The 286,735-nt window shown below is 45.6% G+C and overlaps 5 protein-coding genes and 1 long non-coding RNA gene across 8 annotated transcripts; 4 read left to right on the forward strand and 2 right to left on the reverse strand.

The window, feature by feature from the left end:
• Positions 1–11,428: 11,428 nt before the first annotated feature.
• Positions 11,429–23,245, forward strand: TFIP11 (tuftelin interacting protein 11). Its single transcript, XM_073658779.1, has 13 exons — positions 11,429–11,551; positions 13,096–13,301; positions 13,885–14,026; positions 15,115–15,271; positions 15,434–15,561; positions 15,646–15,798; positions 16,818–17,321; positions 17,713–17,816; positions 18,245–18,413; positions 19,302–19,545; positions 20,668–20,810; positions 21,416–21,581; positions 22,436–23,245. Exons 2-13 carry the CDS (start codon positions 13,102–13,104, stop codon positions 22,783–22,785), a joined length of 2,460 nt encoding a protein of 819 aa, XP_073514880.1. The 5' UTR covers positions 11,429–11,551; positions 13,096–13,101; the 3' UTR covers positions 22,786–23,245.
• Positions 23,246–29,948: 6,703 nt separating this feature from the next.
• Positions 29,949–179,400, forward strand: ABTB2 (ankyrin repeat and BTB domain containing 2). The gene is made up of 17 exons (XM_073658782.1): positions 29,949–31,184; positions 120,421–120,567; positions 121,330–121,543; positions 129,776–129,928; positions 131,451–131,616; positions 132,063–132,152; positions 137,564–137,665; positions 137,789–137,885; positions 138,112–138,247; positions 139,639–139,865; positions 140,322–140,500; positions 171,351–171,456; positions 171,723–171,825; positions 172,019–172,109; positions 176,483–176,551; positions 177,576–177,689; positions 178,726–179,400. Exons 1-17 carry the CDS (start codon positions 30,323–30,325, stop codon positions 178,921–178,923), a joined length of 3,054 nt encoding a protein of 1,017 aa, XP_073514883.1. The 5' UTR covers positions 29,949–30,322; the 3' UTR covers positions 178,924–179,400.
• Positions 179,401–182,649: 3,249 nt separating this feature from the next.
• On the reverse strand, positions 182,650–204,479 carry NAT10 (N-acetyltransferase 10). Of its 2 annotated transcripts, none has more exons than XM_073658780.1 (29): positions 204,366–204,479; positions 203,436–203,557; positions 201,830–201,921; positions 201,581–201,752; positions 201,379–201,501; positions 194,766–194,827; positions 194,385–194,499; positions 193,243–193,350; positions 192,572–192,705; positions 192,387–192,480; positions 191,974–192,072; positions 191,728–191,864; positions 191,302–191,426; positions 189,706–189,856; positions 189,206–189,302; positions 188,986–189,102; positions 188,309–188,410; positions 187,851–187,925; positions 187,075–187,191; positions 186,865–186,998; positions 186,729–186,777; positions 186,274–186,370; positions 185,832–185,942; positions 185,384–185,556; positions 184,893–185,012; positions 184,593–184,691; positions 183,953–184,026; positions 183,780–183,863; positions 182,650–183,478 (listed from the first exon to the last, which is right to left on the reverse strand). In XM_073658780.1, exons 2-29 carry the CDS (start codon positions 203,541–203,543, stop codon positions 183,379–183,381), a joined length of 3,069 nt encoding a protein of 1,022 aa, XP_073514881.1. In that variant the 5' UTR covers positions 203,544–203,557; positions 204,366–204,479; the 3' UTR covers positions 182,650–183,378. The 2 variants fall into 2 exon arrangements, with proteins under 2 accessions (XP_073514881.1, XP_073514882.1); XM_073658781.1 differs by having other exon boundaries at positions 204,243–204,374.
• Positions 204,480–210,040: 5,561 nt separating this feature from the next.
• CAPRIN1 (cell cycle associated protein 1) lies at positions 210,041–228,102 on the reverse strand. 2 transcript variants are annotated; one of them, XM_073658784.1, is made up of 18 exons: positions 227,945–228,102; positions 226,113–226,253; positions 221,729–221,791; positions 221,510–221,596; positions 221,098–221,336; positions 219,109–219,191; positions 218,185–218,322; positions 217,175–217,227; positions 215,248–215,331; positions 214,837–214,995; positions 214,649–214,757; positions 214,481–214,533; positions 213,989–214,099; positions 213,756–213,905; positions 213,512–213,659; positions 213,223–213,417; positions 212,706–212,809; positions 210,041–210,452 (listed from the first exon to the last, which is right to left on the reverse strand). In XM_073658784.1, the coding sequence occupies exons 2-18, from the start codon at positions 226,251–226,253 to the stop codon at positions 210,363–210,365; spliced, it is 2,007 nt and encodes a 668-aa protein (XP_073514885.1). In that variant the 5' UTR covers positions 227,945–228,102; the 3' UTR covers positions 210,041–210,362. The 2 variants fall into 2 exon arrangements, with proteins under 2 accessions (XP_073514885.1, XP_073514884.1); XM_073658783.1 differs by having other exon boundaries at positions 214,640–214,757.
• Positions 227,874–234,194, forward strand: LOC141174115 (uncharacterized). Its single transcript, XR_012252782.1, has 3 exons — positions 227,874–228,261; positions 229,190–229,225; positions 233,841–234,194. It is a non-coding gene; the product is annotated as an uncharacterized lncRNA (long non-coding RNA).
• Positions 234,195–264,811: 30,617 nt separating this feature from the next.
• LMO2 (LIM domain only 2) lies at positions 264,812–270,405 on the forward strand. Its single transcript, XM_073658785.1, has 3 exons — positions 264,812–265,325; positions 268,448–268,663; positions 269,288–270,405. Exons 1-3 carry the CDS (start codon positions 265,285–265,287, stop codon positions 269,505–269,507), a joined length of 477 nt encoding a protein of 158 aa, XP_073514886.1. The 5' UTR covers positions 264,812–265,284; the 3' UTR covers positions 269,508–270,405.
• Positions 270,406–286,735: the final 16,330 nt, after the last annotated feature.

The following is a 286,735-nucleotide window of genomic DNA, read 5'->3' on the forward strand; positions in this document are numbered from 1 at the left end:
ACCTTTGGCACCTGGAGAAATAGTGCTAAAGCGGAAAAGAAGAGGTCACAAGCTCGATGACCAGTGGGAAAGAGAGCCCTACACCGTGTTAAACTCCAGATTTGACAACAGTAAAACCTGCCTGATCAGTAAGGATGGAGGTAAGACGACCGCAACAGTCTCAAGGGACCACTTGAAATTGTGTCCAGGTCTACTGAACACACCGGAAGAAGAAGCACCTCTTGTAATACCGGAGAAACCCGAGGAAGATGTACTTCATACAGTTCTAGGAGACTTCCCTGCGGACTGGCCTCAACTCGATGGAGCAGTTATCATACCAGTGATACACTTCTGTCAGCCACCAGAAGAACCTGTGAGCGCCCTAGAAGAACCTGCTCAGGAACAAGAAGAGTCCCCAGTAAGAGGAGGATCACCCGTTGAGGCAGAGCATGAAGGCCCAGTAAACAGTGTACTTGCCAGTCCCATAGAGAGATTGAGGCAGTTTCATAATCTACCAGCACGTACACCTGATAGGTTAGCAGAGAATGCATGCACAGACACCAGTATCACCCCAGTGCTACGAAGGTCCACACGCAGCACACAAGGCCAAATCCCTTCCAGGTTTAGGGATTAAATACAAAATGCCTATATTGTAAATAGTTACCCAGTTGGGTATTGCCTACTGTTATTTATTGTGTAAACTGAAAATAATATGCGCCTTTAGTTACCCGTAAGGGTATAAAGAATTGTAGGCTGAGGACTGTGTGTTAGAACCTTGCTGTTAGGTTTTTTTTCCTTTGCTGGTCACATGACCTTGTTGGCCTATTTAATCCTGCTCCGCCCTTCTGGCTTTGCTGGACTTCATTGTATATCTACTTTCTAGCTAGCCTGTGCTCTGTATCTAACTCTGTTAGTTTGCTTGGTCTACGGACCTCTAGGTTCTATCTATTTTGTTTGTTCGTCTGTCTGCTGCTATTTCTGTTAGGAGGTGTCCCATATTCCTCCCAGTCCTTAGTACTTGTAGGGATTCCCTCCCCAAATCTATAGGTCTCCGTACAGACTAGATTAGGACTTTAGCAGGTCTGATCGCAGGATCAGGTTCCCTGTTACATCGTAGGGATTCAGCTGAGTCTTATAGTAGGGACAGATCTCCTCTCTTTCCTTAGCTTTGGTAGCAGAACATAACAGTAAGTCCAGCCTGTAAATTCTCTAAGGAAAGATTTTTTTTTGTTCCATCATGGTGTCGGTTCAGGATTTGGCTAAACACCTGCAGGGACTCTCTCTGGAAGTGGCCGAGCTCCGTCAGCACGTGAGTAACTGTCCTGGAGCACATTTCTTGGAGCCTAAGGTATGTTTGCCGGATTTATTTTTTGGTGAACATCGAGAATTTTTTTCATTTAAAAATGCTTGCTTATTGTATTTTCGTTTGAGACCCAAGTCCTCTGGGGATGAATCCCAGCGCGTAGGGTTCATAATGTCACTTTTGCGCAAAGAGCCTCAGGAGTGGGCCTTTTCTTTGCAACCTAGTGATACATGCTTCAGATCAGTGGATAGTTTTTTTTCTGCTTTAGGACTATTATATGATGATCCTGACCGTGTGGCATCAGCTGAGACTGAGTTGAGACGTTTAAAACAAGGATCAGGTAATATGGAAAAATATTGTACACATTTTCGTCGTTGGTCCACTCAAACAGGGTGGAACGATTCTGCTCTGAAAAGTCTATTTCTTGCTGGGCTCAGTGAAAAGGTTAAAGACCTGCTAATTGCTTATCCTACACCTGAGGATTTGCAACAGGCTATGCAATTAGCTATACGGGTGGATAGAAGACTGCGTGCTAGGGTTAATGAGAGCAAATCCTCTGCTATGTCAGTTTCTGGTTATGATAATGTGTGTACTAACAGTGGTGAACCGATGGAGATTGGATCGGTGGCACCTCGCTCTCAAGAAAAACACCGTCGTTTTTCAGAAGGCTTGTGTTTCTATTGTGGAAAATCTGGTCATTTGATTAAAGGCTGTGAGCTTCGTATGAAGAAAGAAAAAAAAATGGTCAGTCACGCCCGTATTGCCTGTTTAAATTCCAAGGGTATATTTTTAGCTGCTTCCACGATTGCTCAGGAAAAATTAATGGAATTTCGGGTGTTTGTTGATTGCGGGTCTACACTGAATGTTATTGATGGGGGATTCGTGGAAAAACTCAATTTAAAACCTGAACCTTTATCATCCCCCATTGCTGTGGTTTCTGTGGATGGCTCCCCTTTGAAGAATATTACTCTCAAGGTCAGTGAATTTCCTCTCACTATTAATGGTGTTCACCATGAGAAATTGGATTTGGTAGTGTTGAATAACTTGCCTTCTCCAGTAATATTGGGTTTGCCCTGGTTAAAATTTCACAATCCTGTACTGGATTGGTCTACCAGTGAAATTAAATCCTGGAGCCATAAATGTTATGACAAGTGTTGTAACGGGCGTATTGCAGCTTTGGATAGGGGAGAATTGCCTGTTCCTATTCAGGATTTTTGGAGAGTTTTTTCTGAGAAAGAATCGCAGGTTTTGCCTCCCCATAGAGACTATGATTGTTCTATTGAATTTGTCCCTGGAGCGACTCTTCCTAAAAGTCGTTTATTTAACCTTACTATTCCTGAGAGGAAGGCTTTGGAGGAATACATACAGACAAGTTTGGCCGCCGGTCACATTAGGCCCTCTAAGTCTCCTGTGGCGGTTGGATTTTTTTTTGTAAAAAAAAAGGACGGCGGTTTACGTCCTTGTCTGGATTTTCGTGAGATTAACAAAATTACGGTACGCAATCCTTACCCACTGCCATTGATTCCTGATCTGTTTAACCAGTTATTGGGGGCCAAGTGGTTCTCTAAAATTGACCTTAAGGGGGCATACAATCTGTTGCGCATGAAGGAGGGTGATGAATGGAAGACTGCTTTTAACACTCCTGTGGGTCATTTTGAGAATCTGGTTATGCCTTTTGGTCTTACTAATGCTCCTGCATTTTTTCAGAATCTGATTAATGACATCCTTAGACCTTTGATCGGTAAAAATGTGGTTGTGTATTTGGATGACATTTTGATTTATTCGCCAGATCTGGAGTCTCATTGGCGGAGCGTGCGTGAGGTATTACAGTTATTAATGGACAATTCGCTTTTTGCTAAGCTGGAGAAATGTGAGTTCGCTGTACAGAGAATTAGTTTTTTGGGCTACATTATCTCCAGCAAAGGTTTTGAGATGGATCCGGTTAAGGTTCAGGCTGTGCAGGAATGGCCTAGGCCTATTGGTTTGAAATCAATACAGAGGTTTTTGGGTTTCGCCAATTACTATAGAAAATTCATAAAAAATTTTTCTAGTATTGTCAAACCTCTGACTGATCTCACCAGGAAAGGTGCTGATGCGGTTCAGTGGTCTTCTGAGGCCATTGAAGCTTTTGTGTATCTCAAGGAGAGGTTCACCTCTGCTCCCATCCTTATGCAGCCTGATGTTACTAGGCCGTTTTTGGTTGAGGTTGATGCTTCCTCTGTGGGGGTTGGCGCAGTATTGTCTCAGGATAACGGGGATGGATTACATCCCTGTGCATTTTTTTCAAAAAAATTTTCGGAGACTGAATTGAATTACGATATTGGTAATCGGGAATTATTGGCTATTAAACTCGCATTTGAACACTGGCGCCACTTCTTGGAAGGTGCGGAATTTCCCGTTCAGGTTCTTACGGATCATAAAAATCTGATATATCTTGACGCTGCCAAGCGCCTGAATGCCCGTCAGGCTAGGTGGGCACTGTTTTTCTCGCGGTTTAATTTCTCCGTTACTTACATCCCTGGTACTAAGAATGTTAAGGCGGATGCCTTGTCTCGCAGTTTTTCTCCCATAGTCGGTGCTGAGAAAGAGGAAAACATTTTACAAGAAGGTGTTGTGATAGCTGCTTTAGACTCCGTTTTGGAAGATGAGATTCTTAAAGCTCAGGAGAATGCCCCATCTAACACTCCTCATGGGAGGTTGTTTGTGCCTGGGACCTTTAGGAGAGATTTGTTTGTTGAGTGTCACGAATCTCGGTTGGCAGGTCATCCCGGAATCTCTGAGACCAAGAGACTGGTGGGTCGCAGTTTTTGGTGGCCTGGATGGCAGAAGGAAGTCATTAAGTGGGTGCGCCAATGTACTATATGTGCTAGATCTAAGTCCTCACATACTCCTGCTGCGGGGTTGCTTTGTCCTTTGGAGGTCCCCAGTGCTCCTTGGACACATTTGGCTATGGACTTTATAACTGACCTTCCCCCCTCTGAGGGTTTTACTGTCATCTGGGTGGTCGTGGACCGTTTTAGCAAGATGTGTCACTTGGTTCCCTTCGTCAAACTGCCCTGCGCTAAAACTCTCGCTAAGGCCTTTGTCAAGGAAATTGTCAGACTTCATGGCGTTCCTACTGACATTGTTTCTGATAGGGGTCCTCAGTTCGTGGCTCGTTTTTGGCGTGCCTTTTGTGACAGGTTGGGAATTCATTTGTCGTTTTCGTCCGGATATCATCCTGAATCTAATGGCCAGACAGAAAGGAAAAACCAGGATGTTGAGCAGTTCTTGCGTTGTTTTGTGGCAGACAATCAAGAGGGGTGGTCTGAGTTTCTGCCACTTGCCGAATTTGCTCTGAACAATCATACATCTTCTTCTGCTGGTTGTTCGCCTTTTTTTTGTTGTTCTGGGAGACATCCGTCGTTTGGGTCGTTCTCCAAGTTGGGATCTGCCGTGCCTGAGGAGGAGAATTTTTCCGGTGATTTGGAAAGAGTTTGGACGGATGTGCGTGGTAATCTTCAGGAGGCCAACAGAAAATCTAAAGACTACTTTGATAGGAAACGACAGGAGGTTTTGTTCGCTGTTGGTGACATGGTTTGGTTGTCCTCTAGGAATCTGCGGTTGAGGATTCCTTCTAAGAAATTGGGTCCCAAGTTTGTAGGGCCCTTTAAGGTGCTTCAGGTTGTCAACCAATCTGCTGTTAGGTTGGAGGTTCCTACCTCCTGGAGAATTAATCCGGTCTTTCATGTCTCTCTGTTAAAAAAAGCTGTTGTGTCGGATGGTGACGCCTCTGCCTCTGTTCCTCCGGTGGTGGAGGACGGGGAATATGAAATTTCTCGCATCCTTGACTCTAGACGGTATAGAGGTAGTTTGCAGTATCTTGTGGCCTGGAAAGGTTTCGGACCCGAGGATAACTCTTGGGTGAGGTCAGATGATGTTTCCGCGTCCAGACTTATCAGAGCGTTTCACAGGAGATTTCCTGATAAGCCTGGTCCTAGGGGATCCGGAGGATCCTCTTAGAAGGGGGGGTACTGTTAGAACCTTGCTGTTAGGTTTTTTTTCCTTTGCTGGTCACATGACCTTGTTGGCCTATTTAATCCTGCTCCGCCCTTCTGGCTTTGCTGGACTTCATTGTATATCTACTTTCTAGCTAGCCTGTGCTCTGTATCTAACTCTGTTAGTTTGCTTGGTCTACGGACCTCTAGGTTCTATCTATTTTGTTTGTTCGTCTGTCTGCTGCTATTTCTGTTAGGAGGTGTCCCATATTCCTCCCAGTCCTTAGTACTTGTAGGGATTCCCTCCCCAAATCTATAGGTCTCCGTACAGACTAGATTAGGACTTTAGCAGGTCTGATCGCAGGATCAGGTTCCCTGTTACATCGTAGGGATTCAGCTGAGTCTTATAGTAGGGACAGATCTCCTCTCTTTCCTTAGCTTTGGTAGCAGAACATAACACTGTGAGCAGCCAAAAACTTTCCTTGTAAATAGTTGCACTTATCAAAGTGCCTCCTTATTTGTTGCATATAAAAAGACCTCAGAACAAAAACCCGTTTGGCGTGGCCGAAGACGAGGTCCAGGATCTGGATCGTCTATACCCTGTATCCACGCCCAGGGCCTACGTTGATGGTTTTCAGGCGGGTCCCTCATGTTACCCTTGTTACAACTTCATCAGCGAAATGGACACCTGGTGACGGGACTTATTGTAACACTTTTATTGTAATTGTTATTGTTATTACTATTGTTATTGTTGTTACCTGTTTTAAAAATGCTTCAGTCCAGGGGTACTGAATTGTACTAGGGGGGAATGTGACACCCTGCTACAACAGGTACCACAGGACCCAAAAGGGTGCATGGACGGACTTCTCCACAAGAGGCCCTCACTACAAACAAACACCTCCACCCTTCCACCTCATACCACCAGAGGGAGCCCTGTTAGGGATATATATATACTGGAGGGTGGAGTTTGGCAGTCAGAAAGTCAGAGAGCGTGCTGGCGCTGAGACCAGTGAAGGAGCAGCACGTCTGCTGCTGTGTTCTGAGGGCCCCGAGTGTGGCCAGAGGCAAAGAGGAGAAAGGAGTTAAGGGGGCAGAGGAGCATCACATGCTCACCCCAGAATACAAACCGGACACCGGGTCCGCGCCTACAGGGTCCTCTATACCCAGTAGGGACTACCGGCATACCAGGAGGATTACAGATCCCTGGTCGACCTGAAGCTAAATCCATTACAGGACTAAGAACCACGAAGGCCCCGGCATCCTGGGATAGTGGTTGCCAGAGAAAGGTCCTACTACCAAGCGACAGGTGAAGGAACAGCACAACACAGAAGCTGGGCCCAGTTGCAGGCTGGCCAGGAGCTTAGAGAGAGAGGGAGAAACGGACCAGGAGGCCTTATACCCGCTCACTGCGGAGAGTCCTGAAGTGCACCCTTCCTACTGAGTACCCTGGACCGTACCTGACATCTGCACCAGTAAAGGTACTGAAGTGAATCTCCTGTCTCTGTCAGTTCCTCCTGCTGCGCCATCTCTTCTGCACTACAACGCCCAGCATCACCATCTGCACCTACACTGCCCCGGGGGCCCGCTCCGCCTGTGGGGAGCAGAAACATCCCAGCTGCCATCCCATCACCCCCGGAGGTCTGCAGCAGCGCCGGTAACTATCACCGGAAACCACAGGTGGCGTCACGAGACAAACTGTATACTAAAACCCCTTTTCAAGAGAGACCCCAGAGTACGGGCCCGGGAGCCGACTGCCGTGACATCCTAAACAAGGTAAAAGGCACGGGTACCGAGTCCCCTATATCCCCCTGGGCGAGACACATGTCTGCGTACCTAGTGCGTGCATGTCTGCGTACCATATGTGTGCATGTCTATGTACTGTGTGTGTGTGCATGTCTGCGTACTGTGTGTGTGCGTGTCTGTGTACTGTGTGTGTGCGTGTCTGTGTAATGTGTGTGTGTGTGTCTGCGTTCTGTGTGTGTGCATGTCTGTGTAATGTGTGTGTGTGTGCGTGTCTGAGTACTGTGTGTGTGTGCATGTCTGCATATATGAAGGATGAGGGGACAGCCTAGGCCCTGTGTACTATACCTATATTTCTCCACCGTATCTGTGCATCATGAATGCTGTATGTATTAAAGGGCCCACTGAGACTCTTTCGCCCGGGACCCACGAAAACCTGGAGTCGGCTCTGGTTGATAGCAATGATGGAGGAGGGAACGTCATGTGAAACTCTCTCTCTCATCATTCCTCCTCTGCATCTGACGCAGCGGCGTGATGACGCTCCACGCTCTGTCAGACAGTAGAGCTGGCAGCTGCTGAGGTGATGACAGAGATGTGCTGCAGAGACTGAAGCAGCGGGGAACGAGGAGCGGTAAGTATGTATTTATTTATAAATCAGTGAGTACTGATAAAACTGGAGGACTGGGGGCTGCATTTTACCCTATGGTGGGGGGAAGCTGCATTTTACCCTATCGGGGGCTGCATTATACTACATACAGGACCATGGGGTGCTTTATACTGTGTTGAGGACCATTGGGAGTGCATTATACTGCGTGGAGGACTATGGGGAGTGCATTATACTGTGTGGAGGACCATGGGGAGTTCATTATACTGTGTGGAGGACCATGGCGAATGCATTATACTGCATACAGGACCATGGAGAGCGCATTATACTGCGTAGACGACCATAGCGAGTGCATTATACTGCATGGTGGACCATGGTGAATGCATTATACTGCATACAGGACCATGGAGAGAGCATTATACTGCGCAGACGACCATAGCGAGTTCATTATACTGCGTGGAGGACCATGGCGAGTGCATTATACTGTGTGGAGGACCATGGCGAGTGTCTTATAGTGTGTTGAGGACCATGCCGAGTGTCTTATACTGTGTGGAGGACCATGACGAGTGTCTTATACTGTGTGGAGGACCATGGCGAATGCATTATACAGTGTGGAGGACCATGGCGAGTGTCTTATATTGTGTGGAGGACCATGGCGAGTGTCTTATACTGTGTGGAGGACCATGGCGAGTGCATTATACTGAGTGGAGGACCATGGTGAGTGCATTATACTGATTGGAGGACCATGGTGAGTGCATTATACTGTATGGAGGATCATGGCGAGTGCATTATACTGTGTGGAGGACCATGGCGAGTGCCTTATACTGTATGGAGGACCATGGCGAGTGCCTTATACTGTATGGAGGACCATGGCGAGTGCATTACACTCTGTGGAGTGTGGAGAGGTGTGGGGCCATTATATTGTATGTAGGTCCATTATACAGCATGGAGGGCTGTGTGGGGGTCACAGTTGGAGGATCATACTGTGTTGGAGTCACCATAGTTTGCCTTGGGAGTTGAGGTGGGGTACAATAGGGTCATTATACTGTGAATGTGGAGGAATTCACCATGGGGGTATCATACTGTGTTTGGGGGGCACTTTTGTTGGCATCACACTTTATGGGGCAATGAAAAAGGAATCTAGGACTTCAGCAGGAGGAAAATTACTATGTAAAGGCTGGAAAGTTGTGCTCTTCTGTGACCCCGACAATTATTTACTTTTTTCGGGAGGGGGGGGGGCCCAATTAGAACTTCTGCTATAGGGCCCCATGATTCCTATGTACGTCCCTGGATACAGACCCTAGACTAGGTGCAGTAATGTAACCCAGAGTCCAAGAATAAATACAGACCCCAGATCAAACCCATTAAGCAATCCCAGAACCAAGAGCAAGTTCCCTAAAAAATTTGCACCCCAAACAAGACCCCATTAGTAAATACAGTCTATGGATAAGACTCTCAAAACAAATACAGACGCCATGAATAATGAATAAATATAAACCCAGGTCAGACCTTTAACCTAACCCAGACTCCAGATCTGACTCTCAGGCCACGGCCCCACTATCAGTATTTGGTCAGTATTTGGTCAGTATTTTTTCTCAGGAGTGGGAGCCAAAACCCGGTGTGGGTGATAAATGCAGAATTGGTGACTTGTTTCTATTATACCTTTTCCCTGATTGTTCCTCACCTGGTTTTGGCTCCCACTCCTGAGAAAAAATACTGACCGAATACTGACCAAATACTGATAGTGGGACCGTGGCCTCTAAATGAAAATGGACCCCAGACGAGACCCCCTAAACAAATACAGGCACAATACAATAACCCAGACCCCCTTTATATATATGAACCCCTTAAACCTAGACTTCAGCTCTGACCCCCTAAGCAAAAGCAGACATCTGATCAGACCACCTAAAAAAATATAGACTACAGACCAGGCCCATTAATGTAACTCAGACCCCCCCAAAAAAAACACAAAAAAATGATCAAACCCCTTAAGGAATCACAGACTCCAGATCAGGACCCCTAAACAAATATGGATCCCAAATCAGATAATGTCATGCATCAAATACAGACCCACAAAACAAATACAGACCCCAGATCTGACTCCCTAAATGAAAATAGACCCTAGACCAGATGCCCTAAACAAATACAGACCCCAGGCCAGGCCCGACCCAATTACATAGCCCAGAGCATCTGAATAAATGAGGGTGAAGTCATGGGCAAAACGTGACAATCAAAAAAATGGCAAACGTCCTAAAATCAGTCGGCACTGTAGACGCAAGAAGCTCACATGCAAGTCAGATGAGCGGGATTTTGATCCGTGTGCACCACAGAATTATAGCTGATTGTGCAGATGGCCGACCAGACTATTAAAGGCAGCTCCTGTACCCACTGGGGATGTGGGCGAGCGCACGGACGGGACACAGAGGCAATTATTTATTTATCCCAAAATGGTTGTATTTGTTATATGACTAATCCTGCAAAAAAAAAAAAAAAAAAAGGAAAAATTAAAGTTTGGGCTCATGGAAAAACATAAATTCTGTGAAATGTGATTTTATTAATCAAACTCATTAAAACATTAAACTATAAATATTTCGTATCAACCTAATTGTATCGACCCATATCATTAATGAAACACATTACCGATGCCACATAATAAATTATGCAAATGTAAAACATAAAAAATGCTGTTTTTTTTTTCCGTCCTGAAAAAAAGAAAAGTTTTATGCTCGCACACAACATTTCCATTGAAAATGACCACTCGTTGCAAAAAAAAAAAAAAGCTCTAACATGGATCGACGGAAAGATATTGTAGTATTTACAGTACAAGAAATCAAACGCAGGTTCAAGCTACAAAATAAAAAATCATGTTTGAAAGTGTAAAAAAAAATGTAACTGATAGATTTTTCAAAAAAATAATAAAAAAAATATCTGAAAGTTTGAATCCAGTTTCTTTTTCCAATAAAAAAAATAAAGAAATAAAAAGCACATTCGATATCGCTGCATCTATAAAAGTCCCGTCCTGTGAAAATATACAATTAATTAACCCAAATGTTCAAAACACCGGAATTGCCGTTTTTTGGTAATTACTCCTAACCCCAAAAATGCAATAAAAAGCGATTAAAAATGTATGTATTGTAAAATGGTAAAAATAACAAGCCTCAGATCCATCGACCATCGACCGAAAAATAAAAAGGTTTCGGGACGCGGAAAATGGCGACACAAGCAAAAGATTTTTTATCCAAAGTTCTGGTTGCTTTTTTAACCACTGAAATAATTAAAACCGACACAAGTTTGGAGTCGCCGTAATCGCCCCGATCCGGAGAATTGCGTTACCGGGTGAATTTTACTGCACTACGAACGCCGAAAATAAGAAAAAAAAAAATGGCGGAATTGTGGGGTTTTTCCTCATTTCACCCCATTTGGATTGTTTTTCTTTTAGCTTCTATGGTAAAATGAACGGCGAGATATAAAACTACAACTCGTCCCGCAAATAACAAGACCTCGCGCGGTTAAAAAAGTGACGGCTCTTGGACGGAAAAATGGAAAATGGCGGTGCGGTCCTAAACGGGTTAATAGGGAGATTTATTTGCAAGATGTAGAACTGGAATCATTGCACTTTCCATATTAGGACTGTGGTGGTAATAACAGTTTTCCATTAATTATCTGATTGTGACACATTTGAAACATCACAGCATTAAAAGCCTTTATTAAAAGAGCAAGAATACAAGAAAAATCACAAGTTTAGGGGAGTGGAACTACAAGTCTCAGAGCACTCCAGTTCACATCTCCATGGTAACCATGCACCGGTACAAGACTACATCTCCCGGAATGCATAGCGCGTCGACTATTGATAGCGTCACTCTTGGAGGCGGGGCCACTGCTTCGTCCCTCGCTGCTTCCCTTAGATTTCCTTTCTCCAGTGTTAGAGGCCGCGGTGCCGGATCGTAGGTAACTATGACAACTGCTCCGGTTCTCCTCTGCTTTGCATTGGAGCTTCATCATCTCCTCATTGATGTGCAGAATTAATCCAGAGCACGTGATTTATCCACCGTGCTGTACACTTCAGCCTCCATCTCCATGGCCTGTCATTCTCCCCTATAGGACGTCTTATGCCTTATGTTGCCCAGAGACAAAGATGTCATTTACCTTCAATCACATAATGCAGATTTGGTGTTAATTTTTTTAAATGGGGTCCTCCTATTTGCTATTTAGCCCTGTAGGCTGGCTCGGCTGTTAGCCCTGTAGGCTGGCTCGGCTGTTAGCCCTGTAGGCTGGCTCGGCTGTTAGCCCTGTAGGCTGGCTCGGCTGTTAGCCCTGTAGGCTGGCTCGGCTGTTAGCCCTATACGGCAACTCGGCTGTTAGCCCTATACGGCAACTCGGCTGTTAGCCCTATACGGCAACTCGGCTGTTAGCCCTATACGGCAACTCGGCTGTTAGCCCTGTAGGCTGGCTCGGCTGTTAGCCTTGTAGGCTGGCTCGGCTGTTAGCCCTGTAGTCTGGCTCGGCTGTTAGCCCTGTAGTCTGGCTCGGCTGTTAGCCCTGTAGTCTGGCTCGGCTGTTATCCCTGTAGGCTGGCTCTGCTGCTAGCCCTGTAGTCGTGCTCGGCTGCTAGCCCTGTAGTCGTGCTCGGCTGCTAGCCCTGTAGGCGTGCTCGGCTGCTAGCCCTGTAGTCGTGCTCGGCTGCTAGCCCTGTAGTCGTGCTCGGCTGCTAGCCCTGTAGGCGTGTGCTCGGCTGCTAGCCCTGTAGGCGTGTGCTCGGCTGCTAGCCCTGTAGGCGTGTGCTCGGCTGCTAGCCCTGTAGGCGTGTGCTCGGCTGCTAGCCCTGTAGGCGTGTGCTCGGCTGCTAGCCCTGTAGGCGTGTGCTCGGCTGCTAGCCCTGTAGGCGTGTGCTCGGCTGCTAGCCCTGTAGGCGTGTGCTCGGCTGCTAGCCCTGTAGGCGTGTGCTCGGCTGCTAGCCCTGTAGGCGTGTGCTCGGCTGCTAGCCCTGTAGGCGTGTGCTCGGCTGCTAGCCCTGTAGGCGTGTGCTCGGCTGCTAGCCCTGTAGGCGTGTGCTCGGCTGCTAGCCCTGTAGGCGTGCTCGGCTGCTAGCCCTGTAGTCGTGCTCGGCTGCTAGCCCTGTAGTCGTGCTCGGCTGCTAGCCTTGTAGGCGTGCTCGGCTGCTAGCCCTGTAGGCGTGCTCGGCTGCTAGCCCTGTAGGCGTGTGCTCGGCTGCTAGCCCTGTAGCTTTGCAGCGTTGGAGTCCAGTTTTCAAATCCCATCAAGGACAATATCTGCAAAGAGTCTCCTGTGTCTCAGATCACAATCACTTCAATAGGAGCTGAGCTGCAGTACAGAGAACAGCCACTAGAGAAAGCTGTAATTTTCCGGGTCTATACACTGGGTACATCTGACTGCACACTGCTTATCGGTGGGTGACTGCCATCGGACCTGCATTGTTCTGATACTGATGACTCGTCCTAAGGACCCAGTTATTGTCTCTCTCTGATCCGCAGGTCGTCATGTCTATGTCTCACCTCTACGGCAAAGATGAGGACAGTGACGGCGTGGAGATGGAAAGCTTCCAGATCACCGACTGGGACATCCAGAACGAGTTCAATCCCAACCGGCGGAAGCACTGGCAGACGAAGGAGGAGGCCACCTACGGCATGTGGGCAGAGCGCGACTCCGATGACGAGAGGCCGAGCTTTGGTGGCAAGAAGTAAGTGTGGCGTTGTACAGAAGGTGGCGCTGTCTGAGTCACGTGACCCATTGCTAGATCAGGGGACTCGTGGGATAGGTGATGAATATTAGATTGGTGGGGTCTGATCTATGGACACTGCGGATCGAGGGTCTCCGGCAGCAATCCATTGATCTAACATTTATCAGCTATCTAGTGGATAGTCATAGGTATTTATGCTGGAATATTGCTTTAAAGGGAATGTCCACTACTCTTACAAGCTTTATCAATAGGCCAAGGAGGCTTAAAAGAAACCTTTATGCTCCGCTGTCTGACCTGGCCACGGCTCGGTTCTGCTTCCTCGTTGGTCGGAGATCTCCCATTACCGCTGCTGATTGGCTGCAGACTTGACGTTATGTCCAAACCGGAGAAAATGCTTTCAAAAGGCTGAAATATCCTTAAACTAATCGTCATGCAGCTGACATACCAGTACTGTCTGATCCTCTGATCAGGGCATGCTGAGGGTTGTAGTTCATGGACGCTCTCACATTTTCATTGTACATTGAACGGGCTGGGATTGAATTTGTGTTGCTCAGTGTCTGACACACCTACCCGTCTCTCTCAGGTCTCGTGATTACTCCGCACCGGTAAATTTCATCAGCGCTGGGATTCGCAAGCCTGCAGCCGAAGAGAAATCCGATAGTGACTCCGAGAACGAGACCCCGACGCCAAAAGTGGAAGAATTCCAGCCAAAGAAGCTGAAAACGGTGATCCGCTTATCACACTGTCAGAATGTCTTACAAGGGTCATCCTTAATGGACGATCCCTCCTCCAGGGCAGACCACCCTGGCGGAGAAATCGCAGGGGCTGTCACTACTGACTGTAACTGAATGGGCAGCCATGTAATACACAGGTACCTGTATCTGCCAGAGACAGTCTTCCTGTTCATGAGGGGGTAACGTCCATGTACCCTATTAGGTTATGTTCACACATTGTGTTTTTTGCAAATTAAAAGCTGCTTTTCACATTACCAGCAAAAGCTATGAGATTTCAGAAATCTCATGCACACATATTGCTTTTTTTTTCTCCTGACTGACTTGGAAAAGTGCTGCATTTTTGCGAACTTAAGCGTGTTACTTCTTTCAGCTTTTTTTTGCAGCATTTTTTTCACCCATAGAATTCAATGAGTAAGTGCAAAAAACTCAGCAAAAATGCAGGTATCATTTTTTGCTGCTTTTTTGGAGCAGAAAACTGAGAAACAACATGTACTAAACTGTATCAGCATGCACAAGAGACAAATGTACCTGAAAAACCCAGCAGAAAAATGCGGCAAACACGTAGGAAAACCTGCTTTTTTTTTTTTTTTTTAAGCAGGTTTTGACTGCAGAAAAAAACTCGATGTGTGAACATAGATCTATACGCTTCTGTGATATATAAGGCTTTCTTCTAAAATATATTGATTTCTACATCAATTGCGTTCCATTTACAGAATGACCAATGTCTTCCAGTATCATAAGAATTTGATTTTGGGGAAAATTTACTATTACAAATGCTCCAGAAATCAGCCTCAAAGGCGGAGTAGCGAGTGCCATTTATGAAACTTGTTGAAAAAAAACAAAACAAGAGACCCTTTTTGCATTTCAGAGGTGTTCAGATAGGGAGACCTGGCCAAGTGGAAAGATAAAGTGTCAGATTTTGGCAGCAAGATATTGATCTAAAGTAAATCACCCAAGAGAAAAGTTTGTAACTTTTTGCAAGAGGCGCCGAATCTGTCAGCACATGTGCCGCTGCCTTCAATATGCCGCACTTTCATACTGTCTTAGTAAATCTGCTCCATGTTTTTTTCATTTTGCAGGGTGGCAATTTTAAGCCTTTGCAGAAAACATTTGCCGGAGGAATCAGATCTGGTACTGATTTTGGCTCCTGGGAGAGACACACCAAGGGAATCGGTCAGAAACTCCTGCAGAAGATGGGCTACGTTCCCGGGAGAGGCCTGGGAAAGAACGCGCAAGGTAATAATAAATCATTAATGATGATGAGATTTATCCCCAGGTGGACGAACCTCCCATCTGATGTTGACCTGATAGGTCATCAGTATCTTAGTGTTGGACTATCCCTTTAAATTATTTTATTCTGTTATGAAAAGCGTAAAAACGAATATTATTTTCCTCCAGGCATCATTGCTCCTATTGAGGCCAAGCAGAGAAAGGGCAAAGGAGCGGTGGGTGCGTACGGCTCCGAAAGAACCAAGCAGTCATTGCAGGATTTCCCTACTGTGGATTCTGAGGAAGAGGAGGAAAAGGTCAGTAACGAGCCCTGCAGGATGTTGCACACTTTATTTTAGTAGTTTCAATTTTACACTTTTCTTTTTCTTTGTTGCATCCAGGAATTTCAGAAAGAATTGAGTCAATGGAGAAAGGACCCAGGCGGAGGCAAGAAGAAGCCCAAGTATGCCTATAAGACTGTGGAGGAGCTTAAAGCCAAGGGGATGGGAGGAAAAGCGATGTCTGCACCACAAAAAGAAGTGTCGCAAGTCAAGGTTCGTTCTCCCAGTGCAAATACTGCTTCCCCTGCCCGGCTCTATAGTCGTCAGGTCACTGCCTTTATGGGCGAGACTGGACTAGACAAAAGACGTGTGCACAGTAGTCAGGATCACAATATTCTGTTAAATAACCCAAAAATATTTATTCACAAAACATATAAAGACATACATGATAAAAACATTTAAATAGCCAAAAAGAACTATCAAAACTTGATCGTGATGAAACCTAAGTAATAGTATATATGTAGATCCAATAAATCCAAATGCACTAGAAGAATCTGGGGTAAACAGTCAAGAAATGACTAACACATAATATACAAACTGGGACCTGTATATAGCAGCCATGACAGGGAGCAGAGACCCCAAGTGTTTCGCCACTATATGTGGCTTCCTCAGGGATAATAGTGGACAAATCTTTATTATAAGACTTTATGGGCGAGAGCTGTCAGTTTTAAGGAGCCTTGCCAAGAGGAAACTGCTCCAAATGTAGCCACGTAACACACACTCGGTGATCTTCAGGATGGTAGATAAATGTATGATCCATCCCCCCCATTGGAGAGCGCCCAGTTTGGGCCAATGGTGCAGCCATGCTGCTGGACCGAGCTGTCAATCATCAGGAGCCAGGAGGTTGGTGCGCTTCTGAAGATCAATGGTGAGACAACCCCTTTTAAAAAACCTGATTTGCAGAGGACCATCTCCCCGTACTTCTGCCATGTAGCAGATGGGATCCCTTCATTGCGGTATCTGACCCCGTGCCATTTGATGGGACAGGACCTCATGGTAAATGAGCAGTAGCCTCCAACAAGTGTCATGGTCTCTTCCTTATAGAGTTTGAGTCCCAACAGTCACACATTAATGACCTCTCAAAGGAGTCTGCCATTAATGACATGACCTGAGACAATGTATTAGGCTACTTTAGTGTCGCCCCTTCCCTGTCGATCAGCCATCAGAGGATACATGCGTTTCCTTCTTCCCAATGTTGTATATTGATATTTTTGCATTTTCCTTCTGCTCAGGTGATCGATATGACTGGACGAGAGCAGAAAGTCTATTACAGCTACAGCCAGATCTCCCACAAACACAACATCCCAGGAGAGCCGCCCGTGGAGGGGAAAGAGGAGAAGCCTCAGGGGTTTGTCCTGCCCGAACTAGAGCACAATCTGCAGCTCCTGATCGAGATGACGGAGCAGGAAATTATCCAGAACGACCGGCAGCTGCAGTACGAGAGAGACATGGTGGTGAATCTGACCCACGAGCTGGAGAAACTCTCTGAAGTTTTATCCAGGGAGGACAAAGCCATTTATAACCTGAGCCAGGTCCTGAAAACGGTGGAGGAGTGTGAGCGGAGGATGCAGCCCGGCTGCGACAATCCGCTCACGCTGGAGGAGTGCGCACGCGTTTTCCAGATGCTGCAGGACAAGTATTACGAAGAATACAAAATGTCAGAGAAGACTGACCTGGCCGTGGCTATCGTCTACCCCCTGATGAAAGAATACTTCAAAGACTGGAACCCCCTGAGGGTGAGTGAACGGGGGGCAAACGGTCTTTATTGTGCGGTTCCAGAGTCCAATAGTAAAAACAAATGTCTTTTATTTCGAATTTTTTTAAAAATATCCAGATGGCGATTAATGTAACTCCAGCTGGTGGAAGAATACTAGAAGGGAAACAGGGGCACCAAGGAGGGGTGCGGTACCAGCTTTGGTAGCACACCCCTCCTTCGTGCCCCTGTGTTTCCCTTCTAGTATTCTTCCACCAGCTGGAGTTACATTATCGCCATCTGCGTATTTTTTAAAAAAAATTCTAAATAAAAGACATTTGTTTTTACTATTGGACTCTGGAATGTCACCGGTATTGATCACTGCAATTACCCATCTTTTACTATCAAATAATTAATTCTGATTGATGGTTTAGGACCCTTTGTACGGTATTGACATCATGACCGAATGGAAGAATCTTCTGGAGGAAGGTCATCTATCCCATAGTGCGCAGGACGCATCGATGGACTCCTATCACAGGTACGGTCCGGCTTCTCTTACTGTCTAGACCATTCACTCATAGTAGAACTGGCCTAGTAGCCACATCAGTAGTCACAGCCGTGCGTCACAGCCGTGCGTGCTGACTCTTCTGATTGTATTCACGGTGCGATGTCATTGCTGCGGCTGGTCTTACTAATTAGAAGGGACACCGGCAGGTAGGATGAGGCACGCAGGTGGCCACGAACTACTAACATGGCCAATAGACTAAGGCCCTGCAAATCCTTTTACTCAACTCTCAGGATTCCTACAAAGTACTTTTTGCAAATGTGATTTTTAGGGTCCCCATTGTCAAGACATTTCACCCCCCAAACAGGTCCCATCATGTTTCCAGCTTCAGCTCCACACACATGAGTCCTTGGTGAGATTTCTACCAGGAAATCTTTTGCTATTTTTTTTTTCTTCTGCAGACTTCTCTGGGACACTTGGCTTCCGTTCCTGAGAAACATCATCTCTCAGTGGCAGCCCCGAAACTGTGCCCCCATGGTGGACTTCTTGGATAACTGGGTCCACTTGTTGCCGGTTTGGATTCTGGATAATATATTGGACCAACTCATTTTTCCCAAATTGCAGAAAGAGGTAAGCTGGCAGCTGCTGATTTATTGTGGCATCATTTATTATACTTACTGGCCAGCTTTGAGAAGACCACCCCCGTAGAAGACCACTCTTTAATGCAATTACAGGTGCTTGTCTCGGAGAAACAAACAAAAAAAAAAAAAGAAATCTATGAATGGTCTTAAAGGGTTTTTCCCAGCATTGAAAGTTATTACCTATGCACAGATCACCAGGGGCCCTATCGATTGGACCCCCACCACTCCCGAGAACTGGGCTCTGAAAAGACCTATCAAAATGCACTGTACTTGGCTATTTATAGCAGTCCCATAGACAGTGAATGGAGCGGTGTAGAATTAGTGGACGTCACAGCGAACTGATCAGAAAAATCACTTATCATTTGGATATCTGCTAATGTTCACTATTGGGAATGACAAATAATCAGAAAAAAAATCCTACCTCTTTGGTAATACAGCTCCTATGCAGACCTATGCGTCTCCATGGTTACAGACTACAAATAACCCCTATGCAGTCAGTCATGTGCGGCTTCGCTCTTTATGCCCTTTTTTTTTTTTTACAGACTGTAGAACAATGCAGAGTAATGTCAGGTTGCAAAATGTGACAAGATTGGTAACCATAGAGCCGGAAAACACTGCATAGGAGCTGAATACACAAAACGGTGCCAGCTTTATCAATCAGCGCTATTTCCTTTTTTATTTATTTTTTTTAGCCTTGAAATTACAATATTTTTTATTCTGAGATATATATATATATATATATATATATATATATATATATATATATATATATATATATATATATATATATATATATATATATATATATATATATATATTATATTATATTATATTATATTATAATATTATCTTTTTTTTTTTTTTTTTTTGTATCAAGGTTGAAAACTGGAACCCGCTGACGGACACAGTGCCGATACACTCGTGGATTCACCCCTGGCTGCCATTGATGCAGTCGCGGCTGGAGCCGCTGTTCTCTCCGATCAGAAACAAGCTCGCTAACGCCCTCCAAAAGTGGCACCCCAGCGACTCCTCGGCCAAGCTGATCCTGCAGCCCTGGAAGGAGGTCTTCACTCCCGGATCGTGGGAAGCCTTCATGGTGAAAAACATTGTGCCCAAACTGGGTAAGATGACGTGAAAGAAATAGAATATTACACAGCCGCTAGCACCTGCTGTATGGAAGGGAAGAGGTAAAGCAGCATGGCCGTCGTGCAAAGTGATGGTATATGGCATGGCCGTCGCGCAAAGTGATGGTATATGGCATCCGAACTGTGCGATCGATCCTGAGAATGAAGGGGCCACAGCGCTGGTTCACACTGCAACCACTTTACAGGTTCTTCTTATTAGCACCAAAAGTATATACACCCCGCCACTGGGGCAGACATGACCTGTATCGGGGCTGCTGCATTGATATTTTTTTCCTAGCCGGTGTGGATGTCTCCCACCTTTCCTCCCATGCATCCATTGTGCAGCGCTGCCCCATTAAAGTGAACGGAGGCTGCAGTTCCTTCCACAGTTGGGTCGCCAAAAGAGAAAATGGAGATTGCAGTACTAAGTCTCTCCATTTACAGGCATTGATCTTACCGTTCGGACCCCACAATCTTAACGTTCGGGGCACGAGGCAAAATTGCATTTAAGTCTCTTTCCTGCTCTTTCTTGCACTCTGACAAAACAGCGATACTAGATCAGCTAAGAGAGATTGATCCTGTAAATATGCAAGAAAACCCTCTTAATGTACATTTACGCCACGGTGTGTTAAGGGTAACGAATTTCCCATTGAAACTAATGCTACAGCTTTATGGGACCTGGTACAAAAAAAAATGATACTTGCAAGAAAGGTAAGGATCCAGCTCCATAAAATCCATAAAGTTTGATACCTGTCTTGTAGTAATCCGATGGGCCTGTGCTGAAAAATCAAGCTGGGAGGCCACATGCAAACTAGCGTAAAAGTGCATTGGGGGCGTGTTAGCGGTGCACATGGGAACGCCCTTTGTGCACTTCCTGGCTAATTTGCATGCGTCTTTACAGCTCTGTTTCTCATGGCTGGCACAGCAGATTACGACAGGACAGGTGTTATTTGTATTGTTCTATTTGGACCTATATAGACTAAGATCATCTTCCCAGATGCACTAAAGGGGTTCAGACTAGTCATGTACTGAGCTGTGATTTAATGCATGGATGGCTGTGGTAGAAAAATAAGACGTGCAGTAAAGTAGACTGATGCTGAGGACGTCTCTGTCTCGCAGGGATGTGTCTGGGAGAGTTCGTCATTAATCCGCACCAGCAGCACATGGACGTCTTCCACTGGATGATGGATTGGGAGGGGATGATCTCTCTGTCCGGCCTCGTAGGACTCCTGGAGAAAAATTTCTTTCCGAAGTGGCTCCAGGTAAGTGGATTATACCCTGGGCTCGTGCTTCACAGTCTGGAGGAGCTTCAGAGACACCGGGTGTAAGTGGCTTATACATGTACTGTCTGTATGGGCGAGACTCCGGAGATTAATGCCACTTTTCACTAATCCTTCTGATTATGGCCGTACACGGTCTATTGGTTTCTGCATGTGGAGCTCCTGTGCCGGCACGCCACTCTCTAGATCGGTCAGACCCCGGTCACAACTTTCTAAGATTGGAATAACCCTTCAGTGCAAATACTGGCAATGGGAGTTCACGTAGCTTTGTACTCTGATATCTCTAGCAATCCCATAGTCTTATTTCCCATGTGGTGTCCATGTACGGCCGTCGCTCCATTCAGACGGGACACCAGCTTCCTCTTCCCAGGATCGTTGGCGGTGCCAGTGGTGCGATCAGCATGATCAATAACGTGCTGATGTGATCCAAACCTTTGCCTTCCAGAAATATATCATTTTTTAGGTTGTTTTTTTTTTTTTGTAATTTGCACGGCTAATGTGTATTATCATTGCACCCTGTAGCCGCTTCCTCCATCTTTACATCCGGCGTTAGATCGACTCCGTCTGACTATCGATTTTCTACGCAGGTTTTGTGCTCCTGGCTCAGCAATAATCCAAACTATGAGGAGATCACAAAGTGGTATCTTGGCTGGAAGTCCATGTTCTCCGACCAGATTTTAGCCCATCCAGGAATCAAGGACAGATTTAATGAAGCCTTGGACATAATGAATAGAGCCGTGTCCTCCAATGCTGGTAAGTGCACTCGACCATGGGAAAGGGAATGGGGGACAATTTGATTTACCAGGTACTACCTGTCCTGTTTGTAGGGATGTACGCCCTACACGTGTAGTTGTATTCTGGCGTTATCGGCACCTAATTACAGAGCTATACTCCGCTGTGAGCAATGCTTCTTGCAGGGTAAACCTCAGTAATACAGCTTCTGCCGGATCAGGACATTGGCGGTATGCCGACATATAGGCCCTTAGACTTCTATGGGTATTTTGATTTCTGCTCCTTATTGTCCATTCATGTACATTAAGATAAAAGACCCTAATACATATTAGCTCAAAGGGGTCTTCTCATGTTGTTAAAGGGTTAAAATCACAGCATGCTTGTAAACAAGAAACTTTGCAATTTACCTCTTATTAAAAGTCCAGAGCAGATGGGTTCTTCATAGTTTACCGTTCGTTGACTTGGTTACCGGCCACCGCTGCAGTGTATCAGAGGTGTTTGGTTCCTTAGGAAAGGGACGCACGCTTGCAAGCTCTTTGCTATAAAGCTTGCTGGGGATGGTTGCATCCGGGCGACTTTATTGTCCCTGCGATCCACCATTGCTGCAGTTAAAGATGCTTTATATGGCCACACGGGAGAGTGCACAGATCAGGCTGGAGAACGGTCCGAAATGCCAATCGTCAGGAGCAGCCACCATCCGAGAGTTACTATATAGGCGCCAGTCTGCGCAGATTTAATAGTCTTTTTCCCTACAATAAAACCAGTAAACCGAGGATCAGCATAATTCTTATATTTTGATCTGGGCCTAGGAGAAAGGTTGTTGTGGTGTTATTAGTCGGCCATGTATAACCTTTTATTCTCTGTCTTCTCCCCAGGGGTGTACATGCAGCCCGGCGCCCGGGAAAGCATCGCTTACCTGACCCAGACGGAGAGGAGGAAAGACTTCCAGTACGAAGCCATGCAGGAGCGACGGGACGCAGAAAGCATCGCACAGAGAGGCATCGGCGTCGCTACCGTCCCCATGAACTTCAAGGACCTGATCCAGTCTAAAGCCGAGGAGCACAACATCGTCTTTATGCCTCTCATCGGCAAACGGCACGAAGGGAAGCAGCTGTACAACTTCAACCGCATCGTCATCTACATAGACAGAGGGGTGGTGTACGTGCAGGGGGAGAAGACCTGGGTGCCCACCTCTCTGCAGAGCCTGATAGACATGGCCAAGTAGAGAACACTGTATTCTGCTCCATCTGTATAGAAGAAGGCTGCGACGCACTGGATGACAGAACCTGAACTTTTTACTGCCATGAAACTTTTTTTTTTAGTCATGTTTATTTCACTGTTTAAAGAGACGGTACTCTCATCTCCACCAACGAAAACCGAATATCTGCATCCCGGCGCTGTCCACAAGTAATCAGGACTGTGGAAAAAGCCGAGCGTACAATTTCCGTAACTCCCATAAAAGTGAATGGGAATTACAGAATCCGTCTCCTGCCGCCTCAGCCATTTTCATACTTCCGACCACCTCTGGCCAAAGCGTGCAGACAGATAATATCAGCCATGATTGGGTGAAATGGAAATACCTATTTTAATCATATTCACTATGGACCGCCGAGCAGAGGAGAAGCCCCCCCAATCTGTAAAATCTTAGCTGGTTGGTGTACATTAAATGCGACCATTTCTGACAACTGTCGTCATTTGTGCACGTGACACGTCGATCATCAGACGAGAAGCGTTGTCTGTTTCGCCCTTTTCAGCGGTGATCCCCCAAATTGTGGTGCTGCTGCGCGAGCTCAGTCCTCTCCTGCCGAGCTGATAAAAGCAATGGGCAAGTGAGGAGCATGACTGAGCATGTGCGACCACCGGCACTCAGCTGATTGGGTGGTCGTTCACATAGCTATACACACTGAACACCAGGTGGCACCATATGAGTTGTTTTACCATCCCTGGGTATTTTTAAAGCATGTAAGGCTATGTGCCCACGATGCAGAAATGAAGCAGAAAATTTCTGCAGCATTTCTGCATCTCCCTGGCAGAAAAAAACGCATGCAGATTGTGCATGCGTTTTTCCTGCAGAATACATGCGGATCCACATGCGGGTCCACATGCGTTTCCGCATGCAGATTGACAAGCGCTTTCCAGGCGATAGCATCACTTGGAAAGTGCTTGACAACTAGGTCACACTGTATAAATCCATGCAAACAGCATGGATTTATACAGTGTGAACCGTAAAAATTAAAACAAATAAAGCTATACTCACCCCCGAGGCCCCGGCGTGGCTGCAGCGCTGCTTCCTGGCTGTTTCCCGGCTGCCGGCATATCGCGAGACAGAGCGGTGAAGGGCCTGCGGTCACATGACTGTGACGTCACCGAAGGTCCTTCAGCGCTGCCGGCATTCAGAGAGAAGACGCCGGACAGGTGAGTATAAACTTTATTTGTTATTTTATTCTTTTTTTACAGGTACAATGGTACCCAGGTCTGGATGAGAGTCTCCTCTCCTCCAGAACTGGGTACCATCCGCACATAGAGACGCATAGAAGCCGCTTGTAAAAATGTACAGTCGCGGTTTCTATGCGTCTCAATGCAAGTCAATGGCGGGAGTTCCGCTGCACTTCCGCAAAATTAATTGACACGCTGCGGATTTTTGTACGTAGCATAAACGCTGCGGAAAAATCCGCAGCATGTGCATAGAACATGCGGAATCCCCTTGGGGACCATGGGGTGCGGATTACCTAGCGTTTCACAAGCGTTTATGCTGCGGAAATTCCGCAGCATAAACGCTTGAAAAACGCTACGTGGGCACCCAGCCTTAATGGCAAATCTCTTTACTTATGATCTGTACAATAAATATAATTACTGGTGAGACAATTCTTTGAATAGATGGGGGGGGGGGGGGTGCCTAACTTAGTGTCTGCCATTTGCCGGTCCGATCCAAGCCATTGCGGACCCAGGATTTCACTACTTTGCCTAACAGCCATATTAATTTGGATGATAATGGTATAATCTGTATTTTCTTCCTGCAGGGGAATTACACATATGACCAGGTTTATTTCTCAGCTCATGCTCTCCTGTCTGTGTAAACTGCAGCGAGCCGGATCTTCAGTTTAGCGCAAGCAGTCTATTGGACGATGGCAGGAGCAATGCCTGCTGGGAAAGGAGGTTTCCACACCTATAGTGCTGGAAGAATGCGTATTAAGAAGAAACCGCACACTTAAAAAAAAAAAAAGAGCAGATGGCAAATTAGAAAGCATGGAGAATTAGTGCAGGTCCTGGACAGATTAGACTTTCAGTTCAGTGCAAGCAGTCTATTGGATAATGGCAGGAGCAATGCATGCTGGGAAAGGAGGTTTCCACACCTATAGTGCCGGAAGAATGCGTATTAAGAAGAAACCGCAAACTGAAAAAGAAGCTGATGGCAAATTGCAAAGCATGGAGAATCAGGGCAAGTCCTGGACAGACTGGACTGGATTGTGGAGGACAGAGGCAGCCAGAATGGACAAGGTACCCTTTAAGGTGGCCATACACATGAGATGGCCATTGGCTGAACGCTCATTCGTCTGACGACCCCCGAGTACATTGAATGGTGGACCGACCCTCCTAAAACCAGGTTCAGCTGACGTTAATGTTTATGGGATCTGATTTCCTGAAGACGTCTTATGGCCACCTACTAAGATGCCGTCTATCTCCAGCAGAGACTGATGGTTTCTTCTGGTCTTCTAGGTGGCAGCAGCTGTTCAGTATCCAGTCTAGGTCCTGAGCAGCTGATGACGACAGCAGGACCAGGGCAGAATCTCACAAGGATTTGCTGATGATGCCTCATGCATCTGCACGGTTGTAGTTTCCCATAAAAGCAGTTTTAGGAACATTTCTCAGAAAAAGAGGGAAAAAAACTGCTAAAACTCATGTTCAGACGTATAGATTCTGTTATCCTCTCTAAATACAGGTACAGTACTGTTCAAAATAATAGCCGTCCAATATGATTAACCAGATTAATCACTGTTTTTGGTATAGATTATATCACAACATGTCAAACAATTTACCAGTTGGTGCAGTAGATTGTAAGAAAACCACCAGACTCCACATTCATGATCTGCAGGCTTCTGAGTCTGTGTATTTGAAGAATTAATTGTGTTCAATATGATATCAGTGTGGCGGTCAATTAGTGCGGTCAATCATTCTGCGAGGAAAGAGGTGTGAATCAGGTGGCCCTTATTTAAGGGTGAAGCCAGCACATGTTGTACATGCATTTCTCCTTGAAAGCCTGAGAAATCCAGACAATTGTTCAGAAGAACAGCGTGCTTTGATTAAAAAGTTGATTGGAGAGGGTAAAACTTATAAAGAAGTGCAGACAATGATCGGCTGTTCAGCTAAAATGATCTCCAATGCTTTAAAATGGAAAGCAAAACCAGAGAGGCATGGAAGAAACTGGAAGATTACCATTCGAATGGATCGAAAAATAGCCAGAATGGCAAAGGATCAGCCAATGATCAGCTCCAGGATGATTAAAGACAGTCTCAAGTTACCTGTGAGGACTGTGACAGTTAGAAGACGCCTGTGTGAAGCTAATCCCTTAGCAAGAAGTCCCCGCAAAGTCCCACTGTTAAAAAAAAAAAAACATGTACTGAAGCGGATACAATTTAACAAAGAACACATCAACTGACCTAAAGAGAAATTGAGAAACCTTTTGTGGACTGATAAAGGTAAAATTGTTCTTTTGGGGTCAGTTCATCAGACGACCCCCAAACTCTGCATTCAGCCACAGTACACTCTGCAGACAGTGAAGCATGGTGGAAGCATCATGATATGGACATGTTTCTCTTACTATGGTGCCGGACTTATTTACCGCATACCAGTGATCATGGACCAGTTTGCATATATTAAAATACTTGAAGAGGTCATGTTACCTTACGCTGAAGAGTATATGGCCTTGAAATGAAGACAATGACCCTAAACACACCAGTAAACGAGCAAAATCTTGGTTCCAGTCCAACAAAATTGAGGTTATGGAGTGGCCAGCCCAATTCCCGGACTTTAATCCGATAGAACACTTGTTGGGTGACATCAAAACACTACTGTATGAGTTTACCCTAAAGTGATGACGCCGTGACCATGTGCTCGAATAACTTCAGGTTTGCACGTTGCGTATTTGGTGCAGAATATTCTACAGCTAACACCGTGAATTTAGCTGCAGTCTCAGACTTCGCTGCGCCGGGGTGAGGTCCAAAATAAATTGCAAATTCTGTGGATCTTAAAATCTGCATAATAGATCAATGTATGCACGGAAAATCCTGCAAGGTTTGTTTAGTCTCCTCTACATTGCGGGTAATGGATTACGCTGTTGGAAAATCCGTGCAGAAATTGCACAACGTTTGCACCCCTGGGGTAGAAACATTTCACCCAGAGTAGCATAATATTAGGATTGAAGATTATTGGCATCTAATGGATAGTGGTAGGAGACCGTAACATTCTGATCTGTAGTGGTCCAACCTCTAGGACCCCATTGATTGGGAGAAGAAAAGAGTCAAGATCCCTTCTGTTATTCCGGGGTGGGCACAATGGGTTAGATAGCATTATTGCCCCTCTGTTCTGAGGATCCATGGGGGTCCCGGCAGTCACATCTAAACCAAGCAGGAAACGATGGAGAAAAGAAGTAGACAAAAATGTCTTGCACTTCCCTCTCCAGCTTCATTCACATTCCCTCTACGAGGTCCAACATATATGGAGCCAAATTACTGCACCCATAGTAAACGAGGAAGCGGTAAAGCGCCGCCATATGCCTCCGATTTCATACAGAGGCACAGAGGAGTTTTCCCCGTCAATCATGAGGCCTTACATTTGTTTTAAGTAGATTGATCCCAGAGGAGCATGCATGGCCTATAAGTCTCCTCACTCTGATATGGCAGGCCTGGTTTGTCAGTCTCCACAAGAAGAAACGTTACCCCTTAGACCCGAGTAGATTGATTGAAAACTTTATTTGGAGGGAGAGTTGTGACTTTTTGCAGCGTGTTACATGGTGTGACCTGCAGGGGTCGCTCTTGTAGCTCCTGATTTTGTCCTCAGGCTTCTTCCTTATAGATGAGTCTGAGTCACATAAAATGATCCTAAAAAAAGGAGTACAATAGCCGGTACTGTCATATAAGGTCACCCGCTAATCCTACAGCAAAAAGTAAAACTATTGACGGCTCGTCTCTGCACCAGTAATTGTCATGAAGCTTTTTTTTTTGTTCTAATTTGAAGGGTTTTGGAAGCAAACAATAATCTATCTGTTCACCGACAGCAAGCAGAAGTCTTGAAAATGTATAAAGTATATTGGAAAGCTGTATAAGGTCACAAGCAGATCCTTAAATGGAGGAACGTCATGAGCGTCTTATGCATGGGAGACTAATGGAAAAAATGTCGTTTCCATGCGACGAGCTGTAATACGGAGCTGATTTACAGTATTTCATATGAAGCAGCGCTGAATAATGTGGCGCCATACGGAGGCGGCACAAGGCAAGGCTGGCACCCTGTGCACCATCATGCAAGCTCCGCGTTGTATGGAGCCATAGTAGGGCGCCCATAGCAGTGTATGGGGCCCTACTGTACGCGTATGCACCTACAATGACAGACAGAAGACCCCCCGATGCAGGGTTTTTAAGGAATATGATACCATAACACCATACGTTCTGGATCGTCCCGAATTTGGGGAGATGTCCTGAGAGGTCAAAGTATGTCCCGACTTCAACTGTACCTGTGTCGGCAGAAGAAAAATGCAGCTGAATACAAAGGTGGAGCAGGGAGCCGTCAGATCCCTGCTCCACGGTCCAGTCTGGGCAGCAGAGACCGGAGAAGCAGGACACAGGCAAGGGGGATCCATGTGAAGGGGGATCTTACCTTGTGTGGGGGCCATGAAAGAGGTAATATACTGTGTGAAATACTAATGGGCTAGGATGATAATTCTGTGAGGAGGCCGGTAAAGGACAGGACGAGGTTAGGGAAGTGGCTTAGTGTAAAATAAAGGCTGCCATGGAGCGCTGCTCTGTATGTAATGCAGCACCATACAGCAGCCCCATAATACGGGGCTGCCGGACTCCTTGCCTTTTCCTGCTGGCTTCTACATGACTCTGGCGCTTATTCAGACGACTGATTTGGAATTCATCCAATTTGCACTTTGCATTTCGCCTTTGCAATGTGAAGCGTAAATCGTGCGGTTTCCTTGCAATGATATGTTGCATCTGTTTGCAATAAATACCGCTGCGGCACCTCGGAGATTTGTGGTACATACACAGCCCGAGTCATCTATTTTTTTAAATTTTTTTTTATTCTTCTCCTTTGCCCCAACCCACTTGTTGTTTTTTTTAATCGGATAGATTAGGGCTCGTTCACACACTGCGTTTTTGCAGCGTTTTTAGTGCACAAAATAATCAGCGTTTTAGAGTCCCAGCGTAATGAATGTCATTTCCAAAATGGAATCCAGATGCCGCATTTTTCTTTCTTTTTTTTACTTGCGTTTTAAAACAACGCATCAATGTATTTTTCAAATGAATAAGAAAAAAAACGCATCTTTTTCCCGCCAAGGGACTGTGAAGAATCTGCTGCAAATACTCAATGAATGTGTGCCCATGCCCTTACATGGATCCAAATTCATTTTTTTTCGTGATCTGATTTATTCGGCCGTTTTGGTCTTCAGCGTCTTAACAGCAACTTTAAACCAGAATCTGATAGTTGGCGCCGGAATCTCTTTTTATCCGATTCTAAGGCTGCGTGCTTCCAATTTCCAAAATCGCTCATCTGAACGGGGCCATTGATTATAATAAGGTCAGAGTGCAGCGCCTTTTCGTGGCGAAATCCGTGAGAAAAATCGCTTGCCTGTACAGACCCCGCAGTCGGGTGCGAGTCGGGAGCACAGGAGCTTGCACTCTATTATTTCAAATGCAATTTGTGAACATTTCTGGCGACTGAATGACATTTTGTTTTTCTTTAGATTTTCTTGCCAAACCACAAACCTGGGGGAGAGGGGGGCAGTCTCCATCTTCCAGGACTGGAATGTACAAACTTTTTTTTGCACTGGGAGCTAAAAGGGGATTCCTCGAACTTCATCCGAAACTTGAGGTTCTGTTAAGATCAAGTAAGTTCATCCCCCCGGGATAAGTGTGAATATTTCACTCACTGATTTACAATGTCACATCTATGATTGTAAAAGGGATTTAGTTTTCCATCAGATTAAAAAAAAATCAAAAAGTTTTTAGTAAACTTTTTTATATGGTCAACCAGACTTGAAACAAAGGTATCGGCTCAGCCTGAGCTCTGTGCAAAAAAAATCTGGGGCTGGAGCTGCTTGGATTTAATTTCAGGGCTGCTCCTCCCCTAAAAAGCTTCCCGATTGGCTGCAGCCTTGGAGAAATTAGCATACAGACTGATCACTGTGTGTCAGGCAGTTAGTCGAAAGTTTGCAGAAAGCTTCTCCATCCGAGAAGAAAGGGATCCGCTCCTCTCTGTTCTGTTCTGCTTGGGATTTTTTTATTCAGTTCCTTTTACGACGTGCAGAAATCTGCTCTCCAGAAACCTTCAGAACAATCCATGGACTTTTAGGAGTCTTGGATAATTTTCCTCGAATGTTCACATTTCTCGAGGACATGGCAAACAAAGCAGCAGCCCTTCACCGCTACGTTCAGGAGAGCGATATCCGTCACGTAAGGTGTCACAGTATGGAAAGGTTTCATTAAAGTTGAGGATTTCTGACGGGACTTTTCTCTTTTTTTTTGGATTTCCTATTCACCGTTCCGATGGCCGGAATATATAGCTCTACCCTGAAGACCTTGGAGGACCTTACATTGGACTCTGGATATGGGGCAGAGGATTCCTGCAGGTCTCTCAGCCTCTCATCCTCAAAATCCAACTCCCAGCCATTGGCGTCTTCTCAACACCGTGGGAATTGGTGGTACTACTCGGGGTCCATGAACAGCCGGAATAGCAGCTGGGACACCATGAATTCTGCTCTTACCGAGGATCCTGATGTGGTGGACATGTTCTCCAGGTGCCACCGGTTACCTGATCTAGAGGACTTTCCGTGGACGGATGAGGATATCGGAAAGCTGCTCAGAACGGGTAAAGGGGATGGTGGTATTAAGTGGGAATTCTCCCAAGATGCTGTAAGGAGAATGTCGGTTTTGCTGAGGAGACCTCTCATACGGATATCAAGGGAAGCCCAACGCCTGAGCGTCCTTCACGCCAAATGCACGCGTTATGAGATCCAGAGCGCCATGAAACTCATTCTAAGTTGGGCATTGTCCCAGAGCTGCACGTTGGCCACAGTACGGGCTCTGTCTCTCTACAGCATGAGTGCCGGTGATGGACTACGGCAAGGGAAATCCGCTCGCTGTGGTCTTTCCATGTCAGTGGGCAGATTCTTCCGGTGGATGGTGGACACTAGAATATCAGTGCGGATACATGAATATGGAGCTATTTGCTTGACGGCTTGCATGGAGAACTTGTTGGAAGAGATCCGAAACCGTGTTCTTGCCAGTCAGGGGACTGATGGGGCAGAGATATCTCTTGACGCCCTGGAAATGGCAATCAACAATGATGCTGAAGTCTGGGGGGTCCTGCAACCCTATGAGCACTTAATCTGCGGAAAGAATGCCAATGGTAAGACGCAATCTAAATCTTATCTAATCATCATATATGGTGCCAAAATTAGTGCACTAGGGCTCACAATTGAGGTTTGGTCCTTCTATCTATGGCAAATTACTTATGAAGCCACGAGGGAGAATGCTGTCTATTTTTGGTGGTGTTTGGATGGTGTGGAGCAACTTTTGTCGAGTCGTGATTGACAGCTACAAGCTTGTGTTCTCCATGCAGACACTTGTACAAGCTGCGTAAGCCGGCATGAGATGTTTGGATAACAGTGGGACATGTGTATACGGAGAGGTGGAGATATGTCATTCATAGTTCTTGCTCCACACTACTGTCTTATCCAGTTTCTCCGGCCAGTTCTTGTATTAGTCATCCTAAATTCTGTTGTGACGTAAAACATGGACTGGATAAGCAGAACTATACTCTAATATGGAGGTCTGTAAGTCCAGTCTACAGGTGGCCATGCACATCAGATGAGTGTAGGACCAAGTCTACTGATTATGGTATGACCAACATTTCCCTCGACAGCAGATGTCAAGGAAGAAGAAGAATGAGGCTGCTAGATTTCAGCATGCCCAATCCCTTTATTTTCACACTGCCGTAGGTGTTTCACTTTTGGTCGAGCATGCATGGCGGAGTGCTAAAGAATAGATGTCCACCAAACAGGTTCAGAGCTGCATTACCAAATACAACCTGTGGACAGATGTGGAGCTGTTTTCAGAACAGCGGTGTACTGGACAACCCCTTTAAGCAGTGCAACTTTTCCATGGTACAATGCTGTATAGTGGGTGACAGCCGCTCTCTAACTTGCCACTTGGACCAATTGCAACAGTTCCTTTCAGTTCCAATGGATGGAAACTCCAGGAAAAGTTGCAGAACAGTTTTCTTTTGCTCGGCTCCTTCCGCTCATGTGTAATGTATCCAAGTGGCTCTGAGGCCTCCTTCACATGTGCGTGTTTGCAATACGTGTGGCATCTGTTTGTTTTTGTTTATTTCAAGGATACCACATGTACCCATTATAATTTATGGTACTGCACACATGTCCGTCTTTTACCAGCAGCAAAGATGACCGGGGCCAATACAAGTCTATGGGTCGGTGTAAAGCACGTACAGCGCATGGATGGCATGAGTGCGCCCGACGTTTGCTGTACGTGGTTAACATTGCAAAGTATAGGAGAAGCATTGGAATTGCCATAACAGAAAAGAAACAGATGGCACACTGCTAACACATTGATGGCACACGGATGGCACACTAATAATGCACTGACGGCACACTGATGACACACTGATCCAAAACACTGACGGCACACTGATGAAACACTGATCCAAAATACTGATAACACACTGATCTAAATCACTGATGACACATTGATGGCACACTAATAATGCACTGATGGCACACTGATCCAAAACACTGATGGCACACTGATCCAAAACACTGATGACACACTGATCCAAAACACTGATGACACACTGATGACACACTGATGAAACACTGATGGCACACTGATCCAAAACACTGATGGCACACTGATCCAAAACACTGATGACACACTGATCCAAAACACTGATGACACACTGATGACACACTGATGAAACACTGATGGCACAGTGATCCAAAACACTGATGGCACACTGATCCAAAACACTGATGGCACACTGATGAAACACTGATGACACACTGATGAAACACTGATGGCACACTGATCCAAAACACTGATGGCACACTGATTCAAAACACTGATGGCACACTGATCCAAAACACTGATGACACACTGATCCAAAACACTGATGGCACACTGATGAAACACTGATGACACACTGATGACACACTGATGAAACACTGATGGCACACTGATCCAAAACACTGATGGCACACTGATCCAAAACACTGATGGCACACTGATCCAAAACACTGATGACACACTGATGACACACTGATCCAAAACACTGATGGCACACTGATCCAAAACACTGATGGCACACTGATCCAAAACACTGATGACACACTGATCCAAAACACTGATGGCACACTGATGAAACACTGATGGCACACTGATCCAAAACACTGATGTCACACTGATGACACACTGATCCAAAACACTGATGGCACACTGATCCAAAACACTGATGGCACACTGATCCAAAACACTGATCCAAATCACTGATGTCACACTGATGAAACACTGATCCAAAACACTGATGGCACACTAATAATGCACTGACAGCAGACTGATGACACACTGATCCAAAACACTGACGGCACACTGATCCAAAACACTGATGGCACACTAATAATGCACTGACAGCACACTGATGACACACTGATCCAAAACACTGATGGCACACTGATCCAAAACACTGACGGCACACTGATCCAAAACACTGATGGCACACTGATGAAACACTGATCCAAAACACTGATGTCACACTGATGAAACACTGATCCAAAACACTGATGGCACACTAATAATGCACTGACAGCACACTGATGACACACTGATCCAAAACACTGATGGCACACTGATCCAAAACACTGACGGCACACTGATGAAACACTGATCCAAAACACTGATGGCACACTGATCCAAAACACTGATTAAACACTGATCCTAAACACTGATGGTACACTGATCCAAAACACTGATGGCACACTGATGAAACACTGATCCAAAACACTGATGGCACACTAATAATGCACTGACAGCACACTGATGACACACTGATCCAAAACACTGATGGCACACTGATCCAAAACACTGACGGCACACTGATGAAACACTGATCCAAAACACTGATGGCACACTGATCCAAAACACTGATTAAACACTGATCCTAAACACTGATGGTACACTGATCCAAAACACTGATGGCACACTGATCCAAAACACTGATGGCACACTGATCCAAAACACTGACGGCACACTGATCCAAAACACTGATGACACACTGATCCAAAACACTGATGGCACACTGATCCAAAACACTGATGGCACACTGATGAAACACTGATCCAAAACACTGATTAAACACTGATCCAAAACACTGATCTAAAACACTGATGGTACACTGATCCAAAACACTGATGGCACACTGATCCAAAACACTGATGGCACACTGATCCAAAACACTGATGGCACACTGATCCAAATCACTGATGACACACTGATGAAACACTGATTCAAAACACTGATGGCACACTGATGACACACTGATCCAAAACACTGATGAAACACTGATCCAAAACACTGATGGCACACTGATGACACACTGATCCAAAACACTGATGGCACACTGATGAAACACTGATGACACACTGATGAAACACTGATGGCACACTGATCCAAAACACTGATGGCACACTGATCCAAAACACTGATGACACACTGATCCAAAACACTGATGGCACACTGATGAAACACTGATGGCACACTGATCCAAAACACTGATGTCACACTGATGACACACTGATCCAAAACACTGATGGCACACTGATCCAAAACACTGATGGCACACTGATGACACACTGATCCAAAACACTGATGTCACACTGATGAAACACTGATCCAAAACACTGATGGCACACTAATAATGCACTGACAGCACACTGATGACACACTGATCCAAAACACTGATGGCACACTGATCCAAAACACTGACGGCACACTGATCCAAAACACTGATGGCACACTGATGAAACACTGATCCAAAACACTGATGGCACACTGATGAAACACTGATCCAAAACACTGATGGCACACTAATAATGCACTGACAGCACACTGATGACACACTGATCCAAAACACTGATGGCACACTGATCCAAAACACTGACGGCACACTGATCCAAAACACTGATGGCACACTGATGACACACTGATCCAAAACACTGATGGCACACTGATGAAACACTGATCCAAAACACTGATGTCACACTGATGAAACACTGATCCAAAACACTGATGGCACACTGATCCAAAACACTGATGGCACACTGATCCAAAACACTGATGACACACTGATCCAAAACACTGATGGCACACTGATCCAAAACATTGATGGCACACTGATGAAACACTGATCCAAAACACTGATTAAACACTGATCCAAAACACTGATCCAAAACACTGATTAAACACTGATCCAAAACACTGATGGTACACTGATCCAAAACACTGATGGCACACTGATCCAAAACACTGATGGCACACTGATCCAAATCACTGATGACACACTGATGAAACACTGATTCAAAACACTGATGGCACACTGATGACACACTGATCCAAAACACTGATGAAACACTGATCCAAAACACTGATGGCACAATGATGGCACACTGATCCAAAACACTGATGAAACACTGATCCAAAACACTGATGGCACAATGATGGCACACTGATCCAAAACACTGATGGCACAATGATGGCACACTGATCCAAAACACTGATGAAACACTGATCCAAAACACTGATGGCACACTGATGAAACACTGATCCAAAACACTGATTAAACACTGATCCAAAACACTGATCCAAAACACTGATTAAACACTGATCCAAAACACTGATGGTACACTGATCCAAAACACTGATGGCACACTGATCCAAAACACTGATGGCACACTGATCCAAATCACTGATGACACACTGATGAAACACTGATTCAAAACACTGATGGCACACTGATGACACACTGATCCAAAACACTGATGAAACACTGATCCAAAACACTGATGGCACAATGATGGCACACTGATCCAAAACACTGATGAAACACTGATCCAAAACACTGATGGCACAATGATGGCACACTGATCCAAAACACTGATGAAACACTGATGGCACACTGGTCCAAAACACTGATGAAACACTGATCCAAAACACTGATGAAACACGATGGCACACTGATCCAAAACACTGATGACACTGACCCTGTTTTTCCGTGTGATTGGGGCCTTATTACCGTCTTCCACAGTCGCCTCCAGAACTGATAGCTGATGTGTCTGCGCTCACCCTGTACACAATGAAGATTCTAATAGCCTGGAATTAATTATGCGCCTTGCATCTTATTATAGACCCCCCACCACCACCCCCAATAAATGTGACTGTCTCTGCTCCCAGATGCATTGAATACTGATGTATGTAAATAGCGAGGCCGGCTCAGGACAGAGGTGACACGGGAGACATGTAATAAGCAGCCGGGGGCATTGTGTGCATGATGACATATGGGGACTGCAGTGTCTCCTGTCCCCCGGCCAGCACCGCTCCGCTCAGTGCGCCGCTCCGCTCAGTGCGCCGCTCCGCTCACTCCCTTTGTAATGCTCAACGGTTTGCATATGTTAACTGTAGACTAATAGTCGGAGCAGAACTCGTCGGTGGGGTCTTATTTTTGCCCTTATTTTTTGCAATATTTTCTTGTCCTTTGGTCTGAAGGTCTCTTGACCCCGTTGGAGCTTCTGCCATTTTTTGTTTTTGCCTTTTGATTTTTTTGCTCAAGTGGCGTAATTTTTTTTTTATTTTTCTATTGACGGTGCTTGTTTTTTGTTGTTGTTTTTTTTGCGGGATGGGGTGTAGTTTTCAATGATCCTACTAACTTTCCCATATGATGTCCTGTAAAAAGAGAAAAAGCTTCCAAGTGCAATGCAAAAAAAAAAAAAGGGCTGTGCGATGATGGTAAGTTAACAATGGAGAAGACGTGTTAGGACAACGATCCCCTTCTTCTATAGGACCACCCTATAGACGTGTCATGGCGGCTGGATGTGAATGGCCGTCATACACCTGTATAAACAGACCTCTCGCGTGTCGTGTATGTTTGGTTGCAGTTTATGGATGAGGCACCAGGGTCCTCGCACCTCGGTGATGTCGTTCTGGGGTGCAGAAGTGCAAAGCGCACAACTTTAGGTTATATTTAGGGGGGGAAGTAACCAGACCGATGATATTTGGGCTCAATTAAAGGCATAACCTGTGTAAAACCTACATCAGTCCTCATTTATCAGACCGGTAGCCTCTGAATCGGCAGTATGGCGCCTCTCTGCCGGTCTTTTGCTCCGCACAGGAGAGTATTTCCAGAGCTTGAAGGGGGTTGGCTGAGTGCTCATTCACTATCTAAGCCAGCCCCCTCCTACCCACCTGGGTTCAAATCCCACCAAGGACAACATCTGCAAGGAGTTTGTATGTTCTCCCCGTGTTTGCGTGGGTTTCCTCCGGGTTCTCCGGTTTCCTCCCACACTCCAAAGACATACTGATAGGGAATCTAGATTGTGAGCCCCAATGGGGACAGTGATGATAATGTCTGTAAAGCGCTGAGGAATATTATAGCACTACATAGTGAATGCATAATAATAATGCTTTGGTTGTGATAGGCAAACGGGGCTTTCTGACTCCTCATTGCAATAGCTAAGCCAGCCCCCTCCTACCCTCTTTTATCCATGCGTCGGCTGTGATAGAGAAGGGGGCTGGCTTAGATGTTAAAAAAAAGTTTGCTCTGCCAACAGAAGAACCTCTGGCTTGTTTTCAGCTCAGAACGACAAGGATAGAGGGCACCTGGACATTGGGGGCACGTGGCCTAATTTATGAGCTGAGCTGGAATACCCCTTTAAATAAGAATTCCCCAGTGGGGTCACTTTGGCAGCACACATTTAAGACCCTGAGCATTGACGTTGACAGCTCGGACTTATATTAGCACTTTCTCTTCTGATTTTATTTTATTTTTTTTTGCAGTTTTTTCCTCTTTTCTTCCTGCTCACGGTGTAGAGTCCTGAAATCGCCTCCGGTCCTTTTACACTGTGTAGAGTCCTGAAATCGCCTCCGGTCCTTTTACACGGTGTAGAGTCCTGAAATCGCCTCCGGTCCTTTTACACGGTGTAGAGTCCTGAAATCGCCTCCGGTCCTTTTACACGGTGTAGAGTCCTGAAATCGCCTCCAGTCCTTTTACACGGTGTAGAGTCCTGAAATCGCCTCCGGTCGTTTTACACGGTGTAGAGTCCTGAAATCGCCTCCGGTCCTTTTTACACGGTGTAGAGTCCTGAAATCGCCTCCGGTCCTTTTACACGGTGTAGAGTACTGAAATCGCCTCCGGTCGTTTTACACGGTGTAGAGTCCTGAAATCGCCTCCGGTCCTTTTTACACGGTGTAGAGTCCTGAAATCGCCTCCGGTCCTTTTACACGGTGTAGAGTCCTGAAATCGCCTCCGGTCCTTTTACACGGTGTAGAGTCCTGAAATCGCCTCCGGTCCTTTTACACTGTGTAGAGTCCTGAAATCGCCTCCGGTCCTTTTACACGGTGTAGAGTCCTGAAATTGCCTCCGGTCCTTTTACACGGTGTAGAGTCCTGAAATCGCCTCCGGTCCTTTTACACGGTGTAGAGTCCTGAAATCGCCTCCGGTCGTTTTACACGGTGTAGAGTCCTGAAATCGCCTCCGGTCCTTTTTACACGGTGTAGAGTCCTGAAATCGCCTCCGGTCCTTTTACACGGTGTAGAGTACTGAAATCGCCTCCGGTCGTTTTACATGGTGTAGAGTCCTGAAATCGCCTCCGGTCCTTTTTACACGGTGTAGAGTCCTGAAATCGCCTCCGGTCCTTTTACACGGTGTAGAGTCCTGAAATCGCCTCCGGTCCTTTTACACGGTGTAGAGTCCTGAAATCGCCTCCGGTCCTTTTACACTGTGTAGAGTCCTGAAATCGCCTCCGGTCCTTTTACACGGTGTAGAGTCCTGAAATTGCCTCCGGTCCTTTTACACGGTGTAGAGTCCTGAAATTGCCTCCGGTCCTTTTACACGGTGTAGAGTCCTGAAATCGCCTCCGGTCCTTTTATACGGTGTAGAGTCCTGAAATCGCCTCCGGTCCTTTTACACGGTGTAGAGTCCTGAAATCGCCTCCGGTCCTTTTTACACGGTGTAGAGTCCTGAAATCGCCTCCGGTCCTTTTACACGGTGTAGAGTACTGAAATCGCCTCCGGTCGTTTTACACGGTGTAGAGTCCTGAAATCGCCTCCGGTCCTTTTTACACGGTGTAGAGTCCTGAAATCGCCTCCGGTCCTTTTACACGGTGTAGAGTCCTGAAATCGCCTCCGGTCCTTTTACACGGTGTAGAGTCCTGAAATCGCCTCCGGTCCTTTTACACGGTGTAGAGTCCTGAAATCGCCTCCGGTCCTTTTACACTGTGTAGAGTGCTGAAATCGCCTCCGGTCCTTTTACACGGTGTAGAGTCCTGAAATCGCCTCCGGTCCTTTTAAGTTTTCACATCATAACAGCGGCAGCTTCCACTGCTGGTTACGCCGGGTCTTCAATCCAGATGTTTAAACCCCAGCAGGGCGTTGTCTGAACATTTTCCAAAATCCGATTTGAAATATATGAAAGCAATTAGTCGTTTTTTGTTTTTTTTTTAGGTACAAATTAACTTTTGAGCTTTAAACTGCACTCTGGTCCGGGGGATCCGGGAAAGAAAGACATCAATAATTATTACTGATGTGCACATTATTATTATTATTATTATTGTTTTTTATCGGCTACAATTGATCCTTTAGACACAACGTAACTTGATTAATCATTATACTGCAGTAAAACATTAGATCGGCTGAAAAAGTTGGTCCAATTTTATTCAATTTATTATTATTCTTTTTATTTAATTTTCACATTCCGGAGCAGTTTTTACTCATTGTGCATCATGAAGATTACAATTGTTGCAATGCAGCGTATGACATAACGCCAATACGACACGGCAGTCGCGTAAACTCCAAACCTGGCAGATTTTTAGTCTCGAGTCACAATCGACTATTCCTGCGTAGACCTCAATTTATGTCCCAAACAACTGTGACTCGCTGCTGACATATCATCAATTTTTTTTTTTATTACAGCAACAACACAACTCTTAAAATCAGATAGCAGACATTTTTTGGGGGTCATACGACTTGTCTGATACTTAACGTCATGCATCCGAAGTTGCCGAATATCCTTGACCTAAGAGGCAAGATTTCAGCTGTCCGCAGTCACCACTAGAGGGAGCTTAAGAGCTTGTTTTATTATTAATTTATAAATTGTTTGTATTAAAGGGGTTTTTAGGTGATAAATGTCTGATTGATGAGTTCCCAATTGCTTGGACCCCCGCCTATCACTACAATGGGGGCCTTGAGCTCCAATTCCTCCTCACTGTGGCTGGAATTGAATAAAGTTGGATGGTCGCGCACGACTGCTGCCACTCCATTCGGTAAAGATAGCTGGGTACGCTCACATAGATATGGATGGAGTGCATGACTATGACACTCCATTTCATTTGACGTGGTAGTGACCTTTGTGCTGTTCTATCCACTGTAGAGCCCTCACCTCCTTAAAGGGATTTTCCAAAACCCGTCCCCAGGCTGCAGTTTGTTTAAAAAAAGTCTTTACTCGCCTTCCACAGGTCCACTACTACTCTCGGTGTTTATTATTGTTTGCAACGATGACATCACATCAACAACCCTGCAGCCAATCAGTGAGTTAAGCGGCTTATGCCATTTACTCTAGCAGTTATTGGCTGCAGCGCTGTCAATGTGACGTCAACGCTGCAGAGAATAACAGACACCCTGAGCAGTGGTGAATACTCATCACTGGACCTGAGAAGGGTGAGTAGAGCGCAATATGTCTTCTAAAAAACACCAAAAAAACTTTTAGCACTTTAGGTGTAAGTGTCATTTTTGTAATTGTGTGATTCCTCTTGAGAGCTGCACTGGTTAGCATATAGCAGCTTTGCAATGAGTTTGGGGGTGCACTGTTACCGATATGCAACCTGCTAGCAGCCGGTGTACTAAACGCTTTAGTTTAAAGGAGACCCGCCCATTCTCCTATCATAACTGATTATAATCCCCCATGATCTAACAATTCAGGATCATCTTTCCCTAGATTTCAGCATTCTGTTGTTCCTCAGTTATTCCTCCTGGGCGGTGCCAGTTGGGGGGCGTGTGTCTGTACAGTCTGACACTATCCAATCAGTGCTGCCAGTGTCAATTTGTGCAGGGACACGCCCCTTTGAAAAGAGTTATGGTAAAACCCAGTTGGCAATGTATTCACAAATTTCCAGGAGGAATATTAGAGGAATGAAAAGTTTAAGAAAAGATCCTCCAGCACCGAAAAATACTAGATGTAAGCAGTGACCGATCCTCCGCAATAAAGGAACCTATGAGTGGATTATTGATTTTAGGAATGAGAAAAAAATTTGCAAATGCAGGACCATAATGAAATCCAACAGGAACCATGTCCAAAATCTACTTGCAGGGTTAAGAGGACTATACGGTGAACGGAAGTGACAACCACTCGCCCCCTCGTCCCATAAAGATTTTTTTTAAACTTTGCATAGTTCACTTTTTTTTATCACTTTTATATAACAAGCAAAAATAAATTTAGAAAATTTAACAAGAAAATGAAATATTGATTCTCTCAAATGTTTTCTTTGGGACAGTGTGACAGTGTTCCTTTCAGTCCATAATGAATGGATGACATAATTAGTCCTTTCCCCAATGTTTTTCTTTTTCTTTTTTTTTGGCCACACGTTTATGAGAATTTGCCACAAGGCACTGGCTGCGGTCTCGTCCCCCTTTCCCTTTTCAGTGATTCAATCATCTGGATCTTTGTGTGTGATTTTATTTTCTACATCTGGTTCCCAGCAAAATTTCTGCCCGTGGCCACAAAAAAAAAAATTCCTGAGTCAGATGGAGATGACCTCATTATCCTCCAGGTCCCGCTTTTAGATTAAAACCTGAAGGAATCTCAGCCGGGGCTGCAGGTCCCCGGGACGTAGGGAATCTCAGCCGGGGCTGCAGGTCCCCGGGACGTAGGGAATCTCAGCCGGGGCTGCAGGTCCCCGGGACGTAGGGAATCTCAGCCAGGGCTGCAGGTCCCCGGGACGTAGGGAATCTCAGCCAGGGCTGCAGGTCCCCGGGACGTAGGGAATCTCAGCCAGGGCTGCAGGTCCCCGGGACGTAGGGAATCTCAGCCAGGGCTGCAGGTCCCCGGGACGTAGGGAATCTCAGCCGGGGCTGCAGGTCCCCGGGACGTAGGGAATCTCAGCCAGGGCTGCAGGTCCCCGGGACGTAGGGAATCTCAGCCGGGGCTGCAGGTCCCCGGGACGTAGGGAATCTCAGCCGGGGCTGCAGGTCCCCGTTACGTAGGGAATCTCAGCCGGGGCTGCAGGTCCCCAGAACGTAGGGAATCTCAGCCGGGGTTGCAGGTCCCCGGGATGTAGGGAATCTCAGCCGGGGCTGCAGGTCCCCGGGATGTAGGGAATCTCAGCCAGGGCTGCAGGTCCCCGGGACGTAGGGAATCTCAGCCGGGGCTGCAGGTCCCCGGAACGTAGGGAATCTCAGCCGGGGCTACAGGTCCCCGGGATGTAGGGAATCTCAGCCGGGGCTGCAGGTCCCCGGGATGTAGGGAATCTCAGCCAGGGCTGCAGGTCCCCAGGACGTAGGGAATCTCAGCCGGGGCTGCAGGTCCCCGGAACGTAGGGAATCTCAGCCGGGGCTGCAGGTCCCCGGAACGTAGGGAATCTCAGCCGGGGCTGCAGGTTCCCGGGACGTATGTTGGGAGTTTACGCTGCAGCCAAGCACAATTACAAATTACATTTTTCACATTTTTTTTATACTTTTATCTTACATGTTTATTTTTGGATTTTTACAATTTTAGAATGGTAATTTTTTTTTTTTTGGGTCGCAAATGAATATGTGAGTAAATCAATACACTGAATTTTAAATAGTAAATTCTCTGTTTACTGATCTATCTGAACTCGCACGAGAAAAGAATTGTTTGAGAAAGTCAAGCCAACAAAATGTTAAAAAGAGACAAAATCACTAAATTTACTGTGTCCTGATTTATGATGTTACCAAGAATGGACAACTGATAATTATTTTAATGGGTTTTAATTGTTGTAGTAAAAGGATAATAAAACACTTCACCCAAATCCAAAAATCAGTTGTGACTGTCAGTGGCGTAACTAGAGTTCAATGGGCCTCATGCAAAATTTGGCCTTGTTCCCCTCCCCCCCTGCATGTTGGTCAGATTTATTGGCCATAGTAGCATTCTAAATCCTATAAGAACATATGATTGTGTCCCCCCCATCCTGTACTAATGTCCCCCATCCTGGTGTATATATCCCCCCATCCTGTACCAATGTCCCTCATCCTGGTGTATATATCCCCCATCCTGGTATATATGTTCACTATCCATGGCCCATCCTGGTATATATGTCCTCCATCCAGGTATATCTGTCCCCCATCCTGGTATATATGTCCTGCATCCTGTTATATACTGTATGTCCCCCATCCTGGTATATATTTCCCCCATCCTTGTACATATGTCCCTTATCTCGGGCTCATCCTGGTATATATGTACCCCATCCTGGACCCTTCCTGGTATATATGTCCCCCATCCTGGTATATATTTCCTCCATCCTGGTATATATGTCCCTTATCCTGGGCCCCTTCCTGGTATATACGTCCCCCATCCTGGGCCCCTTAATGGTATATACATCCCCCATCCTGGGCCCCTTCCTGGTATATACGTCTCCCATCCTGGGCCCTTCCTGGTATATACAGTACAGACCAAAAGTTGGGACACACCTTCTCATTTAAAGATTTTTCTGTATTTTCATGACTTTGAAAATTGTACATTCACACTGAAGGCATCAAAACTATGAATTACCACATGTGGAATTATATACTTAACAAAAAAGTGTGAAACAACTGAAAATATGTCTTATATTCTAGGTTCTTCAAAGTAGCCACCTTTTGCTTTGATGACTGCTTTGCACACACATATTTTCAGTTGTTTCACACTTTTTTGTTAAGTACAGTTACAGTAGGTCCATATATATTTGGACAGAGACAACTTTTTTCTCATTTTGGTTCTAGACATTACCACAATGAATTTTAAACAAAACAATTCAGATGCAGTTGAAGTTCAGACTTTCAGCTTTCATTTGAGGGTATCCACATTAAAATTGGATGAAGGGTTTAGGAGTTTCAGCTCCTTAACATGTGCCACCCTGTTTTTAAAGGGACCAAAAGTAATTGGACAATTGACTCCACGGCTATTTCATGGACAGGTGTGGGCAATCCCTTCGTTATGTCATTCTCAATTAAGCAGATAAAAGGCCTGGAGTTGATTTGAGGTTGGTGCTTGCATTTGGAAGGTTTTGCTGTGAAGTAAGCATGCAGTCAAAGGAGCTCTCCATGCTGGTGAAACAAGCCATCCTTAAGCTGCAAAAACAGAAAAAACCCATTCGAGAAATTGCTACAATATTAGGAGTGGCAAAATCTACAGTTTGGTACATCCTGAGAAAGAAAGAAAGCACTGGTGAACTCATCAATGCAAAAAGACCTGGGCGCCCACGGAAGACAACAGTGGTGGATGATCGCAGAATAATCTCCATGGTGAAGAGAAACCCCTTCACAACAGCCAACCAAGTGAACAACACTCTCCAGGAGGTAGGCGTATCAATATCCAAATCTACCATAAAGAGAAGACTGCATGAAAGTAACTACAGAGGGTTCACTGCACGGTGCAAGCCACTCATAAGCATCAAGAATAGAAAAGCCTAGACTGGACTTTGCTAAAAAAACATCTAAAAAAGCCAGCACAGTTCTGGAAGAACATTCTTTGGACAGATGAAACCAAGATCAACCTCTACCAGATGATGAAAAGAGAAAAGTATGGCGAAGGCGTGGTACAGCTCATGATCCAAAGCATACCACATCATCTGTAAAACACGGCAGAGGCAGTGTGATGGCTTGGGCATGCATGGCTGCCAGTGCCACTGGGTCACTAGTGTTTATTGAGGATGTGACACAGGACAGAAGCAGACGAATGAATTCTGATGTATTCAGAGCCATACTGGGTGCTCAGATCCAGCCAAATGCAGCCAAACTGATTGCTCGTCGTTTCATACTACAGATGGACAATGACCCAAAACATAAAGCCAAAGCAACCCAAGAGTTTATTAAAGAAAAGAAGTGGAATATTCTTGAATGGCCAAGTCAGTCACCTGATCTCAACCCAATTGAGCATGCATTTCACTTGTTAAAGACTAAACTTCAGACAGAAAGGCCCACAAACAAACAGCACCTGAAAACCACCGCAGTGAAGGCCTGGCAGAGCATCAAAAAGGAGGAAACACAGCGTCTGGTGATGTCCATGAGTTCAAGACTTCAGGCAGTCATTGCCAACAAAGGGTTTTCAACCAAGTACTAGAAATGAACATTTTATTTACAATTATTTAATCTGTCCAATTACTTTTGGTCCCTTTAAAAACAGGGTGGCACATGTTAAGGAGCTGAAACCCCTAAACTCTTCATCCAATTTTAATGTGGATACCCTCAAATGAAAGCTGAAAGTCTGAACTTCAACTGCATCTGAATTGTTTTGTTTAAAAATCATTGTGGTAAAGTCTAGAACCAAAATTAGAAAAATGTTGTCTCTGTCCAAATATATATGGACCTAACTTTATATAATTCCACATGTGTTAATTCATAGTTTTGATGCCTTCAGTGTGAATGTACAATTTTCAAAGTCATGAAAATACAGAAAAAATTTTAAATGAGAAGGTGTGTCCAAACTTTTGGTCTGTATTGTATGTCCCTTATCCTGGGCCCCTTCCTGGTATCTAAGTCCCCAATCCTGGGCCCCTTCCTGGTATATATATTCCCAATCCTGGGCCCCTTCCTGGTATATATGTCTCCAATCCTGGGCCCATCCTTGCATATATGTCCCCAATCCTGAGTCCATCCTGGTATGTATGTCTCCCATCCTGGTATATATGTCTTTTATCTTGGGCCCATCCTGGTATGTATGTCTCCCATCCTGGTATATATGTCCTTTATCCTGAGCTCATCCTGGTATATATGTCCATTATCCTGGTATATATGTCCCTTATCCTGGTATGTATGTCTCCCATCCTGGTATATATGCCTTTTATCCTGGGCTTATCCTGGTATATATGTCTCCCATCCTGGTATATATGTCCGCCATCCTGGTATATACAGTGCCTACAAGTAGTATTCAACCCCCTGCAGATTTAGCTGGTTGACACATGCGGAATTAACTTGGCATTGTGACATTTGTACTGTAGATCAGCCTGGAAGTGGGAAATGCACTGCAGCAAATTTTTTTTTTTTTTTTTTTTTAAACGTTAAAAGTTAATTCAGAGTGTCATTTATTATTCAACCCCTCAAACCACAAGAATTCTGTTTGGTCCCCCTAAAGTATTAAGAAGTAGTTCAGGCACCAAGAATAATGAGCTTCACATGTGTGGATTAAAGATCTCTTTTGCCAGCCTTTTCTGACTATTTAAGACGCTCCCCAAACTTGTGAACAGCACCCAGACATGGTCAACATGGGAAAGACAAAGGAGCATTCCAAGGCCATCAGAGACAAGATCGTGGAGGGTCACAAGGCTGGCAAGGGGTACAAAACCCTTTCCAAGGAGTTGGGCCTACCTGTCTCCACTGTTGGGAGCATCATCCGTAAGTGGAAGGCTTATGGAACTACTGTTAGCCTTCCACGGCCTGGACAGCCTTTGAAAGTGTCCTCCCGTGCCGAGGCCAGGCTTGTCCGAAGAGTCAAGGCTAACCCAAGGACAACAAGGAAGGAGCTCCGGGAAGATCTCATGGCAGTGGGGACATTGGTTTCAGTCAATACCATAAGTAACGTACTCCACCGCAATGGTCTCCGTTCCAGATGAGCCTGTAAGGTACCTTTACTTTCAAAGCATCATGTCAAGGCTCGTCTACAGTTTGCTCATGATCACTTGGAGGACTCTGGGACAGACTGGTTCAAGGTTCTATGGTCTGATGAGACCAAGATCGAGATCTTTGGTGCCAACCACACACGTGACGTTTGGAGACTGGATGGCACTGCATACGACCACAAGAATACCATCCCTACAGTCAAGCATGGTGGTGGCAGCATCATGCTGTGGGGCTGTTTCTCTGCCAAGGGGCCTGGCCATCTGGTCTGCATCCATGGGAAGATGGATAGCACGGCCTACCTGGAGATTTTGGCCAAGAACCTCCACTCCTCCATCAAGGATCTTAAGATGGGTCGTAATTTCATCTTCCAACAAGACAACGACCCAAAGCACACAGCCAAGAAAACCAAGGCCTGGTTCAAGAGGGAAAAAGTCAAGGTGTTGGAGTGGCCTAGTCAGTCTCCTGACCTTAACCCAATTGAAAACTTGTGGAAGGAGCTCAAGAATAAAGTCCACATGAGACACCCAAAGAACCTAGATAACTTGGAGAAGATCTGCATGGAGGAGTGGGCCAAGATAACTCCACAGACCTGTGCCGGCCTGATCAGGTCTTATAAAAGACGATTATTAGCTGTAATTGCAAACAAGGGTTATTCCACAAAATATTAAACATAGGGGTTGTATAATAATTGACCCACACTTTTATGTTTAAAATTTAATAAAATTCAACTGAGCAACATAACTTTTTGGTTTGTAAGATTTATGCTTCTGTTCATAAAACCTACTCTCGTTTGCAGTTTGAAGGCTCTAACTTATTTGCATCTTATCAAACCAGCTAAATCTGCAGGGGGTTGAATACTACTTGTAGGCACTGTATGTCCCTTATCCTGGGCCCCTTCCTGGTATATATATCTTTTATCCTGGGCTTATCCTGGTATACATGTCCCGGCAGGTCTCTGCACTGCAGTGATTTCTTCTGAATATGCATCCTCGTATACACATCCAGCTGAAATAGCTGCTGGCGTCAGCGGCCCCCCCCCCCTCCTGCACAGGCCCGGTCTTGGTCGCACCGTCTGAAACTCGATTGTTAGACCCCCAGTGACAGTAGTTCTTTTTAATAGCCCACTCTTCCACCCTAGGGTATGTTCATACATGGCAGATGTGTTGCAGAAATGTTCTGTGTTTGTCTCATTTATCTGAAAGGGATATACAGAAAATCCATGCACATACAGGAGAAATAACCCCATTCAATATGGACCAGGTTTTCAGACAATCGTTTCAAACCCACATTCAGGCAGATGCTAATCTTTTCTGTAGTGTCTGGGTTCTCCACATTTGGGGACATTTTTTTTCTTACTTAAGTTTTTTATTTTTATTTATTTTACTCACTTATATGGCACCATTAATTCCACGGCGCTTCACAGACAATATCGGCACTGTCCCCATTGGGGCTCACAATCTAAATTCCCTATCAGTTTTTGAAGTGTGGGAGGAAACCGGAGAACCCGGAGGAAACCCACCCAAACACGGGGAGAACATACAAACTCCTTGCAGATGTTGTCCTTGGTGGGAAGTACATGTATTTTTAGATAAAAATCATATTGTGCCCTCACCTACTGTACCTTCACCCCCCCTTCTAGATTGTGAGCCCTCGTGGGCAGGGTCCTCTCTCCTCCTGTACCAGTCGGTGACTTGTTTTAGTCCAAACTATTGTACTTGTTGTTTGCTATGTATACCCCTTTTTCACATGTAAAGCGCCATGGAATTAATGGCGCTATAATAATAAATAATAATAATATTTGTAATTGGATTTGTTAAAAATGTTGCACTGTTTGACTTCTATAGCACTATCTGTTGAGTTAACTGATAATCCGACAGTGAGCTCGTTCTGACGGTGCAATGGTTTAAGAGGATCCTAAATCCCCCTCCACATACACATTAGACTAAGGTCAGACATACCCCCCCAATATCGACAGGTTCGGTTGTGTATTGGGGCCCCCGACAAATTGTCGGGGAACTCAAGGATCTGGTATGTCCGATTTCAGACTGCTGATCCTTTTGTTCTCCTGGAGATAAGTTGCTGACAGAGATGTCCGACAGCTGAGTGAGCGCTCCTATGTATGGGAGAGTCGGGCAAGATAGCTGCCGGCCGAACGACCGTTTGCCCAACAGCCAGTTTACTATATATCCTGTGATTTGCCACCAAAAACTTTTGAAAAACTGTTTGTAAACTTCTTGAAGTAGAGCCTAAATCTGCAATTAAAAATACTCATTACTGAACTAAATAATTGATTGGTAGGTTTAGTATTGTATCTCCTGGATTATTAGACTCCGTTCTTGTCTACATGTTCTTCAAATCTCTATATGGGAGCATTGGGAGCAAAACTGACAGCAATGATGTTTTGTGGTGCCTTACAATTGCTGTGTTTCTAAATAAAGCCTCTTCCACCTTAGTGAAATGGGGGAGGAACAAGGCATTGCTCACCAGTGAAGCCAGAACAAGGTCAATGGCCTCTGGTTTACTTTATTGTTGGTAGTAGAGGTGGCTCATGCTGGTGGGCTTATCATGGTAAACACCACGGCATCTGGTCTTATCAGCTGTTCCATCAGAGCAAAAAAAAGTGTAAAATCCTTTAAAGTTGGTAGATTCATGTTGAACTGATTTATCTGAAGAGTTTTTGAGGTTTTCTAATCCTGCTGTAAATTCAGAAGAGGTTTCTCCATATTCAAAGTCATAATCAATGAAGGAACAATGGATTCCAACATGCTCAATTCTTCTTTTTCCAGACATCTACCAACAAACAATCCAACCAAAGTTAATTTGTTTAGCCAACTTTTATTTTGTCTGCATGGTCAACTTTAGGGAAAATCTTACCCAAGGACCAGGACCGTACAAACTCCATACTCCATAATCCATGGTCAGTTTTGAGCTCAAGGCCTAGTGACAGATAGGACCTCCATATTCATCAGTTAAGCCGTCCAAAATGGACGATGTCAACTATAATAAACGAGTGTCAGCTGCCTTGGTGACACAAACCATTGTTAATTTTGACCCATGTCCAGCTGATGAACTTTCATTATCGGTCAAAAGACGAATCGGGCATGTTGGATACTTTGGGTCGATCATAAGCATTGGCTCTATCATCGGTCCAGAAAACTCTAATGGTACAAGATGCTTTTTTCTTCTTTTTTTTTTTTTCGCCGATGAATGATTGTTTGTCTAATGTGCATAAGTAGACTTTAGGCTGTGTTCACATTTTCCCTCTTTTGGAGGTCTACATCAGTAGTATATCTTTGATATCTACTTCTAATAGAAGTCTACGACTTATGCCATTGCAATGATTTTCATTACCTATTGACTCCCATAAAATTGTATAATTCTTGGTTTGTGTCAAGGTTGCTGAGTTTGGACAACTTTTTTCTTGTGTATATGGCCAACTCGAGGGGAGAACATATACACGAGGACAAGGATCATGCAAACTCCATACAGAAGTGGTCTATGGTCAGTTTCAAGCCCATGTGTTAGGAATGAATGTTAGGATATGCTCAATAGTAGGAGATGCGGTCGGTATGAACTAAGAAATATCCAAGGAGTCTAGAGTATTTTAAATTGGTTGCAGTTTTATTCTCCACGCGATTCGAAGTATCCAAAATTTCTTTATCAGGAGAAACCACAGAAAGTTAAGCTATGCTGACATTTTTGCCTCCATCGGATGTATACATCAGTAGTATATCTACGTTTGTTGGAAGGTTATAATTTATGCCACTGAACAATCATACGTCGGGTGCACAGAGCCCTATACTTTTTTTGGTCAATGCTATGGTGTCGTCAGCTGATGGTCCATAGCATTGAATCATTGCAATGTTCGTTGAGGGGTCTGCAGTCCTAGACAGTTTTGTATCATGGCCGATATAAGGACTTTGTAAATGTAAGTGCGGCCTTCTCATACACCGGCTGCACTGATTTGTGTTTTGACATCTGTCTCGAGACTCTTAAAACAAGTCAAACTTCAAGGACTTCTACAGACATCAGCCAGACGTGGCGAGAGTCTGTCTCTGGAAATGTCACACCAGTTCTGACATATGGAAAGTTTTCTCTACACTTGGTGGAATTCAAGAGGTGAAATCTTTATAAGGCTTCAATTATTAGGTCAAAGATGTACCATAACTTGAAGCTCCTGGATCCCAATGCAAGATCTGTTACAAGGCCACCCATCTACCATGTGCCTTCTATAACATTGGCCCTTCGGTCGCCAATCTTTGGATCCATAGAATCATTTTTTGCATCTTTTACCATGGCTTGTAGTTAGGGAAAGTTTAAGATCCTTTCATGGTGTGGGGTCTGACCTTGTGGACCCTAAATATTTGTCATCACGCTGTCCTGTCTGATGAACAGACATATAGCTGTAGGGCCGATGACTCAAATTTTACAATATTTGCTCCAGCACCTGACCTCATCTAACTGTGAAATCAGTGGCTGTACATGCATGGAATTGGGTTTTCTGATATTAAATATGTTTATTATTGATTGACCAAAGTGATAAAATGGCAACAGGTCATCAGTTTCTAAGCCGCAGAATCAAAATTGATAATTGACATGGTGCTACTACATGTTCTCCGCTTCTGCAAAAATGGCCACTTAATAAAAATATAAACAAAACCACAATTACCAAACTTTAAAAATGAGAAAAAAGAAAAGCGACAACAGAGCCCCAAATAAGCATAGAAAAAGTATAAATTTATTGAATACACATGTCAAAAAATGATACATTTAAAGAGCTTAAAGGCACAGAGTGCCACATATGTAGTTAAAAAACCAAGGACACCAAAAAGCCCCCACAACAATAACCCAATGTAAACAACAATATAGGGTGTATATTAATACCACCATAAATATATGTATCTGTAACAGCTCCAGAAAGGGACATTTCCCAAATATCTGAAAATATGCAAAAGGAGGGTAAGTAAAGCCTATAAGGAATGAAAGGCAAAAGGATATATAAACAGCCAATAGTTACCCAAATTGCAAGTACCAATAGTGAGTTCAAATAGAGGGAAAAGAGGGGGGGCCTTATGGTTTTATATTTTTTAATTACCAAACTTTGGCTAATGCTCAAACTTGTAGTTTACTAGTAGTTGATCATTTTTAGGTTTTGGTGGAGACCTTCAAAGTTAAAGTCTTATTCAGACGTCCATTTTTTTGTCTTGCAAACCTCCACGTATTTCAGGAACAGAGATCTCCTGAACCTCATCCTTCGCGGTGCCATGGCCGCTGCTAATGGGAAGGTAGCCATGCATGCGTCCCCTCCTTTGACTTCTATGTGGGTTTCCGATACACCTGAGTACATGACAGAAGCTGTGGCACCACTCAGGATGGAGGAACCAGGGAACCTCAGTAAGATCAGTATGTATCATAACGTATGGCTTATCAAGTAGAATAACCCTTTAAGGGAGCATTCCAAGCAAAACTAATGTCCCAGTAGGCCTCAATTATCCACACTGGCCTTGTTGCCCATAGAAACCAATCAGAGTTCAGCTTTCATTTCTTAAAGTATTCTGCAGAAATGAAAGCTGAGCTGCGATTGGTTGTTAAGGGCAACAAGGCCTATTTTTCCATTACGGTCTTGTTAACCAAGGCCCACCGTGAGTGGAGATGAAACACAGGCATTTCCTTTGCCATTGTATAAATCCCAATATTATGCAATGGCCCTAAGTCCTGACGTTGACAATCCAACCATCTAAAAGATTAACTGAATTTGCTGCCCATAGTAGCCAATCAGAGCTCAGCTTTTATTTCTCAAAGAGCTCTGGTAAAATGAGAGCTGCTCTGTGATTGGTTGCTATGGGCAACAAAGACAGTATTGATAAATGAGGCCTAGTAAATTATTTGTTTTGCTTGCATTGTTCCTTTTAGGGGTGTATAACAGACACTTTTAATAAATGAGGCACATTGTATCAGTTTCTTCACTAGGGGATTAATTTGAAGGGGTTGTTCAGGATTAGAAAAACATGGCTTCTTCCTGTCAAATAATAGTGCCACACCTGACTACAGGATGTGTGTGGAATTGCAGTTAAGCCCCATTCAACTCAATGGAGTACATCTGCAATGACAGACTCATCTCATGGACAGCGGTGGTGCGACATGGCATTACACTGTGCTTTCTACATCAGCCCATGCATACGTCTCTCCATGGCATTGCAGTTATCTTAAAATCCCTGGCAGACATATCCCCACAGAACATCCTATGCCAGATCCCTGCTGTTGCCATGGGATCGAGACCCAGACAGGAAATCATGGCAGGACGGGACAAGGTCCAACACACACACCAGGCAGAACTGTTCACTTTTTTGAGTTTGGGGATAAAAGTTCTCAGCGAGAGAAGAAGGAGTCTCTGTTCCTAAACCTACCCGCAGTCAGGCGCACTGCACCCTCTCTGTGCCCCTGCAATGCTCAGTTTTTCTGAAAAAACTGGACGTCCTTCTGCTGGGACTTACAGTCCACCTATAGGCAGTAAAATAGCAAACAAGCTTCCAAATAATGGACTTTTTTTTTCTTTTATTTTACCTTTTTACCCATAGTGGATTTTAAATTCAGCAAAATGGCGCACAATGTTCTGCACTTGGTTGAGAGAAGCACCGGCCCGGCGCAGAAACGCATTGATATTAATAAAAACCTATTTGGAATCCCAAGGCTCTTCATTCCCGCAGCTCAGCCCGCCTAAACATGCCCGTTTCCATTTTTGCCAAATTCAGCAAAATGGTGCACAACATTTGATGAATTTTGTAAATTTTGGGCAAATTCCAACATGATTTTTATTTACACTCTTTTGCTTGTTTTTCATTCTTAAAAGTTGCACAATCCTTTAAAATGTCGCAGAATAATTTTCAACTGCACAAAAAAAAGGAACTAGAACAACTAGGTCAGGGATTTACTGAAATACATTTGGACAAAAAAATTTGGCACTTTTTAAAAACTTGAAAATGATGAAATACGAAAAATTTACGCTCTTTTATCTACTCTCTTTTGCTTGTATTTCATTATTAAAAATGTAACAATCCTTTAAAATGTTGCACTATAATCTTCAACTGCATCAAAAAAAAAAAAAAAAAACTACGAAAACAATGCCAGGAATTTCATGAAATATATTTGCACAAAAAAATTGCCACTTCTAAGGGTATGTGCCCACGATCAGGCTATAGCAGCGCTTTGGACGCAGCGTATTTTTGCTGCGTCCAAAGTGCTGCATCCGATCACGTGGGTAAATCCGCATGTGTTCACTGAACAATGCGTATTTACCGCATCCAATGCATTCTATTGGGGAAATTTCTGTTGTGGAAACCAGCTTCTCCGCAACAGAAATTGACATGCGGCGGCTCGTAAAGCCGCACAGCGGCGTCAAATAGAAGCACAGTGGGCATGGGATTTCCATAAATCCCATCCACTGGGCTTCTACTGTAGGACGCAGCGTTTTGGACGCAGCGCAGGTGAGCTGCGTCCAAAACACTGTAAATGCTGATCGTGGGCACGTACCCTTAAAAACTTCCAAATGATGAATTAGGCAAAAAGATGAAGGATTGGTTAACTACGGCCACGCTGACAAATGACATAGAAAAACAGCAAAGATTACAAAAAGGCGCAAAACAGATTATAAACTAGGTAAAATAAAAAAGGTGCAAATTCAAGGATGAGTCGGCCTCCTTTCTTTCAAATTCTTCACCTTTGTTAAGACATGTGCATGCAGTCAGTGAATGGATACATTCCAATTTATATTCTCAGAGCAGTTTTCTGGTAAAAAAAAATATATATACAGTATATTGAAAAATTTGGAATGCCATATTTTTAGGTGGAGTTGCATATTGTATAACCCATTTATTTAAAAAACAAAATTTGCTTTTCTCACCCTCCTCGGCTCCAGCACTGAGTATCCGCCACACTTCCGGTGTCTGTTATTGTCTGCACCTCTGATGTCTTGTCGACAGCGCTGCAGCCAAATAGTGAGCTCAGCGGCTCATGCCATCAATTTGGGAATAGTCACTGAGCTCAGTTATTGGCTGCTTCTCTATTATTGTGACATAAGCGCTGCAGGCAATCATAGAGCACAGCGGCTCATGTTGTCAACTTGGGCATAGTCGCTGAGCTCAGTTGTTGGCTGCTCTGCCGTTGTGACATTAGTGCTGCAGGCAATCACAGAGGTCAGCGGCTCAGGTCGTCAACTTGTGCATAGTTGATGAGCTCAGTTATTGGCTGGTGCTCTGTCATTGTGACATCAGCGCTGCAGGCAATCACAGAGTTCAGCGGCTCATGTCATCAACTTGGGCATAGTCGCTGAGCTCAGTTGTCGGCTGCTGCTCTGTCATTGTGACATCAGCGCTGCAGGCAATCACAGAGTTCAGCGGCTCATGGGGTCAACTTGGGCATAGCTGCTGAGCTCAGTTATTGGCTGCTGCTCTGTCATTGTGATATCAGCACTGCAGGCAATCACAGAGCTCAGTGACTCTTGTAGTCAACTTGGACATAGTCACTGAGCTCAGTTATTGGCTGCTCTGTCATTGTGACATCAGCGCTGCAGGCAATCACAGAGTTCAGCGGCTCATGTCGTCAACTTGGGCATAGCCATTGAGCTCAGTTATTGGCTGTTGCTCTGTCATTGTGACATCAGCGCCGCAGGCAATCACAGAGTTCAGCGGCTCATGTTGTCAACATGGGCATAGCCGCTGAGCTCAGTTATTGGCTGGTGCTCTGCCATTGTGATATCAGCGCTGCAGGCAATCACAGAGCTCAGCGGCTCATGTCGTCAACTTGGGCATAGTCACTGAGCTCAGTTACTGGCTGCTCTGTCATTGTGACATCAGTGCTGCAGGCAATCACAGAGGTCAGCTGCTCATGTCGTTAACTTGGGCATAGCCGCTGAGCTCAGTTATTGGCTGGTGCTCTGTCATTGTGACATCAGCGCTGCAGGCAATCACAGAGTTCAGCGGCTCATGTTGTCAACATGGGCATAGCCGCTGAGCTCAGTTATTGGCTGGTGCTCTGTCATTGTGACATCAGCGCTGCAGGCAATCACAGAGGTCAGCTGCTCATGTCGTTAACTTGGGCATAGCCGCTGAGCTCAGTTATTGGCTGGTGCTCTGTCATTGTGACATCAGCGCTGCAGGCAATCACAGAGTTCAGCGGCTCATGTTGTCAACATGGGCATAGCCGCTGAGCTCAGTTATTGGCTGGTGCTCTGTCATTGTGACATTAGCGCTGCAGGCAATCACAGAGCTCAGCGGCTCATGTCATCAACTTGGGCATAGTCACTGAGCTCAGCTATTGGCTGCTCTGTCATTGTGACATTAGCGCTGCAGGCAATCACAGAGCTCAGCGGCTCATGTCATCAACTTGGGCATAGTCACTGAGCTCAGCTATTGGCTGCTCTGTCATTGTGACATTAGCGCTGCAGGCAATCACAGAGCTCAGCGCCTCATGTCGTCAATGTAATGTTAGCACTGCGGACAATAACAGAAATCGGGAGCAGTGGGGTAATGTTTCCATTCAGTGACAGTAAGCAGAGTTATTAAAACAAAAAAAAAGTGTATAAAAATTGTAGATTTTTTTTAACTCTATCTCATTAGTTACATAAGACCCTTTTAAATAGAATGTGATTATCATGCTGCAATCCATGTGAGTCTGCTGCGATAGCCTTTATCTTCCCACACAAGTGCTGATCAGGTGATGACCTAAACCGCAGTCTATTATAATGGCCAGAATGAGGATATAATGAATAGACAATGCTGTCCTATCAGGAGGCCTAATTACTTGGTACAATGCCCCTGTCTAATAGGCATCTGCTGAATCAGTGCTACTGTCGCTTGCTCCTGACCTCTGCAGAAATGCTGCGAGCCCTCTCCCCGCCTCATCCTTTTTGACTTGACAAAAGCCTGAGTAATGTAATTATCCGACTGCTGGAGATAATAATCCACTTCCCATTGTGGGAGCAGTTTACAGACCTACAGCACATTTATTTCTCTTTGAGCCCTGACTATATCTGGACGTCATCATTTCCCGAAATAGAAGACACCTTGTCAGTAGAGGCTGGAAACGCGTCAGCTGTCATCACTGACATTGATTTATGTACTGGCTTCTTGTATCTCAGCGCTGTTGAATAGGGCACACGTGGGCGATCAAAGCTCACTTCCCGTGAATTCTGATTAGTAGAGCAATGGTTTATCAATAATGTTGAAGGATTCAGCAAAAATGGTAACCTCCCTGGAGGTCTAGAGTAATTAAAGAGGACCTGTCACTTGCCATAAATGTCATTTTTCTTACCTGATATAAATGCCTCTGTTCTTCTGACTCCGACGTTGTTTTTCTTTTGTTCCTGAGCCTTTCCATTCCCGAGATACAGTCCCTTCTTCCCTGTGTATAAATATAGTCTTGTTAGCCATGTGGGCGGGGGCCCCATGAAGGTGCCCACTTGGCTAAAAAAAGATTAGCCACATAGAGCCAGGAGTTGAATTCAGTATGCGCAGCCACTACTCTATTATCACAGGTCATTTTATTCTCAGGATTGTTGGGGGCCACAGTAGTAGTACAGATGTTGAGGGAGTTGCTGTATCTTGCTTTTTTTATTTTTACTATGTGGCAGTATTATATCAGTATTATATACCAAGTGGTGGTGAACCTATTAGAGACCGAGTTCCCAAACTGCAATAACAAACCCACTTATTTATCTCAAAGAGCCAACACGGCAATGTAACCTGAATACTGAGGTTCTAGTTTAGAAAAACAACTCCCACATTAGCGCTATAGAGGCTATTGCAAAGAGCTTGTAAGCGCTGCGCTCCAAGCCTAGGATACCAGCCACCGATTGCAGTGGACGTCTGTTCTTGAGACTACAGAGGATTTTTAATCAAAAGTAAAATTGCAAAGTTGTTTGTTTTTACAACCTCTTTGCAATTCTAACCCTTTATCATGATGAGAATAACCCTTTAAGCCAGGGATGTCAAACGGAAATACGCAGAGGGCCAAAATTAGAAGTTTGGACAAAGTTGTAGGCCACCCTTGATATTTATTTATAAAAGGTCTACATTGAGGAAGTTTTTCTTTATCAAATAAAAAAAGTGCTCCATACAGTATAATGGACCCCACATAGTCCTCCATACAGTATAATGGGCCCCACATAGTCCTCCATACAGTATAATGGGCCCCACATAGTCCTCCATACAGCTTAATGGGTCCCACATAGTCCTCCATACAGTATAATGGTCCCCAATAGTCCTCTATACAGTATAATGGGCCCCACATAGTCCTCCATACAGTATAATGGGCCACACATAGTCCTCCATACAGTATAATGGGCCCCACTTAGTCCTCCATACAGTATAATGGGCCCCACATAGTCCTCCATACAGTATAATGGGCCTCACAGTCCTTCATACAGAATAATGGCCCCCATAGTCATCCATACAGAAAAATATTCCTCACATAGTCCTCCATACAATATAATGGCCCCACATAGTCCTCCATACAGAATAATGGGCCCCACATAGTCCTCCATACAGAATAATGGGCCCCACATAGTCCTCCATACAGAATAATGGGCCCCACATAGTCCTCCATACAGAATAATGGGCCCCACATAGTCCTCCATACAGAATAATGGCCACAAAAAGTGCTCCATACAGAATAATGGGCCCCGCATAGTCCTCCATACAGTATAATGGCCCCACATGATGCTCCATACAGAATAATGGGCCCCACATAGTCCTCCATACAGTATAATGGCCCCACATGATGCTCCATACAGAATAATGGGCCTCACATAGTCCTCCATACAGTATAATGGCCCCACATAGTCCTCCATACAGTATAATGGCCCCACATAGTCCTCCATACAGTATAATGGGCCCCACATAGTCCTCCATACAGTTTAATGGGTCCCACATAGTCCTCCATACAGTATAATGGTCCCCAATAGTCCTCCATACAGTATAATGGGCCCCACATAGTCCTCCATACAGTATAATGGGCCACTCATAGTCCTCCATACAGTATAATGGGCCCCACTTAGTCCTCCATACAGTATAATGGGCCCCACATAGTCCTCCATACAGTATAATGGGCCCCACATAGTCCTCCATACAGTTTAATGGGTCCCACATAGTCCTCCATACAGTATAATGGGCCCCACATAGTCCTCCATACAGTATAATGGGCCACACATAGTCCTCCATACAGTATAATGGGCCCCACTTAGTCCTCCATACAGTATAATGGGCCCCACATAGTCCTCCATACAGTATAATGGGCCTCACAGTCCTTCATACAGAATAATGGCCCCCATAGTCATCCATACAGAAAAATATTCCTCACATAGTCCTCCATACAATATAATGGCCCCACATAGTCCTCCATACAGAATAATGGGCCCCACATAGTCCTCCATACAGAATAATGGGCCCCACATAGTCCTCCATACAGAATAATGGGCCCCACATAGTGCTCCATACAGAATAATGGCCACAAAAAGTGCTCCATACAGAATAATGGGCCCCGCATAGTCCTCCATACAGTATAATGGCCCCACATGATGCTCCATACAGAATAATGGGCCCCACATAGTCCTCCATACAGTATAATGGCCCCACATGATGCTCCATACAGAATAATGGGCCCCACATAGTCCTCCATACAGTATAATGGCCCCACATAGTCCTCCATACAGTATAATGGCCCCACATAGTCCTCCATACAGTATAATGGGCCCCACATAGTCCTCTATACAGTTTAATGGGTCCCACATAGTCCTCCATACAGTATAATGGTCCCAAATAGTCCTCCATACAGTATAATGGGCCCCACATAGTCCTCCATACAGTATAATGGGTCACACATAGTCCTCCATACAGTATAATGGGCCCCACTTAGTCCTCCATACAGTATAATGGGCCCCACATAGTCCTCCATACAGTATAATGGGCCCCACATAGTCTTCCATACAGTTTAATGGGTCCCACATAGTCCTCCATACAGTATAATGGTCCCCAATAGTCCTCCATACAGTATAATGGGCCCAACATAGTCCTCCATACAGTATAATGGGCCACACATAGTCCTCCATACAGTATAATGGGCCCCACTTAGTCCTCCATGCAGTATAATGGGCCCCACATAGTCCTCCATACAGTATAATGGGCCTCACAGTCCTTCATACGGAATAATGGCCCCCATAGTCATCCATACAGAAAAATATTCCTCACATAGTCCTCCATACAATATAATGGCCCCACATAGTCCTCCATACAGAATAATGGGCCCCACATAGTCCTCCATACAGAATAATGGGCCCCACATAGTCCTCCATACAGAATAATGGGCCCCACATAGTCCTCCATACAGAATAATGGGCCCCACATAGTCCTCCATACAGAATAATGGGCCCCACATAGTCCTCCATACAGAATAATGGGCCCCACATAGTCCTCCATACAGAATAATGGGCACAAAAAGTGCTCCATACAGAATAATGGGCCCCGCATAGTCCTCCATACAATATAATGGCCCCACATGATGCTCCATACAGAATAATGGGCCCCACATAGTCCTCCATACAGTATAATGGCCCCACATGATGCTCCATACAGAATAATGGGCCCCACATAGTCCTCCATACAGTATAATGGCCCCACATGATGCTCCATACAGAATAATGGGCCTCACATAGTCCTCCATACAGTATAATGGCCCCACATAGTCCTCCATACAGTATAATGGCCTCACATAGTCATCCATACAGTATAATGGCTCCACATAGTCCTCCATACAGAATAATGGGCCCCACATGATGCTCCATACAGAATAATGGGCCCAGATTAAAAAAATAAATAAATACTCACCTCTGCTGTTCCAACACTGATCTGGTCTGTTCATATATATCGCAGTCCTACCTGTGGGCATGCGCGCCATCTCCTCAGCACTACGGCCGCGGCCACTCTCCTCAGCCCACGCACCATCCCCTCACTCTCCTCAGCACACGAGCTAGCGCATCACTAGCCCTGCAACCACTCTCCTCAGCACACACGCTAGCGCATCACTAGTCCTGCGACCACTCTCCTCTGCACTCGCGCAAGCACATCACTAGCCCTGCAACCACTCTCCTCAGCACACGCGCTAGCACATCACTAGCCCTGAGACAAATCTGCTCTGCACATGCGCTAGCGCATCACTAGCCCTGCAACCACTCTCCTCTGCACTCGCGCTAGTGACGCACCCCCTGGGCCGTGGGGTACCCGGAGCCGGGCCGGTAGACGCTGGGGGTTATAGTCACCGTGGCGGTGACCCGGTCCGTGACCCAGGTGGTCAATCCAAGGGTAGTATTTGTGTATAAGTGTTAATGTCCGACTACGCCACCTGTGGAATGCGGTCAATAGGAACCCCCGCTGCGGAGCAGTCCACTGAAGCTGGTGGTATAGCAGCTAAGGTAGTGTAACTCCCCACAGGAAGAGTGTAGCTTCAGGGCAGCGTGTGTAGATGATGGTGGTTATGGTGCAGGTAGTCAGTAATCACACGGAGTCAACGTGGTAAAGTCCCAGGGTCTTTACTGATGGCACTTCAAACAAGCCTGGACTGGAGTACTGACTAGTAATAAGGGTCTGGTCGGTCTGGGAGCAAGCATAAAGTCCCTCTGGCCAGGTGGAGTTGTAGGCCTGCCATTCTTACTATGCTCTTTGGCTATCCTGGTTATAGCTGTGTTGTACCCCACGTCCCTTAGTGTAACGTGCTGTGCTCACCCGTATGGCTGGCAACTCGGGCCTTGTGGATTCCTCGCTCCTCCTTGGCAGTACTGGTCCCTTTGTGCTGCTGAGCCTCCGGGCTTCTGATGGGGCCAGGAGACCTGCAATCTCCTGCCCTGCGGTATCTGCTGCTGGGTTTGCAATCCCCACAGCCTCGGACTCCGGTGTCCGGTCCTCTGTGTATACTGGCCAGGACGAGCTATATCCAGCTCCAGTCCCTGGCTCCTTAGTCCTTCGTGTCCACAACTCGACTCCTGACACTGAACTGAGCTAACCCCGCCTCCAGATCCAGTTATCAAGGGCAGGATCCTCCCCTTGCTGATCTGGAGCCAGGATGTGTTGCATGTATTAGGTTCCTGACCAGGAAACCCCTACTTGCCTCCAGACATGGTATTACCTCTTTTAAGGGAAGCAACACCACTGTGGCAACCAGACCCTGTGGGGTGCCACATTCCCCCCTAGTTAATCTCAGTACTCCGGGACTGAACATATTTTTGCAAAATAACAGGTAACAAATAACAATAGCAATAACAAGGTACATAGGAATATTTACAAGTATTATAGTCATTGATAGGTCACAGCATAATCTGTAACCAGGTGTCCATTCCACTGAAACAAGGTGTAATTCTTGAGGGACCCATCTAAAACCCTCCACGGAGGCCCTGGGTTGGCAGCAGGGCATTGATGATCCGGATGCTGGACCATGTCTTCAGCCACCTCCACGAGTTTTTGTTCTGTGGTCTGGCACAAGGGGGCACTTTAACAAGTGCAACTATTTACAGGGTAAGTTCTTGGTTACTCACTGTCCATAACCTAAAAAGTCCTTGGATCCCTTTCGGGTAACTGGAAAAACATGTTAAGTGCACACATAAAACATTTAAATACGTTTATACTGTACATGTTAAATTCTCCAACGAGCAGGGATCTGACCTCTGGTAATTCTGGTAGATCTACGTAGTTCACTACTTGTCACTGCTCTACCCTGGTCCCCTGTGTCTACCCCTGGTGTGGTGGGTTCAGTGTGACTAGTATTTTGAGGTGACACTGGTAGGTTGGGCAACTTCCTACGGATTCTTTGGCTCACCATGGGTACGACAGGTTCGCTACTAGCAGAGGGTAGATTCTCCTGGTCTGCTGATGGGGAAACTTCTGCCTCCGGGGCCAACTGTTCTTCCAACTCTTCTGGGACGTCTGCAGCTTCCTGAGGGGCTGGTTGGAGAAAGGTAAGGACTGGCACAACAATTGTGTTATTCACTTGTGTCCACGACCGGGGAAATTCTCTGAGTACCGTTTTGACCATTTCTTCCACTTCCTCTGTGAGTTGAGGGCTATCCTGGTCTTCTTTAGGGTGTTGCAGTTGCTCCGGACATGTCTTCAAGTGGTCTCTTGAAACTGTTGCTGATGTTTCTCCTCCATCCTTACTAATGAGGCACACCTTGGTGTTATCATGACTCGAGGGTAGGATGGTGTATGACTCTTCCTCCCACTGGTCATCTAGTTTGTGGAGTCGACTCTTTCTCTTAAGGACCTGTTCTCCAGGTGACAGGGGAACAGCAGGTGCGTGTTGATTGTAAGTCTTCTCTTGTCTTTGTCTTGCTTGGGACAGACTCCTTTCAACACTCTCTTGCACTTTACGGTATTGTAGTTGCCGCTCAGTATCCCAATCTGCATCCGGTGAGGCGGTCTCTGGTGTTAGGACTCCCATGTCCAGGTCAATGGGTAGCTTACCAGGCCTTGCTCTCATTAGGTAAGCAGGTGTGCAGTTGGTGGAATTCACTGGGATATGGTTGTATAGGTCCACCAGGTCTGGCAATTTCTCTGGCCACAGACTGCGTTCTTCCAGGGGCAACGTCTTCAACAGATCTATCACCACCTGGTTCATCTTTTCACACAACTCGTTGGTCTGGGGGTGATAAGGCGTTGTCCTGATCTTCTTGCAGCCGTACAGGTTGCAGAACTCCTGGAACACCTCTGCTTCGAAGGCTGGACCTTGGTCAGTTAGCACACGTTCTGGGTAACCATGCGGGTGGCAGAAGTGCTGCTGGAAACCTCTGGCTGCTGTCTGAGCCGTCTGGTCCTTTACTGGCACTACTACCAGGAACCGGGAGTAGTGGTCTACGATGGTGAGGGCGTAGACATAGTCTGACCTACTTGGGGCTAGCTTCACGTGGTCCAAGGCTACCAGTTCGAGTGGCTGTTTGGTGATGATGGGCTGCAGGGGAGCCCTCTGGCTGTCACGGTCTTTTCTTCTCAGGTTGCATGGTCCGCATTCTCGACACCACCTCTCGATTGCTTTCCTCATGCCAGCCCAGTAGAACCGTTCACGTAGCAGGACTTCCAACTTCTTCCAGCCAAAGTGTCCTGCTCCATCGTGGTACGCTTCCAAGACCATCGACGCATCCCGGGACTACCACCTGCCAGACCAGTTCATGTGTCCGGGAGTTGATGGCTCTTCGACACAGCTTCCCTTCATAGATGAATAGTTTGCCCTTCTTCTTCCACAACTGTTTGGTCTCCTCTGGAGCATCTGGATCAGGGTACGAGTCAGCTTGTGTCAGCAACTCCTTGACTAGGTGGACAGCCTGGTCACTATCCTGTGTTTCTGCCCATCCATGGTGGGGCAATGGATTGAACGTGGCTTCTCTGTTGGCAGAGCACCTGTTCTTCACACAGTGGGAGCACTGGGTTACCCCATGACGGTGGAAAGCGGGGATCTCGATCTCCTCCAGTTCCTCCGGGTCTTCTCCCCCATCTGGCAAGTTAGGCATCCTGGACAGCGCATCAGCGTTTGAATTCTTGCGCCCAGCCCGGTACTTGATGGTGAACTCATAATTAGACAATCGGGCCATCCATCTTTGTTCCAGGGCACCAAGTTTCGCAGTGTACAGGTGCGTCAGCGGGTTATTATCCGTGAATACGGTGAATTTGGAGGAGGCGAGATAATGCTTGAAGTCCTCTGTCACAGCCCAGACTAGGACGAGGAACTCCAACTTGAAGGAACTGTAATTTTCGGGGTTCCTTTCTGTGGGCCGGAGCTTCCTGCTGGCATAGGCAATCACTCTTTCTCTGCCTTGCTGTATCTGGGACAGCACCGCTCCTAGCCCCACGTTACTTGTGTCTGTATGGAGTATGAAGGGTTGGCGATAGTCAGGGTAGGCCAGGATCTCATCTCCTGTGAGAGCCATCTTCAGCCTACTGAAGGATTCGTCTTCCGGCTTATCCCATTTGAATGGAGGCTTCGGGTTTTTGGCCTTCCTGGACTGGCCTACTAGGAGGACCTGCATGGGTGCTGCCATCTTGGTGAAGCCTTAGATAAATCTTCGGTAGTAGCCCACCAACCCAAGGATCTGCTGCACTTCCTTGATAGTGGAGGGTCTTGGCCAGTCCTTGATTACTTGTCAGGGTCTGGTGCTACACCTTCAGCGCTTACCACATGACCTAGGTACTGTGCCTTGGGCTTCAGCAGGTGGCATTTTGACCGCTTCACCTTCAGGCCAAAACCAGCTAGGGCTTCAAACACCTCTGCCAGGAGCTTCAGGTGATCTTCATAGGACTTGGAGTATACTATGACGTCATCCAGGTACAGCAGGACTGTCTCGAAGTTCTTATGTCCTAGACAGCACTCCATCAACCGCTGGAAGGTTCCTGGGGCGTTGCAGAGCCCAAATGGCATGCAGTTGAACTCGCTGAGGTCCATCGGGGTTGTGAATGCCGTCTTTTCTTTATCCGCCTCTGCCACAGGAACCTGCCAATACCCACTAGTGAGATCCAAAGTAGAGAAATAATTAGCAGATTTTAATGCAGCTAGTGACTCCTCTATCCTGGGTAATGGGTATGCATCTTTGTGTGTGATGTGGTTAATTTGCCTGTAGTCCACACACATTCTCATGGTGGCATCTTTTTTCCTTACGAGAACTAATGGAGCTGCCCAGGGGCTACAACTGTCTCTTATTACCCCAGCCTCCTTCATCTCTCGTAACATCCCTTTGGCATTTTGGTAGTGTGCAGGGGGTACGGGCCGGTACCGCTCTTTAATGGGTGGATGGTCTCCCGTGGGGATATGATGTTGAACCCCTTTCACCTGCCCGAAATCGACGGGTGTTTGCTGAAGACCCTTTCATACTCCTGGACCACCCGGTATACTCCATGTTTTTGGTGCTGAGGGGTGGAGTCAGTGCCCACATGCAGCTGCCGACACCAGTCCTCCATTTGTCCCTTGGAGCCATTATCCTCCGCCTGTTTGGATGGAGGTAAGGGTTCCACTGTTTTTATAGAATTGTTGCTGACGGTGAATAATTTGGCAAGGGTAGCATACCGGGGCAAATGGACTTCTTTTTCCCCAATATTCAGGATGCGGACGGGCACTCTCCCATGGCAGACATCAACCACCCCCCTCGCTGTCAAGATGGTGGGCCTACTGTCAGAGTATACAGGCTCTACCAGGGCCTGGTAATCTCGACCCCTGAGACCGATTTCTGCCCAACACCATATCATCATCTCACTTCTTGGGGGCATGGCAATGGGGAATGGGTCACTCATCCTAACACTGCCAATCTCACCACCAGACAGTTCTACCTGTTGTCTTCTCATCAGGGCTCTGATCTCTCTCTGCAGAACCCGCTGCTGACTGGAACTGGCGGTCTCCGCAACCTGCTGTAACAAGACAATTGTAATGCACACGCCCGGGCTGAGTGGCGTGTGCGTGTATATGTAGTGATTCCATTGGACCGTGCCGGAGCGTGAACGCCTGGAGGGGCGTAACTAAGTATCCACCCGATCCGACCAGGGTCGCACGACGGCATACGACGCCAGTGCACCAAGGAGGAACCGAGCAGAGGGACCAGGTGCTACTCCAGGACAGACCCCGGACACGGCTGTTGACCCACACAGGGGAATACAGGAACAGGCAGGTTAGACTGGCACACAGACTGCTGGGTATAGGCAGACACGGCTGGTATGCAGACTGGCGGATGCTGGTAAGCACGACTGGTATGCAGGCAGGGAGGTACTGGCAGGTACGACAGGTTGGAGCACCGAGTGGATAGGACCCAGTACAGACTGGGACTCAGGAACAGAACCGCAGATGTGGTGGACAAACAGCAGAGTGAGGCCGCCCAGAGCGGCGAGCAAAAGCAGAATAAGACGAGACCGCCTGGAGCGGTGAGCGAGAGAAGAACAGGACAAGGCCGCCTGGAGCGGTGAGCGAGAGAGGAGCAGGACGAGACTGCCGAAGCAGCGAGCAAAGGGTCAGAGCAGAGCGAGACTGCCGGAGCAGCGAGCAAAGGGTCAGAGCAGAGCGAGACTGCCGGAGCAGCGAGCAAAGGGTCAGAGCAGAGCGAGACTGCCGGAGCAGTGAGCAAAGGGTCAGAGCAGAGCGGACAGGGCTCTGTTCACACGGAACAGACTGGAAGGGAAAGGCAGAACCAGGTACACACAGGATACTTGCAATGAAGTAGCGAGTGGACTCTAAACTCACAAACGGGAGTACACGGACAACGAGTAGGAGTAGGTACTGGATCAGATTCTGCAGGAAAAGGGAAGGTACGGACATAGAGAAAAACAGGTAACAGGCTAGGAGAGTATTCAGACAAGAACAGACACAGCAGCAAGATACAGGAGCGGGTCTAGGTATGCGGCCCCTAGAAGGCGGAAAGAACAGGCTAGGAGCGTGTTCACACTGGCCTGGAAATACAGCCTCCAGGACAGGCAGAAGACAGCAGGCTAGAAGATAGTTCAGACAGGACACAGTTCAGACACAGGAACTGATACCGCAAGGCAGGAAGCATAGACAGGACCTGGCACATCAGTGACCGGAAGCCAACTGACAGAACACAATGCTCAGGCATGGATTCCAGGGAGGAGCTGGGTTAAATACCAGGTGACAGACAGCAATAGGCTGAGAACGCACAAGGGGTGTGCCTGCAGCAGCTACAAGAAGCAGGAAGTGATCAGGCGCCGCCCTTAAACAGCAGAAACAGAGGCAAGCAGACAGCATGGAGGGAAGCCAGGCTAGCAGACTGGACTGAAGATCAAGTGCGCGCTCTTGCACAGTGGGAGATGGACCACTATGGAAGGACGCCGCCAAGTATGTTACAAGAATAATTTCTGAAAGACAATTTTCAATGACACTAGTGCCTAAGGTTATCATGGGATTACTTTTTTGGCGACCAATGTCAACAATTATCATTCCTTGCGCCGGCAGTTCCACTTTGCCAACCTTTATGGTCACTTCTTTGAACCCCACCTAAGGTACGGGCTGAGCATTGCTGGCATAGATGCTTAAATGTTCATATGGACGGCGGGTAATGTCCGAATCAGTCTAGTACCGTTTGTAAAGAATGTAGGGGATAGTGATCACCTGGGATCCAGTATCCAGCAACGCGCTCATTGGAAAGCCGTCAAGCACGATAGGTAGGACCGGTCGTCCTCCCACATACTTGTCTCGCCAGCTGTGTGGGCCTGGTGGTCTTACGCCTGGGGGTTGGCCCTCTGCCCCAGGTTTTGCTCGTTTTAAATTACAGTACCTTGCATAATGTCCTGGCTGGTTGCAGCGGCGGCAGATGGGTTGTCTTTCCTGGTCGTAGCAGTCGCTGTTCCTCCCTCTGGATGGTGGAATCCTCCTCTGTTGTCGCCACGGGACGTCCTATGGACTGGAAGCCAGCTGGATCTTTCCCTGGGGAGACACCTGCAAGGACTGCACAGTTTTGGTTAGTGCAGCTACACTTTTAGTCAGCTCTTGGACCTGAAGGTGCTGGTCTGTAGATGGGGCATTGTTCAGAGTCTGTGCATCAGCTCCTACAGGCTCTGGGGAGAAGGGTGCCACCTCCTGGTGGTAGGTGATAGCTGGGCGCCGGTGAGATATGGCGCCTTCTGGTGCTGGTTTTCGCAGCACCCGGATGGCTCTGTCTTTAAATTGTGCAAAGTCCAGATCAGGGTTTTGCAGAGCCATTATGCGCAGCTGTGTCCGGTGAGCGCTGGACAGTAGACCCTCAATAAACTGCTCAGTTAACAGTCTGTTCTCATCTCGCACACTGTCAGGGTCTACCTGTTTGATGGCCCTCAGCGCCTCCTGCAGGTTTAAAGCATAGTTCCGTACACTGTCCTGCGCCTGTTGTTTGCACCCGTAAAACTTCATCTTTATCTCTGCTGTGGTACGGGTGTCAAAAGTGTCCTTTAGGCGGGCCAGTATCTCTTTCACAGTCCCTTTTTCCCTGGTTGACCAGGACTTCACTTCTCTCTGGGCTGCACCGATTAGCTGGCCTATGAGGATGCTCACTTTCTGCTCCTCGGACAGGGGATACACTTTAAATAAGCTGCTCAGTCTTTCTTTAAAGTCACTCAGGGTGTGCGATTCTCCTGAGTACTGGGGCAACCACGCCGCCCCCGGTATATATGGCATGGAGAATGGCATTACCGTGGCAGCGGCCGCGCCTGCGGCTGAAGTTCCCTCCATATTGGGCGTCTTCTTCCCCCCTAATGAACCGTGGCCTACCTTCTTTCACTTTTCTTCCGTAGGCCGCAGGTCCGCAGGTGATGGTCTCCTTGTAGGACCTGGCGTCGCACGCGTCTGACGTCAGCGCTCGCTGGGGCTCCTTCCAGGACCTGGCGCTGCGTCAGTGCGTGAGGCGGGGCTTGGGCTTCGCGCGCTTCCAGCGGTTACGCCCCTCTTCTTCCCGCGCGGCGACCCGAAAATGGCGGATAATGGCGGGAAACAGCGGCACTTGGCGGGAAAACTTCACCACAGTATGCGACACAGTTCTTCAAGGCGCACAGTACGCGGTGGCAGCGGGCATGAAATCCTGCCGACTACGCCAAAGTTGACGCGCCCCCTGGGCCGTGGGGTACCCGGAGCCGGGCCGGTAGACGCTGGGGGTTGTAGTCACCGTGGCGGTGACCCGGTCCGTGACCCAGGTGGTCAATCCAAGGGTAGTATTTGTGTATAAGTGTTAATGTCCGACTACGCCACCTGTGGAATGCGGTCAATAGGAACCCCCGCTGCGGAGCAGTCCTCTGAAGCTGGTGGTATAGCAGCTAAGGTAGTGTAACTCCCCACAGGAAGAGTGTAGCTTCAGGGCAGCGTGTGTAGATGATGGTGGTGATGGTGCAGGTAGTCAGTAATCACACGGAGTCAACGTGGTAAAGTCCCAGGGTCTTTACTGATGGCACTTCAAACAAGCCTGGACTGGAGTACTGACTAGTAATAAGGGTCCGGTCAGTCTGGGAGCAAGCATAAAGTCCCTCTGGCCAGGTGGAGTTGTAGGCCTGCCGTTCTTACTATGCTCTTTGGCTATCCTGCTTATAGCTGTGTTGTAGCCCACGTCCCTTAGTGTAACGTGCTGTGCTCACCCGTATGGCTGGCAACTCGGGCCTTGTGGATTCCTCGCTCTTCCTTGGCAGTACTGGTCCCTTTGTGCTGCTGAGCCTCCGGGCTTCTGATGGGGCCAGGAGACCTGCAATCTCCTGCCCTGCGGTATCTGCTGCTGGGTTTGCAATCCCCACAGCCTCGGACTCCGGTGTCCGGTCCTCTGTGTATACTGGCCAGGACGAGCTATCTCCAGCTCCAGTCCCTGGCTCCTTACTCCTCCGTGTCCACAACTCGACTCCTGACACTGAACTGAGCTAACCCCGCCTCCAGATCCAGTTATCAAGGGCAGACTCCTCCCCTTGCTGATCTGGAGCCAGGATGTGTTGCATCTATTAGGTTCCTGACCAGGAAACCCCTACTTGCCTCCAGACATGGTATTACCTCTTTTAAGGGAAGCAACACCACTGTGGCAACCAGACCCAACTAGCCCTGCGACCACTCTCCTCTGCACTCGCGCCCTCCCATTAGGCTGCGCAACCTCCCATCAGGAGAGTGGCCCAAGGGCTAGTGAAAGGGGGATAGCCCGCGGGCTGAGGAGGTGGCGCGCGTACCATAGGTTCGCCACCACTGTTATATACAGATGTAGAGGGGGTGTAGTATCTTTCTCTTTTTCATGTTTTTACTATGCGGCAGTAATATGGCATTAGTATTATATACAGATGTAGAGGGGGTGTAGTATCTTTCTCTTTTTCATGTTTTTACTATGCGGCAGTAATATGGCATTAGTATTATATACAGATGTAGAGGGGGTGTAGTATCTTTCTCTTTTTCATGTTTTACTATGTGGCAGGATTATAATTTCTGTATTATACACAGATGTAGAGGGGTGTAGTATCTTGCATTTTTTATAGATTTTTTTTTACTATATGGCAGTATTATATACAGATATAGAGATTGTTGTGTTTTGCTTATTGTATAATTTGCACTATGTGGCAGTATTATAGTATATGTGAGTATTATATCCAGCTGTTCAGGGGTGTAGTACTATGTAGTAACATTATAGTGTCTATAAGTATTATATGCAGCTGTAGGGAGTGTAGTATCTTTTATTCTTTTACTATGTAGCGGTTTTATAGTTTCTGTGCTCCATACAGATGTAGGTGGGAGTTTTAGTATCTTGCATACAAATGAGGTTCGGAGCCACGCTGCAAATTATGCTGGTGTAATATTCCTAAATATCAAAATGAGAGCGGGTTATAAATTACAGCAACACCATTCTCCTGGGGGGGCTTCAAATGACTTTCTGACGAGGACCCAGTGCCCCTCACTGACAGACCCTGCGTTTAAAGCTGTACTGTCTGTAATGTGTGTTTTTTCCCCAGCGGGATGATTTGTCCATCTCCCCTTCTGCTTTCACTTAATAACTTGTTCTAGATTTGCTGATTTCCTTTCGCCACATGTTCTAGAGTCTCTGGAACGTGGCCATCCCCTCATTTACTTGTCAGTGGGTCTGTCAGCACAACATGGATCTTTTTAAGGTAATGCTAGAATCCAGCTGTATCTTTAAGTACTTAAAGCAACTTTAAATGTAATTTATCTCCCTAGAAAGTAAAAGGAGTTACGTGCTCTTGGCAAGCAATAAAATCCAGTAATATTGTACCGTTCTGAGTCAGATTTTCAACTTATGGGTGCTAAAAATGCATGGCATAAATAGGGTTCCTCTTCCTATATACAATGTGGCGCCATAGGAGAAATCATGAATACGGTATTTTTATTTTGAAGTTGATCACAAAGAATTCCATTTTAAACAAAATATTCTTCACTCACTGATTAAATGTGGAATTGGAAAAAAAAAAGAAGTTTTTATTTATTTATTTATTTTTATCCAGGAAATAGCGCCACTATTATTTAAAGGATGGGTCTGGTATTGCAGTGTTCAAGTGATTGAGACTGAGCTGCAATACCACAGCTCAAGGTGAAGAGCGGAGGAAGAAAAAAAAATACTATTTTTTTCTAATTCAAGACAGCTTTTTGTCTTAAAATGTATTTCTACTTCTATAGGGACAAGGCAGATGATTATAAACCCATAATTTTGTACTTCATAATGAGCCTTTAAAGTTTCAAGGAACTTTATACAAATATTGTGAAGTTTCCTCAGGGGCGCGGCTTGCGTAGGATCTCCTCTAGGATATAATCTATTCAGAACGTCTCCGAGGGTGTGACTTATGCGAGTCTTTTTTAGAGGTATGGTTTCTATTGCATCTACTCAAGTTTGTAACTTATTAAAGATTTCCTAATAGGGGTGGCTTGAATATGATTTTCTCAAAGGCTTAGGGAAGATTTCCTCAAGAGTGTGACTTATTCACAATTTCCTCATGGGATTGGTTTGTATAAAATGTCTTTAAAGATGTGGCTTATATCAGTTTTATTCAATCATGTTTCATATTCAGTATTTTTTCCAGGGTGTTGTCACGGCTGTGTGAGGTTTGACAGACAGTCATTCTGGATCCGGCTGTGGAAGGTCGCTGCACTTGGCCTTGCAGACACCTTCTTGATCCTTTCATCATCCTTCCCTCTCTAGGACCCAGTTGTGATCTCCACCTTCTGCTGCTAATTAACACACCTTTGCTGGATCTTTAAATACACTTAGTTTCTCCAGAGACTTGCTGGTGATAAATTCCTCTGTTTAGTTCTTGATTCTGGTAGTCGGCTAGATTCTCCTTGGAGTTCCTGTGTGGATTGTAGTCATCATCTCTCTGGTGTCTTCTCAAAGTTAAGTGTATCCCCTTGTCTGTCTCCCTTGTTTGCCTTTAGTTGCAGTGGGGCTGAGTAATGCTCACCCCTCCCCCTCCCTACCTAGGGCCTAGCTCTAGGGTCAGCCAGGGCTAAGGTATCCTGCTCAGCGATAGGTGCGGAACCTATTTAGGGATGATAGGGGAGTCAGGGAGTTGTTAGATCTGCTTAGGGGGTCTCCACTCCCCTTTTCCCTAGTTGCTGGGCTTTCCCCCTTTTGCCATTGTCATACGCTGGGTTCTTCCCATACCTAGCGTGATAGGTGTAGTCTATTAATGTTTGTTTTGTGTGGGTGTGGATTGTGTAGAATTTCCTTAAGCGTATTGCTAATTCAGAGGTTCCTCAAGGGTATGGCTTGAGTAGGATTTCTTAAAGGATGAAGTTGGTAGTCAGGGTCTGTGTGATGTGTCTCGTGCTTAATTGTGTTCTTGCACAAAAAAAAATATGTGTATAGAGTTAAAAAACAACTTGAGAATCTTAAACACATTAAGATTGACATAAGTAGCCAAATCTTTACTCCAATTTTGTATTTAAACCCTCAGAAGTCCACCCTCTTCTCTGTCCCACTGCAAAGAGAGAGGTCAAGGTAGGAGATGACTGTGACAAAGTAGTTGTCACTTTCCTTCCGCCCCATTGCAGTGTAGTCCTCCTGGCCTGATGGAAGGTCCGACCTCCTAAAAATGAATAATGAAATTCCTCCTAGCAAACAGCTAAGTCACTAGGGGAAATGAGAAGTTTCTCGGAGCTGATGTTCTCCATGAATCCAATCTACTCATGTATCTGATCTTTCCTCGGGCAGTGGACAGAGACGTTTTTTTCTCCTTGTTTGATTTTGCACGGTGCAGATGGAAGGAAGAAGCCTCTTATTTAGTAACTTCCTAATTACCTCCGTAAACCCAAATTCAGTTTGCCCCGGAGGTACCAGCTGCCGCGCCTCAGACTAAACGGCAACAGATGAGGGTTTATTGCCATAGTTCTTCCATTTGTGGTTAGTCTTCTGCCTCCATAAAATGGCGTTATATGGAATAGACGGCATTATTTTATTGGGGGTTATAAACGGAGGGGTTTTTTGTAGTGTATCACAATCTGTTCAGTTATATAGAGAATCTGGTGAATGGGTTACAGTGTCATCTACAACTGCATAATGTTTGAAGGGGTCCTCCGGAAATACAGTAAGTACCTAAATATTGATCTTCGAGACAATATTGGAAGGGTCCTGGAGTATTATGACTTTGTATAACCGGTATGGATCCATAATCCATCACCTCTATGGGCCCCTGTAATTACGGTTAATGCGGTAATATATGGCGCCATACAGGCACATAGTACAGTAGGGACTCTACAATAAAAAAAGGGTTTCGTATTGGAAAAAAATCCTGAAAATAAATGAAAGAACCAGTTTCCCAGGATCGTGATAACGACAAGAGGTGGTAGCGGACCTCAAGGTCTTCAAATTCTCAGCTTAGCAAGGATTCAGTAGATAGTAACATGCTGACTACTAGGGGGCAACTACTGGGATCTCCACCCTAGAACGGGACTCTATGCCCTGTGGATAAGTGACAACCCCTTTAAGGCATTTTTTCTAATTTTTGTGTCCATAAAAAAACATGTTTAGTGTTCCAAAAGCCCTATTAGAAAGCACCCGTTACCAGGTCAAGTGTGGTCAGTTTTGCTCCTAATTTATTCCCCCTGCTCCCCTGAGTATTCTATATATATTTTTTTAAATCTGCCATATAGTTTCCAGAGATATTTAGTTATCATTTTTATTAGGGGGTGTGATTCACAGGGAAATAATGCAGAGCATCCTAAAGACACCACCCTGAGGATCATGTGAGCCACGCCACAGAGGATCCTGTGAGCCACATCTCTGAGGATCCTGTGAGCCACATCTCTGAGGATCCTGTGAGCCACGCCCCAGAGGATCCTGTGAGCCCCATCTCTGAGGATCCTGTGAGCCACGCCCCAGAGAATCCTGTGAGCCACGCCCCAGAGGATCCTGTGAGCCCCATCTCTGGGGATCATGTGAGCCACGCCCCAGAGGATCCTGTGAGCCACGCCCGAGAGGATCCTGTGAGCCACGCCCCAGAGGATCCTGTGAATCACGCACCAGAGGATTCTGTGAGACACATCTCTGAGGATCCTGTGAGCCACATCTCTGAGGATCCTGTAAGCCGCGCACCAGAGGATCCTGTAAGCCACGCACCAGAGGATCCTGTAAGCCACGCACCAGAGGATCCTGTAAGCCACGCACCAGAGGATCCTGTAAGCCATGCACCAGAGGATCCTGTAAGCCACGCACCAGAGGATCCTGTAAGCCACATCTCTGAGGATCCTGTGAGCCACGCCCCAGAGGATCCTGTGAGCCACGCACCAGAGGATTCTGTGAGCCACATCTATGAGGATCCTGTGAGCCACGCCCCAGAGGATCCTGTGAGCCACATCTCTGAGGATCCTGTGAGCCACGCACCAGAAGATCCTGTGAGCCATGACCCAGAGGATCCTGTGAGCCACGCACCAGAGGATCCTGTGAGCCACGCACCAGAGGATCCTGTGAGCCACGCACCAGAGGATCCTGTGAGCCATGCCCATGGGGGTTCTGTGAGCCACGCCCCATAGGATATTTTAGCCACGCCCCTGGGGATCCTGTGAGCCCCATTATAAAGACCCTTTAAATTAACACTGAATAAAAAGGCTCACATCTCTGGAAACATACTGGAATACTCAGGGGGGAGCAGGGATGAAATACGAGAAGAAACTGGACACTTTTGTCCTGATGACAGGTCCTCTTTAAAGGTCCTCAACATTTTTGTATAGATCAGCCTCATGGAGGAACTGTTTAATACCAGGGTCCATGAGAGTCGTCCATTCCCGTTGACTGATGTAACTGATGCAGTGATTTTTCAGTGAATGCCTGTGAATATTTTTGCACACCACCTTTCTCTAATATGTTCGTGATGGACAGTCGTTCAGGGTGCTCAGAAACAGATGTCCGATCCTTGGGTCTTTCTGCCTCACAGTCGCGTTCAGGAGGTATATAAACTATGGGCTGCCATCTGTAAGATTCACTGGAGCAGACGCACGTCCTCCAAACACCTAGCCTGCAGGGGAATGTGTGCCATATGTTCAGGAGTGCAACACATTAACCCTGCTACTGCTTACAAACTGCAAACTAATGGCAGCTTATCATCTACCGTATCTAATCCTCTCATCCTCTGGAGATACTGATCCTCTGGTATGTTGGTAGCTTAACACGGGAACGTTTATCATGTAAAATAGTGAGTGCAGCTCTGGAGTATAATACAGGATGTAACTCAGGATCAGTAATGTAATGTATGTACACAGTGACTCCACCAGCAGAATAGTGAGTGCAGCTCTGGAGTATAATACAGGATGTAACTCAGGATCAGTAATGTAATGTATGTACACAGTGACTGCACCAGCAGAATAGTGAGTGCAGCTCTGGAGTATAATACAGGATGTAAATCAGGATCAGTAATGTAATGTATGTACACAGTAACTGCACCAGCTGACTAGTGAGTGCAGCTCTGGAGTATAATACAGGATGTAAATCAGGATCAGTAATGTAATGTATGTACACAGTAACTGCACCAGCAGAATTGTGAGTGCAGCTCTGGAGTATAATACAGGATGTGACTCAGGATCAGTACAGGATCAGTAATGTAATGTATGTACACAGTGACTGCACCAGCAGAATTGTGAGTGCAGCTCTGGAGTATAATACAGGATGTAACTCAGGATCAGTAATGTAAATACACAGTGACTGCACCAGCAGAATAGTGAGTGCAGCTCTGGAGTATAATACAGGAGGTAACTCAGGATCAGTAATGTAATGTATGTACACAGTGACTGCACCAGCAGAATAGTGAGTGCAGCTCTGGAGGATAATACAGGATATAACTCAAGATCAGTAATGTAATGTATGTAGACAGTGACTGCCCCAGCAGAATAGTGAGTGCAGCTCTGGAGTATAATACAGGATGTAACTCAGGATCAGTACAGGATCAGTAATGTAATGTATGTACACAGTGACTGCACCAGCAGAATAGTGAGTGCAGCTCTGGAGTATAATGCAGGATGTGACTCAGGATCAGTACAGGTTCAGTAATGTAATGTATGTACACAGTGACTGCACCAGCAGAATTGTGAGTGCAGCTCTGGAGTATAATACAGGATGTGACTCAGGATCAGTACAGGATCAGTAATGTAATGTATGTACACAGTGACTGCACCAGCAGAATTGTGAGTGCAGCTCTGGAGTATAATACAGGATGTAACTCAGGATCAGTAATGTAAGTACACAGTGACTGCACCAGCAGAATAGTGAGTGTAGCTCTGGAGTATAATACAGGAGGTAACTCAGGATCAGTAATGTAATGTATGTACACAGTGACTGCACCAGCAGAATAGTGAGTGCAGCTCTGGAGGATAATACAGGATATAACTCAAGATCAGTAATGTAATGTATGTAGACAGTGACTGCCCCAGCAGAATAGTGAGTGCAGCTCTGGAGTACAATACAGGCCGTAACATTATACTACGTCTCCTCTTCTGTCGCATACATCATTCATATCCTTCCTCCTAACAATGAAATGATTGCACATAATTTAATCTGCTGTAATAATATTTATCTGGTCTTTTAATATTGAGATAATTCCTCGCATCCTCCGAGCGCTTCCCACTGCCGGCGTCCTGGGGATTTTTCATCCTCCTTCCTGCAGAATTGTGGACTATACAAATTCTTGGCGTTCTCAGCCGACGCGATACAATGTAGCAGGACAAGATGAATGAACAGAGGGTACTGTGCATTGTGTGGGCAGCGCCGGCTCCATCATTGGTGTCTATCGCTTAAAAACGGTTTGGGCCATTGAAATAGAAGATACAGGACAACTCTCTTTCCAAAGAGCTGAACAACCGGTTTAAAGGGGCGTTTCACTACTATGATATAACTAACCCAGCCTTAAGATTGGTCAACAATATCAGATTAGTGAGGGGTCTGACACCCGGGGGCCCCACCGATCAGCTGTTATTTGCTCCAGCAGTAGCTGGATGTACACAGTGCATGGAGTGGATGAGGACAGCACCATACACCATGTAGTGGTCATTCTCGGTACTGCAGCTCAGATCACATTAACTTCCAGCCCTTTTCACTGATGGGAAAGGTGTGATGCTGGTTTTGAAAGGAAACAGGACATTTTTTTTTATTTTGGCCAACCCTTGGATCCAGGAAATCCCATGTAAAATTGCTTACTGGTTTGTGCATGCAATAAGCCGCCGTGGCGTCCCACCCTAAATCAGAAGTTGGAGGCCATGTTCCCACGTAGTGTAAATGCTGAATTTTTTATGCATTTTTTTGGTGCAGAAAATCCCCTGCATTTAACAGTTTAATCAAAGTGGATGTGATTTCGTGAACACTCATGACCTCTGTGCATTTAAACCCAATGTTGAACTGTGCATTTTTTGGTGCATTTTTTCCCTATAGGCTTCTTTGGGGAGCGCTCCATTCAGTGCGGATCCCAGTGGTCGGACCACCACCGATCTGTTATCACCTATCCAGGTGGGTTACTCCTTTAATAAAGGCCCAGGCTGGAGCACTCACTATCCCATAAAAGTTTTGGGGGGAGTTGTAAAACATTGCAACGTCATTACGCCTTATTCAGTAAAGGAGGAGAAGGTAGCTGAGGATGGATAGTCACATGCCACCATACATCATCCGGACTACCACCCCCAGCAGCCGGCATCAATCTCTCTATTTGGTCTGGGGTATATCAAGTTAAAATGAGAACATTCTGCAACAAAAACTCTGTGGATTCACCTGTCCTAAAGTTTGGTATTTATGGAGCACCCAAGACGCTCAGCCGCTGCACCGGAGATGCTGAGGCGCTTCACCCAAGGCGCTCAAGTGCTGCACCCGAGACGCTGAGGTGCTTCATCCGAGGCGCTGAAGTGCTACACCAAGGCGCTGAGGCGCTGCACCCGAGACACTGAGGCGCTTCACCCGAGACGCTGAAGTGCTACACCCAAGGCGCTGAAGTGCTACACCAAGGCGCTGAGGCTTCACCCGAGACACTGAGGCGCTTCACCCGAGACGCTGAAGTGCTACACCCAAGGCGCTGAAGTGCTACACCCAAGGCGCTGAGGTGCTTCTCCCAAGGCGCTGAAGTGCTTCACCCAAGGCGCTGAAGTGCTTCACCCAAGGTGTTCAGGTGCTTCACCCAAGGCGCTGAAGTGCTTCACCCAAGGCGCTGAGGTGCTGCACCCAAGGCGCTGAGGTGCTGCCCCCAAGGTGCTGAGGTGCTGCACCCAAGGCGCTGAAGTGCTTCACCCAAGGTTCTGAGGTGCTTCACCCAAGGCGCTGAAGTGCTACACCCAAGGCGCTGAGGTGCTTCATCTGAGGCGCTGAAGTGCTTCACCCAAGGCGCTGAGGTACTTCACCCGAGGCACTGAAGTGCTTCACCCGAGGCGCTGAAGTGCTTCACCCGAGGCGCTGAGGTGCTGCACCCAAGGCGCTGAGGTGCTTTACCCAAGACACTGAGGTGCTTCACCCAAGGCGCTGAAGTGCTTCACCCAAGGCGCTGAGGTGCTGCACCCAAGGTGCTGAAGAGCTTCACCAAAGGCGCTGAAGTGCTTCACCCAAGGCGCTGAGGTGCTGCACCCAAGGCGCTGAGGTGCTTCACCCAAGACACTGAGGTGCTTCACCCAAGGCGCTGAAGTGCTTCACCCAAGGCGCTGAGGTGCTGCACCCAAGGCGCTGAGGTGCTTCACCCAAGGTGCTGAGGTGCTTCACCCAAGGCGCTGAAGTGCTTCACCCAAGACGCTGAGGTGCTGCACCCAAGACGCTGAGGTGCTTCACCCAATGCGCTGAAGTGCTTCACCCAAGACGCTGAGGTGCTGCACCCAAGGCGCTCAGGTGCTTCACCCAAAGCGCTCAGGTGCTGCACCCAAGGCACTCAGGTGCTTCACCCAAGGCGCTCAGGTGCTTCACCCAAGGCGCTGAGGTGCTGCACCCAAGGCGCTGAAGTGCTTCACCCAAGGCGCTGAGGTGCTTCACCCAAGGTGCTCAGGTGCTTCACCCAAGGCGCTGAGGTGCTTCACCCAAGATACTGAGGTGCTTCACCCAAGGCGCTGAGGTGCTTCACCCAAGGCGCTGAAGTGCTTCACCCAAGACGCTGAAGTGCTTCATCCAAGGCGCTCAGGTGTTGCACTGAGTAATAAGGGATGTGCACACGTCATGTTTTACACATCGTCATATCCACATCTTTTTTGAGGCAGCAGAAGCTTCAGGAAAACGCTGTTGGTTTTCTCTGATTTGTCTTTTCTGACTTTTTTTCTACTACATTTCCGCCTCCATTTTTTTTTTAAAAAAAATCCCATATATAACATAGCGGCGGCTTCCATGATTTTCAAAGCTTAAAACGGCTAAAAAAGTAAAAAAAAAGAAGGAACAAGTGCACAAGTCATTTTGGTGAGTTTTTTAGGTTCCAGAGTGAAAATGCCTGAAATAGGCGTCATGTGCACAAGCCCATAGGGTAATTCCCAGCACTTGGATGCCCAGTTGTGAACCTACGGCGGACGCGGCCTCATTAATATTGGCCGCCTTATTGCTGCAGGACCTCCTTGACAAGATGCTGCTGGTGATTTATAGCCGGTGAAGGCGGCGTTTCCATCAGCCGGTGATGGATAAAAGGAGGCACTTTCCAGCTAGACAAGGCAAGGGGTTCTTTATTTTTAATGAGAGGTAATTATAAAGCACTCGGGGGTCCGCGCTGGGGGTCTCCACCCCTGTATACTTCAGCGTTTCTGAACAGTACCTTGTTTATTTGCTAAATTTGCAGGGTCAGGACCGATGTGTATTATAGTCCTTGAGAAAATGAAGTTTCTTATCGTAAACCATAGGGGGCACATATAAGCCGCCTGCAGACAGACGCCCCTTTGTTAAAAAGTAGAACAAAAAGTAGTTACTTACTGGAAGTTATATTTACTCGTTTTCCCTGACTTTTTCTTTTTATCACTGCCAGCACAGTTATCCACAAACTCAGGGCTGACAATGACCATACTCCATGCTTTACACTGCAGCTCGGCTTATCAAGATTGGTTCCCAGAAGTAGGCACATGGAGCGGTGATGTCTATTAAGTCTGGGATTAGATGCAACTTTGGTTGCGGCTAAATATCACTCTATGGTGCTGCTACATCGCAGCACAGTGGAAGTGTTTGAGGTCACACTGCAGCCCGCTAGGTACTGTGACAGGCATGCCACAAAAAGTCAGAATCAGTTGGATTTTTTTGTGACTTGTCGCTGGACCTTGCGGGTTGCAATAAAATCCTATTTCACCTTTCGTTTGCTGTGATCATTTGCCACTTGACCAAAGTCACTGTCTAGTCCCAGTCCTAAATAACTAATCTAGACAAATGGCACACAAGTCGCAGTTGTATTTGACTTCCATTGAGTCACAGGGACAAAAGATCAATCACATCTGGAAACATTTGTTGCTCTTGCAGGTTACAGTGCGACGCCATAGCAAATTATTAGCTGCAATGTCACAACGCAATCTCCATGTTGCCGAGTATCTTTTGCAATTGGACAACTTTTCTTACTTTTCTGTAACTTTTGATTCCCAGAATAATGGTGGATGCAGTACTGTTCATGCTGCAAAACCTGGAAGCCTCAACAGAACCCCAATTGGACGCCATTTGGATCATCAAAAACCAAACTGTAGATGTAAACCGAGCCTTAAAGGGGTTTTCCTGCATTGGACATGTATGGCTAATCCAGAGGAAATGCCATAAATGTTCAATAAATGTGAGTCCTGCATGTGGGACCAGCACCTATCAAAAAAATGCCACGATAAATGGAGAGGTAGTGACTCTCGCCTCGTGAGAACAGGGGGAAACGCACATTTATTGCCATAAATGTCTAGGAATGGAATACCTCCTGTCAAGTAGAAAACCAGTCCTATACACAAGCGAGGAGATGACCTTTACTGGTGGTCTATCAGATCTTCATTGCAAAACTACAACCCATCGCAGGTTGTCTGGCCACGCTGGGGGTTATACCCATTGTATTGGAAATCCCAGTGCATGCACCAACCATTACAGTGGATTAGCTCCTGGGATGAGGTTTCACGCTGCACAACGTGACCGTGAGCGAGTGCAAAAAGCGATGCTCGGACAACATTTTAAGGAGCCGAAAGGTAATTTTCCTTCCACCAAACAGTGTGAAAGTTGCCCATAAACTGGTGATAATTTGGGACCATTTAGTATCAATTCCCTAGGACTGCAAGGAGACTATGGGAGCATAAATTGCATCTATAATATTGTTGATTTGTAACACCCCATATTCAGTAAGGAAAAAAAAAAAGCCGACAGGCAGCGGGTCTCACCCAACAGAGTAAAGTCTACGCCAGCAAAAATGCATGTAACCCACAACTAAACTTCTCGCAGCGACGCATTTTTAGCAGACGTGATTGGCTCGGTGTGCTCGTCCGGATGGCTGATGGGTGCAGTCGTCCGGATGGCTGATGGGTGCAGGAGCTCCTCGCTGATTACATACTTTAGTCTGATCCGTATATTGGACTAGAACACGCTGGATTTTTTTTTTTTTTTTACAAAGACCTAAGGTCATTGAGAAAAATATCCTGTGTGCACAAGCACTTAGGCTAACACTGAGTCCATGTGGGCTTCCTACTGGAAGATGTGTGTCTGAGAGGGGAAGATCAGATTGTTTGCCCATTTAAGACCATGAATAATGTGAGAGATGGAAACCGCTGCGCAACGCTTAGGAATATGTTGGCGATGTATAAGCAAAATAACCAGATAGACACAGGAGATCCTGTAGACGTGGCCGGCTCTAGGTGTACCCGGACTCCCGCTGGGCTCCTCTTCACTTTTGATTTTTTCCTCTTTGGCTTCTGGGAGCTATAACTTTTTATAACTTTTTTATTTTTCGGTGGATAGAGGAGTATCGGGGCTTTCTTTTTTGCGAGACAAGCTGCAGTTTTTATTGTTACCCTTTTGGGGTCAAAATAACTTTCTGATCTCTTTTTATTCTTTTTTTTGGAGAGGTGAAATGACCAAAAAACAACAACTCTGCCATTTTGATTTTTCTTCCAGGTTTGGTGTTCACCGTATGGAATAAATATTATGATATTTTATTAGTTTGGACAGTTATGTACACGGCAGTAACAAATATGATCAATCTTTTTCTTTTTTATATTTTACAGTGGCATTTACAGTTTTGCATTTTTTTTTTTAAAGTGTGATTCCTTCTGTCTGGTTGTTGTGATGCCATTTTCCTGGTGATTTTAGTAAACCGGAAAGCAAATGTCAGCTATAAGGACGAAAATTGTGTGTGACATTGTTTTATCTTGTTCGTTTTCCGCATTTGCTGGGCCAAATGTTTAGCATATTTTGTCATGGGTAGTCAAATTTTGCCTACATTTTTTTTTTTTTTTTTCATGTGTGTTTTTTTTAGACGAAGCCAAATTTATCCCCAGATGTCAGGAAGCTGATTATTCTGAGAGAAGTCGGGCAAAAGCCAAAAAGAGGAGCTATGGGATTCACCTGTTCTCAGAATCAATTGTCATGTAAATTAAAGAAAGAAAAAGGTTCTGGAACAGCTGAGAAACCTACAAGTGGACGACCACGGAAAACTTCCTCCATTATTATCATATTATTAGTAAAAAGTCAGTATCGGATGTCCATAAAAGTGCTGCACAGATTTCACACTTAATTAATGAAGAATATGGAGTCAAAGTGAGTCGCCAAACTGTGGTGTGACGGCTAAGAGCAGTAGGGTGAATGCACGAGGTCCAGTCAACAGGCCTTTCATCTCTGCAAAGAACCAGAAAAAAAGAACACGGCCAATGGAAAGAGACAGATTTGTCTCAGGTGTTGTGGTCGGATGAATCCAAGTTCAATCTGTTTGGATGGCAGCACTATACATACTGCCTAACTGGAAAACGTAATGATGTAAGGGATCAAAGACCTACAGTGAAACATGGTGGAGGCAATTTCATGGTTTTGGGCTGCTTTTCTGCATCTGCCATTGGCCCTCTGCATAGAATTGATGAAAATATGAATGCTACCATGTACAAGGATATAGTGGAGAATGTAATGCTGGCACATGGTAAAACCAAAGTAGGCAGGGGATGGAAATTCTAGCAAGACAATGATCCTAAGCACACATCCAATTTAGTCAAAAATTGGTTAGCAAAGCAAATTGTTCGCCTGATGCAATGGCCAAGCCAATTACCTGGTTTACACCCTATAGAGCACCTTTGGGATGAGTTAGGGCGATGAGTTGGGGATCATACCCAGAGCAATAAAGATGAATTGTTTGCAGATTTGCCAATGGAGCAAGATGTCTTGAATACCCGATTGGCTTCGATGCCTTGTCGGTGCAGTGCAGGAATTAAAGCAAGAGGTTCTGCTACAAAACACTAAGTTATGGCATTGTAAGCAATGAATTACTCTCTATGTTGTGATCAATAAATAGTAGATGCAAAACTTTTGGCCATCTGTTTTCTTTAATTAAATGGCCAGACCAATATTCAAAAGTATTTTGGTTAAAATTAAGGTCTTGTATGATGACAACTTAATGCACTTTCAGTTCATCACCAGGGAAATGGCAACAACAACCAGACAGAAGTCATCACACTTTTAAAAAAAAAGCAAAACTTTTAGTCGCCACTGTATGTGATCGTTTGTGCAATGCTGCAATATTCTATTGTAAAATTACCAATCGAATTTTAATCAAAATTGTTGGACGAATCATCAACAATCTTAAATCCGCAGACGATGCAACATTGATAACAACAAGCTTAGATGCAATGAAGGACTTATTACGGAGTGGCAAGATGGAAAACTCGAACATGGGACTGCTACTCAACACAAAGAAGACACAGATATTGACTACTGCCAGGTACGACCGGGATACATTTGAGATGGATGGCGACGAACTGTAAGTTATATAGGACATCAAGCTACTTGGATCCATGATCATTCAAGATGCAGCGATGACACCAGAAGTCAATAGGAGAATAGCTATGGGCAAATCAACAATGAGGTCACTGGACAAGGTCTTCAAATTGAGGAACATTTCACTGGCGATGAAGACACGGCTCATACATAGTCTGTTTTTTTTTCTGTTGTAACGTAGGGACACGAAACCTGGAAGATAAAGAGACAAGACAGAAGAAGAATCGAAGCATTCTAAATGTGGTGCTGGAGAAAGATGTTATCAATACCATGGATGGCAAGAAGAACAAACAAATCAATCTTGGAATAAATCAAGCCAGACATGTCACTGGAAGCAAGGATCACCAAGCTACGACTTGCCTATTTTTGGACACATCATACGAAGAGAGCAATCACTGGAGAAGGACATCATGGTCGGAAGAAAAGAAAGAACAAGGTAAAGAGGAAGACCAGCAACCTGGTGGCTTGATGCTACGGCGGAGAAAAACCTGGTGGACCTCCGTAGGCTTGCACAAGCTCCATCTTCCTACATATCGTTCATCTATCAAGTTGCCGTACCTTGGGACTGAGCCTCGGCCCATTAAAAAAAAAAATACCGATCCAGACACGGGCTTCATAGGTGTACAAACATGGCCTTCAGGAGGTTTCTGGCTGCTATGACAATGCCATATGCACTTCACAGTTGCATTGCTGTGGAGTCGGAAAGGATACTTCTTGCCACCTGACTCCTCCTTCAGTTTAAACCTCATAAATGCCGCTGGCACATTAGATGGCGACATCCAAGAGGTTAAACTGCTGTGATCGGAGCCAGCTGTGTAACACAGCCATGATCGGCTCCTGAGCACACATCTGCTGTCCATGTCCAGTGGATGTTCACAATGAAAATCTGGGCCAAATGGGCACCCACCCAGGCGTAGTGGGCCCGGGCACTTTCCCAGGTTCGCTGGGCGCTGACACCGGATATATGGAGATGGATATATACATTATAGAGAGATTCTCCATTGGATCTACGACGTTTTCTGTTTTATCAATTATCGGAATTTATAGGAACAGATCAAATATCTGCAGCTTGCGGACGTCTTGTAAAAAGCCTCAGAACAGTATTCCCAAGATCCTTGTGTGAAGCGGTGTCCTGCCTGGTCTCTGGGGTCTTGTGACCTCCCGGAAAGGTCTTGCACTGAGATTCCTGCCTCTTTTGAAGCACCTGATGCCGGCAATGACTTCTACACCAAAACCACATGTGTCCTCATCCGCCCGAGCAGTGTGTTATCACATTAGACACGGCACAGGGGGAATGGTTCACAGGTCCCTGCGGTCTACGTCCCAGGACCGGGGCAGTCACATAATCCTCAGCACCTGCGGGGTTAACCTGAAGCTATATATACTCTACTGCTGCCATCATACTACACACAGTGTATACTATATACTACTGTACTGCCATCGTACTACAGACAGTATATACTACTGTACTGCCATCATACTACACACAGTATATACTATATACTACTGTACGGCCATGGTACTACACAGTATATACTATATACTACTGCATGGGCATCGTACTGCACACAGTATATACTATATACTACTGTACTGCCATCGTACTACAGACAGTATATACTACTGTACTGCCATCATACTACACACAGTATATACTATATACTACTGTACGGCCATCGTACTACACAGTATATACTATATACTACTGCATGGGCATCGTACTGCACACAGTATATACTATATACTACTGTACTGCCATCGTACTACAGACAGTATATACTACTGTACTGCCATCATACTACACACAGTATATACTATATACTACTGCCCGGGCATCTTACTACACACAGTATATACTATATACTACTGTACGGCCATCGTACTACACAGTATATACTATATACTACTGCACGGGCATCGTGCTACACACAGTATATACTATATACTTCTGTATGGCCGTCATACTACACACAGTATATACTTCTGTACGGCCGTCGTACTACACATAGTATACACTATATACCATGGATGCCGGCAGGTAGGAAGCGTTACACAGCACTCCCGTCTGGCGGCCACATAATACTGACCTGGCCGCTGCACCAGGATCCTGCAAATTGATTCTCTCATCCCTACACATGGCTATTTTTGATGCCCGGACCCTGACGTGCTAATCCTATAAGCTCCTTGCCCTTCTCTACCATTTTGCCCCTACCTATCTATTATATCTTTCATTTCTTTCCCTTATTCCATAAACCATTTGCCCCCCAGGTCCCTGTACTCCATGTAACACAGCAGAACGCTTTGCCCGTCCCAGGCTTATGTTGGTGATACTCTTTCTCACCGATCCCTGCAGCAGCCATCCATCTCTTACCAGGTGCCCTTTGGTCTCTACTTCATTGGACAAGTAGGCAATACGACGCGTTTCGGGTGTCAGGACAATGCAAGAAAGGGCAGACTGGCGTGACTGGGAAAGCATCGTAATGGTGGATGAGAATAACTTTTTTAAAACTTTTATAACTTTTAACTAGAAATCTTTTAGCCCTAGAAAACATCGTTAATGCTCTTTCTAGATACTTACACTCAGGACTCGGGCATAGATGGTGCACCGCTCACTGGCAGCTTTCTGAAGGTCAGCCACCTCAGTCACCAGGCTTTAAGCCGCGACGCTTGCTGGGTCTATTCTTTGGCCGAATGAACCATCTTTTGCGCAGATTCTTTTTGCACTTTGAAGGCGTCTGAATGCAAATTCCTCATTCCCGCGGTTGAATGCTGCGGACGGCTATCAATGATGTGAATCCGCTTAGCGCCCAGCAGCCTTTCTGCTCTGCAGAATAAATGGCCATTTTCTCACAGCTCTACACAATAAGACCCAGCTCGCCGGCTCAGCCTGCATGGGCCAAGTCTCCGAGCGTTCGCCTGAGAAGGAGAAAATGTTCCAGGCTCAATAAATAGCTTTCTGGTTGCTTGAATGGCCCCCTTTATCCAACGGACTGAATGAATGGGACCTCTAAGTGATACCGCCGCCGCCTGCAGCAGCTTCAGTGTCAACAAGCGAGAACCCGCAGCCCAAACCTCGTGTGTGTGGCACAACCTGGCCCGTGCACTTCATTTTCCAAACCTCAGTCGTGACCATTCTGAATATAATGTCCCAGTGTTTTCCAGCCATGCAGAAACATACATAGAAGAAGAGAAGCCATATTGTGCTGTAGGGTGAGACTGCGGTACATTGGTGCCCATCCTCCAACTATAACAATTGCATGACCCCAATAAGAGTTATTGTAAACTTTGCTGCTTTTTTTGGTGCCCCTGGACCATGCTAATCCTTCTGGTCCCAAAAATGTAAAATGCCTATTGCTAATGCCTATCTTCTTTGGCACTTTTGATCCAATAGGTCATTAACCTAACTGCAAAAAAAAAAAAAAGTCTCAAAACAATGGAAACCATCAGTAAGTGGCTGGAAATGGAAACCGTCAGTAAGTAGATGGAACTTTTTAAGCCTCTCCTTTTTGACGCCATGGGTTGTAACATATTTTCTGCAGACCTCCTGGTACCCGCAAAGCTACCTTTGCAGAGATTATTGCAAGGTAGTAATGGCGAATCTGCACATTTCACCCTTTATGTGACAAAAGATGAAACTTGCACCAATATCTGCAGAATAAATTGACAAGAGCTCCAGTATTAAGATCCACTGATATCAAAGTGGGGCATTTCCTAAAGTGGAATCCACTTGAAAGTTTGTTGGATTTTTACACCTTCAAAAATTTTTGTTGGCCGTGTTCCCACATGCAATGCAAATATGTAAGTTCTTTTTTCCGTTGTGTTTTTTTTTCTCCCGATTTCCACAACCAGAATGTGCAATAGCAATCTACTCTGATTATTCAGATTTTGCGGTGCTATTTTATTTTTTTTATGCATTTTTGCTGCAGATTTAACACTGGGATTCTGCAATGGAAAATACAACTGCATTTTTCTTTTTACTTGCTTTTTTTCGGGCTCCCATAGAAGCCTGTAGGAAAAATAACACCAAAAAACGCACAGTTCAATAGCGTCTAAACCCACAATGTGCTTGAGTTTTCATGAAATCACATCCACTTTGCTTGAACTTTAAACTCGGTGTTTAGCCTACATGTGAACACGGACTTAGACTCGGACTTGCTCGGAAGTGAACAACTACTTATATTTTTTTTCACATTTTACCGTTTTTTTTGTTTTTTTTTACCTTTTTCTATAAATCGTTGACTTTTCATAGCCATGAAGATTTTTAATTAACCATTTTGTTGGATTATTCGCAGTAAAGACTAATTATGGAGGCCCCCCTGGTGTATACGTGACAGGTGCAGAGTACAGCTATTTGGACAAGGCTGTTGTGTTGGAGGTAATTAAGTGGCTGTGACCTCCTTTCCCGCCAATCAACGCTCGGCCTTGCTGTAACATTCCTTTCCAGTGATGGCATTCGTCACGGGGTCAGAGCGCACCGTTCCCCTTTAAACTGATGATAGACGCCGACATCTCCACCTGTTGCTCCAGCTCTACAGTCACATGGCGGGTGGCTCTTTACTATTTTTGGAGACCTAAATCTCCTCCAAAAATTTTTTTTATCTTATACCAATTTTAGATACTGTTCAAAAATATTCCCAACTGGCCAAGTTACCACCCGACTCCGGGATGAGTGAGAACTTGCTGAAGGTCCGATCCGACCATTGATGACCTCCCATATTGGGGACCTGAGATGGCCTGCTGAAATGGAGCGTCACTGCGCCATTCATTGCTTTTGGGACCTTTTTGGAGTGCAGCGCTTGGAAGCATCAACTTCCAAATGGCAGGTGTATGACCAACATGATCGTCAACGGGCATCAATGTAGACACTTCATTCTAGCCATGGAATATACTGGTATTATGTGATAAGAAGTCTCTAAGTCCTCCTTAGGGCGCAGTCAGATGGCTGTATAACACGGACGATGAACGCATCTCAATGCTCGGACTGGCCGGCAGCTCTCCTGACCCGAGTGAGAACGCAGTCAGACGGTCGTATAACACGGATGACGATCACATCACAATGCTTGGGTTGGTTGGCAGTTCTCTTGACCAGAGTGTGAAAGCATGAATTCCTATGCAACCGTCACACTCGGGTCAGGAGAGCCGCCGGCCAGTCCATGCACTGCGATGCGATTGTCATCCGTGTTATACGACTGTCTGACTGCGTCCTCAGTTGGATCAGGAGAGCCGCCGACGAGTCCAAGCATTGAGATGCGTTCATCGTCTGTGTTATACGGCCGTCTGACTGCGTCCTCACTCCGGTCAGGAGAGCCGCCAGCCAGTCCATGCACTTTGATGCGATCATCATCTGTGTTATACGGCCTCCTGACTGCGTCCTCACATGGGTAAGGAGAGCCGCCGGCCAGTCCAAGCATTGAGATACGTTCATCGTCTGTATTATACGGTCGTCTGACTGCGTCCTCACTTCGGTCAGGAAAGCCGCCAGCCAGTCCATGCACTGCGATGCGATTGTCATCCGTGATATACGGCCGTCTGACTGCGTCCTCACTTGGGTCAGGAGAGTCACCGGCCAGTCCATGCACTGCGATGCAATCGTCGTCTGTGTTATACGGCCGTCTGACTGCATCCTCACTCGGGTCAGGAGAGCCGCCGGCCAGTCCGTGCACTGCGATGCCATCGTCGTCTGTGTTATACGGCCATCTGACTGCGTCTTCACTCTGGTCAGGAGAGCCGCCAGTCCGTGCACTGCGATGCGATCGTCATTCGTGTTATACGGCCATCTGGCTGCATCCTCACTCGGGTCAGGAGAGCCGCCGGCCAGTCCGTGCACTGTGATGTGATCATCATCTGTGTTATACGGCCGTCTGACTGCATCCTCACTCGGGTCAGGAGAGCCGCCGGCCAGTCCATGCACTGCGATGCGATCGTCATTCGTGTTATACGGCCATCTGGCTGCATCCTCACTCGGGTCAGGAGAGCTGCCGGCCAGTCCATGCACTGCGATGCGATCGTCGTCTGTCTGTCCGCGCCCTTAAAGTGTAACTAAAAATCTATTGATACATTAGAGCCCCTTAACCATTTGTCTCAGCGGCCAGTTTTCATTTTTACATTTTCATTTTTTCCTCCTCTTCTTCAGAGAGTCGGAACTTTTGTATTTTTCCGTCAACATAATAATTATATGTCATCAATATTGTATAAAAAGAAATGGAAATTCTGGCATTCCAATTTTTTTTTCTTTTATTAAAGGTGTTTATCATAAAGGTTCTTGAACATGGCAATACCAAATATGTTTTATTTATACTGCGATTGTTTGATCTCTTGTACAGTACACTGTAATACTTTGGTAGTGCGGTGTATAGTGAATTTAGCAAACTCCAATGAAGTGCAGTCACAGGAGCACAAAGATGACTGCTGAGGGCGACCCATCGGCACCCAGAGATTGCATTGATGGTCGTCCAAATCTACATTGGGATTGCACCAACTAAATGCCTCTGTCAGAGACAGAGACAGTGGCACTTAAATCGTTAAACAGCAATTGGGATTGATGCAGTTGGAAACAGGTGCCGCCATGTAAAGAGCAGGCTCAGCTCCTGAGCCCGCTCCGTATACTTGCAACTGAGATGTGCATTAGGTGTCTACATCCCTCTTCATCAGTTGATCAAGAGTCCTCAGACCCCCAATGGCCATTCTAACCAGCAGGTAGATACATTATGCAGACGGATGAGCGTGCACCGATATAGACTTTCTTTTGAGGTCTTGCATCACTGTGCTCCTGTAGATGATGAGCGCTTTAATCCTGTGTATTGAGTCTCATGACTGGGACCCCCACCGATCAACAGGACTTATAAGGGGCCACTGCTGAGAACTGCAGCTCGGCTCCTATTCAAGAGAAGTTTTACGTTCTGCATAACTTTCCACATCGCTAGAAATTTTTTTGTAAGATTATTTTCAGTGTCAAGCATTATAAATGTGTCCCGAGTAAAGGAAATCAGCAGTGCGCGTGAGTTATAAAAGCCAGATGAGACCTCCGAGCCAAAAAATCAGTGTACTCAGAGGTCACAGATGGAGAGCAGCGTGATTAGGACAGACGGGATCGCCCCTGCCAAATCCGAGCCATGTAACGCGATCATTCACTTCATCTGGGCCCATTGAGGGTTCTGTCGCTATAGGTTGGATCATTTCGATATAAGGTATGGATGCGGATGTCGCCACGAATTAGGAAGGTGAAGGGCGATTCCCCTTAGAAGGAATGGTTTGAAAAGCGTGGAAGGAAAAGAAGGCACTTGCCATATGCCGGACTATAAATCCATTAGTCACGCTGTCCCCATCCACAGTGATTGCTGCTGAGGTGTCAGAACTCTGCCCCATTAATGCTGACAGCAGGGGCAGCTATAGGGGGTGCAGAGGTAACGTCACTACCGGGAAAAGAAAAGCCCCAATATATATGGTACACACTCGGTAGGGTCCTGCTGCAGATTTTGCATTGGGATATAGAATTTTCAATTGTTTTCAATTAGAGCATATGGATAAGATTTTCTCTATGCCAAGCTGCACTACAAAGAGTTCTGCTCTGAAGGATACAGCCCAATCTATTGGCATTTTAGTGATGTTCTAGCTCTGCTCCTGGTCCCACTTGGGAATGCCCCAACCTGCCCCTGGTCCCGACTTGGACCCCCCCCTAATACTAAATAGCATCGGTTCTCCATCCATGCTTGGGACATCCTGGTAGTTGCCAGGTCTGTTTCCAAAAAAATCAGAAAAGTCCTGGCAAATCCAGGAGGGTTGTCAAGTATGTCACAACTAATCCCAGTAGGGGTCTAGTTGCCAGATCTGCCGTTGTCCTCTGAATCCTAATAAATTCTCAGCAACACTTGAGAAGTCATGAAAGTCTTTATCGTTGTTGCCAATGGACCCAAAATTTGTTGGGAATTGTCCTAATCCTGCAAAAATCAAGGAAGTTCCGGGCTTAAAATAAGGTGGTGTTTGCATAAACTCTGCCTAAAAGTGGGGATTCCTGTCCTGTTTGGGGGCTTTGGAGGGTCAGGAGGGGATATGGGACATCAACTGGATTTTTTTTTTTAGACTAATGATGTTGGTAAATCTGGATTATGTCCCTTGGAAAGCTGGGTGATGACGTCTACGAATATCAGCGGAAAATGTGATGTATGCGAATATGGCACTCGGGATGCTAGGAAAGAAGGGTGAAATTGTGGCATTGTCATGGGAATTGCAATAGTGGGTGCAAGGGATTCAGGGAGCCAAAAGCCCTTCAGCCATATAATAAGATGCCAGCATTGGGGTAGAGAAGATATTTTTCTGCAAATTTACCATTCAGGGATCTGGAAAAACCATGTACCAATTTTTCGTCTGTAGCAGTTACCGTATATTAGTTGTCACCCAACTTTTTCAATAACAGATATAACTAAGACTTAAAGACTATAAAAAAAAGTCTTTATTGGTGAGTTTAAGGGGAGGCTCTTTAAGAAAAATAGGTATGTCTGCATCCGCCATTCTACGTTGCAAAAGAATAATTTCATTTATGGAATGTTAAAGCATGAAAAATAAAAATTCCAAACTTGTGCCCATTAAAACTCCATGACAAAACGTCATTGGGATCATTAGTATCGCACAGTGCTGTACACGTGTATAGGGCCTGACAGTCCCCGGCTCATTACCGGCAGGGCTGCTGTTTATTTATAGTGTAGACCCTGATGCTCGGAGGGGGTGAAGGCAGACGGAGACCCCCTGGAGATAACTGCTTTTGAATAGAGCGATTGTGTGTGACTCTGTGCATTTGACTGCTGGCTCCTCGCTTCAGTCAACAGCAGAAGGGTTAAAGCCAATCTTGGTGAAATAAATTTTAATATGCGGGGAGTCTTCGGAGCGTGTTATGGATATGTTGATTCAGGATGAAGAATCATGTCCTGCAGTCTAGCATAGTCTTCCTAGCAAGGTCCAAAACTAAGACTGTGTCCATTACACCTCACGTACCTGTTGCACCAAGTAGTTAGATCACTGGAGGACACAGAAAGAAAAGGGCCCCTGTGAAAGAACAATATAAGGGCCCTTTGCAGCCCAATATCTCATTATAATGCAAAATTGCACCTGCTTTGGAGGTAGAAATGGGCCCCTTATCACTTGGGCCCCTGTGCGGCCGCACAGATTGCACCAATGATATGTCCACCGCTGACTTAGATTACATCCGTGATACATGACTTCTTAAACTGGACATGAATATCAATTTTTTTTCTTCTTTTTTGGACTAAACGGGTTATTTGGGTCATCATCTGAAGATTATGGAATTAGCAGCCAATTTGTTTTGTTTTGTTTTTGCCTTTTGTTATACCTTTCTCCACACTTGTAGCAATGGAAGTTTTATTATTTATTATTATAGCGCCATTTATTCCATGGCGCTTTATATGTGAAAGGGGGTATACATAGCAAAAACAAGTACAATAATCTTTGAACAATACAAGTCGGCGACTGGTACAGGAGGAGAGAACCCTGCCCGTGAGGGCTCAAAATCTATAGGGGATGGGTGAGGATACAGTAGGTGAGGGTAGAGCTGGTCATGCAGCGGTATGGTGGAGCGGTGGTTACTGCAGGTTGTAGGTTTGTCGGAAGAGGTGGCTCTTCAGGCTCTTTTTGAAGGTTTCCACAGTAGGTGAGAGTCTGATGTGTTGGGGTAGAGAGTTCCAGAGTAGGGGGGATGCATGGGATAAATCTTGTATGCGATTGTGGGAAGAGGAGATAAGAGGGGAGAAGAGCAGGAGATCTTGTGAGGATCGGAGGCTGCGTGCAGGTATGTACCGGGAGACTAGGTCAGAGATATATGGAGGAGACAGGTTGTGAATGGCTTTGTATGCTGTGATTAGAGTTTTGAACTGGAGTCTCTGAGCAATGGGGAGCCAGTGAAGGGATTGACAGAGTGGATTATGGGCATTACTAACCATCTGGCCAACAAAGAACAGTTAGGTGGAGGGGGCAATAAGTGCATGTCCATGTTGGTTGATGGTGAGCACCATTTAGGCCCCCTATGCTCGATTGGACACATTTTTGCTCTATGGTCCAATCTTGATCCCTAAATCGCTGGTTAAAATGCACCAAAATTTGTCAGTCTGATTTCCGATTGTTCCCTGCTCAATTTATTTTAGACTTGAGCACCAAAAAAAGTTGCAAGAAGCTGCACATTATTGGACAGGGCCAAAAATATCCAACGTTTTGATACCTGCATGGCCCCCGGGCCCCTCTTAGAAATCTGCATGACAATGATGAAAAGTCCAAGATGGTGGTAATTTGACAGCTCGCTGCAAAACAAAGTGGCCGTGCATTTCGGTGCAGATTGCAGTATCTAAGATTACATAAGATTCGACTCTGCATTTAGTTACTACAGCACTAAAAAAAAAAAAAAATCTCCATCTCGGGGATGTAGGAAACTCAACTTTGCAGAAGGAGCTGTTTCCTGGAACTATTTCTCTGGGCTGCTAAGTGTTTGTTTGGTTTGGTGACATCACTCTGTGAAAACACTGTTCTGCTTCTTTTCTGCAATGATTTGGAATAGGGGAGGCGGGTGTGTGGGTAAAGCAAAACCTAAAGGGGAGGGAGTGGTGTGGCAGCCATGGGTGCAGCTCATAGTATTGTGTATAGGAGAGATGGAAAATGTCATGGTAAATGTGCTCTCAAACCTGTGGCTTAGGCACATCCAACCAGCCCATAGCGAAGTGGTTTATGGCCAACATAAGCCTTTCTTTCTCAGGGGCCCCATAGCAACTTTAGGTGCATGGGTAATGCGGTACCCTCCATGTCCTGTGCCTTCTGGAATATATTAATGTAATATAAACCAGTCCAATCCAGTGACATGAACTGCCATTTGCTAGCAGGATATTGAAATGGCTGTTGCATAGTAGAAACCATATTGTTGGTATTATGTTGTGCAGTTTGTAGAAGATGACAAAACATGGATGCTTAAGTGTAAAAACAGCGCCACACCTGGCCATAGGTTGTGTCTGGTATTGCAGCTCAGCTCTATTAAAGTAAATGAGGCTGCACTACAATACCGCACAGAACCTGTGAATAGATGTGGCGCTGTTTTTGAAGAAATTTGTCATATGTTTCTAATCTTGGACAACTCTGTGTGCAAGCGCGGAATAATCCTTTGCATTGTAGGGATGCACTTGGTGTGCCTGTTATATTCCGCCTGCCCTACATCTTGCTACAGATAGATTACATTGCATGGGTGTGTGTCTGTATTCCAGTAGTGGATGTAATAGTAACGCTGCGGTGAACACTCACATTATTCTCTGTGTTTTCTTTGGCAGAGTAAGAGAGAGACAAAGTTTTCTTTCATTCCAAATGATGGTTTACTTTACATAATATTATTTGGAGGGGACTTTTCCTCTTGGCATCACCCTTTACCTGCCGGAGTGACTCGCTAGCCACAAATGACAAGTATTTTTTAACTCTCAAGAAGCTGAAAAGTTTTGCAATTAGTGTCAGTTTAATAAGTATTTGTACTGTCTGTACTTTAACAAGAAGAGGTAGCAATTGGGAGTAGCACATAACTTCAGGGTTAGACTACACAGCAAAGTTTGTAGTCTGTAACAATGGAGACACCTGGAAGACACAAAGCAAGCAATGTTTTTCAGCAAGACAGCTTGCAAAAAATAAATAAATAAATATAAATATATATATATATATATATGTGTGTATATATATATATATATATATATATATATATATATATATATACACTGCTCAAAAAAATAAAGGGAACACTTAAACAACAGAATATAACTCCAAGTAAATCAAACTTCTGTGAAATCAAACTGTCCACTTAGGAAGCAACACTGATTGACAATCAATTTCACATGCTGTTGTGCAAATGGAATAGAGAATAGATGGAAATTATTGGCAATTATCAAGACACCCTCAATAAAGGAGTGGTTCTGCAGTTGGGGACCACAGACCACATCTCAGTACCAATGCTTTCTGGCTGATGTTTTGGTGGCTTTTGAATGTTGGTTGTGCTTTCACACTCGTGGTAGCATGAGACGGACCCTACAACCCACAGAAGTTGCTCATGTAGTGCAGCTCATCCAGGAGGGCACATCAATGTGAGCTGTGGCAAGAAGGTTTGCTGTGTCTGTCAGTGTAGTGTCCAGAGGCTGGAGGCGCTACCAGGAGACAGGCCAGTACACCAGGAGATGTGGAGGAGGCCGTAGGAGGGCAACAACCCAGCAGCAGGACCGCTACCTCTGCCTTTGTGCAAGGAGGAACAGGAGGAGCACTGCCAGAGCCCAGCAAAATGACCTCCAGTTAGAAACCAACTCCATGAGGGTCCGACGTCCACAGATGGGGGTTGTGCTCACAGCCCAACACCGTGCAGGACGCTTGGCATTTGCCACAGAACTCCAGGATTGACAAAGTCGCCACTGATGAAAGCAGGTTCACGCTGAGCACATGTGACAGACGTGACAGAGTCTGGAGACGCCGTGGAGAGCGATCTGCTGCCTGCAACATCCTTCAGCATGACCGGTTTGGCAGTGGGTCAGTAATGGTGTGGGGTGGCATTTCTTTGGAGGGCCGCACAGCCCTCCATGTGCTCGCCAGAGGTAGCCTGACTGCCATTAGGTACAGAGAAGATATCCTCAGACCCCTTGTGAGACCATATGCTGGTGCGGTTGGACCTGGGTTCCTCCTAATGCGGGACAATGCCAGACCTCATGTGGCTGGAGTGTGTCAGCAGTTCCTGTAAGATGAAGGCATTGAAGCTATGGACTGGCCGCCCGTTCCCCAGACCTGAATCCGATTGAGCACATCTGGGACATCATGTCTCGCTCCATCCACAAACGTCACATTGCACCACAGACTGTCCAGGATTTGGCGGATGCTTTAGTCCAGGTCTGGGAGGAGATCCCACAGGAGACCATCCGCAACCTCATCAGGAGCATGCCCAGGCGTTGTAGGGAGGTCATACAGGCACGTGGAGGCCACACACAATACTGAGCCTCATTTTGACTTGTTTTAAGGACATTACATCAAAGTTGGATCAGCCTGTAGTGTATTTTTCCACTTTAATTTTGGGGGTGACTCCAAATCCAGGCCTCCATTGGTTAATAAATTTGATTTCCATTGATGATTTTTGTGTGATTTTGTTGTCAGCACATTCAACTTTGTACAGAACAAAGTATTCAATGAGAATATTTCATTCATTCAGATCTAGGATGTGTTATTTGAGTGTTCCCTTTATTTTTTTGAGCAGTGTATATATATATATATATATATATATATACACATATATATATATATATATATATACATATATATATTTGTAAGCTGTCTTGCTGAAAAACATTATTTGTTTTGTGGTTATATCATGGCCGAAAGTGTTGGCACCCTTGAAATTTTTCCAGAAAATTCTTGCAATTACACATGTTTTGTTATACAAATTTTTATTTTCTTTGTGTGCATTGGAACAACACAGATAAAACAGAAAAAAGGCAAATTGGACATAATTTCATACAAAACCCCAAAAATGAGTTGGTCAAAATTGTTGGCACCTTTTCAAAATTGTGGGTAGATATCTTTGTTTCAAGCATGTGATGCTTGTTAAAACTCACCTGTGGCAAGTGACAGGTGTGGGCAATAAGAAAGTCACAACTGAAACCAGATGAAAAGGGGAGAAGTTGACTCAGTCTTTGCATTGTGTGTCTGTGTGTGCCACACTAAACATGGAGAACAGAAAGAGGAGAAGAGAACTGTCTGAGAACTTGAGAACCACAATTGTTGAAAAATATCAACAATCTCAAGGTTACAAGTCCATCTACAGAGATCTTTATGTTCCTTTGTCCACAGTGCGCAAAACAATCAAGAAGTTTACAACCCATGGCACTGTAGTTAATCTCCCTGGACGGCAGAGAAAAATTGATGAAAGATTTCAACACAGGATAGTCTGGATGGTGGATAAGCAGCCCCAATCAAGTTCAAAAGAAATTCAAGCTGTCCTGCCGGTTTAGGTGCATCAGTGTCAGCACGAACTATCCGTCCACATTTAAATGAAATGAAACGCTATGGCAGGAGACCCAGGAGGATCCCACTGCTGACACAGAGACATAAAAAAGCTGGACTACAGTTTGCCAAAATGTACGTGAGTAAGTCAAAATCCTTGTCGACAGATGTCTTGTGGACAGATGAGACCAAGATTGCGCTTTTTGGTAAAGCACATCATTCTACTGTTTACCGAACCCAGAATGAGGCTTACAAAGAAAAGAGCACAGTACCTACAGTCAAATATAGTGGAGGTTCAAAGATGTTTTGGGGTTGTTTTTCTGCTTCTGGCACTGGGTGCCTTGACTGTGCAAGGCATCATGAAATCAGAAGATTACTAAAGGATTTTGAGTGGTAATGTAGTGGCCAGTGGCAGATAGCTGGGTTTGTGTCCTAGTTTATGGGTCTTCCAGCAGGACAATGACCCCCATATATACTCCAAGAAGCCCCCAAAAAGGATGGAAACGAAGCGCTGGAGAGTTCTGAAGTGGCAGCAATGAGTCCGGATCTAAATCCCATTAATCACCTGTGGAGAGATCTTACAATTGCTGTTGGGAGAAGACGCCTTCAAATATGAGAGACCTGGAGCAGTTTGCAAAAGAAGATTGGTCCAAAATTCCAGCTGAGAGGAGTAAGAAGCTGTTAATGGTTATAGAAAGCGACTGATTGCTGTTATTTATTCCAAAGAGCACAACCAAAGATTAAGTTGGGGGAGCCAACAATTTTCTCCTGCTCATTTTTGGGGTTTAGTGTGAAATTATGTCCAATTTGCTTTTTTTCTCATTTTTTTTTTGTGTTGTTCCAATACGCACAAAGGAAATAAATAAATGTGTATAACAAAACGTGTATTTGCAATATTTTTGGGGGAGAAATACTTAATTTTCTGGAAAAATGTCAATAATAATAATATTTATTTTTAGATGTCAAGGGTGCCAACACTTTTGGCCATGACTGTATATATAATTTTATTTTATTATTTTTAAAGCGGCTTCGGTGCCATAAAAATGACTGCAAAAGTGTGCAGATCTGATAATTCACTTATATTGTTTGCGATCACCCGAAATGTGGTAATACACTGGGCGTAGGCGCCTGGCAGGAGCTCGCTATTTCTCATCCCATTGGCTTCCGTAGCAGACAGACTGCATACACTCATCTGAGATTAAAATAGCTGACGGCTCGCAGTGAGGAAACACCGTCAAATGTCTAAAAATGATATAAAAGCAAAAAATCAGATGCATCAGATAATGTATACGGTAAAATACTATTGTACACAGCAAATAATGACGGCTTGCCCACTGCATAGCAGGACTTTTTACTGACATTAGATTTGCAACTGTTCTGTAGATTAGGGTTCTCCAAAAGTCAGGTGTACTCCGCTCTCACCCCCCCCAGTCCTGACTGTGAGACAGACAAGGGTGTAGGGGCAATGAACAAGATGGAGGGGGTCATGGCTGGGGAGGAGGGGGTGCACTGGGAGATCTTTTCTCTTACAAAATATTTTACTGTCATTAGCAATAATTTTGAGTAATAAGATGGTCGTAGTCGCCAATTTGCCGGAACTGTCCTGATTTTTTGGGGATATTTGGAGATGGGCCAATAAACGTAAAGTTCGCTAAGACTGTGGGCACTCCAGTTTGTTGGGTGGTCTCAGGGGAACTTCAACATCCCTATTTTACCAACGTCATTGTGCTATCATTATCTCTATTTGGATTGGACAGTCCTCCTCTGCCAGACCGCCAAACCTTAGGGACATCAGCAGCGTCAAGTCAATGAGTGAAATGGCGACTGTAGGAGATTGCATGGGGCAGCCTCCCAAGACGCTCACATTCAGCACCCAGAAAGGTGTACGTTTATTGTCTGCACAGCCCAGAGTTTTAAGAGCAACGGCTGTGGAAACCGATGTAGGCCTCAAAAGAAAAACTTTGTTGCCCATAGCAACCAATCACAGTGCAGCTTCCATTTTGCCAGAGCAATTTATGAAATGAAAGCTGTGCTGTGATTGGTTGCTATGGGCAGCAATGTTTTTCTTTTGAGGCCTACGGATCTTGATATCTTTAGTGCTCTTAACAACCAATTACATAGCGGCTTTCATTTTACCAGCGCAATTTATTAGATGAAAGCTGAGCTCTCATTGGTTGCTAAGGGCAAGAAAGTGGTTTTCTTTTGAGACCTTCATCTCTTGATACCTTTATTGCCCATAGCAACCAATCACAGTGCAGCTTTCTTTTACCAGCGCAATTTATGAAATGAAAGCTGTGTTGCGATTGGTTGTTATGGGTAAGATAGAGGTTTTCTTTTGAGGCCTCAGTGAGTTTCGCTACCTTTATTGCTCATAGCCATTAGCAGCCAATCATAGCGCAGCTTTCATTTGATAAACTGCTTTGGTGGAATGAAAGCTGCAATGTAATTGGTTGCTATGGGCAACAAAAGAGTTTTTCCAATTTAAGCAAAATTCAATATAAAAATGAACAAATTGGCTTTTTTTAGACAGTCGGATATGTTGCACATATGAACATTTTGGCAAAAGCTGAAGCAGGAGGGGGGAGACAAATGAGGTTAGCACTACATCCTCCAGTACCACAGCGGGGATGGCCATAGACTGGGGAGGCAGCTGCCTAGGGCACCGCTGGTCCGTGGCCAGCTTTATTCAGTCTATACAGTGCCCAGCAGCATACATTTTGGCGGTCAGCCTATGGACTGTAATGAGGTAATGGTTTATCAGTATAATGAAAAGTGAGATGAGAAGGAAATGGCAGGGGGTGGAAATGACTACAAGCAGATTGGATTGATAAAAAGAGCCACAGGCGTCCATCGGCCACCGCTAGGGACAAACAAACAGATCGTAATGCTTTGTTAATCTCAATGGCTGGCGTCCACATGCTAATCCTTGTGGAGGGTTATTCATGGTAATTCAATCACGGGCTCTGAATATAGATCAAAAGAGCGGGCCACAACAAAATGGCCGCCTGCAAACTGAGAAAATGTGTGGACACCAGATATATCAGTACACGGACGCCCACTGGTGATATATAATATACAGAAAGGCTTCATTGTGCAAAGAGGGACATTGAGGACAATGAAATAATGCCATTTACTGTTGATGCATTTCCTCTGGTCCTGCAGATGGTGAGAAAAATATTACTCAACTTTACCAAGTGTTTGTGACCAGTGCATCTGCACCGACTAGGGGCGGTATCCGTGCATCGTCAAGCAGATTTACCATCCAATGGTCTGGAAAAGTTGTGTAAAGACCTTATTGTAGGACTAGTAATGGCGTTCATAATGTTTTCGGCTTCTGCAAGCAGAAAAAAAGCTCTCCCTCTATCCACTTCCCTGGCTTAAAGGGGTTTTCCTAAAAATGAAAGTTATGCCCTATCCATAGGATAAGGGGATACCTAAATAACTGGTGGTTTACATAGCAATCCCAGGAATGGGCTCTGCAGAGCCCCAAATGGATGTAGCTGGGGTCAAGCATGTGCACCTCCAATCAAGCATGGTCTATTCGATTATAGAGTGTTTGTTCCCCCATCAGTTCAATAGACAATCAATGGCGTGGAGGTGTGAATGCTCAATCTCCATTATTCACAATGTTTTTTTCTTTTATTTAGTAGTAAAGAGAGAGTTTCTTTTCATTCCAACTGTTGGTTTAATTTACATAGTATAATTTGCAGGACTTTTCCTCTTGGCATCACTCTTTCACCACCAGGATAACTCAGAATTGTATATAGTGTGTGAATGCTGGAGAAATCAAAGTAAAAATATGGCCCCTTCAGCCATGGGCCTTATTCTTGATGTCTTCTTTGGTAGAATAATAAAAATACAGTCTCCTTTGATCCTAAACGATGGTTTACTTTACATAATATTATTTGGGGTCTTTTCCTCATGGCATCACCCTTTACCTGTCAGGGTGACTTCACTCCATCCAAAATTGCTGAGTATTTTTGATACAAGAAAAATATATCTTTGCACCGTGTTAGCCAGTTGATAGAAAATATTACAATTTGAGACTCCTCAGTGGTTGATACTATGGTTGATACTAGTATAAAGATATTAAAATTTGAGAGTCCTCAGTGGTTGATACTAGTATAGTATGCCTGATGAAGTTACCTGAGTAGTCTCGAAAGCTTGCTCTTTGTTACCATCTTTTCAGTTAGCCATTAAAAGGTATCAACTACTGAGAAGTCTCAAATTTTTAATATGTTTGAGTATTTTTGCAAACCTCTGGTGTCACTCAGAATATTTTAGGCATGTGGTTAAGTTATTAGCATTTAGGAGAGAGATCTACTGTCGCACTTACGTTTTATCATCTCGCTGCTGTCTTTTCTATCACTGAGTGCTCTGCAGAATGACTTTCAGTCTTTGGAAAATACCTTTTAATGGTATCCTGTAATTTCCACCCACATAATAACACATATAGTGGCAAAATAACACAGGAATATAAAGCCTGTGTCCAAATCATACACAGTATATAAATAATACTCCCTTGAAGTGAATAGTGCTGAGCTGCAATACCACATACGACCTGTGGACATGAGTGGCACACTTTTAGGGAGAAAGCAGCCATCTTTTATCCATTGCTTTAAAGACCCTTTATCTTTCAACAATATATCGGAATAATGCTGCAATAATTTTTTTCTCATATTGCTATATAAGAGATGCTTATTTTAGTTGTCTCCGTGGGTTACTGTCCTCGGAGGACCCCCCAAGTTAATGAGGAGCTCTGGGCAATTGACCTTAAACCCAACCTTGTCCAGCTGTTCCTGAAATTCTTGCAAGTAATATGGGCTATACTACTAGACTTTTTCTCAACTCTAAAAATGTTGATATTTCTAATTTTAAAGGGAACTTCTGGTGATTGCTGATGTTAGAAACTCTGCTGGTAAAATCATCCCCGTCTTCTCCTGGACACATCATTACACCTTGGCTGTTCTTTGAATTAGGGCTCTATCCGATATAGGAAATGCTTCCAGATCCCAAGACAGTTATTCCAGGCTGTAAAGGAATGCTGGGGGTCAGTTCCCTCTCTGCTGCAAAAAAGGAGATAATACAGGATAATAATCTCAATTATTTAATTGCCGTCATTCAATATTGAAACTTGGTACCATGAGAGATGATCTTCTCCAGAATATCCTGTCTTCTGCTGGAATCTTCCAAGTTCCTTACTGGTTTCTTCCATGGTTTTCACTTTGCTGATTGCTCTGTGATTAGGTATAGTTTTCCTAAACTTGAATCCTTCCATACTGGAACATATACCAGGGGCACAAATTTTACCTACCCATAATAGAGTTTGGAATGGAGACGATAAAACCCCATACCTTCCAACTTTATATTCCTAATCATTGGAAACTTTTAAGCCTTACCTTCAATCTGCCGGGGAAGGCAAAAAAAAAAAAAAAGAACGAAACATGAAATTCTTTTTTATATGCAAATTTGTTTCAGGTTCTCCGTATATTATAGGTGAGACGGTTGTCAGCTGATTCCTGTATCGATCACCCCTTAATTGCACCATACACATGTACATTCACAGCGAATGATTGAAATCCAACGTTTAAAATCCTTGTCCCCCCAACATCTGGATGAAGGGACATTGGTGGGCTAGGCCAACTTTTATCTATCATGCATGACTATTTTGAAGGAGATTATCATTTATATATTAACTTCTACAGGGTACAACTTCATGAGATTAAAAATATCCATTATGGATTTGCTGCCAAATTCTGCAACACATCCGCAAGCAACCCCATACATAGGCAGCCCTGCTCTCTGCTGACAAATCGCTACAATTGTATCCAGTCTAGACAATTTTCTGTGATCAGATGTACACATTTTTCTGCTACAATGTATCAGTCCAGGCTGTTTTAGCTTACAGAGCATTGTAAAGACTGGATACAGTTATAGACATTTCTCAGTGGAGCGCAGGATATAGGGAACCTGTCCTGTAAAACTTGCAGATAGGGGGTTAATCTGCAGATTAATATCGTTCTGAAGCTGCCCTGCGCTCGCTGCCAGGAGGAAATTAATTTTATTTCTCCCGGCAGCCTCGGGCTTTCAGTTATAGGGGTGGGCAAGCAAAGCTTCAGTCACCATTCAGTGCATAGTGAGCGGCTGTAACAGCGCCCCCGGTGCTGACTGATAGCCGGCTCAGCATTGCACTAAGTTTGTGTGTATACATGTCTACAGCCCATAATTCTGATATGAAGACATCAGACCCATTCACTGTAAACTGATGATAATTACAGTCAGGATAATCTGCATATGTTTCTTCAGCTGCAAAAAAATCACAGACACATCACATTGTTTTTCCGGACAGAGCAAAAAAGTGCCCAATCTTTATGGGCTGTCCAGGAATTTATGGACTGTTGGCAACCCTGCTTCTACCCTGCACTTATTTCCCCTTCATGTGCTTTTCTCTTTATCTGTAGCTTGTTTTATCTGGCCTCCCTGAGACTGTAGATACATTTTCACTCTGAAAATCTGTGTAAACCCCCTATTTTCTATCTCTATGGACAGGTGGAGACGACTATATTTCCGGTCCGAGTGCGATCCGACAAAACATCAGATCACACTCGGACGAATGTTAGTCTGGGGCTGTGAACATTTTTTTCTCAGGCAAAGTCTGTCCTAGGGAAAAAAGTCACTGCATGTCCGAGTTTGATCTGATATTCGAATCGCACTCGGCCATGCAAGTCAGTGATTCCTTGGAATACATCAGACTGCACTCGGATGTCATCTGAGTGCAGTCTGATTTCCCTGGACTGACAGGATGAAGAAGATGGAGAATTTTATTTTTCTTCATCTTCTCCACATCCAAGAGAATTGGATCACGCTCTGATCATAGTTTTATCATAATGACATTTGTATTATCGACCCGATTCTCTCAGATGAGAAAATCTACGGTCGTCTGCACCTGCCCTAAGGCCGGTTTCACATGTCCGAATACTTCCGGTACTGTAAAAAACGATACCGGAGATATCCGTGTCACGTGTGCCCATGTGTCCGTGTGTGTTTTATGTGTTGCATCTGTGTGCCGCTCATGTGCCGCATCAGGATCACACGGACAGGCGCCTGGGAATCAGAGCTACAATTAGTGCTGTTCCCAAGCGCCGCTGCCCTCATCATGGTTCCCTGCCGGCGCTGCGATCAGCACCAGCAGGGACAGTAATGAGGGTAGTAGTAGTGTCTGCTTCCGCAGTGTCCACCTGTGTAAAAATAAGAACAAAATAATAAAATCCATGTACTCACCTCTCCTAGGTGTTCCCTGCTATAACCCTAGCGACCGCTGCTGCAGAGGAACCGGGGAGAATGAACTGCTCCGGAGTTGAAGCTCAAGAGCGGTATCCTGTCACTCACTGAGCACAGCTCCGGAGCTGCTAATTCCCCCCGGCTCCTCTGCAGCAGCAGTCACATGGATTACAGCGGGGGACACCTAGGAGAGGTGAGTACATGGATTTTATTATTTTATTCTTATTTTTACAGGTGGGGACACCGGGAGCAGACACTACTACCCTCATCATGGTCCTTGCTGGTGCTGATCACACCGCTGTCAGGGAACCATGATGAGGGCAGCGTTCAGCACCGGCGTTGGAGAACAGCGCCGTTCCCAGGCGCCGATACATGTCACACGGATGACACACGGATGTCATGCGTGTGGTACATTTTGCGGACCATGTATCCGCAAAAAAACTTACTTGTCTCCGTGTGGCACACACGGACACACGGTCTGTGAAAACACGCTGAGATGTGCACAGACCCATTGATTTTAATGGGTCTGCGTGTGTCATTGTCTCCGGTACGTGTGGAAACTGTCACCACTCAAACAGGAGATACTGACGTGTGAAAGAGCCCTAAAACTGAGGAAAAGGGAACAGAGAGAGCTGTCAGAACCAGGAGCACTGACAAATTTGTAACATTTTTAAGAGTCCACTCAGCTAGATAAAGGACTTAGACATTCTGCCGCTGCAAAATGATATAACATTTTTAATGAAGACTATTTAGAAAGAAGATCTTTAACTTTACATTTAAGAAGCAAATTAACTGTAAAACTGACCCTCTCTGTGAAGGTTTAATAGACTAAGTCACCCATGTAGCCTGGCCTGTGCCTCATAAATAAAGTTGAAAAGGTCCAGTCTCATGAATAGCGGTTCATTGCAGCAGATTTGTGTATATTGCAGGTTGGGAATCAGTGGAAGATGAATGGTCCTGATTTACTTGTTACATATGAGTATATAGACATGCACTAGATTGGATTCCCGCTGCTCTCGCACAGAGTACATGGGTCTGCCGTTTCCCCCATCATGCCTCCTCTAGGGCTCAGTAGGTTGTCACTTGTGGTCTATACACACAGCTCCTGCTTTCAGCTCTGCAGGAAATCATTATATATGGGCTTCCTTCTGCTTGGCGCTGAATACAGTCGTGTCCTGTCAGCCAGACGCACACAGCTTTTCCAAGAGAACAGAATTATGTGTGTTCACAGTATAAAGGGCAAATTCTCCTACGGCCTCTGTGTATATTCCCCAGAAATGCACAATTCATAAAACAAACAGCGTCCAGGACTCCGCACATTAACTCAATTCATTCTGCAAGAACTAAAGACAATTCCTAATTATATTAAGGGAACATGTGAATGATTTACAGTTTGGGTTGGGGAGAAAGTAATGGAAAGCGCTGTGAGGTACAGTAACTACAGCTAAAGAAAATGCACTAATACTGATCAAGTTCTGCAGCTCAAAATATAGAAAGACAGGAAATTAGCTGAGCTCACATAAGGCTGTGTGCAAATATGGGTCCTGCAGCAGAAGAGGTGAATGGGTACTCCAACCATAGGGTGTAATACAAATGTAAAGTCGGGGTTCCATTTCTTGCACAAGATCAATGAGCTTTACAGTCTGTCTAGTCTTCCTTTGGACACTTATTGGCATCGATTTAATGATAGATACAACTAGAGTCAGTTTGTAAATACATTACATACTTCATCCCATACTTATCCTGAGTTACGTCCTGTAACTGTGACTACAGAATAGTGAGTGCAGCTCTGGAGTATAATACAGGATGTAACTCAGGATCAGTACAGGATCAGTCATGAAATGTATGTACACAGTGACTGCACTAGCAGAATAGTGAGTGCAGCTCTGGAGTATAATACAGGATGTAACTCAGGATCAGTAATGTAATGTATGTACACAGTGATTGCACCAGCAGAATAGTGAGTGCAGCTCTGGAGTATAATACAGGATGTAACTCAGGATCAGTAATGTAATGTATGTACACAGTGACTCCACCAACAGAATAGTGAGTGCAGCTCTGGAGTATAATACAGGATGTAACTCAGGATCTGTACAGGATCAGTAATGTAATGTATGTACACAGTGACTGCACCAGCAGAATAGTGAGTGCAGCTCTGGAGTATAATACAGGATGTAACTCAGGATCAGTACAGGATCAGTAATGTAATGTATGTACACAGTGACTGCACCAGCAGAATAGTGAGTGCAGCTCTGGAGTATAATACAGGATGTAACTCAGGATCAGTAATGTAATGTATGTACACAGTGACTGCACCAGAAGAATAGTGAGTGCAGCTCTGGAGTATAATACAGGATGTAACTCAGGATCAGTAATGTAATGTATGTACACAGTGACTGCACCAGTAGAATAGTGAGTGCAGCTCTGGAGTATAATACAGGATGTAACTCAGGATCAGTAATGTAATGTATGTACACAGTGACTGCACCAGAAGAATAGTGAGTGCAGCTCTGGAGTATAATACAGGATGTAACTCAGGATCAGTAATGTAATGTATGTACACAGTGACTGCACCAGCAGAATAGTGAGTGCAGCTCTGGAGCATAATAATACAGGATGTAACTCAGGATCAGTAATGTAATGTATGTACAAAGTGCCTCTATCAGCAGAATAGTGAGTGCAGCTCTAGAGTATAATACAGGATAAATGCAGAATACGTTGTTTGTAGCTATTTCTGATCTCTCAATTGCCAGTTTCATATTTGCTATTATTGACATTCTGGACTTGTGCACCCCAAATTAGGACTCTCAGTTATTAACCGGAGCTTCCTACTGAAAAACATGTCAGCCCCTCCACTACTTACTATATATACTACTGTAGCTATGATTAGAATATAATCACTTTTATTTTTACTATTTATTTGTGATGAATTTGTTCTATAAAATATTAGGGTATTACCCGCTATACACTTTTAAAATACCTCTGACAGATCTTCTATCTGAGGGGAGCATAGGATAGAGGAGGAGATGCTGATCTCAGGAATATATATTTTTATAGAACTCTAATTCAGTAATTTTCTGTGAAAAGCTGTTTATATTCTGCCAGGACTCAGAGTCCTCCTGACTCCGCCCACACACAGAATGATTGACAGCTCCCTATATACAATCCTGCATGGGGCGGGGTTAGGAGGACTCACAGGCTTTTTCAAGGAGTCATGACAGCAATTATGTAGCATTTTGACATAAAAATGCTGAAATAAATCATAGCGAAGGATGTCCTCTCCTCTGTGACAGCCATTTTCTTCAAAGGGAAAATTAATCCCTTCCTACAAATAGACGTAACTGTACGTCCATTTTCTTTTACGCCACTTAAACCACCCAAAATTGAAAAAAAATTCTTATGGATGATCCAATCTGAAATTGCACTTTGTTTCAGAAAGAAAAGAGCGAGGCCATTGATTAATGATCATGAGAGTCATTAGGGGCCCCTCACTGACCCCTAGTGCACCGGGGGGCCCTTAATCACATGTCTATAAAGTTGTGTATGTGCTCAGTGTTAAGTAGAGACTTGAGTTTCATGTTTCTTTCCATGGAGAGATACTTTGTGGCCTGTTTTCCAGGCAGGAGCCTCTTCTTCTCAGGAAATGAATGAAATAGTTACATGAATTTTACAGTTTCTGCCCAGAGAGAAGGGGATCATTGTATCTGTCAGCGCAGTCACAAGCCCCTTGGCGAGGTCTTCGTTCGCCTCGATGGGGAAGCATGGCAGGTGCGATGAAAGGGTTAATGTGGGATGGCCGCATCTCTGGAGACAGATGTACTTCCATATTAATAACATTTTCACAGCTCTGGCATCAGAAACACAAATGGGGCAGTGTGAACGGTGCCCGATCACTGGACACATTAATTGTATCCAGATGTCGGGGAGAGAGGGAGCCAAACCCAAGAGAGCAAAGCCAAAGTGGCACAGAACACTGGCACAATAACCCTGTGTGCGCCGGACCCAGGACACTGGCATCGGGCACTATAGCCCTGTGTATACAGGACTCTATAGAAATGCCCATTGGCACAATAGCTTGATTCATGCTGGCACACTGGCACAATAGCCTTGCAATTATCAGGACACAAGCTACACTGTTTTTGGTAAATGTAATTATTATGTGTAACTAGTTCCAAGATTGGCAATTTTTGTAATATATTTTTATTTTTATTTCACCCTTTTCAAAATCTCTGCTTGCTGGCAGTGAATAACGACTAGTATGGTTTATTTCCAATGGAGAAAAATCCGCCCTGGTCAGCATTAGACCTATCCATCCTTTGGCAGTAAACGATTAAACCATTAAGGGCGCAGGCAGTTTATCGATTTTGCTATTATTTTTTTTTTGTTGTTCCTCCCCTTCTTCTAAGAGCCATAACGTTTTTATTTTTCTATCAACATAGCCGTACGAGGGCTTGTTTTAGCTTTGAATGACACCATTCAATTTGCCATTTAATGGTCCGAAAAACAAGGGAACAATGCCCAAGTGGAGTAAAACAGAGAAAAAAAATAACCCCAAAAAGCAAAATTCCACAATTGTTTTTTTGGGTTTCATTTTTATGGAGTTTAATGGGCACTAAAGATGACCTGAGAACACGATTCTCCAGGTCAGGACTATTGCGGAGATACCAAACTTGTGTCATTTTTTATGTATTATTTTAGTGTCTTAAAAAAATGTGGAACTTTGTAAACAAAAAAAGACAAAGAAACAAAACAAATGTTTGTTGCCATTTTCCAACACTCATAAGTTATCTATTTTTTCTTTCGATAGAGCTGTTTGACTTTTTTATTTATTTTTTTGGCACTGTCATTTTCTTGATAGCTTTTAAGGGGTAAATACAATGTTTTGATCACTTTTTATTCCAATTTTTAGGGGAGGTGCTGCAGCCAAAAAGCTGCAATTTTGGAGTTTTGATTTTTTTCTTTATAGCGCTTAACTTATGTGCTAAATACATTTATATACAGTATTGATAGACCAGACTTTTATAGATGCAGTAACTCCAAATGTTCTTTTATTATTATTATTATTATTATTATTATTATTATTATTATTACTGGATGAGGAAAAAGTTGGTGGTTTGAGTCTATTTTTATTTTATGTATTTTTTAGTTATCACAGGGGACTTGAACATGTGACCTAATAACCTAGATCTAATAATACAAAATACAGTATTGCAAATACTGAAAATCACAGGATAGGTCATCAATGTCTGATCTGTGGGGGTGCAACACCTCCACCAATCAGCTGTTCTCGATGTCGGTGGCAGCTGAAACTGCACAGTGATTTTATCAAAACTACAGCAAGCAGCCCAGTAAGTGACACATTACTGGAATCAGGGTCTCTCTCTCTACATTATGCCACTCTCAGATTTGGTGGCAAAAACCTGGTGACTGATTCCCTTTAAATGCTCCCTTGCATGGGGTGTTTTTCTACCTAGGGCAGGTACGGCGTCTTGCAGCGATGTTTCTGCATTTTACTGCTTGTTGATCTGTCAGATATCCTGGCTTTGAGTAGCAGCCTCGGGCTGCAGGATAATCACAGCTAGTCGCCTTGGCCTGAGCATCGAGACAGGTGGAGGATACAGAGAGAAAGTCTCGGATCATCCGTCTACCTGTTCTCAGTGCTGTTCTTATGTTACAGGAAATGTCTGATTGTTGGAACGTTGTGTCCTTATTTACACTCTCATCAACCTAGATATGTATTATTTAGTGGTCTGCAACCTGCAGCTGTTGGCACATCATGGGTGTTGTAGTAGATCTATAATAGCTGAGATTCAACAAGTTGTAGGTTGTCATATTTTATAACTTGTCAACCTATACTCTCCTACGAAAATCCCAAAAAATATAGAAACTGTCTACACCTGCAGAATAGTGAGTGCAGCTCTGGAGTATAATATAGGATGTAACTCAGGATCAGTACAGGATCAGTAATGCAATGTATGTACCAGGGCCGGCTCCAGGTTTTTGTGGGCCCTGGGCGAAAGAGTTTCAGTGGGCCCCTTTAACACATACCACGATTCATGATGCACAGATACCGCAGATAAATATATATATATATAGTACAAGCCCGAAGATTTCACTTCTTACATTACATGAGCGATATCTATTGTAAATTCCACAATAGCTCAGAAACCGGCGAATCGCTCCATACAGAATACTGGCCCCCATAAAATACTCCATACAGAATACTGGCCCCCATATAACGCTCCATACCGAATACTGGCCCCCATATAACGCTCCATACGGAATACTGGCCCCCATATAATGCTCCTTACAGAATACTGGCCCCCATATACAGCTCCATGCAGGCTGTGCCCCCACATAATGCCTCATGCAGGCTTTTCCCCCCACATAATGCCTCATGCAGGCTGTTCCCCCCACATAATGCCCCACGCAGGCTGTTCCCCCCTTATAATGCCCCATGCAGGCTGTTCCACCCATATAATGCCCTATGCAGGATGTCACTCCCCTTTTAATGCCCCGTGCAGGATGTCACCCCCCTTATAATGCCCCATGCATTATGTCACCCCCCCTTATAATGCCCCATGCAGGATGTCACCCCGACCCCCTTATAATGCCCCATGCAAGAAGTCACCCCCCCCTTATAATGCCCTATGCAGGATGTCACGTCACCACCCCTTATAATGCCCCATGCAGGATGTCACTCTACCCCATATAATGCCCCATGCAGGATGTCACTCCCCCCCTTATAATGCCCCATGCAGGATGTCACTCCCCCCATATAATGCCCCATGCAAGATGTCATTTCCCCCCTCTTTTAATGCCCCATGCAGGATGTCACTTCCCCCCCTTATAATGCCCCATGCAGGATGTCATTTCCCCCCATATAATGCCCCATGCAGGATGTCACTCCCCCCCCATATAATGCCCCATGCTGGATGTCACTTCCCCCTTATAATGCCCCATGCAGGATGTCACTTCCCCCCATATAATGCCCCATGCCCATATAGTGCCCCATGCAGGATGTCACCTTTCCCCCCTCCCTTTTAATGCCCCATGTAGGATGTCACCCCCCCTTATAATGCCCCATGCAGGATGTCACTTCCCCCCCTTATAATGCCCCATGCAGGATGTCACTTCCCCCCCATATAATGCCCCATGCAGGATTTCACTCCCCCCCCCCCTTATAATACATCCATGCTCGGGTGCGCCGGGTGGTGACGCCGGCCCTGGTATGTACACAGTGACTCCACCAGCAGAATAGTGAGTGCAGCTCTGGAGTATAATACAGGATGTAACTCAGGATCAGTAATGTAATGTATGTACACAGTGACTGCACCAGCAGAATAGTGAGCGCAGCTCTGAAGTATAATACAGGATGTAACGCAGGATCAGTAATGTAATGTATGTACACAGTGACTGCACCAGCAGAATAGTGAGCGCAGCTCTGGAGTATAATGCAGGATGTAACTCAGGATCAGTACAGGATCAGTAATGTAATGTATGTACACAGTGACTGCACCAGCAGAATAGTGAGTGCAGCTCTGGAGTATAATACAGGATATAACTCAGAATCAGTAATGTAATGTATGTACACAGTGACTGCACCAGCAGAATAGTGAGCGCAGCTCTGGAGTATAATACAGGATGTAACTCAGGATCAGTAATGTAATGTATGTACACAGTGACTGCACCAGCAGAATAGTGAGTGCAGCTCTGGAGTATAATACAGGATGTAACTCAGGATCAGTAATGTAATGTATGTACACAGTGACTGCACCAGCAGAATAGTGAGTGCAGCTCTGGAGTATAATACAGGATGTAACTCAGGATCAGTAATGTAATGTATGTACACAGTGACTGCACCAGCAGAATAGTAAGTGCAGCTCTGGAGTATAATACAGGATGTAACTCAGGATCAGTAATGTAATGTATGTACACAGTGACTGCACAGGCAGAATAGTGAGTGCAGCTCTGGAGTATAATACAGGATGTAACTCAGGATCAGTAATGTAATGTATGTACACAGTGACTGCACCAGCAGAATAGTGAGTGCAGCTCTGGAGTATAATACAGGATGTAACTCAGGATCAGTAATGTAATGTATGTACACAGTGACTGCACCAGCAGAATAGTAAGTGCAGCTCTGGAGTATAATACAGGATGTAACTCAGGATCAGTAATGTAATGTATGTACACAGTGACTGCACAGGCAGAATAGTGAGTGCAGCTCTGGAGTATAATACAGGATGTAATTCAGGATCAGTAATGTAATGTATGTACACAGTGACTGCACCAGCAGAATAGTGAGTGCAGCTCTGGAGTATAATACAGGATGTAACTCAGGATCAGTAATGTAATGTATGTACACAGTGACTGCACCAGCAGAATAGTAAGTGCAGCTCTGGAGTATAATACAGGATGTAACTCAGGATCAGTAATGTAATGTATGTACACAGTGACTGCACAGGCAGAATAGTGAGTGCAGCTCTGGAGTATAATACAGGATGTAACTCGGGATCAGTAATGTAATGTATGTACACAGTGACTGCACCAGCAGGATAGTGAGTGTAGCTCTGGAGTATAATACAGGATGTAACTCAGGTTCAGTAATGTAATGTATGTACACAGTGACTGCACCAGCAGAATAGTGAGTGTAGCTCTGGAGTATAATACAGGATGTAACTCAGGTTCAGTAATGTAATGTATGTACACAGTGACTGCACCAGCAGAATAGTGAGTGTAGCTCTGGAGTATAATACAGGAGGTAACTCAGGATCAGTAATGTAATGTATGTACACAGTGACTGCACCAGCAGAATAGTGAGTGTAGCTCTGGAGTATAATACAGGATGTAACTCAGGATCAGTAATGTAATGTATGTACACAGTGACTGCACCAGCAGAATAGTGAGTGTAGCTCTGGAGTATAATACAGGATGTAACTCAGGATCAGTAATGTAATGTATGTACACAGTGACTGTACCAGCAGAATAGTGAGTGCAGCTCTGGAGTATAATACAGAAGGTAACTCAGGATCAGTAATGTAATGTATGTACACAGTGACTGCACCAGCAGAATAGTGAGTGCAGCTCTGGAGTATAATACAGGAGGTAACTCAGGATCAGTAATGTAATGTATGTACACAGTGACTGCACCAGCAGAATAGTGAGTGCAGCTCTGGAGTATAATACAGGATGTAACTCAGGATCAGTAATGTAATGTATGTACACAGTGACTGTACCAGCAGAATAGTGAGTGCAGCTCTGGAGTATAATACAGAAGGTAACTCAGGATCAGTAATGTAATGTATGTACACAGTGACTGCACCAGCAGAATAGTGAGTGCAGCTCTAGAGTATAATACAGGATGTAACTCAGGATCAGTAATGTAATGTATGTACACAGTGACTGCACCAGCAGAATAGTGAGTGCAGCTCTAGAGTATAATACAGGATGTAACTCAGGATCAGTACTGCTTAAAAATAATATTGTTCTCATCTTTATAGTGCAATAAAGTTCCACTTTTTTCCATTATTACATGACGATAAATTTCATATTTAGGCTCCTGCATTTTTCTGTCTTTCATAAACTTGAACATTATTTTACTTTGCTCTTTAGTTAATTCTTGGGCAGAGGAAAGCTTGGCAGGAAGCGTGCGGCTGGGGACACTTAACCTCTGGGGGCTTTATACAGGGTTGGCAGGCTGAGCCGACATGAAATGCTAATTCCTTGTATTGTACTTGATATTTTGTCTATATCTTTGCCTGCAGATGGCTATAAGATCCCTCTGAGAGCGGCATTATCTCCCTGTATGTGCACATTGCATGTGAGCATCCTGCAGAATGCGCTCCCCAGTGATCGGCTTGGTAATCTCCAGCACAAAGAGCCTGTCTGCAATGCCAACAACTCACATCTCGTTTTGCTATTGTGCTCCCTACTAATGACTTGTCTGTGCTGCCCTGTGTATTGCGCCACCGCAGTCGGCATTGCAGCTTGGGTCCTAGGTTTGGAGCTTAGTAGTGTGCTGTGTTGGGGTGTTACCTGCACTCAGGTGTACTTTCATAATCCATATATAATGAGTAATGCCTGGGAACTCGTGGGCATAACTACAGTACAGCCATAATAGCTGCTGACATGGGGCCCATATATCTGCACTTTAGCTCCTCCTGACCAAGACTTGAGCAACTATTAACAATTAAGAATGAATTCACACCAAGTGTTGTGTCCTGAAACCATTGAAACCTTGCAACAAACTAGTTGCCCATACTCAGCGACTGTCCCAAAGTTGCCAAAATTGTCTTGATTTTTCACAAACAATTCAAATATATATGCAGCATAACACTCCAAAAAGTGGTAGGGCTTGTAAAAACCCTAACTACTGATGCGTATTTCCAGACTTGATTGGGCGCAGTCACAGGCGGGATCAGGGACTGGACTAATGTATCCCTAAATTGACACCATTGAACCCCAACTATTGCTCGGCCGATGGCTATTTGTCCCGTCTCCCCCATAAACAAGATCGCTCGGCAGCAGCTCATCAAAAGGATCTTGATTTCCAACCGTCCGGTCCCTATGTCCCCTAATATAACTTGTCTGGGGACCGTTACGAGGTCACCATACACATTAGCAGGTCGGCCGATCCTGCTTTTATCTGCTGTATATGGACACCTCAACGCTGTAAATTTCCCCATGGGGCAGATTAACCCTTGTGATTGTGCCTTCTTAACCTTGCATCCAATTTTGATGCATTTTGGCTCAAGTTGTCCCGTCTAGCGTTGAACCTATTTATTATGTGGTTTACCCGCTTTTTACAGTGTAGTCGACAACAGCGTAAGGGAAAATGAGCCAAAATCTAGTTAGAAAGAAAAACAAAAACAAAGATGCTCCAAATGTATCATTCATGGGGATAAATTTGGCAGATTTTCAGACTGTCTAGTCAAAATAATGGCCATGATCAGTAAATCTGCCCCAGTGTGTGATAGAGTAGCTCGGCAATGGGCATATAATGGGTAGAAGCAGGGGTAGACAGTCGCATAGGGGCCCGAGTTGTAAGGGGGCCACGACTACCCCCAAAACAAGTTGGATTGTGCATTATGAGGAGCTGTTTGACTGCAGAGGGCCCATATACTGTTCTTCCACAGGGGCCCTTTTCTGTCTATGTCCACCAGTGGGTAGAGGGCAGTTTGCCATCCTCGCCATGGGCACCAACAAATTTGTAAACTCCCATTTAGTACCCAGCAGTTACACCCCTTTTGTATGGAGTAACCATTAAGGCTTCAGCCATATAAAACTTCCCCTGAATATATTTTCTCTGAATACTTTCCCCGTCTGCTGAAGTTATTAGCGCTCCCGTCTCGCAGCAGAGATGTTTGGAAACACATATTCTTATCCTTGACTTTTGGAATCGAAAAACCTTCTTTGATTTTTGTTCTTTTTTTTTTTGTACAGCGGAATGAAATAAAAGGTTGGGCCGAGGGCCAGCAGGTTATTCATGTCTCCTTGCTAAGGAAATGGACGTATTATATAATTTTATAGCCATAATGCCTTGTTCTACCGTCTGGAGCCTTTAAGTACAGTCATAGGTGCTCAGATATTGGGCATACTGGAAGCACAAATATATGGAGAATATATTCAATAAGCGTCCACTACCACTCCCAGCATGCCCAGCCTGCAGCAGGACAGCCATGGATTGGAGATCTCTTGTGTACAACACTTTATCAATACATAGCTTTCTATTTATCCAGTGTAACATTGTGTGATTGTGTCTCCTCTCTTTGCTGTCAGTGAATGAGAACTCTCTCGTTTCCATTTGGAGCCAGTAATCCAGTACAGCACATGGGAAGTCTTCCTAAAGACGTGGATACAATTGTATCCAGTGTAGACAACACATCAGCAGCAGCAAGTTGCTACAATGTAACAATGTATCAGTCTACACTGTAATTCTTATAGACCAGTGTTTCCCAAACTCTAGTTCTCACGGCCTCTATGTCCAAGATCCTATCCTAATATGTAGTAGGTGTAATAATAATATTAGCAAATATCTCCAATTAGAAATGTAGTATAGTTCTTCTGATAAGCTATGATGCTTACCCCAGGTGCAGGGCATTACAGTAGTTTAGGTATCTGTGGTTACGACCACTCACATAGTGACAGTTAGTTGTTATAACCATGGATAGCTAAGCTACTGCAATGCCTTGTGAATGGGGTAAGCGACATAGTGAATCAGAAGAACTATACTAAATTTCTACTTGGAGTTTTTGCTAATATTATTATTACAACACCCATTACATATTGAGATAGGAGTTTGGAGATGGGACTACCCCTTTAAGTGCATTAGATACTTTTCATTTATAATGGAATTTTAAGGGGTTTTCCTGGGACATAGCGAATCAGAAGAACTATACCAAATTTCTACTTGGAGGTATTTGCTAATATTATTATTACAACACCTACTACATATTGGGATAGGAGCTTGGAGATGGGACTACGCCTTTAAGTGCATTAGATACTTTTCATTTATAATGGAATTTTAAGGGGTTTTCCTGGGAATGAAAATTGTTTCTGAAACCTTCAGCGTATGTTAAAACAATAATCGTTGTAATGTACAGATTGAAATTTCTACATTATTTTAGCACTTTTTTTCCCTGATTGCTGAGGACTGGAAGATCTCTACATTCTTTAGTCTCCATACAGGAGATGTGTTATGTGGAGTGACGGATGTACGGTCATGTGAGGCTGAAGGGCAAAGCTGTCTAATTAGGAAGCACTAATGTTGAGGGTATAGTTTACTTGCCCACATTTTGCCAATTATTACCATTTTCTGAAGGCACAACCCTCTGACCTTTCCCTCCCCACACCTTAGTCTTCCAGGATCGCTGATTTCTAGGATATTTCAGGCAGGTTTCTTGGGGTATGGGATATGCACTGATTCTTCAAGAGCCCTTATTCAGATATTGCAGAAGAGATGGCACTTATGGGGTATCACTGAGGGGGTGAAAAGTCCTGGAAAACAATGAGGCTGCCAGTGTTGGACGGTTCCTTGGGCCCACTGGAAGCTATTATTCTAAGGGTCCATTTTCCATTAATATACAGAATAAGTAATCTGCTCTAAGAGTGGAGCCCTTTGGTGTGTGGAGGGCCACTCCAACCTTAAAGGGGTATTTCCAGTGGCGTAACTAGAGTGTCATGGGCCCCTGTGCAAAATTTGGACCTGGGTCCCCACCTCCATGTTGGTCAGATGTAAGGGCCGTTGTAACATTCTAGATGATATCAAGACATACGTGTAATAGTGTCCCCATCATGGCACCTTCCTGTAATAATGTCCCTGATCTCAGGCCCCTGTCCTGGCCCCTATCTTGTAATAATGACTGTCATCCTATGCCCCGTCCTGTTATAATATTACCCATCCTGGTCCCCTTCCTGGTATAATGTCTTCCATCATTGGCCCCTTCCTGGCATAATGTCCACCATCCTGGGCCCCTTCCTGGTATAATGTCCCCCATCATGGGTCCCTTCCCAGTATACTGTTCCCATCTTATAACAATGTCCACAATTCTGGGCCCCTTCTTGGTATAATGTCCCTCATCGTGGGACCCTTCCTGGTATAATGTCCCCCATCATGGACCTCTTCCCAGTATACTGTTCCCATCTTATAACAATGTCCACAATTCTGGGCCCCTTCTTGGTATAATGTCCCTCATCGTGGGACCCTTCCTGGTATAATGTCCCCCATCATGGACCTCTTCCCAGTATACTGTTCCCATCTTATAACAATGTCCACCATTCTGGGATCCTTCCTGGTATACTGTTCCCCATCTTATAATAATGTCCGCCATCCTGGGCCCCTTCCTAGTATAATGACCCCTCTTTGGCAGATGGGGCACTTTTATCCTGGTTAGAATGAAGCTAAAGTGCGTATATCCACCGCCGCTCCATTCACTCTCTATAGGACTGCCAGAGCGCTATACTCTGCTTTCTCCTGCAGTCCTATAGAGTATTAGCAGAGGGGCGTTCGAGCATGTGCACTGCCACTTCATTCTAACGGGGATAAAAGTAATCTGTTGTGGTGATTTGGTGGGGGTCCCAGCAGTCTGACCACCAACCTTGATGCTAACTTTTTCCAACCAGAATACCCCTTTTGTGGCCACAGATATCACTAGTAGTCAGAAGCAGAAGATGACTTCATGGGTGTAATCACTATCATACTGTTCTGAATTACTGTGTGAGATGTTCAGACATGTCCCGTAAGTAACAGTTCAGATCCTCTTCAGGTTTTACATCCAATATTCATTTTTCATGATATTTGTTGAAGTTGTGTTTTTCTGTTACAGCGCTCTGAACCCCCTGCTGTCACCATTAGAGGGAGCTAACGCTGTCACTTTCTCTTTAGGGGTCCTGTCCCTTCCGCCATACTTCAGCCCATATAAAGACAATTCTTTAGAGCGAGATGACGCTACCGATGCATACACGCACCTTGAACTACGCACTTTGGAGCAGTCGCTGCTCGCCACCTGTGTTGGGAGCATCTCGGAGTTGAGTAAGTACAGTATAATGACATGACTGGGGCTGGATCTATACATTGGATACTTTTCGACTGACATATATGTCTCGTCATCCCATACATGGGGCGTAGGTGTAAGCTCTGGAAGCAGCTTATCTCACCTGAGAACATAAAGGATGGGGCATGTTAAAATCTAACTGCCCCATCCTTCGCCCACCTAAATTCTGACGTCAGGATATCTCCATACACATTAGATGATTGGCTGGTCCTACTGAAATCAATAGGTTCATTCGATTAATCCAATGTGTATCACCTGTTTTAACCCTTGTGTAAAATGTTAGTGAGCTCACATGGAAATAAATCTCATTAATTGTATTCTGGAAAGTCCCCAATTTCAAGACCTCTGCTTGCTGTCAGTGGAAGGTGTCCTGATCATGTCTAGTGTCTGTAGGTACACAACCCGGTACAGTGTAGCAGGGCACATGCACAATTGTGTGTCCATTAAAAATCTATTTACAATCCTCGCTCCGTATCGCGGTTGCATCCTGGCCGCTCCTCGGCCGCCCAGCGGACGCTTCTTGTCCAGTATCCCTAAATCTGTGCCCGATGGACATAATCAGGAAAGTTTTGTTTCTAGCTTATAAATATGAATGTTCCCATTCACTGAAAGCAAGTTGGAAAATGTAATGGAACAGTGTTTTTCAGTAGTGTGAATCTAGATTAAGAAAAAACTCTATATAATCTTGACATTTACGCAAACATTTTTGCTCCATCTTCTCTTTTGCATTGCCTCCTCAGGTGACCTGGTTTCCCGTGCCATGCATCATATGCAATGTCTGAACACGCCGAGACCTGGCATGAGCCCTGCACGGCAAACTCGCCATCCCCAGCAACACATCACCTGGTCTCCTGACTCCCTGCACACACTTTACTATTTCCTGCGCTGCTCTCAGATGGAATCCATGGAAAATCCAAACTTGGACCCACCTAGAATGTCCCTTCACAATGAGAGGTAAGAAGCCCCTGCGGGCACCAGGCTGCTCCACTGATATCTGCAGAGTCAAAGGTTTAGGGGCTGCAAACCTACTGGTTTCTGGGGGGCACTATACATCTATCACACATAGGTATACATCGTATGTGACGGTAGAGGAGGCTTTTCTATACATACACATATATAGTATACAGTGGTGTAATTAGAGTCCAATGGGCCCCGATGCAAGATTTGGACCGGGCCCTCCATCCTAATAGATATGTCCCTCATCCTGGTTTATATGTTCCCCTTCCTAGCGTCATCCTGGTATATATACATGTGTATATGTGTATATATGTGTGTATATATATATATATGTATATATATATATATATATATATATATATATATATATATATACTGTATATATAGGTGCTTCTTACAAAATTAGAATATCATCAAAAAGTTAATTTATTTATTTCAGTTCTTCAATCCAAAAAGTGAAACTCATATACTATATAGGCATTACAAACAGAGTGATCTATTTCAAGTGTATTTCTGTTAATGTTGATGATTATGGCTTACAGCCAATGAAAACACAAAAGTCATTAAAAAAAACACCAGCAAAGGCTTCCTACACATTTAGAAAGGTCCCTTAGTCTGTTTCAGTAGGCTCCACAATCATGGGGAAGACTGCTGACTTGACAGATGTCCAGAAGGCAGTCACTGACACACTCCACAATCAGAGTAAGCCACAAAAGGTCATTGGTAAAGAAGCTGGCTGTTCACAGAGTGCTGTATCCAAGCATATTAATGGAAAGTTGAGTGGAAGGAAAAAGTGTGGTAGAAAAAGGTGCGCAAGCAACCGGGATAACTGCAGCCTGGAAAGGATTGTTAAGAGAAGGCCATTCAAAAATTTGGGGGAGATTGACAAGGAGTGGACTGCTGCTGGAGTCATTGCTTCAAGAGCCACCACACACAGACGTATCCAGGACATGGGCTACAAGTGTCGCATTCCTTGTGTCAGGCCACTCATGACCAATAGACAACGCCAGAAGCGTCTTACCTGGGCCAAGGAGAAGAAGACCTGGACTGTTCTCAGTGGTCCAAGGTGTTGTTTTTAGAAGAAAGTAAATTTTGCATTTCATTTGGAAATCAAGGTCCCAGAGTCTGGAGGACGAGTGGAGAGGCCACAATCCAAGCTGCTGGAGGTCTAGTGAGAAGTCTCCACAATCAGTGATGGTTTGAGGGGCCATGTCATCTGCTGGTGGAGGTCCACTGTGTTTTATCAAGACCAAAGTCAGCGCAGCCGTCTACCAGGACATTTTACAGCACTTCATGCTTCCCTCTGCCGACAAGCTTTATGGAGATGGAAATGTCATTCTCCAGCAGGACTTGGCCCCTGTCCACACTGTCAAAAGTACCAATACCTGGTTTACACACAACAGTATCACTGTGCATGGTTGGCAGCAAACTCGCCTGACCTTAACCCCATAGAGAATCTATTATAGAGAGTCTATGGGGTATTGTCAAGAGGAAGATGAGAGACCCCAGACCCAACAATGCAGACGAGCTGAAGGCTGCTATCAAAGCCACCTGGGCTTCCATAACCCCTCAGCAGCCACAGGCTGATCGCCTCCATGCCACATTGCCGCATTAATGCAGTAATTGATGCACAAGGAGCCCGACCAAGTATTGAGGCATTTACTAAACAGACATTTCAGTAGGATAACATTTCAGATTTTAAAAACATGTTTCAAGCTGTTATAAAGTATTCTAATTTACTGAGATAATGACTTTGGTCTTTTCATTGGTTGTAAGCCATAATCATCAACATTAACAGAAATAAACACTTGAAATAGATCACTCTGTGTGTAATGACTCCATATAATAGATCCCTCTGTGTGTAATGACTCTATATAATAGATCACTCTGTGTGTAATGACTCTATATAATAGATCCCTCTGTGTGTAATGACTCTATATAATAGATCCCTCTGTGTGTAATGACTCTATATAATAGATCCCTCTGTGTGTAATGACTCTATATAATAGATCCCTCTGTGTGTAATGACTCTATATAATAGATCCCCCTGTGTGTAATGACTCTATATAATAGATCCCTCTGTGTGTAATGACTCTATATAATAGATCACTCTGTGTGTAATGACTCTATATAATAGATCCCTCTGTGTGTAATGACTCTATATAATAGATCACTCTGTGTGTAATGACTCTATATAATAGATCCCTCTGTGTGTAATGACTCTATATAATAGATCACTCTGTGTGTAATGACTCTATATAATAGATCCCTCTGTGTGTAATGACTCTATATAATAGATCCCTCTGTGTGTAATGACGCTATGTAATAGATCCCTCTGTGTGTAATGACTCTATATAACAGATCCCTCTGTGTGTAATGACTCTATATAATAGATCACTCTGTGTGTAATGACTCTATATAATAGATCACTCTGTGTGTAATGACTGTATATAATAGATCACTCTGTGTAATGACTCTATATAATAGATCACTCTGTGTGTAATGACTCTATATAATAGATCACTCTGTGTGTAATGACTCTATATAATAGATCCCTCTGTGTGTAATGACTCTATATAATATATCCCTCTGTGTAATGACTCTATATAATAGATCACTCTGTGTGTAATGACTCTATATAATAGATCCCTCTGTGTGTAATGACTCTATATAATAGATCCCTCTGTGTGTAATGACTCTATATAATAGATCCCTCTGTGTAATGACTCTATATAATAGATCCCTCTGTGTGTAATGACTCTATATAATAGATCCCTCTGTGTGTAATGACTCTATATAATAGATCCCTCTGTGTGTAATGACTCTATATAATAGATCACTCTGTGTGTAATGACTCTATATAATAGATCACTCTGTGTGTAATGACTCTATATAATAGATCACTCTGTGTGTAATGACTCTATATAATAGATCCCTCTGTGTGTAATGACTCTATATAATAGATCCCTCTGTGTGTAATGACTCTATATAATAGATCCCTCTGTGTGTAATGACTCTATATAATAGATCCCTCTGTGTGTAATGACTCTATATAATAGATCACTCTGTGTGTAATGACTCTATATAATAGATCCCTCTGTGTGTAATGACTCTATATAATAGATCCCTCTGTGTGTAATGAGTCTATATAATAGATCACTCTGTGTGTAATGACTCTATATAATAGATCACTCTGTGTGTAATGACTCTATATAATAGATCCCTCTGTGTGTAATGACTCTATATAATAGATCCCTCTGTGTGTAATGACTCTATATAATAGATCACTCTGTGTGTAATGACTCTATATAATAGATCCCTCTGTGTGTAATGCCTCTATATAATAGATCCCTCTGTGTGTAATGCCTCTATATAATAGATCCCTCTGTGTGTAATGCCTCTATATAATAGATCCCTCTGTAATGACTCTATATAATAGATCCCTCTGCGTGTAATGACTCTATATAAAAGATCCCTCTGTGTGTAATGACTATATAATAGATCCCTCTGCGTGTAATGACTCTATATAATAGATCACTCTGCGTGTAATGACTCTATATAATAGATCCCTCTGTGTGTAATGACTCTATATAATAGATCACTCTGCGTGTAATGATTCTATATAATAGATCCCTCTGTGTGTAATGACTCTATATAATAGATCACTCTGTGTGTAATGACTCTATATAATAGATCCCTCTGTGTGTAATGACTCTATATAATAGATCCCTCTGTGTGTAATGACTCTATATAATAGATCCCTGTGTATGTAATGACTCTATATAATAGATCGCTCTGTGTGTAATGACTCTATATAATAGATCCCTGTGTATAATGACTCTATATAATAGATCCCTCTGTGTGTATTGACTCTATATAATAGATCACTCTGTGTGTAATGACTCTATATAATAGATCGCTCTGTGTGTAATGACTCTATATAATAGATCACTCTGTGTGTAATGACTCTATATAATAGATCACTCTGTGTGTAATGACTCTATATAATAGATCCCTCTGTGTGTAATGACTATATAATAGATCCCTCTGTGTGTAATGACTCTATATAATAGATCCCTCTGTGTGTAATGACTCTATATAACAGATCATTCTGTGTGTAATGACTCTATATAATAGATCCCTCTGTGTAATGACTCTATATAATAGATCACTCTGTGTGTAATGACTCTATATAATAGATCACTCTGTGTGTAATGACTCTATATAATAGATCCCTCTGTGTGTAATGACTCTATATAATAGATCCCTCTGTGTGTAATGACTCTATATAATAGATCCCTCTGTGTGTAATGTCTCTATATAACAGATCACTCTGTGTGTAATGACTCTATATAATAGATCCCTCTGTGTAATGACTCTATATAATAGATCACTCTATGTGTAATGACTGTATATAATAGATCCCTCTGTGTAATGACTCTATATAATAGATCACTCTGTGTGTAATTACTCTATATAATAGATCACTCTGTGTGTAATGACTCTATATAATAGATCCCTCTGTGTGTAATGACTATATAATAGATCCCTCTGTGTGTAATGACTCTATATAATAGATCCCTCTGTGTGTAATGACTCTATATAACAGATCACTCTGTGTGTAATGACTCTACATAATAGATCCCTCTGTGTAATGACTCTATATAATAGATCACTCTGTGTGTAATGACTGTATATAATAGATCCCTCTGTGTAATGACTCTATATAATAGATCACTCTGTGTGTAATGACTCTATATAATAGATCACTCTGTGTGTAATGACTCTATATAATAGATCACTCTGTGTGTAATGACTCTATATAATAGATCCCTCTGTGTGTAATGACTCTATATAATAGATCCCTCTGTGTGTAATGACTCTATATAATAGATCCCTCTGTGTGTAATGTCTCTATATAACAGATCACTCTGTGTGTAATGACTCTATATAATAGATCCCTCTGTGTAATGACTGTATATAATAGATCACTCTATGTGTAATGACTGTATATAATAGATCCCTCTGTGTAATGACTCTATATAATAGATCCCTCTGTGTGTAATTACTCTATATAATAGATCCCTCTGTGTGTAATGACTCTATATAATAGATCCCTCTGTGTGTAATGACTCTATATAATAGATCCCTCTGTGTGTAGTGTCTCTATATAACAGATCACTCTGTGTGTAATGACTCTATATAATAGATCCCTCTGTGTAATGACTCTATATAATAGATCACTCTATGTGTAATGACTGTATATAATAGATCCCTCTGTGTAATGACTATATAATAGATCACTCTGTGTGTAATGACTCTATATAATAGATCACTCTGTGTGTAATGACTCTATATAATAGATCACTCTGTGTGTAATGACTCTATATAATAGATCGCGCTGTGTAATGACTCTATATAATAGATCACTCTGTGTGTAATTACTCTATATAATAGATCACTCTGTGTGTAATGACTCTATATAATAGATCCCTCTGTGTAATGACTCTATATAATAGATCCCTCTGTGTGTAATGACTCTATATAATAGACCCCTCTGTGTGTAATGACTCTATATAATAGATCCCTCTGTGTGTAATGACTCTATATAATAGATCCCTCTGCGTGTAATGACTCTATATAATAGATCCCTCTGTGTGTAATGACTCTATATAATAGATCCCTCTGTGTGTAATGACTCTATATAATAGATCCCTCTGTGTGTAATGACTCTATATAATAGATCCATCTGTGTGTAATGACTCTATATAATAGATCCCTCTGTGTGTAATGACTCTATATAATAGATCCCTCTGTGTGTAATGACTCTATATAATAGATCACTCTGTGTGTAATGACTCTATATAATAGATCCCTCTGTGTGTAATGACTCTATATAATAGATCCCTCTGTGTGTAATGACTCTATATAATAGATCCCTCTGTGTGTAATGACTCTATATAATAGACCCCTCTGTGTGTAATGACTCTATATAATAGATCCCTCTGTGTGTAATGACTCTATATAATAGATCACTCTGTGTGTAATGACTCTATATAATAGATCGCGCTGTGTAATGACTCTATATAATAGATCACTCTGTGTGTAATTACTGTATATAATAGATCCCTCTGTGTAATGACTCTATATAATAGATCACTCTGTGTGTAATGACTGTATATAATAGATCCCTGTGTGTAATGACTCTATATAATAGATCCCTCTGTGTGTAATGACTCTATATAATAGATCACTCTGTGTGTAATGACTCTACATAATAGATCACTCTGTGTGTAATGACTCTATATAATAGATCCCTCTGTGTGTAATGACTCTATATAATAGATCCCTCTGTGTGTAATGACTCTATATAATAGATCACTCTGTGTGTAATGACTCTATAGAATAGATCACTCTGTGTGTAATGACTCTATATAATAGATCACTCTGTGTGTAATGACTCTATATAATAGATCCCTCTGTGTGTAATGACTCTATATAATAGATCCCTCTGTGTGTAATGTCTCTATATAACAGATCACTCTGTGTGTAATGACTCTATATAATAGATCCCTCTGTGTGTAATGACTCTATATAATAGATCCCTCTGTGTGTAATGACTCTATATAATAGATCCCTCTGTGTGCAATGACTCTATATAATAGATCCCTCTGTGGGTAATGACTCTATATAATAGATCCCTCTGCGTGTAATGACTCTATATAATAGATCCCTCTGTGTGCAATGACTCTATATAATAGATCCCTCTGTGGGTAATGACTCTATAGAATAGATCACTCTGTGTGTAATGACTCTATATGATGTAAGAGTTTCACTTTTTGAATTGAAAAACTGAAATAAATTAACTTTTTGATGATATTCTAATTTTGTGAGAAGCAGTTGTATATGTCCTCCATCCTGGTATATATATCCCCCATCCTGGTATATATGTTCCTTATCATGGGCTCCATCCTGGTATATTTCCCCCCTTCTGCTGCTGTTCTTTAATTCATAGAAAATAAAAATTGAAAAAAAAACAGCTATACTCACCTTTCCTCCGCCCCCCGCCGTGCAGCGTCCTCTTATGAAGCCAGCGGCTGACTTCAGTGTGCAAGCGACGGGAGCACATGATGTCACAGTGCCCCCAGTGCCGACTATGGTGACTGCAGCCCTAGTGCCCCCAGTGCCGACTATGGTGACTGCAGCCCTAGTGCCCCCAGTGCCGACTATGGTGACTGCAGCCCTAGTGCCCCCAGTGCCAACTACGGTGACGGCAGCCTCAGTGCCTCTAGAGCCAGCCATAGCTCCCTCAGCTATACATTGCCTTCCATATATTATTTGGTATTCAAATGGCCTCTTCAGAGAGAGAGAGGATTTGAACTCTATAGCGCCACCTATTGGTAGTCAGGAAAGCAGTTTGTTGGATTTTACCCAAATTTGACCGTTTAATAGAATTTTTAGAAAAAGAAAACATCTTGAGAAAGAGATTTTTTTTTTTCTAGGAACTCTTTTTCTTTATCTCTTTTCTTTTATCTGTTTTCTCTCATTTTTGTGCCTTTTCCAGATTTGCTCTGAAAACTTTTACTTGGAAAGTTATGTCTAGAAATTCCATTTGAAGCGTCCCTGGAATTCCTGCCCGGAGAGAGGGAGGCTGTTAAATTATACAACCATAGAGCAATTAAACGTCAGCAATAACCCCCGTCTCTATAAGACATATGCCAATAGGAGAGCGGGCCGTCAGCGGGAGGTAGCCCTGCGCAAACCCACCGGGGCCTGCAATACAAATCTAAAAAACGTGTTCTGCTGTTATCAGAGGCTTCTGTCAGCGGGACTGGGGGGGCAGATTTGTGGCATAATGGGGTCTTGTCTGTAAGTTTATGAGCTGGTATAAAGAATCCCTGACAGTTCCTACCAAAGCAAATACCGGGCCCCTAAGATTAGATGCCACATATCACCCTAAGGGTGATTGGGACGGTGCATCCTGCAACATGTAACATTGTATCATTGCCCGTTTGGAATCGCCTTTTGTTACCATTTGCAAGATCTCTGCTTTCAGTGAATGGGAATATTTTTATATATGAAACTCTGATAGTGCTCATAGCTGGGGTTTTGCTACAACTGCATCCATTAGTTTAAGGAAACCCCTATCATCAGCCCTACAAGAGCCGGTTAGCTCTACTTGCCCAGTCAGACCCGCACTAGCCATGCTTTTATGCTGCTGTTTTTCAGGCCGTTCATCTTGTTGCCCCCGCTAATGGAGTGGATGCGCGTGGCTATTACGTATGCAGAACATCGCCGCAGCCTGACCGTGGACGCCGATGACATCAGACAGACGGCAAGACTACTCCTCCCAGGACTGGACTGTGAACCACGACAGCTGAAGTAAGTCCCAGCACCATCATCAGCAATGTCTGACGCTCATAATAAGTGGCCAACAACGCGAGCACAGCATTAGGTTTAATTACATGGCGGCCACTAAGATGGCGATGCAGCACAGAGCGTTGTCTATGACATTACTCTCCTAGCATGGTGGAAGTGAAATCAGCCATTACTGTGATGTGTTGCCAACATGTCATCACCTTGATACAGATTTATCTGGGGTGTGATATCCTCTGGTCCTTCTTCCGAGTCTTCAACTGGGGTGTGAAACCCTGGGGCCATTCACCTGGACCTTCATTAGGAGTATGATACCTTCTGGCCTTCTGTAGAGTGTGTAATACGGCACAACTTTGAAAGACCGTAAATAGGGACACATACTGTAGTGCGCAGTTGTAATTTCTATTTTTGCTCACCCACTTCTCTAACCTAGCCCACTCTTTTATATGTGCCCACACAGAAATATTGCCACTAATGAAGTCCTTTAGAGTTACCACAGGAGCATGGTGCTACTTTCGTGAACTCCGTACACAGTAGGATGTCCCCACAGTACACTCCCCCCGCCCCACACAGTAGGATGTCTCCACAATACATTCCTCCTCATACAGTATGATGTCCCCACAGTCCATTCCCCCAAACACAGTATGATATCCTCACAGTACATTCCCCTACACGCAGTAGGATGTCCCCACAATACATTCCCCCATACACAGTACATTTCCTCATACACTGTATGATGTCCCCACAATACATTCCCCCACACACAGTATGATGTCCCCAGAGTACATTACCCCACACACAATACTTTCTCCTACACACAGGAGAATGTCCTCACAGTACATTCCCCCACACACAGTACGATGTCCTCACGGTACATTCCCCCATACACAGTATGATGTCCCCACAGTACATTCCCCCACACACAGTATGATGTCCCCACAGTACATTCCCCTACACGCAGTAGGATGTCCCCACAATACATTCCTCCACACACAGTATGATGTCCCCACAGTACATTCCCCCAAACACAGTACATTCCCCCACACACAGTATGATGTCCCCACAGTACATTCCCCCACACACAGTATGATGTCCCCACAGTACATTCCCCCAAACACAGTACATTCCCCCATACACAGTATGATGTCCCCACAGTACATTCCCCCACACACAGTATGATGTCCCCACAGTACATTCCCACCACCTAACCCCCACACACGCACCCACTGCATGGGTGTCCGGCTGCCTAGTCGCATTAAATGTGACCTGAAGGTCCTTGAGTCTCTACCAAGACTGAATAGTGGATTAAAGGTTCACCGCTGTATTCAGCTATATCTGTGTAGTGTGGAGCCAGATACAGCTAAAGTTGGGACATACCCCGACCTCCTGGGACAGCTCCTCGAGTTCGGCACCGTCCTGCTGGGTCCGGGACGGTGTGCTCTGTTATACCTTTTGGGCCTTCCCTTATTTTGCACTCCAGCATGGATTTATACTTTTTTACATTTCTCCTTGTTTCCTCCACTCCCAGGCCTGAATGTTGTGTCAGTTCCCTCAGACGTCTGGATGCCGCAGCGGCCACTGAACGTTTCCAGCAGGACTTGGGCTTCCGAATGCTGAACTGTGGACGCACCGACCTTATCCTCCAGGCAGTGCGAGCATTGGGGCCCGAAGGCATCAACACTATGGATGACCAGGTGAAAAGACGCCATCACTCTCCTTTATTTGCTTCACGGCTTAAAAGGGACCTGTCCGCCCTCCTGATATGTCTCCTAGACCATTGCCTCATCTTCTGGAGATGCGGCCATGGTTTAGTCATATTCCCCATAAAATAACCATTTTGAAGAATCTGTTTCTAAAACACAACATTTCATGTTCCCTATGTTATTCCTCCTGGAAATGTCTGAAAACTTGAAAAAGTGGTTGTTACTTGTGTGCCTTGTGGATTGGGGTTGTCTCAAGACAGTCTGACCCTGTCCAACAAGGGCTGACACTGTAACGTAGTGTATGGACACATCGACAAGTTGTCTTTTTCTGCTTGGAACACTGTGACTTGTAGTTCTACTCCATCTGAAGAGGGGGTAATCCTGTATGTAACAGAATGTCAGAGTCATTGCATTGACCCCCATCTGTGGTTTTCCAGGGTCTGACCCCACTGATGTACGCCTGCGCTGCCGGAGATGAGGCCATGGTGCAGATGCTGATCGAGGCTGGAGCAGATCTGGATGTGGCTGTAAGAGAACGATCTGTTAGGAATGAATGGAAACATCTGAGCAAAAATAAATAAATTGATGCCCCCCAGCCCTTTTCCTTAAGTGAGGGTCCAAAATGCCTTCCCTTCTCTGTGTAGGTCCATAATCACATTTTACAGGGTAATAGATGGATATGAGATAGAGAGATAGATTGGTATCACAATATTCCTGGTTGATCCAGAATAATTAATCAATTCCTTCTCACTCTCATGTAATGACTCGTAATGTAATTAAGACTCTGCTGCTTTCTGAAGGCCAAACACAACATTGTAGACGTCTTATCCTGACGCCGTCATTTCATGTTCCTTTAAGTGGAGCCAGGGCGACATGTAAGGAGCCGCCGACTCAGGAGAAGCGGAGTTGTGGGGCTTTTGGGTAACAAAGCCCAAGTTTCCCAACACTTAAGATATAACTGAGATTTGTCTCGTGTAGAAGCCGCTCTATGGGCGTCAGTAAGGTCTGCTTCTGGGCTTAGAATGGATTTCTAAGAATGAGGAATATTAAAGAAATCCCAATAAATATGTCCCTTTACATTCACCGTCTATAGGAGGTGGTCGCACACGCTCACTACCGCTCCATTCACTGTCTATAGGAGGTGGTCGCACACGCTCACTACCGCTCCATTCACTGTCTATAGGAGGTGGTCGCACACGCTCACTACCGCTCCATTCACTGTCTACAGGAGGTGGTCGCACACTCTCACTACCGCTCCATTCACTGTCTATAGGAGGTGGTCGCACACGCTCACTACCGCTCCATTCACTGTCTACAGGAGGTGGTCGCACACGCTCACTACCGCTCCATTCACTGTCTACAGGAGGTGGTCGCACACGCTCACTACCGCTCCATTCACTGTCTATAGGAGGTGGTCGCACACGCTCACTACCGCTCCATTCACTGTCTACAGGAGGTGGTCGCACACGCTCACTACCGCTCCATTCACTGTCTACAGGAGGTGGTCGCACACGCTCACTACCGCTCCATTCACTGTCTATAGGAGGTGGTCGCACACGCTCACTACCGCTCCATTCACTGTCTATAGGAGATGGTCGCACACCCTCACTACCGCTCCATTCACTGTCTATAGGAGGTGGTCGCAAACGATCACTACCGCTCCAGTCACTGTCTATAGGAGGTGGTCGCACACGCTCATTACTGCTCCAGTCACTGTCTATAGGAGGTGGTCGCACACGCTCACTACCGCTCCAGTCACCGTCTATAGGAGGTGGTCGCACACGCTCACTACCGCTCCATTCACTGTCTATAGGAGGTGGTCGCACACGCTCACTACCGCTCCAGTCACTGTCTATAGGAGGTGGTCGCACACGCTCACTACCGCTCCAGTCACTGTCTATAGGAGGTGGTCGCACACCCTCACTACTGCTCCATTCACTGTCTATAGGAGGTGGTCGCACACACTCACTACCGCTCCATTCACTGTCTACAGGAGGAAGTCGCACACGCTCACTACCTCTCCGTTCACTGTCTATAGGAGGTGGTCACACACGCTCACTACTGCTCCATTCACTGTCTTTAGGAGGTGGTCACACACACTCACTACCGCTCCATTCACTGTCTCTAGGAGGTGGTCGCACACGCTCACTACCGCTCCATTCACTGTCTATAGGAGGAGGTCGCAGACGCTCACTACCTCTCCGTTCACTGTCTATAGGAGGTGGTCACACACGCTCACTACCGCTCCATTCACTGTCTATAGAAGGTGGTCGCACACGCTCACTACCGCTCCATTCACTGTCTACAGGAGGAAGTCGCACACGCTCACTACCTCTCCGTTCACTGTCTATAGGAGGTGGTCACACACGCTCACTACCGCTCCATTCACTGTCTATAGGAGGAGGTTGCAGACGCTCACTACCTCTCCGTTCACTGTCTATAGGAGGTGGTCACACACGCTCACTACCGCTCCATTCACTGTCTATAGAAGGTGGTCGCACACGCTCACTACCGCTCCATTCACTGTCTACAGGAGGAAGTCGCACACGCTCACTACCTCTCCGTTCACTGTCTATAGGAGGTGGTCACACACGCTCACTACCGCTCCAGTCACTGTCTATAGGAGGTGGTCACACATGCTCACTACCGCTCCAGTCACTGTCTACAGGAGGAAGTCGCACACGCTCACTACCTCTCCGTTCACTGTCTATAGGAGGTGGTCACACACGCTCACTACCGCTCCATTCACTGTCTATAGGAGGTGGTAACACACGCTCACTACTGCTCCATTCACTGTCTTTAGGAGCTGGTCGCACACACTCACTACCACTCCATTCACTGTCTCTAGGAGGTGGTCGCACACGCTCACTACCACTCCATTCACTGTCTATAGAAGGTGGTCGCACACGCTCACTACCTCTCCGTTCACTGTCTATAGGAGGTGGTCACACACGCTCACTACCTCTCCGTTCACTGTCTATAGGAGGTGGTCACACACGCTCACTACCGCTCCATTCACTACCTATAGGAGGTGGTCGCACACACTCACTACCTCTCCGTTCACTGTCTATAGGAGGTGGTCACACACGCTCACTACCTCTCCGTTCACTGTCTATAGGAGGTGGTCACACACGCTCACTACCGCTCCATTCACTACCTATAGGAGGTGGTCGCACACACTCACTACCGCTCCATTCACTGTCTACAGGAGGAGGTCGCACACGCTCACTACCTCTCCATTCACTGTCTATAGGAGGTGGTCACACACGCTCACTACCGCTCCAGTCACTGTCTATAGGAGGTGGTCGCACACACTCACTACCGCTCCATTCACTGTCTATAGGAGGTGGTCGCACACGCTCACTACCGCTCCATTCACTGTCTCTAGGAGGTGGTCGCACACGCTCACTACCGCTCCATTCACTGTCTATAGGAGGTGGTCACACACGCTCACTACTGCTCTATTCACTGTATATAGGAGGTGGTCGCACACGCTCACTACTGCTCCAGTCACTGTCTATAGGAGGTGGTCACACACGCTTACTACCGCTCCATTCACTGTCTATAGGAGGTGGTCGCACATGCTCACTACTGCTCCATTCACTGTCTATAGGAGTGGTGGTCACACACGCTCACTACCGCTCCATTCACTGTCTATAGGAGGTGGTCGCACACTCTCACTACCGCTCCATTCACTGTCTATAGGAGGTGGTCGCACACGCTCACTACTGCTCTAGTCACTGTCTATAGGAGGTGGTCGCACACACTCACTACCGCTCCATTCACTGTCTACAGGAGGAGGTCGCACACGCTCACTACCGCTCCATTCACAGTCTATAGGAGGTGGTCACACACGCTCACTACCGCTCCAGTCACTGTCTATAGGAGGTGGTCGCACACGCTCACTACCGCTCCATTCACTGTCTATAGGAGGAGATCGCAGACGCTCACTACCGCTCCATTCACTGTCTACAGGAGGAAGTCGCACAAGCTCACTACCTCTCCGTTCACTGTCTATAGGAGGTGGTCACACATGCTCACTACCTCTCCGTTCACTGTCTATAGGAGGTGGTCACACACGCTCACTACCGCTCCATTCACTACCTATAGGAGGTGGTCGCACACACTCACTACCTCTCCGTTCACTGTCTATAGGAGGTGGTCACACACGCTCACTACCTCTCCGTTCACTGTCTATAGGAGGTGGTCACACACGCTCACTACCGCTCCATTCACTACCTATAGGAGGTGGTCGCACACACTCACTACCGCTCCATTCACTGTCTACAGGAGGAGGTCGCACACGCTCACTACCGCTCCATTCACTGTCTATAGGAGGTGGTCACACACGCTCACTACCGCTCCATTCACTGTATATAGGAGGTGGTTGCACACGCTCACTACTGCTCCATTCACTGTCTATAGGAGTGGTGGTCACACACGCTCACTACCGCTCCATTCACTGTCTATAGGAGGTGGTCGCACACTCACTACCGTTTCATTCACTGTCTATAGGAGGTGGTCGCACACGCTCACTACTGCTCCAGTCACTGTCTATAGGAGGTGGTCACACACGCTTACTACCGCTCCATTCACTGTCTATAGGAGGTGGTCGCACACGCTCACTACCGCTCCACTCACTGTATATAGGAGGTGGTCGCACACGCTCACTACTGCTCCATTCACTGTCTATAGGAGTGGTGGTCACACACGCTCACTACCGCTCCATTCACTGTCTATAGGAGGTGGTCGCACACGCTCACTACCGCTCCATTCACTGTCTATAGGAGGTGGTCGCACACGCTCACTTCCGCTCCACTCACTGTCTATAGGAGGTGGTCACACACGCTCACTACCGCTCCATTGACTGTCTATAGGAGGTGGTCGCACACGCTCACTACTGCTCCAGTCACCGTCTATAGGAGGTGGTCGCACACGCTCACTACCGCTCCATTCACTGTCTATAGGAGGTGGTCACACACGCTCACTACCGCTCCATTCACTGTATATAGGAGGTGGTCACACACGCTCAGTACCGCTCCATTCACTGTCTATAGGAGGTGGTCACACACGCTCACTACTGCTCTATTCACTGTCTATAGGAGGTGGTCGCACACGCTCACTACCGCTCCATTCACTGTCTCTAGGAGGTGGTCGCACACGCTCACTACCGCTCCATTCACTGTCTATAGGAGGTGGTCACACACGCTCACTACCGCTCCACTCACTGTATATAGGAGGTGGTCGCACACGCTCACTACTGCTCTATTCACTGTATATAGGAGGTGGTCGCACACGCTCACTACTGCTCCAGTCACTGTCTATAGGAGATGGTCACACACGCTTACTACCGCTCCATTCACCGTCTATAGGAGGTGGTCGCACACGCTCACTACCGCTCCATTCACTGTATATAGGAGGTGGTCGCACACGCTCACTACTGCTCCATTCACTGTCTATAGGAGTGGTGGTCACACACGCTCACTACCGCTCCATTCACTGTCTATAGGAGGTGGTCGCACACTCTCACTACCGCTCCATTCACTGTCTATAGGAGGTGGTCGCACACGCTCACTACTGCTCCAGTCACTGTCTATAGGAGGTGGTCACACACGCTTACTACCGCTCCATTCACTGTCTATAGGAGGTGGTCGCACACGCTCACTACCGCTCCACTCACTGTATATAGGAGGTGGTCGCACACGCCACTACTGCTCCATTCACTGTCTATAGGAGTGGTGGTCACACACGCTCACTACCGCTCCATTCACTGTCTATAGGAGGTGGTCGCACACGCTCACTACCGCTCCATTCACTGTATATAGGAGTGGTGGTCACACATGCTCACTACCGCTCCATTCACTGTATATAGGAGGTGGTCACACACGCTCGCTGTCGCTGAATATTCTAGATAAACTTAAATGTATTGTTGTTCCAGGTTCCGAGCATTTCCCCCCGACAACCCTCCGTTCACCCCGACACTCGCCACTGGACAGCTTTAACCTTCGCTGTCCTCCATAGTCACATCTCCGTTGTGCAGGTAAGTTGCCCAATTTACTAATTAAGATATTTTCACAAAGTGGGGACCGTGATATCAGAGCGCCGCTATATATCGCCACGGAGCAGAGTCGATCGTACGATCTGTTTTTCGGCTTTCCTGCAGTTGCTCCTAGATGCCGGTGCCCACGTGGAGGGTTCAGCCGTGGACAGCAGTGAAGACAACTACGCAGAGACCCCCTTACAGCTGGCGTCTGCCGCAGGTACCATGCACATACATGTGTAACCATGGCTACTCCCAGTGAGGGGTGAGAACAGGGCTTCTCCATGGGAAATTGGAAGGGGAGGGTGGTATAGACATCAGGACTGAAAATAGCACTTGGCTCTTCTGTCTTGGTTGGCTATGACCATCGTGCCATGCGGTCACCATTCCAGATTCCCACTATTATTGTGTTGTGACCCCTGATCAATGTCTTTTTCCTTCTCCAGGTAACTATGAACTGGTCAGTTTGCTTTTGGACAGAGGAGCTGACCCTCTACTGAACATGCTGGAGGCCGGTCGTGTGTCCTCATCGCTCCACGAAGACATGAACTGCTTCAGCCATTCAGCAGCCCACGGGCACAGGTGAAAACCAAAGCTATGGCCGCCTCTATCAAAACAGGCCTTTGTTGTCCATGGCAACCAATCAGAGCTCAGCTTGCATTTTTCAAACTGCTTTGAAAATGTCAAAGCTAAGCTCTGATTGGCTGCTATAGAAATCAACGACTGTCTTTTTTTTTTAAGACAGTCTTCGTGTATTTGCTCCAATATTCTCCTCAGTAAGAACAAATCCCTATAATAACTTTGACTTTTAACTACGGAAATGTTTGACATATCCAAACAATCCATCCCCTGTCTGTAGGCTGATCCTTTTAAATAGTGGCCCCCGGGCTCTGAAGAGCACAAACGACTTATTAATGAAAACTATATATTTATGTATCTGATGTAGCCCCATCTAGTGCACTGTACTGGTACTGCAGGTAACATATCAAGAAATTTGAAGAGCACCTGTCATCTGGTTAAAATTGTGCAGTTTTTGCTTGTATGTTATTCCCACTGTTCCCCTGAGTTTTCTGTTTTTCATTTTTTCTAAATCCGCCATACGGTTGCAGAGATATGAGCCTTTTTATTTAGTGCTAATTTAATTGTATTTACTCGGGGGCGTGTCTCATATCGTAATTATGCAGCGCAGCCAAAAGACACGCCCCCGAGGATCGGTGAGCCACGCCCTCTTGTGGCGACAATAAGCATTATCCCTAAATACAAAGGCTCATATCTCTGGAACGGTACAACGGATTTTAACAAAACGAAAAACAGAAAACTCAGGAGAACAGCGGGAATGAAATAAGGGTAACACTTGGACAATTTGGACCCAGTCATAGATACTGTTTAACTTCATAGACGCGGCTGTCATCAGGACAGTGCTATCGAAGTGATTAGAAATAGGGATGAGCAGTCCCATGGAAGTTCGGGTTCTGGTACCCGACCAAACTTTAGTCCAAAAATCAGTTTGGTTGAGTTTGCGTACTCTTACTTAAGCCTGAACCCGAACCCCAGTGAATTCAATGGGGACCCCGAACTTTGCAGGTGGAAAATCTCCCTCTCCTCCCCGGACTCCGGAACTGTAAAACGGACTTCCAGGAGAAGTCCTTGTTCGGATTTGCGGGAGGCCAATGGGTACTTATATTAGCCAGGAGCCTACTGAAGGCCCCATGACTTGTTTGTACACCTATAAAAAACAGTGGATTCAATAAATAAAAAATACAGAAGTTCCTATCTCTGTTTTTTGGTCACTTCACCTCCCCAAAAAATATAATAAAATAAAAAAAAAAATTATAAAAGGATTTAATAAAAATTTTTTTTTATGGATCCCAAAATGATATAAGCTAATACTACCTAGGGCCAGTTACAGATCTTGTTTTGGCCCCCGGGAAGTTCCTCGGGGTCTGTAGTAAGGTTATGGCCTCCTTTTCTAGGAACGTCCTGAGGAAGCTGCTCACTCAGCCCCAGCTCTGCAGCGGAGATGTCCTATCCCTTGAAGAGATTTTGGCCGAGGGGGTGGACAGTGACACCTCCAGCATGGGCAGCTTCGACCAGGGGCCCGTCCGGTTGTGTAAGACCAGAATGAAGGCCTTGCAGGAGGCAACGTACTATAGTGCAGAACACGGCTACCTAGATATCACCATAGAACTCCACGGCCTCGGTAAGTCCCTCACAAATAAACCTGAAATAATTGGGGGTAGAGTCGGCTGAATGTGAAGGAGAACATGTCATGTATTAACACATGTGTAAGTGGGAGAACTGTAGCTGCCACTAGGGGGAGCTCCCCGTATACTAGTTCTACATTGAATTGAATGTAGACGTTGTATGCAGTAAGAGCTCCCCCCAGTGGCAGCTTCCGATATGCAGCACTTTATAATTTCCTTCTATGTTTATTAGGGGATTTTTATCAAAAAAATGGAGCCCCCATTTGCATCCAGATAGCTCATCACCGCACTTTTTTTTATTGAATTAAAAAACAATTCTCTTTATAGGATGTTTCCTCAATACTTGTAGAACTGTATATGTGCCGCCTCTGGGTTGCCCAGTTTTTGCTCGGCAAACCTGAGTACTCGTGCAATGTTCTGGAGTGTTCTTGCATTATTTCTATTTATTTTAGGGGTGCCATGGAAGCTGCATGTATGGATTGAGTCTCTGCGGACGGCCTTCTCTCATTCACACCACTCTGTAATGGAGAATTTACTACAAGACTTCTGCAGCATAAGAGAGGAGGATTATAACGAGGAGCTGATCACCGAGGGGCTGGCGCTTCTCTTTAACATCTTCAAGACCACTAAAGTAAAGATCATTAATTTGCCTACAGTAGATTTCTATATTTATTTTATTTAGATCAAGGATTACACTCCAGAGCTGAACTCACTATTCTGCTGGTGGAGTAAGGATCAGTACAGAATAAGTAATGTAATGTATGTACACAGTGACTCCACCCACAGAATAGTGAGTGCAGCTCTGGAGTAAAATACAGGATGTAACTCAGGATCAGTACAGGATCAGTAATTTAATGTATGTACACAGTGACTCCACCCGCAGAATAGTGAGTGCAGCTCTGGAGTATAATACAGGATGTAACTCAGGATCAGTAATGTAATGTATGTACACAGTGACTCCACCCACAGAATAGTGAGTGCAGCTCTGGAGTAAAATACAGGATGTAACTCAGGATCAGTAATGTAATGTATGTACACAGTGACTCCACCAGCAGAATAGTGAGTGCAGCTCTGGAGTATAATACAGGATGTAACTCAGGATCAGTAATGTAATGTATGTACACAGTGACTGCACCAGCAGAATAGTGAGTGCAGCTCTGGAGTATAATACAGGATGTAAATCAGGATCACTAATATAATGTATGTAGACAGTGACTGCACCAGCAGAATAGTGAGTGCAGCTCTGGAGTATAATACAGGATGTAACTCAGGATCAGTAATGTAATGTATGTACACAGTGACTGCACCAGCAGAATAGTGAGTGCAGCTCTGGAGTATAATACAGGATGTAACTCAGGATCAGTAATGTAATGTATGTACACAGTGACTGCACCAGCAGAATAGTGAGTGCAGCTCTGGGGTATAATACAGGATGTAACTCAGGATCAGTAATGTAATGTATGTACACAGTGACTGCACCCGCAGAATAGTGAGTGCAGCTCTGGAGTATAATACAGGATGTAACTCAGGATCACTAATATAATGTATGTAGACAGTGACTGCACCAGCAGAATAGTGAGTGCAGCTCTGGAGTATAATACAGGATGTATCTCAGGATCAGTAATGTAATGTATGTACACAGTGACTGCACCAGCAGAATAGTGAGTGCAGCTCTGGAGTATAATACAGGATGTAACTCAGGATCAGTAATGTAATGTATGTACACAGTGACTCCACCAGCAGAATAGTGAGTGCAGCTCTGGAGTATAATACAGGATGTAACTCAGGATCAGTAATGTAATGTATGTACACAGTGACTGCACCAGCAGAATAGTGAGTGCAGCTCTGCAGTATAATACAGGATGTAACTCAGGATCAGTAATGTAATGTATGTACACAGTGACTGCACCAGCAGAATAGTGAGTGCAGCTCTGGAGTATAATACAGGATGTAACTCAGGATCAGTAATGTAATGTATGTACACAGTGACTGCACCCGCAGAATAGTGAGTGCAGCTCTGGAGTATAATACAGGATGTAACTCAGGATCAGTAATGTAATGTATGTACACAGTGACTGCACCAGCAGAATAGTGAGTGCAGCTCTGCAGTATAATACAGGATGTAACTCAGGATCAGTAATGTAATGTATGTACACAGTGACTGCACCAGCAGAATAGTGAGTGCAGCTCTGGAGTATAATACAGGATGTAACTCAGGATCACTAATATAATGTATGTAGACAGTGACTGCACCAGCAGAATAGTGAGTGCAGCTCTGGAGTATAATACAGGATGTAACTCAGGATCAGTAATGTAATGTATGTACACAGTGACTGCACCAGCAGAATAGTGAGTGCAGCTCTGGAGTATAATACAGGATGTAACTCAGGATCAGTAATGTAATGTATGTACACAGTGACTGCACCAGCAGAATAGTGAGTGCAGCTCTGGGGTATAATACAGGATGTAACTCAGGATCAGTAATGTAATGTATGTACACAGTGACTGCACCAGCAGAATAGTGAGTGCAGCTCTGGAGTATAATACAGGATGTAACTCAGGATCAGTACAGGATCAGTAATGTATGTACACAGTGACTGCACCAGCAGAATAGTGAGTGCAGCTCTGGAGTATAATACAGGATGTAACACAGGATCAGTACAGGATCAGTAATGTAATGTATGTACACAGTGACTGCACCAGCAGTATAGTGAGTGCAGCTTTGGGGTATAATACAGGAGGTAACTCAGGATCAGTAATGTAATGTATGTACACAGTGACTGCACCAGCAGAATAGTGAGTGCAGCTCTGGAGTATAATACAGGATGTAACTCAGGATCAGTACAGGATCAGTAATGTAATGTTTGTACACAGTGACTGCACCAGCAGAATAGTGAGTGCAGCTCTGGAGTATAATACAGGATGTAACTCAGGATCAGTAATGTAATGTATGTACACAGTGACTGCACCAGCAGAATAGTGAGTGCAGCTCTGGAGTATAATACAGGATGTAACTCAGGATCAGTAATGTAATGTATGTACACAGCGACTGCACCAGCAGAATAGTGAGTGCAGCTCTGGAGTATAATACAGGATGTAACTCAGGATCAGTAATGTAATGTATGTACACAGTGACTCCACCCGCAGAATAGTGAGTGCAGCTCTGGAGTATAATACAGGATGTAACTCAGGATCAGTAATGTAATGTATGTACACAGTGACTGCACCAGCAGAATAGTGAGTGCAGCTCTGGAGTATAATACAGGATGTAAATCAGGATCACTAATATAATGTATGTAGACAGTGACTGCACCAGCAGAATAGTGAGTGCAGCTCTGGAGTATAATACAGGATGTAACTCAGGATCAGTAATGTAATGTATGTACACAGTGACTGCACCAGCAGAATAGTGAGTGCAGCTCTGGAGTATAATACAGGATGTAACTCAGGATCAGTAATGTAATGTATGTACACAGTGACTGCACCAGCAGAATAGTGAGTGCAGCTCTGGGGTATAATACAGGATGTAACTCAGGATCAGTAATGTAATGTATGTACACAGTGACTGCACCCGCAGAATAGTGAGTGCAGCTCTGGAGTATAATACAGGATGTAACTCAGGATCACTAATATAATGTATGTAGACAGTGACTGCACCAGCAGAATAGTGAGTGCAGCTCTGGAGTATAATACAGGATGTATCTCAGGATCAGTAATGTAATGTATGTACACAGTGACTGCACCAGCAGAATAGTGAGTGCAGCTCTGGAGTATAATACAGGATGTAACTCAGGATCAGTAATGTAATGTATGTACACAGTGACTCCACCAGCAGAATAGTGAGTGCAGCTCTGGAGTATAATACAGGATGTAACTCAGGATCAGTAATGTAATGTATGTACACAGTGACTGCACCAGCAGAATAGTGAGTGCAGCTCTGCAGTATAATACAGGATGTAACTCAGGATCAGTAATGTAATGTATGTACACAGTGACTGCACCAGCAGAATAGTGAGTGCAGCTCTGGAGTATAATACAGGATGTAACTCAGGATCAGTAATGTAATGTATGTACACAGTGACTGCACCCGCAGAATAGTGAGTGCAGCTCTGGAGTATAATACAGGATGTAACTCAGGATCAGTAATGTAATGTATGTACACAGTGACTGCACCAGCAGAATAGTGAGTGCAGCTCTGCAGTATAATACAGGATGTAACTCAGGATCAGTAATGTAATGTATGTACACAGTGACTGCACCAGCAGAATAGTGAGTGCAGCTCTGGAGTATAATACAGGATGTAACTCAGGATCACTAATATAATGTATGTAGACAGTGACTGCACCAGCAGAATAGTGAGTGCAGCTCTGGAGTATAATACAGGATGTAACTCAGGATCAGTAATGTAATGTATGTACACAGTGACTGCACCAGCAGAATAGTGAGTGCAGCTCTGGAGTATAATACAGGATGTAACTCAGGATCAGTAATGTAATGTATGTACACAGTGACTGCACCAGCAGAATAGTGAGTGCAGCTCTGGGGTATAATACAGGATGTAACTCAGGATCAGTAATGTAATGTATGTACACAGTGACTGCACCAGCAGAATAGTGAGTGCAGCTCTGGAGTATAATACAGGATGTAACTCAGGATCAGTACAGGATCAGTAATGTATGTACACAGTGACTGCACCAGCAGAATAGTGAGTGCAGCTCTGGAGTATAATACAGGATGTAACACAGGATCAGTACAGGATCAGTAATGTAATGTATGTACACAGTGACTGCACCAGCAGTATAGTGAGTGCAGCTTTGGGGTATAATACAGGAGGTAACTCAGGATCAGTAATGTAATGTATGTACACAGTGACTGCACCAGCAGAATAGTGAGTGCAGCTCTGGAGTATAATACAGGATGTAACTCAGGATCAGTACAGGATCAGTAATGTAATGTTTGTACACAGTGACTGCACCAGCAGAATAGTGAGTGCAGCTCTGGAGTATAATACAGGATGTAACTCAGGATCAGTAATGTAATGTATGTACACAGTGACTGCACCAGCAGAATAGTGAGTGCAGCTCTGGAGTATAATACAGGATGTAACTCAGGATCAGTAATGTAATGTATGTACACAGCGACTGCACCAGCAGAATAGTGAGTGCAGCTCTGGAGTATAATACAGGATGTAACTCAGGATCAGTAATGTAATGTATGTACACAGTGACTCCACCCGCAGAATAGTGAGTGCAGCTCTGGAGTATAATACAGAATGTAACTCAGGATCAGTAATGTAATGTATGTACACAGTGACTGCACCCGCAGAATAGTAAGTGCAGCTCTGGAGTATAATACAGAATGTAACTCAGGATCAGTAATGTCATGTATGTACACAGTGACTCCACCCGCAGAATAGTGAGTGCAGCTCTGGAGTATAATACAGGATGTAACTCAGGATCAGTAATGTAATGTATGTACACAGTGACTGCACCAGCAGAATAGTGAGTGCTGCTCTGGAGTATAATACAGGATGTAACTCAGGATCAGTAATGTAATGTATGTACACAGTGACTGCACCAGCAGAATAGTGAGTGCAGCTCTGGAGCATAATACAGGAGGTAACTCAGGATCAGTAATGTAATGTATGTACACAGTGACTGCACCAGCAGAATAGTGAGTGCAGCTCTGGAGTATAATACAGGATGTAACTCAGGATCAGTAATGTAATGTATGTACACAGTGACTGCACCAGCAGAATAGTGAGTGCTGCTCTGGAGTATAATACAGGATGTAACTCAGGATCAGTAATGTAATGTATGTACACAGTGACTGCACCAGCAGAATAGTGAGTGCAGCTCTGGAGCATAATACAGGAGGTAACTCAGGATCAGTAATGTAATGTATGTACACAGTGACTGCACCAGCAGAATAGTGAGTGCAGCTCTGGAGTATAATACAGGATGTAACTCAGGATCAGTAATGTAATGTATGTACACAGTGACTGCACCAGCAGAATAGTGAGTGCTGCTCTGGAGTATAATACAGGATGTAACTCAGGCTCAGTAATGTAATGTATGTACACAGTGACTGCACCAGCAGAATAGTGAGTGCAGCTCTGGAGTATAATACAGGATGTAACTCAGGATCAGTAATGTAATGTATGCACACAGTGACTGCACCAGCAGAATAGTGAGTGCAGCTCTGGAGTATAATACAGGAGGTAACTCAGGATCAGTAATGTAATGTATGTACACAGTGACTGCACCAGCAGAATAGTGAGTGCAGCTCTGGAGTATAATACAGGAGGTAACTCAGGATCAGTACAGGATTAGTAATGTAATGTATGTACACAGTGACTGCACCAGCAGGATAGTGAGTGCAGCTCTGGAGCATAATACAGGAGGTAGCTCAGGATAAGTAATGTAATGTATGTACACAGTGACTGCACTAGCAGAATTGTGAGTGCAGCTCTGGAGTATAATACTGGAGGTAACTCAGGATTAGTACAGGATCAGTAATGTAATGTATGTACATAGTGACTGCACCAGCAGAATAGTGAGTGCAGCTCTGGAGTATAATACGGGATGTAACTCAGGATCAGTAATGTAATGTATGTACACAGTCACTGCACCAGCAGAATAGTGAGTGCAGCTCTGGGGTATAATACAGGATATAACTCAGGATCAGTAATGTAATGTATGTACACAGTGACTCCACCAGCAGAATAGTGAGTGCAGCTCTGGAGTATAATACAGGATGTAACTCAGGATCAGTAATGTAATGTATGTACACAGTGACTGCACCAGCAGAATAGTGAGTGCAGCTCTGGAGTATAATACAGGATGTAATTCAGGATCAGTAATGTAATGTATGTACACAGTGACTCCACCAGCAGAATAGTGAGTGCAGCTCTGGAGTATAATACTGGATGTAGCTCAGGATCAGTAATGTAATGTATGTACACAGTGACTCCACCAGCCGAATAGTGAGTGCGGCTCTGGAGTATAATACAGGATGTAACTCAGGATCAGTAATGTAATGTATGTACACAGTGACTCCACCAGCAGAATAGTGAGTGCAGCTCTGGAGTATAATACAGGATGTAACTCAGGATCAGTAATGTAATGTATGTACACAGTGACTCCACCAGCAGAATAGTGAGAGCTGCTCTGGAGTATAATACAGGATGTAACTCAGGATCAGTAGTGTAATGTATGTACACAGTGACTGCACCAGCAGAATAGTGAGTGCAGCTCTGGAGTATAATACAGGATGTAACTCAGGATCAGTAGTGTAATGTATGTACACAGTGACTGCACCAGCAGAATAGTGAGTGCAGCTCTGGGGTATAATACAGGATATAACTCAGGATCAGTAATGTAATGTATGTACACAGTGACTCCACCAGCAGAATAGTGAGTGCAGCTCTGGAGTATAATACAGGATGTAACTCAGGATCAGTAATGTAATGTATGTACACAGTGACTCCACCAGCAGAATAGTGAGTGCGGCTGTGGAGTATAATACAGGATGTAACTCAGGATCAGTAATGTAATGTATGTACACAGTGACTGCACCAGCAGAATAGTGAGCGCAGCTCTGGGGTATAATACAGGATGTAACTCAGGATCAGTAATGTAATGTATCTACACAGTGACTGCACCAGCAGAATAGTGAGTGCAGCTCTGGAGTATAATACTGGATGTAACTCAGGATCAGTACAGGATCAGTAATGTATTGTATGTACACAGTGACTCCACCAGCAGAATAGTGAGTGCAGCTCTGGAGTATAATACAGGATGTAACTCAGGATCAGTAATGTAATGTATGTACACAGTGACTCCACCAGCAGAATAGTGAGTGCGGCTGTGGAGTATAATACAGGATGTAACTCAGGATCAGTAATGTAATGTATGTACACAGTGACTGCACCAGCAGAATAGTGAGCGCAGCTCTGGGGTATAATACAGGATGTAACTCAGGATCAGTAATGTAATGTATCTACACAGTGACTGCACCAGCAGAATAGTGAGTGCAGCTCTGGAGTATAATACAGGATGTAACTCAGGATCAGTAATGTAATGTATGTACACAGTGACTGCACCAGCAGAATAGTGAGTGCAGCTCTGGAGTATAATACAGGATGTAACTCAGGATACAGAATGTAATGTATGTACACAGTGACTGCACCAGCAGAATAGTGAGTGCAGCTCTGGAGTATAATACAGGAGGTAACTCAGGATCAGTAATGTAATGTATGTACACAGTGACTGCACCAGCAGAATAGTGAGTGCAGCTCTGGAGTATAATACAGGATGTAACTCAGGATCAGTACAGGATCAGTAATGTATTGTATGTACACAGTGACTGCACCAGCAGAATAGTGAGTGCAGCTTTGGAGTATAATACAGGATGTAACTCAGGATCAGTAATGTAATGTATGTACACAGTGACTGCACCAGCAGAATAGTGAGTGCAGCTCTGGAGTATAATACAGGAGGTAACTCAGGATCAGTAATGTAATGTATGTACACAGTGACTGCACCAGCAGAATAGTGAGTGCAGCTCTGGGGTATAATACAGGATGTAACTCAGGATCAGTAATGTAATGTATGCACACAGTGACTCCACCAGCAGCATACTGGGTGCTGCTCTGATCAGCTGCTAGTCAGTGTGGTGATTGCGGGTGTGGTGGCTGCAGATCCTGCTGTGAGCTCCTGATCTCTGAGAAACCAACACCTCTCCACCTGGGGACCTGCTTTCTCTCTTTCCCAGGGAGGGAGCTGGTTTCTGGGATGAGTGATGGAGCCAAGTCCCAGGCTTCTGCTTCCCGAACCAGGCCGGCGGGGGGCAGAAGAAACCAGCAACCGGCCTGCACATCAGAGGACTCGGGGGTGAGACGCTGCACCAGGAGTCGCAGCAATGTGGCTCCTATTCCCCCCCGGGATTGTGGAGACCCCCAGAAGCCGCAAGGCTTCCAGCATGGAGGAAAAGCCTGACAGCGGCGTGCAAGATGGCGCTCCTTCCAGAGGAAAGCTGAGTGCTCATGGAGGTGAGGCCGACCTCCCTGAGGGGGAATGGGCACTGCAGGGACCCCGGGAGTCTGTGTCCACCTATGCCTCCCAGGTCATGATCCGCCTCCGTGAGTATGAAGATGCCAGTAAGCTCATCAGGAGGTTCCGGGAGGAGCTGCGCTGCACAAGCGCCAAAGCTGCGGGGGCCTCCAAACCAAGGAAGGCAAAACTCCAGGCCGAGGTAAAGCGACTGAGCAGTGAAATTCAACGCCTGGAACTTAGGAAAGCCACCATCAGAGAGCAGAGTGGTCCTTTCAAAGAAAAACTTATAAATGAAGACCGCTTTAGAGAAATGGCTGATACCAGAGAGCAAAGGCAGATAGGGCTGCAGCCTGAGAGCCAGGTGGATGATGAGAGTGATGATGACCAGCAGCAAGCCCCACCTGGCAGCCTGCAAAGTCACCCGCAGGCCACGTGCAGCGAGCTCCCTGCAGGACAGGCGACAGTGACATCCGGTCGCAGTTCTGCCGGCTCTGGGGAGGACAGTGACAGCAGCGGCCAGGGAGGGGCGCTAATGGCGGAGATTAAGCTCCTGGAGTCCCCAGTGTGCCTCCAAAACTTCCATCTTGGTGACGATCTACCAGAAGAGGCACCTGGGGCCACAAAAAGGCAAAGAAGACCAAGCCAAAGCTGCAGGAAGCGGTAAGATACGTATATGCCCCTCTCCCTGTACCCCCTGAGTCGGCGGCAGGCTCAGCTCGCTGTATAAGCCCCGTTACCCAGCCCAGCCCGGGTTCTGCTGTGGATCCGGTGCAAAGGCGCGGGGAGATTACAGAGCGCGGTAGTGAGGCGCAGAGCTCCGTCTCTGCTTGTAGTAGTGGGGACGTAGCAGGAGGTGCATCAGCCGAGAGGCTGGACAGTGAGGGCGGCCCGGCGGCGGGCGTTCCATCAGGCCACGATGCTGTGGTGCGCTCCTCAGTGGGAGGGGGGAGCAGCCCGGTGTCGGGGGCAGCTTCGGTAGCCTCGGCGCCTCTGAATGCTGTTGCCGCTGATCACTTAGTTGAGAAGCGGCGGCAGTGTGAGGGGGCAGTTGGGGCTGAGCGTTCCGGTCCTCCCACGAAAGTGCTATTTTGTGTTGGCGTCGCTGGTCCGGAAGATCCTGATGCTAAAGATCAGCGGCGCCTAACTGCAGCTAGAGATCAGCGGCACATTATACCAAATGCCAAACAGCGGAAATTACCGACCGATGATGTGGAGGGCACACATAAGACCGGGGGTGAGGTCGCCTCCAGTTCTATGGAGGTGACTGAGCCCCTTGTGCCTGATGCGGAGGTCAAAAGGTCATCCACCATTGTTACTGGTCCAGCAGGAATGAATGTGGTGGTGGAGGTGAATGAGGATAATTCATTGTCTAGTGGTGTGGTTGCTGGTTTGGTGGAGGGTGAGATGGAGGTGGGTAATGGTGATACTGTTGGGGCTGATGTGGTCACTGGTCCGGTTGCCCCCCCGGGGGTGGCAACACCTGTCCAGAGTTATGCCAGTGTCACCTCCGGGGCAAATAAGGCATCCTCCTCGTCTCCGGGCTTTGGGGACGGCATGTTGCAACAGCGCCTTCTGGAGGCTCTAAAGAAGGGGGAGAGATCACTAATGGTAGAGGGTCGAGAGGTTGATCTATCCTTCTGGATAGAGAGGCATGGCCTCGGGGCCTTCCGAGAGCAAAAAGGGGGAGATACAGTGTGGTCCCTCCCAACAGCCGGGCCAGGCAGTGTGCGTAGGAATGTGGTCCGTCTTCGGTGGAGGGGCAGTGATGCATGTCCGCCAAGGTCTAAAGTTGTGGAGCGCCTGCTGAGGATGGGCTTCAAGGCGATTGACATCTACGCCTTGATACATCCCTATTCCACGCCTGAGTTTGATGTCAGCTTTGTTCGGCCGGAGGGGCTTGAGCTCTTCTGGGCGAATTATGAGTTGGCAAAAAATGAGCCCGGCTGGCGAGACTTTGCCGTTCAGGCAGTGTCTCGCCAAAACCAGATCAAGAAAGTGACCGTGATGACTCGTAACGAGTCGCTTTCTTGCTATGACATCATGACGTGGCTTGGTCGGTATGGAGAGGTGGTGGAGATGCCAAAGAAAAACCGCGACGAGTTTGGTATCTGGTCAGGGGCCTGGACGTTTATGGTAAAACTTAAGCGTTCAGGTGGTACGGTTGCCCACATTCCATCGTCTGCCTTCCTGGGTAGGGATCGTATCCTGGTCTTCTACCAGGGGCAACCGAAGCTCTGTCACAGGTGCGGTGACCCCACACACTTCAGTGCAAACTGCACCGTGCAGAAATGCGCGTTGTGTGGGGGTGTCGGCCATCTTGCCGCCTCTTGTGTGGAGATTAGGTGCCACCTGTGTGGTGAGTTAGGCCACCCATTCAGCCGTTGTCTTCGCTCCTTTGCTAATGCAGTCGAGACCCCGGTGGGAGTAAGCTGTGAGGCCGATTCTGCTGGAGAGGGGACTAGCAGGGGCCAGGGAAGAAAAGCAATAAAAAGACTCCTGCCCAGCTGAGGCGTCTAGACAAGCGCAGACAGGAGAGGGAGCGGGGCGAGCCCCAGACTACCGGGGCAGCCCCTGTCCTGGATGCCAGTGTTGCTGCTGAGGCCCCGAGGGATGATGAGTTGGATGAGGAGGTCAGGAGGATCCACAGGGGGGAAACTGCCTCTGCTTCAGAATCCTCCCATTATGAAAGTATGGATGAGGATAATAAGCGGTGGCTAGAGCACAAGCATAAGCTCGGCACCAAAAAGAAGAGAAAGAAGGGAGATAAAACATATTCTCCCGCTCTGACCAAGGTACCTAAGGAAGGTAAAACCGACTCCCCTCTAGTTGGTCTTTCTAACCTGTTCCAAGCCCTTGATAACATCTCTTCCTCTGAGGATGAGGCTGAGGGTGAGGTTCCGGCTTCAGCGGAGCTTACAGGGGGCGCCGAGTCTCCTTCTCCTGGGGATGCAAGGTCCTTGGGGGGAGGGACTGGCCCAGAGTCCGGAGATGAGGACGAAAAAAAGAAGGAAAAATGTGGGAATGGACACCTCTGTGTCATTAAAGAGGGGGAAGGATTCCTCCTCTGAGGCAGAGGATAAGGGGAGTGGGAAGAAGAAAGCCATCTAACTCAATCACCAATGATGGCGGTACCCACTCCGTTGACGCTGGCGTCCATTAATGTCGCCAGCATTAAGTCAAACATGGCTAGATTTGCGGCCTTTGATTTTCTCAGCCGGGTTGAAGCTGACATTTTCTTTTTGCAAGAGACCAGGCTGCCAAATATGGCAGAGGTGTTTATAGCTAAGAGGGAGTGGAGACTCGGGCCCTCCTATTGGTCTCTTGCGGCCGAGCCGTATAGCGGAGTGGCGGTCCTTTTTACCGCACCGGTAGAATGCCGACGGGTTATTGAGTTAGAAATGGGGAGGTGCCTGATATTAGATGTCCTCATGAAGGGACAAGAGCTTCGGCTCATTAACATCTATGGTCCCCAATCTAAATGGGACCGGAAGTGTCTCTTTATGAGGATCAAGCCCTACCTTTTTACGAGTCGGCAGGTCGTCTTTGGAGGGGACTTCAACACTGTCACGAGGCCCCGGGATAGAGGAGGTTCCAGAGACAAGCTGACTTATGATAGCGTCGCCCTTAATAGTATAGCTAGTGAGGCTCGCCTGGTGGATGTCCACATCCGGCACACCGCAGGCCACGAGGGGTTCACCTATCATAGAGGTAACTGTAGGTCCAGGATAGACAGGTTTTATTTAAAGGAGGAAGCCGTCTCTTCAGCAGTATCTGTTGTTGAGGTGGAGTTCTCCGATCACTGTTTGATTTTGTTTTCCCTGAATGTTACAGAGACCCCCCGGATGGGAAGAGGCTTTTGGAGGCTCAATTCGTCTCTCTTGGAAGAAGCGGAGATAAGACAGTCCTTTGAGGATTTTCTTCAGAGCCAGGTACCCTTACTGGATCTTTGTAGTAGTAAGTCAGAGTGGTGGGAGATGTTTAAGAAAAGGGTGGCGAGATTCTTCCGCTAGCTCTCGAGCCTCAGGAGCCTGGACAGGTACCGCCTGTATCAGGGCCTGAGGAGGAAACTCGAGCATCTTGTCTCAACTGGAGGTAGCCAGAGTGAAATCTTTGCTAATGAGGTGTCAGTATGATAGACACGCATCTTTGGTTTTTGAGAGGGATTACGGGAAGTACCGCTCGCCCGACCCTTATAGAAACTGCAAGATGTCAGTGAATAGTAAAGTTGTTACAGGACTGGTTGACACTGCAGGGTCCCTGAAAAGATCCAGATCAGGGATCCTGGAGGTCGTCAGATCCTTCTACTCGCACCTCTTGGGGAAGAGGGATCTGGATTGGGATGAGATGTCGGCTTTTCTGGCTGAAGCCGTCCCCGAACCAGGGGTAGACCCTCTCTTGGCGTTTTGACAGAGATGATCAGGGAAGAGGAAGTTAAGTTGGCGATTGAAGGGTTTGCCCTAAAGAAATCTCCCTGTCCAGATGGCTTAACATCTGAATTCTATAAGACCTTTAAGGACGCCTTGGTTCCCCTCTTGACTGAGGTATTCAATGAGTGTCTTTCCTCTGGCACTCTGCCAAAGTCAATGAGGAGGTCTGCCCTGATCATCTTGTCAAAGGGTAAGGACCCATCTTGCATTGAGAATTGGCGTCCCATAGCGCTTCTCAATGCAGACAGGAAGGTTTTTGCAAAGGTGCTGTTTAATCGGCTGGTGAAATTTGCACCCCAGCTCCTTTCGGGGGCCCAGCATTGCTCTGTTCCGGGCCGCAGTACGATTAGTGCTGTACTCTGTGTCCTAGAGGCGGTGGAGCAGGGTAGGGCTGGCCACTGGAAGGGGTACATGCTGTCATTGGACCAGGCAAAAGCGTTTGATCGGGTTAATCATGAGTACCTCTGGTCTGTCCTTCTGAGGTATGGCCTGCCGGGGGGGTTTATTGATTGGCTTAAGACCTTGTACTCTGGGGCAGAGAGTTTCCCGCTTGTGAACGGTTGGATTGGCAGCTCTTTTGAGGTTGGGTGTGGTGTTCGCCAGGGTTCTCCCTTGAGCCCGCTACTGTACGTGTTTGCGATTGACCCACTTCTTAGGAGGGTGGAGCGTGGACCATTGGCTGGGATCGGGATGGACCGGGCAGCACCGGAAGCCACTCTGAGAGTGGTGGCGTATGCCGATGACGTCACCGTTTTTGTTTCCTCTGATGGGGAGGCAGAATGGCTGATGTCAGAGGTAAATCGCTACTCGGAGGCATCCGGGTCCTAGATCAACCGGGATAAGTGTGAGAGTCTCTGGTTGGGAGGAGGAGATCCCGGTTTTGATCTCCCGGACACCCTTCCAGAACCCAAAGTCTCTGCAAAAGTTCTTGGCATCGAATTTGACCAGGGGGATTACCCCAAACAAAATTGGGACAGCAGGCTAGAGATCGCCACTCAGAAGGTGAACCAATGGAAGGGTTGGTCTTTGACCCTAAGGGAAAGGGTAAACCTGATCAAAACTTACCTGCTCCCTTTGCTGATCTATCTGGGCAGTGTGTGCATCTTGCCAGAGTCTCTCTGGACTCGGGTCTACAGTTTGTTCTTTCAACTGTTATGGGGGAATAGACTGAACCTGGTCAAGAGGGAGGTTACTTACCGTACGAGGAGACTAGGAGGGTTGGGTATGGTCAACCCTGTGGTATTCCTTGTGAATACCTTCATTAAGATCAATATTGCAAACCTCTGGAAAGAGAGGGCTCCTCCGTGGGTATTCTCCTGTAAGGGATGGTTTCAGCCTTTCTTCCAGGAATGGGAGACAGGAGGGCAAGTGAAGGATCTCCACACACCGCATGGACATCTCCCGGCTTACGCTACCGTGGTTCTGAAGGTAATTCGCCGGTGGGGTCTGGGAATGTGGGAGGTCAGGACTCTGCCAAGGAAGCTCCTTGACAAAAGGGTTCTGTTGACCCATTTTCAGAGGCCTCTGGCGCTCAGGAATTGCCCAAGTTGGGATCTTGGGGTGGGTCTGCATCTTTTGAATTCTATCAGGATCCCCTCGAAGGTTTGGGACTTGGCTTGGCGCTGCTTCCATGGGAAACTGTGTGTGAGGGACAATCTGAAGTGTAGGAGCTCTGAGGTCAGGAACTGTCCTCGGGAGCATTGTGGTACCATGCTTGAAAGCATGGACCACTTCCTGCTTCGTTGTCCCTTTAACACAGAGGTGTACAACAGGGTGGGCGCCTCCATTGGTTGGCCCCGGCTGGCCGGTCTCTCTTATGCGGAATGGGCCTATGGAGCATTGGGGGACCTGGGTGGTCGGGACTGCTGCACCTTATTTCTAGTTAGCGCAGTGGTTAGGTATCACACGTGGAACGCACGGTGCTTAGTATCGACGCAGCGGAAAATCCTCCCAGTGGACGATGTGTTTAGGACCATACTCGGTGACCTGGTGAAGGTGCGTTCTCTGGAGTATGAGAGACTGGGTACACGGAGGGCCGCTCTCCTCTGGAGGGGCTTTTCTTTTAGTGTGCCCTAGTCTGGTCATCTCCTCTCCTGGTGGTGGGCTGCTGCTGACACCATAGATTTTTGTTTTATTGATCAGTAGACAGTGATGTAGGGCTGCAGGCGCCGAACTTGGGCTTTGTCAGTTGTGGTTATTGTATTGTTTGTTTCTGTATATATTGTATATATGGGTTTGGGTGTAGGTGTTAGGTTGGGTGGAGGGAAAAGGGGGGAGGTGGGTTCATCTTGTGGGACACTGGTTATTTGGGTGAAAAACTGGCACTGCCTGATCTGGCCTATGGACGTTGGACATGGACTGAGGCATGAGGCGCAGGACCAGCTCTCAGGTCAGTGCCGGGGAGGGACTGGTGGGCTCGAGTGTGGGGGGTTTTCTTTTGTCTTGTATATATTTGTATAGTTAGTATTTATTTTATTTATTTAAAAAAAAAAATAAAAAAAAATGTATATATTAGTATGTATATAATTTGTCGTTTATTGTTTATTATATTGTTATTATTTGTTTGGTAACCGGACCAGATGTCACAGTGTAGATAGTTATTATTGTGTATATATGTATAATATGTGTGTGAGGAGAGAGGGAGCGGCTGGACCAGTTCATTACATTGTTTATTTTCTGGTTATTAATTTTATTATGTTTCTGTTATTATTATTGTTATGTTTTTCATTTTTATAATAAAAGATCTACAGGATGTAACTCAGGATCAGTAATGTATGTACACAGTGACTGCACCAGCAGAATAGTGAGTGCAGCTCTGGGGTATAATACAGGATGTAACTCAGGATCAGTAATGTAATGTATGTACACAGTGACTGCACCAGCAGAATAGTGAGTGCAGCTCTGGAGTATAATACAGGATGTAACTCAGGATCAGTAATGTAATGTATGTACACAGTGACTGCACCAGCAGAATAGTGAGTGCAGCTCTGGGGTATAATACAGGATGTAACTCAGGATCAGTAATGTAATGTATCTACACAGTGACTGCACCAGCAGAATAGTGAGTGCAGCTCTGGAGTATAATACAGGATGTAACTCAGGATCAGTAATGTAATGCAATGTATGTACACAGTGACTGCACCAGCAGAATAGTGAGTGCAGCTCTGGACTATAATACAGAATGTAACTCAGGATCAGTAATGTAATGTATGTACACAGTGACTGCACCAGCAGAATAGTGAGTGCAGCTCTGGACTATAATACAGAATGTAACTCAGGATCAGTAATGTAATGTATGTACACAGTGACTGCACCAGCAGAATAGTGAGTGCAGCTCTGGAGTATAATACAGGATGTAACTCCGGATCAGTACAGGATCAGTAATGTAATGTATGTACACAGTGACTGCACCAGCAGAATAGTGAGTGCAGCTCTGGGGTATAATACAGGAGGTAACTCAGGATCAGTAATGTAATGTATGTACACAGTGATTGCACCAGCAGAATAGTGAGTGCAGCTCTGGAGTATAATACAGGATGTAACTCCGGATCAGTACAGGATCAGTAATGTATGTACACAGTGACTGCACCAGCAGAATAGTGAGTGCTGCTCTGGAGTATAATACAGGATGTAACTCAGGATCAGTACAGGATCAGTAATGTATGTACACAGTGACTGCACCAGCAGAATAGTGAGTGCTGCTCTGGAGTATAATACAGGATGTAACTCAGGATCAGTAATGTAATGTAATGTATGTACACAGTGACTGCACCAGCAGAATAGTGAGTGCAGCTCTGGAGTATAATACAGGATGTAACTCAGGATCAGTAATGTAATGTAATGTATGTACACAGTGACTGCACCAGCAGAATAGTGAGTGCAGCTCTGGACTATAATACAGAATGTAACTCCGGATCAGTAATGTAATGTATGTACACAGTGACTGCACCAGCAGAATAGTGAGTGCAGCTCTGGAGTATAATACAGGATGTAACTCAGGATCAGTAATATAATGCAATGTATGTACACAGTGACTGCACCAGCAGAACAGTGAGTGCAGCTCTGGACTATAATACAGGATGTAACTCAGGATCAGTACAGGATCAGTAATGTATGTACACAGTGACTGCACCAGCAGAATAGTGAGTGCTGCTCTGGAGTATAATACAGGATGTAACTCAGGATGAGTACAGGATCAGTAATGTATGTACACAGTGACTGCACCAGCAGAATAGTGAGTGCTGCTCTGGAGTATAATACAGGATGTAACTCAGGATCAGTAATGTAATGTAATGTATGTACACAGTGAGTGCACCAGCAGAATAGTGAGTGCAGCTCTGGAGTATAATATAGGATGTAACTCAGGATCAGTAATGTAATGTAATGTATGTACACAGTGACTGCACCAGCAGAATAGTGAGTGCAGCTCTGGACTATAATACAGAATGTAACTCAGGATCAGTAATGTAATGTATGTACACAGTGACTGCACCAGCAGAATAGTGAGTGCAGCTCTGGAGTATAATACAGGATGTAACTCAGGATCAGTAATGTAATGTATGTACACAGTGACTGCACCAGCAGAATAGTGAGTGCAGCTCTGGACTATAATACAGAATGTAACTCAGGATCAGTAATGTAATGTATGTACACAGTGACTGCACCAGCAGAATAGTGAGTGCAGCTCTGGAGTATAATACAGGATGTAACTCAGGATCAGTACAGGATCAGTAATGTAATGTATGTACACAGTAAATGCACCAGCAGAATAGTGAGTGCAGCTCTGGGGTATAATACAGGAGGTAACTCAGGATCAGTAATGTAATGTATGTACACAGTGACTGCACCAGCAGAATAGTGAGTGCAGCTCTGGAGTATAATACAGGATGTAACTCAGGATCAGTACAGGATCAGTAATGTATATACACAGTGACTGCACCAGCAGAATAGTGAGTGCTGCTCTGGAGTATAATACAGGATGTAACTCAGGATCAGAACAGGATCAGTAATGTATGTACACAGTGACTGCACCAGCAGAATAGTGAGTGCAGCTCTGGAGTATAATACTGGAGGTAACTCAGGATTAGTACAGGATCAGTAATGTAATGTATGTACATAGTGACTGCACCAGCAGAATAGTGAGTGCAGCTCTGGAGTATAATACAGGATGTAACTCAGGATCAGTAATGTAATGTATGTACACAGTGACTGCACCAGCAGAATAGTGAGTGCAGCTCTGGAGTATAATACAGGATGTAACTCAGGATCAGTAATGTAATGTATGTACACAGTGACTCCACCAGCAGAATAGGGAGTGCAGCTCTGGAGTATAATACTGGATGTAACTCAGGATCAGTAATGTAATGTATGTACACAGTGACTCCACCAGCCGAATAGTGAGTGCGGCTCTGGAGTATAATACAGGATGTAACTCAGGATCAGTAATGTAATGTATATACACAGTGACTCCACCAGCAGAATAGTGAGTGCAGCTCTGGAGTATAATACAGGATGTAACTCAGGATCAGTAGTGTAATGTATGTACACAGTGACTGCACCAGCAGAATAGTGAGTGCAGCTCTGGAGTATAATACAGGATGTAACTCAGGATCAGTAATGTAATGTATGTACACAGTGACTCCACCAGCAGAATAGTGAGTGCGGCTCTGGAGTATAATACAGGATGTAACTCAGGATCAGTACAGGATCAGTAATGTAATGTATGTACACAGTGACTGCACCAGCAGAATAGTGAGTGCAGCTCTGGAGTATAATACAGGATGTAACTCAGGATCAGTAATTTAATGTATGTACACAGTGACTGCACCAGCAGAATAGTGAGTGTAGCTCTGGAGTATAATACAGGATGTAACTCAGGATCAGTAATGTAATGTAATGTATGTACACAGTGACTGCACCAGCAGAATAGTGAGTGCAGCTCTGGACTATAATACAGAATGTAACTCAGGATCAGTAATGTAATGTATGTACACAGTGACTGCACCAGCAGAATAGTGAGTGCAGCTCTGGAGTATAATACAGGAGGTAACTCAGGATCAGTACAGGATTAGTAATGTAATGTATGTACACAGTGACTGCACCAGCAGAATAGTGAGTGCAGCTCTGGAGTATAATACAGGATGTAACTCAGGATCAGTAATGTAATGTATGTACACAGTGACTGCACCAGCAGAATAGTGAGCGCAGCTCTGGAGTATAATACAGGAGGTAACTCAGGATCAGTACAGGATTAGTAATGTAATGTATGTACACAGTGACTGCACCAGCAGGATAGTGAGTGCAGCTCTGGAGTATAATACAGGAGGTAACTCCGGATAAGTAATGTAATGTATGTACACAGTGACTGCACCAGCAGAATTGTGAGTGCAGCTCTGGAGTATAATACTGGAGGTAACTCAGGATTAGTACAGGATCAGTAATGTAATGTATGTACATAGTGACTGCACCAGCAGAATAGTGAGTGCAGCTCTGGAATATAATACTGGATGTAACTCAGGATCAGTAATGTAATGTATGTACACAGTCACTGCACCAGCAGAATAGTGAGTGCAGCTCTGGGGTATAATACAGGATATAACTCAGTATCAGTAATGTAATGTATGTACACAGTGACTCCACCAGCAGAATAGTGAGTGCAGCTCTGGAGTATAATACAGGATGTAACTCAGGATCAGTAATGTAATGTATGTACACAGTGACTGCACCAGCAGAATAGTGAGCGCAGCTCTGGAGTATAATACAGGATGTAACTCAGGATCAGTAATGTAATGTATGTACACAGTGACTCCACCAGCAGAATAGTGAGTGCAGCTCTGGAGTATAATACAGGATGTAACTCAGGATCAGTAATGTAATGTATGTACACAGTGACTGCACCAGCAGAATAGTGAGCGCAGCTCTGGAGTATAATACAGGATGTAACTCAGGATCAGTAATGTAATGTATGTACACAGTGACTCCACCAGCAGAATAGTGAGTGCAGCTCTGGAGTATAATACTGGATGTAACTCAGGATCAGTAATGTAATGTATGTACACAGTGACTCCACCAGCCGAATAGTGAGTGCGGCTCTGGAGTATAATACAGGATGTAACTCAGGATCAGTAATGTAATGTATGTACACAGTGACTCCACCAGCAGAATAGTGAGTGCAGCACTGGAGTATAATACAGGATGTAACTCAGGATCAGTAATGTAATGTATATACACAGTGACTCCACCAGCAGAATAGTGAGTGCAGCTCTGGAGTATAATACAGGATGTAACTCAGGATCAGTAGTGTAATGTATGTACACAGTGACTGCACCAGCAGAATAGTGAGTGCAGCTCTGGAGTATAATACAGGATGTAACTCAGGATCAGTAATGTAATGTATGTACACAGTGACTGCACCAGCAGAACAGTGAGTGCTGCTCTGGAGTATAATACAGGATGCAACTCAGGATCAGTAATGTAATGTATATACACAGTGACTCCACCAGCAGAATAGTGAGTGCAGCTCTGGAGTATAATACAGGATGTAACTCAGGATCAGTAGTGTAATGTATGTACACAGTGACTGCACCAGCAGAATAGTGAGTGCAGCTCTGGAGTATAATACAGGATGTAACTCAGGATCAGTAATGTAATGTATGTACACAGTGACTCCACCAGCAGAATAGTGAGTGCGGCTCTGGAGTATAATACAGGATGTAACTCAGGATCAGTACAGGATCAGTAATGTAATGTATGTACACAGTGACTGCACCAGCAGAATAGTGAGTGCAGCTCTGGAGTATAATACAGGATGTAACTCAGTATCAGTACAGGATCAGTAATGTAATGTATGTACACAGTGACTGCACCAGCAGAATAGTGAGTGCAGCTCTGGAGTATAATACAGGATGTAACTCAGGATCAGTAATGTAATGTATGTACACAGTGACTGCACCAGCAGAATAGTGAGTGCAGCTCTGGAGTATAATACAGGATGTAACCCAGGATCAGTAATGTAATGTACACAGTGACTGCACCAGTAGAATAGTGAGTGCAGCTCTGGAGTATAATACAGGATGTAACTCAGGATCAGTAATGTAATGTACACAGTGACTGCACCAGTAGAATAGTGAGTGCAGCTCTGGAGTATAATACAGGATGTAACTCAGGATCAGTAATGTAATGTATGTACACAGTGACTGCACCAGCAGAATAGTGAGTGCAGCTCTGGAGTATAATACGGGATGTAACTCAGGATCAGTAATGTAATGTATGTACACAGTGACTGCACCAGCAGAATAGTGAGTGCAGCTCTGGAGTATAATACAGGATGTAACTCAGGATCAGTACTGGATCAGTAATGTAATGTATGTACACAGTTACTCCACCAGCGGAATAGTGAGCGCAGCTCTGGAGTATAATACAGGATGTTACTCAGGATTAGTAATGTAATGTATGTACACAGTGACTGCACCAGCAGAATAGTGAGTGCAGCTCTGGAGTATAATACAGGATGTAACTCAGGATCAGTAATGTAATGTATGTACACAGTGACTACACCAGCAGAATAGTGAGTGCAGCTCTGGAGTATAATACGGGATGTAACTCAGGATCAGTAATGTAATGTATGTACGCAGTGACTGCACCAGCAGAATAGTGAGTGCAGCTCTGGAGTATAATACAGGATATAACTCAGGATCAGTAATGTAATGTATGTACACAGTGACTGCACCAGCAGAATAGTGAGTGCAGCTCTGGAGTATAATACAGGAGGTAACTCAGGATCAGTAATGTAATGTATGTACACTGTGACTGCACCAGCAGAATAGTGAGTGCAGCTCTGGAGTATAATACGGGATGTAACTCAGGATCAGTAATGTAATGTATGTACACAGTTACTGCACCAGCAGAATAGTGAGTGCAGCTCTGGAGTATAATACAGGATGTAACTCAGGATCAGTAATGTAATGTATGTACACAGTGACTGCACCAGCAGAATAGTGAGTGCAGCTCTGGAGTATAATACAGGATGTAACTCAGGATCAGTAATGTAATGTACACAGTGACTGCACCAGTAGAATAGTGAGTGCAGCTCTGGAGTATAATACGGGATGTAACTCAGGATCAGTAATGTAATGTATGTACACAGTGACTGCACCAGCAGAATAGTGAGTGCAGCTCTGGAGTATAATACAGGATGTAACTCAGGATCAGTACAGGATCAGTAGTGTAATGTATGTACACAGTGACTCCACCAGCAGAGTAGTGAGCGCAGCTCTGGAGTATAATAAAGGATGTTACTCAGGATCAGTAATGTAATGTATGTACACAGTGACTGCACCAGCAGAATAGTGAGTGCAGCTCTGGAGTATAATGCAGGAGGTAACTCAGGATCAGTAATGTAATGTATGTACACAGTGACTGCACCAGCAGTATAGTGAGTGCAGCTCTGGAGTATAATACGGGATGTAACTCAGGATCAGTACAGGATTAGTAATGTAATGTATGTACACAGTGACTGCACCAGCAGGATAGTGAGTGCAGCTCTGGAGTATAATACAGGAGGTAACTCAGGATAAGTAATGTAATGTATGTACACAGTGACTGCACCAGCAGAATTGTGAGTGCAGCTCTGGAGTATAATACTGGAGGTAACTCAGGATTAGTACAGGATCAGTAATGTAATGTATGTACATAGTGACTGCACCAGCAGAATAGTGAGTGCAGCTCTGGAGTATAATACTGGATGTAACTCAGGATCAGTAATGTAATGTATGTACACAGTCACTGCACCAGCAGAATAGTGAGTGCAGCTCTGGGGTATAATACAGGATATAACTCAGGATCAGTAATGCAATGTATGTACACAGTGACTCCACCAGCAGAATAGTGAGTGCAGCTCTGGAGTATAATACAGGATGTAACTCAGGATCAGTAATGTAATGTATGTACACAGTGACTGCACCAGCAGAATAGTGAGTGCAGCTCTGGAGTATAATACAGGATGTAACTCAGGATCAGTAATGTAATGTATGTACACAGTGACTCCACCAGCAGAATAGTGAGTGCAGCTCTGGAGTATAATACTGGATGTAACTCAGGATCAGTAATGTAATGTATGTACACAGTGACTCCACCAGCAGAATAGTGAGTGCAGCTCTGGAGTATAATACAGGATGTAACTCAGGATCAGTAGTGTAATGTATGTACACTGTGACTGCACCAGCAGAATAGTGAGTGCAGCTCTGGAGTATAATACAGGATGTAACTCAGGATCAGTAATGTAATGTATGTACACAGTGACTGCACCAGCAGAATAGTGAGTGCAGCTCTGGAGTATAACACAGGATGTAACTCAGGATCAGTAATGTAATGTATGTACACAGTGACTGCACCAGCAGAATAGTGAGTGCAGCTCTGGAGTATAATACAGGATGTAACTCAGGATCAGTAATGTAATGTACACAGTGACTGCACCAGTAGAATAGTGAGTGCAGCTCTGGAGTATAATACGGGATGTAACTCAGGATCAGTAATGTAATGTATGTACACAGTGACTGCACCAGCAGAATAGTGAGTGCAGCTCTGGAGTATAATACAGGATGTAACTCAGGATCAGTACAGGATCAGTAATGTAATGTATGTACACAGTGACTCCACCAGCAGAGTAGTGAGCGCAGCTCTGGAGTATAATACAGGATGTTACTCAGAATCAGTAATGTAATGTATGTACACAGTGACTGCACCAGCTGAATAGTGAGTGCAGCTCTGGAGTATAATGCAGGATGTAACTCAGGATCAGTAATGTAATGTATGTACACAGTGACTGCACCAGCAGAATAGTGAGTGCAGCTCTGGAGTATAATACAGGAGGTAACTCAGGATCAGTATTGTAATGTATGTACACTGTGACTGCACCAGCAGAATAGTGAGTGCAGCTCTGGAGTATAATACAGGATGTAACTCAGGATCAGTAATGTAATGTAATGTATGTACACAGTGACTGCACCAGCAGAATAGTGAGTGCAGCTCTGGAGTATAATACAGGATGTAACTCAGGATCAGTAATGTAATGTAATGTATGTACACAGTGACTGCACCAGCAGAATAGTGAGTGCAGCTCTGGACTATAATACAGAATGTAACTCAGGATCAGTAATGTAATGTATGTACACAGTGACTGCACCAGCAGAATAGTGAGTGCAGCTCTGGAGTATAATACAGGAGGTAACTCAGGATCAGTAGTGTAATGTATGTACACAGTCACGGCACCAGCAGAATAGTGAGTGCAGCTCTGGGGTATAATACAGGATATAACTCAGGATCAGTAATGTAATGTATGTACACAGTGACTGCACCAGCAGAATAGTGAGTGCAGCTCTGGGGTATAATACAGGAGGTAACTCAGGATCAGTAATGTAATGTATGTACACAGTGACTGCACCAGCAGAATAGTGAGTGCAGCTCTGGAGTATAATACAGGATGTAACTCAGGATCAGTACAGGATCAGTAATGTATGTACACAGTGACTGCACCAGCAGAATAGTGAGTGCTGCTCTGGAGTATAATACAGGATGTAACTCAGGATCAGTACAGGATCAGTAATGTATGTACACAGTGACTGCACCAGCAGAATAGTGAGTGCTGCTCTGGAGTATAATACAGGATGTAACTCAGGATCAGTACAGGATCAGTAATGTAATGTATGTACACAGTGACTGCACCAGCAGAATAGTGAGTGCAGCTCTGGGGTATAATACAGGATGTAACTCAGGATCAGTAATGTAATGTATGTACAGTGACTGCACCAGCAGAATAGTGAGTGCAGCTCTGGGGTATAATACAGGAGGTAACTCAGGATCAGTAATGTAATGTATGTACACAGTGACTGCACCAGCAGAATAGTGAGTGCAGCTCTGGGGTATAATACAGGATGTAACTCAGGATCAGTAATGTAATGTATGTACACAGTGACTGCACCAGCAGAATAGTGAGTGCAGCTCTGGAGTATAATACAGGATGTAACTCAGGATCAGTAATGTAATGTATGTACACAGTGACTCCACCCGCAGAATAGTGAGTGCAGCTCTGGAGTATAATACAGGATGTAACTCAGGATCAGTAATGTCATGTATGTACACAGTGACTCCACCCGCAGAATAGTGAGTGCAGCTCTGGAGTATAATACAGGATGTAACTCAGGATCAGTAATGTAATGTATGTACACAGTGACTGCACCAGCAGAATAGTGAGTGCTGCTCTGGAGTATAATACAGGATGTAACTCAGGATCAGTAATGTAATGTATGTACACAGTGACTGCACCAGCAGAATAGTAAGTACAGCTCTGGAGCATAATACAGGATGTAACTCAGGATCAGTAATGTAATGTATGTACACAGTGACTGCACCAGTAGAATAGTGAGCGCAGCTCTGGAGTATAATACAGGAGGTAACTCAGGATCAGTACAGGATTAGTAATGTAATGTATGTACACAGTGACTGCACCAGCAGGATAGTGAGTGCAGCTCTGGAGTATAATACAGGAGGTAACTCAGGATAAGTAATGTAATGTATGTACACAGTGACTGCACCAGCAGAATTGTGAGTGCAGCTCTGGAGTATAATACTGGAGGTAACTCAGGATTAGTACAGGATCAGTAATGTATTGTATGTACATAGTGACTGCACCAGCAGAATAGTGAGTGCAGTTCTGGAGTATAATACTGGATGTAACTCAGGATCAGTAATGTAATGCATGTACACAGTCACTGCACCAGCAGAATAGTGAGTGCAGCTCTGTAGTATAATACAGGATGTAACTCAGGATCAGTAATGTAATGCATGTACACAGTGACTGCACCAGCAGAATAGTGAGTGCAGCTCTGGAGTATAATACAGGATGTAACTCAGGATCAGTACAGGATCAGTAATGTAATGTATGTACACAGTGACTGCACCAGCAGAATAGTGAGTGCAGCTCTGGAGTATAATACAGGATGTAACTCAGGATACAGAATGTAATGTATGTACACAGTGACTGCACCAGCAGAATAGTGAGTGCAGCTCTGGGGTATAATACAGGAGGTAACTCAGGATCAGTAATGTAATGTATGTACACAGTGACTGCACCAGCAGAATAGTGAGTGCAGCTCTGGAGTATAATACAGGATTTAACTCAGGATCAGTACAGGATCAGTAATGTAATGTATTTACACAGTGACTGCACCAGCAGAATAGTGAGTGCAGCTCTGGAGTATAATACAGGATGTAACTCAGGATCAGTAATGTAATGGATATACACAGTGACTGCACCAGCAGAATAGTGAGTGCAGCTCTGGAGTATAATACAGGAGGTAACTCAGGATCAGTAGTGTAATGTATGTACACAGTGACTACACCAGCAGAATAGTGAGTGCAGCTCTGGAGTATAATACAGGATGTAACTCAGGATCAGTAATGTAATGTATGTACACAGTGACTGCAGCAGCAGAATAGTGAGTGCAGCTCTGGAGTATAATACAGGATGTAACTCAGGATCAGTAATGTAATGTATGTACACAGTGACTCCACCAGCAGAATAGTGAGTGCGGCTCTGGAGTATAATACAGGATGTAACTCAGGATCAGTACAGGATCAGTAATGTAATGTATGTACACAGTGACTGCACCAGCAGAATAGTGAGTGCAGCTCTGGAGTATAATACAGGATGTAACTCAGGATCAGAAATGTAATGTATGTACACAGTGACTCCACCAGCAGAATAGTGAGTGCAGCTCTGGAGTATAATACAGGATGTAACTCAGGATCAGTAATGTAATGTAATGTATGTACACAGTGACTGCACCAGCAGAATAGTGAGTGCAGCTCTGGAGTATAATACAGGATGTAACTCAGGATCAGTAATGTAATGTAATGTATGTACACAGTGACTGCACCAGCAGAATAGTGAGTGCAGCTCTGGAGTATAATACAGGATGTAACTCAGGATCAGTAATGTAATGTAATGTATGTACACAGTGACTGCACCAGCAGAATAGTGAGTGCAGCTCTGGACTATAATACAGAATGTAACTCAGGATCAGTAATGTAATGTATGTACACAGTGACTGCACCAGCAGAATAGTGAGTGCAGCTCTGGAGTATAATACAGGAGTTAAGTCAGGATCAGTAGTGTAATGTATGTACACAGTCACTGCACCAGCAGAATAGTGAGTGCAGCTCTGGGGTATAATACAGGATATAACTCTGGATCAGTAATGTAATGTATGTACACAGTGACTCCACCAGCAGAATAGTGAGTGCAGCTCTGGAGTATAATACAGGATGTAACTCAGGATCAGTAATGTAATGTATGTACACAGTGACTGCACCAGCAGAATAGTGAGTGCAGCTCTGGGGTATAATACAGGAGGTAACTCAGGATCAGTAATGTAATGTATGTACACAGTGACTGCACCAGCAGAATAGTGAGTGCAGCTCTGGAGTATAATACAGGATGTAACTCAGGATCAGTACAGGATCAGTAATGTAATATATGTACACAGTGACTGCACCAGCAGAATAGTGAGTGCAGCTCTGGGGTATAATACAGGATGTAACTCAGGATCAGTAATGTAATGTATGTACAGTGACTGCACCAGCAGAATAGTGAGTGCAGCTCTGGGGTATAATACAGGAGGTAACTCAGGATCAGTAATGTAATGTATGTACACAGTGACTGCACCAGCAGAATAGTGAGTGCAGCTCTGGGGTATAATACAGGATGTAACTCAGGATCAGTAATGTAATGTATGTACACAGTGACTGCACCAGCAGAATAGTGAGTGCAGCTCTGGAGTATAATACAGGATGTAACTCAGGATCAGTAATGTAATGTATGTACACAGTGACTCCACTCGCAGAATAGTGAGTGCAGCTCTGGAGTATAATACAGGATGTAACTCAGGATCAGTAATGTCATGTATGTACACAGTGACTCCACCCGCAGAATAGTGAGTGCAGCTCTGGAGTATAATACAGGATGTAACTCAGGATCAGTAATGTAATGTATGTACACAGTGACTGCACCAGCAGAATAGTGAGTGCTGCTCTGGAGTATAATACAGGATGTAACTCAGGATCAGTAATGTAATGTATGTACACAGTGACTGCACCAGCAGAATAGTGAGTGCAGCTCTGGAGCATAATACAGGATGTAACTCAGGATCAGTAATGTAATGTATGTAGACAGTGACTGCACCAGCAGAATAGTGAGCGCAGCTCTGGAGTATAATACAGGAGGTAACTCAGGATCAGTACAGGATTAGTAATGTAATGTATGTACACAGTGACTGCACCAGCAGGATAGTGAGTGCAGCTCTGGAGTATAATACAGGAGGTAACTCAGGATAAGTAATGTAATGTATGTACACAGTGACTGCACCAGCAGAATTGTGAGTGCAGCTCTGGAGTATAATACTGGAGGTAACTCAGGATTAGTACAGGATCAGTAATGTATTGTATGTACATAGTGACTGCACCAGCAGAATAGTGAGTGCAGCTCTGGAGTATAATACTGGATGTAACTCAGGATCAGTAATGTAATGCATGTACACAGTCACTGCACCAGCAGAATAGTGAGTGCAGCTCTGGGGTATAATACAGGATATAACTCGGGATCAGTAATGTAATGTATATACACAGTGACTCCACCAGCAGAATAGTGAGTGCAGCTCTGGAGTATAATACAGGATGTAACTCAGGATCAGTAGTGTAATGTATGTACACAGTGACTGCACCAGCAGAATAGTGAGTGCAGCTCTGGAGCATAATACAGGATGTAACTCAGGATCAGTAATGTAATGTATGTACACAGTGACTCCACCAGCAGAATAGTGAGTGCAGCTCTGGAGTATAATACAGGATGTAACTCAGGATCAGTAATGTAATGTAATGTATGTACACAGTGACTGCACCAGCAGAATAGTGAGTGCAGCTCTGGAGTATAATACAGGATGTAACTCAGGATCAGTAATGTAATGTAATGTATGTACACAGTGACTACACCAGCAGAATAGTGAGTGCAGCTCTGGAGTATAATACAGGATGTAACTCAGGATCAGTAATGTAATGTAATGTATGTACACAGTGACTGCAGCAGCAGAATAGTGAGTGCAGCTCTGGAGTATAATACAGGATGTAACTCAGGATCAGTAATGTAATGTATGTACACAGTGACTCCACCAGCAGAATAGTGAGTGCGGCTCTGGAGTATAATACAGGATGTAACTCAGGATCAGTACAGGATCAGTAATGTAATGTATGTACACAGTGACTGCACCAGCAGAATAGTGAGTGCAGCTCTGGAATATAATACAGGATATAACTCAGGATCAGTAATGTAATGTATGTACACAGTGACTCCACCAGCAGAATAGTGAGTGCAGCTCTGGAGTATAATACAGGATGTAACTCAGGATCAGTAATGTAATGTAATGTATGTACACAGTGACTGCACCAGCAGAATAGTGAGTGCAGCTCTGGAGTATAATACAGGATGTAACTCAGGATCAGTAATGTAATGTAATGTATGTACACAGTGACTGCACCAGCAGAATAGTGAGTGCAGCTCTGGAGTATAACACAGGATGTAACTCAGGATCAGTAATGTAATGTAATGTAATGTATGTACACAGTGACTGCACCAGCAGAATAGTGAGTGCAGCTCTGGACTATAATACAGAATGTAACTCAGGATCAGTAATGTAATGTATGTACACAGTGACTGCACCAGCAGAATAGTGAGTGCAGCTCTGGAGTATAATACAGGAGGTAACTCAGGATCAGTAGTGTAATGTATGTACACAGTCACTGCACCAGCAGAATAGTGAGTGCAGCTCTGGGGTATAATACAGGATATAATTCAGGATCAGTAATGTAATGTATGTACACAGTGACTCCACCAGCAGAATAGTGAGTGCAGCTCTGGAGTATAATACAGGATGTAACTCAGGATCAGTAATGTAATGTATGTACACAGTGACTCCACCAGCAGAATAGTGAGTGCGGCTCTGGAGTATAATACAGGAGGTAACTCAGGATCAGTAATGTAATGTATGTACACAGTGACTGCACCAGCAGAATAGTGAGTGCAGCTCTGGGGTATAATACAGGAGGTAACTCAGGATCAGTAATGTAATGTATGTACACAGTGACTGCACCAGCAGAATAGTGAGTGCAGCTCTGGAGTATAATACAGGATGTAACTCAGGATCAGTAATGTCATGTATGTACACAGTGACTCCACCCGCAGAATAGTGAGTGCAGCTCTGGAGTATAATACAGGATGTAACTCAGGATCAGTAATGTATTGTATGTACACAGTGACTGCACCAGCAGAATAGTGAGTGCTGCTCTGGAGTATAATACAGGATGTAACTCAGGATCAGTAATGTAATGTATGTACACAGTGACTGCACCAGCAGAATAGTGAGTGCAGCTCTGGAGCATAATACAGGATGTAACTCAGGATCAGTAATGTAATGTATGTACACAGTGACTGCACCAGCAGAATAGTGAGCGCAGCTCTGGAGTATAATACAGGAGGTAACTCAGAATCAGTTCAGGATTAGTAATGTAATGTATGTACACAGTGACTGCACCAGCAGGATAGTGAGTGCAGCTCTGGAGTATAATACAGGAGGTAACTCAGGATAAGTAATGTAATGTATGTACACAGTGACTGCACCAGCAGAATAGTGAGTGCAGCTCTGGAGTATAATACAGGATGTAACTCAGGATCAGTAATGTAATGTATGTACACAGTGACTGCACCAGCAGAATAGTGAGTGCAGCTCTGGAGTATAACACAGGATGTAACTCAGGATCAGTAATGTAATGTTAGTGCCGTCACTGACTTTTCATGTAGAGTAATTCTGTATTTACACTGTCAATGATATTTTTTCTGTTTTCTGGTCCCTGTGATGGGCTTCTCATCCCTGCGCTGTGCTTTATGTGACAGAGTGATGCAGTTACCCAGCAGGTGGCCTCCATCTTTGCACACTGCTATGGAGACAGCCCAGTGCCCCAAATCCCAGAGATGCAGAAGACTCTTCCTGCACGTTTGGGTAAGTTACCCATAAATGTATTGAAGGTTGGTTTCTTGCTCTTTTCTTGGCCATATTCTCTAAACTGTACAACACCACAGAATATATTGGCGATATGTATAAGGAATAATAGGAAGATGAAATGACGTTTCTCCACGACCACACACGTGGTATGTTGTCAGTAGATCTGTGTCCGGCCTATTATTCTCCATGGTGTGCGCTTTAGCAGCTCTCCACCTGTTATATCCAGTGCTGACCAGGCTCTTACTGACACCGTTTTCCCGCAGATCCTCATTTCCTGAATAACAAGGAGATGTCAGATGTGACGTTCCTGGTAGAAGGGAAGCTCTTCTATGCTCACAAGGTTCTGCTGGTCACTGCCTCCAACAGGTAATCCTGACTCTGCACAATCACCACTAGGGGGAGCTAATGGCTCGTCTGTATACGTCTGCATGCAGGGTGCTCCCTCTACTGGTGGCTGCAGGTAGCTCCTATCATGGTGTCATAATAAGCATGGAAAGCCTTTCAAGCATTTTCATCCTATCTGGCTCTCACAGATCCTAATGTTTTATTACTTTTGCAGGTTTAAATCTCTGATGACCAATGCAAGCGATGAGGAGGACTCGTGTGTCACAACGATTGAGATCACAGATGTAAAATACAGTGTATTCCAGGTGTGTAGAAAAAATCATTTATATTCATGCCAAAAATGGAGTAAGTAGATTTATAAAGTGAGAAATGGAAATGTAGATGGTGCATAAGGAATAAGACCATAAGTCTTGTGTGGTGCATCATCAGTATAGATAGGGACATAGGACGTACTGTATCATTACTGAGCTTCAGCTATAAATCGTATGCAGGGAGCTCCCCCTAGTGGCAGCTGCAGGCAGAATATTAATTTCTCTGAAGCTCTGTTTTGATAGGCTATATGCCCACGATGCAAATTGCAAGCCGAAATTTCCTGAGCGTTTTTTCCTCTCCCTGGCAGAAAAAACACATGCAGATTTTACATGCGTTTTTTTTCAGCGTTTTCTAAGCGTTTTTACATGCTTTTATGCATGTGGTTTTTCAAGCGCTTTTTGAGCATCACTTGAAAAAGTGCTTGACAAGTTGGTCACACTATATAAATCCATACAACCGGCATGGATTTATATTGTGTGACCAGAGAGTTCTGCTTGCAAATGCTGCATCCTTACTAAAAAAAAAAAAGAAATAAAGTTAAAAATAAAAAAAACCTGTATACTCACCTCTCCGGCGGCCCCCGGTTTCCTCCCGGCCGCGATCCTCTCCCCTCGGCAACCCACGGTGTACTGGCAGGACCTGCGGTGATGTCATTTAGTCAGCTGATGGTCACGCGACCATCACCTGACTGCTGACGACAGCGGTCGCGTGACCATCACATGACTAAATGACATCACCGCAGGTCCTGCCAGTACACCGTGGGTCGCCGAGGGGAGAGGATCGCGGCCGGGAGGAGACCGGGGGCCGCCGGAGAAGTGACTATGAATTTTTTTTTTTTTTTTTTACTTTAAATTCTTTTTTAACTTGCAGGTACGATGGTACCCGGGTCAGTTGAGAGTCTCCTCTTCTCCAGACCCAGGTGCCATCCAACGCATTGAACCGCATAACATCCTCATGTCAACATGTAGGCATGCGGATGTTACGCAGTTCAATGCAAGTCAATGGTGGCGATTTCGCCGTGAAATCGCACGAGAAATGGTTGTGCTGCGGATTTTTCTGCAGTGATAATCCGCAACGGAAATTTCCGCAGCATGTGCACAGCACATGCCGATTATCATTGGGAAACATGGCAGACCTCTTAACAAGCAATTTTAATGCGTTTCCGCTGCGGAAAAGATGGTAACAAATTGCAAGCTTTCGAGACTACATCTCTTCATCAGGCATAGCATACCACAAAATCTGAAGAGTCACATATTTATACACAATATGAGGACAAATATCGTTACATTGACGATATTTTAATCATCTGGACGGGGTCTAAGCAACAGCTGAAGACGCTCCATGAACACTTTAATCGATTTCATCCCACCATCAACCTAACACTCAACTACTCCTGGACTGAAATTAACTTTTTGGACACCATCATCAAGCTACAGAACAATGAAATAGAGACATCCTTGTACTGGAAACCAATCGACCGTCCTACATACCTTAAATGGGACAGTTTCCATCCGAAACACATAAAAAACTCTATTGTCTACAGCCAAGCCATCAGAAACAATCAGATATGTTCCAACCCTATGGATAGAGACAAACACCTTGATGGCCTCAGAAAGACCTTTTTGAAACAGGGCTACCATCCGAGAACAATTGAGAACCAGATTACAAGAGCCACCAGAATATCAAGAAATCATCTCCTACATTACAAAACCAAACAAGAAAGCAACCGGGTGCCTCTAGTCGTCACCTACAATCCAAATCTGGAGGCGCTAAGGAGAGCTGCACGGAAACTACAACCCTTACTACAAAAAGATGCCCGATTACAATCCATATTTCCAGACCCCCCACTTCTGAGTTTCAGGCAGCCCCCAAATCTAAGAAGCATCATTGTCAGAAGCTTTCTGTCATCTCCACCAGCTACAGGAACCTTTCCCTGCAACCAGAAAAAATGTAAAACCTGTCCGTTTATAATGACCACAGACAAGATGATGATACCCAACTCACATCAGGACTACAAGATCCCAGGTACTTTCAGCTGTATCACATCTAATGTAGTGTACTTAATTATATGTACCAAATGTCCATCAGGGGGTCTGTATGTAGGGGAGACGGGGCAAAAACTTAGAACAAGGATGAATCATCATCGCCACACAATAAAAGAAAAAAAATAGATCTGCCTGTAGCCAAGCATTTTTTTCCCCCTGATCACAGCATCAAAGACATGAAATTACTGGTATTAAAAGGTAACTTCAAATCTCAGAGAGAAAGGAGAGTCTCGGAATATAAACTCATGGTGACTTTGGCACCTTCAGAGCAGGAATGAATGTGCCGCATGGATTTATGTCATTCTACATCAACTAAGGAATGTGCCCATCAGACTTGTGGGGTCATCACAACACTGCACCTAACAATACAACTTTCACAGTCCTTATCTATGAACTGCTAAAATATTTACAGCCAGAACTGTTTATCTCTCTCCCATAGTAATAGCTCTGCTTTTCATCACCTGTCTCATCTATTGCATTATTTCTGTGCCATATTGTGTATAAATATGTGACTCTTCAGATTTTGTGTTATACTATGCCTGATGAAGAGACCTGAGTAGTCTCGAAAGCTTGCAATTTGTTACCATCTTTTCAGTTAGCCATTAACAGGTATCAACCACTGAGGACTCTCAAATCTAAATATTTTTCTGAAACTCTGACAACTGCATTTTTGGATTTGCCACAGATTTCACCCATTGCAAAGGGTAAAATTCACCGTCAAAATCCGCGGCATAATTAGATGTCCTGCAGATTTAAAATCTGCATCGACTGTCACCTTCCGGTGCAGATTTTCTCTACAGCTTGTGGATGATATTTCTTAAACATCTGTCTGTCTAAGATGGTTTAGTGACTCCAGCATTGGGCCGGGGGTTGGACACGATGATCCTGGAGGTCCCCTCTAACTCTAACGTTCTACGATCCTACTGACCCCATTGTAACTCTACTGCAGCGAGTGCAGAACTCGCGTCCCTGCCGCGCACGGAGATGGCATTAGCAGATCAGGATGTGTTGTTGCTGCCATGTGGCCGTCACTGAGGAGAGAACAGAAGCGGGAGATGAGTTACTGCCGGCAGATTTGGCCTCGTCACATCTCCATTAGCACCAACGCCAAGAACGCGGCGAGATCCGTGTGAGCATCGGACGGAAGGAGCTTCGTCTGCTCAGTCAGAAACTGATGGGATTTGCAGGTCTCCTGTATCTTGCAGTTATCAGCCCTTATTTAACAATGTACAGACAATTTTTCCAGATGGAGAAACCCAAGGGGAAAAGTTAGCGATCATTACCGTCCCATACGGAGACGTGAACACAATCTGGAGAAGAGATCGCAGGACATCGTCGCTCCGGGTGCAGTCTTTCCTGCAGGGGAAATGTAGTCTAAGTGGAGGGGTTTTCACTCCCAAGGCATTAAAAGGGTTCTCAGCCCCCCCCAAAAGACTCCCTAACCTTCTGATAGGGAATAACTTACAGATTGCTATGGGTCCAACTGCTGGGAACCCCAGCGATCCCAAGACTGAATGGTCCCAGCGGTTGGACCCCTAGCGATAAGGAAGTTAACTTCTATTCTATGGATAGGGGTTAAATGTTTTTTTTTGGGGGGGGGTGTGCTTTAATGTTAGGGGACCCAAAACCAGCTAGAGACTCCACTGCAAAACCCTATCTGTGCCTCTATGGATGGCGCATCAATAGTATCAACGGTGATGTGACTTCTGCGGGCCACAATGTCCAGGTGACCGGGGTGGACACAGACAGAAGAGGGTCCATCTGCAAGAACATAGAAGCATATGGGCCCTTTACCGTCCAATAATGTGTCTGTGACAGAAGCTGCTTCTGCTTTAGAGGTGGACGAGGGTCCCTGTACTTCATGGGCCCCAATGGTGTGTCCACCCCTGACAGGTGAAATGTCAGTGGTATGGAGGACTCAACATAGAAACAGGAGGAACCCGTTTTATGGCCGTTGTTAGTGGAGTGGTTGCCGCTTGTGCTTAGTTCTCGCCGTCCACTTCTATGAATATCCTGAAAATAACTTAGCACTAGCACCTGTTACAGCGCCACCCCTATCTGTAGGCAGTGTCCGGTATTGCAGATCAACACCATTGCAGTGAATAACATACAGTCCATGGACAGGAGTGCTGCTGTTTTTATAAATACTGGATATCTTTCTTTTTTTTTTTTCCAACCGTTTTGTGTATACAGTTCCTATGCAGACCAATGTGTATACATGGTAACAGAATACAGATACAAGCTAACTGTTGTCAATGGATCCGCTGTTGATTTGCAGTCACATTATCCTGAACTGTGCTGATGATCACTTCTCTCTGCAGATGATGATGCAGTATTTGTACTATGGGGGCACGGAGACCATAAAAGTGCCCACCGCATCTATTCTGGAGGTGAGTGCCCATGCCGAGGGAAATACAGGAAAACTCTTTAATCTGGTTTTGATTATAAATATCCAATAATCCAGGATTTTTGCTAGACGACTACGTTCACACGTTCAGTATTCGGTCAGTATTTCCCATCAGTATTTGTATGCCAAGATCAGGAGTGGGTGATAAATACAGAATTGGTAACTTGTTTCTATTATACTTTTTCTCTGATTGTTCCTCATCTGGTTTTGACTTACAAATACTGATGTAAAATACTGACCAAATACTGAGCGTGTGAACACGGCCTTAAAAGAACGAAGGGGGACAGCAATCTGCACCCTCGTTTTTTAACCACATTGATGCCGCTGACTGTGACAACACCATCTAAGCAGTTGAACTGCTGTGATCGGAGTTCATTTTGTCGGCTGCAGTTACCCGGGTGCTGGCTGTTGTAACACAACGCCTGAGCCTGTGCTATATATATATATATATATATATAATATATATATATATATATATATATATATATATATATATATATATATATATATATATATATATAGCGCGAGTGTCACTAATTGTAACCTGACCTGAATGGGTCGCCCTTGGTCCTGTGGGCCCCGGCCCTTCTATGAGATGGATTTCTACCTCTCAGCATGTAAACCCTCATTCACACGACACTTTGGACCCAATCCCCTTTAATCAAAAATAATCGGCCCTATTGGGGTCCGCTGGCCTATTTGTAGTCTAACAGGCCAATATGGAGAAAAAAAATCTCTACAATTGGAAGATTTAGTAAAAATCTCTATATTCCGATTACCATGACAACCAATTTGGCCGCACTTCCTGTTGTCTTAAACAGGGACGGCCATTTTGAATCAGTAAGTGAAACCTAATGGGCGATCTGCGGCTGCTATTTTTGGATTTTTTCAGTAGTATTAGGATGGTAGGCGCAGGGTCCGCAGGCGTAGAGGATAATAATCTCTATTGGCAAATATGGACGACATCTCCGACCCTTAGATCTTAAATGATGGCGTTTCCATTCCAGCTCCTCTCTGCGGCCAGCCATTTCCAGCTGGAGGCCCTGCAACGACACTGCGAGATCGTCTGCGCTCAGAACATCGGCCAAGACAACTGCGTCAGTATCTACAAGTACGCCAAGGTAAGGCTCCAAACATGGCCGCCGCAATTAGAAGCTGTGCCCCGGTCCTCCCTCTAAATTGTGTCATGGGACATGTAGGCAGCGGAGGGGGGAAATGTCAGATTCTGAGGAAAAAAATTACACCAGATTAATCAAAGTTCATGTTTTACAGATAGTAACTGTTGCCCGTAGCAACCAATCACAGCGCAGGTTTCATTTCTTAAGCTGCTGTAGAAAAACTAAAGCTGCTCTGTGATTGGTTGCTACGGGCAGCAAGACTGTTTTATACTATAATGAGAAGGCCGAAACCATCCATAAAGGGAAACCGGCTCTTTAGCGGGACTGCGGGGGCTGACAATGTAGTCTGCTGGGAGTTGTAGTTTCACATTAGCGTCGAAGAATGCCGACCGGTGATTTAGGGAATTATTTTTGTTATAATTCCTAAATATACACTGAAAATGTTAAAAATGAAGCTCTGTGAACCTTCGTTCATTTGATAACTACACACTGCAGTATATAATAAACATGACGATCTCTAGATGCAAAGATGGCCGCCTTCAGTCATGCCCCAGCTGCAATGGCTGCCTGTACAGTTGTGTAAGAACCGCGCCACTCTATAATCCATATTATCCGCGTGGAGCAGCCTCAGCACCATAGACACCACACCGGATGAGTGACAGATGTAGGGGGTCACCGTCACTCCGATCTGTCATGACATCACAATCTATGAGGGTCTGACCTCTTTAGAAGATGGAAGGATGCAATGTTGGTATTTCTTCTACATCCATTCTTCCAGCTGCATACGGAGCCACAACACAATTGCTGCAGTTCCCCTGCGCAGTGGGAACCATTGCTGTGCAGGGGTGAGTGGTGAAGTTACTGCAGCTGCTTCATTCTTAGCACTGGCGAGGGGGGGAAGGTCTCCGCTGTCAGACCCCTAATCATTTATGACATGACGGTCTGTTCTAGTGTAACCAAGGACGCCGGCACATTGCTGATGGTTTCCTAGCTGGCGATTCGGTTTAATCTGCGGTAATTCTCTTGTTCTCTTCTGCAGATCCACAATGCTCCCGAGCTGGCGTTATACTGCGAGGGCTTCTTCCTGCAAAACATGGGGCCACTGCTGGAGCAGGAATCCTTCAGACAACTCATCTATGGCCGGAACAGCAAAGTGCAAGGGCTGGATGCACTGACGGACTTGAAAAGTACATTGGTCAATCGCATTAAAGACATTTATATCTCCTGCCGCGTGTGAGCGGCGCATGATGGCTCACGTGTGCGGCGCCGGGTGGCTCACGTGTGCGGCGCCGGGTGGCTCACGTGTGTGTATAAAGCAGATGATTATAATTGTGTAACAATGAGCTGAGTGTTGTAGAATAGTGGACTGTATGTAATTATATGTAGATAGACCCCGCTGCCCAAAACTAACAATGGAGCACCACACAGGGGTAGCCATCATTGTTCTCCCCCCTCCCCATAACTCGGCTGGGCCCTTTTAGTGATCAGTGGGGTCACTACGGCGCAGTCACTTGCACCTTATACATTGCCTGACAATTACCTTTGCAGAGTGATATAACCTGTCTGGATTACAGAAATGATATTTCGCCTCTGATTCGTAACAGTAATACATCATGTAAAATAATAAATCAATTATTGGATAATAGCAGAAGTTTATGTTTTGTTTTATCTTTCCGTGTAAAAATAAAAAAGTTTGAGAAGTTGCAGTTGTCACCTTAATTCTAAACGGGAGGAAAAAAAAAAAAAAAAAAAAGTCTCATTTTACAATTTACAGTAAAAGAACAAATGTCGTATGGGGAAAAAATAAAAAGGCACAATTCATTGATGTAAAGGAAAGCAAAAACATCCTGACATAGAAAATTACTTCTTTTTGCTCTTCTTTTCTAGGACAATAGCCTTGTCTAGTGTAAATGCAAAACAGATAATATTGTATAGATAAATAATTTACTATGATTTTATCACTGTTAAAATGAACTTGAGTATTAGGCTGTGTTCACACGATGCGTATTTCATGCGTTTCCGCGGCGTTTTTGCAGTTGCGTAAACGCCGCGGAAACGCATGAAAAACGCATGGTAGAAGGGAAGCAATGTTCCCCAATGGAAATCCGCATGTGCTGTGCCCATGATGCGGATTTTTCCGCAGCGTTAACGCTGCGGTCAAAAATCCGCAGCATGTCAATTAATTTTGCGGAAACGCGGCGATTTCGCCGCCATTGACTTGCATTAGAACGCGCCAATTCCGCAAGACAGCATTTGTACTTGCGTAATTGGTGCGTTCTAATGTGCGGATGGTACCCGGGTGTAGAGGAGAGGAGAGTCTCCTCCACACCCAGGTACCATTAAAAAAGCTGTAAAAGAAGAATAAAATAAAAAATAAATGTATTCTTACCATCTGTCGGCCCGCACAGCGCTCCCGCTTGGTTCCCGGCACTTGCAGTGAGTTGTAGGACCTGCGGTGACGTCAGAGTCATGTGACGGGTCACGTGACGCTGACGTCGGCAGGTCTTTCAATTCAAAGTTGCCGGCGAGGGAGAACAGATTGAGCAGGACAGCGCGGGCCATCGGAGGTAAGTATATACACTCTCTCGGTTCACACTGTATAAATCCATGCTGTTTGCATGGATTTATATAGTGTGACCTAGTTATCAAGCACTTTCCAGGTGATGCTAACATCGCCTGGAAAGCGCTTGTCAATCTGCATGCGGAAACGCATGTGAATCTGCATGTGGATCCGCATGTATTCTGCAGGAAAAACGCATGCACAATCTGCATGCGTTTTTTCTGCCAGGGAGATGCAGAAATGATGCAGAAATTTTCTGCTTCATTTCTGCATCGTGTGCACATACCCTTAAAAAAAATTCCTAAAGACAAGGCAACATCCTTTCTAAAACATCCTACTCAGATGTACAAAAGAAAATGAACTAAGTGATTTGCACAGGAAACTTCCTAAAGGGCAAAAGCCACAAGCTGCAAAAATCTAAGCACTTATCCTGAGATATACTCCAGAGCTGAACTCACTATTCTGCTGATAGAATCAGTAATGTATGTACACGTGACTCCAAGTTATATCCTGTATTATACTCCAGAGCTGCACTCACTATTCTGCTGGTGCAGTCACTGTGTACATTTAGGATCAGTAATGTAATGTATGTGCACAGTGCCTGCACCAGCAGAATAGTGAGTGCAGCTCTGGAGTATAATACAGGATGAAACTCAGGATCAGTAATGTAATGTATGTACACAGTGACTGCACCAGCAGAATAGTGAGTGCAGCTCTGGAGTATAATACAGGAGGTAACTCAGGATCAGTACAGGATCAGTAATGTAATGTATGTACACAGTGACTGCACCAGCAGAATAGTGAGTGCAGCTCTGGAGTATAATACAGGATGTATCTCAGAATCAGTAATGTAATGTACAGTTGTGCTCAAAAGTTTACATACCCCGGCAGAATTTTTGCTTTCTTGGCCTTGTTGCAGAGAATATGAATGATAACAAAAAAACTTTTTCTCCACTCATGGTTATTGGTTGGGTGAAGTCATTTATTGTCAAACTACTGTGTTTTCTCTTTTTAAGTTTTAATGACAACCAAAAACATCCAAATGACCCTGGTGATTTTGGCCTGATAACATGCACAAAATTTGACACAAATGGGTTTGAATGGCTACTACAGGTAACATCCTCACCTGTGACCTGTTTGCTTGTAATCAGTGTGTGTGCATAAAAGCTGAGTGAGTTTCTGGGATCCAGACAGACTCTTGCATCTTTCATCCAGCCACTGACGTTTCTGGATTGTAAGTCATGGGGAAAGCTAAAGAATTGTCAACGGATCTACGGGAAAAGGTAGTTGAACTGTATAACACAGGAAAGGGATACAAAAAAATATCCAAGGAATTGATAATGCCAATCAGCAGCGTTCAAACTGTGATTAACAAATGGAAAATCAGGGGCTCAGTAATAACCAAACCACGGTCAGGTAGATCAACAAAAATTTTGGCCACAACTGCCAGGAAAATTGTTCAGGATGCAAAGAAAAACCCACAAATAGCATCAGCTGAAATTCAGGACTCTCTGAAAACTAGAAGTGTGGCTGTTTCAAGATGCACAATAAGGAGGCACTGGAAGAAAAATGGGCTGCATGGTCGAGTCGCCAAAAGAAAGCCATAACTGCGCAAATGCCACAAAGTATCTCGTCTACAATAAGCCAAACAGCACAGAGACAAGCCTCAAAACTTCTGGAAAAGGTAATTTGGAGTGAGGAGACCAAAATTGAATTTTTTGGCCACAACCATAAATGTTACATTTGGAGAGAGGTCAACAAGGCCTATGATGAAAGGAACACCATTCCTACAGTAAAGCACGGAGGTGGATCGCTGATGTTTTGGGGATGTGTGAGCTGCAAAAGGCACAGGAAACTTGGTAAAAGTTGAAGGAAAGATGAATGCAGCACGTTATCAGAAAATTTGCACTCATCAGCCTGGAAGCTGCGCATGGGACGTACTTGGACGTTCCAACATGACAACGATCCAAAAGACAAGGCCAAGTCGACCTGTCATTGGCTGCAGCAGAACAAAGTGAAGGTTGTGGAGTGGCCATCTCAGTCTCCTGACCTCAATATCATTGAGGCACTCTGGGGAGATCTCAAGCGCGCAGTTCATGCTAGACAGCCCAGGAATTTACAGGAACTGGAGGCTTTTTGCCAAGAAGAATGGGCAGCTTTACCATCTGAGAAAATAAAGAACCTCATCCACAACTACCACAAAAGACTTCAAGCCGTCATTGATGTTAGAGGGGGCAATACACCAGCAGAATAATGAGTGCAGCTCTGGAGTATAATACAGGATGTAATTCAGGATCAGTAATGTAATGTATGTACACAGTGACTGCACCAGCAGAATAGTGAGCGCAGCTCTGGAGTATAATACAGGATGTAATTCAGGATCAGTAATGTAATGTATGTACACAGTGACTGCACCAGCAGAATAGTGAGCGCAGCTCTGGAGTATAATACAGGATGTAATTCAGGATCAGTAATGTAATGTATGTACACAGTGACTGCACCAGCAGAATAGTGAGTGCAGCTCTGGAGTATAATACAGGAGGTAACTCAGGATCAGTAATGTCATGTATGTACACAGTGACTCCACCAGCAGAATAGTGAGTGCAGCTCTGGAGTATAATACAGGATGTAACTCAGGATCAGTAGTGTAATGTATGTACACAGTGACTGCACCAGCAGAATAGTGAGTGCAGCTCTGGAGGATAATAGAGGAGGTAACTCAGGATCAGTAATGTAATGTATGTACACAGTGACTGCACCAGCAGAATAGTGAGCGCAGCTCTGGAGTATAATACAGGATGTAATTCAGGATCAGTAATGTAATATATTTACACAGTGACTGCACCAGCAGAATAGTGAGTGCAGCTCTGGAGTATAATACAGGGTGTAAGGATTGGGCATTACTGATCCTAACAAATGTCCGGCTGTGATATAATACATGAAACCAATCCATGTACTGTACAAATAGGTGCGGCTCTGGCTACAGTATCACCCTCTGATCAGTAAAATAGCCATCTTCATACATTACTGCACCCGTTGCAGGATTACATTCACAGTATACAGCTTCGCCAATGAATGCAGATACGTCCTCAACCCTTTTAACTCCTTAAGATGTTGGGTAGCATAGTCTCCTTATTTCCCAAACTTCAGCCTCTTGTCTTTATTTCTCTTGAGCTTCTTTTGCACCTTAGCACCACTTTTTCCTGGCTGATCTAATTTACGTTTCTTGTCACTAGAAAATAAATAAATAAATATAAAAAAAATGGTGACCACCACTAGAGGGAGCCGACTGCACACTAGATTACTGAGCGCAATGTACAGTCAGTATGCAGTAAGCAGAGCTCCCCCTAGTGGTGGCAGCTAGAGGATAGAATTTTATTATTATTTAACCTGAGGTCTATGGGTGCTATGTATCTAAAAACAAAGCTGATTGGTATAAAGAAAAAAAAAAAAAAAAAAAAAAAAAAAAGGCCAAACAAAACTGGGCAAAACTCATTGTTGTGCATTTATCAAACACGGATATAATAATCCACCTCTTCAAGCTGACTATAGACGCATTCTGACCGGTCGTCTTCAAGACTTCATTCCACTCGTCATCTTCTCCTCCGATGACGTATCTGTAAAGTTAAGACAATGGTTTCATACAATTACCCATGTGAATGACTTTCCCCAAAAGACACGGGGTCAATATTAGGGGGTCACTTACTGGGACAGATCAATTCCTTTTAACTTCTGCACTTCCTCCTTGTGTTTCTGCTGGAATTCCTTGGCTGCTTCTTCCTAAGGAAAACAGAGAAAGCAAAAATATGTAGAAGGTTGGATTGCGGGGATTTGATGTTCTCATGGAGGTTTTTGCTTTGCCAGATGTTTTACTTTTAGGCTTTAGAGTAACATTTCCCCTCTAGGATTGGCGTTTTCAATGGCGTTTTTTACTATTTTGCACCCATAGAGCTCAATAGAACAACCATCGCATCGGCACAAGGATTTTTTTTTGCGCATTTTTCTCCTTTTTTTTGGTGCATTCTTTAATAATCGGCATATTTATGTCGCTTTTGTGTCACTTTTCCCTATTTTCTGCGCCCCAGCTGTGATTTTGAGATCGGCGCTGTGTAAGTAATTAGCAAAGCAGATTGCACTTACTCCATTTTTTTTTTTTTTTGACTGAAGAGGAATCTTGCAATCGATTGATTGGGAAAGTAAAAAAAAAAAAAAAAGCCATGGAAAATACGCACCTTTCAAAAATACCAGAAAAATTGTGCTTTACCTGGAGCTTTCAAATGGGTTTTCTATGTCTTTTAATATTAGATTACCAGTTCTGGTGACTCTTAATCATGCAGGAAACTCACCAAATCCTCATTCAGAGACTTCAGGGTGGGCTCCATCACCACTTCCTTGGTGGTCACCATCTCGTCCTCCACGGCCCTCTCCAAAATACTGCTGAATGACTAGAAAGTAAAAAGAATAATCTTTACCGATCCTTCATTCACGACGAACCCTCGTACTGACATTTTGGGGAAAAAAAAGTAAAAAAGTTGGAAGAAGGGGGGAAATAAGAGCAAAAAATTTAAAAAAAAATGGTCGGCAGTGGGAAGCGGTTAGCTACATGGTGTGACTCGGAAGCACAGGGTGGGCACAGATACATTTACCTGGACCACTTTCCGTATGATCCGGTTGAAGAGACCCATGAGCTGACTGCTCGGCAGCTCGATCTCCTTCTCCAGCTGATCCACCGACTTGTGCTGCAGCCCAACGCCAAGGAGCAGAGCCTAAAAATAAAAGGTGTAAGGGGGCGAGGGTGGGATCAGAACCGTGCCCCCAAAATAACAGACGTAAAAGGACATTCTGGCATCATTTAAAGCGTTCTATCGGTTTCCAATTCTACATCTCTGCTCGCGGTCATTCAAAGATAACTAAACCCGGACTGCTCGTCCCATCACCAAGATGGATTTTTGATCGTCTGGAGAATGACAGCAAGCAGTGATCATACAAAACACAAATATACTGATCGCATAATGACTTATATTTTCTACTACAATAAAACTGCCGACCTGAAGGCGGAGGATTTGGTGGCAGTTTTGCGGATGGTAAATGGTTTCCGGAGTCAGACCGCCTGTCATCAGATGAAGCGGCAACTTACACACTGAGCAGCCGACAGGTTCAGGCTTCCGAATTTTTGTAAAAAGAACATTTTGGAAATGGAGGGGATCAGATCCATGATGAGGTGGTAGTCCACCATGTTCTGGGAGTACATCTCCAGGCGCTTCAGGTCGTAAGGCGTAAAGGACGACTCCAGCTCTGAGCGAAGGATCACTGCGGGGGCAGAAGGGGAGAGAGGAGTGAACGCGAGCGTGGGGGGAGAGAGAGCGCACAGCGTGAGCGCGAGGGGGGGGGAGAGCGCGCAGAGTGAGGGGAGAGCGCGCAGAGTGAGGGGAGAGCGCGCGGAGTGAGGGGAGAGCGCGCGGAGAGAGAGTGAGTGTGTGAGTGAGTGAGTGAGAGAGAGAGAGATCAGCACTAGGGAGGAGGAGTCACAGATGCCACCGATGCGGGAAGGACTTACGGGGGGCAGCGTCAGCCAAGATACTTACCGCTCGGACATTCCTTCTTGACGTTCTTATTCTGGAGGATATTCAGCGCCACGGATGGAGAAAAATTCCGGAACTGATAAGAAAGGAGAGACAGGAAACGTCTCCGAAAATCTGCGGAGGAGAATAAAGAACCGGACATTAATCTCATCTTAGGACCTGGAGGTCCGGCCTTAGAGAGATCACTTTGGATAGTTCCTACTTAAAAGGGTCTTCCTACTAAGACCCTCAATGATTGGCTGTTATCTGTGTGAGAAAAAGTGTTAATTTCTCCTACAGCGCCCCCATAGGGGAATTGAAGCATTACACAGATTGCATTAAAATCAATGGCTTGTCTGTGTAATACAGAACAGGACGGGTCCTCCAGGATGAGAGGGACGGGGTAGACCCATGGGCAGTACCTGGACCCACGGCACTTCTCAAGAAAGAGGGAAATCATCTTCACCTTTCCAAAACGCCGTCAGCCATGGCTCCTGCTCGGACTCGTCTTCCTCCTGTAGACTCTTCAGCATAATGCAGGAGTGCTCCCCCGTCAGGTCGTTCTGAGGTAGGACAGGAGAAGGGAAGATCAAGTGACTGATGGACCCCCGAGGCTCTCACCACCAGGGGCAGAACGCCCCCCGCAGCAGGGGTCTACACAGCTTATATAAGCGAGGTGCTTACAATACAAAACCCATTTATGTTCTCTGCAGCAAAACCACAAAAGTAACTCTGCACCTTCTTAGCGCAGACTTCGCTCGCCCGTCCCTCAGACAATGAGTGGAGCAATGGGGCAGCCACTGCTCCATCCATCAGGGGCACTTCAAGACCCTGTATTTGCGATCGGTCCCAGTGATGGAGCCCCCAGCGATTGGCAACTTCTCACCTCTAGTATGAAGTTTGGACAAGAAAGTCACGTACCGGTGTCTGTCGCAGGTACACAGGAACGAACCCGGCTCGCTTCCAGAACCTGCGGAGGGAGACACATTACCCCTCAGCACTGATGGTGTTTCTATAGGTCAATAGTTGGGGAGGGGGGGGGGTAGAGGCGACTCACTTTAAAAGTTTGGGTGTTAACCCGTAGGACACCCCCAGATAATCCAGCTTCTCAGCCGGTCTCTCGCTCAGTCGGAGGAGCAGAGGCGGCAGGTTCTTCCGAGGGAACAGCGACTCTTCCAGGAGGCTGACGGCCTGCGACAAGGAGAAGAAGGTCAGCGCCGTCTCCGCACAATAAGATGATTAATACAGATATGAGCGGGATTCTCACCTCGCTGCTTATCGGGGTGATCTCCTGAGATTTGCTCTTCACGTTTTCTTCCAGTCCTGGAAACTGTCCCTCATAATACATCTGCAGCAGCTGCAGCGCCCGGCTGCCGTAACCCATCTGGGGGCAGAAACGGGAGACATTAACATCACACCCAGCAGCAGGACCCACTCGGCATAAATTATATATACAGGTCCCAAATATTTATCTTGAGAATTGGTCCCATTTTGTGCCGCCTGCAATACAGAGGTGGCCGAGCAGCACAGATCTCTCCATTGATTTGTATGGAAATCCTGAGAACTTAGCGCTGCAATTCTCAGGACTCCTGTACAGACGAACTAAGCAATCAGAGCAACCTAACATCACTACTATTCAGCTTCAGAGCTGCGCTCTGGATGTCTGCGGTCACCAGTAGGGGGAGTCTGATGCATGCAGTGTTATTAATGGATTCAATGTGCAACTATGCAGTTAAGTGCCCTCTGGTGGCGACAGCTGGAAGGAAGAATTATCTTTTAAAAAGGTAAAGGACTTGGGAGATGTACATTGAAAAAAAAACAAAATTATAAGAGATATGTTAAGAAAACCCCCCCCGAGGATAATAATCATCATCATTTTTGAAGTTTCCTGAACATTTGGAGTTCTGATCCAGAACTTCTTATGTTCTCGACCATTGGGGAAACCAACAGCCGGGCATCACACGGATCCCAGGGAGTGACAGCTGAGTTTGTCTTATCTTAATAGGATCCCAAAAACTATGTTCAAGTATAAAATAATCTTACCCCTTGGTAGTCCGGGTGGACGGCGATTCTTACGACTCTTCCCCCAGATAAACTGCCAAAATCAGGATCTTGATACTGAAAAGGTAAGAAAACAGGAGCATTAGGGGACGTGAGCCAGAAGACTGATTGCAGATTAAAGGGGTCGTCCAGAATGAAGATATTCTATGGACTAAACCATAAATATCAGATCAGTGGGAGGCCGACAACTAACCCCCCCACAGATCTGCTGTTTGTAGCCCCGCACTCGGCGGACGGCGCCTCCGACCAGAGCGCGGCCCCGCACTCGGCGGACGGCGCCTCCGACCAGAGCGCGGCCCCGCACTCGGCGGACGGCGCCTCCGACCAGAGCGCGGCCCCGCACTCGGCGGACGGCGCCTCCGACCAGAGCGCGGCCCCGCAGATATTGTGAAGTCCAGGACAATCCCTTTAAAGGTGAGAGTCTAAAGAAAGTGACTTACCTGTTCAGAAACTGTCCAGGGGATGAGGTCTCCTGACGCTTTCTTCCCTCGGGAAAGACTGTTCATGATCGACTGACGAGAGATCTCTCCTTCAAGAGAGACCTGAAGCAGCGGAAGATGAAGGGATAGAGGGATCAGTTATTAGCAGGAGAGTACAGGGGAAAGCCGAGGCCTCGGATACGCTTTAAAATATTGTGTCGTCCCAAGAATAAAGGGGCACGAGTCGGCCCGATCCGAGAAATACCATCAGCCTGCGACTCTTAAGAGAGCAGCGGATGGGTCCAGATCTATGGAACATAATGGGCGACACTGGACGGGACCCCTCTCTCCCCGGATGCTCACATCTCCACCAGTGCAGGTCCCAGCGATCAAGTGATCAGCCATCCTGTCTGCACAGACGAGAACATTTTTTCTGGATATTATTGGAAAATTCAAAAGAAAATCTGCAACGAATTGTGCACAAAGTGTTGTGGACATCACTGCGGCCGTGGGAATTTTCTGCAATAAATCCTTAATGTGTGACCGTACCCCGACTGCTGTAGGAGGTCAGAGCAAGATGAGCACTATAGTTTTACCAAATGCTGGGGGTTGTAGTTGCACTACCTGCAGGCACGATGCAAGGTTGCGCTCCAGGAAAAAAAAAAAAGAAGCAAAGCTCAGAATTAACCCCGAGATACCTGGATCACAGCTAAGACTTCGGGTAAAGCGTTCTGGGTGGGAGGAACTGGAGGGAGGAGGCAGAAGAGGTGATGAGCCGGGGCATCCGACAACAGCTGCAGGTCATTGGGGGAATTCTGTAGAGGAGGAGACACGTGAGATTATCCACCGATGTTGCCCCGTGACCGGAGCTGGCTCCTCACATCCTCGGTCCTGAGGGTATGATAGTTAAGTCCTTACCTTGTAATGAGAAGCCACGAAAAGCGCCATCAGCCTCTGGAGGAACGATTCTGATGCTTTATGGAAGCAGAACAGCGTGTCCCGGTTCACATAATATCTCGTGCAAAAATTAAGGAAATCACAATTGTGGGTGATGAATACGGGGGTGCAGGGTGAGTGTGGCATAGTACGATAGATGCCCACCTGCTCTGACCCTCGAGGAGCGAGCCGCTCTCTGTGCCACCCGAGACAGATGCCCATCCGCTCGGACCACCGGGGAACGAGCCGCTCTCTGCGCCACCCAGGATAGATGCCCACCCGCTCAGACCCCCGGGGAACGAGCCGCACTCTGTGCAACCCAGCTGCTTTTATCGAGCAGCTGCAGATGGCGGCACAATGAATTCAAGGTAGAAGACGGAAGCAGAAACGTCACCAAGACTGCGGAGCGGAAGATGAGGGCCGCTGTCACGTACATCTGGTGCCCGTCCTGGATGACTGGCAGCCGGACACGGAAAGGATACAGGTCGCACGTCTCGGGCAGAGGACACCCAGAAATGATCCGGCTGATGTTCAGACAGTCCAGACACAACAGATCGTTCAGCCATTTCTCCACCGCGTCCCCAGGAGCGTAACGGATGGATTCCAGCAGGGAAACTTCATGAAGAGTCCGAGCTGAAAGAAAGAAAGAGGGGGAAAAAAAATCAGACCGATCCCTGAATCGTCAGGTGTCCATGATTGACGCGAGGATATAGATCATCGATATATCACTGGGAGACGTCATCGCTTTATGATCGGTGACTCTGACTTTGCTGGATCGGGAGAATAAACCGGTTATAGAGCTGCGTTTCCCTGCACAGCAGCGCTCCCGATCATCTGGCTGTTAAGGGAGCCGCAGCTGGCATTGCTGTAATTCCCTGCACAGAGGGCGTCTGGCTGCGGCTGTGCGGGGAGAAATAATGGAGCGGTAAACTAGCACGGTCACTACGGCGATACCAAATTAATCAGAATTGGGTTTGTGTCACCATTTTCCATCAATGGAGCTGTGTGAGGGTTGTTTTCTGCTGATGTTTTTATTGACACCATTTTTGATTGCAATAAAAAGCATTTTTTTGGAAAAGTTTTTTTTTTTGGCTGCGCTGATACCCAATAAGTACATTTTTTTTTTTTCAAATATCTTTATTCTTAAATTGGAAGATGGGGGAGATTCAAACTTTTATATATTTTAAAAACTTTTTTTTTATTTAAACTTAAAGGGGTTGTGCGATACTTTAGATTACCCCCCCCCATGTTTTCCCACCCAGGTCCCCAAGACTTTTTGTAAATACCTTCTGCTGTTGATAATGCCTGTGAGCGGCCCTATCACTGGTCTTAGGGACCTGGGGGGGCGGGGGACACATGGAGGGGGTAAATCTAAAGTACCGCACAACCCCTTTAACGTTCACTTATTTTTAGTGGACTTGAACCAGGGATCGTTTGATCGCTTTGTCCTATAAACCAGTTTTACAGTCCATAGTAAAAATGATGGTCTCCTGTGAATCCCAACTTGTCAGTGACCGGACCTTTCACAAAGCTGAAGAAGTCAGAGACTTACAGCAGCATCTGCATTATTAAACAGCAGTGATTGGAGCTCAGCTCCGGTCGCTGTTCTTACAGGCAGGTGCCGGCTGTATAACGCAGCTCCTGAGTCGCCCTCCATATACCTGCACACGATATATCGCCAAGAAGGAGTTAAGCAATCATATTTGATGCAGGTATAGAGCGCCAACATTTCCACAGCCCTGTACATGGATCGTCGTAGCTCACATGTCCCCATCACAATCTAACAGTAAGTTTTTGGGGGATTGTAAGAGGACCCGGAGGTATTCCCCGAACACAGGAAGGATGTATGAGCTGCACGCTCCAGGATCCACCACTTTATGATATATGTGTGTTACCACCCTTTTTATTACTGTTGAATAAGCCTATCTGAACAAGACGGGCTTCAGTGTAAAGCATAGAGAATGACACAACAACCTCTTAAGATATAGAAGGGACATTTTAGACCATCCCCACTAGCAATTAGTAATGCAGTGAAGCCCTAAAGGAGCAGAGGGAGAAAATGGATGCGTTCCACGTACCTGACGACAGCCGCTGGGAGCTCGTGGACTTATTCTCTGCCGTTATGGAGACCTGACTCTCTGCACTTTGCTGTCGAAGCTGCTGGATCAATTTGAGGGACAGAGAGCGGCCGGTTCCTTCATACCTAGTGCCAGGAAGAATTTATATCCATTAAAAGAGTTAATCCAGTGCCAGTCTCTTCCGCATCAGGAGGCGAGTGGCCACGATGGTGACGTATCCGCAGATATCTACAGAGTCGCGTGCACAATGGCTGCCGATCTGATGAATAGGAAATGTGCACGACACCCGAGCGACGTGCACGCAGGTATCCGTAGAAGTGACACCATCAGCGCCGCTCACCTCCCGATGCAAAAGTGCGCGGGGCTGAACAAACACTTTAAAAAGATCGATATCATGATGGAAAATTGGCGCAATGGTCTGCTCACCCATTGATGGTGGACGCCATGAACACCAGGTAGGGGCCCATCAGACTCTTGACAAGAGGCAGAGGAATGGCAGCGGCTTCATCAATTACCACCAGCTCGGCCTGCCCCAACTTGACGGCATCAGCCGGGTGGATATACTGCAAGGGAATGGGGAAAGAAAAAAAATAACACGTGGGAAGCCACTTCATCTGACAAAGTCACCTGTACGTGGCCGGCACCTCACCGCCCGCACGGAGGACATCTTACCTGTATGGTCTGTCTGTGCTCCTTGAAGACATTCACACGGACTACGGCCTTCTCAAACTCGGGGTTCAGAGACTGGATGATCTCATAGTCCAGATGCTCCTGCAAGAAGAAAAAAGTCATAATTACGAGATGCTACTAAAGGTGTCATTTCTTTTACTATAGAAAGAGCAAAACTTTGGTGCTTTAGAGCAGAGCACACAGATGCCGGGAGACGGCCGGAGGCCACGGCACGAGCCAAACTGTAAAGCTACACAGCAATGCGTGAAGATAATGTTTTATGCATCTTCAGACCCCGGAGTACAGTCCCCGACTGATCAGATATTAATGGCAATACACCATTAATGACTAAAAGATGGAATACCCCTTTAATGCAATGACGTTAATGTTTTGAACAGACCCTAGGGGGCGCTCACCTGATACTGCAGTGAGTCAAACCCTTTAAATATGAACTCGAACAGAGTGTGCAGGTTGTCAGGACTCGGGGACGTCACAAAGATGTTAGAATACCTGAAAGTAGAGGAAGACAATCCCGTACAAGGAGGAAACTACGACAATGCAACCGGAAGGAGACAAGTGACGGCTGCGCCATACAACGCACCCAAACGCCACAGCGCCGGCTATCGCCAGACCGAGCGCAGCGGATTTTCCTCGACCTCGAGCTGCGGTCAGAGCGACCGTACTGCGGAGCGTCTTCTCGGATATGGCCTCTATGAACTTCAGCACGGCTTTGGCCTATAAAACAGTAAGAGGAAAACGTGCGTCAGGCTCGGGACAAGCTGCTACTACGTATACACCAGATGTATCCATAAGGGTCATCCACCCGCCGGAGGACAAAAGTCTCCTTTCGCTAATATATACTGCGGAGAATAACATCGTAGACATTAATATACAAAGGAATTCAGCAAGAAAAACAACATAGATAGGTGAATCTATAGGCGACGTATATCCATCAGCCTCGTCGGGAAAACAATCAACCGTAGGGTGAAAGGAGATGAAAGGTGAAACTAAAAACTTTATGATGCATCAAAAGTTTTTATAAAGTAATGGCAGAAATTTTGCTTAGTTGGGGTCCAGGAGCTGTCGCCCCATCGCTAATACAAAGGAGCAGTAATTCTCAGACCTCCGAGAGCAAAGACGGACTTCCATTTTGGAGGAGAGCAAACTTTTCTACTGCATATTTTTTTGGGGAGCAAAAAGTAAGAGGGATCTCATTACATGAAGCCAAGAAGTAAAAAAAAATCTGTATAATGAGAAACGGTTGCAATTTACCTGATCCAGGGTTTTGCAGTTCTCCACCAGGACCCCCACGGGTTGCGTGTCCTGCAGGCTGAGCTTCACCTCCTGCAGCTCCTGCTCCTCCGGGGTCGGCAGCACGTCCTGCAAAGAATGAAGATGGCGATGATGTAAGAGCGGCCCGGCAGGGGACGCAGGCGCGAGTGTCAGTGTAATGGAGCAGCACCGCGGCGCGGCAGGGGACGCAGGCGCGAGGGTCAGTGTAATGGAGCAGCACCGCGGCGCGGCAGGGGACGCAGGCGCGAGTGTCAGTGTAATGGAGCAGCACCGCGGCGCGGCAGGGGACGCAGGCGCGAGTGTCAGTGTAATGGAGCAGCACCGCGGCGCGGCAGGGGACGCAGGCGCGAGTGTCAGTGTAATGGAGCAGCACCGCGGCGCGGCAGGGGACGCAGGCGCGAGTGTCAGTGTAATGGAGCAGCACCGCGGCGCGGCAGGGGACGCAGGCGCGAGTGTCAGTGTAATGGAGCAGCACCGCGGCGCGGCAGGGGACGCAGGCGCGAGTGTCAGTGTAATGGAGCAGCACCGCGGCGCGGCAGGGGACGCAGGCGCGAGTGTCAGTGTAATGGAGCAGCACCGCGGCGCGGCAGGGGACGCAGGCGCGAGTGTCAGTGTAATGGAGCAGCACCGCGGCGCGGCAGGGGACGCAGGCGCGAGTGTCAGTGTAATGGAGCAGCACCGCGGCGCGGCAGGGGACGCAGGCGCGAGTGTCAGTGTAATGGAGCAGCACCGCGGCGCGGCAGGGGACGCAGGCGCGAGTGTCAGTGTAATGGAGCAGCACCGCGGCGCGGCAGGGGACGCAGGCGCGAGTGTCAGTGTAATGGAGCAGCACCGCGGCGCGGCAGGGGACGCAGGCGCGAGTGTCAGTGTAATGGAGCAGCACCGCGGCGCGGCAGGGGACGCAGGCGCGAGTGTCAGTGTAATGGAGCAGCACCGCGGCGCGGCAGGGGACGCAGGCGCGAGTGTCAGTGTAATGGAGCAGCACCGCGGCGCGGCAGGGGACGCAGGCGCGAGTGTCAGTGTAATGGAGCAGCACCATGGCGTGGCAGGGGACGCAGGCGTGAGTGTCAGTGTAATGGTGCAGCACCGCGGCGCAGCAGGGGACGCAGATGTCGGGGTACCTGGCTCTTGGGCGGCAGCGGCTTGATGCTGGCGATGTGGCTGGAGATGGGCAGGATATTCAGCTGGTCATCGATCACCATGCAGTTCTTACAGGAGGCCAGAGACAGGATAAACCTGGGAGAACGGGCACACGTGGCATTATAACGTGGCACCTGAATGTATCTAGAAATGCTGAGAACAAAGTTCTGAGAAATTCCAGAAGAGTTTGCATTTTCATTTCTCGCCGTTTTCAATACCTCGGCTTGTGGTAAATGAATGGGATCACGTAGATCTGTGTGAGCGGCGTATGATCAAGACCCTAAATGTAACGATGACTGATCCCGTTCACTGAAGCAAGCAGAGGTCTTGACAAGTTAAAAACACAAAAGTAGAAAATGCACCTTTCGTTGAAGCGACCGACCACATCTTGATGAGCTTCTGTCCTGAACCGAGAATGAACGTCCTGTAAAAGGAAAGAACCGTTCAGTATTTTCCTACTTCCGAGAATGCACAGTGCCCCACCAGTCAGCAGGCTGTAGGTGGTATTGCAGATCAGCTCCCTGCACTTCAATATAGCTGAGCCTCAATAATCCATAATGACCGTCATAAATTACTGATCCATATATACAGCACACTACTATGAGAAGAACACGGCACCGGTTGTAACAGGTACAGATGGAGGAGGCTTTATATCCAATAGGAAGAACCACAAAGAGCAGAGTCTATGCATTTCTATGAAGCCTGAGCGACAAAACCACTAACTTTGGCTGTTTCTATATACTTAGCATTTCTAAGACTGAGCTATAAGAGATGTCAAGGGGCTACAGACACCTGATGTGGAATCAATTATTCTCTTGTGGGAGCATCTCTCCCAGTAATATAGGCTGGATGTGAGGTCTGTGTGTCTCTCCCAGTAATATAGGCTGGATGTGAGGTCTCTGTGTCTCTCCCAGTAATATAGGCTGGATGTGAGGTGTGCATGTCTCTCCCAGTAATATAGACTGGATGTGAGGTCTATGTACCTCTCCCAGTAATATAGGCTAGATGTGAGGTCTCTGTGCCTCTCCTAGTAATATAGGCTGGATGTGAGGTCTGTGTCTCTCTCTCAGTAATATAGGCTAGATGTGAGGTCTGTGTGTTTCTCCCAGTAATATAGGCTGGATGTGAGGTCTGTGTGTGTCTCTCAGTAATATAGGCTGGATGTGAGGTCTGTGTCTCTCTCTCAGTAATATAGGCTAGATGTGAGGTCTGTGTCTCTCAGTAATATAGGCTGGATGTGAGGTCTGTGTCTCTCTCTCAGTAATATAGACTGAATGTGTGGTCTCTGTGTCTCTCCCAGTAATATAGGCTGGATGTGTGGTCTGTGTCTCTCCCAGTAATATAGGCTGGATATAAGGCGTGTGTATCCAGTTTTCCCTCTCACTCTGGGCTTGTACATGAGAACCATTTGTTAGAGCCAGGAGCAGATTGCTGACTGATCTGTGTTACATTTTGCAGACCATCTTGCTTCATTTAGTATTTAGAAAGCAAGTGAGCAATAAAAAAAATAATTCTTACAAAGCTGCACGTAGCTTATAAGTAGAGATGAGCGGTGTTCGACTAGAACTGTTCGCCAATCTCAAATTCGAGCTGTTTTGGGCGGTGTTCGAGTTGTTCGACGAACCCGAACGATTTGCAAAAAATTCGGCTGTTCGAGGTTATGTTCGATAACTGTTCGTGCACCAAAAGCGTGTCCTGCATGTCTGGCGCTATTTAGAGCACCAATCATGCAGGGATTGTCTGCCACTCACTGTAATGCCACAGCCATGGTGGTTGTGGCATTACAGTGATTGCCCAAATCGATGGGAACAGTGCTCACAGTGAAACATGAAAAGCCGGCAATTCAGCAGCGGCATACACCGGTACCCGACAATTTAGAACCGAAAGAATAGAGCTTCACACATAGATTAGATAGATATAAACATGTCAGCCACATATATACGAAGTACAGTGACAGTGTTGCTTACTGTACTTGTCATTTAGTGTAAAGGATTTATCAAAAAAAATAATAGTGTTTTCATGCACCGTCTCTTTAAGAAAGCCGGCCGGCAATTCAGCATCTGTACCCGACAATTTATAACAGAAAGAATAGAGCATCACACATAGATTAGATAGATAGAAACATGTCAGTCACATATATATGAAGTACAGTGATAGTGTTGGTTACTGTACTTGTCATTTAGTATTAAAATAAAGGATTTATTATTAAAAAAAATGGCGTGGGGTTCCCCTTAATTTTAGTCTCTAGCGGAGGTTAAGCAGACGGCTGGGGCAGATGTTTGAAGCCTGGGAAGGGGGTAATACCCACGGAGCTTCCCAGGCTGCTAATATCAGCCCCCAGCTGAATACCTAGCCTTTACTAGCTATTAAAATGGAGGACCCCCCCCAAAAAAATGACGTGGGGTCCCCCCTAATTTAATAGCTAGCAAAGGCTATGAAGACAGCTGGGGGCTGATATTAATAGCCCAGGAAGGGAGCCATGAATATTGGCCCCCTCCCAGGCTAGAAACACCAGCCGTCAGCCGCCCCAGAAATGGCGCATCCATAGGATGCGCCAATTCTGGCACTTAGCCTCGCTCTTCCACGCTGCCCTGGTGCGGTGGCAGGGGGTAATAGGGTTGGGGTTGATGTCAGCTTATAATGCCAGCTGACATCAAGCCCAGGTTAGTAATGGAGAGGCGTCTATAAGACACCCCCATTACTAACCCCATAGTCAAAGTTAAAAAAAAACACAAACACCCAGAATAAAGTCCTTTAATTGAAATAAAGACACAATCCTTTATTGTTCTAAATTAAACCATACTTACCATCACGCCCATTCCAGCTGAAGCCAACGATCTCCTGCAATAAAAGAAAAATAATAAAGCAACCTCATCCTTACCTTTCCATGGTTCCCACGACAGCTTCAGCTCTGCTACATCGAGATGACAGGCTGGACCGCAGCAGAACGCTGCCATCCAGCCTCTCATCCCGCAGACACTGAGAAGCGCAGGCTTACTTGCGCTGCTCAGCGTCTCTCTGTGACGACATCCAGATGAGCCGAGTTCATGTCCAATGAACTCGGCTCACCTCATGCACGTCACTGACAGCGTGGGAAAATTCTCACGCTGAAGCGGTGAGTGCAGGAGAATTCTCCCACGCTGTCAGTGACGTGCATAAGGTGAGCTCATGTCCAATGAACTCAGCTCACCTCCTGCACGTCACTGACAGCGTGGGAGAATTCTCCTGCACTCAGCGCTTCAGCGTGAGAATTCTCCCACGCTGAAGCGGTGAGTGCAGGAGAATTTTCCCACGCTGTCAGTGACGTGCATGAGGTGAGCCGAGTTCATTGGACATTAACTCGGCTCATCTGGATGCCCTCACAGAGAGACACTGTGGAGCGCAAGCAAGCCTGCGCTTCTCAGTGTCTGCGGGATGACAGGCAGGATGGCAGCGTTCTGCTGCGGTCCAGCCTGTCATCTCGATGTAGCAGAGCTGAAGCTGTCATGGGAACCATGGAAAGGTAAGGATGATGTTGCTTTATTATTTTTCTTTTATTTCAGGAGATCGTTGGCTTCAGCTGGAATGGGTGTGATGGTAAGTATGGTTTAATTTAGAACAATAAAGAATTGTGTGTTTATTTCAATTAAAGGACTTTTTTCTGGGTGTTGTGTTTTTTTTAAATACTTTACTAGAAATTCATGGTGGTCATGTCTAATATTGGCGTGACCCCATGAATTTCGGGCTTAGGGCCAGCTGATAATGCCAAGCTGGCCCTAACCCCTTTATTACCCAGTGAGCCACCGCATCAGGGCCCTGGATGAGTTGGGTACAGCGCCAGAAGATGGCGCTTCTATGAACGCGCCATTTTCCGGGGTGGCTGCGGACTGCAATTTGCAGTGGGGGGGGCCCAGAAAGCTTGGGCCTCCCTGCGCTGCAGATTCCAGCCCCCAGCTGCCTAGTTGTACCTGGCTGGACACAAAAACAGGGCGAAGCCCCACGTCAATTTTCTTTAAATTATTTCATGAAATAATTAAGAAAAAAGGGCTTCCCTATATTGTTGTGTCCGGCCAGGTACAAATAGGCAGCTGGTGGATGGGGGCAGCCCGTTCCTGCCTGCTGTACCTGGCTGGACACAAATATAGTGCGAAGCCCCACGTCAATTTTTTTTAAATTATTTCATAAATTTCCTGAAATAATTTAAAAAAATTGAAGTGTGGCTTCGCACTATATTTGTGTCCAGCCAGGTACAGCAGGCAGGAACGGGCTGCCCCCATCCACCAGCTGCCTATTTGTACCTGGCCGGACACAACAATATAGAGAAGGCCTTTTTTTCTTAATTATTTCATGAATTTCATGAAATAATTAAAAAAAAAATACGTGGGGCTTCGCCCTATTTTTGTGTCCAGCCAGGTACAACTAGGCAGCTGGGGGCTGGAATCTGCAGCGCAGGGAGGCCCAAGCTTTCTGGGCCCCCCCCGCTGCAAATTGCAGTCCGCAGCCACCCCGGAAAATGGCGCGTTCATAGAAGCGCCATCTTCTGGCGCTGTACCCAACTCATCCAGGGCCCTGGTGCGGTGGCTCACTGGGTAATAAAGGGGTTAGGGCCAGCTTGGTATTATCAGCTGGCCCCAAGCCCAAAATTCATGGGGTCACGCCAGTATTAGACATGACCGCCATGAATTTCTAGTAAAGTATTTAAAAAAAACACAACACCCAGAATAAAGTCCTTTAATTGAAATAAAGAGACAATTCTTTATTGTTCTAAATTAAACCATACTTACCATCACGCCCATTCCAGCTGAAGCCAACGATCTCCTGCAATAAAAGAAAAATAATAAACCAACCTCATCCTTACCTTTCCATGGTTCCCACGACAGCTTCAGCTCTGCTACATCGAGATGACTGGCTGGACCGCAGCAGAACGCTGCCATCCAGTCTGTCATCCCGCAGACACTGAGAAGCGCAGGCATGCTTGCGCTCCTCACTGTCTCGCTGTGACGGCATCCAGATGAGCCGAGGTCATGTCCAATGAACTCGGCTCACCTCATGCACGTCACTGACAGCGTGGGAAAATTCTCACGCTGAAGTGCTGAGTGCAGGAGAATACTCCCACGCTGTCAGTGATGTGCATGAGGTGAGCTCATGTCCAATGAACTCAGCTCACCTCCTGCACGTCACTGACAGCGTGGGAAAATTCTCCTGCAATCAGCGCTTCAGCGTGAGAATTTTCCCACGCTGTCAGTGACGTGCATGAGGTGAGCCGAGTTCATTGGACATGAACTCGGCTCATCTGGATGTCGTCACAGAGAGACGCTGAGCAGCGCAAGCAAGCCTGCGCTTCTCAGTGTCTGCGGGATGACAGGCTGGATGGCAGCGTTCTGCTGCGGTCCAGCCTGTCATCTCGATGTAGCAGAGCTGAAGCTGTCGTGGGAACCATGGAAAGGTAAGGATGAGGTTGCTTTATTATTTTTCTTTTATTGCAGGAGATCGTTGGCTTCAGCTGGAATGGGCGTGATGGTAAGTATGGTTTAATTTAGAACAATAAAGGATTGTGTCTTTATTTCAATTAAAGGACTTTATTCTGGGTGTTTGTGTTTTTTTTAACTTTGACTATGGGGTTAGTAATGGGGGTGTCTTATAGACGCCTCTCCATTACTAACCTGGGCTTGATGTCAGCTGGCATTATAAGCTGACATCAACCCCAACCCTATTACCCCCTGCCACCGCACCAGGGCAGCGTGGAAGAGCGAGGCTAAGTGCCAGAATTGGCGCATCCTATGAATGCGCCATTTCTGGGGCGGCTGACGGCTGGTGTTTCTAGCCTGGGAGGGGGCCAATATTCATGGTTCCCTTCCTGGGCTATTAATATCAGCCCCCAGCTGTCTGCCTAGCCTTTGCTAGCTATTAAATTAGGGGGGTCCCCACGTCATTTTTTTTGGGGGGTCCCCCAATTTAATAGCTAGTAAAGGCTATGTATTCAGCTGGAGGCTGATATTAGTAGCCTGGGAAGCTCCGTGGGTATTACCCCCTTCCCAGGCTTCAAACATCTGCCCCAGCCGTCTGCTTAACCTCCGCTAGAGCCTAAAATTAAGGGGAACCCCACGCCAATTTTTTTAATAATAAATCCTTTATTTTAATACTAAATGACAAGTACAGTAACCAACACTATCACTGTACTTCATATATATGTGACTGACATGTTTCTATCTATCTAATCTATGTGTGATGCTCTATCTTTCTGTTCTAAATTGTCGGGTACCGCTGCTGAATTGCCGGCCGGCTTTTTTAAAGAGACGGTGCATGAAAACACTATTATTTTTTTAAATAAATCCTTTACACTAAATGACAAGTACAGTAAGCAACACTATCACTGTACTTATTATATATGTGACTGACATGTTTCTATCTATCTAATCTATGTGTGAAGCTCTATTCTTTCTGTTCTAAATTGTCGGGTACCGCTGCTGAATTGCCGGCCGGCTTTTTTAAAGAGACGGTGCATGAAAACACTAATATTTTTTTTAATAAATCCTTTACACTAAATGACAAGTGCAGTAACCAACACTGTCACTGTGCTTCTTATATGTGTGACTGACATGTTTCTATCTATCTAATCTATGTGTGATGCTCTATTCCTTCTTGTCTAAATTGTCGGGTACCGGTGTATGCCGCTGCTGAATTTGCCGGCCGGCTTTTTTAAAGAGAGTGTCTTCTGAGCAGTTTGTCAGCTTTTGGACACCTTTGCAGGTGTTTTCTATGTGTTTCTATGTGTTTTTGTTTGCCTGCCATTGGTTTTAACGGTGTTCGACGGTGTTCTAAGGTGTTCGACGAACAGTTCCTCGAACATCCCGGTGTTCGACGAACCGAACCGAACCCGAACACTACGGGGGTGGCTCAACACTACTTATAAGTTAGACTTAATAGCACACACTAATAGAAAAGGTGACAATGGCTCTCATACTTCCTACGTTATCTGCTGGATGCTCTACGTACCATCGTCATGGTGTATAACTGTTTAAGGGACGCCATGGTACGAAGCAGAAGAATCACAATTCCACCTCCTTCCACGGTTTCGACGGTACGAGCCAGAAGATTGGGAGTCAGAGCCTCAAAATCCTAGTAAGGAGGCAAGAGACAGGCGGTCAGTGCAGACAGATGCACCATGCAGGGGTCCAGCAGTGGCCGAGACCCTCACCTGCAGGACGCACATGCCGTACGTGTTCCCCAGGATTTTATGGGTCTCATTGTAGTAGCAATAACGGATGTTGGTGGCAGCAATAAAAAGCTCAAATGGATCGTCCTCCTTAATGTTCAGCGAGCCGCTCTGGATTTTTTTCTGCAGCTTTCTCATTTTTTTCTTGCGGTTACTACAAAGGGAAGACACAACGTTAAGACCTCGACTCCCCACCCCGGTGGGCCAAGAACGCAATAGACAGCATCCTACCTGCTGAAGCCCAACTCTTTCTTGTAACACCAGAGGACGGAGGGGCGAGCTTTCACTGCCGACTTGGAGAGCATGTGATGGAGAATGACCACCTGCAAATAATATGCATGATGCAAAGATTAGAGAGAAAATAATGGAAACGTATCACTGGGGTATCGGGCACACGATGGAATAAATGCCCGCGCTTCCAGATATTCAGTAAGAGAACGGGATAAATCTGCAAATCACTATTTATAAATTCTGTTGCTTTACCCCCCAAAAAAAAGAGTGCGGACGCTAGAGATCTCCCTGGCTTCCGCTGGCCGTTAAGTGTAATCAATCTATAGTAGTGGAGACACCGAGATGGATTACAAGAAGAAGATGGGGGATGCAAGTCTCTGTTGCCCAGCAGGAAGCGGAGGGACGCGGGTCTCGGTCGCCCCACAGGAAGAGGAGGGGGAGGGATACGGGTCTTGGTCATCCCGCATTTAGCAGAGGGGGGGGGAAGCGAGTTTCAGTCGCCCCACAGGAGGCAGAGGGAGGAGGGACTCCGGCCTCGGTCGCCCCACAGGAGGCAGAGGGAGGAGGGACTCCGGCCTCGGTCGCCCCACAGGAGGCAGAGGGAGGAGGGACTCCGGCCTCGGTCGCCCCACAGGAGGCAGAGGGAGGAGGGACTCCGGCCTCGGTCGCCCCACAGGAGGCAGAGGGAGGAGGGACTCCGGCCTCGGTCGCCCCACAGGAGGCAGAGGGAGGAGGGACTCCGGCCTCGGTCGCCCCACAGGAGGCAGAGGGAGGAGGGACTCCGGCCTCGGTCGCCCCACAGGAGGCAGAGGGAGGAGGGACTCCGGCCTCGGTCGCCCCACAGGAGGCAGAGGGAGGAGGGACTCCGGCCTCGGTCGCCCCACAGGAGGCAGAGGGAGGAGGGACTCCGGCCTCGGTCGCCCCACAGGAGGCAGAGGGAGGAGGGACTCCGGTCTTGGTCGCCCCACAGGAGGCAGAGGGAGGAGGGACTCCGGCCTCGGTCGCCCCACAGGAGGCAGAGGGAGGAGGGACTCCGGTCTTGGTCGCCCCACAGGAGGCAGAGGGAGGGAAGAGGGATCGTGAGTCTCGGTCGCCCCACAGGAAGCAGAGGGAGTATGCAGATCTTTGTCGCCCTGCAGGAAGGAGGTGGCCCAAATCTAGGTCACCCAGTAGGAAGTGGAGGGAGTGGTTGGGTGTAGATTTCAGGAAGCGGCGAAAAAGTAAGGACGGGACGGATCTTGGTCGATCTACGGGTGGTGGGGGAGGGGGATCTTAATCATCCTGCCGAGAGTGGAGCAGCAGCGCTGGGCAAGAAGTGAAATATATATATATATATATATATATATATATATATATATATATATACACACACACACACACATTTTTTTACTTTATGCAGCCCCCTGGGGTAGCCCCTTTATAGCCTTAACAAGTCTGTGCATGAAAGGGTTGATAATAAGGTTCTTACAATGCGACTGATAAAGGAGACAGCTAATATTTCAAACACTAGAGGGTGCAGTCCACATGAAGACTTATAGCTGCCGCCTGCAGTGCCCCCTAGTGTTAGAACTTATATCTGGTTATTTCCAGCGTCTTGCAGCATCACCTGATCTTTCCCTTGATCTCCCACAATAACAAAGAAGCTCCTGTGCTTCTCCGTCACGCCGTTCTCTATCTGCACCCGGATCCGGTTATCAATCTTCTTCCGCTGCATCGTGGCGAAAAAATCTGCGAGGAACAAAGTCTGACTGTTATTATCCTAATGGGCAGAAAGGATTGTGCAAGTATATATCCTGGCGGAACCTCAGGGTGCGAGCCAAAGCCGCTGCAGAACCTCACTGATATTTCTCAACATACTCAGTAAAGAGGTTCTGCAGCAGTAGTGTGTCTAGTCTCGCACGGTGTTGTAAGGAGCAGCAGAGAAGGTGGGCAAAGGCTCCTCCATACTGGGGGTCTCCCTGATGAAGGATCGGGGGGGGGGGTGTCTCTGTATTAGTCCCTCAGTATCTGCCCCCCTCACAATCCATCATTACCTCCTACACATTCTCCCATGTGACTGCGGCTTACACTTGTCCTGTTCACACAACGCAGTTCAGGAGCCGTATTTACATCCAGTGTAAGATGCTAAAATCTCTAATTAAAAAGAGGTTCTGCAGCAGCTGGAGCACACAGCAAAAGACACGCCCCAGCTCTGTGACTGATGCTCTCATCTCTTCTTTTAAAAAGGTTCTGCAGCAGTTGAGGCAACATACGCCATAACACAATCCAGCTGCTGCAGAACCTCTTTAATCAGAAGCTTCAGGTTAATTAAGATTTCACGTCCTTCTCTTATAGCCGCAGTTGGGAGTATAACTCCCACCATTGCCCCATACTACCTATTCTAGTAATGTACCATGAATGAGAATGGACGAACCCTTTAAACAAGCCCCGTCCTATAATATCACACGTTGTTGTCGGAGACCCCACAACCCGGAGCAGTGTCCCCCTGTGAAGCCCCTGCAGTGGCCGCAGACACGTGGAGCGTCTCACCACATACCTTGTAATCAGGCAGCCGGGGACACACTCACATGGCGCAGCCAGGTAGTGAGGAAGGACCCCGAGTTGCCCGCGGCGCCTGATTAAGGGGCCTTCGCCACACAGTCGCGCTCATGACGTCAGTGTCCGCCGCAGAGGCGCCATCTTGGTGCAGGCAGCTACTTCCAATCCCCATATTGTGAATGTTTTGCCATTTCCATGTGTGAGGCTGCAGTCACTTCATATTTTTGGACACACAGGGTTAATGTTACCCGGAATCAGCATTGATTTAATTACTCTGAGTATTAAATATAAGAACTTACATTATTTTCCCCCCAGTTTTTTATTTGTGCTCTATATCAGTGCAGTGTAATGGGGTCGCCGTGCCGTGTGAGATCGCCGCCATATTTAACGAGCAGAGCCGACGTTCACTAATTAACGAGGATTGTCGGTCGCATCCTTGACATACCGCGTGCTTCACTTTCCATTTTCAAGATCTCAGCTTGCGGTCAGTGAACGTCTCTTTCTTATGTCCGGTGGGTGAAAACCCATCCAGATCTTGTCGTTGCAGGGCCGGTACAGTATATGGCAGCCCCCTGGGCAATGACCATGGTCACACATGGCGGAAACGTGGGCATTTTTCCATTGTCCAGCCATCGCTGTCACTTCGGCCCAAGGATATGTTATTGAGGTGTCGGCGGAGGTTCTGGTGACGTTCCTGGCACCGGATAGGACAGGATGTCGGGGTCTGCAGCAGCTCCAGACACCGGGAGCGGAGTCAAGTCCTCACTTCGCAAGGTCCTCAATGGATCCTGTCCTGTTTATAGGGTTATTCCCAAAAAATCAAGTTATCCCAAGAATAGGGTACAACTTATTGATTCGACCACTGGGACCCCAAGAGATCCCGAGACTGCGGCTCCACAGCCCCATCCTGTATAGAGTGGAGGTGCACATGGTCGGCCTCAGCTCCATCCATTGACTACGAGATTGCTGTCGGCTATTTCCAGCAGTCCCATTGACCATGATTGGAGAAATGCCGCGCATGCGCACTTCCGCTCCGTCCTGGGCAGGCTGCAGAAATCTCGTGGTCCCTGGGCGTCCCAGAAGTCAGATAAACAAGCTGTTCTTTAATCTGTGGATAGATGATAACTTCATTTTTTTTGCCAATAACCCTTTAAGACCTCATTAAAATGTCAGTGATTTTTTTTTGCTCGTACACACAAAAAAAGCGTTTTCATCAGTTTGCTCGGTTTTTACCATCTTATTTTTGTGTATGGTAAATTTTCCGCTATCAAATATAAAAAGCGGATGCAACTAGGATGCCGTCAGTGAGCTGTCCGATTTTTTTTTTTTTTTTCAACGACCTATAGTCTTGTTTCACCAGCTAAAAATCGGGACATATCTAGGTGTTTTGGTGCAGACCGCGAATAGAATGAGTACCTGAAAGTCTCACGTCTGAATGAGGCGAGTAAATTAATTGCAGATATTTGGCGCAGATTCGTTAACAATGACGAGTGACACGGGCTCACGTTCACCCACCGGTTATCTATCCCACGGCATCAATACTTATTAGGATGCAGATTTGCAAATGATTTAGGATAAGACGCTGCTGCGGCCGCCTCTGTGCTGTAAGCAGGAAATGTGTATCCACTGCATGATACGGCCGGACATCAAATATAATGTGCGCTTCGTAGATGGTGTCAAAGTGGACATTCTCCCTTGTAGATTGTGAACCCTCGCGGGCAGGGTCCTCGCTCCTCCTGAACCAGTCGCCATCGCGTTTTGTTCAAGATTATTGTACTTGTTTCTGCTATGTATACCCCTTTTTCACATGTAAAGCGCCATGGAATAAATGGCGCTATAATAATATTCCCTTTAATGTGCAACATTTGTTTTAATCCTGCTTCACCCCTTCATCACTGACAGCCATTCTTCCCGACTCCCCCTGCAGAAGCATACGTGTGTTCTCATGGCGGAGAGAGGGGATTAGGCAGCTGGCACACACCTATCTCATGTGAGAAGCAAAAAGGATTGGGCATGTTAAAAATCCAACAGCCCGATCCTTCTTTCCCTCGGACATTTGCTGTCGGGAGAATCTGCACCTTTCCATGTACTAAATCTGTGGGTTTGGATGACTTTGATTTGTACAAATATCGGACTCAAAAATTCCTGACACCTTCCTTCATCCCCAGAGCAGTTGGCGCAGTTCAGACTATATGCTGCCAGGAAGGTTTTAAGTCCGAGCTGTGAGATCTCACCTTGATTCCAGCCAGGGTCCTCCTCTTCCCCGCAAGTTCACAGCAAATTCCTGCAGTGATTCGGGTCACTACTCTTCACTGCATTTGCCATAATTAAAACTTTTTTTTTTCCCAATTCTTTTATCCACTTGCAGCCGCTTTATCCAAATGTCCCGCAGCTTTGATTCTAGCGCTGTGTGTGTACGGGGCTGGCTGACTCAATTTTAATAACTAAGCCAGACCCCTCCTCTGTCTAAAAATCGGTGGTGACAGAGAGCGATCCTGCCGGCCCCCTTAACACAATACTTGATTACCTGCCGACACAGGACCCGTCGTGGATCAATGATGCAAAGATCTGTAATAGTAAAATACTTTTTGCTGTTCGAACCAAAGTTAAAATTTTTGAAAAAAAGATCAGAAATATCAGATCTACGACTGTCCGTACTGTGTGCAGTGTCCGCTGTACAGCTGATTGGTGGGGGGGTACCGGATGTCAGACCCCCGCTGATCTGATACTGACAGATAGGTCATCAATATAGAAGTCCTGGAAAACCCCTTTAATGTCGTTCATTCAGCTTTCAACTTCCAATCCTACACATCACACACTCCATTTTAGGGTCTTAGGCTATGGTCACAAATTGCGTTTTTGCTGCTTTTGTTTTCCTGCAAGCAAAAACTGCTCTCTTGGCCGTAAGGCTATGTTCACACATTGCGTTTTTTCTGCAGCAAAACCTGATATCTTGGCAGGAAAGAAGCTGCATCAAAAACGCAGGTTTTGGTGCTCTTTTCAGAATCCCAAGGTTCAGCTTTGCTTCCACCACATAAGCTTGAACACAGGTCACCAATGCAAGACATATGTGAAACCATATTAACCAGAATTACAAATGTAACAGTGGGGGGAGGTGAATTGTTCAGGAAAAGTTTACCTAAGACACTGGCAGTGCATTGAGTTTGAAGGACACTATTTACTTTCACACTATGGTCTGCCATTCAGTTGCTCAGGGCATTGATCTAACACCTCCCTGGGCCACATGTATCTTCAATCTCACACCTAGCTCAGCCAATGTTTACTGTGTACTCATCACTAATTTAATTAAACTCTCCTAATACGAACTACTATCTCAGTGGCCAAGACAAGATGGTAAAATCACAAAAATAAATATGTTTCACATACTGTTGTACTTGCTTATTTTCACTAAAAACGCAGCAAAACCTGATAGCTATGTTCACACTAGGCGTTTTTTCACTACCCATTACTTCTAATGGGCGAAAAACGCTGAAAAAACACTTGAAGAAGTGACATGCTTTATTTTGCAAGAAACCATGCAAAGCACAAAATCCTGATAAAAAAAACATGATGTATGCATGAGATTTCTGGAATCTCCTAGACTTTGCTTGTACTGTAAAACGCAGCTGAAAATTTGCATAAAAAAAAAAGGTGAAAAAACCAAGATGTGTGAACATAGTCTAAAAAAAGCAACCTCAAAAAAGCAGGTTTTGATGAGTTTATGCTGCAAAAACGCAACGTGTGAACATAGCCTTGTACTGAATATCCATGTATTTCCCCCTGAAGCATCCGGATTCACCCAACCACTTTTTTTTTTTTATATTTGCTTTCATTTAAAACCAATGGTCCAATATTCGCCAGGGAAAGAGGAACCACAAACGGCCATTATGGATGAAATGCTGATGCCCAGACGGGATCAGCGAGTTCCTACAATTTTATACGGCCCGAAAAACATGAAAGTGAAAAATGAAAAAAAAAAAACCTTTCACATAATGAATGGTGCACTACAATGCCTACCTGCAGACTGGATAATGGAGTAGTAGTCCTTACCATAGAATTAATGGCAGGAGTTGGACATTGGGTCGTGCGTGCAGATATTGATGGCGGTCACTAAGACGAGGTGGTGGCCAGACCCAAAAGCACCGCTACCTGTGGGAATGAAGCCGCCCCCGGCTCTTCTCTGGAATACAAGGTCATGCACCATATGGATTTAGGATCGTTTGCTAAATGCAGTCTGAACTCGGCCATCAGGAAAAGTTGCCGTATATTAGGGGAAACCGCAGATTAAAAAAAGTTAACATCTTGTAATAGACACCAGCTGGTGTGCACGGCTTCCTCCCAACGGGTTAACTGACCTGCTGACTGGTCATTTGTGGCATCCCTCGGCTAGGTCTTGGGGGCGCTCCGCCACCTGCAAAAATCAAACCATCGCCGGATTTCTATACTAACAAAAGATACCTAATTAATCAATAAGTAAAAGCACAAGCGTCTTTTATTATTTATTAGATTATTATTAGAAATACATTGCACAGTTTGTCTTCTGCAGCCTTTGTGCATCACAGGACATAGACTGCTAAAATGAATCGTTCAGTGAGCACATTCTCTGGTCTACGACTCTCATCTCCGTTCTCCTGATCCATATTAGACGATTTTATACACAAAGTTCGGATCTCATCTGGTCATAAATTAGCCAAGACGGTTCAGGAGTTGCATAACGAGCTCACCGACAGATCATTGCTAACTTATTTAACTCCGTATAGTGATACACAGATCATGAAAAAGCCAAAAGCTTCGTGGTTAATGCCAAAAAAAAATAAATAAAAAATAAAAATTTCTAGCCAAAAAGCTCTGAAAGTTAATCCACATCCTTACAGATACTCTAAACCCTCTTGTACCCCCTTCCAAAAAATGTGTTAAGTTTTGGTTTCTTGTATTGCTGGCTGAAGACTGAGTTATCGGAGAATCCATCAGTGAGCTCATTTTGACTAGAGAGTTTGTAGCTCTTATCTACCTTCTTCTGAGTTCTTCTCAGATGATTTATGACCACATGGTAGTTGAGTTGAACTTTGTGGTTAGTTACATATGAATTTTACTGATTGCAATGTGCAGACTCGGCCGTATACCTCCTGACCAAAACTTAGATGTGTCTATGAGGCTGTTGAGCTTGGATCAAGAGTCCCGCAGACCTTGAAACATGGATATGTGAAGCCGGCCTAAAATCATCTGAGGAGCTCCGAAGGAGGAACATAAAAATTAAACTCTTATCAGACAGAGCTCACTTACGAATTCTCAGTTAACTCATTCTGCAGCCGGAATGTATGGATCCGTTCGTATGGCAGGTTTGTAGACACTTCGTAGAAAGCAGACGACACGAGGGAACAAGCGGAGCTCAATAAACCAGACCACAAAGAACTCTGCAGTTGACGTTAACACAACTTTATTTGAAACTCAAGCAACAATTCACAAGTTTTGAAATTTTTTGGGGGGGTGGGGAATTGTAATAGCAGGGGTAAAAACAAATTTTATTTAGTTTTTGCTTGCAAAAGATAAAATGAAGAAAAAAAATATATATGAATGTACACAGCCCCCATTTTAGTTGGGAAAAAAAAATAGTAAAAGTTTGAAGAAAAAGAAAAATTAAGTTAAAACTTCAAGTTTTCAGGAGAGATTGTTAAAACAAACAAAAAAAAAAAAAAAAAAAAGAAAAAAAAGTAAAAAAAAAAAAAAAAAAAAAGCCAAGTCACTCTAGCAAAAGGCAAAGTTTGTTTGTTTTTAAAGTGAGTGCTAACTTGATGCTCAGTGGATTTCAATGGATCCTATACAAAAAAGCGGGAGGTCTCGCTCAGCACCCGAGCGGGCTTTAGAGGTACTACACCTCACACTAGATGCGCTGGGAGACTTTTGGTGGCCGACGTTATCTAGGCATGTTATTGTAGGGGGGATAAAAGTTTCCTTCTGCTCCTCAGGCTTGAAATCGTGACGCCAGGAAGCTGTATTAGGAGTGGATCGCTTGAGAATTACCTCGAGGGGCGCCCCGAGGACCTCCTTGTCCAGTGCCACGTTTAAAGTTTTGTTGGTAGCCATCCTAAGGAGAAGGTTACAGCAGGTCAGATATATTGGGGTCTACAGGTGAAACCTCATAACTTGTCACCTCTTCACTATGCAAAGTTTGTTTCTTCCATTGCTACTTTCCAGCCTCACCCGAATACTAGGCTAAGGTAAGTCTTACCTGGCCGTATAGTCATGGCGGATAGTGTTGGCACCCTTATATTAATTATTGTAATTACACATGTTTATTTCCATTGTGTGTATTGGAACACCACAAAAAAAAAAAAAAAAACAACTGGACATAATTTCACACAAAACCCCAAAAATTGTTGGCAAACAACTTTGTTTCAAGCATGTGATGCTTGTTCACACTCACCTGTGGCAAGTAACAGGTGTGGGCAATATAAAAATCACACCTGAAACCAGATTATAAGGGAAGACGTTGACTTTGGATTGTGTGTGCCACACTAAGCATGGAGAACTGAAAGAGGAGAAGAGAACTGTTCGAGGACTTGAGAACCAAAATTGTTGAACAATAGAAACAATATCAAGGTTACAAGTCCATCTCCAGAGATCTTGATGTTTCTTTTTCCATGGTGCGCAACAAAATCAAGAAGTTTACAACCCATGGCACTGTAGTTATTCTCCCTGGACGGCAGAGAAAAATTGATGAAAGGTTGCAGCACAGGATAGTCCGGATGATGGATAAGAGGCCCCAATCAAGTTCCAAAGAAATCCAAGCTGTCCTGCAGGCTCAGGGTGCATCAGTGTCAGAGTGAACTATCCCTCCACATGTGAGTGAAATGAAAAGCTATGGCAGGAGACCCAGGAGGACCCCACTGCTGACACACAGACATAAAAAGCTAGACTGCATTTTGCCAAAATGTACCTGAGTAAGCCAAAATCCTTCTGGGAAAGTGTTTTGTGGACAGATGAGACCAAGATGGAGCTTTTTGGTAAAGCACATCATTCTACTGTTTAAGCAATGAGGCCTACAAAGAAAAGAACAATACCTACAGGCAAAAATGGTGGAGGATCAAAGATGTTTTCAGGTTGTTTTGCTGCCTCTGGCACTGGGTGCCTTGACTGTGTGCAAGGCATCATGAAATCTGAAGATTACTAAAGGATTCTGGGTGGCAATGTAGTGCCCAGTGCCAGAAAGCTCATGGGTGTTCCAGCAGGATAATGACCCCCAAACATACTTCAAGAAGCCCCCAGAGATGGATGGAAACAAAGGGCCGGAGAGTTCTGAAGTGGCAGCAATGAGTCCGGATCTAAATTCCATTGATCACCTGTGGAGAGATCTTACAATTGCTGTTGGGAGAAGACGCCTTCAAATATGAGAGACCTGGAGCAGTTTGTAAGAAGAGTCCAAGAATCCAGCGGAGAGAAGTAAGAAGCTGATGGATATAGGAAGCGATTGACTGCAGTTATTTATTCCAAAGGGCGTGCAACCAAATATTAAGTGGTGGGTGCCAACAATTTTGTCTGGCCCATTTTTGGGGTTTTGTGTGAGATTATGTCCAATTTGCATTTTTTTTCCCCCTTTTTTTTGTGTGTTGTCCCAATACTCACAAAGGAAATTAACCTGTGTATAACAAAACGTGTGTGACTGCAATAATGTTCTGGAACAATTTCAAAAGGTGCTAACGCTTTCAGCCACGACTGTAACTCGGACGGGGATTCGCAACGCAATGCTTGGACTGGCTGGCGTCTCTCTCCCGACCCGAGTGTGACAGCTGCATAGAAACAAACTGTCACGCTCGGGAGGGGAGAGCCGCCGGCCAGTCCGAGCATTGCGTTGCGATCCCCGTCCGAATTATACGGTCGCCTGACTCTTCCCTAAAGCTTACAGATTACCTTTAGTCACCTGTGACCGGTAGTAAAATTGCACCGTTCCTTGGACTTTGATGCTATTGAAGATATTAAGAATTTGGACATCTGTTATCTATATATTGAAATCTGCATGGAAACCCAATAGTGTAATAAAGCTCCAGCTGAGGACACTTTGTGAAATATATTTCTGCACCGAAATCAAGGTGTCAATTCTCTTTGGAAAGTAGGTACGTTCTGCTGCAGATAAGCCGCACTAAATCTGCTCCATGTGAACGTGCTTTTAAAATGTCCAGAACAGATGAATGAAGTACAAACTAAAAGTAAAAATGTAAAGTAAAAGCGCAGGAGATAACCATGCAGGCCGTGTGTCGCAGGACGGGTACGGACCGTGTTGGCCGCAGGTCTCCTGACCAGACGTTGACAGTATCATATATACTTATGAGGCAGCACTTACCCGCTGGTAGTTGTTGGTATAATCCCGGGGAGAAGTGAACTGTGGCTGTGAATAACCGCTGTTTGGAGTGTTGGAGAAGGCAGGGCGGTAGCCATCATAACCTCCTGTCAGTGTGAAAGCCGCAAGATTAAATGCAAATCTACAACACGCAAGAATAATTGTGTGTGTGAATCCTGCCCGAGAGCAGAAAAAGCAAACCCTGCATATGGATTTAGCTGCAGATTCACCGCAGATATCACCCCACTGAAATAAAAGTGAAAAATCCACAGAATGCTGCAAGTTTTTACAATTAAAAAGCAGAAACTTTCTGCAAAATCTCATCCGCTTTGCCGGCTAGTTTGTTCTGCTGCGGATTTTACATGCAAAAAGTCACAGCTAAAATCCGCAGCATTTTGGTCCAGTTTACAGAAGCAGATGCCTTGCTCTGGGTCTGATGTTTCTAGTTAACGAATGCACTATAGCCTCATCCTAGGATCAAAGCAGATAAGAAATGATCAAGGCTGTTTTTAATAAATACCTCTGAAACCATTCGATGGCCCTCTGTAGCCATTCATCAAGCCCCTGCTGCCACGCTGTCCGCCGCGGGGCATCCCTCGGTTGTTGTAGAAGGGTTGGCTGTTGCGAGGGAATCCGGCGTTTTGCTGTTGTGCCTGCTGATGCCCCGCAGAGGCTTGGTGAGACTGGTCCGATGCTGCATGGTAAGGGTTTACCACTACAACAAGCAGAGGAAAAAACAATGAGCATCGCTGCCTGCCTTATAACCTGCGTACGTACGGCTTTACATCTCCATTCGCCTGAGCCGTTACCTGTTTGTAGCTGCTCTTGTTGAAGATCAGGTTGTTCCACTTGATGCGGCTGGCCCGGGAAAGATTGATTGTAACCGGCTTGGTACTGGTTCTGTTTCAGCGTTTCTGCCTCATTCACAGGAGGGACAGGCGCATTCATATTAAATACCTAAAAAAAGAGAAAAAAAAAAATGGTAGAGTTTTGGCTCAAGAAGTATAAGGAACAATCAAAGCCATCCACTCGCTCCCATGATAATGGACTTACAGTCTGCATGGACTGGAATGGAGCAGCATTCACATTGATACCACTGCTGTGCAGAGGCTTGTTGGACCCAGTCTGAAACACCTGAGGTTGGGAAGCAGCAGGAAGCGACGAGGATGTCTGTGTTGGATCTGTACTTAAGGATAGCGATGCCTGCAAGCAAGACATGCCGATATAGAGAATGATCCTGGAAGGGTGGGAAGGCGTTTGGGTGACCTGCAATGGGTGGATGCTACCTGAATTTGCTCCATTGCATCTTTTGGGGACCTCTGTTCTGTGGGATGAGACGTTTGGTACATCTGTGCAGAACCGGCGTAGCCTTCACTAGTGGAAGATACCATTGGGACCTTCCAAAAAAAAAAAAAAGCAAAAAAGAATATTCTAATTAATGTACGGCTTTAAAGAACTCCTTAGGCAACAAAACTAAGCATATAAATACTGCTGGCCCACCGTGGAGCGATGAGGGACAACACTAAATCTGTGTCCATCGCGCTGCTTTGTAGGCATTTTTTCCTATGCAGAATTTCTGCAGATTCTATTAAATGGCGGCACGGACCTCTCGTTGGCTCCACTACAGGTTAAGAAGTCGGCCAGGATGCTCTCCTTGTGCACAGAAAAGGGCAGGCTACATCTGGTCTGTGCTGCTATTTAAAAGCAGAATCTGCAGCGCTACCCTGCACCATATTCTCTATAGAGGGTGTACTTTAAGACTATGAAGTGTATCCCACCTGTGTGCTATCTGGAACTTGGCTGGGCTGGGCTAGCCGGGTCTCAAGGTGAACTAGAATAAAAAAGAAAAGTTTACTTGCACCCCAGTCAGCTCTAGTATATTTCTTATGCCCGCGGACAAACTGAATGTTCTTTGATAAATGTAAGAAGTATCTGACCTGTGATACCTGGCTGACAAACCATCTGTGGCAGATCCAGGCTCTGAGCTGGATTCATGGGTTGCGCAGACACAATGGCCGGGTCAATTGGTTGGTTGTCAAAGTCCAACATGGAGTCCTATGAAGACAGGGGGATGCAAGAGTCCAATACATGTGGTGTGTGTGAGGGTGGAGGGAGAGGGGGTCTTTTAACTAACCTGCATGAAATTGTATGGACCTTGCATTTGGGCCATCAGATCCTGAACCCTTTGCCTTCGGACAATGGGATCAGGCTGAACTTGAGGGATAGCGTTTAGCGGAAGGGTCTCAGGATTCGGAGGGGATGCAGCCTGCTGTTGCTGGAGTGAGTTCACAACCTTATAAAAAAAAAAAATAATAATAATAATTTTATTAACTGCAAAAATAAAGTCTAGTAAAATCAAATCTTCCAAAAAGAAAAAATTAAGCCTGCCGCGTTACTGTGCAGCGTGTCGTGTAAACTTATAAGGTGCAGATGCATTTGTGAAAATAAAACAAGTTGCATTTTAATAATGTGTGAAATGCATAAAAAAAAAAATTGTATAAAATTACTTTTTGAAGGGTGGGAATGAGTTAAAAGTCGCACTTACTTCAACAGTTTCTACTGTCCAGTCATCAACTTGTTCCTTCTCGCTGCTGAACTGGCTTTCTGCCATGAACTGTCTGTTCACAAACTGTAGGATAAAAAGGAAATCCCGATAGCTACACAAGCAAACTGCATAATCGTCTGTCCGTGGACAGGAGGCTCAATGGGCAAAAGGCAGGAACATGAAAGCCTAAAACCACCCAGAAAGTAGAGACAAGAAAGTGTCAGACGAGCCCTCGGCCACCGTCCCAAGGATTAAGAATCTTTCACCAAAACACAAGTGACTAATAACTTTATGCCGCAAAACCTTACAGGAGTCATAAGATTTTCTGTATATGATCATGCCTGTACGGATATGCCGCCAATGATCCACCACAGAACTGCATGCAGGAAAACCACAGTATTTTACAGCAGCAGCATTTTGTAAAATCTCATCCTCATGCTGCCAAAACAAAAAAAAAAAAACCCTGAGCTGTACTCCATCATCTAAACTCTCTGAACCGGCACGTACATTTAAATGGGGGACTCCGGGAACATGTTTCTCACGATCTAAGGGGGTCGCAGCATTTGGACCTACAGCGATCATACCAACCCCCTTCACCCCCGGACGATTATCCGTTTTTTTCCTCCAAGAGCCATAACTTTGTATATTTCCATCAATTTGTCCTTATGAGGACTTGTTTTTTTATGGGACGAGTTGCACTTTTGAATGACACAATTCATTCTGCAATATAATGTACTGGAAAACACGAAAACAATTCCAAGTGCAGTGAAATTGAAAAAAAAAAAAAAAAAAAAGTGCAATTCCACAATTTTTTTTTTATTTACCATGTTCACTCTATCGTAAAACTGACTTTGCAATATGATTCTCCAGGTCAGTACGAGTACGTAGATACCAAACATGGTAACGTCCTTTTTTATTTTCGTAAGTGGTAAAAGAAAATCCTGAAATTTGTCAAAACTAATTTTTCACTTTTTGTCGCCATTTTCCGAGACCCTTAACGTTCTCATTTTTCAGGATCTGCGGCTGGGTGAGGGCTTATTTTTTGCGCCCTGAGCTGAAGTTTTTACTTGTATCATTTTGGGGTAGAAACGATGTTTTGATCGCCTTTTATTACAATGTCGCGACGACCCCCCCAAAGAAAACGTAATTCTGCAATTTTCTTTTTTTATTAAGAAGTTTACCAATCAGATTAATTTATTTTATATATTGATTGGAAATTTCTGAATGCAGCGATACCAAATATGTGTATTTTGTTTGGTTTCATTTTTAATGGGGAACAAGTGGGTGATTTGAACTTGTGTTTTATTTTTTTAATACTTTTTTTTTTTTTGTTACTGTATTTAATAGTCCACTTATGAGACTTGAAGATGTGATCGTCGTCCGATCGTCTGTGCTATACATAGCAGGGCTTCAGCACAGCTATGGATAGCAGAAATCACGATCTCCTATGAACGCTGGACACGAGCCGGCATTCACAGGAGGATCGTGATGACAGGCACCCATCGGCGCCCCACGACCACATGAGGGGCGCGATCAATGACGCACTTCCTGTCTGCACGTGTTAAATGCCGCTCTCAGTGACTGACAGCAGCATTTAACTAGTTTAAAGCCACGGTTGGATCTCAGATAGAGCAAATAGCTCCGCCAGGATAAAAGTTCACACTCCACATGATCTGTAGGAGTCATCACACCCGGACAGCATTTTCCATTGCACAGAAGTCAGCACAAATGTGTAAAGAAATGTGACTGCGAGTAGAAGCTGCCATTATCTAAGAGTCGTAGTCTTAGCCAGTCTGGCATTTTTTTCTCCCCAATCAGCTGCGACACTAGACTCCTCTTCCCGTAGCGCTGACCGTACTGGATGCAGTTTAATTTGCTTCCGGCATCAGCACAAGTCAGTCCGAGACGCTGCGTGAGAAGCCCTTACCTCGGTGGACTCTACTTCAGGGGGCTCAGCATATTCCTCCACAGCCTCGGGTTCTAGGCAGAAGAAAATAAAAAAAAAATAAAATAATTAAAATGTGACACAACACAAAGCTGTTTTTGACACTTCCAATTTGTGACAATTTTGCAGCAATTTTGTGATACTGTTGAAAAAAAAGAAATGTGGATGTATCCTTATATTACAAGGGTATTCTCATCCTACAGAGTGGGGACAGATCGCTGACACATCGTATTCGTATTACTCAGCTGTCAATGGGGCTCCTGGAACTGACCGCATGTCGCCATGTAGGAATATACAGTGAGAAGGATGCAAGGCGACATCAGCTTCATTTTCGGGAGACTCCAAAGATTGTCCTCCCTGTGATGGCACAGCAATGATATGTCATCAAGTTTTTAAGAAGGGTCATCCTAAGAAAAGAAGTCTGCAATCACTCTATGTGAAAGAAGACTGCCAAATTGTGAGAGTGCGCCCGGCCCCTATTCCCTGAGCGGTGGGGACTCCCTGTTTGCTCACTTGCAGTAACGTGCTGACTAAATTCTCCTCTGCTAAAAAACTGAAAAGCACAGAGAATAGAAAGGAATCGTGACAGTAGGCGCATTACACACAGACAGGATTCAGCAGTCTGCAGTCACATAGAAGTATCTCTAGTGATCCATCAAGTTTCATTCACCGTCTATGGAGCTGTCCCATAGAGAATGAATGGAGTGGTGGTGTGAATGCCAAAGGTTGGACACCTAGTAATCACCTGTCCACATTTTCGGGAATAATCCTTTAAGTACTCTACAAGTCGGCCGCTCATGTACATCTATTCAAGATGTTTGCACTTATTAAACCCCCTTCAGCAATGCTTCCTATCCGGTGACTCTCCAGCTGTCGTAAAACTCATGATGGGAGTAGTAGTTTTTAACAATTACTGGAGAGCGACACGTTGGGGGACACTGCCCGACAGTAAAGGCATCTGTAATGGGAATGACAAGCGAGTCATGATATACCAAGCTCGGGCGCTTGTTCTTCTACAGGCGGCACTGCAAGGGCTTCCTCCTCCTCGCAGAGTCCATTCTGGTGATTCTGGGGGCTATCAAAATATCCACTCTGAAGGACACGATCCAGGAGATCATGCACGGCTTTATCTAGAGAAAGAAAGACAAGATCTTATCAGTCCTAAAAGAAAAAAATAAAACCCTCACAGTCCCATAACGCTGATGCAAGTCGTCGTGCTCATTATACATTCTCGTTAAGCTATTTTATAAGGTGCGAATCCACATGACCGTATTGCAACCGTAATCCTTTATCCATATCATGGCTGCCTCACCCAGACCTATATGTGTATGAGGCCACAATTTTGGGGTCACGAGAGCCACAGGTGGGCCGGAAAATGCGCTTTTAATAAAAGCAAGAAATGACAGCCTGAATACAGTCATGTCAGCGCTTGTTTCCGAAGGCATGCAAGAAAAGCGCTGACGTTAAGTGTTCTCCGATGCTGCTCGCTTCCACACCGATGACTGTGTGCCGGCAGATCGGCCGTGCGTCCTAGCCTAGTGACTAGACAGGAGCACGGTACCTGCCGTTCATGAACCGTCATCGGTGCCGCTCGTCTCCTGATCCAGAAGTGAGCGCGCACTGGAGAACTCGCTCCCCACAGATCACCGTCACAGGTGAAGACCGAATTCTTGCCAATTTATTGCAGCTTCTAGTATGATTTCTAGAAAGAGGGCACATTGTGTGCATCAGCAGCAATAATCCTGCTGAGAGAGCAGAAGCCGAGGCGTAGAGCCCGGGTCACTGCTGACTAAGGCAGAGCCAGAACAGGCAATGCAGCATTATATACGGAGCTCTCCGATGCAGACCATGCAGCACCTCGGCCCATGGACATCTCTGGAGGAGGCTCCGACTGATCGGATTTACACAAGCCTTACATGTGGTTCCGCACACGGCCTTGTCTTTTCCTTCTAAGACGTCCCACAAGTGAATGGAAGCCTGTTCATACTGCTCATTCAGCCTAAAGCAAAAAAAAAAAGTTTCAGATTTGCAGACTCCGCACCTGAAGCAATGACAGCCACAGTACAGAGCAATGGACACGTTTACAGTGGCATGTAAAAGTTTGGGCACCCCTGGCCAAAATTACTGTTATTGTGAAGAGTTAAGCAAGTTGAAGATGAAATGATCTCTAAAAGGCCTAAAGTTAAAGATGACACATTTCCTTTGTATTTTAGGCAAAAAATATAGATAGATATTTTTTACATTTTAAAAATTACAAAAAGGAAAATGGGCCAATGCTAAAGTTTGACACCCATGGAGATTTGTGGGCTCTGATAACTTTGACTAAAGTTTCAGACCTTAATTATCCTGTTAGGGTTATGGCTTGTTCACTATCATCATTAGGCCAGGTGATGCAAATTTCCACCTTTAAGGCTATGTGCCCACGTTGCATTTATGAAGCAGAAAATTTCTGCTGCATAAATGCAAGTCCTCTCCTGGAAAAACGCATGCGGAATTCCGCACGCGTTTATCGCGCATTTTTCGCGCGTTTATCACGCGTTTTCCACATGCGGAATTGCCTTGCGTTTTTTATGCATTGGACAAAGGCAATTCCGCTTGCGGAAACGCAAAATTAAATGACATGCTGCGGATTTTTGAACGCGGCATAAACGCTGTGGAAAAATCCGCAGCATGGGCATAGAACTTGCGGAATCCCATTGGGGACCATGGGGTGCGGATATACATGCGTTTTTCAAGCGTTTACGCTGCGGAAATTCCGCAGCATATACGCTTGAAAAATGCTACGTGGGCACACAGTCTTATAAAAACCCAGACTCCTCTAACCTTGTGCCAAAAACCAGCAGCCGTGGGTTCTTCCAAGCAGCTGCCAAGCACTGAAAATGGTGGAGGCCACAAAGCAGGAGAAGGCTATAAGAAGATAGCAAAGCGTTTTCAAGTTGCCCTTTCCTCAGTTCGAAATGTAATTAAGAAGTAGCACTGAATTTTATGGTGAGGACGCAGGCGAGGTTTTCTTCTGATGACTCTTCCATGAAGGCCATATTTGTACAGGTGTCTCTGAACAATGTACCACAACTCCAGAATCTGCTAAATCTTTCGGAAGGTCTTTTGCAGTCAAGAGGGGGGGGTTCTGATTTGTCTTAGTTGCAATCCTACGAGCAGCTCTCACTGAAATTTGGCTTTGTCTTCCAGACCTTATCTTGACCTCCAATGTTCCTGGTAACTACCATTTCTTAATTACATTTCGAACTGAGGAAAGGGCAACTTGAAAACGCTTTGCTATCTTCTTATAGCCTTCTCCTGCTTTGTGGCCTCCACCATTTTCAGTGCTCGGCAGCTGCTTAGAAGAACCCACGGCTGCTAGTTTTTGGCACAAGGTTAGAGGAGGCCGGGTTTTTATAAAGGTGGAAATTTGCATCACCTGGCCTTTCCTAATGATGATAGTGAACAAGCCATAACCCTAACAGGCTAATTAAGGTCTGAAACTTTGGTCAAAGTTATCTGAGCACACAAATCTCCAGGGGTGCCCAAACTTTAGCATTGGCTCATTTTCCTTTTTGTAATTTTTAAAATGTAAAAAATGACTATCTATATTGTTGCCTAAAATACAAAGGAAATGTGTCACCTTTAACTTTAGGCCTTTTAGAGATCACTTCATCTTCAACTTGCTTAACTCTTCACAATAACAGTAATTTTGATCAGGGGGTGCCCAAACTTTTACATGCCACTGTATATCCAGTATTCATCTGGTCCCTACGTATACCATGCAGATGTACCAAGCTGCTGAAGACCTAGACAGGTCCATCATCCATCCTCAGCCCCAACCAGGAGCCTGAGTTGCTATGTGTATCCATCACCCCAATTTCCCAGCTCCCTTCTCGCAACGTCCTGTGTGATGTATATTTTACCTTATCGTTGGGTCCCGATCAGGCTCCACCAGCTTGTAAAACTCGTCCAATACAGTCAGTTCTTCTTCGGACAAGACAGGAACGCCGTTTAAGCCTTGCTTCAGGTCGTTGCGGACCTCCTCGTCCCCGAGCTTGTCCAAAATGAACTGAAGCTCTAGCACGGTTTTTAAACGTTTCTGTTCCGCTTCTTCGCGCATGAGCTGCTCTCGACGAGTCGTCTTTTTCAGAGTTTTCTGAATCTGAAATTGTTAATATAGTAATTAGAAAGAACTAAAAGTAACCTGCAAGAAGCCGAAGGGAAAATAAATCACAAGAAAACGACTTTATCCAAACAAGGAGGAAGTCACGTTCGGTAAGTCTACGCCACACACCTACGTTTCGAGGCGCAGTGATGGAGGTATCAACTACTTACATCTTGTCCCAAGGCCATGAAACTTTTTTGTAGTTCACGAGCAAATTCCATGTTTGTCACAACCTCTTGATATTTCGCCACCGCATCCTTAAAAAAAAAATATTAAGAAGAAAAACTTAAAGACTTCTAATGTGACTTTATGCTGAAAGTAGCAAAAAACAGACGGCGCCGCTATCAATAAAAATCAGCGCTGAGATGAGAGGTTCATTCTGTAATTACCAGTTGGTCCTGATTCAGCCGTTCTCCTTTGTTCATTCGATCCCGGTAGTCGTCCAACTTGCCCTGCGAGACACATTGTACAATTAAGGAGGACGCACAGTGAGACTTTCATTCATTGCAGGCAGTAGGTGTACGACTGTGTGCAGGGAGGGCTAGTACTGAAAAAGCCCAATAATCTCACACAATGCATCGCTTTTTATCCAAATCATTTAGACTGTTTTTTATGTACATGACCGTGCCAGTCTCCTGGCATTAACCAAACCCAGACTCCCCCCATCAGATGCAGCTAGAGAAGTGCGATCCGTCACTGCACACGTCTCCTCCAGAGTCCAGAGGTGGCGGCTTTACACCACTCCATTAGACGCTCAGCATTGTGCTTGGTGATGTACGGCTGCATACAGCTGCTCAGCCATGAAGCTCCCGGTGGGGGCGCAGTGTTTGTGCTGATACCAGAGGAGGTCTGGACTCTGCGGTTATGGGGTCTTTTCTGCCTTCTGTTCCTGTGCACTCGTCCCCCAGCTCAGTAACGTTACGGGGTCACCACTATCTGGCTGAGTTTCTGCAATTCCTTCCACTTCTCAATAATATCACTCACAGGTGATGGAGAAGATTCAGGAGGAAGACATGTTATGGACGGACTTGTTCCCCCGGTGACTCCTATTACAGGATTGCGTTGGTATCAATGGTGGGGGGCCGGAGGTTATAAACTAAAATTCCTTAAGGGGTGAGATCCAGAACTCTTCTCCATATAGTGTATGTTATGTGTTCAGCAGAGAGTACAATGACAGATATAATATATAGAAAAGAAAACGTCAGCTGAAAATGAGGCCGGGAGCAAAACTGCAAAATTTCAGGAATATGTTATTGTTTTTTTTCTAATAAAAGGAGGAGGGATGGTGGAGAATACTGGTGAACATGAAACTTGATAAAGTCATAATTTTGTGAATACACTCCCTTTAAAAATGCTCAAAATTTCAATGTACTCTTCATTCAGAGCAGATTGGCTTTTCAGTTCTTATCTTTCTTCATTTTAAATGCAGCAATTTGCTTTTTTTTTTTTTAATTAAAAAAACAAAACCCTGCATGTGATTGGAGATTAAGTGTGTATTAGAGCCAAACAAGTTATCAGGCTATGCACTTGAAGGGGTGGATAACTGTTCAATCAATGAGGGTCCAACCAAAGGGACTGAGTGCTCCCCGTCCTCCCCTGATGCAAGCCTGCAGCCGGGCGTTGTGTGGAGCGCAGGATCCGCACTCGCTCTACCACTCTGAGCACAGACCCGGTCCCAGCGGATCAACCGCCGACAATTCTAACCTATCCTCTAACAACCAGAAGACCCCTTTGGTCCTTTAGCGCAAATGGACATAACTGCATGTGTGCTGGGGGTTCAGGATCTCCCTCCATATGCAGCAGATGTCAGCACCTGTGTCTGAGAGCAGAGCTCAGCTCACTCCTGTTTAACCTTTTAATTGCTGCTGCCATTTGCTGACAGTGGCATTTAAATGGAGCATGCACACTCAACAAACCACGATGCACTGTGTGAGTCAGACTTTAGAGATCTCAGCCTATTAGAGCCTTTATATTTTTCCTGCGCAAAAAAAAAAAAAAAGTAGAATCAAAAACAACGTGTGAACAAGCGCAGAGGATCGCAGGCTCAAGTCCCTTAAAAGGGAGGAAAAAAAAAGGTCGAAAAAAATTAAATAAAACAATTTTAAACAATATAAAAATATTAACTATAAAATAATCTTGAATCACCTCATTTTTCCTCCAACTGGAAAAAAAATAAATCAAAATATAAAAATTATAAAGAAAAAAAAAAAAAAAAGTAAAATATCATTATTGTGGATTTCCAATAGCCACAAACAAACAGCGATCAGATCAGCGCAGGAATCAGCACCAGAATCTGTCGGCACAAACCAGACGAGCGCCGCACAGGAATTTGTAGGGAAAAATAAATTAGTTTTGTGTCTTGGAATAAAAAAAAAAAAATTAAAGTGAGCAAAAAAAAAAATAAATAAACGTCCGTCAAGGGAGAGGGTTAAACTGTTTGTTAAATGTTTGGTGAGGAGACGTGGAGACCCCTCACGCTCACAATCTAGGGGTCCTGCAGACGTTTCTCCCCGCTTGTAGAGATCTGATGCGTCAGTCACAAGAAATCCAGGAGACATATGCAAATCAGGCTGGAGGTGCCCTGGGGGTGTGGCAATGATTGTGAAGTCTTTGCCCCGCTCCCAGTGCACCTCCAGCCTGATTTGCATATGTCTCCTCCTATATGCCTGATGACAGATACATAAAATAGAATGAAGGAGTCCTTGTTATCGGGGGACACAGACCACTGCTGCCATATATACACCTAGCTGACAGAAACCAAAATACACAAAGAAAAAAGGCTTCCTCTGCCAAAGCTGTGCTGGTTACTAAGGGGTTAAACACGTCCGTGTTCGCCCATAGCAACCACACTGCCGCAAAGTGAACGCGCTCCGGTTGCTATGGGCGACCAGGAGTCTCTGCGCGGCATTAGCCCTGTGCGCGGTCGGACTCGCAGGGCATGCCGGGAGTTGTAGTTCCTCAGGTTCCCCCCTCAGACGAGCACTCGGGGCCCCAACATCGTCAGCATCACATCCGGCTGGGACACAATGAGGCCGCAGACGCCCCTCCCCCTCCGCGCCTGACACTGGGAGCCGCCATGTTTCCCCGCGGCCTAGTCCATGTGCGGACACGAGCCGGTGCGGCCTCCACCGCCGCGCACCGAGGGCCTCCCAGCATGCCCCACAGCCGCACGGCATGCCGGGACTTGTAGTGCCACCGGCTGCTCTGTGCTATGGGCCACTCCCAGTGCTTTATAGCCCTCTTCCTTTATGAACTACAATCCTCACTAAGGGAGGGCAACAGGGGGATATTAGATTGAAGTTAAAGGCTAATAAGGGGTTAATAGCGGGCGGCACTGGGATTTTTACTAAGAGGGAAAGAAATTACCTATACCCCCCACCAGCCACAGTAGGAGTGATGAGGTCCGTCCAGCAGTCACCTGACGGCTACAACCAATCACTGGCCTCCGTGGCGAAGGCGTCATGTGATCACTACAGCCAGTGATTGGCTGCAGCAGACGTGATGTCATCACAGGAGGGGGGGGTCTTTCCACTCAGTCCTCCGCCCCAGCGGTGCAGTTAGTGGCCGGCAGCCCCCGGACGTAGTGACGTGAGGCCGCGCTTTATTAATTATTATCAGGTTTCCCTGCGGACGGCAGCAACTCCCAATCTTCTGAAACTATAACTCCCATTGGCCGCAGTCAGTGCAATATTGGGAGTTGTAGTTCAGTAACAGTGCAGGGGAAATCTCACCCTGTCCGTGTGAGGGTCGGAGTCCTGCAGGGGAATCTGTCCCCTCCACTGCCGGGTTGCATCGTAGGTGACCTGCAGAGGTCAAGTTCATGGGGCGGCAGACAATGCGCTGGTCCTGGGGGAGCGGGTAAAGCTGCCCATCAGGGACCCCCATGCAGCTCTCAGCTGTGACAGCAGCAGACAATACAACACCCAGAGAACCGGGCGAGGTGTGATACGCCCGCGGGTCATCACAGCAGGTCACAAACCAGCAGCACAGGATGGTAGCAACGTATGTGTCTGATCTTGTACAAGACTACAACTCCCAGCATGCCCGGACAATTTAACAACAGAGATCCACAGATTGAAGAACCAAAGCAGTGCCCAGATAGGAGGCAACCAGAGACCCCAGTAGGGGGAGGCCAGTACACGGGTCAGGTGCTTAATTTGGCAAAACAAAAATAAGCACAGAGTCCCCTCATACAAACGTCCGTGGGGGAAGGGCACATATTAGCATCTATATTACAACCATAGGTCAAGAAGCCAGTGTGTACAAAGCCTAATCTGCAGGTGTAGTACTGCTGTGTGAATGGCGCCTCAGCCACCAGTCTATAGCAATAAGCAAGTGCATATGTAGAAGCGAAGTCAGACTTCTCCTTTTATAGCCTCCGCCGTGACCCCTGACTAGTAAACACAGGCCGGAGCAGATTTAAGAAGGATTTTGCTTGCGCTTCAGCTGACAGTGGATGGTAAAGAGTCTACAATAGGGCAGCAAACCTGATCCAGGTGCTGAAAATGCAGCAAAAGTGCAATAGACGACGCACCGGAAAATAACAGACACATTCCCAAGGCAAAGAGCAGTTAGATTTGCAGCCACACATGACAAGGGAATAACGGCACTCGACCCGGAGGGTGAATGATCTGCACAGAAAACCCAGAGGCTGCAGGTGATCGCACCTGAGCGGGCCCAGTCAGGCACTGTGCAGGTGTGAAGAAAACTCCCCTATATCATCATGCACATTAATAATACACATCCGCAGCCTCCGCCCTGCCAAGTACGAACCTTCTTCTTTTCCAGGTTACGGATTTTCTTGTCCAGGACCACCAGGATCTGTTTCATGGCCTCACTCTGTACGTTCCCAGTACCAGTCGCTGCTGCCTCGCCGGAGCCCGGCACAGCCTTGCTGCTTGTGGCTGAGGGCATCTGAAGAAAAAAAAAGAAAATATATATTAGCATCCATCATAGCAAGTGCATCCAGTGCAGCGGGTTACTGTAGATTACTAATGATTTGGAACCATCTGACCACAACAGGCGAACATACCCATCGGCTCTGTTCATACTCTTGTATTTTTTTTTTTTCCACAACGTGGAAGCGCAGATGTGGATAATGCCGAGCGCAGGATTGTGTCGACATTGCACAAATCTGTGCACCCGTGGGGATGACTCCAGATAGAGCCAAACACTAGCCGGTTTGCTTTATATTCAGCATCGGCACAAAGCTCATGGGCAGAGGTAGCTGGCGCTGCTATTCACCAGTGTGTACCAGACTAGACACCTTCAGTTGGGCTCATGCAATGTTTTTATTTTATGTGGATTTTGAAGCAGATTCCCCCCCCCCCCCCAGCCTTCATGTTGGGTACAGGATGAAAATGCTGCAGTTTCATTGTGTGGATTTGCACTTGGGAGAATCTGCAGGAGGAAAACGACCCTCCGGGACAGCTTGTAAATCAGTCGCTGCATCAATTTCTGTTGCAGATATCGCTGTGGTCGTCACATTTTGCACATTCGGATTCTGCAGAGGCAAAATGCACAGGAGCATCCGCAGCAGGTTTTTCCACACTGACAGATTTTTGACAAAATGCAAGTCAGGGGCCGATCACCGGATGTTACATATTTAAAGGGACAAACACCCCCAGATCCATTGTGCTCATTCATAGTCAGGGGGGGGGGGATTTAAAGCCACATACAAATTACACTACAGTCAGCTGAGCCCGAGTATAAGGGGGCCTCCCTTCTGGAAGATGTCGGGGGACAAAAGGATCCGGCTGGTTGGATTTCTAATGATCGATCGGTTCTTTAGGATATCAGAAAAATCTGACAGCGGCTGCTACGTAGACGACAGGAGAGCACGGCCCCGTGCATGGGGCAGCCCGGAAAGACAGCCATCAGCCAATCGATCCCATTTACGATGCAATCTACTCTGTATGCATGGGCTTTATTTTTGCAGTAGCTGTCGTAACGGGAGACTCATTAGAAAATGTACGGACCAGATGGAGCAGTAGAAGTTACTACCCGGCGGCACACTCGCAGTAGAGGAAAAAAAAAACATTGGTGAGGGAAGAGAACCGCCTTTTACATAATATTTAATGAGTTTACCATGAGCAGTCTTTAAAGAAAGATATGTAATATATAAATAATTTTTTATTATTTTAGTTTAATAAGTGTTATACATTTAATAAATAAAAATCAGATTTTCTCCAAGCCACAAAAGAAACACCAGAGTTTAGTTACCATTAGTTTTATGAAAAAAAATATATTCTCTTGTGTATTATATAGTTAATTTTATTAGATTTTTCTTCTATTTTTTTTAATAAAATGTAATAAAAAATAAATAAATAATTTTTACAGATAAAAAAATATATAATTATTTCTGTCCCCTACAAGGGGTTGATGAGCCCTCCAGCCAGGGGCCACCACGTACTGGAGAGATCACTGATCGCTCCATCAGCACCTCATAATTCAAATACATGGTGGTATCCATCCGCCGATAAAGAAAATAATCCCCCTCTCGTCCCCATTCTCCCTCCACACATCATTATCATAAAGCCCGGAGCACCGGAAACACGGCCGCGCTTTCGCCCTCCGATTGTGCCGCCATCACCCTCCCTCCCCACCTTTCAGGGTCTCCGCGGTGTGTCGGTCACGGGGCCTGAGCGCTGGTCGCGGTGTGAGGTTGAGAGAGGAGTCGCCGCCGCCACTGCCGCCTCACCGAGCTAATGAGGCCGAAAGACAGGAAGCGGAGGGATTTACACAGCCGGGGGCCTGACAGAGGCTGCCCCCACGCGTGCCTGAAATGTGTGAAGCGGAACGTGGACTTCGGCCCCTATCGTCCGCCTGCTGCCGCGCTGTGTGAGGCCCCGGAGACGCCGCTCTGCGCCTGACACTATGCGGGATCAGACAAAGTGTGAGAGGAAGCGACGGGCGCCGCGAGGTGAGCCTAAACGCACAATGGAGGCGATAGGGAGGGCCTGAGCGACGGGGGAGGGGTTTATAACTGGAAAAGAGGCGGGGCTATGATAATAGCTATCTATAAGCCACGCCTCTTGATAAAGGGCCAGCGCTTCAGTTATTTGGGGCTTTTTCTTCCTGGAAGTTTATATCTTTCTGAGATCCAGAACATTTCTTTTTTCTGGAGATGTCTGAGGACTTTTTTTTTTGTGTGTCTAGCTGTAGTTTTTATCGGTACAAATTATGGGATAGAGACCATATTTTGATCGCTTTTTATTGTACTTTTTTATCGATGCTTGGCGCCCAAAAAAGTTCTGGCGTTTTTGATTTTTTGTTTTTTTCTCATTAAAACAGTTAACGATTGGATTCATTAATTTTATATTTTGATAAATCTGACTTTTCTGGACGCGGCGGTATCAAATATATATATATATTTTTTTTCAAATATATTTATTTATTTTTATTTTTTTTTACTGGAGGTGATTTACATTTACTTTTTTTGTCTCCTCTGGAGACTTTATTGCTGTTTATAGTAGAAATGATGATGTCCTATGAAGCCCGGCTCACGGGGGTGAGTGGGGGGCGATGAGTGGACGATACACAAATAGCTTTTATTATTTATTTGTTAATATTTATTATTTATTTTTATTATCTTTTTTGTTATTTTTTATTGTTTTTGTTTTTTCTATTTTTTATTGTTTGTTTTTATTTTTTTTATTGTTTTGTTTTTATTTATTTTTTTGTTTTTTTTATTGTTTTTGTTTTTTTATTGTTTGTTTTTATTTTTGTTTTTATTTATTTTTTTGTTTTTTTTATTGTTTTTATTTTTTATAGTTTTTATTTTTTTTATTGTTTTTTTTTTTTGCAGTCTAATTTCCTGAACACCTTTTTTTTCAATATCATTTTCACAGATACCCTTTTGTCATAGTGAAAGAGCACCTAGACAGGTAAACCTTCACAGACTGTGGTGTTTTTCCCTTTCACCTGTCATGTTTATTGTCATTTCTTTTCTACTTTTTCCTCCTTTTTCCCTTTTTTCTTTTTTTTGTCTCGTGCAGTGTTTCCCCCTGACTATATCATATTGTTCTCCTTTGACTTTGCCGTATTCTCAATATTATCATTTACTATTATTATGACACATCTTTTCTGATACCTGTGCTCCACCTGACCTGTTTAACATATTTATCAATGGTTGCATCTCAAAATATTATAGACCTTCCCTTTATCTTCCAGAGACTATTCACTCTCAATGAGACAGCCGTCACTGTTAGAACGATGAAGTTCTCTTTGCTAATAAATTAGAGCGTGTTAGATTTTATGTTAATTTGATATAATGTACTGCATAGTGCCAAAGGTTTACTTGTAATACATTACATTTAAACCCCACTGTCAGAGATTGACAGCAGTATCTAAATGGTTGAACAGTAGTAAATATCCTGTTTGCACCCTCCCTAATAGTGCTGGCAGGGCGCTGTTTTTTTTTTTGTGTTCCACTACCTTATTTCCTCCACTAGATGGAGCCTCTCACCTGCTTTACTATAAACACAGGCCGGATCCATTATTACAGTTGCGCCTGTTTTTTTTTTGTTTTTTTGTGCCTTATTTTTATTTGTGCCATATAAATGTTTCCATTTGCACTTTTTTAATATCAAGTTTTTTTTTTGTGTCTGTCTAAAAAAAAAAAAAAATACAACAATTAAAAAAAGTGACTTAAAAAGCAAAACAAAATACAATATTATTATTATTAATTATTGTTATTAATATATATAGCGCCATTGATTCCAATATGATGAATCGGACCCACAATTTCCAAACATAACGGCCCCCGATTCTTCACTTGCATTTTTTTAAGTCACTTTTGTTTTACTTTTATTTATTTATTTTTTTTCTCATGGTATCAGTTGACCTTTTTTGCAACACATTCTAATAGCGGACGTGGTTCATGAATTTTGCGCAAGGTGAAAAATTTAGTTGTTTTTTTTTTTTGTCTTTAACATTTCTTTCCACATTTCTAGAGCACAAAGTCACGTTTAGAAACATTTGCGTAAAAAATCCTGCAAAAAATAAATAAAGAGTGATTCTGGGTTGGGACAGGAGTACATATTCGCAAAAAAAAATAATAAATAAATAAATTGCAACTTTATAAAAAGTCGCATGTGATGAATCAGCTTGGAAAAGCCACATTGACGTAAAAATCGGAAAATTAAAAAGGGAAATTGTTTGATGAATTTTTCGCCAATCTAAAAGTAACTTTATTATTGAGGGGGATTCAGGCAAAAAAAAAAAAAAAAAAAGGCAAAAAATCCAACAATGAGTCTGATCCGATCCGTCCAGCTGACAGTGGTGAAACTTGAAGCTCATGGGCTCTGATGCAAAATCTCCAACAGGGCCCCCAATTAAGAGGGGTCTTTGATAGTATTGGTCTTCTCATTTGAGCGAAAGATTACTTTTTGAGCTCCCCTAGACTCCAGGTCATGTGTACGACTGCATCTCTTATAGATAGGAGATAACTTGATTTTTTTGGGAATAACCCTTTAACTATGCACAAAGGCCAGTAGAAGGTCAGCAGAAAAAGGCTCCTGCTTCAGACACATGCAGACAGACGGCCTGGCAGAATGGTGGGGAGTTGTGCAGTGCAGCAGAAAGTGTTTGCGTCTTAGCTAACTAGTAGTGGGGGTGAGTAGCACTCCCTGATATATAGTAAAGGCCTGGAGGAACAAAGCAGAAAGCTGCAGTCTGTACTCCTGTCCTTGTAGTCTGTCTTAGGTCAAGGAGACCATCCTATCAGAGGACAGCAGACAGGACTATTCTTGTGAGTGAAGGATATGCATTCTCCTGACTTTGAGGATAGCCATACCAGAGTGGTTTGAAAAACTATACCACACCACAGGGAGGGCGAAGGGTCTTGTGTCTGCGTGTGAGAGACCAATACATGGTGACTGTGTTAGTGTAGGAGTGCGTAATATTACCATTAATTATTGAGACTGACACAGCACAGAGAAGCTGATGGAGGAGCTGCTGAGGAGATTGCCAGCAGTTTGTGTCAAATATCATAATCATCCATCTCTGTTCAAGGTGTTGCCTCTTGTGAGAATCTTTTTAACCACCAATCTCGTTGCCTCTTTGTGAGCAAAGTTTCCTGAATACATGTCTGCAGTACTACCACCATCCCTGAGAGGGGGCACCAGACACCACTCGGTATCCAAGAGGCCAATATATCCTACAACATAAAGGGGCACTCCACCACAATCATTCTTCACACGTCTTAAACACCCGGACATTGCAGAGTAAGCAGCTGTTGCATCTTTCCTGCAGGTTAAGGTGCATCCTGCAATCGGATATTGTGCATTTTTTTTTAACTCTGTTCCTGTCTCTGATCTTGCGCTTGGCTTTGGATTGCAGCGGGGTCTCTGAGCCTTTGGAGGGCGGCTGTATCCTCTGCACCTCCTATATCCACGCGATTAATAAATGCATTTTTTGTCACCACAGTGATACATGAATGCTGAGATGGGATCTCCCACGGGCAGAGGAAGGAAGCTTAATCATGATAGCGATCCCAGTGATGATCAGATCTCTTCCTGATTGCCGGGTGTAGATCTGTATCTAAAACAGCGAGGTTTTCCCACCCAACAAATAAAGATATACGTCCTGGTTTGTGGCAGATCACAACTCTACTAACCCCTGCTATGAGCCGGAGGAGAGCCACCATAAAGCAGAAACAACTAGAGTAAAACATGGAGTGACTAAGGGGGTTTGCCCACCTTTTGGGGCCCTTTTTTAATCTGAATGCATGTATTTGGGGCTAAAAATCTTTTTTTACTATTGGATTTTATCATAAATGTTGCACTGTTTACCTTCTATAGCTTCTGCGTTGCACTGTCTATTGCTGGCTGCAGAATGAGTTAACTGAGAATCTATCGGTGAGCTCGTTCTGGCTCACCGTATTTTTCCGAGCTCCTCTCAGCAGATTTATGGGCAGAGACCACATCAAAGTTGAATGTACCGAGAAACAAAGAGCCTGTAAAAGCCAAACGGTGGCAAACCTTTAACCAAACAAACTAGAAAAAATGTAAGTAAAAAAAAAAAAAAAATTGTACCCAAAAGGTGGACAAAATTGAAAGAGACTGTGGTTGGACCATTCCCATACCACCATCACAGAGATAAGGTTTTTTATGGAAGACGGGTCTGGACTATGCTGAGACCCCCCAGTGATGCTGCCTCATCCAGAAGAGAGAGTTGAGAAACTGAGCAAATTTTAAAAATTTTTGGAAAATTAAAAAAAAAATAAAAAAATAAATAAAGTTTAAATTCTAAATTCCCAATTTAGAAAAAAAAAATAAAGAAAATAATAAAAAAAAATTGCATATTTGTTACCACTGCGCCCTTAAAAGTTCGATCTATGAAATGTTAAAATTAAAAAAAATGAAAACACTTAAATTGGCTTTTTTTTTTTTTTTCGGTCATAATGCATGCGACCTCCGCCAAATAAAATGGAATAAAAAGTGATCAAAACAATATTCTAACAAAAACTAACGAGCCCTCAGACAGCTGCAGACAGAATTTTTTTTTAAAAAAATGGCGACACAAGCAAAAAAATGTTTAACAATTTTTGATTATTGCACTAAAGTAATTAAAAAAAAAAATTAAAAGGGAAAGGAAAAACAAAAAAGCAAAAATTGGAGTCAGCGTGAAGGTGTTAGAGGGTTCTCAGCATTGGACTATCTTTACCATGTGATCACAGAGTCCCAATTCTGGGACCGACCACCATCGATCAGTTGAGGAAACCTGGCAGTAAGTGTTCAATTTCCCTACAGCACCTCCACAGGGGAAATGAAGAATTACACTATATCCGTTAAAATCAATGCAGGATGGAGCAGGCCAAGAGATGAGGGTCCTGAAGAAGACGCCCCCTCAGGGGTTTCCTTATCTGGACAACCCCTTTAAGGCCAGGGGTAAAGTGAACATACACGTGGTTTTTATTCTTAAAGTCGGGAAGCCTGGATGTAAAGTAAGAAGGAAAGAGGGTGAATGAGTGGCGTCAGGACCATGTGGAGGTGATTACGGGGGCTAATGGTGGGCTTTCGCGGCGTCCAGGCTGCACAGTCCAGGCTCCGCTTTGTTTGGCATATACAGGAAGCAGTTTACATGACTACGCCGGGCTCTGGTTCTGCTGTCTCTCTCTGAAATTGTATTATTGTAGAGGGATAATACTGATTACGGGGTCTCCGGAGGATGCTCTGGCCTTTTATGGCTGACTCATTTCCTCAGCCTGCACAACTTCATTTCGATATGGCTCCGGAGAGACAGCACACCCTTATACTGGGAGCCCCCAAAAGTTCCAGGAGAGTTGGCAGGTAGAACTTTTGGTGCCAGGGCTGGCACTCCCTTCTTTCTCTCCTTCTGCACCCATTAAAGTGAAGGGTGAGGTCAGGGGATCGTATTCACCCGTCATGGTATCTATGCATGGAGAGCATCGGGCGTCCCACAATTAGGCAGTAACATTGATGATAAAACATTGCCCAATTGTTTTTCTTTGCATTGATCATTCTTGTTTTTTTTTAGCTCTATGGTTCTCATCATTACTTTACAGCTGGGGAAAACAAAAAAGAGGAGCGGAGATGAGATTTGAAGTCCCCGTGGCCCCCGAGCTGTTTTCTTTTCATGAGAATTTCCATTAAGGACCCCTTTAAATTTCCAGTAACAATTGCAGCGAGATACGAGAACCTTGTAATCTCTCAACAACTTCCCCCTTTACGGGTCATACGAATGTGTCTTTCTTACTCCGGCTCCATTACATGGGATAAGGGAACCGCTGCCATCCAGTATTGTACAACCCGTAGGACTGGGGGCAAAGACCCGAGACCACCAGTCACTTTTATTGGAGGTTATCTACTATTAAAGTTATGTTAATGTTACAGTCAGAGGGATAAACTGTGAAACGTTTCTCTATCGACGCTACAGACGCACAACAGCAACATTGGAACAGGAAACATATAAAATGCTCAAAAATAAAAAAAATATATTTTCTTCTTCTTTCTCCTCTATTATTTGAACCTATTTTATTTTGTCTCAAACATAAACTAAGAAATATGCAAAAAAAATCTCTATAAACGAGCTTAGCTGTGTCCTCCCCCACCTCCTGTGTCTGGATGTAAGATAACTGGCTGCAGCAGGTCCGCCCCCACCTTACTGTCCTATATCTGGTAGTATGTTAACTGGCTGCAGCAGGTCCCCCCCTCCTTACTGTCCTATATCTGGCTGTATGGTAACTGGCTGCAGAAGGTTCCTCCCCCACCTTACTGTCCTATATCTGGTGGTATGGTAACTGGCTGCAGCAGGAGCCCCCTCCTCCTCACTGTCCTATATCTGTCTGTATGGTAACTGGCTGCAGAAGGTTCCTCCCCCACCTTACTGTCCTATATCTGGTGGTATGGTAACTGGCTGCAGCAGGTCCCCCCCCTCCTTACTGTCCTATATCTGGCTGTATGGTAACTGGCTGCAGAAGGTTCCTCCCCCACCTTACTGTCCTATATCTGGTGGTATGGTAACTGGCTGCAGCAGGAGCCCCCCCTCCTCACTGTCCTATATCTGTCTGTATGGTAACTGGCTGCAGAAGGTTCCTCCCCCACCTTACTGTCCTATATCTGGTGGTATGGTAACTGGCTGCAGCAGGAGCCCCCCCTCCTCACTGTCCTATATCTGGCTGTATGGTAACTGTCTGCAGCAGGTCCCCCCCCCCCCCTCCTCGCTGTCCTATATCTGGTGCTATGTTAACTGGCTGCAGGAGGTTCCTCCCCCACCTTACTGTCCTATATCTGGTGGTATGGTAACTGGCTGCAGCAGGTCCCCCCCCTCCTCACTGTCCTATATCTTGCTGTATGGTAACTGTCTGCAGCAGGTCCCCCTCCTCCTCACTGTCCTATATCTGGCTGTATGGCAACTGTCTGCAGCAGGTCCCCCCCCCCTCCTCGCTGTCCTATATCTTGTGGTATGGTAACTGGCTGCAGGAGGTTCCTCCCCCACCTTACTGTCCTATATCTGGTGGTATGGTAACTGGCTGCAGCAGGTCCCCCCCCCTTCCTCACTGTCCTATATCTGGCTGTATGGTAACTGGCTGCAGCAGGAGCCTCGCACACCTTACTGTCCTATATCTGGCTGTATGGTAACTGGCTGCTGCAGGTTCCTCCCCCTCCTCACTGTTCTATATCTGGCTGTATGGTAACTGACTGTAGCAGGTTCCTCCCCACCTTACTGTCCTATATCTAGTGGTATGGTAACTGTCTGCAGCAGGAGCCTCCCCCACCTTACTGTCCTGTATCTGGCTGTATGGTAACTGGCTGCAGCAGGAGCCCCCCCCCACCTCACTGTCCTATATCTGGCTGTATGGTAACTGGCTGCAGCAGGTTCCTCCCCCTCCTCACTGTCCTATATCTGGTGGTATGGTAACTGTCTGCAGCAGGAGCCCCCCCACCTTACTGTCCTATATCTGGCTGTATGGTAACTGGCTGCAGCAGGAGCCTCCCCCTTCTCACTGTTTTATATCTGATGATATGGTTACTGGCTGCAGCAGGAGCCTCCCCCACCTTACTGTCCTATATCTGGCTGTATGGTAACTGGCTGCAATAGGAGACTCACCCTCCTCACTGTCCTATATCTGACTGTATGGTAACTGGCTTCAGCAGGAGCCTCCCCCTACTCACTGTCCTATATCTGGTGGTATGGTAACTGGCTGCAGTAGGAGCCCCCCCCTCTTCACTGTCCTATATGTGGTGGCATGGTAACTGGCTGCAGCAGGTTCCTCCCCCACCTCACTGTTCTATATCTGACTGTATGGTAACTGGCTGCAGCAGGTTCCTCCCCCACCTTACTGTCCTATATCTGGCTGTATGGTAACTGGCTGCAGCAGGAGCCTCCCCCTCCTCACAGTCCTATATCTGGTGGTATGGTTACTGACTGCAGCAGGAGCCCCCCCCCCACCCCTTACTGTCCTATTTCTGGCTGTATGGTAACTAGCTGCAGTAGGAGCCTCCCCCTCCTCACTGTCCTATCTCTGGCTGTATAATAACTGTCTGCAGCAGGAGCCTCCCCCTCCTCACTGTCCTATATCTGATGGTATGGTTACTGGCTGCAGCAGGAGCCTCCCTCACCTTACTGTCCTATATCTGGCTGTATGGTAGCTGGCTGCAGCAGGTCCCCCCCCCTCCTCGCTGTCGTATATCTGGCTGTATGGTAACTGTCTGCAGCAGGTTCCCCCCTCCTCGCTGTCCTATATCTTGTGGTATGGTAACTGGCTGCAGGAGGTTCCTCCCCCACCTTACTGTCCTATATCTGGTGGTATGGTAACTGGCTGCAGCAGGTCCCCCCCCCCTCCTCAATGTCCTATATCTGGCTGTATGGTAACTGGCTGCAGCAGGTTCCCCCCCCACCTCCTCACTGTCCTATATCTGGCTGTATGGTAACTGGCTGCAGCAGGTTCCTCCCCCTACTCAATGTCCTATATCTGGTGGTATGGTAACTGGCTGCAGCAGGTTCCCCCCCTCCTCACTGTCTTATATCTGGTGGTATGGTAACTGGCTGCAGCAGGTTCCTCCCCCACCTTACTGTCCTATATCTGGCTGTATGGTAACTGGCTGCAGCAGGTCTCCCCCTCCTCACTGTCCTATATCTGGCTGTATGGTAACTGGCTGCAGCAGGTCCCCCCCCTCCTCACTGTCCTATATCTGGCTGTATGGTAACTGACTGCAGCAGGTCCCCCCCTCCTCACTGTCCTATATCTGGCTGTATGATAACTGTCTGCAGCAGGAGCCTCGCACACCTTACTGTCCTATATCTGGCTGTATGGTAACTGGCTGCTGCAGGTTCCTCCCCCTCCTCACTGTTCTATATCTGGCTGTATGGTAACTGACTGCAGCAGGTTCCTCCCCACCTTACTGTCCTATATCTGGTGGTATGGTAACTGTCTGCAGCAGGAGCCTCCCCCACCTTAGTGTCCTGCATCTGGCTGTATGGTAACTGGCTGCAGCAGGAGCCCCCCCCCCCTCACTGTCCTATATCTGGCTGTATGGTAACTGGCTGCAGCAGGTTCCTCCCTCTCCTTACTGTCCTATATCTGGTGGTATGGTAACTGTCTGCAGCAGGAGCCCCCCCACCTTACTGTCCTATATCTGGCTGTATGGTAACTGGCTGCAGCAGGAGCCTCCCCCTTCTCACTGTTTTATATCTGATTATATGGTTACTGGCTGCAGCAGGAGCCTCCCCCACCTTACTGTCCTATATCTGGCTGTATGGTAACTGGCTGCAATAAGAGGCTCACCCTCCTCACTGTCCTATATCTGACTGTATGGTAACTGGCTTCAGCAGGAGCCTCCCCCTACTCACTGTCCTATATCTGGTGGTATGGTAACTGGCTGCAGTAGGAGCCCCCCCCTCTTCACTGTCCTATATGTGGTGGCATGGTAACTGGCTGCAGCAGGTTCCTCCCCCACCTCACTGTTCTATATCTGACTGTATGGTAACTGGCTGCAGCAGGTTCCTCCCCCACCTTACTGTCCTATATCTGGCTGTATGGTAACTGGCTGCAGCAGGAGCCTCCCCCTCCTCACAGTCCTATATCTGGTGGTATGGTTACTGGCTGCAGCAGGAGCCCCCCCCCCCCCCCACCTTACTGTCCTATTTCTGGCTGTATGGTAACTAGCTGCAGTAGGAGCCTCCCCCTCCTCACTGTCCTATCTCTGGCTGTATAATAACTGTCTGCAGCAGGAGCCTCCCCCTCCTCACTGTCCTATATCTGATGGTATGGTTACTGGCTGCAGCAGGAGCCTCCCTCACCTTACTGTCCTATATCTGGCTGTATGGTAGCTGGCTGCAATAGGAGCCTCCCCCTCCCCATTGTCCTATATCTGACTGTATGGTAACTGGCTGCAGTAGAAGACTCCCCCACCTTACTGTCCTATATCTGGCTGTATGGTAACTGGCTGCAGCAGGTTCCCCCCCCTTCCTCACTGTCTTATATCTGATGGTATGGTTACTGGCTGCAGCAGGAGCCTCCCTCACCTTACTGTCCTATATCTGGCTGTATGGTAGCTGGCTGCAATAGGAGCCTCCCCCTCCTCACTGTCCTATATCTGACTGTATGGTAACTGGCTGCAGTAGGAGACTCCCCCCTCCTTACTGTCCTATATCTGGCTGTATTGTAACTGGCTGCAGCAGGTTCCTCCCCCTCCTCACTGTTCTGTGTCTGGCTGTATGGTAACTGGCTGCAGCAGGTCCCTCCCCCTCCTCACTGTTCTATGTCTGGCTGTATAATAACTAGCTGCAGCAGGAGCCTCTCTCACCTCAATGCAATATGAAACTTGGCACTCAATAACTGGAAATGTAGAATAGTTTTATTTGGCATTATGCAATCCAGAATGTTAGGCCACAGCCCCACTATCAGTATTCGGTCAGTATTTTTTCTCAGGAGTGGGAGCCAAAACCAGGAGTGGGTGATAAATGCAGAATTGGTGACTTGTTTCTATTATACCTTTCCTCTGATCTCTTTGCTGTTATCCCAAAGTTTTTCTCTTTGGTCAAAACTTTTCAGGCTGCAGCTGATCAGTTGCCACTGATTGGCTGCAGCGGTCACATAACAGCGTTTAAGTATTTTTGCTACATTTTTTTCTGTGTTTTCCCCTTTCAATGATGTATTTTTTATGAAATTACAGTCGCTTTGCTTGAATAAATGCAGCAGATTTTTTGCACACAAAAAAACGTAGCGGAAAAACACAGCATTTATGCTACATGTGAACATGGCCTAACACTTCATGTTTCTGCATCTCATAAACCGATGTACAAAGTCGCAGCTTGAGCAGCGGGTCCCTTTTGTCTGCCGACCTCGTGACCCTTATCCTGGAGGTGCAGCCGCTTCTCCTGGACGGAGCAGGAAGCTGTAGAGATATTAATGCTTGAAAAGGAGCCAGAGAGTTATCATAAAACAACAGAGCGGGGAGCGTCCGAGCAGGAAGAGGATGCTGGGGAATCTTTAGTGCTCGCCAATTAGCCATTTATGTGATTAGTGTGCGAATAATGGAGTCGATGAACCACCAAGTGCTCAGGGTCCAGTCCATAGGGCCCGAGTTCCCCGGGGTCCTGCTACCCCGGAGCGCAGGATGGGGCCCCTACACTTCTTGTTAACTGCAGGACGAAGGGTCTGTAACAGATTTCCTTGTAAATAACCTATGACATCAACCCATTCACCTGCAGGCTATGCATGTCTGTGCCAAGGAGACCGCACAGGCCTGGGACCAGTGGTGCGTGCAGCCATTTATCATGGGGGCCAGTCACAAATCCAGGCCAAGTGCTTTTTGTGTGCCCCATACAGAAGCCTCTTAATACTCCCACACAGTATGATGCCCCAAACATGCCCTACAATTACACTAATGCCAGCTTTCACAAACAGTACGATGCCCCCAAAGCGCCCCAACACAGTATAAAACCCCTGCAGTGCCCCCACACAGTATAAAGCCCCCATAGTACCCCACCACACAATGATGCCCTTACCGTGCCCCTTGCATATTGATGATGCCCCCACTTCACCCCACACAGTATAATGTCCCTATAGTAGCCCCCACACAGTATGATGCCCCTACAGTGCCCCCCCAGTGCACCCACACAGTATGATGACCCTAGAGTGCCCACCACACAGTGTGATGCTTCTACAGTGCCCCCCACATAAAAATGCTCCACTTCACCCCACACAGTATGATGCCCCTCCAGTGCCCACCACACACAGTATGATGCTCCTACAATGATGCCCCCCACTTCACCCCACACAGTGTGCTGCCCCTACAGTGCCCACCACACAGTGTGATGCCTCTACTGTGCCCCCCACATAAAAATGCTCCACTTCACCCCACACAGTATGATGCCCCTCCAGTGACCACCACACACAGTATGATGCCCTTACAATACTCCTACAATGATGCCCCCCACTTCACCCCACACAGTGTGCTGCCCCTACAGTGGCCTCCATACAGTATGATGCCCCCTCACTGCTCTCACACAGTGATGAACCTACAGTGCCCCACACATAATTATGCCCTCACTTCACCCCACACAATATGCCCACCACACACAGTATGATGCCCTTACAATGCCCCCACAATGATGCCCTCAACTTCACCTCACACAGTGTGGTGCCCCTACAGTGGCCTCCATACAGTATGAGGCCCTCAATGCTCCCACACAGTATGATGCCATCACGGTGCCCCCCACACAAGGATGCCCCCTTAGTACCTGATACACATTATGAAGCCCCCATAGTGCCCCCACACACAGTATGATGCCCATACAGTGCCCCACACACACGTTATGATCACCCCACAGTGCCCCTCGTACAAGGATGCCTCCACAGTGACCCCCAATCAATAACACACTCTGTGTCCCGAACTCATTATGATGCCTCCAGTACCCCGGACACAATATGATCCTTGCGCAGTGCCCCCTGCATAGTATGAAGCCCCTAACATAATAATGCCTACCCGTGTACTGGCAGTCTTGTGTGTGAAGAATAAATGTGCGCTGTCCATGTTCCAGAAGGTGAAGTCTACTCCAGCTCTGGGCTACAATGTGCGCTAAGTCTTCTGGAGCAGGTTACTGTAAGTTCACGGGCCGTGCCCCGTCCTAATCACTTTTGGGGAAAGTGGCAAAAAGTTTGCACAAGTACCAGGTGCCCAAAGTTTTGTGACTTTGACTTTTTTGACTGTAGCGCCATATAGTGACCAAAAAGTTGTATGAATAGCACTTTCCAGGAGCTTCGGGCACGCAAGGTTTTCTCTGGGGCCAGCGGCTGCATTATCTCCTCTCCCCCCCCCCTCCCCGAGCTCCCAAATGTGTGAGTTTTGTGACGCCGCCAGGTCCTTGTTCCACCTCACAAAGAATTTTCAGTAAAAACAGGAAACAAGGCATCTATTACCCGGGTGTCAACCCTTCAACGAGGCCACATTTCAACATCACATCTGTAATTTCCTGTCTGTCACTGGCAGGGGGCTCTTATACGCTCAACGCTGCCTAATGGGGGGGATTGTAGGCATTATGTAATAATCCTCTTCCTGAGCGGACGGGGGGAGGAGAGCACAAGATCGCGGTGACTTTCATGGTTTCCATCTCCCCGGTATTATTTCTATGATATCGAAATGAGAAGTTTCTACATTGACTTTGATGAGACCTTCGAGGGCAATTCCACTTATTGCCACTATTAACTTAGATGGTGCGGTAAATAATCCTAAACGTAAAGGTATTTTATTAAATAGGTTTTTCTATGTCTATATTTTATATTTTATATATATATAGATTTTTGGGTTCAACCAATAGAATTCAAACTCCCTTTATACTAGAAGGAGCTTTCTACAGTGCTCATCATCGCCCCCTAGTGGAGTGGAGGAGGAAGTGACAACTAAAATGGTGTTTTTATGGCTCAAAAATTGCCAAGATGGTCCCTGACTGGTCCCTGATGATAAATTCTCTATTTTTTACGCTACAAATCCCTCTTCTTTCTTCGCCCTCCAGTCAGTGTTGCCGGGGTGAACGCCGGGCCGGTGCCAGTCTGGTCCCGCGGGTATTTTCCTTGCACCAGACGGTGTAGATCGGCTTTGTGCTATTTTTGATTGCTCCCTCTTGAGTGAGGAGGCGACGTAAGTGTGTGATGGGTCAATGCGACATCTTATCCGCCGCCTGGAAACCTCATTCACTAATTGTCTCTGCTCAGGATGACGGAAAAAAACGCTCATTAAGATGTAAACAAGGCCCAACGTCAGCCATTACCCGGGCGGCGCTGATTAGGCCGGGCTCTGTGGCAGCTTCTGTCATTAAGCTCCAGAGTAAACAAACAGTGCTAATTGCTGAAGAAAGTCAGTAGCCGCGCACCCGGTGTTAACCCTTACTGGACTGGATCGCCCCGAGAATGCAAAATCTGCATCATCGCCCTAGTTGTGGCCTCCAGTGGTGAAACCGCAGCACACCGTATACTGCTGACTGCATATTTACTAACACTTAGAATGGACCACCAAACATTGACATTAAGAGGGACGCGTACGGCGGCATGCAGAAACAGTTTTCTTTTTTTTTTTTCAGTTTTCTAAGCCTAAACCTTAACCTGGAGAGTCATTTTTGTCCTTAGTATTCCCACTCACTACCATAGCCCTTCCTTTCATAACTGCTACACTGTATCATGCCCCTGCAAGGTATGATGCCCCCACAGTGCCCCTTACATAGTATAATGTCCCCACAGTGACCCACATTAAGATGCCCCCACAGTACTCCTCAGTATGATACCCCCACAGTGCCCTTCACACAGTATGATGCCCCCACAGAGCTCTTCACACAGTATGATGCCCCCTACATAGTATAATGTCCCCACAGTGACCCACATTAAGATGCCCCCACAGTACTCCTCAGTATGATGCCCCCACAGTGCCCTTCACACAGTATGATGCCCCCACAGAGCTCTTCACACAGTATGATGCCCCCACAGTGCTCTTCACACAGTATGATGCCCCCACAGAGCTCTTCACACACTATGATGCCCCACAGTACCCTTCATACAGTATAACGCCTCCATAGTGCCCTTCACACAGTATGATGCCTCCATAGTGCCCTTCACACAGTATGATGCCTCCATAGTGCCCTTCACACAGTATGATGCCCCCACAGTGCCCTTCACACAGTATGATGCCACCACAGTGCCCTTCACACAGTATGATGCCCCCACAGTGCCCTTCACACAGTATGGTGCCCCCACAGTGCCCCTCACACAATATGATACCAGAGCATTACCCTTCATTAACGTGCCCCCAAAGTTCCACTCACACAGTATGATGACAACACATTACCCCTAATTAAAATACCTCCAAAGTGACCTTAACCCAAAATGATGCCCGCACAGTTCCCATCATTAAGATGACCCTACAGTGCCCCTCACACAGTGTTATGCCTCCACAGAGCCCTTCACACAGTATGATGTCCCCACAGTGCCCCTCACACAGTATGATGTCCCCACAATGCCCCTCACACAGTATGATGTCCCCACAGTATCCCTCACACAGTATGATGCCAACACATTACTCCCTCATTGATATACCCCCAAAGTGCCCTTCACACAGTATGATGCCCCCACAGTGCCCTTCACACAGTATGATGCCCCCACAGAGCCATTTACACAGTATGATGCCCCCAGAGTGCCCTTCACACAGTATGATGCCCCTCATACAGTATGGTGCCCTTCACACAGTATGATGCCCCCAGAGTGCAATTCACACAGTATTATGCCCCCACAGAGCCCCTCATACAGAATGATACCAGAGAATTACCCCTTATTAACATGCTCCCAAAGTTCCACTCACACAGTATGATGCCAACACATTACCCCTAATTAAAATACCCCCAAAGTGACCTTCACACAAAATGATGCCCACAAAGTTCCCATCATTAAGATGACCCTACAGTGCCCGTCACACAATATGATGTCCCCACAGTGCCCCTCACATAGTATGATGCCAACTCATTACCCCCACATTGATATACCCCCAAAGTGCCCCCTCACACAGTGATGCCCCTCTCACAGTATGATGTGATTAACCCTCATTAAAATGCCCCCAAAGTGCCCCTCACACAATTTGATGCTCACTCAGTTACCCTCATTAACATGACCTTACAGAGGTATAACGCCCCCACAGTGCCCCCATACATTATAATGCCTTCACAGTGCCCCCAAACAGTAAAATGCTCCCACAATCCACACCCCACCCCATGCCAAAATGAACTAAAAAAATAGTCTCCTATCTCCATTCCCACAATCAGCAGAGCAGACCTGCAGAGCTCCATGCTGACTCATTTCTCCTACTGCCCTGAGCCTCAGATGGCACAGAGGGCACGCATGGGCTGGATGGTGGAGCAGGGAGGTGATGGCCATCCAGTGGTATCTGTATCCTAAGGATGCAGTTACAGTTGAGACCAGAACATACCCCCGACCTCCCGAGACAGCAGGACAGCTCCCCAAATCTGGGAATGCCCCAATGGATCCAGGACGTTGGGAGGTAAGGCTGCATTGTGACATGAATCAGAGTGTCACATAACAATATCTCGTATGATTGTCAATGTGACTGTGACACCGCCACAGCAAAGATAAGACAATGTTAGATTTTTGTTCGCAGGTCGCATACAGCTCTGTGATGAGTGATGTCCGTATTTCTGCAGATCTAAAATAGTCAAAGACGTTGCATCACTTGTGTGAGTTTTAGCCTTAAACGAGGTCTACGGGCCAAAAATAAATGATTGCCCACCCGTTGGGAAAGTGTGGGAATTGTCTCATTGTGCGCTTCGGTACACTGTCACAATTCTGCAGTATTTAAAAGCTTGAAAAACTTTCATGGGACTAAGCCAAAACTATGTGCATTTTCCTTCAAAACTTTGGTTTACACCCTACTTGCGTTTGCATTGCCCGGGACCACACGATGATGAACTCAATGCTGACGTCGTGGCATGGAGAAACTCATTTGTGAAATGCCTACCAGTAGTAAGCTGAATCGAGAACTTTCTAATGTCAGAGGTTAATGGAAGCCAAAGATCAAATTCTATGTAATGTCACTGGTCAAAGGAAGCTCCTACCAGGAAAGAAAAGCCACATCCTGCCGTCCCGTTCATCACTTTTCTCCCTCGTAATAAACCTCTGGGCTCGTCCTTTCCTGTTTTCTCTTGTACGATAACCAAATTGTAGTAAAGACCCCAATACACATTAGATGAAAATCTGTACAAGAGGGGACTGGTCCATCATCTGACATGTATGGGAGTCTCCCAACTGGAATTTCAACAACTGATCCTATTGCTTCATGGGTGATGAGCTGCCACTAGAGGAGTCCGGCTGCGTGGACAATACGTGAACGCTCGGCTGAACCAAGTGGTTATGCGTACGGAGTATTCGGGAGAGATAGCTGTCGGCTGTACAAACGTTCGCCCAGCAGCTTTAGATTTCCGATAATTCTAAGGCAAAAACTGGGGTCCTTGGGTCGAATCTGACCAAGGAAAAAATCTCCTTGGAGTTTGAATGTTCTTCCTATTTTTCGTGGGTTTCCTCCCATACTCCAGAAACAGAGCCTTGGGTTTATTGGCTTCCTACGAAGTTGGCCTTTAGTGTTTATGACTGATATAACATTTTCCTCATTGGGCCAATCTGTCCGTAAATACGTTGGTGCTGTACAAGCAATGGGAAATAAATATTTGGGGTGACCCAATGAAGTCTTTATTGCAAATCGTCTAAGTTCTCCTTTAAGATAACTTCTCAAAAATAAGAAGAATTTGCCTCCCGATCTTAATTCCACCTCGTTACTTTTGAGCTGGAGGTGGAGTGGTAATTGGTAAGTGCCACGTAAATGAATCTTACCTCCCGCAACTAATTAAGAGCTATGGTTTCATGTAGGCACCGCTCAGTTTGACATCATACGCCTTAATGAATCAACCAATTTAAGTGCAATGTTGCATCTAATGAACCAGCTAATTATGGTGCAGTGCTGAGCCTAATTAGTCGACACGTTATAGAATGGCCCTGGGGCACACACAGTATGTTGGCTCCAGAGCTCAGCGGAGGATCCAATATATGGAAACGAATATCATCTGAGTAAACAGGAACAAACTGAAAAAAGCTAAGAAGCATTCGTCAACTCAGGCACAATTCACATACTGTATGTGTTATGTATGGGTAAATAAATCTCACCATTACAACCTTGTCAACTTGTTGGACATCCCATTCCAAAACCAAGGATATGAATATTGAGTTAGGCACCCTTTTGTGGATGCGAAACCTGGACAATAAAGAAACAAAACAGAAGAAGAATCAACGCCTTCGAAATGTGGTGCTGGAGAAGAATCAATGCCATGGATGGCAAGAAGAACAAACAAATCAAGCCAGACATGTCACTGGAAGCAAGGATCACCAATCTACGACTTGCCTACTGTGGACACATCATACAAAGAGAGCAATCACTGGAGAAGGACGTCATGGTCGGAAGAATAGAAGGAACAAGACGACGGAGAAGACCCTGGTGGACCGATCTATGGTTGCACAAGATCGATCTTCCTACAGAGCGTTCATCCATCAAGTCACCATGGCTCGAGATCGAACCGAAGGCCATTAAATAAATAAATAAATAATAATAGTCATCGGGGAAGGTTTTGTTTAAAATTTTGGAGTTATGCTCATCCAGCCCAAAAAAAAAAAACATTTCCATGATTGGCGTCCTAATTGATACCAAAAGTGTTGGATGGGGTTGAGGTCAGGGCTATGTTCCCCCCACGTCAAACTCATCATCCCATATCTTTATGGCTTTGCTTTTTGCATGGAAACAGGAAAAGATGTTTCACAAACTTTTGTCACAGTTGTATAAAGGGTTATTCTCAAAATTCGTAAGTTATCCCCTATCCATAATGTTGGGGCTCTCACTGACTGAGATCAGACAACAGGTCTCTGGATCCCAGAAAAACGGGCTCTGCAAAGCACCGCTGTCTTGAATGTGGCAGAGGTGAGCACACTTGATCCCAATGCTGAAGCCGAGTACAGAGCTACATTATTTCCCTTAGTCCTAAAGACGACGAATGGAGTGAAGGCCAAGCATGCAAACCTCCACTGTATTCAAGGAAGCCCAGTTTCCAAAATCTAGAGTCATGTTCTCAGGATTGCAGAAGTTCCCACAGGTTTAACCCCCTTTAATCAGTAAGTTATCCCCTCTCCTATGGATGAAAACATGTTTCCACTGCTCCAAAGTCCAATGTTGGTGACTTTATACCACTCCAGACGACGCTTGGCATTGTGCAGGGTGATCATAGGCTTGTGTGCCTTCACTCGACTTTGGAAGCCCAAAACACAGTTTGTTTTTCCCCATAGTCCTTGATGCAACTGAAAATAGGCAACTTTTATGCGTAACGAAACGCTAATGCGCGAACAGAAATTTCCAAAATGGTTCACAGAAAATTGTAATATTGTGGGAAATATTGTCCTTTTGCATCTCTCCATTTGTGGATTCTTCTTGAAGGTGGCCGTACACATATGATGAATGTTGGCTGAACCTCATCGAATTTGGCAGGAACAACCAACCATCTAATGTGCTGGTGTCCTGATTGCCCCCCAACTGCAGACGTTGGCATTCATGTGTATGGACGGGTGGTAGAAGTAATTGTTGGTCTACAATGAAGATCTGCCCCGCCAACCGAATGTCCTCATCTTTTGACCATTCATCACGTCAGTGTACCTGTCTATTGACCCAAGGTTTGGTTTTCTGCGCCAACTGGTTTGTAAAACTAAGACTGAGTTCGGCCATGCGACCTTGACACTATTGCCCCCTGAGGTGCCAGTAGGTCAGTAGACAAGATAACGATGGGCAGACAGTACTCCAATGTCTGCACCGGACAGTGACACAAGTCCTTACATCTGGGGTCGCTGTGTCTGGGGAAGGGGTTCTGGCGTCTGAGCCTTATCTACAAGGCGTGAGATAGAGCGAGGAGGACAGGTAATGGCTTTATCTATCCATCCTCAGTCAGCAGAAGAGAAAGATAGATCCAAGTCATGAAATGTGCAACTGATTCCACCATGAGGTTACAGCTCAGGGACAAAACTAGCGAAGGGGCAGAGGTCGAAGTCGCACCCAAGTCCAAGTGTCTAAAGGAACCCAAAGGTGCACCAAAAGTCTTGCGGAGGGCCACCAGAACAAGTTGGCAAATATGCCAATAATAGATATTTTCAGCATTGCTCAAAAAAGGTTTTCTGGTTTCAAAAAACCCTGCATCCCGGTGAACAAACCGTGCTTAACTCACCTTCCCCAGGTCCAGCGCTGAATCTCTGCCACTACTCTCGGTGTCTCTTATTGACTGCAGCCAATCACTAAGCTCAGCGGCTCTGCCTGAGTTAAGAGTACGAGTCGCCAGAACTCACTGATTGGCTGCAGCGCTGTCAACGTGACGTCAGCGCTACATGTCTCAAGTCGATTGCCTTAGACCCAGTTTATACCACGTCATAGGACTTCAGGAGTACATTTGCATGATGAAATTCTATGGGCACGTTTACTTTTTCCTGGTATATATTACATACCAAGACCCCAAACATGATGTGAAACTTATAGGCTGAAGATCATAGAGACTGGAATATTAAGTCTTATCTGCTGAGACCATGCAAAATGTGTCATCTCCGTGCCCAGCCCAGGTTATCAGTGCATGCCAGGCGCGGGGCGAGCGGCCGCTCCCTGCATCAGAAGGTTCTGGGAAAAAGTCAGAACGACTCTTGTTTTGGCTCGGAGGAGTCGGTGTCTGACTGACTGTGACCCAGGGGCCCATTTTACTGCTTTTCAAAGTCCCCTACAGGGAATTAATAGGTTTGATTTACACTGTAATCAGTACAATCGTTACAGAAATGATGCAATAATCTGCGGCTGCATATTAAGACTTTGTTATAGATTTCTGGGGAGGATTAGCGGCATAATATTTACCACGTGTGTGAACCCAACCGGGCCTTACAGATCCAGGAGTGCTCTGCAGTACCACGGCCGGCTCCAGGTGTATGGGGTCCCAGTCGGCCTCTCTTCTCTTTCTATTTTTCCTCCTCACCTTCCAAAGGCTATAACTTTTTTATTTTTCAGTTAACATAGTTGTATCAGGGCTTGTTTTTTTTTGGGGGGGGGAGGAAGGGACGATCTGAAATTTTTATCTTTACCATTTTGAGGTCCATACAACTTTCAGATATCTCATTATTATATTTTTGGGAGGCAAAATGACTGTAAAATATTCTGCCATTTCGTTTTTGTTTCCAGTTCGGCAACCACCACTCCTATAGACAGTGACTGGAGCGGTAGTGAGCGTGTGCGACCACCTCCTATATACAGTGACTGGAGCGGTAGTGAGCGTGTGCGACCACCTCCTATAGACGGTGACTGGAGCGGTAGTGAGCGTGTGCGACCACCTCCTATAGACAGTGAATGGAGCGGTAGTGAGCGTGTGCGACCACCTCCTATAGACAATGAATGGAGCGGTAGTGAGCGTCTGCGACCACCTCCTATATACAGTGAATGGAGCGGTAGTGAGCGTGTGCGACCACCTCCTATATACAGTGACTGGAGCGGTAGTGAGCGTGTGCGACCACCTCCTATAGACAGTGAATGGAGCGGTAGTGAGCGTGTGCGACCACCTCCTATAGACGGTGAATGGAGCGGTAGTGAGTGTGTGCGACCACCTCCTATAGACAGTGACTGGAGCGGTAGTGAGCGTGTGCGACCACCTCCTATAGACAGTGAATGGAGCGGTAGTGAGCGTGTGCGACCACCTCCTATAGACGGTGAATGGAGCGGTAGTGAGTATGTGCGACCACCTCCTATAGACAGTGACTGGAGCGGTAGTGAGCGTGTGCGACCACCTCCTATAGACAGTGACTGGAGCGGTAGTGAGCGAGTGCGACCATCTCCTATAGAAAGTGACTGGAGCGGTAGTGAGTGTATGCGACCACCTCCTATAGACAGTGAATGGAGCGGTAGTGAGCGTGTGCGACCACCTCCTATAGACAGTGACTGGAGCGGTAGTGAGCGAGTGCGACCATCTCCTATAGAAAGTGACTGGAGCGGTAGTGAGTGTGTGCGACCACCTCCTATAGACAGTGAATGGAGCGGTAGTGAGCATGTGCGACCACCTCCTATAGACAGTGACTGGAGCGGTAGTGAGCGTGTGCGACCACCTCCTATACACTGTGTTCCAAATTATTATGCAAATAATATTTTCTCAGATTTTCCCAAATTACCTATATGAATTGCAGTCATTGTAATTTTCCAGTCAAATAACTATTAGAGTACAATTGAAAGGTTTTTGTACAAACTGCCTATGATAACAGGATATTTTTTAAAAAATAAAAAACTCAAACTGCACTCAAAATGCATGTTCCAAATTATTATGCACAGCAGAGTTTTCAACCTTTTCATTTTAATAAAGAACAAAAAAATGGTCATTTTTGAAATTATAAGCATTAGCAGGTTATTACAAACTGAAATCAAACAGTTTTCAACTCAAAACTTTATTCTAGGTGATGTTACATTTGCACATAGGACCCCTTGTTCGAAAGGAGCTTCTGAGCTCTCTCGCCCATTGAATTTGTCAGGTTTTGGATGGTTTCTGCTACAATTGTTTTGCATGAGGACAGAATACCCTCCCAGAGCTGTTGCTTAGATGTGAACTGCCTCCCGCCATCATAGACACTCCTTTTGATGATGCTCCAGAGGTTCTCAATGGGGTTGAGTTCAGGGGAGCATGGGGGCCACACCATAAGTTTGTCCCCTTTTATGCCCATAGCAGCCAGAGATGCAGATGTGTTATGTGCAGCATGAGACGGGGCATTATCATGCATGAAATGATCTCGATAGTCCAGATGGATGGAGTGGAGGATGGCTGGTTGATGGACACCCCATGCAAACACGGCTACGGCGCTAACAAGGAGGAGGTGGAGTAATGTTTTGGGCTGGAATCATGGGGAGAGAGATTGTCGGCCCTTTTAGGATCCCTGAAGGGGTAAAGATGAACTCCATAATGTATGTTGAGTTTCTCAAACAGCACTTCCTTCCATGGTTCAAGAAGAAGAACCGTGCATTCCGCAGCAAGATAATTTTCATGCATGATAATGCCCCGTCTCATGCTGCACATAACACATCTGCATCTCTGGCTGCTATGGGCATAAAAGGGGACAAACTTATGGTGTGGCCCCCATGCTCCCCTGAACTCAACCCCATTGAGAACCTCTGGAGCATCATCAAAAGGAGTGTCTATGATGGCGGGAGGCAGTTCACATCTAAGCAACAGCTCTGGGAGGGTATTCTGTCCTCATGCAAAACAATTGTAGCAGAAACCATCCAAAACCTGACAAATTCAATGGGCGAGAGAGCTCAGAAGCTCCTTTCGAACAAGGGGTCCTATGTGCAAATGTAACATCACCTAGAATAAAGTTTTGAGTTGAAAACTGTTTGATTTCAGTTTGTAATAACCTGCTAATGCTTATAATTTCAAAAATGACCATTTTTTTGTTCTTTATTAAAATGAAAAGGTTGAAAACTCTGCTGTGCATAATAATTTGGAACATGCATTTTGAGTGCAGTTTGAGTTTTTTTTTTTTTTTAAAAAATATACTGTTATCATAGGCAGTTTGTACAAAAATCTTTCAATTGTACTCTAATAGTTATTTGACTGGAAAATTACAATGACTGCAATACATATAGGTAATTTGGGAAAATCTGAGAAAATATTATTTGCATAATAATTTGGAACACAGTGTAGACAGTGACTGGAGCGGTAGTGAGCGTGTGCGACCACCTCCTATAGACAGTGACTGGAGAGGTAGTGAGCGTGTACGACCTCCTCCTATAGACAGTGACTGGAGCGGTAGTGAGTGTGTGCGACCACCTCCTATAGACAGTGACTGGAGCGGTAGTGAGTGTGTGCGACCACCTCCTATAGACAGTGACTGGAGCGGTAGTGAGCATGTGCGGCCACCTCCTATAGAAAGTGACTGGAGCGGTAGTGAGTGTGTACAACCACATCCTATAGACAGTGAATGGAGCGGTAGTGAGCGTGTGCGGCCACCTCCTATAGACAGTGAATGGAGCGGTAGTGAGCGTGTGCGACCACCTCCTATAGACAGTGACTGGAGCGGTAGTGAGTGTGTACAACCACATCCTATAGACAGTGAATGGAGCGGTAGTGAGCGTGTGCGGCCACCTCCTATATACAGTGAATGGAGCGGTAGTGAGCGTGTGCGACCACCTCCTATAGGCAGTGACTGGAGCGGTAGTGAGTGTGTGCGACCACCTCCTATAGACAGTGACTGGAGCGGTAGTGAGCATGTGCGGCCACCTCCTATAGACAGTGACTAGAGCGGTAGTGAGTGTGTACAACCACATCCTATAGACAGTGAATGGAGCGGTAGTGAGCGTGTGCGGCCACCTCCTATAGACAGTGAATGGAGCGGTAGTGAGCGTGTGCGACCACCTCCTATAGACAGTGACTGGAGCGGTAGTGAGCGTGTACGGCCACCTCCTATAGACAGTGAATGGAGCGGTAGTGAGCGTGTACGGCCACCTCCTATAGACAGTGACTGAAGCGGTAGTGAGTGTGTGCAACCACCTCCTATATACAGTGACTGGAGCGGTAGTGAGCGTGTACAACCACCTCCTATAGACAGTGAATGGAGCGGTAGTGAGCGTGTACGGCCACCTCCTATAGACAGTGACTGAAGCGGTAGTGAGTGTGTGCAACCACCTCCTATAGACAGTGAATGGAGCAGTAGTGAGCGTGTGCGACAACCTCTTATAGACAGTGACTGAAGCGGTAGTGAGTGTGTACAACCACCTCCTATAGACAGTGACTGGAGCGATAGTGAGCGTGTGCGGCCACCTCCTATAAACAGTGATTGGAGCGGTAGTGAGCGTGTGCGACCACCTCCTATAGACAGTGACTGGAGCGGTAGTGAGCGTGTGCGACCACCTCCTATAGACAGTGGATGGAGCGGTAGTGAGTGTGTACAACCACCTCCTATAGACAGTGAATGGAACGGTAGTGAGCATGTGCGGCCACCTCCTATAGACAGTGACTGGTGCGGTAGTGAGTGTGTGCAACCACATCCTATAGACAGTGAATGGAGCGGTAGTGAGCGTGTGCGGCCACCTCCTATAGACAGTGATTGGAGCGGTAGTGAGTGTGTACAACCACCTCCTATAGACAGTGAATGGAGCGGTAGTGAGCGTGTACGGCCACCTCCTATAGACAGTGACTGAAGCTGTAGTGAGTGTGTGCGACCACCTCCTATAGACAGTGAATGGAGCAGTAGTGAGCGTGTGCGACAACCTCCTATAGACAGTGACTGAAGCGGTAGTGAGTGTGTACAACCACCTCCTATAGACAGTGACTGGAGCGATAGTGAGCGTGTGCGGCCACCTCCTATAAACAGTGATTGGAGCAGTAGTGAGCGTGTGCGACCACCTCCTATAGACAGTGACTGGAGCGGTAGTGAGCGTGTGCGACCACCTCCTATAGACAGTGAATGGAGCGGTAGTGAGCGTGTGCGACCACCTCCTATAGACAGTGACTGGAGCGGTAGTGAGCATGTGCGGCCACCTCCTATAGACAGTGAATGGAGCGGTAGTGAGTGTGTACAACCACCTCCTATAGACAGTGACTGGAGCGGTAGTGAGCGTGTGCGACCACCTCCTATAGACAGTGAATGGAGCGGTAGTGAGCGTGTGCGACCACCTCCTATAGACAGTGACTGGAGCGGTAGTGAGCATGTGCGGCCACCTCCTATAGACAGTGAATGGAGCGGTAGTGAGTGTGTACAACCACCTCCTATAGACAGTGAATGGAGCGGTAGTGAGCGTGTGCGACCACCTCCTATAGACAGTGAATGGAGCGGTAGTGAGCGTGTGTGACCACCTCCTATAGACAGTGAATGGAGCGGTAGTGAGCGTGTGCTACCACCTCCTATAGACCGTGACTGGAGCGGTAGTGAGCGTGTGCGACCACCTCCTATAGACAGTGACTGGAGCAGTAGTGAGCGTGTGTGACAACCTCCTATAGACAATGACTGGAGCGGTAGTGAGCGTGTGTGACCACCTCCTATAGACAATGACTGGAGCGGTAGTGAGCCTGTGTGACCACCTCCTATAGACAGTGAATGGAGCGGTAGTGAGCGTGTGTGACCACCTCCTATAGCCAGTGACTGGAGCGGTAATGAGCGTGTGCGACCACCTCCTATAGACAGTGAATGGAGCGGTAGTGAGCGTGTGTGACCACCTCCTATAGACAGTGAATGGAGCGGTAGTGAGCGTGTGCGACCACCTCCTATAGACAGTGACTGGAGCGGTAGTGAGCGTGTGTGACCACCTCCTATAGACAGTGATTGGAGCGGTACTGAGCGTGTGTGACCACCTCCTATAGACAGTGAATGGAGCGGTAGCGAGCGTGTGTGACCACCTCCTATAGACAGTGAATGGAGCGGTAGTGAGCGTTTGCGACCACCTCCTATAGACAGTGAATGGAGCGGTAGTGAGCGTGTGCGACCACCTCCTATAGATAGTGACTGGAGCGGTAGTGAGCGTGTGCGACCACCTCCTATAGACAGTGAATGGAGCGGTAGTGAGCATGTGCGACCACCTCCTATCGACAGTGAATGGTGAGGTAGTGAGCGTGTGCGACCACCTCCTATAGACAGTGAATGGAGCGGTAGTGAGCGTGTGCGACCACCTCCTATAGACAGTGAATGGAGCGGTAGTGAGCGTGTGCGACCACCTCCTATAGACGGTAACTGGAGCGGTAGTGAGCGTGTGCGACCACCTCCTATAGACGGTGACTGGAGCGGTAGTGAGCGTGTGCGACCACCTCCTATAGACGGTGACTGGAGCGGTAGTGAGCGTGTGCGACCACCTCCTATAGACGGTGACTGGAGCGGTAGTGAGCGTGTGCGACCACCTCTTATAGACAGTGAATGGAGCGGTAGTGAGCGTGTGCGACCACCTCCTATAGACAGTGAATGGAGCGGTAGTGAGCGTGTGTGACCACCTCCTATAGACAGTGACTGGAGCGGTAGTGAGCGTGTGCGACCACCTGCTATAGACGGTGACTGGAGCGGTAGTGAGCGTGTGTGACCACCTCCTATAGACGGTGACTGGAGCGGTAGTAAGCGTGTGCGACCACCTCCTATAGACAGTGACAGGAGCGGTAGTGAGCGTGTGTGACCACCTCCTATAGACGGTGACTGGAGCGGTAGTGAGCGTGTGTGACCACCTCCTATAGACGGTGACTGGAGCGGTAGTGAGCGTGTGTGACCACCTCCTATAGACAGTGAATGGAGCGGTAGTGAGCGTGTGCGACCACCTCCTATAGACGGTGACTGGAGCGGTAGTGAGCGTGTGCGACCACCTCCTATAGACGGTGACTGGAGCGGTAGTGAGCGTGTGTGACCACCTCCTATAGACGGTGACTGGAGCGGTAGTGAGCGTGTGTGACCACCTCCTATAGACGGTGACTGGAGCGGTAGTGAGCGTGTGTGACCACCTCCTATAGACAGTGAATGGAGCGGTAGTGAGCGTGTGCGACCACCTCCTATAGACGGTGACTGGAGCGGTAGTGAGCGTGTGCGACCACCTCCTATAGACGGTGACTGGAGCGGTAGTGAGCGTGTGTGACCACCTCCTATAGACGGTGACTGGAGCGGTAGTGAGCGTGTGCGACCACCTCCTATAGACGGTGACTGGAGCGGTAGTGAGCGTGTGCGACCACCTCCTATAGCCATTACAGTTGCAGCGTTTCCTGGTATACAGACACTACAGGACACTGAGTCTTTCCTGGGAGATGCAGCTTCCATATTGCTCCAAGAGAAAGTAAAAAACTGTGAGAAATGTTTCCATCGGATTCCAGGTTATTTTACCTCCTTCTCGCACCAAGTTCTAACATTTCACCAGAACCGACATGAACTTTTGTAAGCAGAAAAACACTGACATTGTAGAGCTGCGATTAAAAGTTTACTAAAATAAGCGGATTCAATTAATCAATGCATAAAGCCACCTTCATACTTATCTGTCAGTTTGGCATTTGGATTGACACGTCCGTGGCCTCCGACATTCAGAAATAGAAAACAAGTCCAGACGCCCTAATACTCCCTGTATAAGTGTAGGTTACTTCAATGGTCAGAGGAAAACCCGCCGTGGAGGAAACCGCCAGGAACCGTGGCTGACGGCCGCCCCTCCCCGGGGCTGTGCTGGACAATAGCGGCATGTGGCGTAGACCAAGGGTGATCACATCTGACTGCAGAAAGTCCGGTAATCAGAACAGATTATATCATAGTATATCATAATATATCTTTTTTTAGCTGAAGCTTATTGCATAGATCTACAAAACCTCTGCTATCACCATAAAGTTATGCATCTGTAGCACCCTGAGGATTCGGCTGCTACAGGGGTATTACACCTCAAGCCAGAGGTGTGGTATTCCACTCCCGGGTAAGGATGGAGTGTGGAACTGAGCTCAGTAGGCTGCATGCACTACACACATCCCATTTCCAAGGAACAGACCGATGGTACTCCCACTGGAGAAATGTGCAGGTACGACAGTGTCTGTTCCTGGCTGGAGTGGGAGGGGGGTGGAACATCCCAGTAGTGTAGGGGCAGATAGGGGGAGCAGTCTGGGTAGTGCTAGGAGCTCATTGGGTGCTGGTCACCTGAGCTCACACATAGAGGGAGTATATAAGGTGGGCACCATCTTAGGACAGGGTCTTTTGCAGAGTGAGGTCAGTCTGTCAGAGTTGAGTCAGAGAAGAGAGCAGAGGAGAAGAGCAGCTCCAAGGCCCAGAGAGAGAGAGGAGAAAGAAGGACCCAGAGGGGGAGAAAGAAGGAACTCCAAGAGCCCAAATTAGACCAGAGGGTGAAGAGTTAGCAACAGGGTACCGGATCCCAAGCTGGCAGAGGCTACAGCACACCTTAGCCAGGAACCGGAGGTCGTGGGCAGGACCGATCTGCCACGATCACCCACTAGATCCACCTGGAAGGCAGACCAGGAATAGGGTCAGGGAACCCAGAGACAAGGGTTTACCACCAAGAGGCCCGAGGGAGCCGGACATAGGTGGATCCCTGGTGGGGAAGGCCAGAGAAGAGGACAGGACAGAAAGGGAGCTCAGGACCACGCTCCAGAATCACCTGGGGGTTGGCTGAGTCCAGGACCTGGTGGACGCAGCACGGCTCGGGTGGTCACTTAAGGCCGGAGTGACCAGAACAACTGCAGTAAGTAAACAAACCCTGAACTGCACAGCCCGACTCTGAGTCTCATTTCAATCCTTGCTGCACCATCACAACCCCCATCCTCTGCAACTGACCCCCTGAGGCTATACCCCTCCCGTTGGGGGTTATACTACCTGAGCTGCACATACATCACCAGCCTCAGCGGACCCTGCTGCAGCGGCGGCCGTATTGACCGCAATTCAACGGGTGGCGTAGTCGACACAAAAGAACATCTAGTAACATCATAAGGACTGCCACACACTGAGCTTGACACCCTGGGCACGGACCGGGTCACAGCCACTCGGAGACTACAACCCCCATCTGATCCGGCTCCGGGTATCCCCCAAACAACACTGGCCCAGGGGGTGCGTCAACTTTGGCGTAGTCGGCAGGATTACGTGCCCGCAACAACCGGGTACTGCGTGCCTGAAGAAAAGTTCACCGTTACCTCAAAAAGAAGTCTCCTGCCGGTTCCGGAGGGTCCCCGCCATCGGACCCCATCACAGGTCGTTTCCCGCCGGTTGTCCGCCATTTGCAGCTTTTTCCCGCCATCCATGGAGTTTCCCGCCACTGGGAGACGATTCCCGCCATTTCTAAAGATTTCCCGCCTTGGAAGAGCGGACGCCATTATGGGCGTGCCAGAGGGTGGCAAGAGGCCACCTCCCATCGTGGGCCAGGTCGAAGAATGGCGCCAAAAGCGGAAACCGCGCCCACCAACAGAGACTGTGATGCTGGAAGTGTCCATCAGCGTAAGAGAACTGCCCCTGGAACTGACAATCACCAAGTTGCCCCGGGACCACCTTCAATGTGGGCGGAGACAGAAGAAGAGAACAAAGATGGGTGTCGCCTGGAGCAGTCTGGAGAGAGCGCACCCGGAGACAAGACGTCTGGAAGAGAGTCCAGAGAGAGCCTACCCGGAGATGGAGGGAGAGCCAGGCAGCACCGACCCAGCGGTCAGGAGCCTGATGCGGGCCGCCACTCCAGGCAGCACCGACCCAGTGGTCAGGAGCCTGTTGCAGGTCGCCACTCCAGAAGGCCTGCTGGAGATCCTTGCACAGCTCCCCCGAGACCGGGAGTGTGCACAGACCGCGTTGGAGGGCCTCGCACAGAGGTTGGCCCGGGTGCAACGAGAGACGTTGGCGGAGTGGAGCCGAGAGATGGCCCAGCAGACTGAGACTCGTCAGCGGAGCACGCCACCCGAGACGAGGAGACAGACCGCCTCTGAGGATGGCGCAGGAGGAATGAAGGCAGGAGACGGCGCCGAGAAGGGAGCTGAACGGACGGAGGCAGGTAAAGGGGACGTCTCTACCCCGAGCCGGGAAACCGCGTGCCTGCCCCAGCTCCCCGTCGCAGAGCCCGAAGTTCCCCCTGCCGTGCCCGTCGCTGCAACGTCACCGCCGCAGACTAGGCCTCAAACGGAAACCGCGGCCGCGACCCCTGTGACGTCACACGCCTCGACCTCGAGCGTGTCCAAGCAGGAAATACCACCGGCCTGGTCGCAAGGTCTAGTACCCCCGGGCGCCGCAATTCCAACAGCGCCCCCTACCTCCGCGGAGCCACCAGCCTGGTCGCAGGGCCGAGTAACCACGGGCGCCGCCGTTCTTACGGTGCCCTTTTCCTTTAGCGTGCCCCAAGCCTGGTCGCAAGGCCTGGTCAACCCGGGCGCCGCTACCACCACGGCGCCCATAACACCTAAAGTACCGCACCTGGGTGAGGACCTGTTCGCCCAGCATACGTGCCCGGATGGGCAGCCCTTCGTATGGCCCCAGGAATACATCCAGCTGGAGCTGCAAAAAGCAAGGGCCATGTGCGAACCCCTGATCCTGGCTCCAAAGCCCATGAAGAGGATCTCGCCCCCGCTAGAAGAGACCCAGTTTGAGTGGGATCCCACCGGAGAAGACCTCATGGGGTTCACTCAGGAGACTCGGGCAGCCGCAGCGGAGCGTGCAGAGTGCTGCCGCCAGCAGCTCGAGGTCTTTGAGAGGGAGCGGAGAGAGAGGCGGGTCCGGGAACAACAAGCCCAAATAAGGAGCGCGGAGCAGAAGAGCCGGACCAGGAGAAACCCCCGTGCAGCGCATGGTCCCCGTACCATCGGGACTGTGATAAAGTTCAATCTGCAGCATGGGTGGGGTTTCATCAGGGATCACCGCACCCCAGGCGACGTCTTCGTGACCAGGAGAGACGTTGAGTCCCACCTACCGGAGGGACACAGAGGTCGTGACCTGTATTTAGGGGACGAGGTCACCTTCACCCGGCACAAGTGTGCCAAAGGACCCTACGCCCTCCATGTGCATCGCCTGACGGAGGAGGAGCTGCGGTGTGAGGAGGAGCAAGAGGACCCGGACGGGTCTGAAACAGAAACAGAATCTAAAGAAAGAGCAGGAGGACGCCGTCGTTGAAGTACGGTAGAGAGAGACTGTATAAAGTTGCCCGTCGGGGTACCAAGAACTGTTACTTATTTAAAATATGTTCCCCGTTGGGACCAGCCAAGAGTGAACTGTTAATCCCGTGTGTCCCTATTCCCACTGACCGAGGACTGAGAGCGGTCAATCCTCCCTAATACCTGGCCGAGGACTGAGAGCGGCCATATCCCCTTGTATATAGTTGCGCTTCCTAAAGCGCCCCCTACCGGTTTTATAGGAAACTGTTGTTTTTACTACAAGAGACTGTCGCACTTTACCCGGTCACAAGTTGCACCGTGACCAGAGGAACCAGAAACAAGAATGTTTATATGAAAAGTTTATTGCTGCTGATGATGTTTTATATGTTTTATATGTTTATGTTTTGAAAAAAAAAAAAATGTATGTTTGTGGATGTTTATGTCTTACAGCCCGAGGACGTGCTGTGATTTACCAGGGGGGAATGTAGCACCCTGAGGATTCGGCTGCTACAGGGGTATTACACCTCAAGCCAGAGGTGTGGTATTCCACTCCCGGGTAAGGATGGAGTGTGGAACTGAGCTCAGTAGGCTGCATGCACTACACACATCCCATTTCCAAGGAACAGACCGATGGTACTCCCACTGGAGAAATGTGCAGGTACGACAGTGTCTGTTCCTGGCTGGAGTGGGAGGGGGGTGGAACATCCCAGTAGTGTAGGGGCAGATAGGGGGAGCAGTCTGGGTAGTGCTAGGAGCTCATTGGGTGCTGGTCACCTGAGCTCACACATAGAGGGAGTATATAAGGTGGGCACCATCTTAGGACAGGGTCTTTTGCAGAGTGAGGTCAGTCTGTCAGAGTTGAGTCAGAGAAGAGAGCAGAGGAGAAGAGCAGCTCCAAGGCCCAGAGAGAGAGAGGAGAAAGAAGGACCCAGAGGGGGAGAAAGAAGGAACTCCAAGAGCCCAAATTAGACCAGAGGGTGAAGAGTTGGCAACAGGGTACCGGATCCCAAGCTGGCAGAGGCTACAGCACACCTTAGCCAGGAACCGGAGGTCGTGGGCAGGACCGATCTGCCACGATCACCCACTAGATCCACCTGGAAGGCAGACCAGGAATAGGGTCAGGGAACCCAGAGACAAGGGTTTACCACCAAGAGGCCCGAGGGAGCCGGACATAGGTGGATCCCTGGTGGGGAAGGCCAGAGAAGAGGACAGGACAGAAAGGGAGCTCAGGACCACGCTCCAGAATCACCTGGGGGTTGGCTGAGTCCAGGACCTGGTGGACGCAGCACGGCTCGGGTGGTCACTTAAGGCCGGAGTGACCAGAACAACTGCAGTAAGTAAACAAACCCTGAACTGCACAGCCCGACTCTGAGTCTCATTTCAATCCTTGCTGCACCATCACAACCCCCATCCTCTGCAACTGACCCCCTGAGGCTATACCCCTCCCGTTGGGGGTTATACTACCTGAGCTGCACATACATCACCAGCCTCAGCGGACCCTGCTGCAGCGGCGGCCGTATTGACCGCAATTCAACGGGTGGCGTAGTCGACACAAAAGAACATCTAGTAACATCATAAGGACTGCCACACACTGAGCTTGACACCCTGGGCACGGACCGGGTCACAGCCACTCGGAGACTACAACCCCCATCTGATCCGGCTCCGGGTATTCCCCAAACAACACTGGCCCAGGGGGTGCGTCACATCCGTCTTCCACTAGGGGGAGCTTTTGCTTATACATCAATGTAGTCTGTACACTGAGTTCAATGAGAGCTCCCCCTAGTGGTGGCTGCAAGCAGTCAGAATATTGACAAGCATCTTACCATGATTAGGTTCATGTGATGTGGACCTTCTCCATGGTAAAGGCAACGACACCAGATATTTGCATTTTCTTTAGTTAACGGCTGAAGATTTTCTATTTTTAAGGTTCTGATTCATTTTTACCTTTTTCTCAAGACGCATAGAACTTTGCAGCATTTTTGCACCTTTATCATGAATATTATGCCCATTGCACAGTAATTTCACTTCTAAGGAAAAAGCTCAGTGCAGATATATGTCCTACTTTTGCACACAAAAAAAAAGCATTATGGAAAATGTGGTTTGGAGATGACGTGTTCGCCCCCCGCACATCGGCCACTCAGCAGAGCGCGGGCTGGGGATGATTCAGCGACGTGACCCATGATCCTCCTCATCCAGACTGCTAGATGGAACATTCAGCAAATCAACCGGATTAACCTCTGAGAAGCTACAGGGAAAAATGTGATTTACAGCAAACCTACACTAATACCAGCCAAGGAGATATGCCCGGACCCGACCCAGTCAGTGCCGTCATCACTGAGCCCCCCGAAAAGTGACAGCAACATTCCCACCATGTCACCTCCACATGCACATGTCCTTCCTCTGCAAAGAGAAAAGAGACTGCAAATATTGAAATCTTTGGTTTAAAGGATTATTTGCAAAAAAAACCCCAAAAAAACAATTGATCCCCTATCTGTAGGTTTGGAGATCACTTGCTGATTTCTGGGGATCCAACAGCGATCCTGAGAATGGGGCTCTGCGATCCCATCCTGAAAGGAGCGAGCGCTGGACTCGACAGTCCCATAGACCGGAATGGAGCATGCGCAAATCCGCTCTATTCAGGACAGGGCTGGAACTTTGTTCCAGAGCCTCGATCTCGGGATCAGTAGGGATCCCAGCAGCAGATCCTCACTGGTCAGCTAGATATTCTACGGATAAGGGAGAACTTCATGTTTTTGGAATAATCCTTTAACTACTGTCGTACATATAATGTAGTATAGTGTATTTAGAAAAGATATTGAACACATTGCCAAACAGCACCCATACAGTGCCATAGAGCGTTCATACAGAGAGCACACAGTAATGGGGTTTTCTACCCCTTTTTCGTATCAGTGACGCATTGAACACAAGCCGACCATGCCAGAGGTGATTACAGCCTATCGGCACAGATGCTTGGTGGTTACAGTCTATTGGCACAGATGCTTCGTGGTTACAATATTTGACCCAGTTGATTTTTGGGTATTTTATTGGAACAGATGCTTGGTGGTTACAGTCTATCGGCACAGATGCTTGGTGGTTACAGTATTTGGTCCAGTTGGTTGGTTACAGTCTGTTGGTACTGATGCTTAGTGGTTACAGTATTTGGTCCAGTTGGTTGGTTACAGTCTGTTGGTACAGATGCTTAGTGGTTACAGTATTTGGCCCAGTTGCTACCCAGTTCCTTGGTTGGTTACAGTCTTTTGGAACAGATGCTTGGTGGTTGCAGTATTTAGCCCAGTTGCTTTTTGGTTAGCGTTTATTGGCCCAGTTCCTCGGTTGTTACAGTCTATCAGCACAGATTCTTGGTGGTTGCAGCATTTGTCCTAGTTGGTTGGTGGTTACAGTCTATCGGCACAGATGCTTGGTGGTTGCTGTATTTGGCCCAGTTAGTTGGTGGTTACAGTCTATCGGCACAGGTGCTTGGTGGTTGTTGTATTTGGCCCAGTTGGTTGGTGGTTGCAGTCTATCGGCACTCATGCCTGGTGGTTACAGCATTTAGCCCAGTTGGTTGGTGGTTACAGTCTATCGGCATAGGTGCTTGGTTGTTGCTGTATTTGGCCCAGTTGGTTGGTGGTTGCAGTCTATCGGCACAGAAGCTTGATGGTTACAGTACTTGGCCCAGTTGGTTGGTGGTTACAGTTTATCGGCACAGATGCTTGGTGGTTGCTGTATTTGGCCCAGTTGGTTGGTGGTTACAGTCTATCGGCACTCATGCCTGGTGGTTACAGTATTTGGCCCAGTTGGTTGGTGGTTGCAGTCTTTCGGCACAGATGCTTAGTGATTAAAGCAACCCACAAAGGCTCAGAGTGCGACTCTGTCCTAATCCACACTTGCTGGCCCAGGTGATGATGCTTCCAGTTTCTTTGGCAGTCATTCCCAAAGTGATCTGCAAACTCATGCAGGATATAGCGGCCGCCCTGGAGCTCATCAGCAGCCACTTCATGTGGCTACTCGGAAGGATGCCGGATTACTGTGTCCGCCGCACACATGACCATCACAGGCACCATGACAGCCAATCATCAGCTTCACTGGGGTAAGCGCCTCAATACGGGCGACTCCTCAGTCCGGGTGCTGATCTATGTAAGGGGCACCGTGGTCACTGTGCACATTGCACTGCGGCGCCCCCTGACTGACTGCCGTGCAGCAGTGTCAGATCACAGAGTAATTGTGATTGGTGACTTTTGGGGCCGATGTTTTCACAAAGTCGATGAACAGAAGCCGTCATGTAGCCTGCGGCCGGGGCACTGTGGGCGGCGGAGGAGGGACACCTGTGCTATCAAATGTCAGACAAGTCACCGTCTGTACAAATGCATTAAATTTAGGCAAAACTTCATTTAGTCTGGGATTCAATGGCACCTGTGTGGCCCCTATGAAATGAGAACCTCATCATAGCCCCCACCTGGGAAACAGGACCCTCCAGTGGAGTGGAAAAACACTATTAATGGCAGTATTGTGTGGGAATACTTTGTAATGTTATGTCGGCATTATATGGTAGTATTTTTGTGATACTGAATGGCAGTTTTATTTAGTGACTGGATAGATATATTGTGTGGAGCATTGCTCGGCTAATGTATGGCGGTATTATTTGTATTGTGTGCACGCTAACTGGTAGTACCATTTGGCTACTGTATGGCGGTATTATTTTACTGTATAGTATGGGCCCCATGTATTTGGATACCGCCTGGCATTATTATACGGTCAATGACTAACTTTATTATTTTGGCACCATGTGGAAGTCGTATTTGGCTACTCAGTGGCTATGCTATTTGGCATTATATCTAATGGAAGGTTTGGTTTACTGAATTTCCATTATTTCCTTTCTTATTTCTGCTAGATGGCGCTAACAACGACTGTGCAACTCTTCCACCATACAATAAAAGTCACAAAATAAAAGTCAAGAAATGATTGGAAAAAAAAAAAAGTTGCACTCTTGAGATGTAACCCGTAACTGCTTTGGTCATTGCGTGTGGCCCTATCCAGGGGCCACCGGTCACCTGCCGTCCTGACAGCAGCACCGTCAGCAGGTATGGCAGCCGCAGGGACAGGAGGTCAGGCTGTGACTTTACTGACGGGAATGACGGCACCGGCTCCAATCCTCCGCAAGCTGTTTGCAAATGCAATGCAGCACCTGTACAAGGATGGCGTTCCTATAATGATTCTGCACTGAATATACACCGCCATATAACCATCTACTAGCCTGGAAGAATTAACCCTAAAAGCTACGTGCAATGAAAAGCAGCTCTCCATTACTCTCCGCCCAGGGATCCAGGGGGGGGGGGGGGGGGTAATGAATAAGACAGCTGTAATATAACAGTCTTGTAAGCCCTGTACCCTGGAGGGCTCGTTAGGGAGAGAAGTGAGCAGCTGTGCCTTTAAATACCATTTCCTTCTATTGTATTTGAATGGTCATCAGGAAAAAGGAAATGAAAGCAAAGGGGCTGAGCTAAAGCGGCAATGCTGCAAAGGGGACACCAATCCGCTATATAAGTGACAGCGACACAGGCTTCCCTCCCAGACCTGCCCTTCTTGCAACAAGACTCATTCAGCTGCCGGGAATACAGATGTGGCTGCTCAGTGATGGAGACGGGCAAGCGGCGACCTCCATTGAGTGACACTGGGAGTCGGGGGGCAAGCGCAGTCATTGGGGGACCCCGGTGCATGGACAAGTGACGGCGAAATCCTTGATCGTGGCTCGGTGCAAAGAAGACAACGAATCGGCGTATTGGATAATAAGGGGGGGACGCACAGGAGAAGGCAAATGTCATCAGCCATAGAGCGGAAGAGCCTGGACCCTGCAGAGTAAGCACATGGGGAGGGGGGGGGGGTCTTATTGTTATAGCACATGGTGGGGCGTAGCTAGGTGTGGGGGGCCACCGGGATATAGAGGGTCATCGATGTAATAGAGACGATGGGGACAGGTTACAACTATAGAGATGATCGCCAAAATGAAAGATGGTGGGCAATGGTTTGCATTGGGGCTGCAGTACATGAAACGGTGCTGAGTGGGCAGCTTGAGGCGTGCGAGGAGAGGACTGGTACACTGGTTGGCGCACCAATAGGCTGGATTTTTGGCACAACTTTTGCACTACATATATCGCGCAACGTAAGACCCCCCCAACAGTGCCCACCGCCTTATGCCAGTGATACGTAGTAACACATTGGATGCCAGCAGTGTACACCATGCCGGAGATTGATAACATTGTGTCCAGTTGGTTACAGGGCAGATGTAGCAGAGCCGAGTGTGTGACTGATATGAGATATTATTTTTTGCAGCTTAAGACTTTATTCACACATCAGTATTTCATCAGTATTTCTATGTCAAATCCAGGAGTTTCTCCAAAACACAGAACAAGTATCAGTCTTCCACTCCAGGTTTTGGCATAGAAATCCTGATGAAATACTGATGTGTGACTAAGCCCTTAGGGGGGATTGCAGGTAAAACCTGCAAGATATCCACAGTCAAAGAGCTAAAATGAAAGAGTTAAAATGCAAATGCCCATCGGCTGTATGCATGTTATTAACCCTGCATTGCCTGGCAGAAAGGTGATATATCGGACAGAAAGTAGTTTGGTTCTCCTATCGGCGAGTGTGGCATATAGCCTCAAGGCTATTAACAGGAGGAAAACATGTAATGAAAGAAAGGAAGAGAGAAATAAAGAGAACGAAAAGGAAGGAGAAAAGGAAAGAAAGAAACAGAAAGGAAGGAGAGAAAGAAAAGGAAAGAAAAAGATAGAAAGAAATGGAAGGAGACAAAGAAAAAGAAAGAAACAGAGAGAGAAAGAGAGAAAATTTTAAATGCAAAAATTTATTAGCCCATGTATAATACATTTTATACATGGGCTAATCAAGTTTTGATATTTTTGCATTAAATATCTCCTTGAGATCTGCCTACATTTTTGTAATGTCTTCATAGATACATAGATAGTGTTCGATATATATGAAAGATTAGATAGTTATTACATAAGATAACATTGATTTACGATAGATAGATGATAGATAGATAGATGATGGATGGATAGATAATAGATAGATGATAGATAGAGAATAGATAATAGATAGAGAATAGATAGATAGATAGATAGAGGGATAGATAGATAGAGGGATAGATAGATAGATAGATAGAGGGATAGATAGATAGAGGGATAGATAGATAGATAGATAGATAGAGGGATAGATAGATAGAGGGATAGATAGATAGATAGATAGAGGGATAGATAGATAGGTAGATGGATGGATAGATAATAGATAGATAGATGATAGAGAATAGATAATAGATAGATAGATAGATAGATAGATAGATAGAGGGATAGATAGATGATAGATGGATGGATAGATAATAGATAGATAGATGATAGAGAATAGATAATAGATAGAGAATAGATAATAGATAGAGAATAGATGATAGATGGATAGATAGATGATAGGTGGATGGATAGATAATAGATAGATAGATGATAGATAATAGATAGATAGATAATAGATAGATACATGATAGATAATAGATAGATAGATGATAGATAATAGATAGATAGATAATAGATGGATAATATAGATAATAGGTAGATAGATAGATAATAGATAGATGATAGATAGATGATAGATAATAGATAGATGATAGAAGATAGATAGATAATAGATAGATACGATAGATAATAAATAGATGATAGATAGATAGATGATAGATAGATAGATAGATGGATAATATAGATAATAGGTAGATGATATATATATGATAGATATAGACAGACAGCTGGGTGACCGCCTCTGCCAGATCAGTAATGCCATCATTCTAGCGGTCTCCGTCCCTCCCGTACATTTATGAAGCAGCTGAATAAACTTTTGAACAACTTATCAGAGGAGAACAGAACTTCATATTTTCGGTTTTGCTGCTCCCATCACTTCCTATCTGCCGAGCTGATGCATGATGACTGGGGGATGTGTGAGAGCCAGGGGTGGTCTTTGCCTCTGGAGCTGTAATACCCCTGTATCTAGGGCTCAGCGATTTGGACATCAGGAGCCGCTCGGATTTTATTTAGTGTCTTGACAGTGAGAACTTTCATGGGCATCAGTAGAAAGCAATGCATTTCTTGCTGTCTCCTGGTGTGTGCCCAGCTTTTTGTTGGGGGCCATTATAGTAAATGTCCTGCCATACAAAATGAGAAGCGGAGTGGCACCGGACTTTCTTAGTATCACTGATGTTGGTGCCATATTTTAGTCCTACTACGTACATACAACTTAGGTAATGGTCAGTTGATCCCACATACTTGTGCACGCTCTGTTCAGCTGAGTGTGCATGTGTTCTGCATAGGGAGAGTGGTGTAAGCTGCTGCCAGAGACCTTTACTGATGGTCTACAGTCCAGGAAAACTCCCGGGGGGTAAGTCAACATTGCCTGATCCTTCTGTACCCCTATATTAGTCAGGAGGACCCCAGATTAGAGGTGATACATTTAGTAGGTGTTTGGAAATTTTTGCTAAAAAGTATATGGGTTATTACTAGATACCTCGCTGAGGACAGGATGCAGAGCGGACGCCATGTGTTGCTCCATCGTGCCACGTGCTTTTATGTGTCGCCGGCTGATGACTTGTCTTGGTTTTTGGATATGTGACTTCTCGTAAGGAGTTAGGAAGTTCTCCGCTGGCTGGGCCGGCTTCAGTAATAGGATGCTCACTAGCCCCGTAGGTATGAAATAGTTAAGCCACACTATTGTGTTAAAACTCACAAGTGCTGGCGGTGCAGTGTGCACACGGCCATTCTTCACCCTATGGTTCACCTTTATCCAGAGGCGACAATCACTTGATGGTCTACACCACTAATGACTTATGCTTAGCAGATAGCAGGTGATACGGAAGGGTGTGGGATGTGGGTAGACACCTTACAATGTCCGCACACCGTGACCATATTAATAATTATTCCCAACAGTGAGCCCGTGGATGAAGTCCTGCAGATCCCACCCTCACTTTTGACATGTGGGGGTTGCCAGCAAAATATTGGGGACCGCTACTTCCTAAAGGCCATCGACCAATATTGGCACGAGGACTGTCTCAGCTGTGACCTGTGTGGATGTCGGTTAGGGGAAGTCGGGAGGAGACTTTACTACAAATTAGGACGCAAGTTGTGCCGGAGAGATTACCTAAGGTAGAGAAAGTGGATTACGTTCTAAAAACCATCATCACACATGTAGAGTACAATCGATATACTGTATGATTGTAATGTCCATCATCAGACAATTCATAGGTAGTCACCCACATTGTACCGTCGATCCTCCCACATTGTACCGTCGATCCTCCCACATTGTACCGTCGATCCTCCCACATTGTACCGTCCATGCTCCCACATTGTACCGTCGATCCTCCCACATTGTACCGTCCATGCTCCCACATTGTACCGTCCATGCTCCCACATTGTACCCTCCATCCTCCCACATTGTACCCTCCATCCTCCCACATTGTACCCTCCATCCTCCCACATTGTACCCTCCATCCTCCCACATTGTACCCTCCATCCTCCCACATTGTACCGTCCATCCCCCACATTGTACCGTCCATGCTCCCACATTGTACCCTCCATCCTCCCACATTGTACCGTCGATCCTCCCACATTGTACCGTCCATCATCCTTAGTACACTCCATCACACTACAGCGTACAGTTTATTATCACCCTTGTATCATCCATTGGCCCCCTTCCCATGGTGGCAGCCATGACTTCCACCATTTTGTGCTCCACCTAACAGTATCCTGTTTGTGCTTCTGTTTTTCCAGGCTTTTTGGGCAGGACGGTCTTTGCGCCTCATGTGACAAGAGGATCCGAGCCTACGAGATGACCATGCGGGTGAAGGACAAGGTCTACCATCTGGAGTGCTTCAAGTGCGCGGCTTGTCAGAAGCATTTCTGCGTCGGTGACCGTTACCTGCTCATCAACTCGGACATTGTGTGCGAGCAGGACATCTACGAATGGACCAAACTTAACGGGATGATGTAGCATCGGGTGGATCCCTCTCTAAGTAGATCACACACTATGACGTTCACAACTGACATTGAAATACTTAGTGCACTGAAGCCAAGCTGTTCATCCAAGATCTCGGCCAGCGGAGGCACAAGATGCTCCTACTTCACTCCTCACCATGGTGCTTCTACAATCGCAAGACTAAGACAATATTTCGGTGGATACCTCCTGAGGATTATGAGAAACTATCGGTGACACTGGTGCCATGCTGATGCTATACTGCAATTTTTGGCAGCAAATGGAAGGATAATTTGTAAATCTCATTGGCCGATGCCGGATAATCTATGCAATACCAGAGTCTCTGTCCTGAGTTTCCACTTTTTGATTTTTAACATTAATCTTTATTTGTTGTTGAAGGGTCATTGACCATGTAAATGTAACTGACATACTCCTTCCTGGGTGGAATGGTATATACAGTGTCCTCCAAAGCTCCAGGGTGAGGGAAACCACAGACCTCATATATATTGCAGTGCAGAAGGTTAGGCTCACATTCGCTCATTGACACAATTTTTATTCTTTTTACAACAGGTAGCAGAATTATGTGTTACTAATACTCCAGAGCTGCACTCACTATTCTGCTGGTGGAGTCACTGTGTACATACATTACATTACTGATCTGGAGTTACCTCCTGTATTATACTCCAGAGCTGCACTCGCTATTCTGCTGGTGCAGTCACTGTGTGCACAGGATCAGTACAAGTGATTCCACCAGCAGAATAGTGAGTGCAGCTCTGGATTATAATACAGGATGTAACTCAGGATCAGTAATGTAATGTATGTACACAGTGACTGCACCAGCAGAATAGTGAGTGCAGCTCTGGAGTATAATACAGGAGGTAACTCAGGATCAGTAATGTAATGTATGTACACAGTGACTGCACCAGCAGAATAGTGAGTGCAGCTCTGGAGTATAATACAGGATGTAACTCAGGATCAGTAGTGTAATGTATGTACACAGTGACTGCACCCGCAGAATAGTGAGTGCAGCTCTGGAGTATAATACAGGATGTAACTCAGGATCAGTAATGTAATGTATGTACACAGTGACTGCACCAGCAGAATAGTGAGTGCAGCTCTGGAGTATAATACAGGATAAGTAATGTAATGTATTTACAAAGTTACTGACTTTCTATCTAGATGAATTCTATGTAGTTTGGTAACTGATTATCAGTTGGACATAAAAAGAAAATAAGAGACAACATGAATACTTTTAGATTCTCATGTAACAGAGCAAACGTAAAATTTATTATGCATTCGACACAGTTCAGCACAATGTGTGCCGATATATGATGCTGCCGTAATACAGTGCACATTAAAATATGAGCACTGTATTATGGATCTGTAATATGATTGAGGCCCAACCCTAAGGAGGACAAGGAGCAGAACGAAATACTAAGTATAATGTGATGTATTTTTTTGTGTCAGCAGACAATTTACTGAATTTTATAAAGTGTATTTAAATGGTGTGTAATAATGTTATGTTATTTTCTGTAAGTCAGGTATTAAAGTCTTGTCTGCTTTCAGTATCCTGTCCTAATAAATTCTTCCCCCAATTTAAGGACATTGTGCATAAAAGAAGTGATATTTACCTCTCCGTGTCCTCGCGCTCCCCTTTTGAAGATTCATTACTTACCTCCCCGTGTCCTCGCGCTCCCGTTAAGACACTTTCCAGTCTCTCCTGGTTTCTGCTTCCAGCTTGGGACCTGGAAGTTTAGAGCATCTGGAATCCTGGCAGTTTGGGTAAATGAGTGCAGGGGGATCCTGTCACCAGGAACAACTGTTCGGCAGGGGGGGGCAGGTGTTGCAGCCCCACCGATTAGATACTGAAGACCTATCCTAAGTATAGGCCATCAATACACTGTGTTCCAAATTATTATGCAAATAATATTTTCTCAGATTTTCCCAAATTACCTATATGAATTGCAGTCATTGTAATTTTCCAGTCCAATAACTATTAGAGTACAATTGAAAGGTTTTTGTACAAACTGCCTATGATAACAGGATATTTTTAAAAAAAATAAAACACTCAAACTGCACTCAAAATGCATGTTCCAAATTATTATGCACAGCAGAGTTTTCAACCTTTTCATTTTAATAAAGAACAAAAAATGGTCATTTTTGAAATTCTAAGCATTAGCAGGTTATTACACACTGAAATCAAACAGTTTTCAACTCAAAACTTTATTCTAGGTGATGTTACATTTGCACATAGGACCCCTTGTTCGAAAGGAGCATCTGAACTCTCTCGTCCATTGAATTTGTCAGGTTTTGGATGGTTTCTGCTTCAATTGTTTTGCATGAGGACAGAATACCCTCCCAGAGCTGTTGCTTAGATGTGAACTGCCTCCCGCCATCATAGACACTCCTTTTGATGATGCTCCAGAGGTTCTCAATGGGGTTGAGGTCAGGGGAGCATGGGTGCCACACCATAAGTTTGTCCCCTTTTATGCCCATAGCAGCCAGAGATGCAGATGTGTTATGTGCAGCATGAGACGGGGCATTATCATGCATGAAAATGATCTTGCTGCGGAATGCACGGTTCTTCTTCTTGAACCATGGAAGGAAGTGCTGTTTGAGAAACTCAACATACATTATGGAGTTCATCTTTACCCCTTCAGGGATCCTAAAAGGGCCGACAATCTCTCTCCCCATGATTCCAGCCCAAAACATTACTCCACCTCCTCCTTGTTAGCGCCGTAGCCGTGTTTGCATGGGGTGTCCATCAACCAGCCATCCTCCACTCCATCCATCTGGACCATCGAGATCATTTCATGCATGATAATGCACCGTCTCATGCTGCACATAACACATCTGCATCTCTGGCTGCTATGGGCATAAAAGGGGACAAACTTATGGTGTGGCAGCCATGCTCCCCTGACCTCAACCCCATTGAGAACCTCTGGAGCATCATCAAAAGGAGTGTCTATGATGGCGGGAGGCAGTTCACATCTAAGCAACAGCTCTGGGAGGGTATTCTGTCCTCATGCAAAACAATGAAAGCAGAAACCATCCAAAACCTGACAAATTCAATGGGCGAGAGAGTTCAGAAGCTCATTTCGAACAAGGGGTCCTATGTGCAAATGTAACATCACCTAGAATAAAGTTTTGAGTTGAAAACTGTTTGATTTCAGTGTGTAATAACCTGCTAATGCTTATAATTTCAAAAATGACCATTTTTTGTTCTTTATTAAAATGAAAAGGTTGAAAACTCTGCTGTGCATAATAATTTGGAACATGCATTTTGAGTGCAGTTTGAGTTTTTTATTGTTTTAAAAATATCCTGTTATCATAGGCAGTTTGTACAAAAACATTTCAATTGTCCTCTAATAGTTATTTGACTGGAAAATTACAATGACTGCAATTCATATAGGTAATTTGGGAAAATCTGAGAAAATATTATTTGCATAATAATTTGGAACACAGTGTATAAAAGTCTCAGACAGATGTTTTTGCATTGTAGTAAATGTCACCTCAGTAAATGACTTACTGATTGGGGGTGTCCGCCTGACTGGAACCTTGTGAATGTCATAACAGTTTGATTGGTAGGGGTCTTACATCTAGGACCCCCCACTGATTCTCAGGCTGAGTGAGTGTTGTTAACCCCCCCCCATACACATGCACACTGGGCTCAGCGGATCGTATTAGTATTTTCAATGGGGAGAGGTGAATAAGTTGCTAACAGTTAAAGATCGGTCATATTGAAATCCAACAGTCCGATCCTTTTTTTTGCTCGAGAGTAAACACCCCATACAAATTAGATGACTGTATGGTGCCACTGAAATCTGCAGGTTTGGTTGTCATTTATATATAGTAAATGGCCACCTCTGACTCTGTGTCCAGAGACACTAATCTACAATATTTCTCGGACACTATGGAAAACATGATGCAAGTGTGAACGTAGCCTTAAAGAGGACCTGTTACATGTATTTTCTTTAACTAGGGTAACCGCCGCTGTCCTCCTGAATCAGTCGATGTTTTTATTTTCTTCCTACGCCTCTCCATTCCTGAGATATGTCCTTCTGTTACCTGTATGGAATTCTTGTAATTTTTAGCCAACTGGGCGTGATCCTCAACTCCTTTATTGAGTACCACACCCTCTTGGCTACAAAAAAGACTAAATGTACATACAGCAAATGTGCCATATCTCAGGAATGGAAAGGCGTAGGAACAAAAGAAAAACATCTCCGGATTCAGGAGAACATCAGCATTTATACCAGGTTAAACAAAAATACATATTTATGACAAGTGACCGGTTCTTTAAATCCTCTAATCCAATATGATCGATGTCACCATGAGTCTGTGAGAGGTGACATATATGCATGAACATCATTGCTGCCAGTAACCCCACATCAAAGTGCTCTAGAGATCCAGTGATAGTAATGTGGTGACATCAGAAGAGACTGCTGTCTGCAGATTTGGCCCAAGCAGATTATTACACCCAGGCTTCACCTCTGGCTGATACTTGATCACCGCACTCATTGGCTCGTAAGATCACTGAAATACTTACAGATCATTGGGAATGATTACAGCAGCAGGAGAGGAGTGTGCTGACTGTCCTGGAGACAGTGACCGTATACTTATAGGAGATATGTCAGTGATGACATAAGGATGGGAATAGGTAGAAGGAGAACGTCAGTTTGTATGAGGAAGTGTTCCAGCAGCACAGAGTATTTCAGGACAGAAGGGTTGTATGTGGCATGACTACCTATTGCGCTGGGTCCAGGAGCATCAGTGGACCCCAAAGGTCTCTTTTTTTCGCCATAAAATGAGACCAATGTTATAAATGACCCCGTTACAAGTTTTTTTATTTGCATTCAAGAACTTCAAGTGTCTCCCCACCACCCCCCTGATTCTTTGTGCCATGTTTTCCTTAAACACATAGGAACATACATTTATATATCTCATCGGGATGCAGCCTGATGTTCTGTACGTCCCCCATGCTGTACACTGCAGCTCTGTTTGTTTATACTTGCCACTCTGTATAACAATTATTAAAGAGTTATTCCTATCTTAACGGACGGAGATTGTCGGATAGTGCTTTAAAAAAAATAAGTACTTATGCAATATACTGCTTTTAAAAATTTCCAGCCGTTCTTGAGATATTCACATTTTTTCATTTTGTTTACAGTTCAATGCCTAGGAGACCGACCACCTCTGCTAAAGAGTAGAACATGCGTAGTGCTGACAAACTCTTTTCTATACAGCTTGTAAACACTGCTCCGAAGCTGGCTGGGATTAGGAGGTAGCAGACTACTCTGTTGATCCTGGCCAGCTTCAAATCAGCGCTTACAAGCTATATGAGCACTTCGCATGTTCTGCTCTTTAGCAGCGGTGGTCGGTCTCCTAGGCAACGAGCTGTAAACAAAAGAAAAATGTTAATATCTCAAAAATGGCTCAAAATTTTATTGAGCAGTAAATTGTAAAATTTCTTATATTTACGAGCATCATCTGACCGTACCCATGTATGAAGCGGGAATAACCCCGTTAATTCAGCAGGAAGTTTGTGCTTTGAGAACTGATTATATAAAAAAAAAGATTTTCAGGTAACTGGTGCACATACAGTGACTTTTAAGGGGCAGTGACAGTGACCATTTTTTTTTTTCAGATGTGTCGTTACCTTGTGAGGCGCAAGAGACCCCAAAATATAATTTATTCCAAATGAACTACAAAATATCTATTTCTGCCGAGTCTCACTGCCAGCTACTGTCCTCTGTTATCAGCCACTAGGGCTTCAAACGATTCTTCATCAAGATGTGTCCTGATCTGCTGAGGCTGAACCAACTACCGATAATCAATCCCTAATCCAAAGATAACGTTATCAGACCCTGGCCCCCCATTTACATAGATAGCTGACGGCACACGCTGAAAGACGGGCAGATGTCTGCGGAAATTGGTGGTTCTGCAAGTGAAGACAGGACCTGATCCCAGTAATCACCATGGGTGTATGGGAGAAGATGGATTACGGCCCACAACGATTCAATAGTTCTGCCATTTTTTTCTGTGTTTTTTTTTGGGGGGGGGGGGGCACAATTTTTAACAGGCCTTTTTTTATCCAAACTGTCTAAAAGAAAAGTTGTCTTTGTTGCCCATAGCAACCAATCACAATGCAGATTTCATTTTACCAAAGCAGTTCACGGAATGAAAGCTGAACTCTGATTGGTTGCTATGGGCTGCCATGACACTTCTTTTTTTTCCTTTCTTTTAGACTGGCCATAGCAACCAATCAAAGCGCAGCTTTCATTTTTCCGAAGCAGTTTAAGACATGAAAACTGAGCTCTGATTGGTTGCTATGGGCAACAAATACAGATTTACCTTTTAGACAGTTTTGATAAACAAGGCCCGGTGTGTTTTAGTACCAGTATTTTTTTTATCATTAGAAGTCTTGTGATTTTAAGATTCCTCTTAGATGATCCTCACGTGATTTGTAATGTCAAAAAACACAACAAAATAAAACGCAACACACGGCAACATATGAATTTTTAATGGCATAGCCCTAGGAAAGGGGATATTTTCCTGATCTCTGCAGGGTTCATACTGTTCAGATCCTCCCCACACCAGTAACCTACAGAATGGAGCCCTGCAAAATGTGTGCCAGTTTCCTAAAAACCCTTGGTGGTGGCCATCCGAATTATTTATTTTTTTATTTTTGATTGCCTTAAAAAACCTTTGTGTGAACATAGTCTAAGGCCGGATTCAGACGGAGGTATTTCACGGTCTGTATACGTATGGCTCTCAACCGTCCCGGATTCAGCGGGACCGTCCCGGATTCAGTGGGACTGTCCCGATTTGAGGTCTCAGTCCCGCCATCCTGGCACATAAGGGCTTTATACCTATAAAACTACTAAATACAATAAAAAGCAATTACAAAAATTACTTTTTTTTTTCTTTTTTGAGTCTCCCTGATATTCAAACCCACAACCTTCAACATTACAAGCAGGAGATAAAGCAATAGAGATACAGTCTCTAGTGCTGTCACAGTCAGAATTTTGTATACTTGATCTGTATTGCAGACTGTGACTCCACAGGCAGATTATACTGATAGAAATACACTGCTGTGTACAATGCATGTCCCCATATTTTAGAGAATAAAGAGATTTTTTTTGCTTCCTATAAATTACTAAAAAATAATGAAAAAAATTACAATAATGTCATTTTTAATGTGTTTTTTTTTTAAATAATGAACATCACAAATCAGAAAATAACATGGACATATTTGGTGTTCCTGTAATCGTAATGATCCCCACAACGCAGCGATCAGATTATTTACAGAGATCGGTAAATGGCGTAAAAAAACTGGCGTGATTGATTTTTTTTCTCTATTAAACCCATAAAAAAATATAATAAAAATGAAATGCTGAGGCCATGTTCACACATAGCGTAAGTGCTGCGTTTTTTTCTACTGTACATTTCTGCAGGTGTCTTCACCGCACGACGCAATACAATCTTCTCTGATTATTGCGCGTTTGCTGCGTTTCTTTTATGAGTTTTCCACATTATTTGATGCGCTTTTGGTGCAGATGTGAAGCCGCATTTTTAACGCTTTTTTAATACTACAGAAAAGCTTTGATTCTGCGCTTAAAAATGCAAAGGTTTTTTTTTTCTTGTGTATTTTTCAAGCCACACATAGAAGTTTCTAGAGAAAAAAAAGCAACAAAACCACAGAGTTCAGCGACGTCTTTAGACGTAAAGGGGGTATGCAATTTTCATGAAATCACATCCACTTTGCTCGGAAATTTAGGCCGTGTTCACATGTAGCGTAAATGCTGCGTATTTTCTGATGCTTTTTTTTTTCCCCAGAAATTCAGCTATGCATCAAATATGGGGGAGAAGGCCTCAAAAAATGCAGCAAAGATGCAATAATCAGAGAAGATTGTTATTGTGTAGTTTAGTGCAGATCCTGCAGAAAACAAAAAAAAACCACAGTATTTCTGCTACGTGTGAACACGGCTTTACAAACACAAAAAAGCCAGATGTCATATAGTGAAGCTACATAAAGATGAGAAAGTTCTGGCGGCTCCGACTGTGAATGAGGGAACAAAAAATAATCCTCAGGTCCCAACAAGAGATGAGCAGGACGCACAGATGACGTCGCGCTGCCCTGGGTGATCAAAAGCCGCGGGGGACGCCGGATGGTTAGAGATTCACAACCTCCGGTCCAGCCGCCAGGTAGCGCTGATCTGGACGCTGGACCGGAGTCCCGTTAATCGATCCCCTCATCTCTAGTCCTAACTGTCCTGGATACAGCGGACAGTCACGAATTTAGGTCTACACCCTGCAGTCTTGGGCATCTGCTGAATGTCCCTCACTGCCAGCGCCCCTCTGACAACTCCTCCTGCCAGGGGAGAAAATAATGGTAAATGAGAGTGGAATGGGGTGTGGTGCAGAAAATCAGCAGATAAAAATCACACATTTTTAGTGTGTTTCCAAGGAGGAAAAGCATCAAAAACCCATGTAATTCGCACCTTAAGTATATAAAGTTTTGTCAAAGCCAAATACCAGGAAGTATCAAAAACAAAGCGTGAGGCACCAAACAAACACAATACACACAGTGTCAAAAACGCAATAAAAACACGTTAAACAAATGCACACAAAAAGGCAATGAAAAACCGCAGGTAACCTAATTTAAATAATAGGTGAAGAAATGGTGCAGGAATTCTGCAGCATCAAAAACTCACCAAAAGCTCATTGTGGGAACACTTAGGAAACACTTCTTTTTTTCACTGAGTTTTTGGAGGAGTCTTTCTTTTCCTAAAGTGTTTTGGAATAGGTTTTCCGCCTAAATCGTTCTTTGCAGCCTTCTGATTGGACAGTGCCTAGTTTGGTGTTGATTCAATCAGTATCTGCTTCAAAGAAGTGACATAAACTCATTTTTTTTTTCTTCTAGGCATTTTTCAAAACCTTTTCAGAAAAAAAACCCTCAAAAACTCCTTATTTGAACAGTAAAGTGGATTTCCTATAGAAATGAAGTAGAAAAGTTTTCCAATTAGTTTTGAGGAAGATTTTGTAAAGTATTCTCTAAAAAAAAAGCCTCATAAAAAAAACTCCCTGTGAACTTAGCCTCAGTGGAAAGTTAACATAGAGGTTTTTTTGAGGAATGTTTGGAGCAGAAACTCTCCAATATCCTCCTTAAAACTCTGGAGTTTCTGCAAAAAAAAACCTCAGCAAAAAGACTTGGTGGAAACACCCAAAGGATAGGTGCACACGGCTTTATGATGACAAAGGAACCGCTAAGTTTTCCAAAGCACAAATGTTTTTACATTTCTGTGAATTATGTTCATTTTTTGCAGTGCTTTCTCAGGCAGATTGAAAAAGATGTTGTGTGCATATATCCTCAGGATATGTGCACGCTGAGTTTCGTTTCCTGAATTTACGGAGCAGAAACTCTCCAATCAAAACTCCTGGTTTTTTGAACTTCTCGTGAATTTTAGAATTTCTTCTCTAAAAACTCGGCAAAAAAAATCAGTGTGAACACAACCTTAAGTTCTTATGTCTGTCTTTCTCTTGGCTCTTATGAGCACATCAAAGTTCAGCTTAAGAGGTCTGTCTGGTACTTTCATATTGATCATCCATAGGATAGGTCATCAATACCAGATCGGTGGCCATGACACCCGGTACTCCTGCCATTCGGCGGGGTGTGATGAATTGTGGAGCGGAACGGCATAGCTCTGTTAACTGTATAATGGCTGCAGTGGGGTACTGCAGATCCACCTCTATTCTTTTGATCAGGGGCAGATGTGCAGTACCCAGCCACTGCCACTATGCAGATGAAGGCGCTGTGCTGCGCAGAAATCAATGGGTTCTCCAGGTGATAAAATGACGTGCTGGGTCCTCCAAAAAATTTTTAAAATACTCGGTCCTCTACTATGGATAATAAAAGAGGATCCTGAGAAACAGAGAAACCCCGTTTACTAATCCAAAACTCCCTGCAGATGTGCACAGTATTCAGCATTTGCTGCAGATTTTTCTATGGCAAATACTTGAGCAGTGGCAGGAAAAATGCTGCACATCACTAAAAAAAGAGCGCTCATATTACTGCCCCTTCACCCGCTATCAGTGCCACCACAGTGATATTTAGCAGCACTGCGCCAATCTGATGACTGCGCGCTCCTAGACTGACATCTAGTGGCAGAAATTATGTAATACAGCACCAGATTCATGCATGCAGTGCAATGCCAGACCCAGGTAACAAACTCTGGCCGACGATCTGCAACATACTGGATCCACCACAAGTCAATAAGGTTTTGGAAACCCACTTCTCATATATCGTACTTCTTCCTTTTCGTTTTTTTCCTCCCCTTCTTCCAAGAGTTAGATATATTTTTTTATTCTTCCGTAGTCTTATATTTTTATTTTTGCATGACGATTGTAGTTTTGAATGACACCAGTTACTTTACCATAAAACGTACTGATAAAAAAAAAAAATCCAATAGTGAAAAAAAAAATGCATTTTATCCATTGTTTTTATTTTTGTGGGGGGAGGGGTGGATTCGCTTTCATTGTGCAATAAAACTGACCAGGGAACCTGATTCTCCGGGTTTGTATGATTACAGCGTTACCAAACCTGTGCATTTTTTTATTATCTTGCTGACTTTTGGAATTCATATATATAAATAAAAAATATATATTTTTTTTGTTGTTGTTTTTTTGAAGAGTTTACCCAAAGGGTTAAATTGCATTCTTTCATAGATTGGACTTTTACAGACCTGGCAGTAGTGCATGTTTGTTTGTTTTTTTTCACTGGATTATTTAACCTTTTATGTGTTTTTTCCTCTTTTTAATATGTTTATTAAACTTTTTTTTGTTACATTGCAGTTTATTTATTTGCCCCCTCCTAGCTAATTGCTTGCATTTCAGTATATAGTGTAAATGGTGGTTTGCTATGAAGCCTGTGCCTCCCCGCGGGCTGATGGGGGTTGGGAGTATTAGATCAATGCTAGAATGAAATCTTTACCAGGAGCGCAACATTTTTTTATTTCTTTATTTACTTATCAAACTGATATTTATTAGATTTTTTATGTTATAAATGTAAGGAATGTTTTTTGTGTTACATGTATTTTTTTTTTTATTTACAATGTTTTTCTCCTCATATCACAATCGTTATTAAAAATAAAAATGAGAAATCTCGCTATTTTCACATTGGCTATTGGAGCTTTTTATACTTGAACTTCCTCTTGTTTCAGGAAACAAAACACATGTACATTATCCACAAAGACCAGACGCTGACTCTTTCTTCTTTATATAAGTATCAAATGAGTGTGTGCAAAAGTGGAGAGGAGGTGAGCTGTGACACCACCTATTGTGAATGGTGGATCCTGTGTGATCTACTGTATATAGAGGTGTTATCAGTCATTGTACAGGAGGAGGAAGTGAGCTGTGACATCACCTATTGTGAATGGTGGATCCTGTGTGATCTACTGAATATAGAGGTGTTATCAGTCATTGTACAGGAGGAGGAGGTGAGCTGTGACATCACCTATTGTGAATGGTGGATCCTGTGCTATCTACTGTATATAGAGGTGTTATCAGTCATTGTACAGGAGGAAGAGGTGAGCTGTGATATCACCTATTGTGAATGGTGGATCCTGTGTTATCAGTCATTGTACAGGAGGAAGAGGTGAGCTGTGATATCACCTATTGTGAATGGTGGATCCTGTGTTATCTACTGTATATAGAGGTGTTATCAGTCATTGTACAGGAGGAAGAGGTGAGCTGTGATATCACCTATTGTGAATGGTGGATCCTGTGTTATTTACTGTATATAGAGGTGTTATCAGTCATTGTACAGGAGGAGGTGAGCTGTGATATCACCTATTGTGAATGGTGGATCCTGTGTTATCTACTGTATATAGAGGTGTTATCAGTCATTGTACAGGAGGAGGTGAGCTGTGATATCACCTATTGTGAATGGTGGATCCTGTGTTATCTACTGTATATAGAGGTGTTATCAGTCATTGTACAGGAGGAAGAGGTGAGCTGTGATATCACCTATTGTGAATGGTGGATCCTGTGTTATCTACTGTATATAGAGGTGTTATCAGTCATTGTACAGGAGGAGGAGGTGAGCTGTGACCTCACCTATTGTGAATGGTGGATCCTGTGTTATCTACTGTATATAGAGGTGTTATCAGTCATTGTACAGGAGGAAGAGGTGAGCTGTGATATCACCTATTGTGAATGGTGGATCCTGTGTTATCTACTGTATATAGAGGTGTTATCAGTCATTATACAGGAGGAGGAGGTGAGCTGTGATATCACCTATTGTGAATGGTGGATCCTGTGTTATCTACTGTATATAGAGGTGTTATCAGTCATTGTACAGGAGGAGGAGGTGAGCTGTGACATCATCTATTGTGAATGGTGGATCCTGTGTTATCTACTGTATATAGAGGTGTTATCAGTAATTGTACAGGAGGAGGAGGTGAGCTGTGACATCACCTATTGTGAATGGTGGATCCTGTGTTATCTACTGTATATAGAGGTGTTATCAGTCATTGTACAGGAGGAAGAGGTGAGCTGTGATATCACCTATTGTGAATGGTGGATCCTGTGTTATCTACTGTATATAGAGGTGTTATCAGTAATTGTACAGGAGGAGGAGGTGAGCTGTGACATCACCTATTGTGAATGGTGGATCCTGTGTTATCTACTGTATATAGAGGTGTTATCAGTCATTGTACAGGAGGAGGAGGAGAGCTGTGACATCACCTATTGTGAATGGTGGATCCTGTGTTATCTACTGTATATAAAGGTGTTATCTGTCATTGTACAGGAGGAGGTAAGCTGTGACATCACCTATTGTGAATGGTGGGTCCTGTGTTATCTACTGTATATAGAGGTGTTATCAGTCATTGTACAGGAGGAGGAGGAGAGCTGTGACATCACCTATTGTGAATGGTGGATCCTGTGTTATCTACTGTACATAGAGGTGTTATCAGACATTGTACAGGAGGAAGAGGTGAGCTGTGACATCACCTATTGTGAATGGTGGGTCCTGTGTTATCTACTGTATATAGAGGTGTTATCAGTCATTGTACAGGAGGAGGAGGAGAGCTGTGACATCACCTATTGTGAATGGTGGATCCTGTGTTATCTACTGTATATAAAGGTGTTATCTGTCATTGTACAGGAGGAGGAGGTGAGCTGTGACATCACCTATTGTGAATGGTGGGTCCTGTGTTATCTACTGTATATAGAGGTGTTATCAGTCATTGTACAGGAGGAGGAGGAGAGCTGTGACATCACCTATTGTGAATGGTGGATCCTGTGTTATCTACTGTACATAGAGGTGTTATCATTCATTGTACAGGAAGAGGTGAGCTGTGATATCACCTATTGTGAATGGTGGATCCTGTGTTATCTACTGTATATAAAGGTGTTATCTGTCATTGTACAGGAGGAGGAGGTGAGCTGTGACATCACCTATTGTGAATGGTGGGTCCTGTGTTATCTACTGTATATAGAGGTGTTATCAGTCATTGTACAGGAGGAGGAGGAGAGCTGTGACATCACCTATTGTGAATGGTGGATCCTGTGTTATCTACTGTACATAGAGGTGTTATCAGTCATTGTACAGGAGGAGGAGGTGAGCTGTGACATCACCTATTGTGAATGGTGGGTCCTGTGTTATCTACTGTATATAGAGGTGTTATCAGTCATTGTACAGGAGGAGGAGGAGAGCTGTGACATCACCTATTGTGAATGGTGGATCCTGTGTTATCTACTGTATATAAAGGTGTTATCTGTCATTGTACAGGAGGAGGAGGTGAGCTGTGACATCACCTATTGTGAATGGTGGGTCCTGTGTTATCTACTGTATATAGAGGTGTTATCAGTCATTGTACAGGAGGAGGAGGAGAGCTGTGACATCACCTATTGTGAATGGTGGATCCTGTGTTATCTACTGTACATAGAGGTGTTATCATTCATTGCAGGGGCGGAACTACCGCCCGTGCAGCCGGTTCATTGAACGGGGGCCCCGAGGGAGAGGGGGCCCCTCCAGCCTCCAGCAGGGCCGCCATCAGGGCATGACTGCCCTGACTCCAGTATGGGGCCCGGCCGGTAGGGGCCCCCTCGGGGGCCCCCCTCTTGTGCGTCTCTCTCCTCATGGGGCCCCCGGCCCCATGCTATGCGCCGGGTCCGGGACATTTCAGCGCTGAGCTGCGCTGTTGCAGCAGTGCCTTCATGATTCCCCTGACTTCCGGTCATGTGACGGTGCCGTCACATGGCCGGAAGTCAGGAGAACCTGCTGTCAGCGATTTGGACGAGCGCCAGGATTCTGCAGGGATCGCATGGGGGTAAGTATAACAAGTTTTATTTTTTTTTAAATACAATTAACTAGGAGTGGAGAGATGGGAGATGCACATGTGTGTGTGTGTGGGGGGGAGATGGGAGATGCACGTGTGTGGGGGGGGAGATGGGAGATGCACATGTGTGTGTGTGGGGGGGGATGGGAGATGCACATGTGTGTGGGGGGAGATGGGAGATGCACATGTGTGTGTGTGGGGGGGGAGATGGGAGATGCACATGTGTGTGGGGGGGGAGATGGGAGATGCACATGTGTGTGTGGGGGGGGGATGGGAGATGCACATGTGTGTGGGGGGGAGATGGGAGATGCACATGTGTGTGTGTGGGGGGGGAGATGGGAGATGCACATGTGTGTGGGGGGGGGAGATGGGAGATGCACATGTGTGGGGGGGGAGATGGGAGATGCACATGTGTGTGGGGGGGGGATGGGAGATGCACATGTGTGTGGGGGGGGGATGGGAGATGCACATGTGTGTGGGGGGGGAGATGGGAGATGCACATGTGTGTGGGGGGGAGATGGGAGATGCACATGTGTGGGGGGGGATGGGAGATGCACATGTGTGTGGGGGGGAGATGGGAGATGCACATGTGTGGGGGGGGGAGATGGGAGATGCACATGTGTGGGGGGGAGATGGGAGATGCACATGTGTGGGGGGGGAGATGGGAGATGCACATGTGGGGGGGGATGAGAGAGGTGCACATGTGGTGGAGGGGGATGAGAGAGGTGCACATGTGGTGGAGGGGGATGAGAGAGGGGTACATGTGGGGGAGGGGGATGAGAGAGGGGCACATGTGGGGGAGGGGGACGAGAGGGGCACATGTGGGGGAGGGGGGTGAGAGAGGGGCACATGTGGGGGAGGGGGTGAGAGATGTGCACATGGGGGGGGATGAGAGCTGCACATGGGGGGGTTTGAGAGCTGCACATGGGGGAATTGGGAGTAGGGGGATAATGAGCTGCACATAACGAATGTGGGGTGGGGGAGAGTAAATGATAAATGATGATGGGGTGGGGAGAGCACGGACATGATATAATGAATTGGGGCAGGGGGTGCATGTAAATATTGAATGGGGGGAGCAGGAAGTATAGAGTAGGGGGCGTTGCGGATGCAGGAGTGTGACTGGTAACAAATTGGCGGAAAGAGTAGAGGTTCTAATTAAATTATATATTAAGTGCCTATTTACAGTTAATGGGGGCACAGTGGTGGATTACAATTTATATTTGGAATGGTAGGTTGCATAATAACTAACCATATATTGATGGTGGATGCACGTCTGTATTCAGCTGCGTAATGTAGAAGTTGAGGAATGTGCTCTAGATAACTGTGTTATTTTATGCAGAGACGAGTCCTGGCTGGAAGACGTGATGGCGGTCTGTGCTGGATGAAGGAGAAAAGCGAAGATGAAGGACTTCACCTAGAGACGTCACCAGTGAGTCAGTCTATTACATATACACTGTGTATAATGTCACTGGTGATCACTGTATTACCTGTACACTGACACTATATACAGAGCTCCTGTGTATAATGTCACTGGTGATCACTGTATTACCTGTACACTGACACTATATACAGAGCTCCTGTGTATAATTTCACTGGTGATCACTGTATTACCTGTACACTGACACTATATACAGAGCTCCTGTGTATAATGTCACTGGTGATCCCTGTATTACCTGTACACTGACACTATATACAGAGCTCCTGTGTATAATGTCACTGATGATCACTGTATTACCTGTACACTATATACAGAGCTCCTGTGTATAATGTCACTGGTGATCACTGTATTACCTGTACACTGACACTATATACAGAGCTCCTGTGTATAATTTCACTGGTGATCACTAGATTACCTGGACACTTACGTTATACATACCATGTATAGAGCTCCCGTGTATAATGACACTTATGGTAATATTAGTAATGTGGTGGTAATATTAGTAATGTAGTGGTAATATGTGGTCTGGTCATGGTGTGGCAGTTTTTCTCCCTTCTGTGTGGTATTATTCGGTCACTATGTTGTGGTAATATGTGGTCTGGTCATGGTGTGGCGGTATTCCCTGTATGTGGTATTATTGGTCATTTAAAAAAAAAATGTATATGACACATTCCCTTAAAGAAAACTAAATAAAATTATATCTAAAAAGAGTATTGGATATTTTAAGAAAATTTTAATAGGTTAGAGTAGGGCCCGCCCAGAAGAGTCTACCTTATCGTGGTGGCGGCTTTAAAAATCTTTTGGCCAAAACAAAAGCTGATGGCTATGTATGTGGCGCCGTCACATGGCCGAACGTCAGGAGAACCTGGTGGCAGCGACGTGGACGAGCGCCAGGATTCTGCAGGGATCGCATGGGGGTAAGTATAACAAGTTTTATTTTTTTTAAATACAATTAATTAACTAGGAGTGGGGGGAATGGGAGATGCACGGGGGGATGAGAGATGCACATGGGGGGGGTGAGAGATGCACATGGGGGGGGTGAGAGATGCACATGGGGGGGTGAGAGATGCACATGGGGGGGTGAGAGATGCACATGGGGGGTGAGAGATGCACGGGGGGTGAGAGCTGCACATGGGTGGGATGAGAGCTGCACATGGGTGGGATGAGAGCTGCACATGGGGGGGTGAGAGATGCACATGGGGGGTTATGTTTACATAACTTTGTTGCCTTATGAAGGGCAGGGGGGGCCCCCCAAAATTTCTTGCACAGGGGCCCACTACAGTCTGTGTCCGCCCCTGATTCATTGTACAGGAAGAGGTGAGCTGTGATATCACCTATTGTGAATGATGGATCCTGTGTTATCTGCTGTATATAGAGGTGTTATCAGTCATTGTACAGGAGGAGGGGGAGGAGAGCTGTGACATCTATTGTGAATGATGGATCCTGTGCTGTGTATAGAGGTG

This window comes from Phyllobates terribilis, unplaced genomic scaffold (assembly GCF_046119375.1).
Source record: "Phyllobates terribilis strain yellow unplaced genomic scaffold, ASM4611937v1 Scaffold_13__5_contigs__length_258822181, whole genome shotgun sequence".
Classification (NCBI taxonomy): Eukaryota; Metazoa; Chordata; class Amphibia; order Anura; family Dendrobatidae; genus Phyllobates; species Phyllobates terribilis.

What these genes read in the sequence shown, in the direction of transcription:
- NAT10 (XM_073658780.1), bottom strand. Translation starts at nt 203,543, where the DNA reads ATGCAGCGGAAGAAGATTGATAACCGGATCCGGGTGCAGATAGAGAAC. An exon ending in CAAGAAGGAATGTCCGAGCG is followed by an intron (nt 185,557 to 185,831) that starts GTAAGTATCTTG and finishes CTGCCCCCGCAG; the next exon opens with TGATCCTTCGCTCAGAGCTG. An exon ending in AAAGGAATTGATCTGTCCCA is followed by an intron (nt 183,864 to 183,952) that starts GTAAGTGACCCC and finishes TTAACTTTACAG; the next exon opens with ATACGTCATCGGAGGAGAAG.
- TFIP11 (XM_073658779.1), top strand. Translation starts at nt 13,102, where the DNA reads ATGTCTATGTCTCACCTCTACGGCAAAGATGAGGACAGTGACGGCGTG. An exon ending in AGCCAAAGAAGCTGAAAACG is followed by an intron (nt 14,027 to 15,114) that starts GTGATCCGCTTA and finishes TTCATTTTGCAG; the next exon opens with GGTGGCAATTTTAAGCCTTT. An exon ending in CCTGGGAAAGAACGCGCAAG is followed by an intron (nt 15,272 to 15,433) that starts GTAATAATAAAT and finishes ATTTTCCTCCAG; the next exon opens with GCATCATTGCTCCTATTGAG.
- LMO2 (XM_073658785.1), top strand. Translation starts at nt 265,285, where the DNA reads ATGTCATCAGCCATAGAGCGGAAGAGCCTGGACCCTGCAGA. An exon ending in AAGAGCCTGGACCCTGCAGA is followed by an intron (nt 265,326 to 268,447) that starts GTAAGCACATGG and finishes TATTCCCAACAG; the next exon opens with TGAGCCCGTGGATGAAGTCC. An exon ending in TGCCGGAGAGATTACCTAAG is followed by an intron (nt 268,664 to 269,287) that starts GTAGAGAAAGTG and finishes CTGTTTTTCCAG; the next exon opens with GCTTTTTGGGCAGGACGGTC.
- ABTB2 (XM_073658782.1), top strand. Translation starts at nt 30,323, where the DNA reads ATGGCCGGAATATATAGCTCTACCCTGAAGACCTTGGAGGACCTTACA. An exon ending in ACAGCTGGCGTCTGCCGCAG is followed by an intron (nt 137,886 to 138,111) that starts GTACCATGCACA and finishes TTCCTTCTCCAG; the next exon opens with GTAACTATGAACTGGTCAGT. An exon ending in GTATCTACAAGTACGCCAAG is followed by an intron (nt 177,690 to 178,725) that starts GTAAGGCTCCAA and finishes TCTCTTCTGCAG; the next exon opens with ATCCACAATGCTCCCGAGCT.
- CAPRIN1 (XM_073658783.1), bottom strand. Translation starts at nt 226,253, where the DNA reads ATGCCCTCAGCCACAAGCAGCAAGGCTGTGCCGGGCTCCGGCGAGGCA. An exon ending in GTAACCTGGAAAAGAAGAAG is followed by an intron (nt 221,792 to 226,112) that starts GTTCGTACTTGG and finishes TGTGTCTCGCAG; the next exon opens with GGCAAGTTGGACGACTACCG. An exon ending in GGCCGTGTGCGGAACCACAT is followed by an intron (nt 218,323 to 219,108) that starts GTAAGGCTTGTG and finishes TTCTTTCTCTAG; the next exon opens with ATAAAGCCGTGCATGATCTC.